General features: G+C 46.6%; 8 protein-coding genes across 16 annotated transcripts; 3 read left to right on the top strand and 5 right to left on the bottom strand.

Annotated features, from left to right (window-relative positions):
* Nucleotides 1-345: 345 nt before the first annotated feature.
* On the top strand, nt 346-32,347 carry CDCP1 (CUB domain containing protein 1; the record flags this gene model as incomplete). The annotated part of the gene is made up of 9 exons (XM_081106506.1): nt 346-427; nt 15,289-15,498; nt 21,684-22,046; nt 22,505-22,873; nt 27,163-27,384; nt 28,602-28,982; nt 30,504-30,866; nt 31,235-31,322; nt 31,915-32,347. The coding sequence occupies 9 exons, from the start codon at nt 346-348 to the stop codon at nt 32,345-32,347; spliced, it is 2,511 nt and encodes an 836-aa protein (XP_080962632.1).
* A 19,076-nt stretch (nt 32,348-51,423) lies between these two features.
* Nucleotides 51,424-57,258, bottom strand: CLEC3B (C-type lectin domain family 3 member B). Its single transcript, XM_081106584.1, has 3 exons — nt 57,040-57,258; nt 54,099-54,197; nt 51,424-51,961 (listed from the first exon to the last, which is right to left on the bottom strand). Exons 1-3 carry the CDS (start codon nt 57,146-57,148, stop codon nt 51,561-51,563), a joined length of 609 nt encoding a protein of 202 aa, XP_080962710.1. The 5' UTR covers nt 57,149-57,258; the 3' UTR covers nt 51,424-51,560.
* A 4,122-nt stretch (nt 57,259-61,380) lies between these two features.
* EXOSC7 (exosome component 7) lies at nt 61,381-87,583 on the bottom strand. Its single transcript, XM_081105561.1, has 8 exons — nt 87,494-87,583; nt 77,813-77,914; nt 77,414-77,508; nt 70,552-70,717; nt 67,746-67,816; nt 64,313-64,436; nt 62,969-63,124; nt 61,381-61,617 (listed from the first exon to the last, which is right to left on the bottom strand). Exons 1-8 carry the CDS (start codon nt 87,548-87,550, stop codon nt 61,513-61,515), a joined length of 876 nt encoding a protein of 291 aa, XP_080961687.1. The 5' UTR covers nt 87,551-87,583; the 3' UTR covers nt 61,381-61,512.
* Nucleotides 87,584-87,634: 51 nt separating this feature from the next.
* ZDHHC3 (zDHHC palmitoyltransferase 3) lies at nt 87,635-125,777 on the top strand. Of its 6 annotated transcripts, none has more exons than XM_081105483.1 (8): nt 87,635-87,856; nt 101,892-102,221; nt 108,650-108,774; nt 114,661-114,757; nt 115,324-115,405; nt 115,480-115,593; nt 117,598-117,728; nt 123,930-125,777. In XM_081105483.1, exons 2-8 carry the CDS (start codon nt 101,916-101,918, stop codon nt 124,188-124,190), a joined length of 1,116 nt encoding a protein of 371 aa, XP_080961609.1. In that variant the 5' UTR covers nt 87,635-87,856; nt 101,892-101,915; the 3' UTR covers nt 124,191-125,777. The 6 variants fall into 6 exon arrangements, with proteins under 6 accessions (XP_080961609.1, XP_080961612.1, XP_080961614.1 ...); XM_081105487.1 differs by lacking the exon at nt 123,930-125,777 and adding an exon at nt 119,741-121,236 and having other exon boundaries at nt 87,656-87,856; nt 115,501-115,593; XM_081105484.1 differs by having other exon boundaries at nt 87,664-87,856; nt 115,501-115,593.
* Nucleotides 125,778-126,250: 473 nt separating this feature from the next.
* Nucleotides 126,251-131,103, bottom strand: TMEM42 (transmembrane protein 42). 2 transcript variants are annotated; one of them, XM_081105490.1, is made up of 3 exons: nt 130,840-131,039; nt 129,057-129,203; nt 126,251-128,450 (listed from the first exon to the last, which is right to left on the bottom strand). In XM_081105490.1, the coding sequence occupies exons 1-3, from the start codon at nt 131,020-131,022 to the stop codon at nt 128,328-128,330; spliced, it is 453 nt and encodes a 150-aa protein (XP_080961616.1). In that variant the 5' UTR covers nt 131,023-131,039; the 3' UTR covers nt 126,251-128,327. The 2 variants fall into 2 exon arrangements, with proteins under 2 accessions (XP_080961616.1, XP_080961615.1); XM_081105489.1 differs by having other exon boundaries at nt 126,535-128,450; nt 129,057-129,129; nt 130,840-131,103.
* Nucleotides 131,104-133,534: 2,431 nt separating this feature from the next.
* On the bottom strand, nt 133,535-184,524 carry KIF15 (kinesin family member 15). Its single transcript, XM_081106003.1, has 32 exons — nt 184,452-184,524; nt 180,611-180,648; nt 179,460-179,557; nt 177,803-177,982; nt 176,592-176,801; nt 175,553-175,678; nt 175,267-175,389; nt 173,134-173,257; nt 172,536-172,612; nt 172,087-172,296; nt 170,845-171,022; nt 167,770-167,911; nt 166,418-166,559; nt 162,897-163,094; nt 154,543-154,650; nt 154,017-154,122; nt 152,849-153,014; nt 150,298-150,448; nt 150,007-150,092; nt 148,970-149,039; nt 148,323-148,409; nt 147,648-147,752; nt 146,978-147,100; nt 146,324-146,470; nt 145,630-145,731; nt 145,194-145,358; nt 143,530-143,639; nt 139,615-139,687; nt 138,854-138,891; nt 135,229-135,394; nt 134,858-134,989; nt 133,535-134,012 (listed from the first exon to the last, which is right to left on the bottom strand). Exons 1-32 carry the CDS (start codon nt 184,481-184,483, stop codon nt 133,953-133,955), a joined length of 3,873 nt encoding a protein of 1,290 aa, XP_080962129.1. The 5' UTR covers nt 184,484-184,524; the 3' UTR covers nt 133,535-133,952.
* A 5,253-nt stretch (nt 184,525-189,777) lies between these two features.
* Nucleotides 189,778-197,309, top strand: KIAA1143. 2 transcript variants are annotated; one of them, XM_081106004.1, is made up of 4 exons: nt 189,804-189,956; nt 192,560-192,704; nt 193,400-193,559; nt 195,481-197,309. In XM_081106004.1, exons 1-4 carry the CDS (start codon nt 189,849-189,851, stop codon nt 195,581-195,583), a joined length of 516 nt encoding a protein of 171 aa, XP_080962130.1. In that variant the 5' UTR covers nt 189,804-189,848; the 3' UTR covers nt 195,584-197,309. The 2 variants fall into 2 exon arrangements, with proteins under 2 accessions (XP_080962131.1, XP_080962130.1); XM_081106005.1 differs by lacking the exon at nt 195,481-197,309 and having other exon boundaries at nt 189,778-189,956; nt 193,400-194,846.
* Nucleotides 197,310-216,907: 19,598 nt separating this feature from the next.
* Nucleotides 216,908-230,263, bottom strand: ZNF35 (zinc finger protein 35). 2 transcript variants are annotated; one of them, XM_081106142.1, is made up of 4 exons: nt 228,554-230,263; nt 226,256-226,567; nt 224,441-224,585; nt 216,908-219,982 (listed from the first exon to the last, which is right to left on the bottom strand). In XM_081106142.1, the coding sequence occupies exons 2-4, from the start codon at nt 226,445-226,447 to the stop codon at nt 218,736-218,738; spliced, it is 1,584 nt and encodes a 527-aa protein (XP_080962268.1). In that variant the 5' UTR covers nt 226,448-226,567; nt 228,554-230,263; the 3' UTR covers nt 216,908-218,735. The 2 variants fall into 2 exon arrangements, with proteins under 2 accessions (XP_080962268.1, XP_080962267.1); XM_081106141.1 differs by having other exon boundaries at nt 216,914-219,982; nt 226,256-226,570; nt 228,554-228,670.
* Between the last annotated feature and the right edge of the window lie 54,623 nt (nt 230,264-284,886).

The raw sequence follows: 284,886 nt of genomic DNA on the forward strand, positions 1-284,886 counted from the left end.
TCCGCCAAGCGCGACCACCACGCCTTTAGACAGAAAGACCCGATCACTCTCGGCCTAGACAGGAAGGACTAGCCCAGGGAAGGTGACGACAAGTCCCAGCCTCCAGGGAGCGCCGGGCAGGTGCTGAAGCAGGAAGGGGGGAGGGGAGGGGGAGGGGACAGGTCGGGCCAGCTCGAGCTCCTGCGGCGCAGGGCGGAACCCCGGCCCGCCCGCCTGCGCGCAGGTGAGAGAGCCCAGGAGGGGCGGAGCGCAGCGCTGCCCTTGCCAGGCTCCGGCGCCCGCGGCACCGCCTCGAACCCCGGGCCACAGTCGCTTTCCCCGCCGCGGCCGAGGCGCCCCGGAGCCATGGCCCGCCTGAGTTGCGGGGTCACACTCACACTGCTGGGGGTCCTGCTGCTGGGAGCGGCGCGCCCGCCGGGTGGAGCGGGTGAGTGCGGCGCACCCAGCGCCCAAGTATCTGGCGAGCGGGCGCCAGACGGGGAGGGGAGGGGACGGAGGAGCGGGGAGGGGACGGAGAAGCGCCGAGGACCGAGGGGACGGAGCTGAGCGTCGGTGGGTACGGACGGCGCGGACTCCCTGGGGCCGCCCGCCTCCGGGGCGCGCCGCGTCGGGCGCGAGGGCCGTGCCCTCCTGGGTTCGGGGCGATCTGACCCTGACGCCGGCCGCGGCACGTGGGAGTGTCCCCGAGCCGCGAGCCCGCGGTCCGGGGCGTGAGCTCGACGCCGACCGAGAAAGGAAAGATGAGTGCGTGGCAGCCGAACCGAGCCGGGACCTGCCGAGGTGGCGAGCCGCGCGCGCTCCGCTCGGGGTGTTACCTGGCTGATGGGGTGCGCCGGGGCCGGCAGGGCGTGGGGGCACCCTGCCCCCTCCTGCCCCCTCGCCTGGACCAGGGAGAGGTGCAAGGGAACAGGGTCTCGGTGCTCGAATACCCTCCGATCACCTTTTCCCCTGTTCGTAGGCTACTTTCTCGCTTCCCTGAGGTTCAGGAACTGTAAGAAAGTGGTAGCGCCCGGGAGAAGGTGGAAGGCCGCGGAGGCTCCGGTTCCCCGCCCCCCACACCCCCTCCCGTCCCCCGGCCACCCCCCGTGCCCCCTCCCCCACATCTCCACCCCCCCATCCCCACCCCAGTTCCCCCAACCTCCGCTCCTGGTGCAGTGACCTTGGGCCGCGGCAGGGGGTCCGCAGGGCCGGGCGTTCCCGCTGCGCGCGGTTCCGGTTGGGGGCCGGACCGCCACTTCCGAGCCGCTGGGCCTCCGACCAGGTGCCCCCGGGCGCTGGATCTATTAAACCTGTAAAATAACCTGGCTTCTCGGAAGAACTTGCTTTGAGGCCTTTCCTGAGGTGAGCGCAGGTTTTGTGTTTTGTGAAGAGCGGTCAGGAAGCGACTGGGGTCTTGGATGATCCCCCTTTGCTGCACCGAAGTGGGTGTTTGTATTCGCCCGCAGGTAAACGAGGGTAAATTAAATTCAGGAATAAAACTGAACTGGGGCATTTCGGTAACTGCCGTCCTTGTAAAGGCAAGCTTCCTGGTTCCTTTCTTCCCGGTAGATAGAGCATGTGAAGGCCGCATGTAAAGTATTTTGGGCATCGTCACTGTAATTTAAGACGGAGTTTTCAAGAGTTCCTTTGAAGAAAAAAGTCAGTTTTAAGAATAAAGAATAATATAAATGTATGAATGCCCCTGAATAGACCGATTACAAAGCAAAAGTCAACAACAAAAGAATAAGGAGTCACTTAGCAAATGAAAACGTGCGTGAATGTGTGTGTGAAAAATGTGTGCCCACCACTTCCTGCAACCTTAATGCACACATTAGCCGGTCCTTCTCCTGGGCAGCTGGCAACAGACCTTCAGTAAGGAGAGCCAGGTCCCCCCCCTCCCCCTTCTCCTGCCCCCGCCCCTGCCCCCCCCCCCCCTCCTGGGAGCTGCAGGGAAACTGGGAATTGGTGGAGATATTTGTGGTTGGCTGTGCTAACAGTTGAGAACTCCTCCAGCAAGAAAATGGTGTTAATCAAGGCTTCACTGATGACAATGGCAGCCTGTCCTGAACCCGCTTCTGTTACCCTCTGATCTCCCCCTGGGAGGCCCCATCTGGGCTCCAATGGAGTCTTCCTTCCAGGAAGTTCTGACTGTGGGAACCTCCTCTCAGGGCTTGGTGTGTAAACCTGAGGACGTGTAGGAACTGTCCCATTTCACTTTCTCTTTTGTTTTTAAATAAATATTTTTAATTGATTTTTAGAGAGAGAGGAAGGGAGAGGGATAGAGAGATAGAAACTCAATGAGAGAGAAACATCATTCATTGGCTGCCTCCTGCATGCCCCCCACTGGGGATGGAGCCAGAAACCTGGGCACGTACCCTAACTGGGAATTGAACCCGTGACTTCTTGGTTCCTGGGTGGCCTCTCAACCGTTGAGCCACGCTGGCCGGGCCCATTTCACATTCTTTAATCCTCTCGGTGCTCTCAGGAGCTGGCCGGGCGAGGCCACATCCCAGACTTAACCGAGGGCTCTGCCTCTGTGGTTGGAGCAGCCGCCTCGTACGTCTGCTTTTGCCTGAAAGTGAAGTTGCACTTTCGGTGGAGCTGAAGAGTGAAGGAAAATTGGCTTCTTAGGAGTTTGGTATCCCACCAGCGCCCCCACTTCCAAGGGTGAAGGACTGGTTAAGTAGGAGGCATGGCCTTGTTAAAACTCAACTTGGTGGCTTTCCAAGAACTTCCCAGATACTAGAGTCCGGGTCAGTGGTTTCATTCCTGCCACCGTGTGCGGACATCAAATGAGGTGTTTCCCACCCTGGGAGTGTGCTCATCATTCTTCTGGTCAAATGCAGAGCTGCTGGCTGTGGTCGTGTAAGTGGCAGGCCTAATGCGTTACTTCCCCCACCCCCACCCCCACCCCCAAAGGTTTGCATGACTTGGAGGCATATGCTGCCATTTCATCTGTGATGACTGTACCACGCCCCACCCCTCACTCTTCTAGGGGTTCTTTCAGGCTTCCGTGTGGAGGAAAGAAGTTGAAAACAATGTTTAAAATGTTTATATAATATACAGTTATTATAGAAAAATTGGTCATAAATATAACCAAAATGGGAAGAAAAAAGTCATCTGTGAGCAAACCACCTGCTCATATTGGTGCACAGTCTGTGTGTGTGTGTGTGTGTGTGTGTGTGTGTGTGTGTGAAACCAAATATAGGACCATCCCATTATATGGCTTCAACCATCCCCCTACTGCTGGACATTTAGGTTGCTTTTCGTTTTTCCTACTAAAAAATAGAACATGTCCAACCATAGGGAACTGCTTGTGTCAATTTTAATAGGTCTATTCAATGAAAACACATTAAAAATTATATAGCACAGATTCTGTAAAGACAGGAAATGTCATTTTTGTGTCAAGGTTGCAATAGAGGCTAAGCCAGATCATCCTGTTTTGATATATCTGAAAATGTGTTTTTGTGGCTGTATTGTTTCTGCACATTGCGGACGGTTTTGTCCGGCTGGAATTCTGGAAACAGAATTGCTGGGATGAAGAGTGGAGAATGTTAGGGCTTTGGCTGCAGGTTTCCAGGCTGCAGCGGAGAGCTTATCTTGTTGTCCTGGTGCACATCCGGGCCAGCAGTGAGTGAATGGGCTTCCCACACTCGCCCAGGCTGCCACCCTTGCCTCACTAGCATCTCCCTCTAGGTCAGCAAGCAGGGTCTGGACAGTGTTAGTGGACATTAGAGCATCTCAGGAGCATCCCAGGAGCCGGGACATGGCCCAACCCCGCCTGCGATTTGGATGCGGGAAGGAGGAAGTGTGCAGAGTTTGCTGGTCAGAAGGACCCATGACTGAGGTGAAGGTGGATGGTGCAGTAAGGGATGACCCAACCCTTGGTATGGGAGACCTCTAGCTACAGCTTTCCACTGGGTGATCAAGAAACGTTCACACCCTCTAATTCTCATTCTAAATTATAAAAATCACCCCACAATCAAATTATTTCAGACCGCTTCCTACAACCTTGTAATTAGCCCATCACCTTCTCCTGGGCCGCTGGCAGCATTCTGGACAACCAGGCGAGGAGAGCCAGGTTCCCTCCCTCACCGCTGTACTGTAGCCTTGGGTTTGTATTCAGTACATCAGTTTTTTCAAATTACTATCTACTGCTTGTCAGCGCTAAGACATGTGAGCATCCGCTCTGTGCCAGGCACTGAAGGCATCAGTTCCGATGGCCAACTGCTCACAGGCTCCTTCACCGACAGTGGCTTTGTGGGCAGTAACTTACTAAACCCCCTTTGCTGACACTCGGGCACCTCCATCTCCACTTCATCCCCACGCTCTGTCTGTTGTATTTGCAACGTAAGTCGCAGCTTCTTCGCGTCATTTTGTTTACAATGTTGTGTTGTGTTTGGAGATGTAAACATGTTTCCTGAAGAGACATTGGCCAAAAATAACTTTGGAAGATGAACCATAAGGTCGACAGTGTTTGAGCAATAACAACAAAGCTTTCTCCTGAGAGAAAGTAAATGGAGGACGGGACCTTGGGTAGATCTGCTCGTCATTCAGCTCTCCATCCTCAACCAGGTGCTCTCAGTAACCTCCCTGTATGGAGAGGCACAGAGAGGTGAAGTAACTTGCCCAGGGTTACCCAGCTGGTATGTAGTGATGTTGAGGTGGCAGCCCAGGGAGACTGGCACCTGGCACTGTGCCCTTCGCACAGTGGGACTCCTGAAGAAGCATTGGCTAGCTTTAGAGGCAGTGTCTACCCGCCAGACATTTTTTATTTAAAAAAAATATCAACATTTACTGAGTGCTGGGATCATATTTTTCCTAGGGATGTGTATGTGTTTCTTTGTTTTGTTTTAAATATTCAGACGATTTAAAAACTGTGTTTAGAAAAAGAATTACCTGTCCATGGTAACAAAAATTCAAATTGTACTAAACGGTGTGTGGGGTAAAAGTGTGTCCCCTTCCACTCTGAGCCCAGGCCTCCTCCCAGAGGGAGCGAGCCATGGTTTCTGGTGCATTGTGTGGGAGCTAGTCCACACATGTTATTGTTTATAAGTACCTCCCTTCTTTATACAAACAATGGAAGCTTAATTATCACGCACGGTATGCATCCCATATGCTTCTGGGTTGTTTTTTCCACCCCACACCGTGGTTCACTGCTTCCTTTCGCCTTTCCAGTTGGAACTAGCCGTAAGCTTTAGGTGAGGGAAACATTTTGAGTTTCCTTTCAAATATTTACTTTGGTTAAGGGATCAGAAGGCCAGGAGCACAGTGTGTTGAGAAGAGGGCAGGCGTGGGCTCTGGTGGCTCCTCGTGTTGTCATTGATGAGTGATGCGCTCTTGCTGACTTCTTACACTGAGGAGTCTAATAGGTAAGGTGTAGCCACTTGAAGCTGCTGTGACACACAAACCCAGATGTGTGTGATGACTCAAGCACCATAGACGTCTACTTCTTGCTCACGTAAGGCTGCAAGCAGAGGTCTGGGCTCCTTCCACTTGCTGGTTTCACCATCTTCAACATGTGGCTTCCATGTCCATCAACACCTCATTCATTCCGGGTTCACCTCTGCCTCACCCCAGAACCTGGGGGCTTCACTGCATAGCACATGCCTGTAAGTTTCTACTGTTCCTTTATTTTTTTTTAAATTTTTTAAATATGTCTTTATTGATTTTAGAGAGAGGGAGAGAGGGATAGTAGCATCAATGATGAGAGAAAATCATCAATTGGCTGCCACCTACACACCCCCTATTGGGGATCGAGCCCACAACCCAGGCTTGTGCCCTGACTGTGAATCACCTTCTGGTTCATCGGTCGACACTCAACCACTGAGCCACACTGGCCAGGCTCTGCTGGTCCCTTTAAATGTGTGTCCAAGAGGGAGAGGAAGGGGATGGGTTTGCAGGAATGCAGCCCCACTCCCCGCAGTTTTCAAGGGAATAACCAGAAAAGGGTGGAGAAGGGTTTGAGAGACAGTGAAAGCAGCAGGGAGTGGAGAGTGTGTGTGTGTGTATGGCATGACTCTAGTCATGTTATCTTGCTATCTTTTTGTCTAGATCTCACATGAGCTTAGGAAAAAGGCTGGAAGGAGCTAGTTACACTGAGTGTCTGGCCTCACGGTGTGGCTCAGCAGCGGCCTCCTGTGTGAGGAAAGTTTGTTAGTGGCACTAATGACAAGGACTTCGTGTTGTCCTGCATGTTCTCTCATATCCTCACATCGCTCCACAACCTCCCACCTCGGTTGGTTTGGTTTTCTCTAAACAGTAACGCTGAATTGGTGATAGAATGCAGCACAAAATCCGAATTTGCTTTTCTGCAAAAAATTTTCTCAGCCTAGAACCATGGTTGGCAAACTGCAGCTCGCGAGCCACATGCGGCTCGTTGGCCCCTTGAGTGTGGCCCTTCCTAAGCCTTAGGAGTACCCTAATTAAGTTAATAACAGTGTACCTACCTATATAGTTTAAGTTTAAAAAATTTGGCTCTCAAAAGAAATTTCAATCGTTCTACTGTTGATATTTGGCTCTGTTGACTAATGAGTTTGCCGACCACTGGCCTAGAACAAGCTTTTAAACATTATTTGCAAATCTACCCTGAAATTAATATAATACTGTATGTCAACTGTAATAGAAAAAAATAATAATAAGTTGTTTTCCAATGAGCTTCTACACACACACTTCCTGTTACCAAGGAACTGACCAGACCAGTTTTGTATAACTTACATGACATAGCCAATTACATGAGAAATGAATGAAACGCCCCATGGGCTTCTGCAGGATCACAGCTCCGCTTGAGAGCAGGTGTCATGAACTGACACGGGGCTGGCGATACGATAAGGGGATAAGGGGCTGGCGAGTGCCAGGCCTGGAAACCTGAGCTGGCATTCTGTGGAGCCTGGCAGGGCCGGCCTTTAATCCCGAGGCCCACTGAGAGCTGAAGGATTGCCTAACCCGCCTGGAAGTTGCTGACAGTCTTATCAGGCACTTCAACCCTGGGCTAAATCTGTAGGAGAAAGTTCATTTTTCAAATGGTAACTAGTTCTGGGATCGGCCACCGCCCGCCTCAACCCAGTGAGCCCTGGGACTAACACTTCCAGCCTCCGTGGTCTGTGCCTGCTGCTGGGAATGCAATCCCAGTTCCAGCCAGGAACCTGGGTGCTGGGGAAGGCGTGTCCCCCTGGCTCTTTGAAAGCCGAGATGAGCATCTCCTGCTCTTGCCCTGGTAGCTGGAGAGCGGAAACAGCCCACATGCTGTTAGAGGCCTGGGTGACGATAGCGCATCCAAACCGTGGATGCTCTGCAGCCACTTGGAAGATGGCAGCTTCTCCGAGGACCGATATGGCTGATCTTATTGACGTCACCCCTCCTGGGGGCTACCCCGGTCCCACTGGGTGAGGGAAGCATGAGTCTGTCTGTCCCAGAGATTTCCTCAAGTGTCTACCCCTCCTCTGCCGACCTGCTTTCCCCTGGTCCACCTGGTTGGCCAGAGGAATCGCTTTATCAACCTGGCCTGCGATCACTTGAGAGAGCTTCATTCAAAGACTTATTCTCCATGTCAGGTTGTGTGGGTGGACACCACCCCACCCCCCTCTGAGATAGCTGGAAACAGCCCGACTCGGGTGGCTCAGGGGTTGAGTGTCGACCTCTGAACCAGGCGCTCACGGTTCAATTCCTGGTCGGGGCACATGCCTGGGTTGTGGGCTCCATCCCCAATAGGGGCCATGCAGGAGGCAGAGGATCAGTGATTCTCTCTCATCATTGATGTTTCTATCTCTCTCTCCCTCTCCCTTCCTCTCTGAAATCAATAAAAAAAATATTTTTTTAAAAAGATAGCTGGAAACAAAGTAACAACAAAAGGTCCTGATCCCTTGTGGGCTGCCCTGGCTCCTGGAATGGTGATACTCACACACTCCCCAATCGCGCTCCCCTAAGTGATCAAGAGGTTGGGCCTTCACAGTGAAGAAACCGGTAGACCTAAGCACCCCCTCCCCATAGACCAGTTTCACGCCTCTCAGCTGCCACGTGGCGAAGGCTGAGGTCACAGGCGGCCACTGCCTCTCACGCCCTGGCTGCAGGGGCCGGAGGCTGCAGTGCGTCCAGTTGCCCTTGTCCAGTTGCCCCAAGGACGGAGCTGGGGTTGAGTCAGCTAAGGGCCACCCGCTAGACCAGGTAAAGGCAGCGTGCAGATTGCTGCTGACGCAGCCGGAATAAAGGGGGTGGAGGAGGTGGTGATGTCCGAGAGTTTGACCAGGACCTGTCATTCATGAGGAAGAATTCAAGTGGGGGTTCCGAGGGGCAAGACTGAAGACCAAGGGAGGGGCCCATGCTAGGTAGAGAGCCTTGTTTGGATGACTAGCCTCCATGCTACCTACCTTTTCATTGATCGCAGGAGCGTCTGTACTGGGGCGAAGGGCAGGCGGGAGGTACAGAGGGGGTGTTAGGAAGAAAAAACACTACCCTTCTCTCTATGTTGGTGGCGTTGAGTGCTGCAGGCTGAAACAAGTCTCTCTGGCATATGCCCCTCCCTCGCAGGGGTAGGAGGGCATACTGTGGGCAGGGTCACGCGGGTGGCTGTCCCAGCCCATGCTCTCTGCCTTACCCGTGTGCTCTCATTGCAGTACTTGCAGGAGCCCTGCACAGTTCATGTATTTGAGCAAATGTTATAGAGGAGACACCTGTGGTTTAGGAGGTCAGGTGCTTGTCCAAGGTGGCCCAGCATTCGAAGTCACTGTTTAAGAAGCAGGGAGTGGTACCCCCAGCCGATGGAGTGATGGAGGTCAGTAGTCAAATGGCCTCAGAATAAGCCTCTTTCTTCATAGAACCTTCCCTCCTGTGCCACCTCCCCGCTCCCTTCTGCGTGGATTTTCAAAGCCAAAGCTGAACTCAAGACCACGGTGGGTGTCTTCACAGTGACCATTTTCCTGCCCCCTCCCGACCTTTGACCCTCTCACACTATCCTTCAAGGGACAATGAATAATAAGGAAGACATTGGCTGTTGTCAGCGACTGGGAAAGCCCATTTTAGACTAAACGTACATTGGGTTTAGCCAGCTCACGGCTTCTGTGCAGACAAGTAAGAACGTTTTCTCTCCTATTGCCCCTGACCGCCAAAGAATGCAGTCCTGTCGGAACGTCCCTCGGTAGCTGTGCGAGCCTGTCCCCAAGGCGGACCGCGCATCCGTCTCCAAGGGCGCAAAGGGAAGGTCCCGGGTGCCAGCAGCCAGCAGGCCATGACGATCTTCATAACCTGCTAATTGTTCATAACCTTTTGCCATCTTTTGAGTTTTCGAGTTACCGTCATCATTTTGATTATTATGTTTAGGTATAAATTTGAGTCTGTGTAGTTTTGCTCCATTTGGGGTTATTATTCAATGATTAGCAATTAATTCTCGGGTCTAAAAGCAGAGCACACCTACTTATGCTACGTGAAATAAGCAAGACATGAAAGGACAAATACGGAATGATTGCTCTTACGTGAGGCTCCTGGAAGCGTCAGATTCATGGTGGCCAGGGGCTGGGGTCGGGGAACGGGAAGCTACTGTTTCCTGGGGACAGAGCTTCCGTTTGGGAAGATGAAAAATTTCTGGAGATGGATGGTGGTGATGGTTGAACAAGAGTGTGAATGTACTCAGTGAATCTCTGTGGTTCTCTTTGAAGCCATCCTTCCAACCAGCGCAATTTGGTGCGATATGGAGTTCAAGTCCGTGTCTTGGTTTGGCCACAGCCCCAAAGAGAGAGGTGTTCATATATTACCACGTTATACAAGTTGATGTGTCCATTTGCTGCAGGCGGGCCCCCAGCCGAGTGGTGGGTCTCTGGCCCAGCGTGTGTGGGTGATCATAGCAGGGAAGTTACCCCCTGAGGGCGTGGGTGGCTGCCAGCAAACCCTTCACCGTGTCAGAAAAATATTCGGAGCACAAGCCCTGCAAACAGGTGATCGCCAGTGTGCCCTGTGGACGAGCGCTCGGTTACTTTAGAAAATAAAGAACTTGCATCATTGCCTGTACATTTCATTTCTAAATAGTTTGGGGATTAAGGGTAGGGAGTGAATGGGTGGACATAACAGTCCCCTGTTCCGACAAGTCAGGTTGACCAGGAAGGAGTTCCTTTTAACGTTGCTCTTTGAACTTTATTTTACTGCCCTCTGGGATCGCTCTAGAGCTGTGGGAGTGGTAACATATGATTTTAAAGGAAACTGGGCTGCTCACCCCAACTCAAGGAAGAGAAGATTCGATAGATGGGGATGTGGGGAGTTCTCCGAAACTTAGGTCAGATTTGGTCCGAGTGATGTGAGCCCCGCCTTCTGCAGGATGCTGTTCTGCCAAGAGGTGGCACTAGCCCTTACACCCAGTGCTTTGTGCCACCAACTCGGCCACCTTCCTCCCATGACCACAGCTAACGTTCCAGTTTCTCTCAGTTCTCTGCACTGAGAGAGACACTGCCAAAAATATGCACGAAAGAAGAACCGCACCCCAAACATTTCAAATTCCAGGGAGCTTTATGTTAAAATTCAAAGTACACTTTCCAGTTATTTTGAAATGAGGGGTTTGTCTTAATGTAGTTTGCCCGGCTAACCATCTCAAACAAACATCTGTCCCTTTGGATGCCTTGGCGATCTCCCGGAGAGCCGGCTGCTGAGAAATGTTTTATTCTGACTTGATTGACTTTGTTGATGGGAACAAACCATTCTCACCCCCAAATTCCTGGCTGTGTGTGGAGTTCCTTGGGCAGGGCCGGCTCTGCTGAATAGTCACGGACCAGGTGCTGGGCTCTAGCGTCAGGCTGCTCGGGCACAGAGCCTGGCCCTGCCTTTATTAATCGTTGAGGCCTGGGCAGTTACTTAGCTTCCGTGTCTTCTTCTGTGAAATGGGGATTAATATTAATGTTGCTATTGATATCTGTGGGGATTTAGGAATACTCACCCAATGCCTGCACCTATAAAGCACTCATTGCGTGTGCATTGTCGTTAGTATGTAGGCAGGCCTGGTGTCTTGATGTCAAAGGCTCCTCACCCAAGAGAGACCCCTGAGTTCTTGAGACAGCAACTTGAGTTGTGGTTCTTTTGTGGATGCGGGAAATGGACTACTTCCAGGCGGGCAGATGGGCCGGCCTCCTGCCGTTGGTCAGACGTTCACTTCCACTTACCAGTCTGTGAAGAGACCTGGCCAACTCAATGCCAAGTGGACTGAGGGTGGCTAAACCACTGCCCAGGTCCCCTGGATTGTAAGACTCCGCATTGGGTGGTGTAACAGTCCGGCACCCTCTCCCCACAGCAGGTCCCATTAAGTGCGTGATGTTGGTGGTGCTGCCCAGGCCCTGATGTTAGCCAACAGCTCCGTGCACTCCCTTCCCGTCTGCTGGTTGATGGGAGCAACCTCGGCAGCTTCCATGAGGGCTGCTCAGTGTGGTTCCCTGGGGAGTGGAGAGGGCGGGGTGCTGAAGTCGGACCAGAATATCCCAGCTGCCTCCTGAGCTCAGCAAATGGGAAGTGAGGTCACTTCTGTGAGCCTCCAAGAGTTGCTAATGTCACACTGCATATAGACAGGCCTTACTAGCCAGTGAGCAGGGTCAGGGCTGGGGAGGTGGAGGATTTAAGGAGGCACCCAAACTTGCACAACCCAGACAGTGAGTGCCTCCTTAAAGCTTGCCCCGGGGGTGGGAGTGGGTGGGGGGGGGGCTTACCTGCCTCCCTGTCCGCCTCGCCCCCGCCCAGCCAGCCAGGACTTGGGGCTTTAGACTGAGAGCCAAGCTGCTGCTACAGTTGTTTCCCTGCCTCATACCCTGGAATGCTGCCCATCACTAGTGTCAGTGGTTGTAACAGGCTCTCATTCATAATGTCAACAGCAATCACGCTGATCCACCTCCCGCCCCACAGTGTTACAACCCGCCCCCCAGCAGCACTCGCTGAAACCCTGGAACCGGGCGAGGAAGCCAGACCCAGACCCGTCGCCGAGCTCTCACCCATCCCACCCCTGGTGACGGGGGCACGGGGGAGGGGCCTCGGACTGTCCCCCGGTGCGTCCGAGTGGAGGGGGGGTTGCAGGCGCCACGCAGGGGGAGTGAAGCAAGCGCATGGGGTTGGGCATGGGGTTGGCGGTGTTGGCCAGCCATGGCTATTGGCTCCTGACAATTCCTTTGTTATTCCCAGTTGCTGATCAGGATATTGAGGCTAGAGAAGCTAAGGAACTTGCCCAAGGGGACACAGCTGGTATGTGGTCCAACCAGGAATTGACCCCAGGCAGTCAGAGTCTAGAATCCAAACTCTTAACCACTCCCCGAGGCTCCTGAGATATGCTGGTCCCACTGGGTGAAGCCCAACAGCCAAGCCCCTCCGTTGCCTGGCCTCTGCCTCTGTTTCCAGCCTCCTCTACCCACATTTTCCTTGACTTCCGGCCCAAACAAACTCCCTGGAGGGGCTCCCAGGAAGCCATGTTCTTCATACCCCTGTGCCTTTTTAAAATATATGTATTTTTTATTGATCGAGCCTGCAACCTGGGCATATGTCCTGACTGGGAATCGGACCATGACCTCCTCCTGGTTCATAGGTCGATGCTCAGCCACTGAGCCCCGCCTGGTCAGGCCATACCCCTGTGTCTTTGCATCTGCTCTTCCCTTCACCTGTCTTTCCTGACACCCATCTCACGATCCCTGGCTGACAAACTCCTATTCATTTTCCAAAATCCATCTTAAGTGATGCCTCCTCCGTGGAGCCTTCCTTCACCACCGTCCCCAGAGTGTTAATAGCTGACACAGTGCCTTCAGAGAACCTTGACCCTCCTTGGTGCCGTCAAGTTGCTCTCAGGGGGGTCTGGTGGGACAGAGGGACAAGCAAACAAACGTTCAGCTGACATGAAGTCGGCAGTTGCTCCTGCAGGGGGTAAAGGCAAGAGAAATTATGTCAATGGCCTAAGGGTGGATCACTGCCCCTTCTGTTGGGCTGTTGGTGTCACTTCCTGGGGCTCCCAGGGTGTGAGCACCCCATGCTTGAAGGGAACATCCACAGTTGAGCCATTTTACCCGGAGCTCAATCCAAGAAGCAGGGATCTGCTCCACGGATGGGCCAGCCCAGCCGCAGTTGGTGAACTTGTAGAGAGGGATGTTGGTCTGCAATGCGTCATCTTCCCAAGAGAGGTCAGGACTGTGTTGGCCAAAATGAGTTTCCCGGTAGGCATCTGACTTCCGTGCAGGCTGTGACTGATCTGCCGGGCTGATTCACGATTATGCTGCGTCTACCTCCCGCACCTTCCCGGGCACTCCTGCAGGGCAGCATGCGCCTTAGTGTGTGTCTGTCTCCTGCTGCCTGGGCTCCATCCATGGGCTGCCTGCTGCACGTCCCACATCTGTCTCCTGCTGCCCGGGCTGGTTCCCGTCCCTGGCGGACAGCTGCTCGGCTCACCTTCATTGGACAGAGGGGATGAGACCCGAGCCTCCCAGGAAAGCACACCCAGATCTGAAGCAGCTGGGTCGGCCCCATCGAAGAAATTTTAAACCACACTTGTTAGCCTTTTAAGCTGCATTTAACAAGTCTGGGAGCAGATCACTTCCCTGGGGTTTGTCTGGTGGGATCCTCTTTCTTCTATTTGTTCCCCTTGCAAAGAAATAGAGTGGCAGGGAGGAGAAATAACGGGGCGTTTGTATAATATCTTGTGGTACAGGGATGAATGAATGGTGATTAATGAGTGGTGATGAAAGTGATTGGAAATTCCCCCAGAAAAGCTGCTGGGGAGGCAGACACCAGCGAGGGTGTCCTAATAAGGGGAGGTCGGGAGGGAGGCAGGAGAGGGAAGAGCTGTGACTCATGGGCCCAGTGAGGCGCTTGCTCATGTCCCGGATGCTCTGAGTGCTGCTGCCATGAGGCTCCGCTGAGATTTCTTTCAGCCGCTGAGACCTTAGAACCGCCCCAGAATGGAGCTTTGGCTGGGTTTCTGGGAACCTGGGAAATAGATCTTCTGAAATAGTATAGCAATGAAATGCCATGTTCCCGGGGAAACCAAAGAAAGAGGTTGAAGGAGAGGATTCCCATGGGTTTGTTTTGTTTTTAACATATTTTTATTGATTTCAGAGAAGAAGGGAAAGGGAGAGAGAAATATCAATGATGAGAGAGAATCATCCATAGGCTGCCCCCTGCACGCCCCACACTGGGGATCGAGCCTGCAACCTGGGCATGTGCCCTGACGGGAAATCGAACCTCGACCTCCTGGTTCATAGGTCAACGCTCAACTACTGAGCTACGTCAGCCGGGCGCCCATCTGTTTTCTTTAAGTGACAGTGCACTCATCAAGCACTCAGATGCACTGGCCCGACTGGGGGGGTGGGGGTGGGGGTGCTGACCATCCCTTTGCTGCAGAACATGGTGGGACAGAGGCAGCGGCCTCAGCCCTGTGAGCCCCTGGGTTCCCACCGTGGGACCCACCTCTGGACAATCGTCCCTTCATGTGGGCCGTCGGGCTCATTGGCCGCCCAGAGCCCACAGTCAGGACCCAAGTCAGGGAAGAGGTGGTGGCTACCAAGGAGAAAGTGGCTGGCTCTTCCTGGTTCATCTGAGAAGACTTGAAGGTCGACAGAGCAAAGGGAATGGGAAAGAGACTGTGCCTGGTCAGAATCAGGGCCCCGTCCTCACCGGAGTGCACGCCTCTGTTTAATAACCAGCGCCTCTCACTGGCCTGGTCCTGTGTGTTCAGATCATTGGCTGAACCCCAGCCTGAGGTATTAGCATTATTTTGCTCTGATTTCCAAATTTGCTGACATAATATGTTTATATCTAATTTCTGTGCAAGTTTTCCTCCCCTCCAGTACTGCATGAATGTATGTATGTATGTATGTACCTCTGACGCTGTGTATATATGGATATACTGGGTCCATGAAGCACCCAGGGCAGGGGACGGCAGCTCTTTGCAGATAAACATGTCCCTCGACAGTTTCTGGGTGTGGACTTTGGTCTGCAGTCATATTGAGAGGAAGCGTGGCAGTTTCTCCGGTTAATTGCTACTGACACGGACGGGGTATCTGAAAACATACAGCCCCAGCCATGTATGACGGGGCTCACTGTTTTTGATTTTTAGAAAAATGAATAATTCAAACCAGAGACACGTGTCAGTGTCCAGCCCACAAGGGCCCGATTCTTTCCCACTGGTAAGGAGAGCAGTCATTTTACATCCTCCCCTCCAGGCCCTGAGTCGGGGCTGGGGGCGCGGTGGGGCGGGGGGGGGGGCAAGGAACAAAGGTGTCAAAGAGGGCATCCTCCCTGGACCCCTGAGAGGAGACAGCAGGTCAGCAGACCTGAATGGTCCTGCTCACTCCCTTTCTCTTCCTTCAGAAGCGTTTGTGCTCGGTCTGCCCCGTACAGCCAACATCACAATCCTTATAAAGCGGGGGCTCCTACCTCTGGGAGCGAACCCCTGTTACCTGCTCATGTCTGGACAACTCTCGACCACGCTGCTCGTCAAACCCGGAGACAGAAAGGAGTTTCGCTTTACCTGCCAGAATCCAGAGGCTCACTTTGTCATTGAGGTCGAGAGGAACATTGGTAAGTACGCACTCGGGGACTGCTGCCGACCTAGCCAGCCCCCAGTGCAGGGGAGCTGAGGTCTGTTCTGAAACTGCACTTCATTCAGTCCTATACGTGCCTGGTACAGGTTAAGTTCTTTAATCCCCCAAATGGCCCTCGGAGAAGTTCACGAAGGGACTTGCCTGAGATGGCACAGCCAGTGAGTAGCAGCAAGACCAGAGCCCAGGCTCTCGGGCTCCAGAGTCCTGGCCTGTGACCACTGAGCCACACTGTCTCTGAACAGAGCTGTGGGTCTTCGGGCCTGGGATGCTCAGTCGGATGTGCTAAAACCACTGACTTGGCTGATGACGGGTGCGAGTCAAGGGACTGGAGGACGAGAGAGACGGGAGGTTGAGGCGGTGGGTAGAGAAATGGGTCCGCAAGGCTCAAGGGCACAGGTAGCAGCTGTCAGGTAGCAGCTGTGGAGGCTGAGGGAGCTGGGTTTCATGGGACGTCATCTCAGTTGCTTAACTCCTTTTTGACTTTGTTTTCTAGTCTATAAAATAAGAGTCCTTTACCAACCAAGTGGGTTGCTATGAAGATGAAATAAAATAATGGCTTGAGAGAATGTGTGATACTCAAGAATGCAACAGACTATAGGTGTTTGGTATTGTTATCACTCAGAACTTGAGCTTGGGGTAGGAGATTGACACAAATAACAATCAGGCAAGAAAAACAACAGGTGTGTCATTTCCCCATCGTTTTAAGTTGAGTATTCACAACACTAACAACACTATTTGTGATCTCAAAGCCTACTCAAAACATTTCTTTGCCTTTCACGAAAAATAAGTGAATTGGGCAATAGATCATGGGGGGGGGGGGGCGGCGGGGAGGATGAAATAAACCTTAGGAAGAAGGCATTCAGAAAAAGAAAAAAGGAGAAATTAGAGTCCTTAAAAGCAGATTTAAAGTTACGTTTGATAACTCAAAATCAAGACCTGATTTTCAATAAAGACCAATTACGTAGACAAATCTCTGCCTGGTCTCCTAAAAAGGAAAGGAAAGAGAAAATACAAATATACAGCATCGAAAGTGTGAATGTGGATTAATGGCATATACAAAGGCGATTTCTAAAAGTGTAAGAGACAGCGTGCAGCATTGTGATATTCAGTGTGAAACTCTGAATGGACATGGTGATTTTCAGGAAAAACTTAATGGGCTCATAAAAAAGGTAGGAAACTGGAATAAATAAATAGCAATGGAGGAGATGGGGTTTGGCTTAGTGAGAGATGGTTTCAGCCCTAGCCGGTTTGGCTCAGTGGATAGAGTGTTCGGCCCACAGAATAAAGGGTCCACGGTTCGATTCTGGTCAAGGGCACGTACCTTGGTTGCAGGCTTGACCCTGATCGGGGCACGTGCAGGAGGCAGTCAATCCATGTGTCTCTCTTACCTCGATGCTTCTCTCTCTGTGTCTCTCCCCCTCCCTTCCACTACTACCTCTAAAAAATCAATGGAAACGTATCCTTGGGTGAGGATTAACAACAACAACAAAAAAGAGATGGTTTCATTAAGGATCTTATAACACTGTAAGGAGCAGGTAATTTCTGGTATTTAAGCCATTCTAGAGAAAGGTAGACAAGCTCATTCTGTAAACATCCAAAGCCCAGTGGGCCAGATGGTCTCTGTCACATCACAACTGCTCAGCTGCAGTATCTCAGCATAAAGTCACCCATAGAGCCCTAGCCAGTTTGACTCAGTGGATAGAGCCTTGGCCTGTGGACTGAAGGGTCCGGGGTTCGATTCCGGTCAAGGGCACATGCCCGGGTCGCAAGGCTTGATCCCCAGTAGAGGGTGTGCAGGAGGCAGCTGATAAATGATTCTCATCATTGATGTTTCTCTTTCTCCCTCCCTCTCCCTTCCTCTCTGAAATCAATTATATATATAAATAAAATTTTTAAATCAGCCATAGATAATAGATGAACGCTTAGGCGAGGAACATTCCAGTGAAACTTTATTTACAGTAACAGGTGTTTGGCTGGATTGACCTCATGGGCTGTAGTTGGCCAACTCCCATTCTGAGCATAGAAAGAGAAGTTTCATACTCATTTCATAAACCCTTACAACCCTGATGTCAACATCTACCAAGAGCATAAAAAGAGAAAACCATCAACCAGTCTGTTATGACTGTACATGCAGAAAAAAAATAATCTTAGATAAAATATAAAACATGTATTAAAAGAATAAAGCAACGAGTAGGGAAGGGTCCGCTGGAAGACTAGGGTAGTTCACCATTAGCAAGTCGGCTAATGGAATGCTTTGCTCTGTTAGATGAGAAAAAAAACTGTACGTGATCAGCTTAAGAGATTGTTTTTCATACAACATTCTCAGTCAACCAGACATAGAAGGGTGTTTGCTTAACCCAATGAAGTGTTTCTATCAGAACCTGGTAGCAAATATCATATGCAACAGTCATTGCCCGTAACCTGGGGAACAACATGAGAGTTCCCACTAAGCATGCTGTTGGTCACTGTTATTCAAAGTTCTAGTTAAAAATTTAGGGATCATCTTAATAAATACGTAGGATACCTAGGAAGCAAAATATGTAAAATTTTACTGAGAGACAAAAGAGAAGACGCAAATACATGGAGAGGTGTACTGTATTCCTTAAAAATCTCAGTACTTTGTGAGTTTCCCATTCTACTTGTCCTAGCTTACTGGCCTCTCATCCATTCAACTTTCTTTCAACATTTCTCTTTACCTTCCTCCATTGCACCAAAGCCATACTTTCCAGTTAGTTAGAACTCTTAGCCTTAATTTTCAGGTGATATGTAAATAATTAACATTCCTCAGATTAGCAATACATTCATATTTTTTAAGAGACACAAACAGAAATTTCACTAGCTAAACAATTTTAAGCAAACAACAAAGACACATATTTAAACAATAAAGACAGGTAACATTCCCCATTAAAAACTTTGAATCACCACGGAAACTTGGGAGAGATTTTGAAAGGTTTTTTTTTTGGAAAAAAAAACCCCACAAAACCAAAAATCTCAGTACTTTGTAACTGTCAGTTCTCCTCCAAATTAATTGACCAGTTTAAGTCGATTCCAATTAACATGTCAGAGAATATTGATATGCTTAAGGGTTCCCTGGAGCCCTGGCCGGTGTGGCTCAGTTGGTTGGGGTAGTCCTGTCTGGTTATTGTGACCACTCTTCCCTGTGTGTCCATCCTCAAAGCCGAAGCTCTTAGCAACCAACTGACAAGTGCTTACATGACCTGACTCTCCCTGTGTCATGTGGCCGGTACAGAGTTGTGGCTGAGAGATGGAGCTTTGTGGCTCCGGGTTCTTGGTATAGAATTAAATCACAATCTCTCAGGTGGCCCAGGCATGTGCATTTTTTAATATATATTTTTTATTGATTTCTGAGAGAAAGGGAGAGGGAGAGAGAGACAGAAACATCAGTGATGAGAGAGAATCATTGGTTGGCTGCCTCCTGCATGCCCCCTACTGGGGATCGAGCCGTCAGTCCTCAGGCCAAGGCTCTATCCACCGAGCCAAACTGGCTAGGGCAGGCGTGTGTTCTTTTAACAAATATTTTTCATTGACTTTTTTTTTGAGAGAGAGAGAGAGAAACATGGATGTGAGAGTGAACCATCTATCGGCTGCCTCTTGGACATCCCCTACTGGGTACCGAGCCTACAACCCGGGCATGTGCCCTGACCAGGAATCGAACTGGCAGTCTCAGTGCCCTAGCCAACACCCAACCAACTGAACCACACCAGCCAGGGCATGTGCGCTTTTTTTTTTAAGTATATCTTCATTGATTTCAGAGAGGAAGGAGGAAGATGAGAGGAAAACATCAATGATGAGAGAGAATCATTGATTGGCTGCCTTCTGCACACCCCACACTGAGGACCGAGCCCGCAACCTGGATTCGAACTGTGACCTCCTGACTCACAGGTTGATGCTCAACCCCTGAGCCATGCCGGCCGGGTGGGCATGTGTATTTTTTAAACTTCCTCCAAGTGCATCTGGGCTGAGAATCGCCCCCTTCACAGGTTCGGTGATCCCACAAGGGCACGGAACCCAGGAGGAGCTGCTCCATGTGGCCCTGGGCACGTTGGAGGTGGAGATGCAAAGCGACAAGGCCAGATGTTAAAGGAAAGAAGTGACTTGACGTAAACAATGAAGTTGCAAGAGCTCCTAAAAATAGGTGCTGTCTTTACTGACAGACAAACTCTAATTTTAGCCACATTCGTCACCTTGTTATCTAACCCTGTTTTGTGGGTTAGGTGGTGCCGTGTGTTGGCAGGGACTCAGGTTGAGCAAACACAGCCCGGGCTTCTGTCCTGGGATTGTGTGTGTACTGTAAGCGGCATGCCCGTCCCCCGGGCTCGGGGCTGAAAAAGGAGAGGTTTGGCCTGGATGACCTCAGAGGTCCAGCTCAGCTCTAAAATTCTCCCATTCTTTCGTTTCGAGTGGGCGGTACTTTCAAATACCCGACTGGAGCAGCAGTGAAGATGCGCAGATCATTAGCCAGAATTGTCCGGCCGGCGTGGCGCAGTGGTTGAGCATCGACCTGTGTATGAACCAGGAGGTTATAGCTGGATTCCCGGTCAGGGCACATGCTGGGATTGGGGGCTCAGTCCCCAGTAGGGAGCGTGCAGGAGACAGCCGATCAATGATTCTCTCTCATCATGGATGTTTCTATCTCTCTCTCCGTCTTCCTTCCTCTCTGAAATCAATAAAAGTATATTTAAAAACATAAAAAATAAAGTGGCCAGAATCCATCTCCCCTTTCACACTCCCCATGCCCAAGACAACAGCCTGCATACTGTTACTTCTCCCACGTGCTTTCCCTATTCCTCCCTTTGTTTTAGAAGCTTAGGAAACAAGGTACATCCTTCATCCATTGTTAGCTTTAAGAAAATCCAACATGGTAATAAAATATGAACATTAAAGCCACGAGGCAGAAAGAAACTGTGCCTGGGGTTCCAGCCATTAAGGAAGGGGCTTGTAAGTTCTGAGTGTACTCAGTGAGTTAATGAGCCAGTTTTAAAAGGCAGAGCTTGACACTGTGCCCAAGGTTGTGAAACGGTGGCGGCTCCAGGGCAGAGGGCCTCCCACCGACTGGATTCCACCGACTTCATGTGAAAACACAAGAGTTAGGAAGTGTCTTGGGTGTGGTTCCCTGGAAACAGCCTGAATGGGAACTTTCGCTTAAGACACTTGTCAAGAGAGTACCCGTGGAAGCACCCTGTGAAGAAGTGAGAAAGAAGGAGTGAGGTAGGGAAGGACTAAGCAAAGATGTTTTTGTTTGAAGTGATATAATTTCTTTTTTAATTTTTTAATATATATTTTTCTTGATTTCAGAGAGGAAGGCAGAGGGAGAGAGAGATAGAAACATCAAGGATGAGAGAGAACCATTGATTGGCTGCCCCCTGCACACCCCACACTGAGGATCAAGCCCGCAACCTGGGCATGTGCCCTGACCAGGAATCGAACCCTGACCTCCCGGTCAACCACTGAGCCATGCTGGCCAGGCAAAGATGTTCTTGTTCTGTTTTAAATGCGTTTTTATTTTTAGACTAGAGGCCCGATGCACAAAATTCATGCAAGGGGCTTGGCCCCTGCCCCGACCACTGTGGCAACGCCTCTGCCTCAGCCCCAGCCACCGCGGCTTCCTCTGGAAGATCATCCAGAAGGATGTCCAGAAGGACATCTGGTCTAATTAGCATATTATGCTTTTATTATAGAGTAGAAGGGCGAGAGAGAGAGAGAGAGACATTGACAAGAGAGAAACATTGATCAGCTGCCTCCTACACAACCCCGAATGGGGATCGACCTCACAACCCAGGCATGTGCCCTGACAGGGAATCGAATCGGTGACCTCTTGGTGCAACTGAGCCACACCGGCTGGGCAAGAATGTAGCTTTAGCTAAAGTGTAGCCTCAGGCTGATGCCGGCAAAGGAGCGGCTTCACCAGGTTGAGGTCAGGCATTTTCACTCTTGCGATGAGCTGAGCGGTGGTTGGCTATGGGCTGCTGCTCCCTGCTGGGGTAGGCAGCAAAACCCTCAGGTATCTCTGGGCATCAACACTATATAACCTGGAGATGGGTGTGTCCACCTCGGGGTACTCCCAGAGGGTCTACTAAAGAGATGAGGAGCAGGGAGAGGCCTGGCAGCATTTATGACAAGATTGTTTTGTGACTGTTTCAGACTGCACATCACACCCATGTCCTTTTGGGGAGTTCGAGCTGCAGCCCGTAATATCGCTGTTGCCCCACCTCAACCGAACTTTCATCTGGGACATCCAAGCTGGCAAGAGCACCAGTCTGGAGCTGGTGTTCTCCAGGCCTCGCCTCAGGCAGATCGGGCGCGGGGAGAGCTGCCCAGACGGAGTCACTTACAACATCAACGGCCACATCGGTGCCACCGAGGTCCGGATTGGAACCTTCTGCAGCACCGGCACCGTGTCCCGGATCAAGATGCAGGAGAGCGTCAAGATAACCTTACACCTGCCGTGGTTCGACAAGAGAAGCCACTCCGGCTTCAGCATGTCGAGCCAGTCATCCATAAAACGTGAGCTCGCCGTGCCCTCCTGCTATTTGCTGAGGTTGAAACAAAGGCCATAAACACTCCAAACTCATTGCCCCCTAGTGATTTCTCTACATTTTCCTGTTGTCTGTGCTCTCGAGGTTATTTATGCTGATTCTCTCTGCAAGTGGAAATCCTTTATGATGGTGAGCTGCTGTCCATCTCTTTCCAAGTCCACATTCGGTCATCCCCCATTGGTAGCTTGAAATCAGCTACGGTGGGAAATTTACACCAAGGAAATGGGCAGGCCCTACATATCAGAACGCCCTCCCCCTCCCCCGCCGAGTCAGTTGTTAAACATAGACTTGCACACCACTGATGTCTCCTCCTCATACCGTATCCCGACCCACGGCTCAGGACCTGAGAACCTCCTTCCCCTGCCCTAAGCTGGGGACAGTCAGGGCAGGATCTCATCGCCTTGTTTCGGTTTCCCCTCCCAATAGGACTGTGCTTCATCGAATCTGTATTTGAGGGTGAAGGCTCAGCAACCCTGATGTCTGCCAACTACCCGTTTAGCTTCCCCGAGGACGAGCTCATGACGTGGCAGTTTGTCATCCCTGCGCACCTGCGGGCCAGCGTCTCCTTCCTCCAGTTCAACAACTCCAACTGCGCGAAGAAGGAGGAGCGGGTGGAGTACTACATCCCGGGCTCCACCACCAACCCCGAGGTGTTCAGGCTGGCGGACAAGCAGCCTGGGAACATGGCTGGGAACTTCAACCTCTCTCTGCAAGGATGTGACCAAGATGCCCAAAATCCGGGGATCCTCCGACTGAAGTTTCAAGTTTTGGTCCAGTGTCCACACAATGAGAGCAGTGAGTGAGCCCACCTTCCTTTCCCCTCCTCCTCCAACACCTTCCCTTCCTGTTTCTCAGCTGTGGCTTCTGGACCTTTGGACCCTGGAAGAGTTGCAGGAAGCATGTTGCTAGGCAGCGAGGCAGGCTTATTGGTGAAGGCATGGCATGCCCAGCCATGGAAACAGTAAGATTCCAAAACGCAAACTTACATTCAGGGTGCCAGGTTATTTCTGTTGTTGTTATTGCTTTGTTAATCCTTACTCAATATTTTTTCTATTGCTTTGTTTTTAGAGAGAGTGGGAGGGAGGGAGGGAGGGGCCAGGGAGGAGAGAGAGAGACAGAGAGAGAAACATTGATGTGAGAGACAAATTGAATGGTTGCCTCCCACATGCACCCCAACCAGGGCTGGGAATCAAACCCCAGACCCCTCGGTATACGGGCCAATGCTCTCTAACCAGTGAGCACACCAGCCAGGGCTGTGGAGTTGGGTTTTTATTTGTTTGTTTGTTTGTTTTGTGTGTTTTTTTTAAAAAATATATTCCAATAATTTTTTACAGAGAGGAAGGGAGTGGGATAGAGAGTTAGAAACATCAATGAGAGAGAAACACCGATCAGCTGCCTCCTGCACACTCCCCATTGGGATTGTGCCCGCAACCAAGGGACATGCCCTTGACCGGAATCGAACCTGGGACCCTTGAGTCCACAGGCCAACGCTCTATCCACTGAGCCAAACCGGTAAGGGCAGAGTTGTTTTTAATTAAGGCATTGGAAGGTTACCCTCTAGACAGCATGTCTTGACCCTACACTGGAAGTCTCGATGTCCCCACACCGGCAGCAATGATAATGATCGCTAACACCGTTGAGCTCTCTACACTGCATTAAGCACGCCGCTTATATGTCCCAGCTAATCCTTATGACGACCCAGTAGGGGCGGCAGGAATTATCTTCACCTACTGATGAGGAACCAGAAGGTTCAGACAGGTTGTGGAATGAGGCTCACATCACCCAGCTGGCCAGGAGCCGAGCGAGCTCAGCACCCAGAGCCCGTGCTGTGAGCCACACTGAGCCCCAGGTGGGTGGGTGAGCATGAGGTTATGCTTCATCCCACACACAATTACTCAGACGCCTCGAAACTAAAGAAGGGAAGTCGGGGCCAGGACGAGGGTGAGGTGAAGTGCTCAGGATGCAACGTTTAAGGAGGCGCCCACTCCGAGGGGCTCCCTGTGATAGAGGCGTAAGTACAGGTCAGCCCCCGAGAGCGAGTGCCTCCTTAGATGGTGCATCCTGAGCCCTGGGCCCCTCGCCTGCCGCGCCTGAGTCCTGGTCCCAAGGGCTGTGGTGTGGATTTTGAGATAACGTACAAGAGGAGGCCAGCGTGGATGGGGCTCATCTGTGAACTAGAATCTGGGAAGGAGTGAGTTGTGGCAGGTGTGCTGAGGATGGGTTATGTCCAGAGGGCTGACTCTCAGCTTGTTTTTCTGACTTATTTCTGGGAAGTAGGCAGAGCCAGGCAGAAAAATTGAGTGGGAGTGGGGAGTGGCATGCTGTTTCTGTTTGTGGGAGACACACATCAATTGGTTGCCTCCCCAACTGGGCTAGGGAATCCAGCCTACAACCCAGGTGCGTGTCCTTGGACAGAATCGAAACCACGACCCTTCAGTCCGTGGGCCGACACTCTAACCACTGAGCAAACTGGCTAGGGCGCTGTTTGTGTTTATAGGGCCGATAAACATCTGAAAAGTAACCCTGTAGGGTGCACTCAAGAGGCTGCCTTAGGAATGCCCCCTTGGCACCCACTTGGGCCTGACTTTGCCCATATCTTGACCCAAGATTCCTTCTAATTCACAATAATTATGTAGAAGACGTAACTTTATGTACTTGAGTGAGAGTGTGTGTGTGTGTGTGTGTGTGTGTGTGTGTGTGTCCATTGACACACTTTGGAGTTCCACTGTCGCATTTAATGCTGGAACAGCCACGAAAGGATTTGGAATGGAGTGGGTTTGAGTTTCAGAAGACGGACAGATTTGTTTATCATCTTAGGGCGAAGAGCTGCTGATTGATACTGTTTCCTGCAAAATCAGCTGGGCTGACTTCTAAAACTAACCAAACGGTAAACAGGCTACAACCAGCATAAAGAGTGATGAGCTGCAGTGTGGCGGTGTTTCGCCTTAAAGTGGGGTTTCCATTTTTCTAGAGAAGTGCGTGACCTTGACCAGCAGGAATATCTTTGGGGATAAGAGTGTGTGACCTTGACCAGCAGGAATATTTTTGGGGATAAGATTAGGCTGGGCTGGACTCAGGAAGATCTCCGGTTTCTAGATGGCGCCGTCTGGGTCCTTTTCATCCTGATGTGGGCCCTACATTTCAGGAGGTTGGCCGTGGCAGCCAGTCCTGGGCACCCACACGTGTGTCTGATCCCTTCTTAATATGTGTGAGCAGCTGCTTGCAGGCAGCATAGCCCAGGGGTTAAGACTGCCGCCCCCAAATCTGGCCTGTGTGGATTTGAACCTGGTTCCCCTACTTAATGTGTGACCATGGATGGGCAAGCGTCTCTTTTTTAAAGATATTATTTTATTCCTTTCAGAGAGGAAGGGAAAGAGAGAGAGAGAAAGAGGGGAGGGGGGAGAGAGAGAGAGAGAGAGAGAGAGAAATATCAGTGATGAGAGAGAATCATTGATCAGCTAGCTACCTCTTGCAGGTCCCACACTGGGGATCGAGCCTGAAACCTGGGCATGTGCCCTGACCTGGAATTGAACCGTGACCTCCTGGCTCATAGGTCAATGCTCAACCACTGAGCCACGCCAGCTGGGCAAGTCTCTTAACCTCCACGTGACTCGATTTCTCATTTTGAAATGCAGCTCAGAGGCCCGCAGGGGTGGTGAGGATGAAGGGAGGCAGCACAGCGCATCTTCAGCTCGTGCTCAGGGAGCCTGGATTGGTCCTGGCAGAGCTGGCACGTCCTGGGGCCTCAGGCTTGCTCCCCTGGGGCCGTTTTCATTTTAAAGAAAGAAATTTCTATAGATGCCACAGGAATGATGAGGGGCCTTCATGAAATTTCAGTCAGTAACCCAACCCCCTCAGTGGTTCCCGGAGTCCATAAATATCCAGTAGTGAGATGCTGTCTGTTTTTGTGTGGGGCTGTCTTTTAAGCTGCAGGCTCGGATGTTTGTTTGCATGCGGGAAACACCCACAGTGTTGTAGAAAGAGGATGAGAGTCTTCTGTGGTGGGAAACCAGGTTCAGATCACAGGTCTGACTCTATGACCTGAGACACCCTGAGCCGGTCGTTTCAGCCTCTCCGGCGCTTCCCCGTTCAGCTGTCAATTGACAGCCACACCTCCCCGCCCTCCCTTTTGTGGGGGTGGGACAAGGCCACTTGTCAAAATACACAGAAGACACAGTCACAATACATCTTGTCTTTCCTTAGATTGGTGAGTGTTAAAAGGTGACGTTTCCATTTAAAATGCCCCATCTCTGCACATTTCCATCCCGCTCTGCCTGCTGACGCCTCGCATGAGGACATTCCTTAGGCAGCAAGGCCATGGGCTGTGTCTGCCCCGCCCCTCCAGTTATCTTGAGATCCAACCAGAGTCATTGTGGAGAGAGGACATGTTAAGTGACTAACGCATGGAATGCATCTGCAAATGAGAATGCGGAAAGCAGTGCATTACTGACACTCCCGCCATGGAAGGCCTGTCTTGCCCCAGAATCAGGATGCTGTTTTCTCAACAAACTGCACTGTTTCAGCTCAACTGCCAGGAGTCTCCTTTCTGCCCACCTGATTATTATATAGTAATGTTCGAAGGAGATGTCACTGTCACACCACTGTACCGTTTCCCACCCACCACCCACAGGCATGGCTAAACTAACAAAGGCTGGGGCACCCACCGAGGGTCAGAGTGCTGTCGGGAGTGCCAAACGTTGCAGCCACCTAGAACCATCTGGTTGTCTCTTACAGAGTTAAACCTGTGCCTTCCTATTCTGACCCAGACATTTCGCTCCTCAATGTTTACCCAAGAAGTGGCACGGTACATCCACTCACAGTCGTGCAAAGGCACAGGCCCAGCACGCTTAGAAAAATCAAAAACGGGAAACGGCCTACATCTCCAGCAATAGGAGGATGGGTGAAGGAATGTGGTAGAAATGCGGTCCATGCTTTTTCTTTTTAAATTTCTTTCCGACTTACTGTGTTGCTGCCTGAATAATAAAAAGCGTTTCCCGCATTCCCCGGGCATGAGAGGTTTTGTGTGAATCTTTGCCCGTTTCACGGGGCGGCCGCTGACGCCCGTCTTGTGTGTGTGCTTCCAGACATAACCTACGAGGTTGACCTGAGTAAGGAGCAAGCCATGTCGGTCACCATCGAGCCGAGGCCCGTGAAGCTGAGCCGCCGCTTTGTCCCCGGCTGCTTTGTGTGCCTGGAGTCCCGGACCTGCAGCACCAACCTCACCCTGGCCCATGGCTCCAAGCACCGGATCTCCTTCCTCTGCGACGACCTGACGCGCCTGTGGATGAACGTCGAGAAAACCATAAGTACGCCCATGGTCGGGGCGCTCCCCCCTCCTCCAGGGCCGCGGGCATCTCTCTGCATCCTGCCCTGTCTTCTTGGCGGGGCCCACGGGGCAGGGTGTAAATAGTATGACCAGAAATGTCCCCCACGGTGCCGGGCGAGCAAGGGCCACCAGGAAGAGAACCAGGAGGTGGAGACCTGCCTCCCCTGGGAGCAGCCGCCTCCGCTGGAACGTGCACCCTTCAGAAGGGCCGGGTGTGACCCCTGTCCATGCTCACGTCTCCTCAGACTCCCCCTGTGGAACCCCCTCCTCCTAGTCGTGGCCTTCCCCATCCTCTCCCCCTGTGCGCCCCCTGTTCCACGCTCACTGCTGCCCGCTTGCGGTCTCCCACATGAGACTCCAAGTCTTGAGTCTTGGTTTGTCTCTTTTTTGTTGTTGTTATTAATCGTCCCCTGAGGATATTTCTTTCCATGGACTTTTAGAGAGAGTGGAAGGAAAGGGTAGAGACAGAGAGAAGCATCTATGTGAGAGAGAAACACGTCTACTGGCTGCCTCCCACACGTCCCCCACAACTGGGGATGGGGATCGAGCCTGCAACTGGGCCGGAATCGAACCTGTGACCCTTCAGACGCTCTTTCCTCTGAGCCGAACCAGCTAGGGCTATTGCATTTTATCCCTTTAGCCCCTAGCAGGGCTGGCCATGTGCTAGTCACATAGTAAATGTGTGATGAAGGTGGGGCAGCCAGATCCACAGTCACCTCCCTGTGGGGCCCCTGTGATCTCTGGCGTGGATGCTCGCAGAGTCTCTGCGGGTGCAGGAGCCAGGGCCACCCCATAGGAAGTGTCAGAGCTGGGATGCCAGCTGAGACCCCCAGCTCCACGCCCTGCTGTCACCACTGCACAGAACTGCCTCCCGTAGACGGGGACACTGGGCAACAGGCCTGGGTGGGGAGACCTGTGCCCTGCCCACCTGGCACTTAGCACCTGAGACACAGAGGTGACAGCCTGACAAACAAGAAGAGGAAGTTCAACCCTAAAAACTCCCCAGAAAGTTGGTCTTCCAGGTTAGGAAGAGTGTGAGAGAGCAGGACGGGGAGCTAGAAAGGGAGCCGGAGTCGGGGACAGCGCGGGAGGAAGGACCAAAGGGAAAAGCCAGGAAGCCTGGGGCCGACTTGAGAGCTGGGAGGATGCTCTTCCTGTCTCCTCCCGGCCTGGGTACCACGAGTCCCTCTTTTCCAGGCTGCACGAACCACCAATACTGCCACAGGAGGTCCTACTCCCTCCAGGTGCCCAGGGACATCCTCCAGCTGCCCGTGCAGCTGCACGACTTCTCCTGGAAGCTGCTGGTGCCCAAGGACAGGCTGAGCCTGGCACTGGTGCCGGCCCAGAAGCTGCAGCAGCACACGCAGGAGCGGTTCTGCAACAGCAGCTTCAGCTACCTGGTGGCCGGCACTGGCCTGGGCCAGGACGTCTACTTCGGCTCCTTCTGCGCCGGAGGCTCCATCGAGCAGATCCAGGTGAAGCAGAACGTCTTGGTGACCCTGCGCACCTTCGCCCCCAGCTTCCAGCAGGACCTCTCCAGGCAGGCCCTGACCGTGACCTTCATACCCTACTTCAAAGGTAAGGGCGTCTTTCACCTTCCGTCTTCAGGCCTTTCCCATCGGGCATTCCTCTATTTTGCTTTTGTGATCGTCTTACTCCAGTTGTCAAGTTGAAGAGGACAGATAGCTGAGGGGGCTGGACCTCACACCAGACATTTGCGTCCCGATCCTGACTCCACCGTTAACCTGGAGTGGAAAATTCCAAGGCCCTGTGACAGGGGAGGTGATGGCTGATGGCAGCAAAACATATAATCAGATTCGAGTCTTTCTTGGAAGCAGCCAGAGCATAAGTTAGAACTAACCACATAGTCCCAAGTCCTGGATGTTTAAGGTGGTAACCTAAAAACCCGTATGCGGGCATTTTTATGATTCTGATTTGAGAATTCGAAATGCAGCATGGAGAGCGCCGGAAAGGAATGCTGGGAGAGAGAAGGATCTAGAACTCCAGGGTCCCGTTTTCCTGGGAGAGGACGGTGAGCTTCTGTGTCCCAGGCAGGAAATGAGGTCTCAGTCGGTCATGAGGGTGACTCTACAACTCTGCATGGCTGATTTTAAAAGTCACAGTCGCCATCACAAATTGCCCAACGTGAGAGGCAATTGGAATATTGACCAAGGGCTTTCCCTGAGGTTTGCTTGACACTTTTGTTCTCAGGCATGAGTGTGAGGAAGAAGAACCTGTGGCCCTAAGATTAAGGTCCATCTAGGTTGCCGGAGCTCTTTAAGATCATCAGAGAAATTCCTCCTGGGGAGTTTGTGAAAGTAACACACTCATCGGGGTGGGGTTATCTCCCCGGGGGTCAGGAGTAGATGAGTTGACGTGTCAGAGGCACTGTCTGCTTTGCAATTCCAGAAATCTTCTGAGGACCTGATGGGCCTTTTGTTCGTTCGTTTGTTTTGTTATTGATTTTTAGAGGGAGTGGAAGGGAGAGAGAAACATTGATGTGAGAGAGAAACAGCGACTGGTTGCCTCCCGCACAAGCCCCAATTGGGGATCGAACCCGCAACCTAGGCACGTGCCCCGACAGGGAATGGAACCCACAGCCTTTTTGGTATACGGGACAGAGCTCCAACCAACTGAGCCATCCATCCTGGGCCAGGACTTGAGGTTTTAATCTCAGAAACAGAAATAGGTATATACCCTCCCACCGTGGGGCACAGGTGAATGTTAGCGATGCTGAGGGCATTCCTGAAAGGAAGCCGAGATAACCACCAGTTTGGCAAACTGGCCTGTTCTTTGCTTTTTGATTTGACTGAGACTCTCATCTTGTGCTGACCCAGACAGTAGCCACGGGTCACCTGTGGCAACTTAAATGTAAATTCATAGTAAAGAAAGTTTGAAATGCGGTTCCTCGGTCACACCGGGCACGTGTCAGGTCTTCAGCAAACACGTGTGGCCGTGGCTACTCCCGTGGACGGTGCAGATGAGAACAGAAAGCTGTCGGACAGCTCTGGTCACGACACTCCACCATCTTCTCCGCCGCCGCGACTTCTCTCCCTTCCGATGGAAACGTCTGTGTTCCTTCTCTTCCCTCTCCTGCAGAGGAAGGTATTTTCACGGTGACCCCGGATATGAAAAGCAAGGTCTACCTGATGACCCCTAACTGGGAGCGGGGCCTGCCGTCCCTGGCCTCGGTGTCCTGGAACATCAGCGTGCCCAGCGACCAGGTGGCCTACCTGACCTTCCTGAAGGAGCGGACCGGCCTGGTGTGCCAGACGGGGCGCGCGTTCATGATCATCCAGGAGCAGCGGACCAAGGCCGAGCAGATCTTCAGCCTGGAGGAGGTGCTCCCCAAGTCCAGCTCCCACCATCACAACTTCTGGGTCAACATCTCCAACTGCAGCCCTGTGAGTGGCAAGAAGCTGGACCTGCTCTTCCAGGTGTCGCTTACCTGGAGAACGCTAGGTAAGGGCCTTCGGGGTTTTTCAGGGATGGTAATGGTGTAAATTGGTAGCTGAGGGGGAAGGAGCAAGCCTGGGAGGTGAGTCAGAAAACATAGCTTTGAGTCCTGGCTGTCTGTGTATCCGTCAGCTATTGTGTCAGTAATGCTGCGTAACAAAACACCCCAGGACTCAGTGGCTTAAAAACAGCCATTATTATTGCTCAGATGGTGGCTGGGCAGTTCTGATCTGAGCTGGACGTATGCATCTGTGGGCAGCATGTGGGTACAGGGGGCGAAGGAATGGGTGGCGGTCATCTTTGAAGGCTATGTACTCAAGTCCATCACAGACCTAACCCCACATGTCTCCCCTTCTCTATGTCTCTGCTCACAGACATGACTGTCATCCTCATTGCCGTGTTGGGAGGCGGCGCCTTGCTACTGTTTGCCCTGGGACTCATCATTTGCCTTGTGAAAAAGAAGTAGGTGGAATTTCTCTGTCTTCAGCTGATCTGATGGCCCCTTAGATCACAGTGACCTCTCACTAATTATGGAGCTTTTTGCTTGCTTCCCATTTCCCTCCCAAAGATCAATGTTAAATCATATTGCCAGATATGAAGTATACTTAGAGGGGAAGAATATCCCATACCTAGCGGGGCGGGGGGCGGGGGGGGGGGGGAACGCACAGGACAAAAAGCCAAAATACAGGTGTGGTGACATAATGAGCCTGCAGTTTTTATGCAGCCACCTCAGCACAAGTCCCCTGGACCCATTAGACTGTGAGATTGCGGGGGTGATCTCGGCGGGGTAATGGCCACATGGGCCCCGCCAGCCCAGCCCTGCAAACTCCCTCCCTCCATCACCTGAGCTAGAGACAGAAGCCGGTCCTTTTAAATATTCACTGAGAACAGTAGTTTTGGGTTCAAAGACTAAGCGATTTGTGGGATGTGGGGGAGACACAGTCTCTTCTCCCGCAGCCCAGGGGGTGCAGGGATCTGAGTTCCAGCAGGGAAGGGCAATGGTGCACATCTAAGACCGTTGTCTTCCTGACTTCCATCTTGCTGCCTCTCTCAGTAGGAAAAAGAAGATGAACAAGGGCCCAGCCATAGGTATCTACAATGGCAACATCAATACCCAGATACCGATGCAGCCCAAAAAGTTTCCGAACGGACAAAAGGACCATGATGCCCACGTGTACGCCGTCATCGATGACACCATGGTGTACGGGCATCTGCTGCAGGATTCCAACGGGTCCTTCGTCCAGCCCGAGGTGGACACCTACCGGCCCTTCCAGGGCCCCACAGAGGACTGCCCTCCCTCCTTCCTCCTCCCATATTCCAAGGTCCCAACTATAAAGTTGACCACAAAGGAGTCATCCCCTGACTTCAATCCTGAGTCTGACAGTGAACCGTACACCTTCTCCCATCCCAGCAAGCAGAACGGAAGTGACGGGAACACAGACATTCCCTTGCTGGATGCCCACGAGCCAGCGGAGACTGGGGAATAACTTGGACCCATCCCAAAGACTTTGCATAAAGCTGGGTGCTCACGAGAAATCCCAAAGAGGAATTGTATGGAAGGAACAGCCGCAGGTTTTCCTGGACACCACCAACTTCTGATTTCCAAGTGGACTCATTCCGACGATGAAGACGTTGAAAATGATGAATTCTGGTCTGGATACAGTCATCATGGCTCATGTCCTTCTAAACTCAGGTTGCGTTAGAAACCAGCCCGTAATGAGAGAGAAGCGTGAGCCACCCTGGGACAGGGTTGCAACAAGCCCCGGATTGGGGTTTGGACCTCTTTGTGAGGCGTGGAGGGGAGAGGGGGGGCATTCTTCTGCCTACACACCATCCTGACACTGCAGGAGAGACTACAAAACAATTCAGCCCACAAGTGTGCTTTGTTTAGCCAACAGAATCTTTTTTTCGGAATTGATTATTAACATTTAAAAAATGATAAAATGTTTACATAACAATCCAGATCCTTCGATCTGGCTGAGCTGGGCCTCACATTCTCACTCGGGAATAGCCACGTTGAGAAACAGCTCCACTCTAGCTGGGGCATCTGGTCTACCAGCTCACCACAGCTCCCCCACTCCCTGTCACCCCCCACACTGAGGCTCATTGTCTGTTTCTATTGATCAGCTTCTCCCCACAGTTGCTTCTCTCATAATGAAAGGAAACATTTGGGACCTGTATCTCGTATCAAATGAGAAGACGGGCCTCGAGGCTGGCGTGTGTTTCAGGAAAGTTTTCTTACTCACAGGCCACACCCCTCATTTACTGTCATTGCCAGCCCGGCTCCTGTGGGTGCCTGCCTTTGCAGGCCCCTGCCCACAGCTGGGAGGACACAGTGTGCTACGGCTTGTTAGCACAGCCCCAGGTTCAATACCCTGGGGGGCAAAACCTCCTTTGAAAAAGTGAGTACACTTCCTCGAGTTCAGGGAATTCACCTTGGACTTGTCCAAGCGGCAGCTGGACTTGTTCATGTGCTACTTTGCCTCCATGAAAAGGAGTTTTGTAATCTCCCTAGTGGTGTGCATTCTAAGGCCTCTTGAACTCTTTCCAAAAGGAAGAGTTTGGTGTGTTTGTGTGTGTGTTTCATTGTGCCCTCAGCGCTACTCGGCCTATGGCACCTTTCTCTTCTGAAAGGCTGGCTCCTGCGCAGTCCCCCGTCCCCCAAGTCCTCCCTCGCAACCCCCCGGCCTGGGCCTCCCAACCTGAGATGCTGACAATCCCTGTCATGAAAGGCCGGAGCAAAGCTGTGGCTTCCTTCCCTCCACTGAAATCGCATCGTTGTTTAAAATCACCAGTGGAGCCCTGGCCCTCCATTCCCTACCTCCCCTTCCCTCCTGGTTTGCTGGGTTGGTGCTCTGCCTTCTGCCCCAAAGTGTGGCTGGCCATCTTTGGTGTGGCTGTCATCACACACATCCCCTTGAATGACAAGGGGCCCCCTTGGCCATTTCCTTCTAACAGAGCGCCACACTGCAGGCCGACTCGCTGTCTCCCGAGACATTGGGTGGATCTCACGTGTTCTGAAGATACGCCTCCTGGAAGGGGCCCACCCAATGCTTAACTGGGAATAATTTATTTGTTATAGATACTTTTTAAGTAGCATTGTATTTCCTACACTTTTTTAAATAAACAAATGAACAATAACAACAAAAGGGCATCAGGTTGTTTAAATGCGTTGGCTGTTTGTCCCTGGTTCCCTGGGGCAGGCTCACATGGGCTCGGCAGATGCCACTACAGGAAGCTGGGCTGTGGCTGCCTGTGGATCACTCAGAGGCCAGAGCTTGTCCTGTCCTGTTCTTGCTGAAGCCACGGTGAGCAGCTCTGTGTGGCCACTCCCCAAACCTGACCCCCATAGAGGCCTGGGGGCACCCTCGGTGCTAACGGCACTTGAGCTGTAAGCCCAGTGCAGGTCACCAGCCACCAGAGCAGAAGTAAAGGGAGGGTGGTGGGAGAGGGGAGCTCCAGGCGGGCCCCCACCACCCACCAGGCCCTGGGAGAGGAGGATGGATGTTGCTGTATGACCACCCCAAACCTCAGCTCATGAATGTGATGTGAGTTAAGGTTCCCTCATCCTTGGGCCGCGTTAAGGGGATTCACAGCGGGGTGGCTGGCTTCTAAGGGCGAGTGTTCCCAGCTTTAGGGAGTCGGAGCTGCCGGTATTTAGTCTTTGAGGGTCTTTAGTCTGTGGGCGCATCAGTCGGCCCGCCCAGACTTCATGGGAGGAAGCAAAGCCGCCACATCCCGGTGGGAGAGGGGTGAAAGAATTTGCAGCTCAGCTGCCTTTCTTTAAAATTAATTTTTAAGTATTTTTATTGATTTCAGAGAGAGAGAGAAACATCAATGATGAGAGAATCATTGATCGGCTGCCTCCTGCACGCCCCACACTGGGGGGTCGAGCCCACAACGCGGACATGTGCCCTGACCGGGAATCGAACCATGACCTCCTGGTTCATAGGTCGACCCTCAACCACTGAGCCACGGCGCTGGGCTGCAGCCGCCTTTAATATACTACAGCGGGGCTGGGAAGATCAGAGCCCGGTGTCTAAGGCCTCGGACAGCACTGACCATGTTCGCCTCTGGGCCACATCCCCCCTTACTGCCCCTTGTCCCGGATCCTGTACTTGATCCCAAGCTTCAGTCTTCTGGCCGCACATTTTCACTGCCTGGAGGGTTTCCCACTCACATCCCCCAGGTACCCCCACCTGTGCCACCTCTGGGCTTTGTGGAGGCAGCTCCTCCCCAGGTCAGGAATGTGCGCTGCCCAGCCCTCCCCCCAGCCCCTCTGGCCTTCAGACCATGCCTCTGAGGGACTCCTGCCCCCAAGAAGAGGGGGGTCATACTTTACACCTGTGTGGTTTCCTCTCTGTCCAAAGTGCCCTCAGCCAAGCAAACAGCTCCCCGCCCCAGGGCCAGCTGCTCTCTGTTTGGGGGTCCCCGGCTGCTTTGGGGCTTCAGAGGTGTGAGCCTCCACCTCAGCCCCGCTGGCCCCCTTCTTGCCTCTGGCTGATTCCGTGAGTTACAAGGTGGAGCCCCGACAGCCTCTTCCCCAGCCTGGGAGGAAAGTGTTGACCGAAACAGAGTAATAAGGAACAAAGTGCATTTATTGGAGTCAAGGTTTGCGCTCTGAAGAGAACAAAAAGATTCTATAAAGGCAAACCCCACAAGCTCCTGCCTTTCCCTTCCCCCTCATCTTTCCCCACAGTCGGCATCTCCTAAACTCTGAGGGTCCCAGGAGACTTGCAACCAGGGAGCAATGGGCTGCTGCAGCTCGTCCCAGGCTAAACCCATGAACCTGACCCCAAGGCCCCTTTTCTCTGGCTTCCCATGAGCCAAGGCAGCCTCATCTCGCTCCCGTGGCTGCTTCCATCCTAAGTCCTTCCTTGCTTCACCGTCCCCAGCTTTCATAAACTGAACTCTCGAAGTCACCTGGATTCGAGTTGTGAGCTCTCTCCTGTACAAGGTCAGGAACCCACACACCACCTGCCGGCCATAAGCAGGCCTGATCCACACCCACCGGTCCCCTTGCCAGTAACAAAGGGACCGGACTGTGCTCAGACCCTAATCCTAGGGACTGGGGTGGTCAGGGGTTCCGGCTGCTCCCTGGAGCTCAGGGAGAAACGCCTGCCAGTGGGAAGGGCTACTCAGAAAATCATTTTATGGTTGTTTTGTAATTTGAGGAGGAAATATATTTTTAGCCGTAATCCATGTCTACAGCCCCTTGGGGGTGAGTGGAGGAGCCACTCGGCCTGGGACTTGGACTCAGCGGGGACTTTGGACCTGAGCTGGCTCCCTGGGTCTCAGGAGACCAGCAGGGGCCAATTCTATTCCCAATCCTTTCTTTTCACACGGCACTAATTGCTTGGCTGCCAGCCACCTGCAGGGTAGCCTGTTGGGAGCTGGTTTGCAGGCTGAGCAGGAGGCAGAGGCGGAATCCTTTGCTATTTCTGGGTTAAGTCTCTTTCCCCACCTTCCACCTCAGGACAGCCCTTCAACCCTCTACCAGCACTGCTCCCCCACCCACACCCCTGGGGGCTGCAGCCCCCAAGGCCAGCCTGCAGGCTAATTGTCATGAGTCTTTGATCCTAATAATTGTCACCTAATATACCTTCTCTTTATTTTATTTTTTTAAATATATTTTTGTTGATTTCAGAGAGGAAGGGAGAGGGAGAGATAGAAACATCAATAATGAGAATCATTGATCGGCTGCCTCCTGCATGCCCCACACTGGGGATCAAGCCCGCAACCTGGGCATGTGCTCTGACCTGGAATTGAACCGTGACCTCCTGGTTCATAGGTCGACCCTCAACCACTGAGCCACACCCGCCGGGTTATACCTTTTCTTTTTTTTTTTTTTTTTTTAAATATATTTTATTGATTTTTTACAGAGAGGAAGGGAGAGAGATAGAGAGTTAGAAACATCGATGAGAGAGAAACATCGATCAGCTACCTCTTGCACATCTCCTACTGGGGATGTGCCCGCAACCCAGGTACATGCCCTTGACCGGAATCGAACCTGGGACCCTTCAGTCCGCAGGCCGACGCTCTATCCACTGAGCCAAACCGGTTTCGGCTATACCTTTTCTTTTGAGTTGCAAGACAAGTATCTCAGTTGGTCCCACAGGCAGCATTGTGCCTGGCACGTACCAACTCAACAAATTCTAAATTGATTTAGTCCTTATAACCCCCCCCCACCCCGCCCCCCCTGAGAATAGTACAGCAGGATTTATCTTCCTTCTTTTCATTTAAATCAAGAAACACAAAATGTGTGACTTCTGCCTAAGGCCCTGCAGCAAGAACCTGGCAGGCGGATGGGGCCAACTCCAGCCTCCTGCTTCCCAAAGGGAGTTGATGAGACGTTGCAGTGGCTGCGGATCTTTCACTCGGTATTTCGTGCTCCCGATGGCACAGGCCCCCAGAGCTTTAGGGCAGCCTTCGCTGGGACCTTTGTGTAGTGATTACTATGACTCAGGATCAGGCCTGTTCCCCCTCTTTTGCTTAGAAGCTTCTCCTATAAGGAAAACCACCAATGAGTCAAAAAACTCAACCTAAAGTTGCCAAAGGAGAATGAATCAGTCTTTTGATTCTGAGAGCCCCAGTTTCCCGGGAAGCTGAGCCCTCTTAGCAATGGGTCTTTTCTTTTCAGAAAGACACTCATTGGGACCCACAAAAGGGAGGCCGCCCCTGTGGCCCGGCCCTCATCATAAATCTAAACCTAAGTCAGCCTGCACTTACGGGAAACGCCTCATTGTTGAGGAAACCTAGCATACCCCCATCATAATCCTCCAACTCAGCGTTAGCTCACCTTACCCCAGAGAACAGGGCCTGCTCGCCCTCTAAGGAAATCCCCACCTCCTAGCCAACATGCCCTGTTTCCACGGGCCTCTCCAACACTCCGTGTGGCGAGCCGGCACGGCCATGGCATACTCAGCCCCAGGGCGCCTTATGGGCCATGCCAGCTCAGCCTGGTTCAGTGACCCTGAGTGGGGGCCGTGAAGGATTGAGGAAAGACAGACAAGAGAATGAAAGCCAGGTCTCGGTGGGACACTGCTTCTCTGATGGAGAGACAGCGCCCGCAAGCTGTGTCTTCATTTTATAGCAGATGCCACGAGGCAAAGTAGGGGCGTGATCAAGATGTTTATAACATTCTCGTGGGTTTCAATCCTACTCAACTACATGCACCTGAACTCTATCACTCCCACATCACTCAGGCACGTGGGGCCACGTGTTCGGACCATAGGTTCAAGCTTACAACTATAGCTGTTGGCTGTAATTGTGCTGGGAGGGCTCTGCCCTCCAAGCTGGGACTTGCACGTGGCCATGAGAGGACTGTGCCCTCTCCTCGGTCCAAGGCTTGAACCTGTCCAAAACACCCTGGAAAACTCGTCCCTGCCCTGAATCCCTCAGGAAGAGTCCTCTGCTGCTAGTGAGCCACTACACTCCCCGGTTCATGGATTGTTTTCCCTTGAGTAAAGGACATCAAATTCGGTACTAAATTGTACTGTTTTTGCCACTTGAAAACACCAAAGAGGGAGCTGCAAGAAATACCTTGTCCATCAGACTGTACTGAGGAGAAGCCTCGGGGAAGAGAGGATTCCTCTGACAACAGTGCCATCAGCGGCAACAGCTCGACCGGCCCCTGTCCCTTTCGTCGGATCAGGGTTGGTTGGTATTTTGCAAGAGCACGATCAATCCCGTTAAGAGAAATGACCTAAAACCTGAAAGTCAGGCAAAAAGACAGCCGCTGTCCTTTCCGAGTCTCCCAGAGCATCGTCTAACAAGCTCCCTTCCAGCTCAGTCGGAGCTAGAGGGAAATGAGACCTTTGGTGGGCTTACCATTGACGGGGAACTAGATGTGGTCGGGGTACATGTTCTTTTGTAGAAAATTCACAAGTTGCAAATGATTTTGTCAGGTGGAGATGCAAATGCGCTCTGTCCCACAGAAAAGAGAATATGGTTTTACTGCTTGGAGGACATGAGCCAGTTTTGTGTCTTAACTTTGCCCTCTGAGTCTACCATCATTTTCCCCACTGGGTATACTTTTACTATAGATGATGATCTCCAGAAAAATAAATAAGCCTTGCGGGCTAAGTGTTTTTTCTAAAACAAGCTACCGCCTTCAAGAGAACGAGAACAACATGATTCTGAAGCGCTCAGCAATTCTGCTCCTCACGGTCACCCACTCAGAGCTCCTGATGGGCTCCCCGCACTGTTGCCAGGAAGGAATGGGACAGAAGAAGGCGTCATTGGCGTTGGGCTGCAGGAGACACAGCAGGGACTTCCCCATCCTGTTGGAAGGCCAATCTGTTCCAAAGAAAGGATTGGAGGGAGGGGAGACAACCAAGACCAGCTCAGGGAAGGGCTGGGGACACTGAGGGATGAAGGACGCCCCCATGTGGGGCATCCCCCAAAGGTTTAGAGAGAGTCTTGTCTCCGCATCCAGTAGCAGAGGCCGAGTTCCCTAAACTGGGGCTGTGCCAGCTGAAGACCTGCTTACCCTCCAGCACGAGCGTGTAAGCCCTCTGAATGCAGACACCTGGCCTTCGTGTTGTCCTCTCTGTGTCCCCAGCAAAGTCAGACACTGGGATGCGAAGGGAGGTCTACTGAAGACCCAGTCTGTTGAGGACTGGCCACGTAAGGACGTGAGGGAACTTTCTGGGTGATGGAAATGTTCTGTGTCGTGATGGAGGTGGTAGGTTCTATTGGGGGTAAACATTTGTCAAAACTGACTAAAGAATGGGTGCATTTTCTTTCTTTTTTTTAAATATATTTTTATTTTTTACAGAGAGGAAGGGAGAGGGAGAGTGATAGATAGAACATCGATGAGTGAAACATCAATTCAGCTGCCTCTTGCACGCCCCCTACTGGGGATGTGCTGGCAACCCGGGTACATGCCCTTGACTGGAATTGAACCTGGGACCCTTCAGTCCCCAGGCCGATGCTCTATCCGCTGAGCCAAATCGGTGAGGGCGGGTGCATTTTCTTGTATGTAAATTACACCTCAATAAAACTGAGAGAAGAAAAACAACACTAACCAGGATTTCCTGTATTTTTTAAATAGTCTGATTCATTCTAAGCAGTGACTGGTTTGGAGAGGCTGGACTTCGATCCCCTGCCATTTTCAGTTTCTACTTGAATGCAAACACTGGTAAAGCAAATACTTCAGGAGACCAGTGGCAGCAGAAGCCATTCCTCACATAATCACCTTTACGAACAAAAAGTAACATGGATTCATAAGTCAGTATTAACTGACCAACTGCCCTTCATTTCAGCTGGCAAAAAGCAAAGGCTTTTTGAAAATTTAGACGTAGAAAGAATGTTAAAGGTTATCTAGTGACCAACCCACTCATTTTACAGATGAGGAAACAGGCCCAGCTGAAGAAAGGATGATGGGGAAATGTGTCCGTCAGAGGTGATCCTTACAGTCAGGGGTTAGATCGCTCCAGAAATCTTCCTCGCCACCTCTTGAAAGGCAACCCAGTGAAATTTCTGCAAATAATCTCTTTGAGAAACACTGGCAACAGAGATACTTCCAATATGTGAAGATAAAAATGGCTCATACCTTTTAAATAATGTCTAGTAGTGTCAAGTCACTCTGGTATGCCCGGGATGCAGTTGTGTTTTCAATTATGTTTCCCATAAATAACATGGATAACAAGCTCCCGTAATAAAGTCTTTGTCTTTGGTGTTTAAAAAAGAGTCATTCTAATTTATTTCCTCCAGGCCAGGGACATGATTTTTAAGAGAAAAATTTGCACTTGCTACAGATGCTGCAAGCACAGATAGATCAAGATGTTTGTCGTCAGATCCTTGCCAAGGGTATTGCGATAATGGAACATAGCATCACATCTGCTTTGGTCTGTGAGTGTGGGCAGCACTGAACAGTGTGGTATTTGTTCTGCGGGGTGTCCAGTTCAGTTCCGTTATTTCAATTCACTCTTCTTGAATACCTACTGTGTGCAAGACATCGTGCTAAGGCTAATTGGAGAAGTTGCCATGGAAAGTGCTGTGAGGGAGGGTTCATTCATGGGTGGGAGGGTAGGAGGGTTCAGACCCAGGTGGCAGGGGAGGAGGGCAGAGAGATTGCAGACCTTAGGTGGTGGCAACCACTCATCCATTCAGCAAGCCCGGCATGCTTTCTCGAGCTGCTATGACACTTTTAAACAAGTAGAAGCATGAATGTGGGGCTGTGCCTGGAGGAGCAGTAATAAAATGTGATGAAGGCTCTTTGCCAATTTGTATTCAGTTTTCCCAATTCTGAGCTTTTGTTCCTAGCCCTGTTCCCTAGGCAACAGACCACATTGGAAGTTATTTAGCAAACAAGCTACATTAATCTCTAAGCCAATTAAAACATATTGCAATGATTTATCACTATTATTCTTTAACTAATAACTTTCATTTTGGATACTGGGAAAGAAAGCCACCCACTCTATCATGTCAGCTGCTAGAAGGTTAGAGATTGTGAGCCGGTAAGAGACAGGCTCACCTCAAGGTTTAATCTGGATTCCAAACCTCTGCAGAGAGAACTACTGTTTCTTTAAGAATAGCAACCTAATGTTCTCTCACCTGAAGGGGAGAGGGAACCATCCAGGAATACAAAGAAGCAAACAGGCTCAATTGGGTTGGGTGACACTCTGGGATTTTTTTTTTTTTTTTTTTTAATCCTCACTGGAGATTTTTTCCATTGCTTTTTTTTTTTTTGTAAGATAGAGTGGAAGGGAGGGAAAGGAGAAGGGGACAAGAAAGAAAGATGTCTGAGAGACACATCTATTGCTTGCCTCCCACACATGCCCCAATCAGGTGCGTGTCCGTGACCAGGAATGGAACCCACGACCCCGAGGTGCGCAGGCTGCACTCTAACCATTGAGCCACCCCAGCCAGGGCCACTCTGGGATGTCCATGATCCGTCTCATCATACCCAGCGTTTGGGGCAGAGAGGACAGGCACGTCCAGGATGCTTTCGTTCATCTCACGTTTCTGAATTGACTTTTTCCAGGTCCCCCTTCCCCAAGTTCTTTGAGGACCCAAAGCGCCAGGAAGAGGGATTCGAAGATAATGGCTGTGCCAGGGACGAGCTTCTGCAGGACACACACTGTTCCTGGCCCCGGAGTGAGCCACCCTAAGGTGTGGGGTTAGTGGTAACGAGAGGAAAGGAACAGGGGGTCCATGAGCTCTACCTCCTTGGTTGGTCAAATTCTTCCAGCAAATTCCCATGAAAGGGCCCCTACCACAGGGACCATTAAATAAAGGGCGCCTCCTTCCCAGACATCGCCGAGGGCTGCCCCCCCCACCCCCAAATGAAACCCCCACCCGAGGGTCCTGGGTTGCCTCGGCCCCAATCCCTCCCTCCAGACCTTTCTCCTGTACAAGGTCAAGCTCTTATCCTGGCGCCTGTGAAGCAAGAGCCGGGGTCCCCCTGTCCCCTCTCCCCTGCCCCCCCCCCCCCGCCTGTCCCCCACTGCCAAGCCACGTGGTCTCAAACGGCCCAAGGGGAGGACAACTGAGGAGCCCAGAGGGGGAGAAAGAGCCTTGAGGCTTGGAGAAGGGGGAGCCCGCCCCCCAGGGCCAGGGCCAGGGCGCGGGGGTGGGGGGGTGGGGGGGTGGGGGGGGAGGGGCCCACCGCAGAGTCGGGGATCCGGAGGGGCGGTTGGGGCGGTTGGTCTCGCGCTGGGAGCCAGGACCCCTCCGCCGGGGCGCACCCCTGCTTGCACAGCAGCGGAGCAACAGGGCCGGTGCTGGGCTCAGGGTGCAGCCTGCAGAGGCGGCTGGGGGCCCCGGCCTCGCCCGCGCCCCGAGGGGCCTCCCACACAGGCCTGCGGGTAGAAGTGCAGCACCTCGGCCCGCATCGGGGCGCAAAATCAACCCCATTAAAACCAGGTCGGAGGCCCCCGGCGTGAGAGAAAAGAAACCGCTGGGACCCCGATGGAGTGAGCGCAGCCCGCTGACCCGGGGAGACCCCGCCAAGGGCTGGTCCGGCGAGCGCCTGGCGGACCCCTCACCGCGGGGGCCAGGAGGTGTGTTCTCGGACGCCCGCCCGAGTCCCGGCTCTGGCCCACGTTTTCCTTTGGAGCGTTATTTCCCCTGCTGGGCCCCCCTAAAGCGGACAGCTAGACATGTTGTCAGGGTGACCGCGACAGCGTGGCTGAAAGGCCGCCCAGCCAAGGGCGTCCCACACGCCTCCCCGCTGCTCTGGCCCCACCTGCCCCAGGTCAGCACGGGAGCCCTTCCAGCCTCCTCCTCGCTTCTGTGTGTTCCTGGGCGGCTTCGGTATGGGTTTCCTCTCCCCTTCAGGCGAGAAAATACTAGGTTGCTATTCTTTTTTCCTTTAAAAAAAAAAAAAAATATATATATATATATATATATATATATATATATATATTGATTTCAGAGAGGAAGGGAGAGGGAGAGAGAGGTAGAACATAGAACATCAGTGATGAAAGAGAGTCATTGATTGGCTGCCTCCTACCCCCCCCCCCCAACACACACACACACACTGGGGATCAAGCCTGTAACCTGGGCATGTGCCCTGACCGGGAATCGAACCGTGACCTCCTGGTTCATAGGTCCACAACCACTGAGCCACCCCAGCGGACTAGGTTGCTCTTCTTAAAGCATCATAGAGGTGCCTGCCCTCTCTGTCCTTCCCTCCACTTGCCTGGTCCTCCCACCCCCAGCAGGTGCCTTTCCGTGCCAGCCACTGGGCATGGGCCCTTCTCATCCCGGCCTGGGTTAGAACTTCCGTGGCAGCCCTGTGAGGGTTAAGTGTATTTCCACTTTGCATGCATGGTTCGAGGTCATAGAGCCACCAGAGTCAGCATTCGAGCTCGAGACTCAGCTGTGCATACTTGCCATTGTCTTGCCTTTCATTTCTTTTCTTTTTTCATAGGTTGGATCCAGCGCCTCAGAGACACAGGGGGAAGCTGGACTCAGACAGGCCCCTGTCTGTGCCCTGTCGCCAGAGACCACCTGGGACGAAGCTGGGGTGGCTGCTTTGTGGCGACGAGGAAGCTGCTACACGTGTCTCCATGAGGAGCCCTGAGCATCTCGGTGCAGGCTGTTCAAGGACTCCTCCTGGGACTCGAGCTGCGTTAAGGGCTATGAGGGGAACTTCAGAGAAAGCAGGGCTTTGCTCTGGGTTTCTGTGTACAAGGGGGTCAGATGAAAGCAACAGAGCTAGAGCCGTGGTTGGTAGAGACAGGACAGCCGTCACCCGTCTTCGCTGGGGCTGGGCAGTGATAGATGCGGTGTGCGCAGGGGCCTCGTTTTGGCCTGTGCTCAGACGTGATTACGGAACGGTCTCGTTTTGCCCGCCCCCGTCTGATGCTGGTGGATCGGGATCGGCGAGATGGGCTTCTGTTGAGCAGGAGAACGCAGCGGCCCGCTGTGAGCACCTGGCCAGGGCTGCTTTTCTCGTTCTCACTACAAAGGCAAAGCCTCACCCTCACCCCGGCCTCTCTGCGTCCCAGTCTCATGCCTTCATGGTGGGGTAATGAGGGTCCTCACACCAGGAGAGGAAGAGGAGGAGGAGGGAGGGGCCAGAATGAGGGGGATTTGTTTGGGGGGTGGGGATGAAATAGCATCTTAGCTCAGAGGATTCACAGTTGTCACTGAGTGGATCCAGTGGAATTCCGAAGCCATACTGGGGTGTGGGTGGGGTGGGGGATTTGGAGGAGAGGAATTGGGATAACATTGGTGTGCAGGTCGCTTCTGAATTATTGGAGGAAGTTCCAGGGACTGGGGTGGGGAAGGCAATAAGAAGTGGCCGTTCTTAATATAGATAATCCTCAGAAGCCACTCTCTTGGGAAACATAGTGTGACCGGACAGTGCAATTTTCTGATCCGTCCCCATTTTAAGTAATACGACTATCTTACTACCTTGGATGTAATGTTGCAGGCAGCAAAATGGGATTTGAAGTGCAAGAGATTTATTGGGGAAGAACTGGGAGAATCAATGGCCGGGAGCATCTGAGTGAAGAGACGGGGGAGAGGGACTGGGCAGAACCTCAGAGGGCAGTGCAATTCTGAGACAACCTTGTCCTGGCCACTGGGGAGGCACCTAGTGCAGCTGGGCTGGCGGGCGGGCGGGCGGGCGTGGTGCAGCTCGGATGCGCCTGCCTTGCTGGGTCATTGCCCAGGCGCCAACAGGGCAAGGCTGGCCTGTGTCCCCCGTAGCCGGGTGGGCGGGCGGGGTGGCCGCCGAGCTGTCAGTCAACTCTGCTCCTTGCAGCAGGTTTCCTCAGAGCATCTGAGCACCTCCCGCCCAGCCCCGATTCAACTGCTGGTACCACTCGCTTTGAGTCTTCGAACCAGCTCAAGTTTTCCTAGAAGCAGAGCCAAGAGGGGATTAGACATGCAAGAATTTTATTAAGGGAAACGCCTGTGGAGGATACAAGGGGGAAGAGAGCCCTGGCCGGTGGTGCTAATCGGTTAGAGCGTCCCTCAGACCAAAGGGCCCGATTCCTGAGTTGCAGGTTCGATCCCTGGCCTTGCTTGGGGTGCACGCAGGAGGCAACCAAACGATGTTTCTCTCCCACATTGATGTTTCCCTCCCTCCTCCCCTTCCTCCCTTCCACACTCTAAAAATCATTGTTTCCCTCCCTCCCTCCCTCCCAGTCCCCTCAAAACTCAATGAAAAAAATATCCTCAGGTGAGGATTAAAAAAGGGTGGGGGAAGGAAAACCCTATACAAAAGTAATGGGAGCTGTATACTGCTGGTGAATAAATCAATTCATAGAGGAGATTAAAAAATCAAACTCTGTTAAGTCATGTGTCCTGAATTTTGGCTAGGGAAATATGGTTTCTTTGTAAGGCATGTGAAATGGCCGATTTGGAATTTAAAACATCAAAGTCTGTCTCAACCAATACTTTTTGCACTTCCTGTTCCGGCTTCACAGGCCCCTGGCCCTAGCTGTTTCTCAACTTCTCAACAGGGGGGTAAAGTGGGGGGTCGATTTTGCTTCACCAGGGAACGTTTGGTAATTTCTGCATTTTTTAACGTTAAAAGTATTTTTTTAAGTTGAGAGAGAAACATCGGTAGGTTGCCTCCACTTGTGCCCCGACCAAGGCTCGAACCCACCACCTTTTGGTGTACAGGACGATGCTCCAACCAACTGAGCCACGTGGCCAGGGCTGTCTGCAGACATTCTAGCTGTCACAGCTGGCGCCTAGTGGGTAGAGGCCGAGGTGCTACTAAACATCTTACAAAGCACAGAAGAGCCCCCGGAACAGAAAACGATCCTGCCCAGGTCGTCAGTAGTGCTGAGGACGAGAAACTGCCCTGCTGATCCTCTGCGTCCTCTTACAAGGAGTCAGGCAGCATGGCTGACTTAAATGGGCTTAGAGGGGAGACACCCAGAGACAGGGACCATTGCAGGTACAAGGTTCGAGCGCCTAATGCTTCAAAAGAAAGGCCAACAATCAATACGTCAGAGTTTGGAATTAGGAAAGGTTTATTGATTGGGAAGGTGCCAACTGAGAAGATGGGAGAACTAATCCTCAGATCCCTCTTAAGAAAGCCCCAAATTCAGGCATCTTTTATGTCAAGGGAAGGGAGGAGGGTGTGGTCAGTAGACAGTGAGACAGCTAGGCGCCGACAGGGATCCAAGACGGCATCGCCTGGACCTGCTGCGAGCTGCCTTCCAACTGGGCTCACCCAGCGGGAGCACCTGCAGGCTCTGGAGGCTGGGCATACACAGCTCTGTGCTCCGGGACACACACTGTGTGTGGCTGCGTCCTCCACCAGAGAGGGCCTTCCGTGGTGCCCCCTGGCCCTTCTGCCCTCTGTGCTCCTGGCCGGCCTTGGAATGCCCGCTGATCATTCCCATATCTCTGTCAATACAGGAGTCACATGTGCCGAGCCGGCGCAGCCAGGTTCAGTGAGCCTGAGTGGGGGGCAGGGAAGGACTGAGAAAAGAGAAGAAAGCTGGGTCTGGCTGGGACACTGCCTCCTCTGATGGAGAGACAGCGCCACGGACGACAAGTATTTTTTTCCACGAGGCAAAGTAAGGGCGTGGTCAAGATGTTTACAACCTTCTTGCCGGTTTCGAACCTACTCAATTACATGCACCTGAAATCTATCAAGCCCACGTCATTCAGACACCTGGGGCTACAGGTTCGGACCATAAGGTCAAGCTTACAGCCGTAGCCTTTGGCTACAATTGTGCTGGGAGGGCTTTGCCCTCCAAGCGAGGACTTACTTGCACGTGGCTTTGCCACGAGAGGACCGTGCCCTCTCATTAGTCCGAGGCTTGAACCTGTCCGAACACTGTAGCCGCTCTCCACAGTCACAGTATTTGGGGACTTGAAAAAGAACTGTGCAAGCTGAAACCTTGCAGGACAAACTTAATAATCAATGGGGAGAGTTCCTTCCATAGGTATGCAGGTGAGTTCCCTGAGAATATGGGACTCCAGGACAAATGGGGCAGTTGAGGCCTATATATAACATTCTGGACCAAGAGGGAGGCCAGGGTCTGGGACTGCAGAGGAAGGTGGGCAGTTCACAGGTAGAAGATCGAGAGCAAGCATCTGCACACCAGCGGGACACAGAGGGGAGCCCTTCTAGATTCTTCCCCGTCTGCTACACTTAGGCCATATTTTGATGCTAAGGTGATGCTCCCTTTCTTTAGGCAGGTTTTTCTAGATGAATTCCTTGAAGCGTGGGGAGAGCCTTTTTTAAAAAAAAACAGCTTAAAATAGCCCTAACCGGTTTGGCTCAGTGGATAGAGCATCTGCCTGCGGACTGAAGGGTCCCAGGTTCGATTCCGGTCAAGGGCATGTACCTTGGTTGCGGGCACATCCCCAGTGGGGAGTGTGCAGGAGCTGATTGATGTTTCTCTCTCATCGATGTTTCTGACTCTCTATCCCTCTCTCTTCCATTCTGTAAGTAATCAATAAAATATATTTTTTAAAAAACAGCTTGAAATAACCCATGTTCCCAAGAGGCATATTTTGGCAAACTCTGCTTCCCCTCACTGGCCACTCAGCCTCCCTGTGCGCCTCAGTTCATTCGCCTGAAGATGGCATTGACCTTGGAGATGTTTCTCGCTGGCTGTGTCCTCACATTGCATGACACGCCAGTGCATTCTAGTGGGGAAACTGGTTCGTTGTTTTGTAGGCTGTGCCATGATTCTTAGCTTGAAAGATTCATAAACGATGCTCATAAATGAGTCACCCATGAAAGGCAGGCGACACAGAACCTAGCATCAGGCTTCATAAATAGCCCTAGGAAATCTGGAAGGAAAAAATGTGTTTTTACAGGAGCCCCTGCCACCAATCACAAGTACTATACACACCAATACACACCACTATCAACTCCCTTTTACAAACCTTTCACACATCAGGAAGCATCTGGAAACTTTCAAGCTTCAAGGATTTAATGTATATAACAGATGGGATATGGGCTTTGAAACTCAACAGACCTATGATGGAATTCCAGCCCCATCGATGGGTGTTCTTTGAAAAATTAACCTCTCTCTACCTCGTCCTCCATTATAAAATCGGTTTAGTAATCCCTGTCTCTTAGGTTATTATGAGTATTAAATGAGATAATTTCTGGGTTATTGTCAGGACAAGGTAAGGGCCTTCTGGGTCTGGTCCAGCACACATTGGGAGCATACACATTGCTCATTTTATTAATATCTCCATGTTCTCTTAGCAAAGCCAAAATCAAAGGAAGAAAATGCCTAAAGCAGTGGTTCTCAACCTGTGGGTCACGACCCCTTTGGCGGTCGAATGACCCTTTCACAGGGGTCGCCTAAGACCATCCTGCATATCAGATATTTACATGACGATTCATAACAGTAGCAACATTACAGTTATGAAGTAGCAACGAAAATAATTTTATGGTTGGGTCACAGCATGAGGAACTGTATTTAAAGGGCCAGAAGGTTGAGAACCACTGAGGTGGTTTAAGGCATCAAGGACACATCAGTGGAGGGACATCTTCTTTCTTTGTGTGTGGCTTTATTTTTATTGATGAGGGGGAGAGAGAGGGGGCGGGGGAGATTTGTTGTTCTACTTATTTATGCATTCATTGGTTGATTCTTGTATGTGCCCTGATTGAGGATCGAACTCACAGCTTTGATGTATCCGGCAATGCTCCAACCAACTGAGCTACCCGGCCAGGGCGAGAGCTACTCACCTTTCAAATACATTGTTCTCAGAGGAAGGGTTTAGGCCAGTGCTCTTCAAACATTTTGCCAGCATCCTCTCAACCCATTCACTGTTAGCACACAGCTGAGCAAAACATCACAGGTCTAGTGTCTATTTTTATAAACATGGATTTTTCTTTTTTAATTGGTTCATACATCATAAAATGAAGCAGAGTTCTGCATCAATAATTCAAGTTTTCCCTTTTAGAGCTGTAAATGTTGAGAAACGTTGATCAGATAAGTTGGTGGGACTGAAGAGTGACATCTCTTAACACTTGACCTCCTCGGGGACAGGCCAAAGTGCCCTCTATTGGAACCCTTGCAAAAGGAGTGTCCCCCAGCCTCTGCTGCTTCGACACCTACACCAATATTTCAAATTGTTGCGAAGGCAACACACCAAGGCAAAGAGGGAAAGGCGATTGTGAAAGAGGCTTCAACCTAGTGGAGCAACACAGAAGTGGACGATCTAGAAACTGATTCCTTATCATTGTTCATATACCCCCTGGAAAATTCTCCTAATTTTGTGCCTCTGAGCCAGGGCCGGGACTAGTGAAGTGAGTGACGCACTCACCTGGGGTACAAAATTGAAGGAAGCACCAAAAAAAAAAAAAAAACCACCTCAGTAATCATGATACATAATACTTGAATGAGATATTTGTAAAAATAAAAATTAATGCAAAAAAATCCGTGGTGAACAAAACATCGAAATTTAAAATAAAAATCCCAGGACAGGCGGACCCCAGCTCGAAGTCCACAGGTGTCCCAAATGTAAGAGCTGGCGGCTGATCCAAGATGGGTAACCATTCTCTTGCCCATACTGCCACCTGCTGCTGGAAGTGAGTAATTCTCGCTGTTTGCCCAACCGGGCGTCCCAGTGCCGGGTCCCCACACTCTTGCCTGCAGCCACCCACCTCAGGAACCTTGGGACCCTCTGGCCACCTACTTCCTGGCCGATGGCTGCGTGTGCTAAAAGGAGCCCAAGGCTCAGTTTCTAGACCTCGATCTGAGTGTCAGCGTTGCCTCTTGGCTGGGCCTTCTTGAGCAAGTCACATCACCCTTCTGAGCCTGAGCTTCTGCACCTAAAATGGACCTCATTACCTCTTCCCATAATTGAGCAATTACGTGAGACTCTTTCTCATGTGACAATGCCAAGCAGACCGGCCAGAAGTATGCTGCCTCAGCCGGCCCACCCACTACCATGGATCAAATCACACTGTCACCAATTTATTACCGAAGGCGAGACACTCCAAAAGACAACACGCCGAACAAGGTGCTAGAGAAGTCCAGACAGTGGCCAGTGCCGTGGCCAGTAGGATAAGGAAGGCTTCCCGTAGGAGGTGTCATTAGAGCTGAGCCTACGGGACCGGAAGGGCCAGATCAGGCCAAGAGCTAGCCAATAGCCTCTAGGGATCGCTAGGCCACGTCTATTTTATCTCGGGAACATTCCAGGACATGAAGCAAGCATTAGAGTGGTGGTAGGAAGGCCAAGGCCCTTGTCATCAGCCCTGGGTTCAATCCTGGCTGTGCTACTTACGAGCTGTGTGACCAAAGGAAGTCACTAACTTCCTTGAGCCTCAACGTCCTTCTCTAGGGGATGGGGATAATAAGACATCTTGTCCTGAGAGGGTAAGATTAAATAAGATGACATACTTAAATTGCCTGCGATATGGTGGCTCAATGAGTGGCAGCTGCTTTTGTTAACTTGGGACTTCTGTGAGGAGTGGGAAGAACAGGGACACAGCAGTCGGGCAACCCTAGCAATGGTCATATTTGGCTTCTGGAACCCCGCCCCACCCTCCGCCCTCAGTGTGCTGGGCAAGGAGGGGGGTGTTGATCCCACCGTGGCAGCCTCTGCTCCCGCCCACCCCCACCCCCAGCAGGACTCAGCATATAAGTACACCCCAGAAAGGGAGTGTGGGGGTCTCCCCGCCCTGAGGTTGGGGAGGGGATGCTGGAGTCCAACACGGAGAAGCAGAGTTCAGAGAGAGGCCTGGGGATCCGAACGCTGGCTGCGACTTAGATGTCATTCCCCACCTTGACAACAGATGCAAGAAAATGTCCTTGCTTTCCGGAACACACTCAAATATTCGGGGGTAGGGAACATCACGCCTGCAATGTACTGCCCAATGGTTCAGAAAAAATAAAAGGGTAAAGAGAATAAGGGGAAATGTTAATGTCTGGAGAATCGAATTGAAGGGCACACAGGAATGGCTGCAACTTTTCTGTATGTAGGAAATGATATGAAAAAAGTTTTTTTGTTTTTTTTTAAAAAAGGCAGCAGCCGCTCTTTCTTCCTCCTCCTTCCCTGAAGCCCTCCTCTCCCGCATCCACTCGCGTGTCCAGCTGCCTTCACACGCCCCGCCCCAGCACCCCGCACCCCGCACCCCGCACCCCGCACGGACCCAGCCACTCTCCAAAAGCTGCACCGACTTTATTTGCAAAATGGGCTCCAAGCACTGCAGGGCATCTGCGAGCAGGGGTCCGAGGCTGGAAGGTCCCCACAGCCCTCTGTGGCCCCCACAATCCCGCCCCCCAACCCCCCCTCGGGGTCCCCAGGCTACACGATGGCGAACTGGCAGATGTAGGGCAGCTTGTCGCGGCATCGCTTGTCGAACCACTTGCCGTTGGCCGCGCCGGCCAGGGTGGCGCAGTTCTCGGCCTTGCCCCCGTCCGGCTGCGCCGTGATCTCCGTCTCCCAGTTCTTGTAGGCGATGCGGCCGCCGGTCATGTCCACCCAGTCGCCCTCCGCTGCCATGTCGTTGAGGCCCAGCCAGATCTCGGCCTCGCTGCCCACGCTCTGCCGCAGGTACTCGAACATCGCGTCGTTCTCCGAGCCCGTCTGCGGGGTGCCCAGCGTGCCCCCGCGCGAGATGCAGTCCTCGCTGGCCTCGTGGAAGGTCTTGGCCTGGGCGAAGGCCAGGAAGCACTTCATGTGCACCTTGGTGCCCTTCAGGCAGACTGCGAGGGGAGAGAGGGCCGTCACCAAGGACCCGGGTCCCCGAGCCGGAGCGCCCACTGACCGTCCCCGCTCATATTCTGTGGCTGGGCCCTAGCCGTGACCCCCTGGGTTCATGCAGAAAACTAGACGAGGACAAAGCCTGAGAGCAGTGCTGGGCTGGCCATCAGCCCTTTGCTCCTGCGGCGCCCTCTGCTGGCAGCCCCTCTGTATCTCCCTCCTCCTCCTCCAAGGGTTCCAGTGAGTGCGCTGCGTGAATGTATGGAGGCTTCTGGGAGCAGGGCCCTGGCAAGGTCGCCTCTGCCTCCCTGTGTCTGGCAGAGGCTGGCTGAATGGGGACCTCACATGTGGTTGCTGATTGTGGGGGGGCGGGGCGGAGAAAAGGGGCAGATGCCAGGAGGAGGGTTGCTCCCCTAACCCCTCAACTCTGGCTAGGTCAACAGAGCGGTATGCTTTGGGTGGGCTACAGACAAGGTGATCTGCAGGTGGTGGTGGTGGAAAGGACGGTGAGAGGGAGAAGGTCCCCAAGGAGGCCCAGAGACCGTGACCGCCTGGGACTCGGCGGAGAAGAGGGGCTCTTGGGATTCCCACGGGCCATGGGCTTTGTGCGGGGAGGTCCCCACCACCTGCCCTCACCTCAGGGGAAGGTGGCGTCTGGGTTATCAGGACTTTCCACAAGCACAAAGCTTAGACATGAGAGAGACCTTGGAGCTTTCCTGCGCCTCCATCCCCACCCCGTCCACTTTACAGTGAGGAAATGAGGCCCAGGGTGGCACTGTGCTCATGCAGACACTGTGGCTGATCCAGCCAGCACCCCTTCCCACGCCCCCCTCCTTGTCTGTCTCCAGCGCAGGAACGAGCTACTTCCAGATTCTCTTGTTGTTTAAGCTACTCTTAGGTTTTCTATTACTTGAAGCCAAAACATGGTAGACATTTCCTTCCTAGAGCCCCCCTTTCCCCACTGGCCAGGTTAAGCAGGTTGTCCAGAGTCCTGTGTTTGTCCTCCCTTAGCAGAGATTTACGGAGTGTTGATATGTGGCAGGCACTGTGCTGGGCAGGGTGGCGGGAGAGACAAGGGCAACCAGAAGCAAACTTGGCTGCTATGTCCCTGGGGCTCATAGTGTAGACATAAATCAACACATGAATATAACATTACAAATTGCCATAAATGAGATAAAGGAAAGAACATCATTCTGTGAGAGCTTTTAACTGAGGAGCCTGATTGAGAAGAGGGATTAGAGACTTTGAGATGGTGATGCTGGAGGTATTTATTACGTGGCTCTTGGCAGAGAAGTTCAGGCCGCCAGAACAGCATGTGCAAAGGCCCTGTGGTAGAGGGACAGAGTGTGGCACAGCAGAGGGACAGAAGGATGGCAGTGTGGATGCTGAAAGAAAAGATCTGAGAGGGAGAGGATGTGTGAAAACTGCCCAGTGAAAAGGATTTGGAGGTTTCTGAGGAGGCAGCAGGGGAGGGAACTCGGCTGCTGGACAGAAAATGGAGGCGGGGTTATAACAATAGGCCCATTGCGTGGGTTTTCTGTGAAGAATGAGTCGATGGCCTGGCCGGTGTGGTTCAGTAGTTGAGTGTCAACCTATGAACCAGGAGGTCACTGGTTCAATTCTCTGTCAGGGCACATGCCCGGGTTGCAGGCTCGATCTCCAGTGTGGGGCGTGCAGGAGGCAGCCAATCAATGGTTCTGATCATTGATGTTTCTATCTTTCTCTTCCCTCTCCCTTCCTCTCTGAAATCAATAAAAACATATTAAAAAACAAAAAAGAGTGACAGCGTCAGCAAAAGCTGCTGACACACAGGGGGTGAAGCCGACGCCCCCTACGGCTACAGGGCCTGACTGAGTGGAAGGTCTCCCAGGACTGGTTAGGGTGGTGCCACCTCTGCTCCACAGAGCGCTGCAGGGTCCCGCTTCCGGGGGGTGATGATGGATTCTGTGGGAGAGCTTTGTCCATTGGGGACACACCAGGGGGCCTCCGAGCACCAGGTGCCCTGGCCTATGGGGCTGGCCCAACGGAGCCAGCGAGGTGCTGGCTGGAGGTCTCGGGCACACAGCTGCCTGCCTGCCTGCCTGCCTGAGCCCTTCTCTCTGGCCCACCGCTGCCCAGAAAGGCCGCCACCACACTCACCCGTCTGCAGGGCCTGCTGCTCCTTCAGCAGGGCCACTTCCTGGGCCAGGCTCTCCAGCTGGCTCTTGAGCTCCTCAAGCATCTTCGGGCTCACAACATCTAGGAGGGAGTCAGGAGGGCGTGGAGATGATGATGCACATGGGAGGAAGGCAGTAGGGATTGGCAGGGCAGGGGGGGAGACGAGACTCCGTCTACCAACCATCAGGGACAAGGGGAAAGGACTCCCTCGACCTGACCTCTGGGTGTATGCTTTGTCTGTCTGCTGGTGACAGTGTAAGTATTCGCTCAGGATTTGCCTCTGCCAGGGGCACCTGTCACTTGCTCTTGCTGAGGGGAGACCTGTGTGGCGTTCGCTCATGGACATTGCTGGGGTTCCTGTGGTGTTGGGATTGGCAGGGGCTGGGCTGGGGGTGCAGGCAGAGTCTTCCGTGACCCCCAACCATCCAGCCACCCTCCCAGCTCCGAAGAGAACGGAGCACAGGAAGCAGGGCTGGGGCCCTTGAGACCTCCCAGGTTCCCCTCTCCAGGCAGGAGGAATAAGACACAGATCCAGCCCGGGACCGAGTGTGGAGGCACAGGTAAGGGGGCGCGTGGCCTCGGGGGTCACAGGGATGCGCGTGACCTGGAGCATGAATTCAGTGCTCGGCCTCTCTGAACTCAGTTCCCTCATCCGTAAAATGGGAAGCTGGCAGCCCCACCTGAGAGGACTCCGCAGAAAACTAGAGACTAGGAGAAATAAAGTGTGTGAACAGTGCTGGGCTTGCCGTCAGCCCTGTGAGCTGGGCAGTGTTTCTGCACCACCGCTTCACGGACTGAAGCAACTCGCCCAAGATGGCAGAGCCAGCCGCTGGCGGGGCTGCCTGAACGCAGGCCACATGGCTCTGAGCTTGACCTTCCCCGCCTCTGACAGCACAGCCTCCTAACGTGAGCCCCAGGCCCTGCAGGGAGCTGGTGAGCGAGAGGTCCTGCTCCGTGTGTGTAAGTTGAGAGCTCTGTGGGTGGACCCGTCTTCCTGCAATCCCAGGGACTTTAAGAAAGCTGCGCTCAGCTTGGGGTGGGGGTGGGAAAGGGCTTCCATGGTCCATTTGGCTGGGCCTGCATGAAGTCCACAGTCATGAGGGGTGAGGCCAGAGCCTCTGTCCATCCGTAAGATGCCTTGGCAGGGGAATGGCAGGAAACGGATGCAAGCAAAACCACCCTTGTGTGCACAGAAATTTGTGTTGCAACTTATGAGATATGAGGAAAGTGACACCCGGATGAGCAAGGCCAAAGAGGGCGGGTTTGGGGCTGGGGAAGGAGCCTGGTGGGTGTGTGTGTGCCTCACCCGGGGCTCTGCCTCAGCCAGTCCGCAGCAGCTCTGTCCCTGGTCACATGGCGCACCAGCACAGGGTGCCACGTGAGGTGGCACAAGTTGGGCGCCACACAAGGGCACTCAGCTCAGGGGACACACGGGGGCGCGAATCCAGGCCTAAGCCTTGCCCTTGGCTGTGCTGGGTCAGACCACACACGGGGTGGGTGCCTTTCTGTAATGTGTGTGTGTGTGTGTGTGTGTGTGTGCAAGGCACCCTCCAGGAACCGGCCCAGGAGAAGGTGCTAGCAGTGCTCCACCCGAGGAAGGTGTGGGAGGAGGGGTCCCTACCGCTCGGGGTCAGGAGTCAGGAGGCCCTCGCCCCAACGCTGTCTCTGAGGCTCAGAGTCGGGATGTGTGATTGAAATGGTTGTCCTCCAGCTTCTGTGCTAAGGACCTGTGACCCCTGTGAGGCCATCCTGCCGACCTGAGCTCCTGGGCCAGATGTGGCCACGTGGCCCCTGGAGTTCCCGCTGCCTGAGCCTCCCTGTGAGCCTCGCCTCTGGCTGACCGACCAGCTTTCCTTCCCCGAGGTAATCACTGTTACTCTTACAAAGGCTTCCAGAAAAATTCTACACATGCAAATAGGATTTTTCCTATAAATTCCTTTTTCAGAACAAAGGCCAGCACACCATCCATTCCATTTTGAACTATTTGCTCGCTTTATAAATGGAACCTTGGGATTATTTCCATCAGCTCGGCCCATTCTGTCTGTCACCCCCCCCCCCCCCCCGCCGTGGGTCTTTCTAATCCAGATGTACCTTTACGTACATACGCCACTATCCACGGCCACTGGCCACTGGCCACGGACAGAGGAGGCTCCAAGGGGGGCCTAAGGGTGCCCACACGCCCCTCCCTGCTTCGTGTTTTCTGTGCTCTCGGACCTGGCGCGCCTGGAACTCTCCCCGCCTCTGAGCCCTGTGGGGGTGACAGCCCCGTCCATTGCCATGGCACTTCACTGGTGTTGTCTCAACACAGCTCCAAGTGACTTCACCGTGGGCAAGGCTCCCAGGGCAGGCCTTGCCGCAGCCAAGGTGACCCAAAGACACCCCAAGCCCCAGGGGCGACAGAGGGAGAAAAGCTGCTTCTGGTGTCCTGGTTTGAGTTTCAAGGCTGGGATACACTATGGAACCAAGAATTAACTTATTCCTGCCCGCCTTCTGCATCAAGTATATCCTATGTGCCAGGCACTTTATAAGCTTTGTATCATCAGATCCTCATGACAACCCTTGGGGCAAAGGCCAGGTCCCCACTTTAGAGCTGAGAAACCTGAGGTTCGGAGCTTGCAAAGCAGAGCCATTGGCTCTTTCCGGTGAGGGCTGAGCATCTCCAGACGGCTGAGCAAAAAGTTTGATTTCTTTAAAACACCGAGGGGGAGAGAAGTGGATCTGATGATCTGGAAGGTTCTTTCTGACTGTGAGAGTCAGTTCTTTCTGGCAGCCGCCCTTGCTATGGAGAGCACTCCCAGGCCCCAGGGGGACTTCACTAGCGTTCTCGGGACTCATCCAGAAGGAAAATGAGCCCAAGGACCCAGCAAAGGAGAGGGCGACCAGCTCCCCGGAAGATGGAGAGGTGCCCTGTGCCCCTCCTTACCTTTCTTGGCGTTTGCAGCCTTCTTGACCTTGGGGGACGGTGGCTCGGCGGTGACCTGGGTCAGGAGGGAGAAGAGGCAGAGGAGCAGGTAGGCCCCCCAAAGCTCCATGCTGCTGCCGCCTGCAGTGCGCCTGGGTCGGAGAGCAGTGGCGCTGTGACCAGGGCTGCACGGCTTCAGCAGCTGCGGCGAGGACCTCTGTCCAGGAAACCCTCCCAGACTTGGCTGAGGGCGCACCCAAGCAAAACAAAACAGAACGCCTGCAAAGGGGGAAGGCTGGGAGCTTCAGAGCCTCGCCTCCCAGGGAACAGCCCCCGGCATTCCGGCCCTGCCTTCTAAAATATTTTCTAGGATTCTGAAAAACACAGTGTTCAGAGCTCACACCCAGGGCAGGTGCGGAGTCACGCCCTTCCCTGGAATTCGCTCAGAGAGGCTTCCCAACAGCAACAGGAGGGAAGTCCTGCCATCTCCCCATTTTACAGTTGCAGAAACGGAGGCTCAGTGAGGTTGAAGGACTTACCCAAGCTGCTCAGACGTTGGGAGCAGCACCAGTATTTAAAGTAAGCAGGGCGGTTCCAGAACAGTGAGGCTGCATTAGGGATGTGCATTAGGGGTGTTCGTTAGGATGAAGTGCTTAAGGAAGAGGGGGACGTACCAGCAGGACACAGAACCAGCTTGGATTTGGGTCCAAGGGCTGAAGTCAGGGGTTTGAGCATCAAAATGGCAGCTCGCAGCCCTAACCGGTTTGGCTCAGCGGATAGAGCGTCGACCTGCGGACTCAAGGGTCCCAGGTTCGATTCCGGTCAAGGGCATGTACCTTGGTTGCGGGCACATTCCCAGTAGGGGGCGTGCAGGAGGCAGCTGATCGGTGTTTCTCATTGATGTTTCTAACTCTCTAGCCCTCTCCCTTCCTCTCTGTAAAAAATCAATAAAATATATATATTTTTTAAAAAATGGCAGCTCGCAGTGGCCGCCCGCAATGGATTCACCAACAGCCCCGGAGAGTCTGCGGATTTCGTCCTCCCGTGAAGGATCGCTGGGCTGGCACCATCCCCCAGGCCTCTCCAGCCGAGGGGCAGCAGGCAGGGGCAGCTTCGGCCAGGAGATGACCTGGGGCTAATGTTCATGAGTGACCCTCCCTCAGGGAAACGTCCCTGCACTAACGCACCGCCCCCCCCACTTTTTATACCAATTTTCCTGCACAAAGAATGATCTTCCTGACCAAGCACAGAGGCAGGGAAATCAGGAGAGAGCTCTAAAAGGCCCATTTTCGCTTTCAAGTTCCTGTTGTTTTTTTCCTCCAAACTGTTGGAAGTCTGAGTTATAGAAAACACCCTCTGGCCACCCCACCCCCGTCAGCCCAAACAGCATGAAAACTTCTGGCCCAACATCGCCCCCGCCCCCACCCCCACCCCACCCCCCCGCCCGCACAGATGTTTCCTCTCAGCTCTGCTGGGCTGGCCCGAATCAGAGCGCAGCGGCCCAGGAGGCACCCAACTTCCCACGCTCTCCTCACAGGTGAGAGTGTCCAGGGTGCGAATCTCTAAGAGCATTGCAAGGGCGGTCTCAGCCCGAGTCAAAACCCCCGACAGGGCCTACAGCCTTGGCCTCGTGACCCTCCTGAGGGAAGTCCTCCGGTGCAGGCCTCGCTGGCCTGGTGGTCAGCTCTTGATTGAACAAGGGTTGCCTCTGCTCTGTCCCTGGCCTTGCGATGAGGTCTTCCAGTGAGGCTGTGCCTCTGGCGGTGAACGTCACTGCTTCTCAGTCGGATCGCCCTGCCACCCGCCTCCGGCCCTGGGGTGGGCCCTGGGGTAGGCCAGGACGGCTGGAGAAGGGCATTTTCCTTCCTCCAGGGCAGCCAGGTCCCTGAGGAGGCTCTGGTGAAAGTGTCTCCTGAAGGGACCTTGTTAAAAACAACCGTGCTCTGATGTATTTCAAAATGGCCCCATTGTCCCTCCTCCTGCACCAGGGGAGTATTTCTCCAAAACTCACTGTGGGAACCAGGCCGAGCTCCTGGAGATAAAACACACAGAAGTGTGGGGCCCTGATGCCCAGGTTCCCCTTCCCCTGGAGCTTGTAACTCTCGCGCACCGAGCCTCCAGCAGATCACAGGCGTGGCTCAGGTTTGCCTTCCTGCTTCTGGCCCCAGAGGTTTCAGTCCCAGTAAGTGTGAGTCTCTGATTTGCCTGTTGGTCTCTCCAATTTGGGGAGCAGAGGTTTGCCCTGTGACCTCACTTCTCTCACAGATTGAAGAAGAGTTGTTGCCTTTTCCGTGGCTCCACGTGACTGCCAGGTCCAGGTTTCAGGGGGCTACCAGCAGCGAATTAGGAACAAGCTCAGGCCTCTTTGTGGGGACACTGACCCCCTTTCCAGCCATGGCGCTGGTCTGACACCCTCAGGACCCGCTCCCCCTCCAGTCCCCTGGCACATGCCAAGCCAGGTCTTGCCATTATTTTGATGAGTAACCTAGTTCTTCCCACAGCAGGAACCATATCTCCTGGAGGCAGTGAGGGGAGGGAGGGGGCAGAGGTTAACAGGCATCTACTTTCGAGACCTCTGACTTTGGTACGGCCTTTGCAAGGCCAGTGGCGTAGTTTCTTTCAGGAGATGCTGCTCTCCTTTAGCTGAGGGTGGGGCTTCGGCCTGCGAGGGCCAGACATTTCTTTTTTTTTTAATATATTTTATTGATTTTTTACAGAAAGGAAGGGAGAGAGATAGAGAGCCAGAAACATTGATGAGAGAGAAACATCGATCAGCTGCCTCCTGCACACCCCCTACTGGGGATGTGCCCGCAACCCAGGTACATGCCCGTGACCGGAATCGAACCTGGGACCCTTCAGTCCGCAAGCTGACGCTCTATCCACTGAGCCAAACCGGTTTTGGCCAGACATTTCTAATAAACACCTCGCCTGGGGAGACCTTGCCTGTCACTGTTTTGTTGCATTTATGATGTACACTGCTTACCGTTGTAATGCAAGTAAATAACCATGAGGAAGTAATAATACAAGAATAAACTGTTCCTCATACTCATACTGCAAACCTGCTTTTGCCCCACCCCGTATTTCTCTCCTTCCTTTTTTCTGTAACTGCTTAGCCGCGCAGCGCAGTGGGAAGTGGCCCGGCAAAGCCTCACCCGTCTGTCTCATCTGCCTGGCTTTGATCATCAAGACGGAAGGCTTCTACACCTGCCCCTGACCACTGCCATGTTCTGTCACACAGTCCACCAGGAGCAGGGTGGAGGCACGGCTGGTCTTGTGTCTTCGGGAGCACTGTCATGGCACCAGGAGGGACAAACCCTGGAAAAACGCTAAAAAATGACTACACCCAGGCTGTGTTCTCAATAGGGCAGCGGCTCCAAGTCTAAGTGTGGGCAGCTGCTTCTCTGCAGGGACGGGCCTGGCCATGCAGAGGAGGTGCCCATGCCAGGCCCCCTGGAGCAGCCCGCATGGCTCCCACATGCTTTTCCCGTGGAGCAATCCATGCCTAGCTCCTTACCCTACTTGTCGAATTGAAATGCAGAGTGAATGCCATGGCTGCTCTCCTGGTCCTTTAAGATGGACTGGGAGGATCCGACCCTCTGGAGAGAAACGGGCTGCTCAGCCCTCAAACAGACTTGATGCCAACACACGGCAGCCACTCCGAGCAGCGCCCCAGGAGTCTGCTGGGGCCATGGAGGACAGCCTTCCCACCCCAGAGTATGAAGGCAGGCTGGGTAATCAAATGACAACATCTCTAAAGCAGCCTTCTTGATGCTGACAAAACAAGAAAATCTTACAAAACACCCGGGAGTGGTTATAAAACACTGAGCAATGAGGCTGATAAGAAAGGTTGGCTAAGGACCAAAGTGGCCACCAAGACCCTGCTCTGGGTGGGGTGGGAGGTGGGGGTTGGGGTGGGGGGGAAGGGGAGGTTGGGGTGGCAGGAAGCAAGAACTGGGCTTCCCCAGGCCTCCGGAGGCTCACCAGCCAGGCAGAAGCCCTGAGTGGACACCTGGGCAGAGCGCCTCTCTCTTCTCCTCCCCGGGAGCACCAAATGCACAAGCAAATGAACCTTTTTGTGTGATTCTTACACTAAAGGCTCTGCGAGGGGGGAAATTTCACAAAATGCACATCATAAGCATTTCCTTTAAGCCATTTTTTCTCAGGGGCCCTTATTCCAGTGTGTTCGTTGTTCTGAGCTCCTGCACCAGGAGACGAATGAGCCCCGTCGGGGAGGCCATGGCCAGAGCCCTCTCTCTCCCGGGGAGCACTTCTTGGGACCTGAGGAGGCGAGGGCCAGACTCTTGCAGGCGTCACCGAAAGGCGTTTGACTCGGCGCTAAAGAATCCCAGCCATACCCAACCAGACCAGAAAATAAACTTTAATTTTACACGTACAAATGCTGCTTTAAATTCATAATTAGGAAAAATATATACAAACTTCGACTTAAACAAAAAAAGTGGAAACCAGCTCCGGAGTGGGGGGCTGATGTGCAGCTCACCCCAGGAATCCAACCTTCTGTCTCTTGGGCCCCAGGCTCTCCTCCTTGTGCAGGATGCTGTGCAGCGAGGAGTGCAGCACCTTGCCCACGCGCTTGCTGGTCTGCGGGGCGAGGAGGGGAGAGAGCATGCGTGAGGCAGGCACGCTGACCCACAGAAGCCCCTCTGCCAGCCTGCGGTTCCAGCCCGTACACACTTCATCTGCCTTCCGGGCCCTTGTGCAATTAAATAATTAATCAATACAAAACAAACTCCAAACCTCAACAGTATAATAGCTCCTTCTGAGAAAATCTCCATCCCAATAAAGAGGAAAAAAAGACACCAACCCCAGGCAGCAAGCAGCAAAGGCTGCCATTAGCTCACGCTCAGCATTCCTGCTGCCATCACAACAGAGCGAAATTGTCAACCAAGTCTGGGCGTGGTCCCCACCAAGTCCCATGGTCCTGGAGTAAGAAGGCACAGAGACCCCAGGGCGTGCAGTGTGTCTGATGAAGATGGTGCTGAGGACTCGTCCTAACAAGCAGTTTCTAATGTACCTGCCAGCAGATCTCTAAGCAGAACCCCTCAGACGAGACCAAAGTCAACACCTGGATAGGGTCTTTGGTGTCTCCGACACTACACACACTGCCCATTTGTGCTTTCAAGTAAGATAATAAAAGGAGAAAACAGACACCAAGGGCTCAGAGTCTCCCGTGAAAAGCCACTGTTTCTAGGAATGAAGGAAGCGTTACATGGCAACCTTGCCTGAGAAATGACCTATGGGCACGCGTTATGATGCGATCCAGTGGCTGCTTGAACAAAAACCACCTGCTCCGGCTAACTGCGTTCCTGGCAGGTCAGTCAGTCGGTCAGTTGGTCAGTGTTAAAGTCCTCGAAGACTTGTACAAAGTTGAGGTGGACTGGGAGGGTGAGCAGGACCAGGGCCCTGTGGCTCTGGGCCAGTGAGGAGACAAACACGTCATCCAATGAGCACAGAGCAGCTGGAAAGAGCCCTAATGGTGCTGCAGAGGGTGGAGGAGGCCCGAGGGAGCAATCCACCCCTCAGGCTGCCAGGAGGACTTCCCCACTCCCACCCCTCTCCCCTTGAAACAGTTCTAAACCCGGACGAAAGGGGAGACGGCCACCCTTCAGCCCCTGGCTCCACCTTTGCTGCCTCCAATTCCCTCATCAAATCACAAAAGCTTGGGATTTTGGAGTCATAAGTTCACATTATCAGTTCAACATTCTCCTTTAGAACGTGAGATCAGGAACTGTTACCAGCGGGTTCCTTACCTCCCCCCACCTCCCCCCACTTTGGCTAAGTCAGCAGACATCCAGCTCGCACCAGCTGTCCTCCAAGCTCCAAGTCTGGGTCAGGGGTGTAAATGGGAGAATCCAATGGTGCTGCCGAGGTGGCAGGAAGCAGCAGGCACTCCCAGCCAGGCCCAGCACCTGCCTCAGAACCGGAACCTCACCTCCATCATCTCGAAGATGCTCTCTGGGTCCAGGCTGCCCTTTCCCACTTTCCTCATACACGTCACGACGCCCTGGCTGGTCACAGACACCAGCACGCTGGCCAACGAGCAGGCCTCCTCCTGCAGAGTCGCGTCCACCACGTGCCGATAGCCAATCTGCAGGCAGGCGGCAGAGCACACGTGGGTGACACAGCCCTGATCCCCGCCCGACCACTCCCGGAAGTACACCCAGACCAGCAAAGAGCCTGCACTGCCCATTCAGGATCGAGATTTTTAGATTCTGATCATGTGGAAAATATCTGAAGCAATGTTCAACCCACATATTGCTGGCCGCGGTGTGAGCCGTGTAGCAGAAGCATGAAATGGAAATATGGGGGTGGGGGGATAGAACTAGAATTCAGTGACCATCCAAGTCAGAGGCCACCAAGTGTTTCTGACAGCGGGGCACAGGGAGAAATTCACATGGGCGGCCACACGGATGTTTCCGTGACAAAGATGAGAGCAAGAGAGGACATGCTAAGGGACACGCTCAAGAATGAGTCAGGCCCTAGCCAGTTTAGCTCCGTGGACAGAGGGTCGGCCTGCGGCCTGAAGGGTCCCAGATTCAACTCCGGTCAAGGGTACATGCCCGGGCTGCGGAGGCAGCTGATCAATGATTCTCTCTCATCATTGATGTTTCTCTCTCTCTCTCCCCCTTCCTCTGAAATCAATAAAAACATTTTAAAAAAAGACTCTGGTGCAGGTGGCTTGAGTCAGTCCCAACACTTTACCACACTCAGGTTTATCAAGTGATTTTTGTGGAATCAAACCCAACCCACTTGGCCTTACTTTGAAACAATGAATCCTGCGTGGACTCAGGGACAGCTCAGCCAATACAGGCCTCTGTGCACATCAGCATCGGCCAGATGTTGGCTTCACAGGCCTCTGTGCTCGTGTAGAAACCACACCCGGAGCTGCTGCAACCCCCTCATTTGGCAGATGTGGACACTGGGGCCCCCAGAGAGGACAGTACTCGCCTTTCAACCACCTATTACTGTCAACCAGCCTGGACCCCAGAGAGAAAATGAAAGGAAACAGGACTACAGGGTGTCTTGGTGAAATGCCTGGTATAGAAGGAGCTTAACAAACTGGCTGCTCTCACTCTGAACCCACTCATGTGCTCCCAGCATTCCGCCACCTCTTCTCATCAAGAAGAAAGACTGCTCATGGCAGTGATCTCTACTATAACCAACTACTGGATTCGGGGCAAAGCTCCCTCTAGAGTTTGTGAAACTATAACTTTTCAACTTATTAAGTAACCTTAACCGGTGGGGGGTTGAGAAAGACCTAGAGGGAAGCTCATACTTTGCACAGGGTGACGATGCAGGGGACGTTCTCCACACTTAGCCGGATGCAGTCATAAGGGTCATCAGACAGTTCAATGTCCTTCGACCCCTCTTCATCCTCCAGGACACGAACTCTTGGTATCCTGGAAGCAGAAGCACAATTAAAATCCTCACTTTCTGAAAGATAATTTCTTTTTCTTGAGATTGAATCTCATGCTAGGCCTGTACTCCCCATCGTTCCTGTCAAAAGCACACAGGCGACACTGCAGTGCAGTGAGAAAGGAGGTTTTTTTGTTTTGTTTTTTAAATATATTTTATTGGTTTTTTACAGAGAGGAAGGGAGAGGGATAGAGAGAAACATCAATGAGAGAGAAACATCGATCAGCTGCCTCCTGCACACCTCCTACTGGGCATGTGCCCGCAACCAAGGTACATGCCCTTCACCGGGATCGAACCTGGGACCCTTCAGTCTGCAGGCCAACGCTCTATCCATTGAGCCAAACCGGTTAGGGCGAGAAAGAAGGTTTATTTAAAAAATAATGCTTGACCAATCCCATGTCCAGAATGAATTGTGATCCCTACCTCACACCAAAGGAACTGCGGATGTAAAGGTGAAAGATAAAACAATAATGCTTTCAGAAGAAAAACTACAAACATTTTAATGACCCTGGAGTGGACAAAGATTTCATAAACAGGACACAAAGTGCCTATCATAAAGGGAAAATATGATAGATTCAACTATGTTATAATTAAAACACATACACATACTAGTACATATATATAATATATATTAAGATTATGAACTTTGTTCATCAAAAGACATCATTTACCAGTAGAAATTAAAAGATAATGCAGAGTGGAAAAAAACATCTGCAAATGTGCATGTGTGTATGTATAAACTGACATATTCCATAAAGAATTCCTACTAAATATGAGACAGACAACCCAATTGAAAAATGGGCAAAATACTTGATCAGAGACTTCATAAAAGAGGTACCAGTTTGAAGTTTTATGTTAAAAAATAAACGTGAGTGCGTGGGCACACATGGTTCAGTGGAAGGGCTAAAGAATACCATCGAGGGACTGGCCTCTCCCCTTCTAAAGGCCCTGACTGTACAAAAGGTCTCTCCACATGCCAGAGGGTCCAGTGTTTGTAGGGTCCCCATTCCTTTCTTGTTCTGAGGATGAGACTGTGGCTATGCCCACGACAGGTGTCCTCCCAACCTGAGCAGCTGGGGTTACCATCCTGCTCACAGTCTGCCTGACACCTCCCCCCGCGCCCAACAGCCTCAGCTGGTTCTACTCTTTTTGCCCTGGTGCCTATGGAAACCAGCTGGCAGATGGGGAGTAATTTTTTAGGCTGGAGGTGCAACAGATGGCAGCTTCCTTTCTTCTCCAATGGAGCCACACCAGGCTGCTGCTGCTGGCAACTGCTACTCGAGCCCCACAGTGGCCACCAGTGCCAGACCCTCGACTGTCTCAGCCAAGAGTTAGCGGCACAGCTCTGCATGAGGACCCCACAATTTCTGACCTAAATTTATTTAACTTCGTTTTTGTTTTGTTTTAAATTATGCAGGTAGTCTAAATTCATCATAGAAAAACTCTAAAGCAGAGATAAATGTTAAATTCATCCATAATATGAGCACTGGAAAATTGTCACAATGACAATTTTGGGACATTTAGATATTTCCAGACATATTAAATATAAGAATTAGCAAAAGTAAAATAAAACAAGACAAAGCAAAAACAGGATGACAGGACTGTGTTTAGTGGCTGCTTTTCCATATTAACAAAACTGTACATAGGTTTCTGTGTCGATTTTAATGCCCATGTTGGGACATTGTTTTCAATTTCTCACCACTACAAAGCTGCAATGAACATTTCTCAGATATCTCTGCTCACTTATCCAATCACTTCCATAGGCTATTTCCCTAGAAGCTTTGAATCCTCATTCTCTAATACCCCAGAATCCCATTACCATAATGTAAGCCCTCTGTGGAATGAACACCTCACCCACATGTTTATTTTATTTTATTTTTTTTTAGTATATTTTATTAATTTTTTTACAGAGAGGAAGGGAGAGGGATAGAGAGTTAGAAACATCCATGAGAGAAACATTGATCAGCTGCCTCCTGCACACCCCCTACTGGGGATGTGCCCGCAACCAAGGTACATGCCCTTGACCGGAATCGAACCTGGGACCTTTCAGTCCACAGGCCAACGCTCTATCCACTGAGCCAAACCAGTTAGGGCCCACATGTTTATTTTCAAATGCTGCAAACTTTCCTCAAAGAACCTGGTGCATTGAGTGGGAGAAATGCTACATAATCAAACAGCCTATGGGAATGTCAACTCTAAAAGCTTAGTGCCTCATCCCTTGCTACGCACACAGCCTGTCGGGGAAGCTGAACCTGCTTTTAACAAAAACCAAAGAATAGGTTGCTACCCTGCTTTTAGAACAGCGGTTCTCAACCTGTGGGTCGTGACCCCTTTGGGGGTTGAACGACCCTTTCACAGGGGTCATCTAAGACCATCGGAAAACACATATATAATTACATATTGTTTTTGTGATTAATCACTATGCTTTAATTATGTTCAATTTGTGACAATAAAAATACATCCTGCATATCAGATATTTACATTACGATTCATAACAGTAGCAACATTACAGTTACGAAGTAGCAACGAAAATAATTTTATGGTTGGGGGTCACCACAACATGAGGAACTGTATTAAAGGGTTGCGGCATTAGGAAGGTTGAGAACTACTGTTTTAGAACATGCGTGTGTCCAGTGAAGGGCTCCGTGAGCACCTGCTGTGTCAGGCACTGTTCATGGTGGGGGGATAGCAGACCAAACGGACAAACTGCCCACATACAGCTTTGTCCAGTAACAGTATTTGGACAGTTGATCTGGAGTTGGTTTCTTTCTTTTTTTAAAATATGTTCTTATTGATTTGAGAGAGGGAGAGAGGAGAGGGAGAGAGAGAGAGAGAGAGAGAGAGAGAGAGAGAGAGAGAAACATCAATGATTGGCTGCCTCCTATACGCCCCCCTACTGGGGATCGAGCCTGTAATCCAGGCATGTGCCCTGACTGGGAATCGAACCAGCGTCCTCTTGGTTCACTGACTGGGAATCGAACCAGCGTCCTCTTGGTTCATGGGTCGATGTACAACCACTGAGCAACATCAGCTGGGCCAGTAGTTGGTTTCAATTTTTTGCTTCTCTGTAGTTTTCTAATACTTTTCTACATGGTACATGCTTACTTTTGAAAATAACAATACAAAAAATACAGAAATAGATGCACAGATTTAGTTTTAATTGATGAAATCTCTGTTTTCTGGAGCTTGACATTACATATCATTGTTAATGCTAACCCCTCGTTATCTTCACCTATGAGCTGCAGTAGAAATTTCCTCAGTATCCGCCTGGGGATGTTTCTTGGAAGACTCACCTTGTATTGAACAGAGCCGCTTTTACAGCAATGGAGATGGCATCAAACAAATTTCCACCACATTCCAGCAGCTAGGGGAGACAGGGTGAGCGGGGAAGAAAAGCAAGTGTCACTTACTTAAGTATTATCCCAATGAAAGGATACTGGCTCCTAGGGATGGTGACCACTGATGCCCTGAAGAGCTCCCAATCGCACCACACACGCTGCTCTCATCATTGCTAACGTATGTCCGGCTTCCAAACAAGTTAAAAACAATGACCACTGATGCCTCACCTGCTACCAGGTTCACATTCATTAGTGTGGTTACCTACTGCCTGTCATTATCAACATTCACCTGATGCTCAAACAGGTAACACTCCCTGCTTTACATTTAACATAATAAAAACACAGGTCTTTCATACCATTTTGCCCATGAGCAAAAGTGCTGACTGCACTAACGTGAGCTCATGCAGCAGGAAAGCTTACAGAACATTCTTTTATTTACTTTTAATATGTATTTTTTACTGATTTCAGAGAGGAAGGTAGAGGGAGAGAGAGATAGAAACATCAATGATGAGAAGCATTGATTGGCTGCCTCCTGTACGCCCCCTACTGGGGATCAAGCCTGCAACCCAACCCAGGCATGTGCCCTTGAGCAGAATTGAACCTGGGACCTTTCAGTCCACAGGCCAACGCTCTATCCACTGAGCCAAACCAGCTAGGGCTAGAGCACATTCTTAAGTGGAAGGTGAGACACCTTCTGCCCTCATTTAAAAGAAGCCTTGGCCCGAGTTTATGGAATAAACTGGGCTACAGCAAGGAAGAATGAAGAGGAAGTCCCGTGTAGAAGGAAAGTCGTGTAGTCCATGATTTTATTCAGTCTGTCTCCTCTCCTCTGAACTGTGAGCTCCTGAGGGCTGGACCCTGCGTGTTTGCTCATTCCTTTACTCTCAGAGTCCAGCAGAAGGGGTGCCAGGCAGAAGGAGCCTGGAGATTATGTGGGAGAGACAGGCAGGCCCTGCGCCTGGGCCTTCCACCATGCCCAGTGCAAGTCTCTGATTCCCACCTGAAGCTTTCTGAGCAAACTTCACCTGCAGACCCACCTTTCCTGTATAATTACTGCTTATTAAAATATGACCCCCCAGCCTATGTGACCACCTGGCTAGTGGCTGCAGCTCATTGGTCTAGCAGCTGGACTAACTTTTCCCCACCCTGGCTCAGAGTTGACTGCTGCACAGCAAAGAGCTGTAGCAAGACTCTGCGTCAGAATGTCTGCATCTGACTCCTGTCCTCCCCAGGTGGCTGCATGACCATGGGCAGCACTCAACCTCTCTGTGCCTCAGAGGGTAAAAATCCCAGCTACCTCACAGAGCTGTTATAGAGGTTGAGTGAGTTAGTATTGGTACAGCCCTTAGAAGTGTGCGTAGCACACAGTAGGTGTTAGCTAAGTGCATTTATGAAGACTGTTTGGGGGGTGGAGGATAGACACAGGGTGCAACTGTGGAGTCCACCTCCCTGGGCAGCTTTGAAGCCTGCCTCTTATCCGCAAGGACGGCCAGCGGCCGGTTCCCGCCTCCTCAAAACCAGGACCTGCAAAAGCACCTGTATGGTGGGAGGAATCACACAACGGGGCACATCTTATTGGAAACGAGTAAAAGCAAATGGGCTTGTAATTGTATTACTTTTACCCATTAGCACCAGCATCCAGAACAGCGCTAACCTGCTGGTCCACTATTAATTATCTTTCAGCCATGTTCCAGCCGTCATCGAATTACAAGTGCCCAGAAAGCCCTGCCCTGTTTCACGTGGGGCCAGCACTGGAGACAGCAGGCTGTTCCTCTTCAGAAGATCACCCACAAGATCAGATCCACAAGATCTGCTGCGCCCTCAGGTTCATTCAAGTACCCGTTTGGTCAATGGCTTAGCCTTGTGTCCTCAAGCTGACGTGGAAGATGTGGTCACTCACTCAAGGTTCATGACATTTAATAAAAACAAAATAGACCCATCAAGAGCCTGTACATGAACAAGCAACTGGCAAAATTAAATGAATTACAGCTCTAAGAGAAGTTACTGCCAACTGCCAAAAACTGGGCAGCAGAGTATCTGGAGGGAGAACACCAGGAAGGAAATGAGGGGTGGTTAGAAAGACTCCTGCAGCAGCTGACTATGGAGGAGGGAGGAGGGAGGAGGCGGGGCCTCAGGGGCCGCACCTGGGAAGCAAGGGCCTCAGAGCAGGTGGGCTACGGGGTGTTTCCAAGGGAAGATGGGTCAATGAGGTCAAGAGCAGACACCGGCACCTTTGGGCCCAACCCCTGGCTTGGAGGCCTAGTACCACTATCCTCAAGCTGAGACCTCTTGGGCTAGTTACTTTACCTCTCTGTGTCTTAGTTCCCTCACTTGTACATGGGGAAAAGAATTGTGCCCACTTGCAAAACATCTGTAAGGGTCAAATGAAAATGCATGTAAACAGTGCATCATTCCATGCAGAATGTGCCAGCTGGTCTAAATTCTGCCCCTCGACTCTGTCTGGCACCATCTAGAGAGCATCTCTTACTTTTTCTTCCCTGACGATCTCTGTGGATAATTTTAGGTGCTACCATGATATGACTGCTTGTAACTTTATTGTAGGATGGCATCATGTGTAGGCTACTTTACATATATTACTACACGTGTAACATTTAATTTTTTTAAAGAAACTATTACAGGAGATCATCTTCCCCGAACTAATCTCACCCTGGGGGTCGGAAGCACCCACTTGGAGAGGGGAAAGCACTGCGAGGAAAGTAGGCCAACTGGTCTCCAGCTGGCACAGCAACATGACCCTTACCAGCACGTCCACGTAGAGAACCCAGCAGTGCTCCCGGGGACTAATGCAGAGGGACTTCAGGTCCACGCTGCTCTTGGTGCTGAATATCCGGTAGAGGGTGTTAGCAATCTCTGTGCCAAGTTCATCACCTCCCCGACCTTCAAATTCAGGGGTAGCATTGGCTGAGCTGCGCAGAAGGGAACAGAAGGGCTGGTGAGTCTTTTCAAACGCAAAGAGCAAAGGGGCAAAGCTTTACTCCAGCTGCCCTACGGAATGATGGAGAGTCACTGAAATGAGGAAGGGACGGCATCTGCCACTGTTCCAGCCTCCGGATAGACACACACACTGAGCCAGACCAGCACCGGGCCCTGGACTTGTCAGTGTGTGTGATGGGAGTTCCCCCTGACTTCTAACAGAAGACATCTTTATCCAAGGGAAACAAGAGAGCAATGGCAAAGTGAACCTCGGCCAGTAATAATTAACTCTCTTATCTTGAAAGTATAACAAATACCTTCTCTGGCAGCCCGAGGAAGCCGGAAGCCCAGAGAATCAAACAGTCTGGCTTACAGAGGGGTTACATTATATACACCATCCCTAGTTTTCACAGCTTTAGCATGCACGATGTACTCTCAAAACAAAAGCCACAACGTCAAGTACAATAACCTTCCTGGAATTTTTTTGTGTTTTGTTTGGTGTGTTAATCCTCACCCGAGAATATTTTTTTCCATTGTTTGTTAGAAAGAGTGGAAAGGTGGGGGGGGAGAAACATTGATATGAGAGAGACACAGCAATTGGTTGCCTCCCACATGCATCCTAACCAGGCCAGGGATCGAACCTGTAACCCAAGCACGTGCCCTTGACCGAGAATCCAACCCTCAACTCTTTGATGCGCAGGCTGACACTCTAACCATTGAGTAACACTGGCTAGAGCTGGAATCTTTCAGAAGATATGTAAGATAGTATGCCAGAGCTATGTCATGAACTCTAGGTTATCACTGTACTGAACAGCAGGAGATGAAATAAGACAGACAGACTGCTGGCAGATTAAATATTAGGTTATCTCTTTTACTTTATTTGCTATTTTTCAAAGAGAAAACCTTTCTCATTCAGGCCTATTGAATTTTGCACCCAATTACCTCAACACAGGTTGCTATAATTTTAGCCTCCAGTGTTTGAGTTAGATTAACAAAGTTTATCCCTTCAAAAAAAAATCAACAAAGAATGAAGACACATTGACATTTGCCACCCTAAGCACTACACAAGTGTTTAACAGGAAACTGTGGAGGGTTTTGGATTAATGAAAACAAACCCTTAATACATCAGTGAGGTAAGTAAACATTCCAGTGACCACTTCACTTAATGAGTAGGGCCCCGGGGGGGGGGGGGGGGGGAGGGAAGCAGTTGTTTCAGTCTGATTTCCACAAAATCTCGTGCGACCCGTGTTCCCCGGCCTGTCTGTGCATCCACACCTCCACTGGAAGGCACCCAGCCAGATGCCAGGCACTGCAGACCCAGAGACCGTGCAAGGAGAAGGCCACCCGAAGTCGGAATTCCAATGAAGTCTGGGGGCAGTTTCATTGATAGGGGAGGGAGCAAGCAGCAGGAGTGGGGGTCAGGGAGGGCCTCAATCAGTGTTGTGGGTTAGAGGAGACCTCAAACCTAAAGATGAGTACAAATTGGTCAGGCCACAGGCAGGCAGGGTGTGGGTGTGTGCATGTGTGTGTGTGTGCGTGTATGCGCGTGTGTGTATGTGTGTAATGTCCCCTCTGTCTACTCCATTCTAATATAGGCATAAAAATGAACCCTAAAATGACCAGTGTGTGCTGTTGTATAAAACTCTGCCTCTCTAATCAGACAGTCCTCCCTGACCACTACCAGCCCGCAGAACCCCAATTTAAAATCCCTGAGAAACTTCACTGCTGCCATAGCAACCTTGCTGGTCTCTCCCCGCCTCTGCTGGACTCAGGCACTGAGCCATGAAAAAAAGCTCATTTGTGGCGAAATAATCAAGTCACCAGGGACCAAGTTTATTTTGCACAGCCAGCAAAACACAATCTGTTCCTAATTCAAACACTAAGCAGTCAATATTGAGTCCCATCTTTTAAGTGTTTAAAACACATCTACATAGATCTCTGTGTAGACAAATCCAGTCCGAGATGCTTACACTTCAAATGTTTTCCTTTCCCTGATTACAGTGGGTCATATCCTCCTGGGTGTGACTGGTTACCCAGGGAGGAGGCAGTGACTCCTCCACGGCCCTGAGGGGTGGTTTACAGAACTTCCAGGTCCAACTGGCTAAATTAATCCACTTACAAAACCATGCCCCATTGTGGGGTTTTTTTTGGCACTGGGCTAATTTAAAGTGAAATTTTTCCCATTTTAAAAGTGTTGGTTTTGTGGGGTTTTTTTTTTCCTTTTCTTAAACATATTCTTTCAGCATAGCTGGTAGATAGGCAGAAAAGAAAGCTTCGAGGCAGATGAGACCTTAGGAAGCTCCTGCATCTGGATGGTGCCCTGGCCATGGAGTGATTCTGGGGAAGAGGCTGGGGAGGAAACTGCTCAGGGTGGGGATGGGGTGTAGTGCTTTGGGTACAATGAGAAGGGCCAGAGACCCTATATTCTGACAAAGGATGAAGAGAAGAGATGCAGCAGAAAAATGAGGGTCCCTCCTCACCACTAGGGGCGCCCACAGAACAAGGACCCTTTCTGATAGAGCCCGTCAGAAACGCAGACCTGGCAAAGCCTTAGAGGCCATCTCCAGAGGACCACAAACAAAACGCCTACAAGCATCTGAACAAAGAGTCACATGTGTAATTAACAGGGAGTGATGGAGACTGGCAAACTCTCAGGCCCTGTCATCTTTAATAAAAGCCTCCATTAGTGAAACAAAAATCTTGCAGGTGGGTTGTGGCCTCAGATGGTCAGACGCTCTCGCTTTACAAGGAAGGAAACTTAACAACTTTTTTGGAATGTTCACCACGTGCTAGATAGCATTCTGAGCACTTTAGATGTATTAACACATTGAATTCTCACAAGCCTAGAGGTTGGCACTGTTATTGACCCCATTTTAGAGGCAATAAAACCGAGTCACAAAAAGGTTGTGTAATTCGCCCAAGGTCACACACCCAGTGACTGGGGAGCTAAGATTCTACATCCAGGCAGCCTGGCCTTGTCTGCTGGGCTTCACTGGACTCTCCCTGAATGTGCTACTTGGCACGTCTGGCTTGTGGCCTAACATCGGTCAGGTTAGCCTCCCTTCGGCCTGCCTTATGCCTCAAAGTAATGAATGGGTACTCTGGTCTTGGGAACTACTACTAGGGCACAAATGTTGGAGTCAAGGAATGTAGACCCAGGGAGTCCTAAACAAAAAGCTTCTCTATCAAGTACAAAGTTTAAAGAGAGACCAACACAGGCTGGCAATCCTAGCCCCCTGCTCATAGGCATCATAATACATTCTTTCAGGGGGAGAGTATACACTAAGGTTGTTTTTTTTAAGCATAAAACCAAGTACTTTTATTTTTATAGTTACCCAAACCAATTCAGATCCTTCATAAAGAACCAGCCCTCCAGGGCTGTTGGGAAATCGCTTACTGAGCTGGATAAACTAATAAAAATCTTGGGAACGCTGCCCCTCCCAGTTCTCCACCCCTCCTGACTCATCACCTCTACTCCGCTCCTCTGCTCAGCACTTCTCTCCTGGTTTAAGTGGGGTAGGCTGAGATCAAGGCCACGGCTACCTGCAATGGGACTCAGACACTAGGCCCATTGTTGCTTCCCTCACAACTGACCTCGCCTGCGAACGTGGAGGCTGACAGCCAGGCCCGGCCCGGCCTGTGGCAGCTGGGTGATTTAGTGGGTACCGGGCCAAGGCTGACTCAGGACACCTCCACAGTCATCTAACTCCCAGGCAGGTCCTGAGCCTCTGACTCACGTGCTCATCTCTGAGCCTACCGAAGCGTCCCAGTAAATGGGTTGGGCGTAGCAGCACATTCGGAGCTTGTCACCTAAACCCTTGTTTGAAGTCCCTGGGAGAGTTATCTCATCAACTTTCAAAGTACAGCTAGCCTCGAATGGCTCCTGCGGGTTCTTCTCTGCCTGGCCCCACATCTGGCCCTTCAGCCAAGAACAGTGCCCCCTTTGGGCAGCACGAAGCAGGTAAGGAATAGATCAAGTGGGTCCACCCACCAATTCAGGGCACAAAACTTGTGGTTCAACACAAGTGTAAAGCACAAGTGATCACCCTGAAAAGTAAGTCCCAAAGGCAAGTGACAAGTGCCTGGAATACTGAAATGCCTATGAATGAAACGTGAGCTCCTCAATCATTAAACACTGAACGCTCTCTGAGAGGCTAAACCAGCCCCTATCAACAGGGTGGTCGGACAGCTGAGAAGCGGCTTGATGGATTGCCACCTAATGGTAACCCAGAGTGACAGTGCATTCAATTCGTACCTTTCTCTAGGCTTTAGATGGAAACCATCTTTTCCTAAAGTCTCCAAGTTCTTATTTAAAACGACCTATTTTCAGGCAACATCTAACAAAGACCTGAGCAGGAAGTGAGAAGGCCTGGTCAGCTCCGGGTCCAGTGAGAGTGCTGCCAGGCTTCCCTGGCGCAGAGCTTGCAACCCAGCTCTTGCTCCACTGGCACGCGGTCAGGGTCAGAGCAGCAGTGGGAGGAAGTGTCCTCTACCCCAGATGCCTGCATTCCAAGTACACAAACTGAAGTGGAATGAGTTAGCAGAAAAGCACTTCGTCTTCCGAGACTCTTCTGGTTCTGGGAACTTAATAATTAAAACCTGGAAGCAGCTGGTAAGTACCTGTCAAACTGGGCTCAGACGGGCAGGAAAGGACCCTTCCCGCTGGGTAAGAATTCAGTTTCAGCCTTGAGCCTCCGGCAGAGGCCCCATCCCCGGGGCCTGGGGAAGAGGAGGACAGCACCCCTATTTCTGGGCACTATTTCCTGGATCAGAATGAAGGGGTTTGTCTGTTATGCAATTTAGAGTTGCTCCCTGCAGACCCAAATAGGTTCTGAGAGAAGTGCAGCCAGTGGCGCTTGGTAATCTCTCCCTTCTCCGTAGGAAAACGGGTTTTACGAATCTCTTATGGTACTTCTACCTGCCGGGCTGATCGCACTAACGGAGCCACTTAAAGATCTACAGTGTGCCACCTGAGACTATCAATCTTGAGAAAGAGATCCAGAGATTGGGAACTGGAGCTTCTAGGCCTGTTGGGGTTCTCCTGAGATTTACAAAGGGGGAAAGAGGCCAGCAGGCAGCCACTCAGCCAGGACAGAGGCTCCGTCCTAGAAGCCAGGTCTTGGGAAAGGCAGCTCAAAGGTTTCTCTCAACCTAGAGCCACCCTCCCTTTAAAGCTGGGACAAGAAAGGGACGAAAGCAGCAGGCAAATGTTAAGTCACCTTCAGACACAGAGCCACCATGGAAGTTCTGGGACTTCTAAGCACAACACCGCTCCAAAGCCGGGCTCCACAGGCTGCACGAAGTAGAAAGAGCAAAGACTCAGAGTCGGACAGAACCAGGCAAGTGACCCCCAGGAAGCTCACGCACCTGCTCTGAACTCATGTCCCTCATGAACAGTTTGTGAGAGGTGGACTTCTGTTTGGACGTGAAGACGGGAAGACTATAACTTCCTATACAAACGGGGGTTAGCACCTGCGCAGAAAAGCGTTCTGGCTCACAGTGTTCCCAGGAATCTGTGCCCACTGGTGTAGACTGGTGTAGACTGTTGCAAAAATATGGTTCACGCTGAACACTTGCTTGCTTCCTAGGAGCCTGGTATTGTGGTGTGTGTTAAGCAGCGGGTGCTTACATGACCCGCAGCCAAAACTATCTTGGGTGCTGAGTCTCTAATGGGTTTTCTTTCAGAATCATCTCGGGCACACATGTTGCTGCATTTTGTTGCTGTCATAAATCTTAGTCGTGAGTACAATTATATGCTAGTCCTTCCAGCAAGTCTCTAAATGTGGGGTCGTCTTGGGGACCCAACACAGTGTCAGTAATATATACCTGCACCTAACATGAGCCAATAGCCGTACCCACCCAAGAAGGCCTGTGTCATCACCTCGCTAGAAGTGAGGTTACAGACAGAAGACAAGACTGGGTCAGCAACCCGATAAAACGCCCCAACCCCTAGAAGAGGGAGGTCACCAGAGGGAGAGAAATGTCACTTATGGAAAGCCCACTGGGAGCCAGTGGTCATCCTAGGTGCTCTATCTTCATGATCTCATTTCCTTATCATCACAACAGTATTATTACCCCCATTTTTTAGATTAAGAAACATAGGCACAGAGAGACTGAGTAACCAGCCTGAGGTCACACAGGTGAGAAGAAGCCAGCATCAGGCTGGCTGACGGCTGCAGAGACTGCGGAGTCTGCTCTTCCCAGCACCCACTGCTTGTCTCGCTGCCACAACCTCGGCCTGTCAGGCTGCTTGGCTGGCCCTAGCCCTTGCTCTGCCAAGCAAGTCATGAGAAGTTTTCTGGAAAGCTAGAGCAGAGAGGGAAACAGGGCATTTTAGACCAAATGATCCCTATCATCTGCGTTTGATATTTTTCAAATCACCCATCATCTCATGTGACTCTCATAACCACCACAAGCTAGGCAGCCTGGCAGACACCCTCCTTTCAGACAGGGAAAATGAAGCCCAGCGAGGGCCAGGTGGCCAGAGCAAGGGCAGAACTTGACCCAACGTCTCCTTCCAATATCCCAGGGCCTGGCACCTAGGAGGAACTCAGTAAATACCTGCTGGCTGGATGAATGACAATTCAATACCAAGTAAAAGTGGATTAACAGGGAAACAGAGGTTCATCCTCTGAATCTTCATCTTTCAAACTGTTTTTCTTTAAAAAAAAAATCTGCATAGTACTGACCAGTCAACAAAGAACTCCAAGTAACCTTCATTTGGCTTCTCCAGCTTCGGCGTCCCCATCTCCGCTTTCACTCCCACCAGGATGTCCGTGTGGCCCTGCAGACATATGCGAGAAGGGCCCTCACTCTGGGCAGGCAGCCAGGCACCCGACCACCTCCCTCCTCTCCCAGACGTACACCCCTGGGACTCTCTTAAGAGCAGTGCTGGGGTTGGAAAGTGATCCTTTGAGAAGATGAGGAGTCCTTCAGATCTAGAGAGTCCCCCTCCCAGAGTTTGGCTTGGGTCTTGGATTTTCCCCTAAAATCTGTGTGGCAAAAGCCTGGAGGGGCCTACGGCTGGTCCTGTAGGTCCTCCCCATTCCTCCAGCGAGGCATGGGTGGACCGTGGCCACAGCACTCACCAGCTTGACCCTGGCAGACCCACTGGTGTTGGACACCACGTCGGTTTCCACTTCGACACATCGGTAGTCCTCACATCCACGGCCATCCACGCGGAGGTCTTCCTATGTGCAACAACCACAATCCGCAGGCTGTGATCCCAAACCAACAGACCCCTGAGGCAATTCACCCCTTTTCATTCCCCTAGAGCAGTGAAGGGGATTACATTCTCCAGGGCCACGGTTCTCAACCGTGCAGTACATCTTCCTTTCTTAGTGAATCGGCCAAGCCTACCAAGTGAAGGTTCTCAACCTTCCTAATGCCGCAACCCTTTAATACAGTTCCTCATGTTGTGGTGACCCCCAACCATAAAATTATTTTTGTTGCTACTTCATAACTGTAATGTTGCTATTGTTATGAATCGCAATGTAAATATCTGACATGCAGGATGTATTTTCATTGTTACAAACTGAACATAATTAAAGCATCGTGATTAATCACAAAAACAATATGTTATTACTAGAGGCCCGGTGCACGAATTTGTGCACGGGTGGGGTCCCTTGGCTTGGCCAGAGATCAGGGCTGATTGGGGCTGTCTTGCCCAGTCTTGGGGGAGAGACTGCAGGAGGTTGGCTGACCAGCAGGAGGGACCACAGGAGGTTGGCTGTGGGAGCACACTGACCACCAGGGGGCAGCTCCTGCATTAAGTGTCTGCCCCCTGGTGGTCAGTACACATAATAGCGATCGGTCTACCAGTCGTTTAGTCGACCAGTCATAACGGTCACTTAGGCTTTTATATATATAGATATATGTGTTTTCCGATGGTCTTAGGCGACCCCTGTAAAAGGGTTGTTCGACCCCCAAAGGGATCACGACCCACAGGTTGAGAACCGTGGCCCTGGAGAAATGTGCAGTACATCTTCCTTTCTTAGTGAATCGGCCAAGCCTGCCAACCCTGATGCTGAAGATGGGTTTCAGAGTGGACCAGGTAGTGCTTGTCCCTTATCTTATTTACTTCTTCAATCACTTACTATGTCAGTGTTAGCTCACAGATGTCTTTTATAGCTAAAATCCAATATTTTCATTATTCATCTTGTAGCTCCAGATTTGGCCCCTGGGAGCTCCTTTGGGTGGGTTGCTGCGTTCTTTCAACATGCCTCCAATCTTTTTTGAGCACTTCTTTATTTTCCAACAACATAAGACATCCCAGGCTCTTGTATTTTCCCTGCCCCTGCCCCTGCCCCTGCCCCGGAATCAGCCCTTTCTCCAAGGAGTGCTGGTTACTTTTATTGGAGAAAAACCAGGATCTGAGTGCTAAGTCGGTTCGTTGCTGCAGGGGTATCACTGCTTCTAGAGCTTCCCAGCAGACAGAGCTAGAAAACATATGTATGTACACTAACCCATGCCCACACAAACACACACACCTGTAGTTATTTCTGTCTATCCACATATCTATTAAAAAGCCACGTTCTCACACTGATAATTGTTTCTAACCTTCCTCCTGTCCTAGATGTAACTTCTCTCTCAGACAGGGAGAAACCTGGCTTTCATGATCTACAATGCATTTAGGCAGGGGTCCTCAAACTTTTTAAACAGGGGGCCAGTTCACTGTCCCTCAGACCGTTGGAGGGCCGGACTATAGTTTAAAAAAAAAAACTATGAACAAATTCCTATGCACACAGCGGCGGCAAAAACACCCGGCGGGGCCGGATAAATGTTTTCGGCGGGCCGCATGTGGCCCGCGGGCCTTATTCTGAGGACCCCTGCATTTAGGTATTTGTTAAATCTTAGTATACACATAGTTTCAGAACTGCTAACCCATACCCCTGTGAGAAACAAATGTTCTAACAGAGAACAGTATTATACAGAGTTCTTTTTCATCTTTAGCCTATGATACCCGCTCAAAACACTGTTTTCCAATTGTCTTCCCCCATCCTTCCATGCAGCCCTGTTACTCATTTGTAGCAGTCTGTGTTCCAGTCTGGGTCCCCCACATCCTGGTTTCTTTTAATTACTTATTTACTTTTTGGGTATGTGGACTATCACCATGGCTCTGGGAGTCAAAGCCATCAGAAAAGGTGTGCTCAGAGAAATGTCACTCCCGACGCATCCCATTCCTCCCTTTCCCACCACACCAGGCAGGTAACCAATCTCTTTTGTTCCCAGGCCATCTTTTCTGTGTTTCCTTTGCACAAATGAGCTGATACATGAATATTGTAAATATCCCCTTCTTACATAGGGTGGCCTACTACTGATACTTTTTTTCTTTTTAACATTTTATTTTTAAAATATATTTTTATTGATTTGAGAGGAAGGGAGAGATAGAAACATCAACGATGAGAGAGAATCACTGATCAGCTGCCTCCTGCACACCCCCTACTGGGGATCGAGCCCACAACCCATGTATATGCCTTTGACCAGAATCGAACCCGGGACCCTTCAGCCCACAGGCAGACGCTCTATCCACTGAGCAAACCAGCTAGGGCTTACACTTTTCAAATGCAGGAAATCATTCCCTGTCAGCTCATAGAGATCTTCCTCCTTTGTAAACACTAAAAGCAGTTTATTTCTTTTTCCCAGAGAAGGAATCTTTAGAATCAGATTCTCAAAGAGGTTAATGCTCCTCCAAACACTAACAAATACAGTCCTGAAGCGTGCTGTCAGAAGCTTACCTTTAAACTACAGTGGGGCCTTGACTTACGAGTATCCCGACTAACGAGTTTTTCGAGATACGAGCTGTCTCTCGGCCGATTTTTTGCTTTGAGTTGCGAGTTAAAATTCGGGTTACGAGCCAGCTTCAGATACCCCACCGCTAGTTGGCACAGCGAACATCACACTGAATGCCACAACATCAGCCCAGCATCACGTGTCTCACTCCGTTCACTTTTTGATTTGACATAAGAGTAATCTGAGTTACGAGCTCCGTCACGGAACGAATTAAACTCGTAAGTCAAGGCCCCACTGTACCTGGCTAACTGCACGTGACTTTTTTTTATCTTGAGCAATTAAAATATAAACAGGCAAAACACTGCGTGCTCCCACCACACAGAACCAACTACTTCCATCGGTCACATGTGTTTCAGGTTTTTTTTTTTACTCTCTCAACTCCTGCAAGCCCCTCCACTTCCTGCAGTCCCCTCGCTGAAGGCAATCCCTATCTGAGTCTGGGGAGAAGTGGACTTAAAAAGTAACAGGATTTCAAGTCTGGGAGAATGAGCCTCTGGGGAGAACTCAAAACTATGTAACTGTCTCTTCACCACCCTGAACACAAAGCTTTCTAGGTCAATCTCTGACTCCCGTTTGCCACATCCCCCGATGTGCCGGGCTAGGAAAGCGAAAACCTGGCCCAGAAACATCACTCACAAGGGATCCTTCACAGGCGGCAGGCCTGGTACCAGTGTGAGCAATCACAGGAGCATCAGTCACGGGTTCCAGGCCTGGTCCTGCCATAAACTAGCTGCTTGACCTTTTGGTAGGACAACTCCCTCCTCCGATAGACTAGTTTCCTCATTTACAAAAGAGGACGTGGAAGTAAATGGCCTCAGAGGTGCTTCTCTAATTCTACAGATCTATACACCAAAATAGCCACAATTATTGGTAAAAACTAATAGTAACTATTTTGTTTTAATCCTCACCCGAGGATTTTCCCATTGATTTTTAGAGGGCGTGGAAGAGAGAGGGAAGGACAGAGAGAAGCATCGATGTGAGAGAAACACATCAATTGGTTGCCTCTCGTGGGAGCCCCGACCAGGGCCTGGGCGGGGGAGGAACCTACAACCAAGGTACGTGTTCTCGACCAAAATTGAACCCGGGACCCTTCGGTCCACAGGCTGACACTCTATCCACTGAGCCAAACCGGCTAGGGCTATAGTAACTACTATTTAATGTGCATTTACCATATATGAGATAATGCTCTAGAAACACTCCACAGTTAACACATTGAATCCATTATGCAAACAGAAAAATGGTTGAAAGATGCTAAATGGCTGGCCCGAGGTCTCACAGCCAGTAAGTAGCACTTCAATTCCAAGCCAGAGCTCTTCACCGCCACTCCACACCCCCGCCTGCATTCTAAAGCATCTCTTCACGGTGCAACAGGACCCCACAGGCCTCCCTCACAGGATGGACTGGCTGGCTATACCAGTTGGTCTTGATGATGGTGATAACAGCTCTGAAAGCAAGGAGACCTCAAGGCTACAGGGCTTCCAACCACTGCCTTAAAACACCACTCACTCTGGGGAGACCTAGCCACACCCCTTTGTAGTAACAACCCACATACTTGTTCCAGGATGGGGTGGGAAGTGGGGTGCTGGTGGTGGTAAAAAACTTGGGCCTGGCCAGATCTTGCCTTTGCAGCCTTCGAATCACATCTGCCCCAGGGAAATGCTCAGTGGTAAAGGTTCAAGTGACAAGAGGCAAACAAAAAGCTACCAATTTTCCTTTCAAAGGCTACATCAACCTCAAATTTATTTTCATAGAAAAAAGCACTCAAAAGAATAGATCAAACCAAAAACACCAAACAAACTAGTCCACGAGTCACTGCACTCAGGGCAACTTTAAAAAAAAAAAAAAAGTCCAGTTTTCCTCCTAACAGACAGGAAATCACCCAAACCTGCACGGCCTGGCTCATGGCCCGACACCCCACCACGATCTTTATTCACCTGCCGTCCTCAGGAGCAGGGGAACGCATCCATGTGTGAACGCGTGAGAACAGGGGCTGCCCTGGAGTGAGGCTTCATGTGAAAACCAATAGAGATGTCAACAAATGATGGGCCGCACCTTGGGGAGCCCTGTCCTTCTCAGCAAGGGACAACACGCCTTTTCAGATACAGGGCTTCTGGGTGCTGGGATGGCTCCGGGGCCTTTCAGGTGGCTACCTATGTGATCATGACCTGCCGGTCGGGTGTGGTGTGGAGTCACCTCCAATCTGTATTTAACTCTCTGCTGTCACAGACCAGCTTTGTAACCTTGAGCACGTTCCTCAACAGCTCTGAGCCTGTCTCTTCACCTCGAAAGCAGGACTAACCCTGACCTTAAAGAGTTACAGGAGAATCTGAAAACCCTAAATCATTTACGGGGACCTTTAGCACAGTGATGGCAAACCTATGACACGCGTGTCAGAGGTGACCCACGAACTCATTTTTTTGGTTGATTTTTCTTTGTTAAATGGCATTTAAATATATAAAATAAATATCAAAAATATAAGTCTTTGTTTTACTATGGATGCAAAGATCAAAAAATTTCTATATGTGACACGGCACCAGAGTTAAGTTAGGGTTTTTCAAAATGCTGGCACACCGAGCTCAAAAGGTTCGCCATCACTGGTCTAGCACATGGCAGTCCATCAGCAGTTCCCTTCTCCTGCTTCTGGGGGAAGGTATCCGCTCACCGAATCCTCAAAACCCTGAAGGGAGGTGTCAGATAAGGATATTGAGTTGAGGCACCACAATCTCCTGTTTGTGACCAAGTGGAAGGACATGTGACTCAGCCCAGAGCTGCTTCACCCAGGTCACCCAGTCCTGTTTCTCCTTAATAGAAGCCGACAAGCCAGCTCTACTCATCCAACACACTTGGGAAGGTTTCAGACTCCAGAGGTCCTCTGAGGCGATGGTGCCCCGGATGACCTTGCTTTGACTTGTCCGATACCTCAGAGCTTGCTAGAGAACCGAGACCAGGACGCCTCCCCTATCAGAATACAACGCACTTAGGAAAGGGACTTTGACTGGGCCAGCGTTGCAGGCCCTGGCCCAAGACACAGTGGGCAAAACTAGATATTGATCTTTTTTTTTCCCCCCCCTTTATTGATTAAGGTATTACAAATGTGTCCCTATCCAAGCCTGCTGAGCAGCCCCCCACCATCCTCTGAAAGGACGTGATTCCCTTCACCGTGCAGGGTGCCCGGGTGCAGCCTTTTTGTGCCATGGGTCTGTAAGAAATGGCGCAGGGCTCAGAATCAATCAGTGTCCTGCACGGCCGCCTGAGCAGCTGGGTTCTGACTGCTCAGTCTCATAGCTGAAGGTCAGGCCCTGTTTTCCCTCTTCTGTGCTGCAACCCCTACCCCCACCCACACCCCACCCCCCAAAAACCACAATGCTTCCAGTTAAAGCTGGATCACAGAAAAGAAACTGAAACTATCAGCTGAGCTACACTTTCTTTCAACGGCCGAGAAAAATTCAAAGAAATGGCTTTGACGGGACCCCAAGAGCCATGCTTCTTGGTGGGGCTAATCATCGGCCGTGGCCTGCTCTGAGCCTCTGATATAATATGTACCTAACAAAAGTGGGACATCTCGGCCTCCAAAGGCTGAGAAGGGACTTAACAGAAATCAATCAAATCATATGTTAAAATATTGATTTATCAACCTTTCCATTTGCCCTGCCCCACCTCCTCAGATCCATTCTCCATCCTTCCCTGTCCTAATCCGTGCTCCAGGTTGACTCCCTCAAAACTGCACCACCTGCACTCCCTTCGCTGATTTCTGGTTGAGTTTGGCCAATGGAAGTCATCAAAGGGAAACAGAGTCCCCCCCGCCCCCCCCCCCCCACACACACACACCTGGGGCCACACTGTGACTGCTTGCATCTACCCAGAGCACTTCCTCCATGGTCCCAGCTATCACTGGTATCTGGTAACACTATTTCCTTCTTGGGCCCCTTTGACCTAGAGGTGTTTGCTATGTCCCATGGTCACTGGTCTTTGGGCTCCTCAACATCTCTTGTTGGTTCCCTGAAATACACCCACATTGTCATAAAAGTCTCCTGAATTATCCGAATTAAACTCCATTTTCTGCCAGAGCCTAAAATGATTCATCTTCCTGTCCACAGATTGCTCTTCTCTCTCTCTCTCTCTCTCTCTCTCTCTCTCTCTCTCTCTCTCTCGTGCCTTGTCCCGCAGTGGCCATGTCTGAGCCTAATGATTCTGTCCAGCAACGAGTCTGAAACTGAACTAGAAAGGCTGGTTTCTTATAGGGGGAACTGTAACCCCAGCAGCTGGGAGGTAACCAGTCTTTCTACCACAAGGCCTGAGAAACAGAAAGCCAGTACAAAGACTGTAAGGGAACTCAGAGATGCAATATGGCTCTAGCAGCAAAGGCATCTGGGAAATGTTGGGCTCTTAACTCTTTGTAGCCTCAGGCTTGGCTTGACTACCCAGAAAACTGGAATGCTGCCCAAAGGTAAAGGTCATGCCCCCAGGAAGGAGGTTAAAGAATGTATACAGTGTGATAACTGCCTGATGTTATCTGTTACCTTCTATTTTTTTTTCCCCCTGGGGGTCTACATGACTACCCACCATCTGGTTTTACTATCAACCCTCTATAAAACACGGGGCCCTATCCTGGGAGGGGGTGGATTTATTCCTGGCCGGCCACCACTGGGAGCAGCTACTTTGCCGCGTAAGTTTCTCCTACTAAAGCTCTTATGAATTTGAGTAAGGCTACAAGCCAGATCTTCAGAATCCATCCTGAATTTAAACTTGTGGGGCTTCCGTCAAACAGAGAGAACACAGCAAAAGCATGAAAAACAGCAGAGACAAACAAGGGAGGGCCTGACGATCCAACTGCCCTCGCACTCTTGGAGAAACACCGCCTCCTCACAGATAGACTTTCCTTGCTTGAGCCACCTTGTTGGTTAACATAACTATCAACTGAATCCCCAACACACACTCTGAGGTTACTTTCAACTGCTTCTAACTACCACCAAACCAAGATGAAATGTCCGGGGAAGAGTAACAGAATCAAAGGCCGAGGGCAAGGCATGCCAGAAGCTGAAACTAACCAAATAGGACCCAAGGTGAAAAAGAAAACACAAAACGATTAGGTCTTCAGAGGCAAGAACAGGATTCCTGCTGGGCGTTGCTTAAGGCGCACGGCTGGCACTCAGTAACCAAATGCCAAACCTTTAGGTGATGTCAGAGCTGAGTCAGTGAGATCTGTGGTGGGCTCGCTCACCTACAGTATACATGCACAACAAACTGTGTAAATTCTGTTTTGCTCCTCCATAAATACAGAATTCCACTTTGCTGCTCCATAAGCAGACCAAACTTGTGGCAAATGTTGACAATCCTTACGAAGAGGTTTACTCGGTCAGTTCAGTCTGCATGGCTCTGTGACACAATCGTGGCCTTAATATGTCCATGGTACTGGTGAGAGAGAAGTTTAATTTAAAAAAACTGAAAATTCTGTCCAACTCATCTCCTTTTAAGGACTCCCTTACTCCATGAACATTACCAAGTACCTACCTATCAAGTGCTGGACACTGGGCTAGGCCTTAAAGGTATCATACATACAAGCGAATTATTACCTTCCAAGATCCATGATGAGGCAGTGGCGGAGCCTCTGAGACCCCCTAGGATCAAGCTTCTGGCCACCTCTGCAACCCGATCTTCCACCAATTACCTCCAGTGATCAGACTCACCATCCTTTCCTTTCGGAAGGCTCAAGCTTACTTAATTCTTGGCCGCGCTGAGAACTCGGCTCAAATGCTATTTATTTCCTTAGGAAGCCTCCCCTGACTGACTTCCCAGACGAGGCAGGTCCTTTTTTCCCTCACGGCACGTGGTACAGTTTTATCTATAAATGCACAAATTGACCAGTAATTTGTTTTTTCCCTTCTGGCATGGGTGTTATATAAGGGCAGGCCACTTCCTATCCTCCAGTCTAGCTCAGTTCTAGGTGGAATGAATGAAATGCTGAGTCCAGGAGATACACAGAAGGGACACTCAGCGTGGATTTAGGAGAGCAATCCCATCTCCCTGGGGAAGGCTTCAGAGCGCTACAGCCCCCAATATCCCTTAGTTCTTTCGACTCCCACTAACTATAGCATCCCCTTGATATATACTTTATATTCCATCGCCTTTATTGTATATTCATCTTTGAAATCATAAAGGAATCAAAAGACTGAGGTTAAAGGAACGCCGGGAGAGCTGAAATGAACCACACTGAACCAAAAGTGGAAAGTAAAATACAAAATGGTTAGGTCTAGACAGGATTCTGGCTAGGATTTGGGGAGACGGCTCTAATCCGGGGAGGTTACAGACTAGAAGGGCACGCTCGGCTCGCTCCCACCCCCACCCCCACCCCCCCATCGCCCCCCCTCCCGCCAGCTCAGGACCGGGCCCAGCATTCGCCCGCTCTGGCTCCGGCGGGGTCAAAACCGGGGACGGCAGGGCGACCGCCGAGGAGCTCAGTGTAGTGCCAGCTGCCTCTAGGGATCTCACCTCCCCAATGGCACCTGGGAAACTGCAGATACTGTGCTCCCGGAGGGGCAGCCGCTTTTCAAACACCTTCCCCTTTATCTGTAGGTCGACTTATATTTTGAAAGCGCTTTCGCCTCCGGTGCCTTCTTCCTCCCCGTGACTCCCGTCCGCTAGGGGAGGAAAGCGGACCCGAAGCCCACGCCCGCAGGAGAGCCACCCGCGCCGGCGGGCGAGGCGGCCGGGGCGGCGCTCCCTCGCGAAAGCCTCGGGGCTGGGCCTCCGGCTCCCCGCCGGGCTCGGCACCTTGCAGACCCGAAGGCGGCAAGTATGCATTCAGCCCTCCATGGACGTTCGCCGCCCGCTTCTCAACACCCCGCGTCGCCGGCTTAAGGCTGTTGAACCAGAAGGGAAACCCAGACCCGCCCATCCACCCGGGCGAACCGAGGGCCGGCGCCACCCGCAGGGCCAGGGGCACCGGGGGCCGCCGCCCGCGCCGCCGCGGCAGCTACCTGGACGCCGTGCACGATGTACACCTTCTCCGCCTCGCTCAGCGACACGGACGCCATGCTGCCCCGAGCCCTTACGTCATCAGCCCGCGCCGCCCCGCGCCGACCGCGCCCCCGCTCGCGTCATCAACCTGCGCGGCTGCCGCCCCTGCAGGCGCCACCGCCGGAGCCGGGAGCTCCATGGGCTTCTCCTGTGCGCCTCCGGGTGTCTGGCCGAGTCCAGGGAGGCGCGGCGCCTCGTGCCCGGGAGCCATCGCTGCGGCCCGAGGCCGGGTCCCAGGTCGCGGACTGCAGGGGGTGGCGACGGCGGCTGCGGCGGGAGCCTCGCTAGGGGCCTGGGACTGGGGAACTGCCTCCGACTTCACGGTCAGTTGGGAGGCGGAACTGGGGTTGGGTGGAAACGCCGGGGTGCGGCGAGGGCGCGGGCCGGGACAGAGCCGGTGGGCTCCGTGGGAGAGGCGCGCGGCGCAGTGTGCTCGGGGCTGGAGGTGAAGGAGCAGGTCGTGTGCGTGTGAAGTAGCCGGTCATGTGCTAGAGAGACAGAGACAGACAGACAGACACCCCGAGTGAGGGAGCGGACTTCGTGATCGGCCCGGGGGGCCGTCTCCCCGCCCTCCCCTACCCCCCTGGCCCTGCATTTCCCTGGTCCCTGTGGAGGTTGAAAAGAGGCGGCGATGAAGCCCGCTTTAGGTTCCTGGTGGGTAGGGTCCGGGCCAGGAGTGAGCCCCGAGGCGTCCGCACTCCACCCCGGGGATTCTGCTCTCCCCTCCTCCGCTCTCGCTCTCTCGGGCTGACCTGCCGCTGACCCAGGACTTTGCCGGATCCCCTTGTCCCGGGCGGAGGAGAGCCTTGGTCACCGGCGCTGGCGAGCGGCGCAGTGCCCAGGCGTCCCCGGCGCTTCCCAGCGGTGGCTGGCTGGGAGCCCTGACTTGATGGGGCGATTCTGGGAGCTGTGGACAGCCGCTTAGAGGTGTGTGCTGGGAGTGGGGGGAAACAGCCCAGGCGATGGCCGTATAGGACCATGGGCCTTGGATATCCAGAAAGGATACCTGCAAGGTGAATACGGGCTCACTGAAGGAGCCCATTAAGGCGGGGCAAACGGGGTATGGTACAGAATTTAAAGGAGCCATGTGGATAAATGCAGGAAAGTTAACCAAAGGAAGCAAAGAGGGTATCTGGTAACTTTTCCAAATGCATCCCCTCTTTTTAAAAATCTTCACTGGAGGACATGCCTAGAGAGAGGAAGAGGGTGAGGGAGGGGAAGGGGGAGAGGGAAACGTCTGTGTGAGAGAGAAACATCCATCCCATGCCCTCCGCATGCTCCCTGAGCAGGGATCCCAGGCACTTGCGCTGACCAGTAATAGATGCAGGTGCGTAGACGACGCCCAACCAACCCAACTGGGTCCAAATGTCCCATTTTTTTTTCAAGAATCTTCTTGTTTTCAAAACAAGATGGCTTGATCATCCAAAAAAATGGTTGGTGTTTTGCAGACGGTATCTTCAGTACAGTTTCACAGATCTTAACTATTGCGAGCTTACTATGGATGGGCTTGGGGCCAGCTTTGGAACCCTAAGACAAGTGAAACACAACTTCTGCGCAGACACCCTCCTCAGGCAGAAGGGGAGGCTCCAGGGCCAATGTAACCGCAGAACATGGTGGTTAAGAGCTACGATGGTGGCGCTAATGAGCACAGTGGGATAGAGAGGTGGGTCAGAGGAAGGTACAGAAAGAAAATACCCTCCCAATTTGTTAAGCACTAAACTGCTGATTCCCCAAAATACAGAGATGATCACTTCTTAGTAGACTAGACATTAGTTGTTTCTTATGTCTCTACATAGGTCTCTACAGGGAAGATAGCTTGCAGGGGAGGACTTTGCCCTCCAGGGAAACTGGAAAAGGTGAAGCTGGAAGGGTTTCCTTACAAATGAAAACAGGCACCCCACCTGTTGTGGCACATAGATGCCTTTGTGTGTGGTTGGACGCCTGGATTCCATGCGAGGAACTCTGGGATGAGATAACGAGAGACTGCTGGCATTAAAAGGGGTGTTTTGTGCTAGAGGTTGCTCAGAAAGGGGAGACCCTGGATCTGGAATCTTAGTAGCTAGGATATTTAAGAGGACTGGAGATTTAAAAAGTGGAAGCAAATGGACAGATCAGAAAAGATACAGAAAGAAAAGTCTGAGTTTGGATACCATGGAATCATCTCTATATAAAAATCTTTAAAAATATAGAACATCTCTGAATTGTTTCCCTGACAACTGACTAAAAGTTCCTTGATGGAGAAGGGTTGGCAGTATGTGCTAAATAATATTATGAATGATGTCAGACATGTTAGGCTAAGTAGGTGAGAGGTGGAAACAGTAGAATGTTCATTCTAAATTCTGTACTAAAACAATGACACCTTCCCTGATTGTTCTACTTCAGTGTCACCAGGACATTTTCATCCCATCCCATTTGTTGTGATAAAGCATTAGACATTTTAAAACATATCTATATGTATATGTATATTTTATTGATTTCAGAGAGGAAGGGAGAGGGGGAGAGAGAGAGAAACATCAATGATGAGAATCATTGATCAACTGCCTCCTGCACGGCCCCTACTGGGGATGGAGCCCGTTACCCAGGCATGTGCCCTTGATCAGAATCGAATCTGGGACCCTTCAGTCTGCAGGCCAACGCTCTATCCACTGAGCCAGACCAGCTAGGGCAAGCATTAGACATTTTAAAAACCCATAAATTCAGAGTTCTTTTTTGGTTTATTGAAGCAATTTAAAGAATTTATGTTAGCCAGAAAATCAAGAAGCCAGGGATAGCACATTCTATTAAAACAGCTAATTTTCCCATCACTGTCAGATTCTTTGGGGAGCATACTGTTTTGTAGGTCTGTCTATTCTAAATCTCTGTGCTCTATTAATTCTGTTTAACACAAACTTGCCTAGTGATTATTATATGCCAAGAACTGTTTTAAAACACTTTATAAAGATTATCTGATTCAGTTCTCACAATAGTTCTATGAGACAGCTACAGTTATCTCTGTTTTACAGATTGGGAAACTGAGGTGCAGAGAGGGTAATTGTCTAGACCAGCGGTCGCCAACCTTTTGGACCTGATCCTCGGACCACCAGTTGGCCGACTGCTGGTCTAGACCAAGGTAGTAAGTGGCAGAGCCAGGATTTGAGACCAGATAATCTGGCTCCCATACTTGTACACCTAACCATCCGTTTGGGCAGTCTCTCCCCAGGCCCCATTGCATTCACTGGAGTATTTGCTGAAGGATGCCTATGTTGGTAATGGAATTGGTAACTGCCCTATAAGCTGTAGTTTGTTTTAATGTTAAAAGCAAGGAGTCTGTTCAAACATAAACTCCCATCTCTTAAATTTTTTTTTTTTTTTTTTTAGAGGAACATAGAATGTGGTGCTAATGAGAAATTCCTGTCTGACACCTTTTAGATGAGGTTACTCACCTTTTCCCTCATCTAAAAGGCTGAGTAGAGCTTAACCCAAAGGAGCTGAGGAGGGCACTCAGGAGCAGCGCGGGCCAGGGGGTCTGGTACGGAGGATTGAGATAGGCATGGAGACCCAATTCCAACCATGTGCTTTACACCCAGAATGACTCCTAGAAGCTCTTCAGACAAGCAGGAAGTAGTTGTTTGCATGCTCATGAGTAGTGTGCTCAGGGCCTGAAGAGGTAAACTGAAAACATGCCCCCCCAAAAGAAGTTCAGAACTTGTAGCTGGAGAGCCCAGGCACTTGAACTAGTGCATGAACAAGACAATAAAATAAAATGTTCAGTTGAGACTCGTGGTAATTAGACAAGAGGCCAGCCTATAATAAGGTGCTAATTGTGCTGGCCAGGTATCAAGGGCAAGAGGTAAAGACCTACTGCTAGCCACCAGCTGGCAACAAAGACCTAGCCGTGGTTCATTAACGCAGTAAAGGCCGGGGACAGAAGAGCTTCGGGGCAGAGTCCGTGGTGCTGAAGTTGCGGAAAGCTCCTATAAGCCCAGCAGAGGAACAAACATTTTATTCCCAGGTGTAAAAGAGGTAGCCAAATTTTAGGTCTTTTTCCTTTGCATTTTCACAGTTAGCCTAGCACCCCAGAAAAGCAGAAGTGTGAGCTACTGTTTTCTCTGTAGATCTGTTTCCTTTAAGTGCTTTGCATTTGTTATGCCTGTATTTTGTCTTAAAGAATATTCAATATAAGTAACCTGTCGTAATCTAGCCAGCAGGTCTGTGTCTGTCTTGCTGTTCTGGAAATTATAGCTTACGATCACACTGATAGAAAAATTGATAGGAATACATGGATAAAACTTACTCTCGTTTAGAGGAAGGGTCTTCACAAGTATGCTTCATTTTGAGAGGGTGGCCCTGCATTAGGGCATATGTGTGAAAAGGGGGTCACATATGGTGATTAGCAAATCTGGAACTATCTAAACACATACACACCCGGATCGCCATAGAAAGTCACAGAATCTGAAGCAGAACTAGGGGAGTGATGTGAGGATAATGACCTGTTGGGAGGGAAAAAAAGAGTCTACTTACATACTCCCTCTAGTTACTTCTTGTTTTTACGTTTTTAATCCTTGCCTTCCTCTTTGGAAGCAGATTTCCAGAGACACATGGCCAGGTCTTCTGGCGGTGAAGGTGCAGTGAGCTGTGAAGGTGAGAAGGCTCCATTTGCATGCCCCACCTAATAGTCATTCATCCAGGAAAACCACGTCTTTTCATAGTTTTCTCCAAACTGCAAACTTCCTCGTATGTAGAGACTTGGCGATTGAACTCTGGACTTTCTTGGTACCTGAGACATGAATATCTCCTCTGCAGGGTCCATAGGGATGGAACATCTTTGGATGGAATCGATTTTTCACGTTGGTAAAATGAGCCTAGTGGGACAAGTCCAGTCCCGTTGCAATAAGTTTTAACTTTGCTATGTACAAAGTATACATTTCTAAGCCAAGAAATAGTAGCAGGGAATCTAGAAAGGCAGGTTGGTTGGGAAGATAAGGATCTATGGTGGCAAGACGATTGGGCATCCACTCCAATGATGTGTACTTTGCCACTAACTAGTTCTGTGACTTAGAGCAAGTCAGTTAACCTCTCTAAGCCTCATATTACCCTCAAATGCATTTCTCACTAGGTTGTAAAACTTAGAACAGATCCTAGATATGCAAATATTTAAACATTGAAAAATGGTCATGTTGGATTTTAAGGCTTCTCTTTTGCCACTTTGTAAATGTGATGTATCTTGATAGTGCTTTTCTACTCTGACAAAAAAATAAATGAATGTACAAAAGGAAATGGTATATTTCATTGAAAAAACTGAAAATGTTCAGAAAAATTGCTAACACTTATAGATGGTTTTTTAAAAAATAAAATGATGGGGAAAGGAATTTACGGGATGCTTTTGATAAAAATATAAAAATCCAAGAAATTAACAAAGGAAATATTGAATTTTTCCAGAGAAGAGAGGAATCAGAATCTCAGACCTAAGAAGGAACCCAAGCAGTCAGCTCAGTCTTCTTGCCTGTTTTATAGATGAGGAAGCTGAGGCCCAGGGAGGGTAGCTGTCTTGCCCAAAAGCATGACGTTAATGACTGATAGGACTGGGAGTAGAATTTTGGCCTCTTGACTCCACACTTTCTTCATTGTGTTTGGCATAACCTCCCAGAAGAACTCATAGAATTTACTCTCTTAACAACTTTCCTATGTATCAAACAGCAGTGTTAGCTATAGTCACTATAGCGAACTATAGGGATATGATGTTGTATGTTACATTCCTACTTATTTAGCTTATAACTGGAAGTTTGTACCTTTTGACCATCTTCCTCCAGTTTCCCCTCCTACTCTCCACCTCTGGTAACCACAAGTCTCTTTTTCTATGTTTTGTGAGTGTGTGTTTTTGATTCCACATGTAAGTGAGATCGTACAATATTTGTCTTTCTCTGTCTGACTTATTTCAGCATAATGCCTTCAAGTTCCATTCATATTGTTGCAAATAGGATTTCATTTTTTATAGCTGAGTAATATTCCTGTGTGTGTGTGTGTGTGTGTGTTTAATCCCCTAACTTCTTTATCCATTGATCCATCAGTACACAAGTTGTTTCATGCTGCTATGAACATGGAGGTGCAGATATCTTTTCAAGTTAGTGTTATCACTTCCCTTGGATATCTTCTTGGAAGTAAAAATGCTGTACAATATGGTATTTCTATTTTTAATTTTTTGAGGATCTTCCATACTGTTTTCCATAGTAGCTCTACCAATTTATAATCCCACCAGCAGTGTATGAGGGTTCACTTTTCTCTGCATCCACACCAACATTTGTTATTTCTTTTGATGATGGCCATTCTATGAGACATGAGGTGATAACTCATTACTAGAGGCCTGGTGTGTGTAAATTCATGCACTTGGGGGGAGGTCCCTCAGCCCGGCCTGCACCCTCTTGCAGGTGGACCCCTCAGGGGATGTCCACCTATCGGCTTAGGCCTGCTTCCTGGGGGCTTGGGCCTAAGCTGGCAGTCAGACATCCCTTGGCAGCCCAGGAACCCTTGGGGGGATGTCCGACTAATAGCATAACCGCCGCTGCGCTGGCCAGCCATAAGCCGACTTCTGGCTGAGCGGCACTCCCCCTGTGGAAGCTCACTGACCAATGGGGCAGCTCCTGCGTTGAGTGTCTGCCCCCTGGTGGTCAGTGCACATCATAGTGACCAATCGTTATGGTCAATTTGCATATTACACTTTTATTATATAGGATGGTTTTAATTTGCATTTCCCTAATGACTAGTGATGTTGAGGATCTTTTTATGTACCTATTGGCCTTTTATATGTCTTTGGAGAAATGTCTGTTAAGGTCCTTTGCCCATTTTTTAATTGGTTTGTTTGTTTGTTTTGCTGCTGAGTTATATGAGTTCTTTATATATTTTGGATATTAACCCCTTATTAGATATGGTTTACAAATAGTTTTTCCCATTCTATAGGTTGTCTTTCTCTTTGTTGATGGTTTCTTTTGCTGTGCAGATTCTTTTTAGTTTGATGTCCTTATTTTTCATTTTGTTTCTTGTGATTTAAGTGTCATATCCAAAAAGTAATTACTAAGATTCATGTCAAGGAGCTTTATTCCTATGTTTTCTTCTAGCAGTTCTCATGGTTTTAGGTCTTACATTTAAGTCTTTAATTCATTTTGAGTTAATTCTTATGAGTGGTGTAAGATATGGGTCCAGTTTCATTCTTTTACATGTGAATATCCAATTGGCCCAGCACCATTTATTGAAAAGACAGTCTTTTCTCCATTGAGTATTTTTGGCTCCCTTGTCAAATAATAGTCAACCAAATATGCTTGGGTTTATTTCTGGGCTTTTAATTTTGTTCCATTGATGTACTTGTCTGATTTTATGCCAGTACCATACTGTATTGATGACCATAGCTTTAAAGTATAGCTTGAAATCAGAAGTGTGATGCCTCCTACTTTATTCTCCTTTCTCAGGATTTCTTTGGCTATTTGGGGTCTTTTGTGGTTTTATGTAAATATTAGGAATGGTTTTTTATTTACTCCTGTAAAAAATGCCATTGGAATCTTGATAGGGATTGCATTGAATCTATTGAAGGCTTTTGGTAGTATTGACATTTTAACTATTAATTCTTCCAATCTATGAACATGGGATACCTTCCCATATTTCTGTCTTCTTCTATTTTTTTCATCAATGTCTTGTAGTTTTCAGAGTAGAGGTCTTTCAACTCCGTAGTTAAATTTATTCCTTTTTTTTTGTTTTTGACACTATTGTAAGTGGGATCAATTTCTTAATATCTTTTTCAGAAAATTTGTTACTGTATAAAAATGCTACTGATTTTTATATGTTAACTGTGTATACTGCAACTTTATTGATTTTTTTAATAGATCTAACATTTTTTTTGGCTGAGTCTTTAGGATTTTCGATATAGAAAATTATGTCATTTGTGAAGAGACAATTTTACCTTTTCCTTTCCAGTTCAGATACTTTTTTTTTTTTCTCCTTGATTGCTCTAGCTAGGCCTTCCAGTACTAGTTGATTAGGAGTAATGAGAGTGGTCACCCTTGTCTTTGGTCCTGATCTTAGAGGAAAACCCTTCAATCTTTTGCCACTGAGTATATTAGCTGTGGGCTTGTAATATATGGTTTTTATTGTGTTGCAATCTGTTCCTTCTGTGCCTGATTTGTTAATTTTTTTTTTTAAATCATGAATGGATGTTGAATTTTGTCAAATACTTTTTCTGCATCTATTGAGGTGGTCATCTGATTCTTTTCTTGTTCACATTGATTGGTTTGTATATGTTGAACCATCCTTGCACCCCAAGGATAAATCCCAATTGGTCATGGTGTAAGATCCTTTTAATATGTTCTGAATTCGATTTGCTAGTATTTATAGAGAATTTTGCTCTATTATTTATCAGGGATATTCGCCTGTGGTTTTCTTTTCTGGTAGTGTTCTTTTCTGGTTTTGGTATCAAGATAATGTAGGCTTTGTAAAATGAGTTTGGGAATGTTCCCTCCTCTTTAATGTTTTGGAAGAGTTTGAGAAGGATTGGTTTTAATTCTTTAAATATTTGCTAAAATTCACCAGTGAAGCCATCTGGCCCTGGGCTTTTGGGAGAGGTTTTTTATTACTGACTCAGTCTCCTTACTTTAATTGATCTATTCAGATTTTCTATTTCTTCTAGGTTGTCCAATTTGTTGGCATATAGTTTGTTCATACCAACCTCTTATGACCTTTTGAATTTCTGTTGTATTCATTGTAATGTCTCCTTTTTCCTTTATAATTTTGTTGCTCTGGGTCCTTTCTCTTTTTTCTTTGATAATCTGGCTAAGGGTTTGTCAATTTTGTTTATCTATTATTTTTATTCTCTATTTATTTCTGCTCTAGTCTATTATTTCTTCTAAGTTTGGTCTCAGTTGTTTTTTCCCCCCTAGTTCCTTAAGGCATAGAGTTAGGTTGTTTATTTGTGATCATCATCTCCTCCTCCTCCTCCTCCTCTCACTCCTTCTCCTCCTCCTCCTTTTTAATCCCACAAATTCTAGTATATTGTGTTTCCATTTTAGTTGGTCTCAAGAAACTTTTTTTATTTCCTGTTAAATTTCTTCTTTGATCAATTGGTGGTTCAAATAGAATCCCTTTGCAAAACCTGGTATAGTTACAATAACTGTTCTCTCACTCTCTTTTCTAGGTCTTTTTTTCAGATCCCTCCAAGCACTTTTGCTTTTTGTCCCTAAAAAAAAGACCAAGCTTTTTCTTGGGTGATGTCACAGTGGCTGCATGCCTGCACATGGCACCATGTGGTGTTGGGTGCTATTTTTAACATCCTTAGGTGGGAACCTTTGCTGGTTGGTCTCTGTCTAGCATGCGTGGGCTTTCTCTCAGAAAAAGCAGTGTGCTAGATCAGCAGAAGCAGATTTTAGGGACTCAAGCTTAGGGTGACCCCTGGCTAAAGCATTACAGCCCTCCTACTTCCTAAGTTAAATCATGGTAAGTCTTCTAAATGTTGGCTGGTGTTCAGCCAGGCTCGCACCTTAGAGCACAAAATGTGTAACTTACAAAGGGTTCCTATACTGAGAGTATCACATTCATTGACAAATATTAATTGGGTAGCTAGGTCAGTAATATATATTACCTTTATAAAAATTCTCCTGCTGGGCTGCAGGCTCCCTGGAAGGAGGAGGTAATGCAGGCAATGGCAGTAGAAGCAGCTAGTAGATACCATTCATTAGAACTAGAGAGGACGTTAGCAACCTTTCTAACATTTTATAACATCAATTAACTCTAACTTCTTTTATTTTTTTAGGGGGGGGGGGCGGCGCGGGAGAGGAAAATCGGTTGCCTTCCATTCCTGCCCCAACCGGGGATCGAACCCACAACCTTTTGGTGTATGGAGCATCCAACCAGCTGAGGCACCCAGCCAGGGCTTGAGCTTCATTTTTTTTCCCCTCTGTAGAACAGGCTGGACCAGAGTTTGGAAGAGGTCAGCTAGCCTAGTGGAAATACGATCCATGAAAGAGGCAGCTGACAGAGTAATATGACTCATGAGGAAGAGTGCTCTTTATTTTTTTAAGAATGGGCATTATAGGTTCCCAGGAGCTGGTGGGAGGAGAGTCTGCTTAGAGTCCATTTCTTGGGTTTTTAAAAAAAGAATCACAGCTTGGAGATCTAGGCCTTCCTGCTCTCTTTAGAGATGAAGACAAAGCTAAGTTGAAGTGACTTCTCCTCAGGTCCATCAAATGCCTGAGAGGCATAGGAAGTAGAACTCCTGTTTCCTGCTTGGCCATTCCTCCTCTCCTCTTTGTGAGGGGGTTGGGGTAGGGGGGAGAAGCCCTGTGCTATGCTCAAAATGTGGTCTATGGTGACAAGCAGAGCTGCTTTTGAATTCTGGCTTTACCACTCCCTTGCTTTGTATGACCTTGAGAACATTAACCAAAACCTCTGCACCTCACTCTAAATCTATACAGTGGATAATAAAAGCTACTGTGCTATTGAAAGAATTAAAACAAGCTGCTTTATGAGTCTGCAGTCATAATAGCCATTCAGTTAATGTTGGGGTCCATCTCTACTCCTGCAGACAGCACTGCATGTTTTGTCTAAACTGATGTTTTAGACAAAAATCTCAAATAGACTTTGATTTTTCTCTTCTGTAAAACAAAAGAGTTTGACTGAAATGCACTAGATGGTCTTTGAGGTTCCTTCCCATTCAAAAGGTCTGACTCAGATAGTGATTGTTTTTCAACAGTTAATCTTATGTGTGGTCTTGTTTTAAAGTTGTCTCATTAATCTTTCTCATTGTTGCAACACAGATAGAGCACATTTATAAAAAGGGAAAGTAGAACGTGTTACCCAAATGAGCGGTAGTTTCTACAGACCCCCAATGTTTGTGTCACACATTGTATCATCCTGTATGTGGGTGTGTGTATTTTTTAATAGTTCTAGAAAGCCGGGAGGTGGTAAAGAAGCCAGTTGTAGTAAGTGTAGGAACTGTTAGCCTGGCCAAAACCAGACTTTGTTCTGAAATGAAAACCCCTTGTTAGGAGTCCCAGTGGGTACATGCACGGAGGCTTTTATAAGAAGGTGACCAGTTGTGAGTCAAAAAGGCAAATTTAACTTCCCACTTCCTGGTTCCCTCAATGACCTTTAATGTATATAGAGTTTGGTTTGGGGGTGCAATAGTTTACTTTTTAAAATTTTTGGTGGAGGGTAAGTATGACAGACAGGAGGCAGGAGGGAGGAACAATGCAAGCTCACTGGTGAAGCCAGAGCACTGCCTGTCTGGGCACCTTCCTTGGCTGGCAGATTTAATGCAGAAGATAAGGCGCCTTTCCTTTGGACCACACCCTTTGAAAAACGCTTAGTGACTCATTCTATATTAGGAGGCATCTCAAACTGAATTCATGGTTCATTCTTTGTTTTTCTGAGAATCACCTAAAATGGGTATAAAATGTGTAGTTCTTTGGGAGTCTTACAACAAATTAAGATAATTTTAGCCCAAATAAATTAATTTCTTGATCAAATTTGTTTTTAAAGCCCATCTATTCATCTTTGAAGTTGTGCAGCTGGCCTGTGAACACTGATACTTTAGTCAATTCCTTGAATATGGAAGAAGATTTTAAAGAGGCAAATACCATATTCTTTTTTTTTTTTTAATATATTTTATTGATTTTTTACAGAGAGGAAGGGAGAGAGACAGAGAGTTAGAAACATCGATGAGCGAGAAACATCGATCAGCTGCCTCCTGCACATCTCCCACTGGGGATGTGCCCGCAACCCAGGAACATGCCCTTGACCGGAATCGAACCTGGGACCCTCCAGTCCGCAGGCCGACGCTCTATCCACTGAGCCAAACCGGTTTCGGCAAATACCATATTCTTAAGACTATAGGATTTAAACCACAGGTTATGGATGTACTCCTTAGGATGAATTTCAAGGGAGAATTACGGTAGAAATGGCAGAAAAGATGCTGCCTTCTTTCAGTGGGCCTGTTAAGTTAAGTGATTATTTACTGAGTTAACTAGTAAAAATTAGTTTAGGTGCGAAGCCCATGTTTGGGGCAAGTTCAAGAGGATACCAGACCAGCCTCCTTGACAGCAATCTAACACGATACTAAATGTATTAAAATGTTAACTATTCATTTATGTTTTTGAGTGTTTGGATTATCCTATTCTCTAAGCCAAAGGAAAATAATTACACCTGATTTTTAGTTTATGAAGCCAATCTGTGTGTAAATATTTCATATAGCTACCCCACCAGCACCTCCACTCTGCCTCCCAGGTCTACTCACTCCATGGCCTTTGTCTAGAAACCTATGTGTTAGGATTATTGTGGGGTGTGTCTGTCTGATTCACATATCCATTTATTCAAATACTGATTTGAGCATACACTCATGCCAGATACCAGGCTACAAAGCTAAACAAATGGGACTTGCAAGTTAGCAGGGAAAAAGCAAGTAAGACTGGTCTTACCAGATTGGGAGCTGGGAGAGGACTGGGAGAGGACTGAGCAGGGCAGCACACACATTGCTGTCCTCCTCACCCCCTGGGTGTGAGCCCCCTACACAATTCCTTGCATGTAGTGGCTGCTTCATGAATGTCTTTTTGAGTCAGAGGGAATTGAGTGACAGGCATGTTAGAGAGCCACCAGGGCAAGGGAATGGGACGAAGGCGCTGGGAGGGGACTGGCGAGGGCTGCCCCCTGAGGGTAGGAGAGCTGGCAGCGGTGGTATTGTGGGTCCTGGGGTGCGCCAGCCTCCTTGTGTGCCTGCCCCAGAGGCCTGAGCAACCAGTTCTGAGCAAGGACCCGTGGGGAATGGTCCTTGGCAGAGAACCATCCCTCAACCCCAAGGATGGGAGGAAAGGAAGTGAAGCTTTGCCTTTTCTGTTGTTGGGGCAGAGTGAAGGGAACGTGTACAATTTGTTTCAAGGTGGGCTCCCTCCCCCCCCCCCCCCCCCCCGCCCATATTTCTCAGATTTTCATTTGGCTAATTTAAGAAACAAATCGTATTGAAGAGCTACGTCCGTTGCCTTTGGAGGCCTGGGGGTTAAGTAAACTTTTTACAGCAGTGTGCCTTGGTTGGCTTTGATTGGGATGTTTTGAAACTAAAGTGTGGGTTGGAATCTGTCCTTCAGTTCAACACTCAGTGCAGCTCTGCCAGGTGTGCCCTTGGCTGGGCGCTTTCCTGGATCACAGGTTCTCACTCACCAATGAGGGGTGACGCGGAAACAGAGCTCCTAGTGCACTCTGGTCCCACATGGTTCAAGGGCGGAACATTCTGGTTACTACTTCATGGTTCTACTTGGTGCACCTCCACCATCCCTAGAGTTAGCAGACGAAGCCTCCAGGAGGTGGGCCTGGGCTCAAAGAGCTCACACACCTTGCTCATGCACATGTGTGATGGACACATGTAGTGAGAGGCTGCTGTGTGCAGGCACCGGGCTAATGGAAGGACGGGGCTTCCAGCCCACAGCCACCGAATGGTGGGAGAGCCTAGCGGGTGTGCCCTAAAGGCCTACTGCCCAGCCGGAGTCCCCTTCTTGCACAAACGAATCCGACAAGACTTCACTTCACCTGCTTGCCAGCCCGCAGCCAGTTAGCAGCAGTAAATACAGGGTATGTTGGGAGGACTGGTAACTCTAGGCACATAATGACCGCAGCCAGGAATGGGGGAGGAAGACAAAGAACCTTACGGAGGAGATGCCGCAGTGACAATGGTCTGAACAGTGGCAAGCCCCGTGAATCCCGTTCCCCCTGAGGACATGGTTACCTAACATACTCCAGTAACTGCTGTTCCTGGTAATGACTCTAATCCTTCCAAATAAACGGATGGGTATTGTGCTTACGACAGGAAGTAGCCAGTTACCTGGGAGATTTACTCATGTGGAAGGGCCTGTCCCTCAGCAAAACCACAATGTGAACTGTAGCGCTAGTTTAGTCGAGCCGTTGCCTTATCTGCAGTCAAGAATGAGCACCCGCCAGGGTAGGCTACAGACGTCTGCTCTGAATATTCAGTGGGCATAACTCAGTCACTGGAAGCATCTAAACATGAGCATTGCTCTAACTGAAAACCACACCATGTATGATCACTGAAGAGCACTTTGATGGAGCACACAGGGTGTGGCGAGATGACCCTCAGGCTGCAGATGACGGCGGGTTACGCTGCCACAGGCGTGGGTGGGGCGATGTGGTTGTAACTGATCATCGAAGCAGGAGTGGGGTGGATCAGTTATTTTCAGGGTGGGGTAAAAATAGGTTTACAGTTGTGAGTACACCTTTAGCCCCACCCCTCTGTTGTGTGGGTAACACATAGACACTCCTGCTCACTTGGAAAGGTCATTTGGTTCAATCTGCTTGATGACAAGACGACACCAAATGTCTGGGTCTTCTCTCTTCCAGATGCCAGCATGGACAGAATAGCTTATGATGCTCATCCCCACCCACCACTTCCGAGACATTGAGCGGAAGCCAGAATACCTCCAGCCGGAGAAGTGCGCCCCACCTCCCTACCCTGGTCCTGCGGGAACCATGTGGTTTATCCGCGACGGCTGCGGCATCGCCTGTGCCATTGTCACCTGGTTTCTGGTCCTCTATGCGGAGTTTGTGGTCCTCTTTGTCATGCTGATTCCATCCCGAGACTACGTGTACAGCATCATCAATGGAATTCTGTTCAACCTGCTGGCCTTCTTGGCCCTGGCCTCCCACTGCCGGGCCATGCTGACGGACCCCGTGAGTATGTCTGGGCTTGTTTTGACCAGCCCACACTCGCCTCCTCTGGCCCTGGTGTGGCCACAGCCTGCATGCTGCCCGGCCTCGGGAATGTGGAGAGCAGGAGGGCCAGGGCTGGGCTGGGGAAGTGGACACAGGCCCCACTGAAGAAGCACGGTCCGCACACCTGCCTGCCTGGGTGAATGGTACTGTCTGCACACTGGTGTGTATGTTGCTGGGACCTGCTGGGGCAGGGTTTGTTCTGGGGGAAGTCTAGCCTCTAGTGAGAAAGGTAAGTCACACAGCCATCAAACCTGGGAGCATTAGCATGCTGGGAGATGGGTCAGGACAGGGCTTTGCAGCAAAGACAGGACGGGAGCTTGAAATTAAAGCCATATCCAGTTCCAGCAATGTGCACGGAATGGCCTTCACTGTGGGTGAGGCTCATCTTTTCCTGGAAAGTTGGACAGGCCTGTTTCAGGCCACAGCAAGTGCCTCCTGGTGAAGGTCTGTGAGCAAAGCAGCGGTGTCCTCCCCGACGACGTAGCTAAATATCCCAAGCTGTGCAAGTGGCTGTGGAATGCCAGCACCCTGGACTAAATCCTCCCTTCCTGTTCACTGTTGTGTGGGGAAAGCTAGAGTGCGTGGTTGGATAAAGACCTCCCATGGCTTAATTGTTGCCGTATGTGGGACGAGTGTGTTTAAATTACGAAAGGGAAAGTACTCCTCGTGAAGGTGGCAGTGGTCATGCAGATTTCCATTCTGTGCGTTCCAGGGAACGCTCAGTAAAGATGCTGGGTCCTGAGCTGGTTCCCTTGCCCAAGGGCTCCAGTTCTTGCTGGTTCAGGTGGTGGATTGTTAATCTGCCCCAAAGGAAAGCGCTCTCCCAGCTCATTACATGTCAGCAGCCGGTCCAGACGGCCCCTCCTCTTATACACGTGTCTGGGGAGATGGCACGCCGGCAGGCCGGGGCCTGGTAGAGAGTGGGTCTGGGTTGGCGGTGTGGGTGGAGCCTAAGATGTAGGGCCGGTGTGGGATATGAGGAGCCGCCTCGAGCCCCTGAGGGTGTTAAACGAAAGAGTGACAAGATCAGTTGCCATTTTACAAGGATCACTCTGGCAGCCGTGAGGAGGAGACCAGGGCGCACCGAGGATGGAATAAAATGAACGGCATGTTTATCGAGTGAGAGGTTTACTATGTGAGAGGTTCCATTCTGAGCAATGGAGACAGCTGTGAGCAAGACAGACCAAAATCCCTGCTCTCCTGACGCTCACATCCTCAGAGGGGTCAGGCAGTAACAACGTGATTGACGAGGTGATTTCAGAAAGGGACGTGCTGTAAAGACCATGAAACAGTGACGGGGTGATGTGGTGGTGACTTTTATGAGGTGAAGGGGGACTACTTTAGATCAAGGTGGTCTGAATGCCTCCCTGAGGCAGGGCCATTTGAGCTGAGACCTGAGTGACGTGAAGTTGCCAGTCAGGCAAATGAAGATCTTGGGGCAGAGCCTTCAGGACGAGGAGAAACGGAAGTCCCGGGTGGCTGAAGCGAAGCGAGTGGGAGCAAGAGGGGGTAGATGAGGTAGAAAAGCTGCAGACGCAGATCCTGCAGGCCTGTGGGCCTCCTGAGGCCTCTGGTCTGTGTTCTACATGCCATGGGAGCCATCAGAAAGGCATGATGGGAGCAGGTGTTGCGCTTGGGATGGGGGTTTGGGTGTCGATAAGTAAAAGCAGGAAGATAAGAGGCACTGCTGTGGTCCACACAAGGCGTGTGGCTCAGACCAAGGTGGGAACGGTGAAGCTGGAGAGGAGCTGTTGGGTTTGGAATATATTTTAAGCCACCGATTCTCAAGCCCAGCCGGCCGTACATTAGAATCCCTTGGGGAGCTTTTAAAGGTACTGATGCCTGGCTCCGCCCCCAGAGAGTCCCCTCTAATTGGTCTGAGGCGGGGCCCTGGGTATTGGGATGCTTTAAAGCTCCCAGGAGTCCCTCGGTTTCAGCCAGGTCTGAAAACCGCCATTCAGAAGAGCTGACAGAATGGAAAGAGATCAAAGAGTGTGCCTTCCAGAGTCGTCTTGGCTTGAGCAGCCGGGGGATTGATTGCTGGTGCCATTTATTGAACGGGGAGAGTCTGGGAGAATAGATTTAGGAAGAGAAAGCAAGGCTTTTGTTCTGGCCAAACTGTGTCTATATTACATGTAAGCAGAGATGCCAGATAGGCAGTAGATAGCCAGGTCTGGGGCTGGTGGAGGGGCAGGACCAGAGTGGAGTGCAAAGGTCATTGGTTTCTAGAAGGTGTGTGAATCGGGGAACTGGATGTTGGGGGGTGGGGGAGGCTTCGGCCCTGGCATTCCTGCTGCCCTCACATGTGTGTGTTCTTTTACCCCCACATTGTCTCCAGGGGCCTCCTCAGTCCGGCCCCTTTGCAGTTGGAGGCGGGAGAGAATGATCCTCACTATGGTATGTTGCTGGGCTTCCAATCCCTAATGAATGGGAGCCATAGTCTGTATCCCAAACTCCAGCCAACTTCTCATGGGAGTGTTTTGCTGGTGGCCCCAACTGGGCGAAAATATGAAGCATCTGTCTAATATCTACTATTGTAAAGGGAGCAACTCAAAGCATGTCCTACAGACAGGCCGCGTCTCAGGCTCATCGCGGGTTTTCATGCTGCCACCTGCCTATGCCTTCCCAGCACATGACATCTTATGCAAAACTCAGTATGGAAACAGAGCGGGGAGCTGCAGCGGTGGGAGCCCCTGGGGCACCCTGAGCTTCCCAGGAGCAGAGTTGGGGCCCACATCCCACACAGAAAGCAGATCACTTCCCACTTTCTCATCAATGCCTGCAGCCTCATTAACACCAAAGGGGGAGTCTGTTTTTAGAAAGGAGCCTCTGTATGGTTCTAAGTTCCCTAATAAGATTATAGTGTTTGTATCTCAAGGATTCATGTTGCCTATAACTTTCAGAAAATGTTACACCTAAGGTTATAAACAATGTATGACATGGATACATTGTATATGATTTGGCTTATTACTATTACTATTTTAAAAGGGAAAAAAAAAAGATCTTATAGTCTCCCCAAGATGGTTACTGTATCACTTTCAGCTTTGAGATTCTTTTTCCAAATGTAACATCAAAACAATTGCAGCCACATTTTCTGGACCATTTAGTGAGCATTTAGTAAATGAGCCCACATAGAGCTTGAGGAGAAAAGGGAATTGACTCACAAGAAATTTATCCATTTGAGGGATGGGGTAAAAGGGATAGCCTGTAAAGAGAGGGAAGGGGACAGACGCAGAGGGGCAGGTGCCTCACTGGGCAGGGGGCTGGTCTGGAGGTGGCATGAGCGTGGGCAGGAACGAGTCAGACTGGCGTTTGATGTCAGGTGCCTCCTTGCCCACTCAGGTTGTGTAATGTCATCAAAGGAGTTCTCCGTGTTCCTGAAACACTCAAGTCTAGAGTGGCTCCACCTGCCCAGGCAGCCTGGACTCAGAAACTCTTGTCTCGGTTCCCCTCTCTCCTTCCCTCCCTCTCCCAGTCTCACCACGTTTTCTTTCCCAGTTACAAGTACATTTTAATTCCTCGTCCTGTGAACTCCTGAGGGACTGACTCCCTTTACATTGAGCTCTGGGAAAGTGTCCGCCTCCCAGCTTAAAGCTTTCCTTTTGCCCCGACTGCCAGGAAGCTCAAAGCCAAGCACTAGGCAACCACGTCAGTTGTGTTCGTCCTTATGATCAACATTGTTTTGTGCTTCCATTCTTTGGACCTAATAATTTATTAACCTCATTGTAAATTATCTCAAGTCTTAGATTTGAGTCAAGGAGGACTATAAAGCCATTCGATTTAACCACATTGCTCAGGAAAAGGGAATCCGCCTGCCTGCCTGCCGCCGCCCCTCCTTCTCCTCCCTTTCCGTCCCCCCTAGCGGATTCCTTGCTGTAAACAGACTGCACTTGACAGCCTCCGACCACTGCAGGTCACCGATTCTTGGGGAAGACTCAGGTAGCGGCTATTTCCTGGGGCCAGTAGCAGGGAACACAGAAGAGGACTGACCCTGGGTCCGCCCGACCAGGTTCTGCTATAGAAGGGCTGTGCCCATCTTGCCCAAAGGTATTGCCACATTCCCTGTGTAGGATCAGGGGACTTGCCTCGGGGTTCATTTGAGTGGGGTGCTTTGCTCTCCCTCATGCTCCGCACCTTCTCATACCTGCCACTGAGCAACTTATCAATGCCAACCGAAAGCCTTCTGGCTCCCGGGAGAGGAGCGTGACCAGGTGGGGATTACCTACTTTCTGCACCTGTGGAGGAGCCAGGTGGCCTTGGGCACAGGCCTGTTGGAGCTCAGAGAGTTTCTGCTTAGCCCAGCAGGTGTGCGCACGCCTCGATCCCATGGCCCCTGAAACAATGTATGCAGGCTTCTTCATTGTTGCTTGAAATGAACGGGACGGTTGAGTCCTTGAACCATTGGTGTTTCTTCAGAACCCGTCTCCATGGCTTTGCATTGTGTCCTCCTTGCATTTCCTGCTGTCCTAGGCGTTTCCATCACAGTGAGTGTGTTGATACAGTGTTGGCAGGAGAATGAAAGGATGGCATCAGGGCCTCTTCAAATCACTTAATAGAAACATCTGACAAACACATGTTGCCTTCTATGAGGGTAGGTTCTAGACGCGGATGGCTAGGTCTAATCCTCTTCTGCCACTTATTAGCCATCTGATCCTGGGAACTTGCTTAGCTTCTCTGCTTTAGTTACCTCATCTCCACAGTGAGGAATAGCATGGTCTCTACCTCATAGGTCTGTTGTCAGAGTTAACTGGCAAAATACAGCAAAGCACCCGGAACTGTGCCTCGCACCTAAGCACTCAGCAAGTGTCTGTTGTATCATCATTACTGTTCAGCTTGGGTTTATTAATACCTGCTCCTGGGCTGCAAGTTGGAAGACATTGTCCTCCAGGAATTAGGGTGTGGTTAAATGGTAGTTGTTACAACACAAATACAAGCAAGCACAAAGGCCCTGAGATGGGTTCTGACTGGGTGTGGCCTGGGGCCACTGGTAAGAAGGCTGGGTTGTGGTGCCCTCCCAGGACTCTGGGCCAGGAAATGGCTCTAGAGCAGCGGTTCTCAACCTGTGGGTCGCGACCCCTTTGGGGGTCGAACGACCCTTTCACAGGGGTCGCCTAAGACCATCGGAAAACACATATATAATTACATATTGTTTTTGTGATTAATCACTATGCTTTAATTATGTTCAATTTGTAACAATGAAATTGGGGGTCACCACAACCTGAGGAACTGTATTAAAGGGTGGTGGCATTAGGAAGGTTGAGAACCACTGCTCTAGAGCTTTCCCTGTACATCTCCATTTTGTGTAATGAGTAGATTGTACCTTCACAGAACATTTCGGAATTCTTTGTTTTGTTTGATTTTTATTTTGTATTGGTTTCAGGTGTATAGCTTAGTGTTGTTTTTTTGTTTGTTTGTTCTCTTGTTGGTTGGTTTATGGTCCGTGTCCTCCACAGGCCCCTTTAAAGTCTGCTGTCTGGGTGGTTGGGTGCCACCTTCCCTGTGAGTCAGACTTCCAGACCCCAACCCTCTGCTGATGCCTCAAGGACCCTCAGCGGTCTCAACATTGTGGTAACAAACCTCAGGAAAGTAGGTCATAGTCCTACTCCAGGTAGCTCCTTCCTGAGGTGTATTTTTTTGCTTGTATATTTAATGAGCTTTTTTAATTGCAAAAGTCACATGCTTATAATAGAACATTCAGAAAGATGGTCAAGAAAAGAAGATGTTCTTGTGATTCTACTATGTTGGATAACCATTAATACTTTTGTGGGTATCTTTGTCTTTTTATGTATGTATATAGAAAATCTTTGCCAAAACGGGCTTATAGTCTGTGTACTGTTTGGAAGTCTGCTTTCCCTTTAACAATCTATCACGGGTGTTTCCCGTGTCAGTAGCTGTGTGCTTTATGGCATATTTAATGTGAAACTATATCTGACTAGCGTTGTACATACCATGCAGTCCTTGCCTACCACAGTTTGTTTGCTTTTTAAAACTTCTGTTATAGGCTTTTCTGGCATCTGACTGCATTTTGCAGACCAGATTTGTTTTTCTGCTACTTTTTTAACTTTTAGAAAAATTATTAATGAGAAATACTTCAGACAGTTGAAAGGGTATGAAATGATGAGATGATGAGCACCCATGTGTTCACTTTTTGGCAATTCCTGGGGAAAATTGTCAATATATACTCATTGGTGTTGGCATAATTCTGAATACAGAGTCCACATGTTGGGGTGCACCTGCTCCATCCCTGTGTAATTCTTAACAGAGTCCATGTGTCAGGATGAAAATGCCCCGTCCCTGTGTGTGCAATGGCTCCTTTGAAATGACTGTGCCCACTGTGGGATGCTGGAACCCTTAGCCAACCCTGACGCCTTTCCTCTTTCTTACAGGGGGCAGTGCCCAAAGGAAATGCCACTAAAGAATTCATCGAGAGTTTACAACTGAAGCCCGGCCAGGTGGTGTACAAGTGTCCCAAGTGCTGCAGCATCAAGCCCGACCGAGCGCACCACTGCAGGTACACGCGTGCCGCACACACACACACACGCTCATGCGCACACGCTCTCCCGCGGGGCCGTCCGCAAAGAGCATCCCTGCTCTGGGCGCCGAGTGGCCCCCAGAGGGAAAGGGCGTGTGCTTTTGGCTCAGGACACCTGTCTCAAGACGGCTCTGCCACACCCGACCTGGGACCCTGGGCAGCCCTTGGCTCCGCCTCTGTTTCCGAGTCTGTAAAATCCAGGAGATTCCTGCTCTTCCTCCTCACAGCCTTGCTGCTCAGTAAAGGCCCCTGAGAAAGGCTGTAAAAAGTCACTCTGTGCACGTCTAGTCCTTGACCCGTTTAAGAGGTGGGCCCTGCAGTTTACAGGGAAATGAAGCGTCGCCCTGACTGAAGGATTTTCTTTAAAACGAAACTTCAAGAGGCTACGACATTGTGGGATTCAGCCCATAAACCATTGCCCTTCTCATCTATGATGATTTTGCCCTTTTGGTTTTCAGATTTCTTTGACGACATCCAGCTAAAAATTGCATTTTTATCATTCCAAGGGAACTTTAAATGCTAAATTACAGCAATACAGACATGGCGCTTGGTCCCTTTTTCAGACTGGTGTGGTGGGGGGGAGCTTTCAGGGGATGAACCAGCTCCTGATGGCGGGAGGTCATCCTTGCCGGTCGGGGATGCAAGCAACTGTGAGGGGCATTTCTGTGGGGGTCTCACTGCCCCCCTCTCGGGAGAGTGCGCAGCCTCCAGCGTTCCGGGCCCCAGGCAGCTGCTGGGCACTGGCTGTGTCCCGGCGCCTCAGCCCACGGCTCCTGCCAGTCACCTGACCTCTATTCTCACACTCACTCTCAGAGAAATGACTCCCTGAGTGAGGTAAAGTGGTTTTCTCGTTCTTCCCTGAGCCCGGCATTCTCCTGCCGCCTCCTCCCTCTCTCCCAGGACCGAGGGGGTATTCCTGAAAGCTAGTAAACACGTCAGCCAGCAAAACGGGGGCTGCTGGCTCAGATGAACTCGGGGGAGGTGCCCGTGTGCCGCCTGCTCCTGACTCAGGAAATGTGTCCTGACAACTGCTCCTTTGTGGCGCCCACGCCGTCGGGGACCACAGTTCTGAATAAGCAGAATCCCCAGCACACGGGCGGGTTGGGCTGTGACTGGTCGAGCCAGAGGCCTGCTGCCTCGTGAGAGAAGCTGGTGTCGCCTTGTCCGCTCAGGCAAGGTGCTTGTGCCCAGCTGTTCGGTCCCCCCCTCCCCGTAGGTCCCATGGAATTGAAAACTCCATCCTCTAGCTCTGTGGCCGCCACCGATACTCCTGAACTTGGGCCTGTGGGTGTTCCCTCTGAGCAGAGGCACGTGGAACCCCAGGCTGCTGGTCCTGGTGGGGAACCTGGAAGCAGGAGGGAATTCTGCGGAGGGAGCCGTCCACGGTAAAGGGGATGGCCCAGGCGTTAGTGTGATGCGTTAGGTTCTCAGACAGGCGGTGGAGACCTCTGACCCTGGCAAAGCCTCTCCCCCTGCGGGCCCCCATAGACACACGCTGAGGCTGAGCTGGCCAAGGACTGCGTAGGGCGCCTGCCAGCTCCTTGTTCTGTCTTCCTCGTGGTGATGCAGCTGCGTGTTGTCTTCACAGCATTTTCTGTGTAGACCTGGCCTCAGCCCTGAGACGTGAGGGCTGGCTGCAGGCGGTTTGGAGAAGCCAGGTTTCCTTGCCCAGAGCCCAGAGCCCAGAGCCCAGAGCCCAGAGCGGGGCCTGAGAGCAGTGTTCTCGCCACCGACTTACCCAGAACTTTCTGAGCGGGACAGGGCATGGGAGGTGCCTTTGTGCTTATACTTCTCATTGCAGCGAACGAGGGGTGAGGGGAAAAAACACACCTGGCCCACGTGGTGCCTCTGGCCGTGTCCTTTTCTCTTTCCTGGGGCAGCCAGTCTACGCTGAAGCCGGTTCCAGCCTCGCTCTCTCCCTGTCCACAGTCGGAGCCTTCACTCAGCCAACCCTGCTCCGCGGGGCCTGGGCTGGGCTCTGGGCTGTGAGGGTGGATTAGACATGGCCCTGACCCAGGGCCTCCCCCCAGGCTGGCAGGTGCTCCTGTCCACTGTGGTGCCGCCTGGTGAGTGCCGCTGTGGGGAGACACGGGCCCCCATGGACACGCTGTCTCCCTGGTGGGCCAGCACCAGGGCGGGCAGGAGGGCCTCAGCCAGCTCTGGGGCCGAGTTCCAAGGAAGCCCCGCAGAATGTGGGCAGTCACCACCTGGGCCTTGGGGCTCCTTCGCCCACCTACTCAAGGACCCACCTCCAGGCCTTGCCCTCGGGACTCTCAGGCCCCAGTCCAGACCCATTCAGGCTGGGCGTTTTGTGAGCTGTGAGGGGATTGGCCTCTGCACAGGGCTTCCAGCCACCAGCCTAGCTGGATCCCCCCCACCCCACCCCTGCACACACACACACACACCACCACCACCTGGCCCAGAGCCTGCTTCTGAACACCCCCCTCCATGAGCTCAGGGAGAGGGGCCACCTTGGCATTTTGTGTCCTTGCAAACAGCAAACACAGACCCGCACTCTGGACCAAGTTGTGCAGCCTCAGGGGCTGGACTCCCTGCTCCCTGAAGGGTGAGGAGCTTTCTAATGTGGCTGCCTGGTGAGACGTGGGCCTGTGAAGCCTGCTTCCCGGTGCGCGCCGGCCTCTGCAGAGGCGGGAACAAAGCTCGTGTGCCCACAGAGCTCGTGTCAGCGCTTGGGCAGCTTCCAGAGGCTGCGGCCAGCGGTACTTCTGCTGCTGAGCAAACACTGCCCAGAGCCCACTCAAAACCCTCTCGGAAATAAGTGTGACGGAAGAGAAACTGCTCAGGATCCTGGGGCTGGGGGCTGGGGGCTGGGGGGCGAGGGAGGGAAGCACCCTCAGGAGTTTCTTCCCCAGACGGGGGGGGGGGGGGGGGGGGCGGGCTAAGAACCCCTAGAGCTGGTTGTCCCAGAAGGATATGCAAGAAATGGGTTCTGAGTAATGGCTCTGTGGGGGAGGGTTGTGGGGCCTGGTGGCTCCGTGGGGGAGGGTTATGGTGCCTGTGGCTCCGTGGGGGAGGGGTGTGGGGCCTGGTGGCTCCGTGGGGGAGGGGTATGGGGCCTGTGGCTCCGTGGGGGAGGGGTGTGGGGCCTGGTGGCTCCGTGGGGGGGGCCTGGTGCCTCCGTGGGGGAGGGGTATAGGGCCTGTGGCTCCGTGAGGGAGGGGTGTGGGGCCTGGTGGCTCCATGGGGGAGTGTGGGGCCTGGTGGCTCCGTGGGGGAGGGGTGTGGGGCCTGGTGGCTGAGGCCCAGGATGCAGGGGCATCACTCCTCACTGTCTGCTTGTCTGTACTTTTAAAATTTGTATCAGGAACAAGTGCTACCCATTGAAATACAGGGTGGACAGAGTGTTTACAGTTGTAATACAAATAAACAATATATTCATTAATAAATAATACAAGAATTGCCGAAGCCGGTTTGGCTCAGTGGATAGAGCGTCGGCCTGCGGACTGAAGGGTCCCGGGTTCGATTCCGGTCAAGGGCGGGTGCTTGGGTTGCGGGCACATCCTCAGTGGGAGATGTGCAGGAGGCAGCTGATCGATGTTTCTCTCTCATCGATGTTTCTGACTATCTCTCTCCCTTCCTTTCTGTAAAAAATCAATAAAATATATTTAAAAATAAATAAATAAATAAATAAATAATACAAGAATAAACTGTTTCATGTACTCACAACTGTAAACCTACCTTTGCCCACCCCGTATGTATTGTTCATGTGTTTGTTTAATCCTCACCCGAGGATATGCTTTATTGATTTTTTTTAAGAGAAAGAGAAACATGGATGTGAGAGAGAGACATTGATCGGTTGCCTCCCGTTCGTGCCCTGACTGGGAACTGAACCCCAGCCTTTTGGTGTGCGGGACGCTCCAACCAGCTGAGCCACCTGGCCGGGGCTCTTACCTTTTTTAACTTGGTAACACCATGCAGAGAGGAACAGGTAATGGGGTGCTGGTACCTGACTTTCTCTTCACTTCCTCCCCGCCCTCATTCCCGCCTTTCTCCCCTGCCCTCCTGGCCCAGGGGGATGCTGGAGCTGGCCCAGCATCTCTGAGATGCGCCCCTTTCTGATGCTAGGAAGACCCTCTGCAGTTGTAGAGAACAGGGTGGAGGCCAGAATGACTGCGGCGCTCGGCTGAGCCAGGCCCAGTGCCTGGCCCCGCTTCTTCCTTTTGTCAGGGCTTCCTGTGGATGGAGAGCCGGGGCCCAGAGGTTAGCCAGGTCTGCCAGGCCCCAGAGCTCACGCTTACAAAAGGCCACATCTCCCTGGGGTGGGGCCTGCAGCTCAGCGTGTGGCCTCGCAGTGGAGCTGGGCTGGGCTCCTGGCCAGGAGGCTCTGCTCACCTCCACATCCAGAGTCCCTCCTGCACCTTCCGTGCCCTCAGCCAGACCTGCGCAAACGGCACCCCCATGTGGACCGATGTAGCCCTTCTTTTCCGAGCAGCTCCCCGAGGCCAACCCTTCCTGCAGAGTCCACCCACCACAGCCCACTGTGCACTGTAAGAGCCGGAGACACAATTAGTTATGGAAACTGGTGGGAAGAAAAGCTGGTGTGAACTGAGGGACTTTCAAGAAAGGAATCGTATTATTTCTGAGGTTGTATTTATAGTAATTCCAACTGTGTTTTTTAAAATATGTTTTTATTGATATATTTTTCTTCTTTAGAGAGAGAGGGATATAGAGAGAAACATCGATGAGAGAGAACATCCTGTATTGGCTGCCTCCTGCACAGCCTCTACTAGGGATTGAGCCCACAACCTGGGCATGTGCCCTGACAGTGACCTCTTGGTTCATGGGTTGAAGCTCAAGCACTGAGCCACTCCGACCAGGCCCAACAAATAATACCCCTGAGATAAATGTTAAGGAGCCTGCTTTAATGATTTGAAAAGGGAACAATCTTTTTTTTTTTTTTAATATATTTTACTGATTTTTTTACAGAGGGGAAGGGAGAGAGAGAGAGGGAGTTAGAAACATCGATGAGAGAGAAACATCGATCAGCTGCCTCCTGCACATCTCCCACTGGGGATGTGCCCGCAACCCAGGTACATGCCCTTGGCCGGAATTGAACCTGGGACCTTTCAGTCCGCAGGCCGACACTCTATCCACTGAGCCAAACCGGTTTCGGTGAAAAGGGAACAATCTTGATGAACCCATCTATTGGCAAGTGGGTCTTTCTAAACTTGAGCTTTGGAAAGTAGTTGCTTTCAAGCCCCCATTAACCTGTTCTCTTGTTTCATGTTATTACTTGGTTTGTCCAAAAAGGGTAGGGAGGGTGTTTGCTATCAAATAAGCTTGAAACCTTCCAAAAGTGATCCCAATAACAAGTTAGTAATTTGCAAATTTATTAGATTATCCGATCAACACTTGAGCTTAAGTGACTTTTGTGCTTTTTTTTGGCAAAGTGGGTGTTATCTGGGAGCTGAAAAGCTCTTGGAGGGGGGCTTCCTGCCGCCCTGAGAACCTGCACTTGACCCCACTCTGAACTCTTCCAGCTTTCCCTCCCCGCAGCCACACCCTCCCTGGAAGCTCCGCCCACCTGAGAAGCTCCACCCCCCCCTCTGGATTTGGGTCTTTCTGGGGAATTGGGAGCTCTGTTTCTGTATCCCATCTCCTCAAGTTGTTGAAACTGCTTCTTCATGTTGTCCTCTCACTAAACCACACTCTCAGCTCAGTGTCGCGTCAAGAGAGCAGCCACACCACGTCAGTTCCATCCCGTGTGTCAAACGAGAGGCCTTGGTGGGTGACTGACCTGCAGCCCCTGCAGCCCCTGCAGCCCACACCCAGCAGGAGGCCAGGTCTGTGTTCCCGGGGCTCCTGCCAGGGCCCTCCTAACGCTCCGCCCGGGGGCTGTTTCAGTGTGTGTAAGCGGTGCATTCGGAAGATGGACCACCACTGTCCCTGGGTCAATAACTGCGTGGGCGAGAACAACCAGAAGTACTTCGTCCTGTTTACAGTAAGTCCCCTTCCGGGTCTGCCCCACCCTCCCGGAGCCAGCCCAGCACTTGCTTCCCCAAGTTCCCAGCACTCGCCAGCTCCCTGCTGCTGCAAATAGCATAGCGCCTCTGCCAGCCTCGCTCAGCAAGGGCTACCTGCTCCTGAGCGCTCGCCCCAGCTCCTAGAAAACAGACTCCAGTTGGTCAGCTCTAAGCGAGGGCCAGCGCCCAGTCTGAGTCGCTAAAGGAGCCGCCTTGGCGGTGACTGCAGGTAGGCGGGGTGTGTTTAGTGTGAGGGCTGGAAGGGCCCGTGGCAGGCAGCACCCTCATGCTCAGTGAGGAGAAGAGCGACCCCGAGGCAGCCCCGCCCACCCAGAGCCCAGGTCACGCCTGGTGACGGGCACTGTTCTCGTCCACACAGTCCACACACTCCCAGCGAGTGGCTGTTACCTCAGACCCGGGGCTGGGGGAGGGGACCAGTGGGGGGGTGGCCAGGTGCCTCTGGCCCTGCTCCTGGCCCTCCCTCACCCTGGGTGCTCCTGCGTGCGGGGTTCGCACGGTGACGCCTGCCCCGCTTTCATTGCAGATGTACATAGCTCTCATCTCCCTGCACGCCCTCATCATGGTGGGGTTCCACTTCCTACACTGCTTCGAAGAAGACTGGACAAGTGAGTGTGGTCAGGGCTCTCCTCCGGGGTGGGGGACATGAGAGGCGGGCTCCTTATTTCCATCGTGGTGCCAGGGGCCACCCTCAATTTATTAGATCTCTTGCAAGCCCACGGACTGACCAGGGAAGGAACAGCAGAGGCCCGAATCTTTCAGGAGAAAACGCAGCCCCTTACAGTCAGTTCCACAGGTAAAGTGGAGAGCTGGGCAGACCCCGCCCGCCCGAGCGCGCCTGGGAGAGGGCAGGCCCAGCCAGGAGGCAAGGCCCGGGAGTGGGTTTCCGTGCCCTTGGCCAAAGCCCTCCATTCGAAGGTCGCCCATTCCACTCTTGCAGAAACTCATTTTCAACTTCCTGCCTGGGATGTGGAGATGTTTTATTAATTTGTTTGTTTTTTTGTGGTGGTTGCTTTTTAACTGTTTGATCACCAACTGACATTAAGGTTGTAGACAAATTCTTGCTGTTTTAGAAGTATTCCATTTAAATGTAAATGCCAACGAAGGCGCTCCAACCAGAAAATTATATAAATTCTGAGGGAAAATATAGATGTTGAAAAAATAAATGAAATTTAAAAGAATAAAAATAAGAAAAAGTGATTAGATGCTAACAGATTTAAGAGGCCGCCGGCTGAGCTAGATCTTTCACACACACAACCTGTGAGCAAATGCCTTGAGCAGAAACATCGTATTTCTACTGTTTTTCCCTCGATGTTTTCCCCTTTTTCATTTCACCATCCTTTAGAAGTTTTGCTCTTCCTGCACATGCTGACTTCTTGGGCATTTTCTTGCTGTTATTGTTTCTCAGGACTCTGAGGCTGCCCGGCCAGTGTGGCTCAATGGTCCTGGCAAGGCTCAGGAGGTCACGGTTAGATTCCCAGTCAGGGCACATGCCGGGTTGTGGGCTCGATCCCCAGTAGGGGGCGTGCAGGAGGCAGCCAATTGATGTTTCGTAGTAATCCATGTTTCTCTCTATCCCTCTCCCTTCCTCTATCTCTAAAATCAGTAAAAAACACATTAAAAAACAACAACTCATGAGGCTATGAGAAGGACAGTATCCCTAGCTCCAACCAGATATTAAGAGGTTTCCCGTGTCACAGTCTGCACCCACCCCCTCTTCTCTCCCTGGCCCTGCCCAGCACTCTGGCGGGACCTCATCTAGTGGAAGAGACTGGGCGGCTCACACATGTACTGCTCACAGCTCTGGCTCTGGGAAGTGCAGGGCGAGGTGCCCGCCAGTTGGGCTCCTGAGGCAGGGACTCCTGGTTGGCAGGTGGCACCTCCTCCTGAGTCCTCCCAGGGCAGGGAGGGGACAGCAAGCGCCCTGGTGTCTCCTCTGTAAGGGCCTCACCTACCCTCGTCTTCCAAAGGCCCGTCTCTGAACCCACTACAGTGGGGGCTGGGTCTCAACACAGGAATTGAGGGACACAGTTCTGTCCATAGCACCCTGTCTCCCTGGTTTCCTGACTAGCGCGGTTCTAGCACAAGCCAGGTTGTCAGTGGGTGGGGGTGGGGGTGGGGTTTCTGCAGGTCAGGGTCCTGCACAGCTGGGGGCCACCGCAGGTTTCTTGGTGAACATTCTAAAAGGACCGCATCAGCAAGGCCCCCGGATCCAGGTGTGGCCTTGGCGGCTCGGGGTGAGGTCTGACAAGGACATTTCATCATCACAGACACCATCCCGTCGTCCGGCTAACAGACCTGGGCAGTGACGAGAGTCGCAGACCGTCAGTGAGGCCGTGTCTCTGTCCTCAGAACAGAGCTGACGGGCCGTTTTCTTAGTGCCGCTGGGAGCCAGGCGGCCCGCAGGGCGTTCTGAGCCGGGCCTTGTTCCGACCCGAGCCAGGCCTGCAGGGGGGGAGTTGCTCAGCACGTGGAGAGGAAAAGCAGAGGCTCGGAGGCCAAGTGCTCACAGCAGAGAGGGCTTGCAGGCCAGGCCTGAGCTGGAGCGGGTGGCCTGCTGGCGGGAAACGGCAGCGAGCGAGGGCTGGTGTGTGTGAGGGAGGCCCTGGCAGGGCCCGGCCAGTCAAGGAGGGCTCCCACAGGGAGTGTAGGTGCAGCCAGGTGGGGTGGGGAGGGTCCTCACTGAGGCCTGGAGACCAGAGACGTGGCACCAGGAGGACCCACCGGGGGACTTGGGGCAGGGGGGGCCTGGGGGCGGTGGGCATGGGCCAGCCTTGAGCCCCGCGCCCTTTGTTTGCAGAGTGCAGCTACTTCTCGCCGCCCACCACGGTGATCCTCCTCATCCTGCTGTGCTTCGAGGGGCTGCTCTTCCTCATTTTCACGTCGGTGATGTTCGGAACTCAGGTGCACTCCATCTGCACGGACGAGACGGTGAGCAGGAGGGCGGCCTGCACAGACCCCGGGTGCGGGGCACATCCCCCATTCCCAGGGACGCTGATCTTCATGCACACACGCGTCCTCCCTTGGGGGCTGGCATGCTGTCACACCAGCGAGGGGCCCAGCAGCCTTGGTGAGGGTCCTTCCATGCTCCTGAGGGTTCTGTCTGTGCGCCGCTCTGCTGGGCACTGGGACACCTCCCATCTGGGGCCACAGGCTGGAGACTGGATGGTGGACAGAGAGTGCCGGGACCCAGGTGGCCCAGGCAGAGCCACTCCCAGAGGAGGTGACTTCATGTCTGGTCCTGAGGGCAGAGCAGGGGACAGCCCTGCCTCGAGCCCCAGATCAGTGGTAGCACGTCCTCGCTGGGCCCCGGTCACCTCTGCCGGGCCTGCTTCTCCCTGGTCCTGCCTTCCGGTACTTGCAGCTTCACCTCTGGGAGCCTCGAAGCTGCTGGGCCAGAGCCCACTCCCCTGGTGCCACCTCCTCCCAACCATCCTAAGGTGTCCAAAAGCCTCAGGGTGCTAACCCGTGGCTGTGATGTGGGCATCGCTTCCCTTTTTGGGTTTGGGGCTCCCTGTAAGGGGCCCAGGAGGGAGCAGTGGAGTCCTGAGGTTGAGAGTCCATCCTGGCTTCCCAGGGTCCCCTCGGGGGGCAGCTCTCAGCAGCGCCCAGGCCCCTGTGGGGACTGCAGGCCCCAGTAGTCGGCCTTGGAGGGAGGCTCATGTGAGGGGAGTGCTTGCCTCAGCTTCCAGGGCCCTCCCGCGGGCCGGAAAGGCCAGTGCAGGGAAGGGCTTGCTGCCTGGCTGCCCAGGCACCACTGTTTGCACCTGTGGGAATTCCCCATAGTTTAACAGTGGTTCTCAACCTTCTGGCCCTTTAAATATAGTTCCTCATGTTGTGACCCAACCATAAAATTATTTCGTTGCTACTTCATAACTGTAATGTTGCTACTGTTATGAATCGTAATGTAAATAAGAAATAACATCATTACAAAGGAGTTTCTATAAAAACAGTAGCCAGTGGTGGATCCAGCTAGGAATCCAGGCAGTAAACAGGACCAGCTTCTCTGTGGAAGGTCTGCAGGAGCCGGGGTGATCCAGCCCCGCCTCCTGCCTGCTATTGGGGTGCTGCCAGGCCACACAGGCCGTAACCTGGGGGAGCCTGAGGAGAGCTGTCAGGCCCTGGCCCATCTTCCCCTCCAGGAGTCATGTTGGAAAGGAAGGAAGGGCAGGCCCCACAGCTCATGGGAAACAGGTCCTCCCCGCCCCTCCCCGGCCTGGGTGGGGCTGCTCCCCCCTCACCAGAGACCAGGCACAAACCCGTCCCCCTCACTGACCAGCTCTATCCACTGGGGGGACCAGCTTTCTCCGCAGCCCCCATTTTTCCTGAGACGGGAGTGCAGGCTCTGTGACAGCTGCTGAGGTGGCCCAGGGTCACACGTCTCCCCACAGGAGCCCCGGGAAGGCCTTCGCCGTGACTGAGGCTGACTGGTCTGTCCGTGTGGCCCCCTGACCTGTACTAACCCATCTCCTTCCTCCTCTGGTGACTTCTCCCAACCCGCCTGTCCCTCCTCGCCACCTTCAGCTGTGCTCCTGACCCTTCTGGCGGAGTCTGACCCACCAGGGCCGCCCTTGGACTCACTTCGTTTTCTTTTTCTCTCTTTTTTTTTCTGTCTCAAAGTGGTTATGGTATCGCAGACTTCCTGTGAACCAGTCCCAACTGAGCAGTCACCCTTGGCTGTCAGATCGCCAGCTCCGCGACTCCTGTGCCAAAGCCTGCAGGCCCTGGCCCGCCCACCCTGGGCCCTGGCACGCTCATCCCCAAGAAAGTCTGAGTTTTTTTACACTTTTTGTGAGAGAAAGGGAAGGCAAATGTGATATGTAGTTGCTCTATGGCTTTATAAAGAAGACGTTTACTCCACTCACCTCAGGCTAATGGACTTCCCTCCCCCAATCCCACAGCGATAAAAAGTGTGACTGAAGTGTGGTTGTTCTTGTTTTCAGGGAATAGAGCAATTGAAAAAGGAAGAGAGAAGATGGGCTAAAAAAACAAAATGGATGAACCTGAAAGCCGTTTTTGGCCACCCCTTCTCTCTAGGCTGGGCCAGCCCCTTTGCCACGCCCGACCACGGGAAGGCAGACCCGTCCCAGTACGTGGTCTGAAGGACCGCTGGCAGCACTGCCACTCAGACACACATCCCAGCACCGCCGCCCGTTCTCACGAGCACTCAAACCAGAAAGCAACACAACTGCTCCAAAACTTTTTTATGACTCAAGTAAAATGGCTGAGCATTGCAGAGAAAAAACGTCCCCATGTTTTATTTTTAAAAGATCATCCTTTCTATTTTTTGGCAACCGAAGCTGCTCTTTTCTCCTTTTAAAACCACCTCTCTGGCTCTGGTTTCCTCTCTGCTGTCTGTCTGGCATGACTAACGTGGACGGTGCTGTCTCCAGGCCGTGCCCACTCCTACTAACTGAGACGTGACTGGTGCGTGGAAGGTGCATGGAAGGACCGTGTCGACGCCTGGCTGGGGAGGCAGAGGCGGGCAGTGAGTGGCAGGGCCCCGTGCAACTGAAACACAGAAGATGGATGCCCGCCCTGTGGCCTAGAGGGGCAGGATCAGGGCTGGAGCCCCACGAAGGGCCCGGCACCGTGGCCTCATCCCCCGCGTGGACTCGGTTTGCCTCCTCACCCATGAAATCAATTGCCTGCCTTGTACTTGGACTTGGGGTGTGGAATGGCGGGGGCGGGGACGGAAGGGATCTTATATGTATGCTGAATCACCAGTTCTATTCCCTCTGATTATTTGAAAGAGTGTGAAGGAAAGGTCTTTCCAGTTCAAAATGCCTTACACAATCAAAGGATGAAAAATGTGACAGTTTCGAGCAAGCTCCATGTTCCTGTTAGTCGGTTTACTCTCCCTCCCCCCCAACGAGGCAGCTGCAGCCCTGCCATCAGCCCTTTCTTCCTCGTGTTGTAAGTCGCCAAAGGGGTTTACTTCCTGGTGTTTAGACCCAGCAGTGTGCACGGACCCACATCTGGTCTGTATTCTAACCTGGGAGACTGTCGCCCCGGCCTGGGGCTAACCACGATGCAAGGGGGACATTCCAGCCCTGACTTCAAGGTTGGTAGGTGGCCATGCAGTCACTGGAGTCAGCAGGCACACCTGAGCCAGGTGCTGGGCGGGGTCAGCCTGCCCTGGGAGCCCCTCCTGTTCATCTGCAAGAGAACGGCCTGCTGACGGCCGGCCACCCGAACACTCGCAGGAATTGGAATACTGATCATCTGGATTCTCACACATGGATTTGTTTTTTAAGCAATTGCCACAAGCCTTTTTTAGCTCTTGCTTGGGGTGGGGGTGGGGGAAAAGGGTTATTAAGTCCAGTCGTGGGTAGGGAGACTGGATCCAGCCAGGTGGTTTCTCAGAGAAGTGGAACATGCGCCTCTTTCAATCCTGTCAGTGCTTCCACCTGGAAACCAAATGCAATAAACGTTTTCCAAAAACCTGTTGTGGTTGAGCTCTGCTCTCGCCCAGTGTCACCGCGGTCAGCGCCGGTGACTGGCCGGCTGGTCGGAGTTTGTTTTCATTATTGATGCTCCCTCTTGGATGAGGATTTGCATGTTTTTAAAGGGCACTGGGACTCCTCTTGAGCAAGCTTGCCCACAGCCTCTCCTCTGGCTTTCCGCAGCCAAAGCCCTTGCCTGCCCTTTGGCTCTCAGTGGCTATGGAAAAGGTCAGGTGAGCTGACTGTTTCTAGGGTGTGGCCTGGGGAGAAACCCGACCTGCCCTCCCAGCCAAAAGCCAGAGGAAATCGCTGACAACGTCCACAAACAGTCCTGGTGGGTTGCTTTGAGAAGCTCCTGTCGTCCCTTTGATGTTTAACCGAAAGTCTGCGCCCCTATGTCGGTTACCTCGGACTGGCCGCTGTGCTGCCCGAGCTGCAGTCACAGCTGAGGTCGGTTTTAAATCTAGTTTATAGTTCTCTATGGGAGAAGTGTGGGTGTTAAATGGCCCTAGCTTTCCGCTTCGGCATAGGAGTTGGGACAGGACTGAATGGCGCGAGCATAGGAAATGGGCCAGTCGTAGCCACAGTCTTTCCAAATGGCCTCTGGAGAGGAGTGAGAAAGAGGGAGGAAGGCGCCATGGCGAGCTGAGTTAGGTGACTCCGCGCATAGCAAACAGACTGAACGCAAACAGACCTGCAGATTTGCATGGTGACTTGTGCACGCTGGGCGAGTCCGGGCAGCACGTGCCAGGTCTCCTGTCAGTCGTAAGCATTGCATCTGTCGTACTTTCTTAGAAGAACCCAAAATGAGACACCTTGTTACCAGCCTTTGCTCGTTCTGGCGAGGCTGCTTTGAGAGTTAAGGTCACCTTCCTGATGCAAAATCTGCCAGATAAGGCCCATGAAGAAACATTATGGCCACCTACGTGAGGTGGGCATTACAGAAACCCAGGCTTTGGGGGGCTGGTTGGGCAAATGGGTTTAAGTTGCTTTCATTTCAATGCATCAGCCTAAAGAGGAGCCAGCCAGTAAAGGGGGGTGAGGGCTCCCAACCTCGAAAGGGCCTTTAACTGCCAAAGAAATGTGGCGAGGCTTTTGCTAGGATTCCTCCCGAGAATCTTTCCTGGCGAGGCACCCAGGCAGCACCTCTCGCACTGTGGTGCCCAGAGCAGCAGCAGCAGCAGCAGCAGCAGCAGCAGCCCCCAGCACGTCAGACATGCCTGTTCCCAGGCCCCACCCTGGGCCCCACAGTCTGCATTGCAACAGCCCTGGGGCGATTCTGACACACTCAGGTCTGCGGACCCCTTTTGGTTCTCGGGTCTCTGCAGGTGGCCTGATGCCCCGAGGCCCTGGTCCCAGTGCTGCGGGGCTCAGTGCTGAGCCGTGTGCCCCTGGAGCCCCTCCCCTCAGCCTGCACCTCCCCCACTACCCCCCCGCCCCCCGCCCCCCCCCCCCCCCCCCCCCGCAAATGGATGTTGAGAGACAGTGCGAGTATTGGAATACGTTATCAGTGTGGCCCGGGGTTGCAAACCACACTGGGCCCAAGGCCCTTTGGGTGGAGAACCATCTAGAAGAGCGAGGGGAAAGAATGGAGCCAGGGTTCTCCAAGGAGGGGCTCCAAGTGTGGGTACTTAAGCCTGGGCAGGCACAGGTCCTGGCCCCTGGTTTCTACCTGGGGACCTCACACCCACGGGCTCTTTTCTCGTTTCTTAAATACATGTCTGAGCTGAACATCACCTCACAGAAGGAGGAATTCACAGTGAAAGACAAGCCACTGGCCAGCCTACTCCCAAAGTGAAGGCTTCATTTCCCCAACTTCTCCCCCAAGAAAGTCATGTTCTGGCTTGTGGTTCCCAAGCAAAGCAGAGTGGCCCCGGGCGCCTCACCTGTGAAACAGATGCAGGGAATTATGCAAAGCTTCGCGGAGGAGAGCTCGCGGAGACCCGGACAGAGGGAGCTGCATCCCTGCATCGGGACCGGAGTCTAGTGAGGCCCCGGGACCCTGGCTCCGTCTGCATCAAACCCCTGCTCGCGTACATCCTGTGGGACCTTAGGCAGTGACTTCCGCCTCACTTTTCTGTAAAATCAGGAGGATACTGCAAATCACAAGGCTGATGTGAGGACTAGATGAGGGCAATGAATGTGAATGTTAGTGCCGAGTCTGACGCATCGATGGCTTTAGTAAACGCCAAGGGTTAGAGCTGCGCCTTTTGAACCAGGTCACAGCTCTTCATTTGTGAATCAGTTTATCGGTTTGCAACAGCATTTTTGTAAAGGAAAAAAAAATGCATTGCACATTATAAGACAAGTATTGCTCCATGAAACAGGATGTTTACTGGGTTGCAACAGACAAGTGTTTCCTGCGTGAAAGCCCCGGGAAGGGAGTTCTCTGGCCTCCGTGAGGGCACGTGTGCGGGCTGCGGTGGCTGACTTTCTACACCTGGTGACGTGGGAGCGGGGGACACGCTGCGCTCCCCCACGGGCCTCAGCTGAGTCCTAAGAGCATGTGCTGGAGGGGAAGGTGGGGTGGGAAGCGAAGTCCTGGTCCCCTCAAGATCCTGCTTGCTGCAACCCCGCACCCCGCACCCCGTCAGCCCGCACCCCGTCAGCCCGCACCCCGTCAGCCCCGAGGAGCCTGTGCTGAGCCCGTGCCAGGCTGACCCTCCTTACCCCGCTGTCTCCCCAGAGCATTGAGCGCCTCAAGCGAAAGCAGCAGCCCAGGGAGCGCCGGGGCAGCTGGAAGGCCGTCAAAGAGACCTTCGGGGGAAACTTCTCCCCGAACTGGTTCAACCCCTTCTCCGGACCCTATCGCCCCGCGCTCAGGGACGAGGGCTGGGTGCGGCAGGTGGCGTCGTCAGACAACATGGAGACAACAACAGAGGAGCAGTCAGAGGAGCAGTCGGAGGAGAGGAAGGACGAGGACTCTGTGGAGGTGACGGACGAGTGATGCTGCTGTGGGGGGGCTGTCACCTGCCATCGGGGCTCCTGGGCACGGCGCACCCCTGCCCCCGCTGTGCCCCGCTCCCTGGGCACTGCCGTCCTCACACCCTCCTTCCTTGCCCATGTGGGGCCAGGTCTGGGGGTCGGGGACCAGGGACAACAGAGGAGAACAAGAGACTTTCTCTGAGTTCATCTAAGAGTATCCAGGGAGGGATGCCAGGAGCCATCTCCACAACTGGGCATCCTTCAGCCTCGTCTGGCAAAGGGGGCTCTGGACGGGGCGGCCCAGGGTGGCAAAGAACTTGCCTTTGGCTTTTCTCGGGATGTGTGTCTTCTCTTGGGAAGGGGGGCCTGCCATCTCGGCCATGAGGTTGCAGCAGACAGAGAAGGGCAGCCTCGGGGCCCTGGGATGGGACACTGACATCAGGATCCAGCCCCCTGGAGGGGGGTCTAATTAGGAGAAACGCATGGCAGCCACAGCTTCCTTCAGGCCAGGCCGGGCCCAGCATGGGGACGCACATCCATGTAGGATGTGCCCAGGATGGACATGAGCCCATATGACGGCAGCATCCAACTCAGCTCCTGCCGCACAGATACGATCCTGCACCCGCCCTGTCCCAGTGTGGCTGCGGGTGTCCCTTCCCAGGTGGGGAGGGACCGGTGTGGAGCTCCGGGCCTCTCGACCTCCCAGGGGAACTTACTTTTCCGCTCCCTCCCGGAGGGAGTCTACCCAACATGCACAGAACTGACCGGAATTTGGCCTGTGTGCTTTAGCCATTTCTCCCAAGATCGTGCCCCTCTCGTCCCTGCAGGGGGGGGGGGGGGGGGGGGGGGCGGGGCTGCACGGTGATGACCCAGGAAGACAGACACCCCCTCCCCCCGACTCTACCAGGAGGCTGGGACCTGGTCGCCCCATTTGAAGGCTGAAGCCTGATGAGGGGAACCCATCTCAGAGGTTGTTGAAGTACCTTCTGGACAGAGGGGCTCGGGTCCCTGTTTGGTACTAGAGTGGGATCCCCCACTCCCAGCCTAGGCTCTGTTCTGGGGTGCACTGCCCGTGACACCAGCACCTGGATCGGAGGAGGGCCCGCAGAGCCTGCCCAAGCTGGTGTTTGTTGTCCTAACCCAGAGCGCAGCCCTGGGGCTCAGCAAGGATTGGGGACCAGAGACCCCACCAGGGAGGATGCAGTGCTGCCCGCTGGTGTCCCCGAGGAGGAGGGCTCGAGGTTAGAGTAAGGGAAGGGGGCTTGCTGGTGTCTGCTGAGCTCCGGCAGGAGGTCAGAGGTGTGTGCTAAACCTGGGCCTAAGACAGGCCCCCTCAATGGGCTTGGCCTGAGAGCAGCGGGACCCAGCAGCCCAGAGCCACCTGTCAGACCCGGCCCTCCCTCCTCGCTGGGCCCATCTCCACACCAGGCCTCACCCACAGCACCCCGCCCACCCCCAGCCTCGTGTCCTCACACAGTGACTCCACGGCCTCTGGTGGCTGCCAGCAGCGGGGCCTCCTGCTGGCCTCACACAGGAAGCACTGCAGCTGATGCCTACGGGAGGGAGGCATGGACCGCGGCCTTTCTCTTCAATAAAAAGCTCCGTGTGACCTCCCAGCCCGGGCCCCTGGGCGGTGTCCTTCCTCACCGTCACCTCGAAGCCTCTTTTCTCCCCTTTCCCGTGTGGGAGACAAGGACACAGCGCGGCTGCCGTGGGGAGACACTAGCCACACCCTCCCCTGGGGGTCCTCCCGGGCGGTGTCTGCGGTGAGTGTTCACTGAGCGCCTACTGTGCGTTAGGGAGGGCACCTGGGGCAAGGGTGCACAGGATGGAAGGCTTTTGTTGTTGTTAAACCCGCCCACGGTTACTTTTTCCATCGATTTTTAGAGAGTGGAAGGGAGGGGGAGAGACAGAGAAACATTGATGTTGAGAGAGACTCATGGATTGGTTGCCTCCTGCAAGCGCCCCGACCAGGGCCAGGGATGGAGCCTGCAGCGGAGGCACATGCCCTCGACCTGAATCGAACTCGCAACCATTCAGTCTGCAGGGACGATGCTCCAACCCCTGAGCCGAACCAAACTGGCCAGGACGAAGGCTTTTTAATTTAGAACCCAGCCCACCACCCCTGAATGTCATGTAAATTACACACAAAATAACCTTCAACCCACACACGTGCCTCTGCCGGGTGATACCGCCGGGAGGGGCTGGGTGCCCTGAACAGGCCCCGAATACAGCCCAACCCCTCGGAGGGGGAGCCCCTGGGCCTGGGGAGTTGGGAGGATTGGATGGCTCCCCAAGTGCCCACCTGACCCGGCAGAAGATGCTATGAAGCGTGTTCCCTGAAAGAACACAGACCCAGGGACCCTCATTGAAGCATCCGTTTAATTAACGCACATGGATCATCTGAGCAAGTCCGAGGACAGAGGAACAGCTTGCGGTCGGCACAGGGAGGCACCTCCTGCCAGGACGACTCGGGGTCTCCCTCCCCTGGGCCCCCCGAGGCTCCTGAGAATGGGGCAGCCCCTCCTCTAGCACAGGCTACCTACAAGATCACGTCATCTCTGAACAGATAACTTCGTCCTTCCCTTTCCTGACCATGTGCTCTGGGAGAGCTTGGTCACATGCAGAGGGAGTGCTGAGAGCCGGCATGTCCGTTCCTGACCTCAGGGGTGAGTCACTGTGGCGGCCTCAGTCAGACTCAGTTTCCTTCCACTCCCAGCATTTTTTCGGCATCAGTGGAGGACCCGCCATTCCCTCATGAGCCTGATCTGCTCAGGCTGTGGCCCCACCCTCCTCCAAGCTGCTCCTGTAACGCTCTCTGTCTGAGTCCAAAGGCCTCTTCTCCGTCTTCCCCTTCCCCTCCCTCAGCATCAGCCTGGGCGATCCCTGCCTTTTTCTGGAGTGCTGCCCCCAGGACGCCACACGTGCCTGGTTATCCTACCTCACCGCTGTCTGCTCACTCGTCTCCCTGACTTCTCAACACAGGAGTGACAGGCTCAACCCGGGGTGTTAAGAGGCAGCAAGAGAGGAGCTGGGGAGAGGCGGGCGAGGGCCAGGTCCCAGTCAGCAGGAGCCACGGGAGCTGTAGGCAGGCCCACTGTCGGCAGTGAGAACTGGAGGGCAGTGACGCGCTACGGCACGGAGAGGGGGACCGCATGGACATGGCCCTTCCCTTCCCCAGCCTTCTGGTCCCACATCCCTTTCTACGCAGGGAATGCTGGAGGAGCCGGGGCCAGGGGTCGGGTTCAGGCGAGCTGAGGGCTCAGACCTCTGGGGAGCCCCGAGGACCGGGAGCAGGTGAGCGTCAGGTTGGCCATGCACGGGAGCATGTGGGCAGCACCCAGGGTCACAGTCACGCGGGGGAGATGCAAAAGCCACAGGAACCTGGGAAACCACCAAAGGACAGAGGGGCCTACAGGTGAAGAGGGGGTGAGCGAACCTCGGGCCAGTTTTGTACCCTAATAAGTAGAATAAAACTGGGTCCCCAAAGTGAGCTCAAGCTTTTCTCCGTGAGGACCAAGGGGGTGGCCAGGCCTTCCTGACCGGAAGGGCGCCGGCCTGGGAACATCGGAAGGAGCCGTGCGCCCCGCAGCTGGGCCCAGGCCGGGGGAAGGTGGGGGCCATAACCACTCCAGGAGCTGCAGCTCGCCCTGGCTGCTCCCTCTGACTCCAAACACTTAGGAAAGAAATAAATGTAGGAAGGAATTAGGATTCCACACCTGGTAGTTTTAACTTACAAGGAAGCATTAATCCAGTCTTCCTCCTCCTATAACATGGCGCAGCCGGCCCGACACATCGGCAAGAAGTTGTCCAAGTCCCACCAGTCACTGGCGTGTCACGTGACTTAGGCCACCAGCCTACAGTTACAGCCGGTTCGAGTCCAGCTCCTGCATGGCCCCTGGGTGGGCCCGGAGGTCAGAATCGGAGCGCCGCAGACGGCCAGGTGCTGGGGCAGAGCCTGCTGCGCCGCGGTTCCCCTTCAGGAGCCGGAGCTGCCACCACAAGGCTGCTCGGTCACAGGCCTGCTGCCCTCGGCAGCAACTCCCTTTGGCTGATGGTCGGAAGGCTGCACCCCGATCGCCCTGGGAAGCAGTCCCCACACGCCAGCCCGAGCCTGAGCCACCATCTGTCTGTCCAGCCGCCCACCAGTCAAGTGCCTCTACTGCTGCTTGAGCGGAAGGGCCTTCCTGTGGACGAGGATGAGTCCGCAGAGGATGAGGAACACGCCTCCCCACCACAGCACCTCCTGGCTCTCTCCGTACAGCACAAAGCCCAGGGCGGCCTGCGGGACAGACAGCTGTGAGGCCGGAGACACGTGCCCACGGGACCGGCCAGGGCGGCTGGGCACAACCCCGCCCCCGGGAGCTGACTGCCCTCCTAGGGTGGGAGGAAGGGTCTAGAGCCCCTGCTGGCAAGTCACTCAACGCATTTTGGTTTCACCTGCAGAGGTGAGGAGGGCACCTTCCCCACCGCACTGGACCCCGGCAAAGTGCACAGGACCAGCCGAGGCCACAGCGAGGCCAGTGTGCGGCTGATACCTGAGCGCCTCCTGCCTCCCCCACCTGCTGACCTCAGGCCACCAGAGAGAGGAACCTAGACCCTGGCATCTCAGGCTGGAGGGTGCAGACCCCTAGGAGACAGTGGGCAGCGCAGGAGGGCTGCAGCCTGGTCGAGCAGCAGGCAGGCTGGCTGTACCATTGGACTGCGTCCCATTGAAGGCGAGAATGCCTCAGTTTGAGAGTTGAGAGGAACAGCCACAGCCCCAACCTCTGCTCTGGTTCCTGACCTTTCTCCGATGTGGGGAAGCAGAGATGCCCAAGGATAACCCACCCAGAACCCAAGTTTGAGACGGGGGGTGGGGGGGGGAATGGACCCTCAGGCTACTCACCGAGCTGAGGATGTTCGAAAAAGTCACCGTGACAGAGGCAATGGCCGACGACATGGAGAAACTGAGGCCGCGGCTGAAGAATGTCCACATCAGAGAGTTGGCGGTCGCCATCACGATGATGCCCAAGATACAGGAGGCCACGTGCACCTGCAGGAGGAGGTGTCACGGCAGCCAGGCCCAGCCCGCCCTGCACCCAGCAGCGCCCCTCACAGCACACCCAGGGCCCCCTCCTGAGACCCCACCACAGCCTAGGGGATCCTCAACATTCCTGCGGGACTTAGCCCTCCGCGGGCAGCACATCCACTTTACAGCTGACACAAATTCAGAGATGACACTTTTTGGCCATCTTATTGGTCATGTGACCTTGGGCAGAAGGAAAATGCTAATCCATGACCAGTATTTTCTAGAGCACCAGTTCTTTAGTCCGCATCAGGGACCAATGCTGGAAGTCCAGTCCGCGAGGGCCAATTGTTACTATGTGGTCTGTAGTAGGGGTACCTTCCCCGGGTCAGGTAAAGCATGAACTAGACATGTCTCTCCCCTTCTGTGCCCGCTACATCCCACTCAGGCTGGACCCACTGGGCATTCTGGAGCTTTTACTCTGTGCCCGGCCCTGCGGTAAGTACTTTCAGTGCATTCTCATTTATTCCTTAACTTCACTTTACAGATAAAGAATCTGAGGCATTAAGTAACTTGCCTCAGTGCCACCGCTGATAGGAGCTGCCAGGATTCAAACCCAGCTGTGTGGCTCCGCCATCTTAACCAGGACACAGCCCTGCCCACGGCAAACCACCTGAGGCCATTTGACTGGTGATGCCAGGCATCACTCAGAGGACTGGCCTAGTTTTGTCTCTTTTTCTAAAAGGTGACAGCCTTGAGAATACATTCCTTCTACGCTAAGGATATGCAGAGCCCCTTGCTTGGTTTCAAGGTAGCAACTTGCCTGCTCCCTGGGGGGAGGGGAGGTTGTGACCATCTAAACCCCATACTCATTTCCCATCAGTGTTCCAGCAGCTGAATGTATAGGGTCCTGAGGAAAGGGTTTCCTTGTGTAATGTACACAGAGCGCTGCCCGTGCCAGTGGCGGCTGCCCGTATAAAAGGCTATGAAGGCCTGGGCACAACTGGGAAGACCCGAAAACCTCCTGCCGCAGAGGCACTCATCTTACTCTGGCCGCTTCCTCCAAGAATTGCGCCCCTCAAGCCCGGCAGCTCCCCCTGGATCAGCCCCAAATGGCTGAAACCTTCAGCATCGACCTGCCCCGTCCAGGTCGGGTCTAACTCAGGGCTGCAGAGTCGGGGATGGGCGAAGCCAAGAGGTGCACGTGAGCGGACACGGGCCGCAGCTTAAGATCTCAACGTGGGGAAAGTCCAGAACGTCTCCCAAACCCCAGGCTCCCTGGCAGCGCGGCCAACACACCCGTTCATTACGGAGGGCAGAGATGGGCAACAGGCGGCTCACCTGGAGTCACGTGGAGAGAAATGTTCCGCACAAGGGGCTTAAAATGAGAGGTAGAGAGTAGATGGAGGAGGTGGGCGCCTTCCCCGAGCCAACCAGCCCGCCGGGAGGACCGGCTTTAGGTTCCCGGCGTGTCTTACCGCCCACACGCGCCGCAGCGCAGGGATGCTCGCCCGCCCCTGTGGCTGCAGGGCGCGGCCGGGCAGATCCGTGGGGGTGAGGCGGCGCCCTGCGCCCCCGCCCCACCCGGAGCCCCGCGGGCCCGCAGCGCCCCTCCGCCGCCCGGACCACCCGCCCGCCCGCCCGGCCGCGCCCCGGGCTCGACCTTGCTGCCGAAGGCCAGCTTGGCGGAGGCGGCGGCCAGGGACCCGAACGCGCCGGCACACAGGCAGTTGAAGACGCCCCAGAAGCGGCGCCGCATCGCCCCGGCCTGGAGGTGCGGGGGCAACCCCGCGGGGGTGTCGGGGTAGGTGACCACAGTGCCCCGCGCCATGGTGCCCCGCGCCATGGTGCCCGCCGCCGCCTCTGCCCGCGCCCGCCGCCGCCTCTGCCCGCGCCCGCGTTGTCAGCCAGTGGCAGCGCCGAGCGCGCGCCGTGATTGGACGGTGGCCTCACGTGATGCAGCGCTCACGTCAGCGACGAGTCCAATTCGGGTCCTTCAAGAACCTCGCAGGGGCGGGGCTTGAGGGGGCGGGGCCACCTGGCCCGAGCCCCAGCGGTCCCCTCGGGCGGAGGGCGCCCTCTAGCGGTAGGTTTAGGTTTATCCGCGCGCGCCCGACCGATGTCTGAGGCCGACCCGGTGGTCCTGGGGTGGTAGAACTCGCAGCTAGCCCTGCCGCTTGGTGTGTGCGGCGTCGGCTTCCCATGGGCATTTATGAAAAATGTCGAATCCCAGGCCTGGCCCCACCCCCACTGAATCAAAATCAGATTCACGCGCACTCTCCAAATTGATAAACGCAAAATGGAGAGATGCTTCCGCAGAGGGCGCTAGAGACCTCCAGACTCAGCAAGAAGGCAGCTCAGGTGAGGGTTTGGGGGAAGGCCCAGATGGATATACACTGCTCAGTGCAGGAAACTTAGAAAAGTTGTCATTCACAATCACTCCACTCAGATAATCAAGGTTAACATTCCTTCTAATTTCCTGTGCGCTGAAAGATATTTAAAACATTTTCGTTTAAGAAGTCGTATTTCTTTGAAAATAAAGTGTTGAAATGTATGAAGGACAATCATGTTACAGAGTACCTTTTCTCTATGCATATTTAGTTTTATGTATAGCGCACGTTTTAAAAGTTTACATATAAGTATGGGACTTTTAAAAAACATGATTCAGCCCAGCCGGTGTGGCTGTGGTTGAGCGTCAACCAATGTATGAACCAGGAGGTCACAGGTTCGATACCTGGGTTTTGAGCTCAATCTCCAGTAGGGGATGTGCAAGAGGCAGTCAATCCATGATGTTTGCCAGGATGACTAGAATCCCAGCACTCACTGGGTTTTGCAGAAATCTCAGTTCTAACCCCTGTCCTGAGCTAGCCTAAGACTTTACCTCTCTCTCCTTGCTATGAGTGATGTTATGGGCTGAATTGTGTTCCCCCAAAAGGTATGTTGAAGTCTTGACTCCTTAGCACCTGTGAATGTGACCTTATTTGGAAACTGGTCACTACAGATGTAATCAAAACCAAGATGTGGTCATTAGGGTGGGCCCTAATCTAAATAATGTTCTTGTTAGAAGAACCAGAGACATAGGAGAGAATGCCATGTGACCATGGTGGCTGAGATTGGAGTGATGTAATATGCAAGCCAAGACCACCAAGGACTGCTGGCAGCACCACACACTGAGAGGCAGAGAACACACTCCCTGGAGCCCTGAGGCTTTAGCAACACCTTGACTTTGGGCTTCTAGCCTCCCTAATGGTGGGAGAATAAATTTCTGTTATTTGAAGCCACCCATTTTTGGTGATAATGTGTTGCAGCAGCCTTAGGAAACTCACAGGTGACAAGACCCAATCCTCCTCATTACCAGCTTCAATCCTCCACCTTCTCCCACCCCCAAGGCAGTCACAGGTCTACTTTCCACCTTCCACTGAGCTCCTTTCTTGTCTCTCGCTGGCTCTAAGGATTTACTACTATTCCTTGATAGTTCAACTATGAATTAGTTTTGTTTTTTTAGCTATACTGAAGTATGAATAACAAACCATTAAATTAACCCATCTTGAATGGAGTTTTTCGAAGATTTATGAACTTGTGTAACCATCACCACAAACCGGTTTTAAAGCATTTCCACCACATCAAAAAGTTCCCTTGTGCCCCTTCGGTCATTTCCAGGCAACTAATCATCTGCTTTCTACCACTAAAACGTTGCCTTTTCTGGATATTTCACTTACATGGAATCATACAGACTGTGGTCTTTTAAGTCTGGCTTTTCACTTAGCATTTTTTTAAGGTTTATCCATGTGTCTCTTTTTTATTGCCGAGTCATATTTCCATAATATGTAAAGTGTTCAATATCATTAGTCATTAGGAAACTGGAAGTGTATACCAGTACACGCCCATCAGGATGGTTATAGTGTAAACCCTGAATGACGAGTGTTGGTGTAGATGTGGAGAAACTGCAGCACACTGCTGGTGGGAACAGAAAATGGGGCAGCCAAACAGTGCATTTGGGAAGCAGGCAATGTCTTACCAAGTTAAACACACACTTACCACGTGACCTAGCAATCCTACTCCCAGGTTTCTACTCAGGAGGTAAGAAACGCAGGCCCACACCAAGACGTGCAGTTGGATTTAGAGCAGCATTATGCATGATAGTCCCAAACTGCAAACAGTTCAGATGTCCATCAGATGGTGAACGAATAAAGTGTGGCACGTCCACACAATGGAATATTATTTGCTATCAAAAGGCACGAAGTGCTGATACACAGAAGTCCGAGAGGGCAGGGGGTTTTGTTTGCCTTGTTCACAAGTGACCAGTGCCTGGCATATACTAGGTGCTCATTAGGTATATGTTGCATGACCAAGAGAATGAACCACATGAGCTTCTTTATTGGACTGTTTATTTGAAAAAGATTTATTACATTTTGAAAAATGGCCATGTTTGCAGTCATAAAAATGTGCATGAGAATTCAAGTAAGAATATAAAAATAATCCATATTAACAAGTTTGCTTTGTACACAGGCTGCACCATCAGCCATGACCCCCACTGCAAGTTTTGGGGACACTGACTATTGTGGGAGCTTCTGACGCAAGACTCAGGGAGATCAGGTTAGTAGCTTAGGGACACGTAGCCTGACCAGTGTCCACTGTAAACATCAGCGATAGACTTTTATTTTAAGAGGCAAAGGGTTTCCCCGGAGTTCACAGTTGGTTTGAGCCCTGCAGTGGTGCTGCCCTCCACACAGCAGGTGGCCGACTGCCACGGACGTGTCCGGGTGCAGAAGTTCATCAGAAACTCTTTTTCATTTCTTTTAAAAATACATTTTCAGCACGCAACTTTTCTGTCTCCTGGTAAGTAATTTTTTTTAAAAGGAAAAGAAAAAAATTAAGGCTCTAATTCTTACAAGAATTATTCTTGGCATTCATTAAATTTATATTTCAAATTAAAACTACAATTTTTAAATTTGTAAATTTCTCAACATTAAACAGAAATGTGATGTGTATGAAAACTGATTGAATTATCCTTAGAATAGCAATGACTGTATTGTTTTGAATTCAGGAAGTTCCCTAAAGAAGGCAGATAATGCCCTAACCGGTTTGGCTCAGTGGATAGAGCATCGGCTTGCGGACTCAAGGGTCCCAGGTTCAATTCCAGTCAAGGGCATGTACCTTGGTTGCGGGCACATCCCCAGTGGGGAGTGTGCAGGAGGCAGCTGATCAATGTTTCTCTCTCATTGATGTTTTTAACTCTCTATCCCTCTCCCTTCCTCTCTGTAAAAAATCAATAAAATAAAAAAATTAAAAGGCAGATAAGCGATTTGAACATTAAATTCAATTTTAACACACTATTTGCGGGTAGTTTTTATCTCGTGCTAACAGGTGGCGCGGGCCATTTTTGCAGTTGAATAGATTACCTACCATTATACCTGGAAGTACATGCATAATTCACCATTGTATGTGTTAGAGACCCAAATTTTGTCCTTTGGAATTCGTATATCTGCATGTTAGCATCCCTTTAGAGCAATAAAAAAGCATAAAAATAAACGTATTTATACGTTACCCGCATTCTACCGCTAGTCTATAAAAAACGTATTAATACGTGTCCTGCGCTCTACTACCAGTCAACGTAAAACATATAAATACGTTTCCCGCATACAATGTGTTAATTAAGCAACCATTTAAACAGCAGTTACCTCAGCGAGCCGGACGTTCTCCCTCTTCAGCCGCACCACGTAGTGGATCTTCTGGTTTGGGTTCTGGTGTCCTAGCAACTTGCCATTTTCCTCAGCGAGACACTCCACCTGCTTCCTTAACATTTCCATCTCCTGCAGGTAGTCAACCCAGGAAGGAGACAATGAGCTGCTGTTCATTTCTTAAAAAGTAACATTACTCCATGCCTCTGAGGGTGCAGGGAGACAGACACACAGACAGCTGCTACCGTGTGCTACAGCAGGTCTGACCCACAGGGCACCCTATCAGACAAGAGACTTACTCTGGTTGGTCCTAGTGATTCACGCGGCCCAAGCACAGGAAAACACACACACACACGCACGCACGCACGCACCTGGAGTGTTCTCTCCCTTTCTTCATAGAATTCTTCCAGCTTTGACCTCAGGTGTTCCTTTTCTTGGAACGCTTTAGACTCCAACGTTCTGGTTCGTTCCACTTCCTCAGTCATTCTGAGGTAATCTGTCTCTTTGCTCTGCAGGGCACTCTGGACTTCTTCTAGACTGTAATAATAAATAGCCCTTTTTGATATTCCAAAGAAACATAATTACAACAGTACTGTAAGACATGTGGAGATGTGCCCCCCACACCCCACCCCCCCAGCCCAGGGTGCTGATTTGAAAGTAATGCTAATCGCTGCCCCCCTCTCCCCCGAGAGCACAGGAAGATCTGCAGGTACGTTTTTGTTGTTGTTTTAACCAAGACTTTAATTTTGGAAAAATCCTCAAACCATTTTTTAAATAATGAAGATTTAGAATGGAAACTCAGATTCAGCCCACGTGGAGCAAACGTAACGGAGGTATTACTACAGCAGCAGGGTTTACTCAGTGCCCCACCCTTAAGTGTAATAGTTTCTGGTTTCAAACACTGGTTTTCAGACAGAGGGACACAATTATTTCTTTAAGGATGTGCTATTTAGAATTTACACACTTTATATAACTACCAATTGAAAAGAGATATAAGGAAAAAGGCTACTGTAGAATTACATAGAATTTCACCAATTTTATAAAATCATCTGAATCCTATCAGCTTCCCCAAAGAAACAAATGCTTTTTATCTCACAATGCATATGGAACAGAATTCTGGTTAAGTAAATGATGTAATACAGGGCATTTAATATACCACTTACAGGCAACTGATTTCTAGGGCAGTGTTCCCAGACCACAGTCCATGCGCTCAGAAGGGCGTGTGGAGAGGAGGCACGGTGTCCTCAGCTCCCCTGGGGCTGTGCTACATTTATCGGGCGTGTTTTGCTTTAGTTTGATGAAGAGGCTCTGAGGCACGGCAGACACTGCAGTTGCTTAGCCAACAGCCAACCCCCTGCGCTGTCTAGCTATAGACACTCACTTCATCTGGGGGAAAGGAAGAGGGAGAGCTTGCCGTTTCTAAGGTTACCAGGGAAGACCTGGGCTGAGCTGAGCATGGCTCTACCTACCTCGCGGCCAGAAGTGCTACACCCGGCCCAGGAGACGCACACTGACCCTTGGGGTCACATACACCCATGGATAACACAATGTGTAAAATCGCTGCGGGAGGCTGGGGCTGATTTGTGGAGTGTGCTTTGCTTGCCCACAATGTGGGTTTCTGTTCGATCCAGGGATAACGTATCTCTAAGACTCTTGGTTACTAAATTATGAAATAGATTACAGGCATACTTAGCTTGTATTAATTTTTTTTTTTTTTTTTTTGCTAGAAGGTCTCAAATGGACATTCCTTCTAAAATAGCTGCAGATTTACAGCCATGCAGCTGGATTCTCATAGATCCTGCACGGGATGCAGACTCCTGTCCTGGCCCTACAACTACCCGGCTGGAAGCAGTCCCTGGACGGCTCCCATGTGATGAGACTGTTGAACAAGCTGCTCTACATCCATCCTCTTTGATTCTATGAAGCTAACGACTCAATGACTGGGTAACAGATCTTTCACAGGTGGTTGGTCTTTGTCATCCGATCATTGAAAAGAATTTTTGGCATATTAACTTGGATGGAGCTCCAATGACTAAATACGAGTACTCGAACAAAACTTCCATTGCCATTACTTACTATGTGATTAAGATTCCTCAGCATTTATACCAATAAAAACAGAAAATGGAATAGAATTGATACTAAATATTGTCTCATTCCAGAATTAAAAAACAGAATGAGCTAATCAAAGAAAAAGCATTAAGATAAAGTGCATTAAGAGATGCATTTCCACTAACATTTTACTAGGTATAGTGATTATTTATAAAATCTTACAATAAATTTAGGATACTGTGTTAATAGTAATGAAAATTCAACCCAGAAGAAATATAACTCTTAGAGACATAAGAATACAAGAAACTTCTACAAATTATTTTCAATTTTCATACGTTTTCATTGCTAACTGAAATGATAGAGTAATCAGCAAAACAATTTCCAAACAATATATTAAATCAGCATGGGTATAGAACAGCGGTTCTCAACCTGTGGGTCGCGACCCCTTTGGGGGTCAAATGACCCTTTCACAGGGGTCGCCTAAGACCATCGGAAAACACACATATAATTACATATTGTTTTTGTGATTAATCACTATGCTTTAATTATGTTCAATTTGTAACAATGAAAATGCATCCTGCATATCAGATATTTACATTACGATTCATAACAGTAGCAAAATCACAGTTATGAAGTAGCAACGAAAATAATTTTGTGGTTGGGGGTCACCACAACATGAGGCACTGTATTAAAGGGTCGCGGCATTAGGAAGGTTGAGAACCACTGGAATAGAAACTAAAATAAAAAAAGGAACAAGGTAAAATTTTAGATTTAGGAATCTGTTTATATATTTTTAAATGATGGAAAGTAGCAAATAAGTTGAATACTGTTAGAAGAACACCACAAAAGTTTTTCTAAAGGTCACTATTTTTAGTACAGGCATATCTCTGCTTTACTGCACTTCACAGATGCTGCGACTTTTACAAATTGAAGGCAAGACTCTCCACCAGCAAAAAGACTATAACTCACTTTATTACAATTGTCTGGAACCAACCTGCAATATTCCTGAGGTATGCCTGTATGTTGGAACCTCTATTTTTTGCAACAATTTAAACTTACAATTTTAACATTAAGTCAACTCCAAAAATGAGCAAGAAGGTACATGGTATTTCAGACTCTTTTTTGAGGTAGAACAAGTGAAATGCTTGAGGGCCTCAGTTTCTGATGACGAGTGTCTATTCAGAGAATACAATATCTTTCTAATGTTTTATTATTTGTTATACCACCCAGCTTACTTATTTTGAACGCAATAATACAGTATATCTTGTTCACCAAAGAATAAGTTAATATTAAAAGTATATGAAGAAAATTTTTTAATTTTTATTTATTTTTAGAGAGAGAGGGAAGGGAGGAGGGGGAGAAACATCGATGTGAGAGCAAAATATTGACTGGCTGCCTCCTGCATGCTCCCTACGTGGGGATCGAGCCTGCAACCCAGGCATGTGCCCTTACTGGGAATCAAACCAGCAACCTTTCGGTGCATGGGACAATGCCCAACCAACTGAGCCACACTGACCAGGCAATAAATTATTTTTTCACTTCATTTCATTTTACTTATGAATAAATAAGCCTAGATCAGGAGAAATCAGAGAATTGATCTAGGGGTCTCAAAGGGCCTCGAGGTTTTAAATCAGAGGAAACCAGAAGTGAAAAGGGAAATGTGATTGTTTATGTTGTTCTCAGTGAGTCCATGAAGAGAAAACCAATTAATTCCTTCAGGAAAGCTAGGCTCTTCCTGGCACTTATTCTTTCAAGGTAATTTTTGGAATGGCTTCCTGTGAAAAACCTCTTTAGCAAGAGGTATTTAGGAAAACAGTTTGTAAACATCTCTTATGCTCACTTCAGAAGGAAAGAAGCTACTTACCTTGTGGCTATGAGTGTTTCTTCCCTTAGAGAAGAGTAAAGAAAAGGCTAACAAGAACTTGAATTATAAAACAGTGCACTTACTCTGCTTTCATCCTCAGCATTTCTTCAACTAACTTATTCTATAGGATTAAAAAAAGAAAGAAAGAGATGCTTAAGTTCTTAACATTGCTAAAAAAGATAGATTGAAAGTAACCACCCCACTCTCACTGATGATAACAGAATCAATTAAACCAACATTCTTTTCTATAATCCAAGCTACACACACATAAAGGGGGCATCTATTTTTAAGACTTCATGCACTGTGCCCTGTAAGGCCCGAAACAGGCACTCAATCCTTGCTTCCAAATGGTTAACTGCATGGGTATGCTGAGCAGTAGACTTACTACCATCTAGACACAAAAACAAAATATCTCTTAATTCTCAGTTATGTCTAAATACTGATGGTGAATATCAAACTTAACAGTGGGAATACGGAAAAAACAGAAATCTCAATAGTAAATGGCATCTACAATATATAACCATAAATACTAACTATAAACGCACCTCTCAGACAATTACACCTATTACGTAAAAAAAAAACAACAACCAAAAAACACTGAACAGACCATCCAACTTCAGAGAGAAGGTGGGGGGGGGGGGGGCGGGGGCGGGGAGGTCAGTTAGAGATGGACCAAAGGACTTGTACACATGCATATTAGCATGACCCATGGACACAGACACTGGGGCGGCGGGGGCTTGTCCTGGGGAGGTGGGAGTGGTGGGGGCAGAGGAGAATCAATTGGGGAAAAAGGGCACATATGTAATATTTAAACAATTTTTAAAAATACCATAAAAAATCCTACTTTAGCAAGTCTTTCTTTGATAAGTTCCTCTTGTTCGTTCCTCAGCTGCTGGTTGTCTGGATGATTCTGTTCGCTGCACAGATTAGGGAGGATAGGGACACAATGTCAAGTGTAGCCAAGTATCACTTCATGTCTATTAGATGCAACAATGCCAAGCTGTGCAAAGAAAAGCCAACTCCGTGGTGAGGTCACGTTAGCACACCTGACAAATGTGACCGACATAAGGCACCTTCCCCAGATTTCAGGATTCCCCCACACAAAAGTGAGGTGAGCAAAGCGGAGAAATCTAATCAAGGCTTGGCTAAAAGTAAAATAAAGTAGGAACTTGGTCAAGAGCAGTATCACCTGAAGATCAAATGTGAGCAAAAGGGGGCTGAGGAGAAGGGCAGGCCAGGAGTCTGTGCGACTGTGATCAGCAGGAAGGGGCCTCTTAGGGGTGGAAGGGTTCCTCAGGCTGGCTGGTCCCCAGGGCCCTGCTGCCCCTTTCGTCAGATTTCACAGCTGGCTGCCCATGCATGCCGACACCAGGCAGTGGATTCCCTGAGTACCAGACATGAATCTCTTCGTGAAAAAGTCCTCTGTATGAAGAAAATTATATTCTGGGTGTGACCTCAGTTTCAGGTGAATCTGATCAATCTGAGTCCATCTCTGAGCCTGACCAGGTCAGGATAATAACCCAGCAGCGCCCCCGGAGAATCTGCTGGAATGCCACAGCCTTCTCTGGGAGTATCTCTCACTGAGGAGTAAAAAACAGACAGTTTCTTGCAGAAAAACAGAAGATGCAGCTGTTTCTTTCACTTAATGATCTGGCAGCCCAGACAAAAATGGTGATGAGACCTCAACAGGAAAAAAACCGAAATCGTAGGGAAAATGTGTTTTCTTTGCTCTAATCCAGGGATGGGTAAACTTTGTCAAGTACCTGACAGAAAAGGCTTTGCAAACCAGGTGGTCTCTGCCTAGCTGTCAGGTTGGCCATCGCCATGCAGAAGCAGGCACAGCAATATTTAAGTGAAGGGACATGCCTAACTCAACAAAACTTTCTTTACCAAACAGGCTATGGGCTAGATTTGACCCCTCACTTCAATTTTCTTTTCCTTTTCCCTTATTAGGACAGTATTGATATGTCTTCCCTTTGGCAAACCCTGAGCCCACCACTCCCCCCAGGCTGCCTGGGGAGGTCAAGGAAAAGGAACATGCAGGGCAAATAAGACACGGGAGAAAGAGCCGTGGGCGGTGGAGACAGCTGCTTCACATGGCAAAGGGTGAGAAAGGCCGCCAGCGGGCGAGAGCCCATGGCCTCTGAGAGGACAAAGCCCAGAGGGCGTAGAACAAGAGCTGCTGCTTCGGAGAAGGGCTCCTGGCAGAACCGACACCGAGGCTCCCACACAGTCCCGATTCCAGCCTCAGGGCTTGCCGCCCCCACTGCGCAGCCCCAGCCCCAATGGACTAGGCTGCTGTGTCCACGGCCTTGGAACGGCGCTGGTTTGGAAGTGCAGCTATAAGCGAGGTCAGGGGACGCAGGCTGCCAAGCGGCTCATGCGCTCATCTGTCAGTGTCTGGGGCCGTCTCAGCACCACTGCAGACAGTGACGGGCTCAGCAGCTGAGAGGTGCTGCCGGAGGAGGAGGAGGAGGTGGAGATGCACATGTTCAGGGGGGAGGGGCTGTGGCGGGAAAGCTGCTCCCAGCGCAGAGAAGACAGAGAGGGGCGGGGCTACCGTTCCCTTCCTTTCATGAAGACATTTCCGTAAGGCCCCTCAAAAAAGGAACAGGAGGCTATAAAATACAGTATTTCTAATTGTGTTTTTATAAATGACCTAGAAACATTGTTTTCCATGCTCAAACTAACTCTTGGAAAAAGACAGTATACCAAGTACAATGCTTTTCTTTTACACGCCTGGACATGGGGGCGGAGCACATGGAAGCGAGGGAGCACACTGTGGATATCCGCACCAGAATCACCAAGAAAGGGGAGTGAAGCCAGAGGATGCTACTGAAATGAGCGCCTCTGAACCATTTAGGACTAGTCATGTGCTGCTTAACGACGGGGATACATTCTGAGAAACCTGGCAAGAGGTGATTTCGTCGTGATGGGAACATCATAGTCACTTACACAAGCCTAGACGGTGCAGCCTACTCCACACCCAGGTGAGGCCTATTGCTACCAGCCTGTATAGTATGTCACTGCACAAAACACGAGATTAAATGCAACGAAGAGACACAGTAAACACAAGATGTATGAGGCTGCTGCCAGTGTAACATGGCACTGTTTCTTTTTAAGGAGAAAAAGTACAGTCTAAAGCAGCCGTGGGCAAACTACGGCCCACGGGCCAGATCCGGCCCATTTGAAATGAATAAAACTAAAAAAAAAAAAGACCGTACCCTTTTATGTAATGATGTTTACTTTGAATTTATATTAGTTCACACAAACACTCCATCCATGCTTTTGTTCCGGCCCTCCGGTCCAGTTTAAGAACCCATTGTGGCCCTCGAGTCAAAAAGTTTGCCCACCCCTGGGCTAAAGTAACGACAGTGGCAGTCATTTATTATCATTATCAAGTATGAACTATAATTGTATGTGCTCTATTCTTGTACAACAGGCAATGTAGCAGGCTTGTCTACACCAGCATCACCACAAACACGTGGGTAATTCAATGCACTATGACGTTATGACAGCTATGGTAACAGGAATTTTTCAGTTCCGCTACAATCTTATGGAACCACCTCTGTATATGCGGTCCGTCGTTGACTGAAACGTAGTGATGACTGTAGGCTGTCAGCAGAGCCACCGTAACCATCTCAAATATCTGTTGTCTCATTTAGGTTTTGGACAGTGCAGCTCAGGGCTGCTTCTGGACAGGGCTGGGGAGCTGCAGGAGGGGAAGGCATCTATGAAAGACCTTCTGAAAACAGGGGGCTCTAATCTGGGAAGTGGATTCAGTAAGGGCCTCCATCCCCTTTGATTGACTTCAACTTGCTGCATACTTTTACAGGCCACCCCATCTCCAATCTTTCACTCAGAGTCGACAACAGGCAGGCTCACAATGCTACCTTGTGTACGTAATTACTACCATTGACTGAGAGACTGCCCTCTGCCAAGCACTGGAACCAGTTTTTTATGCACATTACTTTTGGTCTTTAAAACCCTGTGAGAACTAACATTTTCTCCATTTTATTGCTAAAGAAACTGAGGCACTAACAAGGTCAAAAATGTGTCCCAAGTCATATGACTTTCAAGTGTCAGAGACAGGATATAGCCTAGGTGTGGTTGCCCCTGACACTGTGCCATCAGCAAATAAAATGAGAAGCCTGCCTAAGCTGAAGCCAAAACACACAAACCTAGAGACACCCAAACCCAAGGAAAGGCTCCTCTGGAGAGCTGCTACCCAGGAGCTTTCCGGGAACTATGAGTCATGCAGCAAAAGATCACGAATAGCAACATAAAATGGCAATAAATACCTATCAACAATGAATCTGGAAAACCAAAATAAACCAACAAGCAGAACAGAAACAGACTCATAGAGAACATTTCGACAATTGTCAGATGGGAGGGAGATTGGGAAGATGGGTGAAAAAGGTGATGGGATTAAGAAGTACAAATTGGTAGTTACAGAATAGTCATTAGGATATAAAGTACAACATAGGGAATATAGCCAATAATATTGTAATAAGTATGCATGGTGACACACTTGGGTACGAGAATTATTGGGATGTTGACTTAATAAGTTAAATAATGACTAATCACTGAAACTAATATAATATTGAATGTCAACTGGAATTGAAAAAGAAAAAAAGGATTTAAAATAAAATAAACAAAAAGCAACTGATGGGAAACCAGTGTGCATTCCAACGTCCTTTATTTAACTATACCCAGGCAGGCCATGACTGAGCCCAGAGTTCTGGTGGCCCTTTCTCACCTGTTGTCCTTTTGTCTTTTAATATCATCCAGCTGACCTTGCAGGAGCCAGTTTTTCTCTCTCAACTGCTCACCTTCCAACCGTAGGTTTTCCATTTCACTCAGCTGCTCCTAGTAACACATGGAATCGCTCTTTTTCAGAAAACGGATGATAACAGGCATTATTTCGCTCCCCCAGGCCATGACTGAGACAGGCGTTTCTCTCTTAAACTTCTCCTACACACAGAGTGTTTCCTTGGATGACAGTGGATGAAAAATTGACTGTGACAAGTTCTTGGGAGCCTGAACTGTGACTCAGGCTCATACCAGTATCTTAAATGTAGTCTCTGATCAGTATTACCGATTCATTAAAATTCCTTGACACAGAAATTCTCTACTTTGACCAATGTTCTATTTGATTCTAAATGAAGATCATGAATATAACCATCTAGATTCTAGAGGAAATAAATACTTGTCTGCAAGGAGTATCCTTTTTGATGTACTTCTCCCTGTCTATTGTTTGACTTCTATTAACCTGACCCAATTTCTTCAGAGTACCAAGGTCACGCCAACCTGGGTAACAGTCACATTCCTGAGAGAGCAGCATACTGAGGCCGGGCATGACCCCTCCACGAGAAACACAGCTTAAGAGCCATTCCGTCTTCAGATATTTTACTTTGTCCCTAAACAAAAACTCCCTGTAGAGCAATGACCTTCCAGGCTAAGTGCTGGAGTGTAGCATCCTCCTTCCCCCTCCTCCCCCTACATCCCATCTCCCCAGGCAATCCTTCACACCTCCCACCCCTCAGTGGGACAGAAAACACTCTCTCACCTCACACAAACACCATACCCCCAAGTACCTGGGTGAAAACACCAGGAGGAAATCTGAAAGAATGGTACTCTCTCCATCCAGGGAGCACGCCCACACCTTCCCCCCACTGGGATGCATCTCCTAAACCCTAAGGGACCACAGACTTGAACCAGGGGAGCAATGGGACAGTGACACTCATCCCCAACTAACCCCCTGCACCTGTGGCTAAGGCCCCCCTTCCTCTGACTCTCCAGTGAGCTACAGCAGCCCCACAGGCTCTCTCCTGTTGCTTCTTCTATCTGAAGCCCTTCCTTGTTTATCTGTCCCCAGCTTTAATAAACATACTCAAAAAAAGAAGACAAGGCTTTTTAACTATCATACACAAAAGCTATCTCTATAATACATAAAGAATGCCCCCAAATCAATAAGAAAAGCTCAACAATAGAAAAATGGTAGGACAGAAATCACAGAAACAGAAAAACACAAGGTGCTCACTCTTACTAATAAGAAAAATACAAACTTAAAACTACAACGAGATAACATGCTCTAGCCATCAAAATGGCAAAGATCTAAAGTCAGACTGCACTATGAGAGTAGTTGGTGCAGCCTGTGCAACGACACCATCGTATCAAAACCGAAGGGCAGGGAGACAATGCTCAGACATGGTTACAGCTGCACAAAAAGCTCCAAAGTCAGTAAGGAACAGCTGCATGGGGAGCCTCCAGAACAGCAGACGAGTAGCTTGGAGTCAGGTGAGAGGAAGACTATTCTGCCGACCCTAAGTTCTGTGCCTTTGAATTTTGTATCCTCAGGAACCATGAAAGATACTATTTATTTAAAAACATCAAAATTAACGGAAACAATTACCCAGTTACCTTCATTTTGAGGATTTCAGCATTTTTGATTTCTCTGTCTTCATTTAGCTTTGTTACAAGGTGTTGCAAAGAAATCTTAGAGGCTCGTCCATCTTCTATCTCCTGTTCTTGTGTTTCCAGGAGTTTTGCCAATTGTGTTTGAAAATGAGGTGGTGTTTTAGGACTCTAAAAAACAAAATAAAATTTCATCCAAACACCTGATTAAGTTGTAAAGATTTCATATTAAATGTACACGCCAAGCATGTAGAAAATAGGCTAGTTAGCTTGTTATTCTAAATCGTGTAAAACAGTGGTACCCTTTTATCAAGTAAAAAGCAGAAAAGGTGTTAGTGAACATCTTTTTCTATAAAGACAAAGCTGTGGTCTCAGTAACTTCCAAACTGTCATCACTCACAAAACTTTGTTCCTCCTGAAATGCACTTTCTCTGAAAAGTACCTGGGGATGCTCGGCAGCAGAATCCATCACATGTTCTAGTTGCCTCATTTTGAAGTTATATTCATTCTTCTTCTGTTCTACTTCCTCTTTCTTTAGATTTAACTGAGAAAAACAGGTATAAGGTTACTAGTTAGAAAATAATGGGGCCCAAGGTCCAATTAGAACAGCCAATCTCCCCAAGGTATGTGGAAACAGGCTTTTTACATTTTGGGGGGGCTTGATTAATAATTTGAAAAGCAGTAATATATTAAACCAACAACAATAACAAAAAACAATACAGCAATTTTTAAAATGATAAGTTGTAAAATCTGGGGCTGCCATTTGTGTCTGTATACTTTAGTTACTACTATACTGCTCTCATCTCCCTTTCTCTCATAAATTTAGTTACACTTAAAAAAAAAAACACCCAGTTTTTAAGCTTCAAAAATGATCAAAGAATCATCTGAGGAAAAATACAAAATATAAAACAGCAGCAGCCAAAAAGAGGATGACAATCAGCCATAACCTTACACAGCGGCCAGAACTTGCTGGCACGTGTCAAGGGTTGAGGGTAGGCAGGAAGACAGCCAAACAAGTCTGAACCCACAGAGCAGCCGCCAACCACCTCAGTGCCCCACTAGCCAAGGCAGGGACCTCAACAACACGCAGTCTCTGCCCCAGGCCCATCTGGAGCGGCACCTTGCCCTGCGGTCACCTCGTGCTGAAGCTCCTGGATCCTGGCCTCCTTCCTGATCAGCTCCTCCTGGGCAGACTGCAGGAGCGCCGAGTGCTTCTTCGAGGCCTCGGTGAGCATGTTCAGCTGCTCAGTAGCATGAACCAGGTCTTCGCAGAGCATATCCCTCTGTTAGGAGAAAATCCCCACAAAAGCAGAATTTCTTAATTGTGGTTCTCCGATAAGAATTCACAAATCATTACTTTGTGCGATTTTTAAAAGGTTAAGAGAATTTTAAGTGATAACTTTTTTTTTTTTTGCTTGTGTGGTAATCCATTCCAAGACAAACCAAGCAGTTAATACTAGTGAACAGGCCTAGAGATCAACATGACAGTACATTCATATAGGAACCCTACTGAAATTTAACTGCACTCTCCTCTCCCTTACCCTCATCCCCAGGGCAGTTAGAGGAACTTACCATGGTGTTAGCACAAATGAATGAAAATAAATCGACTAGATAAAATATAAAAATGTCACTCTTATCTCTTAATGCCTAACTACCCTGGGGAAAATGACTCTAATTATGTCTTACTCCTTTTAAAAAAATCCCCTATTTATTCCACTAATAACCTCCAAATACACATATACATATTCACAAATAATAAAGAAAAAAATATCATGATGTGTTAACATTACCTCTATATCTTCAGAGATTATTCTCAGCCTAAGGGTTTCTTTCAGATCCAGAATCTCCACTTCCTGTCTCTTAATCAACACGGTGCTATCTTCTTTGTCAACCAAAGCAGAGTTGTATTTACACTGCAGAAAAGAAGGTTATGATACAAAAGCTGTCTGCTTTATGACTTATATTTTTAGATTAAAATAACTTAAGAATGAGTCTGAGTTCGAAGGTGATGACCAGATTAACACAATTAATTCAACCAATACCTGCCGAATTAAGGAATGGAAGAATAAATGTATGGATGGCAAAAGGAGTGGAAAAGTCCCACAGGTATCAGTGAAAAGACACTGGTTTTGTCATCATTATGAGGAGTCTGCGTCAGAAATAAAGGTGGAGGGCAGCAAGCTCCATGTGGGGCAGAAGAGGGGAGAACATTGACCAAAACCCTCACCTTGACCTAAGGGAAGGAGCAAGCACCACTGTTTAACTCAGATACATTCACACTTCACATTAGCATTTAAAGGCTCTGCCGGTTCTGCAAATACAGATCCTGTTGAGCTATAACCATGTTTCCAAGTCTATGTGACACAGAATCTCTTTCCTGGGGGAGCATGTTAACCCCCTGAGGAAGCTATGGAGTGAGTCTCATGCTCAAATTAATCCATTGCTGGCAACAGAACTTACATTGACGTCCTTCAGCTCTTGCTTCAGGCTGTCTATGGTTTCTGTTTTCTCACGAACTGACGTCCTCAGCTGCTGGATCTGGCTCATGAGGTCAGTTACAACTTCCTGACAAGACCAGAAACAGTATCTTCACACCCAATGACATTAAGGAGATCATTTTTAAATGAAAGGTTATCTTTCCTAATGACAACAGAAGTCAGTTTCATTTGAGAATATATGTCACATGACATTACTAATGTTCTCAATTTATTCTATAACGGATTTCATACCATTTTATTTTATCGCTTTTTTGGTTTTATGAATGAGTAACAGTAGACATATGAGGAACTTATAGCTAGTTTTATACCTGGACATACAATATTATGTTTATTATAGGGATTTGAGAATTTGTATCATGGACTTAGAGTCAAAAAGAAAGGGCCACGCTAACAGTTAAAAGGGACAGGATGTGTTTTAGAAACTGCCATCAAGAGAAATAGAACAGTTTGCTCTTGAAGTTATATGGAAAATTAACTTAAATAATAGACCTCATTCTCTAGTAACCATGGAAGGTGCATAAGGCATAGGTGCATACAGAAATGTTAGCTACCAGTCACCCTGACAGCAGGAGACTGGGAGGTTAAAGCAACATTTATGAAGAAAATACCGAGGGATGTAGCTTCAACTGCCTCCCACCTTGTCGGCATCTCTAGACTTCTCCAGAGAACTGATGATTTTCTCAGTAGCACATAAACTCTCTTCCAGTTTCTGTACTTTTGCCATCTACAGGGGGGAAAAAAATCTTTTTAGAAAAAGAATTAAATTACACAGTTAACTACACATAGATTTTTTAAAAGCTGAAGCCCTGGCCAGGTAACTCAGTTGGTTAGAGCACTGTCCCAATACGCAAAGGTTACGGGTTTGATCCTCAGGGCACATGTAAGAATCAACCAGTGGATGCATAAATAAGTGGAACAACAAATCGATATTTCTCTCTTTCTTCCTCTCTATAAAATCAGTGATAAAACAAACAAAAAATTTTTAAAACTTAAAACCTGCTTTTCATATTATATAGTGTACAGGAGTATTACCTGAAAAACAATAACTTGGGTTAAAATACAATGATTTTGTGGTCTCTATCAGGAGGCCACCAAAAAAATATGATAATGGTCATTGGGAGTTAGAAAAATAGAGCTGAGAAACAATACAAGCAATCAAACACTCCATCTTTTTATTACCAATTTTCAACATATGAAAGCCGAGACACTTGTTATAATAAACCTCTTTCGACATCAGGAAAAATGACAAAGCTCCAATTTTAGAGTTAGAGTCAAGATACTTACCTGCTGCTCACACTTGACCATCTCTTTCTGTTTCTCCTGACGCACAGACTCAAGAACATCTAAGATTTCTCTGGAAGAGAAGAGTTTTTTTACTAATGACTTCATTCAACGAACACAGGAACTGAGTCTATTGGTACGGGAGATTCAATGCAATGCAACTAAACGTTACGAGGCATAAACTTGGTGTTAGGCGTTGTACTCCAGTACAAATCAGAAATTTGAACCCATCTCTTCAACTATTACTGAATGAAAACCCACTTTTATACCACAACAGTTTATTTTTCTTCAAAGTACTTTGAGACCCCCAAACATAACATATAACATCTAGTATCTGTTTATTGCCTAACTCTCTGCACTAGAATATAAAATTCATGAGGGTGGGGACATTTTGTTCTGTCTTATCTTTGCATGTTCTGGCGTTTGCCAGAATAGAGCCTGGCTTGTGGATATCACTAAATGTTTGAATGAATGACCAAATGTTAACTGTCTGTTTCCCAACCAGATGTTTTGATCCACTGATGTTTTATCACTGTATAGCAGGGCCTACAAGAGACTCTGTCTCATAGTAAGAACTCTGTAAGCAGCTGCTGAATAAACAAATACAGATTCTTCTCATTGGAGTAATAATTATCGGGTTGGCTGAGGCCAAGAGACTGACAGAGATCATCAAGGAAAAGAACTTGGAAAGAAAGGGAAGACAGTATTCATATTAAAGGACCAGGAGAAAAAAAAGAGCAACGAGAAAAGTAGTAGCACAGACAGAAATAAAAATCAATCCCCACTTTCCAATAATAAATACTGTGAATTATTTATAGAAAGCCCCAAGTTCTGATCACTACTATTCATTTAAAAATATTGAATGTTTTAAAAAATTAAGTTTCTCTACATAGCCATTTATACAAAAACATGATATTCATTTTGGGAATGCTTTAGAAAAAATAACTTTACAGGGCATTAGCATTTAAGAAAAACAAGATAGAGAATGTGGTAGTAAATGACATTCTAGTTAACTAATGGAAAACATAAATAACACTCACTTAGAACTGTTTTCTTTATCTTCTTCAAGTTGTAATAATAATTTGTTATTGCGTTCTTTTTCTGCCTCAAAAAGCTCCATCAAATTCTAAAAGACAATGTGACATTAGGTGTAAGTAACTGTTACAGCCATGTGTAGTCAACAAGCACATCAAGTACCTTCAGTGTGGCAGGCCCCACAGACCAGGCCGCACAGGAAGTTAGGCGGCGGTCTAAGCAGTGCATGCCCTGAGCTCCAGGGAGCAGTCACCTGTCCAAGACAAAGTCAGGGATCATCAATACCCTTCACTTACATTCAGATCAGATTTCAGAGTCTCATTTTCCTTTTTGCAGTTTTGGAGGCTTTTTGAAAGTTGGTCAATTTCAAACTTCATCACTTCTTGTAAGTTTTCATAGGAGTCCTGCAGGCAGGCTTTGCTCTCAAGAAGCTTTTCATTCTCTGACCTTTCTCAGGAAACATTTTTGCAATGGTAAGTACAAATAAAAACTAATCGTCCAGTCGGAGTATCTGCAGTTCAACTTATCCCAGCTACAGACCACTCCCAATTTACAGAAGCCGCGACTGGTGTAAATAAAGCTCGAAGACATATGTAAAATATCCATGATGCACAAACGTCAGACAGACTCACCCACAGCACAGGGATAGAAAAGAGAGTGGGAGTGTCAGCCTGGAGCCACCTTCTTCCTCATTTAGGAGGTTCATTTAGGCGTGTGTGCGCAGACCTAACCCTCATAGAACCTAGAGACTGGCCATTAATTTAGTTTTGTTGATCGTTCCACTCTATCCATTCATCACATAGTCTCCAAACTCTACAAAGATTTTTCAAGATGGCAAACGTGGCTTCAATCTGAGCAAGAGTGTAAACTCCTTGGGAGAGAACTATCTTTTCATTCACATGACTATTATTTACTGGATGCCCAGTGCACAAATTTGTGCACAGGTGGAGTCCAGTCGGCCTACTCTTGCATGAATTTCATACAACAGGCCTCTAGTTTAAATACACACACACACACACACATACACACAGCCAAATATAGTGGATTCCTAACATTTTAGATTTAGTTCAATTCTGACATGTAAACATGAGGAAATTAAGATCCAATAAGATTAGTGGAGTGACTTTTCAAAAAAAACTCCCTAGAATTAGTTTATGACACAGCCAAGATTAGACTCAGTGATTCCGGTGTTAAAAACAAATGCCAGGTGTAGGAAAAAATAACGGTGCACCAGATGATAAATGGCGTTGGGGAAACAGTACATGTGGTAGAGGTTGTGCTGACTCTGCAGTGCCCTCTAGAGGGAAGGAGGGACTCCTAGGGCAGCTGTTAGTCAGCATGCAGGAATGTGGGCCCCATGCCACCAAAACTGTCTGATTTTTAAGAGGATGCTGAAATATAGATTTTTATAAGAAATGGCTCATTTTAAAAAAACACTCTGCTAATATTTTTTCTTTTTAAAAAAAATATATTTTATTGATTTTTTATAGAAAGGGAGAGAAATAGAGAGTTAGAAACATTGGTCAGCTGCCTCCTGCACACTCCCTACTGGGGATGTGCCCGCAACCCAGGTACATGCCCTTGACCGGAATCGAACCTGGGACCCTTCAGTCCACAGGCCGACGCTCTATCCACTGAGCCAAACCAGTTAGGACTCTGCTAATATTTTTAAAAACCTAACTGGCTAGACCCAATGAAACATGCCCAGAGTTGAATTTGGCCTGCAGATCTCGTTTTCTTCCTCGATTTTAATTCCTTGTTGTATATTCAGAAAACACTCAAGAGCTACGGATTTTAACTTTTGCAACTTCTGTAAAAATTAAATTCAAGGTTGTTTTATTAGGTCTCCAGATTGAGCAGTCACACTCATATCACACTCACAGCATCACATCCCCAATATCCATTATTAAATCACTACTATAGATCCAGGAGACGTGTTTTAGAAAAGACTGAAATTAGCCAGGAAAAAAACACAACAATGAAAATAAACAATTCACATCTTAGGTTACTTTGTTTATAGCAGTGGCTCTCAACCTTCCTAATGCCACAACCCGTTCCTCATGTTGTGGTGACCCCCAATTTCATTGTTACAAATTGAACATAATTAAAGCATAGTGATTAATCACAAAAACAATATGTAATTATATATGTGTTTTCTGATGGTCTTAGGCAATCCCTGTAAAAGGGTCATTCGATCCCCAAAGGGGTCGCGACCCACAGGTTGAGAACCACTGGTTTATCGGCTCCCAGCACTTGACTAACCAGCCAGCCCCTGGGAGTTAATGTGGACAGTGGTGATAACTACTGATTGGTCTCCCTTATCCTGCCCCTTCTTCTCACAAGAACATACCTTTCCCTCTGGAATAGGCACATCACATTGTTGGGCCAATGTAGGCTCACACCCTCGGCCAAGTGACTGGCCCAAAGGTAAGCAGATGACTCAGCAAGACCAATTCCAATTCTCGCTGGGATTGGCATGCGGTGGCTGGGACAGAGGATTCCCTCACAGGAGTTGTTAATAAGGAGACAGATTGTGGAGCAGTGAGGCCATCTGTTCCCCGTCACACAGAGGAAGGCCCTCAACAGGACAGAATGAGGGCAACACAGAGGGAAGCAGAGCAGGGACTGAGAGAGGGAGAGACAGAGAGCAGAAGAGACAGAGAGAAAGATGCACACTGACAACACTGTGTGAGGCACGTTCTACTGTGTCCCTGTAGTCACAATCACTTCTGAGCCAATAAATTAACTTTTAGTTTGTTCTAAAAGTTAACTAGTTTGAGTTGGATTTACAACATGTGCACTTCAAGGATCCCTGGTTCCAGGCCAACCATAACAAAACAACTCTACCTGACACTGTCTAGTTGAAGCTGGATATGCACGTGCTTTTCAGAAAGGCTGCTGAGTTCTTGCTCCTGACTCTCCTTGAATGAACTGTACTCCAGCTTCACCGAAGACAGCTCCTTGTCTGCAGAATGAAGCACTACGCGCAGGTCATGGACCTCACTTTTCAAAACTAAAAGACAAACAAAATAAATCCTCAATAGGCCTCTCTACACATAATTTTTACTAAGTAGGCAAATAAATGTAATAGTTATCTTCACACAATCAGTAAAAAAAAAGTTGATGTTGAACAGCTAAGTGGTAGATACCTAGAAAAAGTTTCTATTTTCATCCTCTCCTTTGTTTATGGTTTTTGGTATATTTCTACCAAAAAAGCAAGAATTAACATCTGTCTGACCCTGACTTGTAAGTCACTTATTTTCAACATTTAAAATGTGCATCCAAATTCTTTATATAATAAGAAAAAAAAATCAAGATATTTAACATAATTTAAGTGGCCCAATCCTCATTGAAAATCTCTTAGAAATGTGCCAGGACTTTCTAAAATGAATTAGACATGTCTGGTCTTCTCAGGGAACTGCAATTGGAAGCAAAATTAGGTAACTTCTTAGATAAAAAAAACTGAATGGCTGTCTTTTTTGTTTGAGCATTATTACAAAATACTGCAAATACTTTAATGAAAGGAGACGTAAACTGAAAACAACAAACAAACTGGGAGTCAAATGATACTCCCATATATGTTGAATATATGCCAACATATAATTTACGCTTTATATCATCACTATTAAAACATTGTTCACATCTGCAAGTGAAAAACTAAATAAATGGCTAATAAAAAACATTATTCATCTTATAAATTCAACACAATTCACTTTCAAATCAGCATTAAAACTTTAAACAGCCCGGCTGGCCAGCGTGGCTCAGATACTGAGTATCAAACACAGGAACCAGGATGTCAGGGTTCGATTCAATTCAGGGCATATGCCAGGGTTGTGGGCTTGACCCCCAGTGTGAGGCATGCAGGAGGCAGCCGATCAATAACTCTCTCTCATCACTGATGTTTCTATCTCTCTGAAATCAATAAAAATATATTTTAAAAAAAAGATTACCATATGAGTAGAAAGATACTGATTCCAGTATTCAGATTAGAAAGCTCCCAGCTATTCACACTTACAGTCATTCTTCGTTTGAGTGTCCCGAAGCTGCTTTTCAAGGACATTCAATTGTAAGAGATGCTCTTGCTGCTGTTTGGTCCAATCCGTTCTCTCTGATGAGAAAAGCTGAGGGAAAGAGAACAATTTACTGGAAAAGGTATACTGGTCTGATGAGATACACTCCAAACCATTACCATTCTCTGTTTTTAAACTGTTGAAAAGTCTCTGACCAGAAGAAAAGCAGCTGTTCCCTTCAACTACAGTGAAGATGCCCAGCAAAGGAAAGGATCCCTGCAGGCAGCTGAACCGTCATCCCACTTTCTTCTGGACAAACAGAAAGGGGTCCATGTGCACCACAGACTAAGAGGGCCAGGGCCGTGTGTGTGTGTGTGTGTGTGTGTGTGTGTGTGTGTGTGCGCAGAGCAGTATGCGAAGTAACAAAGTAGAGAAAACAACTCAAACCAGTGTTGGCTGGGGCTTTGCGAAGTCCTATTCTTCCTGTGAGACCCCGACCCCACCTTTCTGAGGCCGTGCTCTCGGTCTCACCTCCTGCATTTGTGTAGAATGATGCTCCAGTTTGTCAATGCGCTGCTGAAGCTTCAGGTTTTTATGCTCTTCTTCATCCAACTTGACCTGCAGAGTACTCATTTGTTCCTGCAACACAGAAACTTGTTGTCAAAATCTTAGACATTCCACCATTTCTTCCACATTAAAAAACAAAATTCAAAACCTTATATGGACAAAGGTATCAAAGGCCAGTTTGGAACCAGAAAACAATTTCAAAAAACTACAGTAATGATTTCTCATACTCATATCTGACAAAAGAAACTTCATAATGAAGACCATCAAGAGAGACAAGTTCAAAATTACACTTGTGGTCTGTCAAGGTAGATAATTTGAAACACGTAGGAAAAGAAGTGGTTAAATTAAAATTGTAAATTAAGCCACAGAGCCAGCTTGAGATTTCTGAGATTTCTTGGGGCTATGTAGAATGACTTCACCAGAAAGGCCTCCATGCCAGGAAAGGGCAAAATTTTGAAATTTGGGATGGTCTGGCTCACTCTAAGTTTTACTATACAGTAGAAAAACTTAAAAATATGAAATCACGGGGGAGAGAAAATGGCGGAGGTTTAGACAGACGTGTCGGTGCCTTGTCCCGGAGCAGATAAGGGCGGGCAGCTGAAACGGGTAGCATACAGCCCGAATAAGCAGAGGAGATTCAGCTGAGACAGTCTGCAGCCAGGAAAGACAGAGAAATCCTAGATAAAGGGAACGGTTAGAGGCTGAGGCTGAAACCTCTCCAGGTGCGCCGGCACAGCCGCGGAGACCGTGCCATCTTGGGTGACTGTCTCCGGCATCCAGAGACCAGCTACTAACCCGGCAACAACGGCTCTCAAGCAGCGCGACTACGTGAACTCAGAGGAACTCGGCTTCTCCCCACAGAAAGGTTAGACTTTCCCCAAAGGTGCGGTTTGCAGTTTAGGTTGGAGAGTGGAACGCGCGCAGGGGGGTGGGGGCTCTGCGCCCCACAAAGACCGCGGCCGTTGGAGCCAGCGTGACCCACGACTGTGGAAGGGCACCCCCAGGGCTGCTGGCAGAAGGGAACGCTATAAATAAGCCCACAGTTGGACGGGACACAAACGGGCAGCCTCAGATTACGCCAGTTTGCTGGCTACTCAGTGCCAGGAGCCAGAGCGCGCGCAGAGACTTCGCGCAGATTTGGAAGGTGAAGCGTTGCGAGTTCGCACAACTTCCCAGGCTCTTAAATCTGTGCGTTTGATTGTTGAACCCAGTGCAAGGGACTACCCAGTTGGGGTCAGTCACAGAGCTTGTAAGGGAAGGCTGTTTTGGGGGAGCCTGGGAAACAGAGCGGGGAGTGACTACTGGAAAACCAGCTCTGGGCTGAGGACATTCCCAAACCAGCTTCCGGTACAATAGAGAACACCTGGTCAGAGAGGTCCTATACCCTCGGAGGTCAATCCCGACGCACTGCCACCCAGAGGCAGAGCCATGAACTGACTCTTCTGTAAATACAGATAAGGGCTGTCTGGGAAACCAATGTAGCCTGCCTTAAAATCAGGACTGTGGCTTACAACACAGAGGAACAGTGTATCAGAGGATAATTCAACATTCTCCTGAATACCTGGTGTGCCAAAAAGAGGAGCAGAAGATCTGAAGCACCTTCATTACAGCCCATTTTTTTTTTAATTATTTTTTTTAATTATTGTTTCACCTTTTAATTAAGAAACCATTTATTTTCTTTTTTCATCACCTGATATTACCCTTTTAATTACTACATTTTTATTTTTAACCAGTATTATTACTGCTACCATTTTACCATTTTTTTTTTAAAGTGTCATTTTATTTTCTCTTTATTTTATTTTGGGACTAAGGTTCTCCATTCTATTTTCATCGTTCCTTTAGCATCATTTTCCTCTACCTCAATTGTGCTGCTGTGCTAAAACTCTCTTCCCCACTTTTCCCCTTTTGCTGTCCTGTTTCTCTTACCCTATTCCTGCTTTAGATTTTTCCTATTCTTCATACGCCCTGTCTAAATTTCACCCTACTTATATATCCCTTTTCCAATCACCTGCTCTAAATCCTTATCCACCTCTCCCTTATCTTTCTTCACTATCCAAATTTTTTATTCTCTCCTTTTCTCTATTGTTCTGTTGTTGCTTGCTCGATTATTGAGTATATTGTGTTTTTTTTTTTCTTTTCTTTTCTTTAAGGATTGTATGTGAGGTTGTTCTGCTTTTTCTTTTTCTTTTTCTGTCTCCCATTCCCCCTCCCCACCCCACCCCCGGCCAGTTATTTTTGTGCTTCTGCTTTCCCTTGCCTCACTTGATATTATTGGCTGTTTGTAGTTTGTATTCACTCCAGAGATCCGTTGCTGGAATTTGTTGGGATTAGTGGCGGTTCTATCGGAGTTTTCTCCTCATATGAATAGTCTCCTCCCCTCTTCTACTTCATTCTATTTTTCTTTTTTTTTCTTTTTCTTCTTTTTTTCTTTTTTTCTCTTTTTTCTGTCTTTCTCTCTATCTTTTTCTCTTCTTTCTTCCTTACCCCCCAACTCTCTTAGCTTGGGTGGCCATCTTTATTTGGGGTTATTAATACCGTAATTCATTTGTGTTCAGTGCCTGGTACGTTGTGCCTTGTTGTGTTGTATTTTGTGCCTTTAAATCAACGCAGCAGATCCAAGCAACAGCGGCCTCCTGATCTCCACACGCTCTGTCTGAGGAACAGCTGCTGTGGGTGAAGCCTCCCTCCACCAGCCAGAAGAGCCACAACAGCTGTGAACAGCACCCATCAGAAGACCCGCTAACAACAGAGGAGCAGCTGCTACCACAACCGCCCAAGGAGCAACCACAGCCCGAGGAGCCACTGCCACCTAGGGAGCAGCCACTGAACGACTCAATATCTATATACGTCAGTGAGATCAAACATGGGTAGACAAAGAAATCCCCAAAGGAAAGAAAAGGAGGACTCACCAGAAAAGCAGCTAAGTGATACAGAGGCATAAAACATGACAGAAAAAGAATTCAGAATAAGGGTCCTAGAGTGCATACACCGGATGGAGGAAAAAATCGACAACTTATCCAAGAAGCAAGAAGAAACAGATGAAAAAATCGACAACTTAACTAAGACCCAAGAAGAAATGAAATGCGATATAGCTGCAATAAAGAACACCATTGAAAGTATCAACAGTAGACTAGGAGAAGCGGAAGACCGAATTAGTGAATTAGAAGACAGGGAAGCAAAACACACCCAAACTGTACTTCAGTTGGAGAAAAAAATTAAAAGACAGGAGGAGAGCCTAAGGGAGCTTTGGGACAACATGAAACGAAACAACATACGAATAATAGGGGTGCCAGAACAACAGAAAGAGGAACAAGGATTAGAAAACCTATTGGAAGAAATAATATCAGAAAACTTCCCTGAGGTGGGGAAGAAAAAAGTCACACAAGCCCAGAGAGTCCCAAGCAAGGTGAACCCGAAAAGACCCACACCAAGACACATCATAATTACCATGGCAAATGTTCAGGACAAAGAGAGAATCTTACAGGCTGCAAGAGAGAGACGGAAAGTTACATACAAGGGATCTCCCATTAGATTATCAAATGATTTCTCAACAGAAACACATCAGGCCTGAAAAGAATGGACGGAAATTTACAAAGTGATGCAAAGCAAAGGACTGAATCCAAGAATACTCTATCCAGCAAGGCTATCATTCAAAATTGAAGGGGAAATAAGAAGCTTCACAGACAAAAAAAGGCTAAGGGAGTTTATCACCACCAAGCCAGCAATGCAAGAAATGCTAAAGGGACTGGTGTAAAAAAAAGAAATAAAAATCCCAGAAAGAAAACAGCCACACACACAAAAAAAGAAATGGCTACAAACAAGTACCTTTCAATAATAACTTTAAATGTAAACGGGCTAAATGCTCCAACCAAAAGATATCGAGTGGCTGAATGGATAAAAAATCATGACCCATACATTTGCTGTCTACAAGAGACCCACCTCATTAGAAAGGACTCACACAGACTGAAAGTGAAGGGATGGAAAAATATCTTTCAGGCTAATGGAAAAGAAAAGAAAGCTGGGGTAGCAATACTTATATCGGACAAAATAGACCTCAAAGTGAAGGCCATAACAAGAGATACGGAAGGCCACTTCATAATACTAAAAGGATCAATACAACAAGAAGATATAACCCTGATAAACATATATGCACCCAATGCAGGAGCACCCAAATACATAAAAAATCTTCTGGAAGATATCAAAGGAGAGATCGACAACAATACAATCATAGTAGGGGACTTTAATACACCACTGTCATCACTGGATAAGTCCTCTAGACAAACAATCAGCAAAGATACAGCAATACTAAATGACTCACTAGATCAGATGGACTTAATAGACATCTTCAGAACACTTCACCCCAGTGCCACGGAATATACATTCTACTCAAGTGCTCATGACACATATTCAAAAATAGACCATATATTGGGTCACAAGCAAAGTATCCCCAAATTCAAGAAGATTGAAATCATAAAAAGCGTCTTTGCAGACCACGATGGCATAATATTAGAAATAAACTGCAATAAAAACAACCCAAAATACTCAAACACCTGGAAGCTGAATAGCATGCTATTAAATATTGATTGGGTTACCAATGAAATCAAAGAAGAAATTCAAAACATCCTGGAAACTAATGACAATGAAAACACAACAATCCAAAACCTATGGGACACAATGAAAGCAGTCCTGAGAGGGAAGTTTATAGCTCTACAGGCCTATCTCAAAAAACAAGAAAAAATGGTAGTAAATCAGCTAACTCTACAACTCAAAGAATTAGAAAGAGAGCAACAAGAAAACCCCAGAGTGAGCAGAAGGAAGGAGATAATAAAGATTAGAGCAGAAATAAATAACATAGAGACCAAAAAAATAATACAGAAAATCAATGAAACCAAGAGCTGGTTCTTCGAAAGGATAAACAAGATTGACAAACCTCTAGCCAGACTCACCAAGAAGCAAAGAGAGAGGACCCAAATAAACAAAATCAGAAATGAAAGAGGTGAAATAACAACAGACCCCACAGAAATACAAATGATTGTTAAAAAATACTATGGACAGCTCTACTCCAGCAAACTAGACAACCTGGAGGAAATGGACAAATTCCTAGAAAAATACAACATTCCAAAACTCAATCAGGAAGAATCTAAAAATCTCAACAGGCCAATAACTATGGAAGAAATTGAAGCAGTCATCAAAAAGCTTCCAGCAAACAATAGCCCAGGACCAGACGGCTTCACAGGGGAGTTCTACCAAACATTCAAGGAAGAACTAAAACCTATCCTCCTCAGACTACTACAAAAAATTCAAGAGGAAGGAACACTTCCAAGCTCATTCTATGAAGCCAGCATCACCCTAATACCAAAACCAGGTAAAGACAACACAATGAAAGAGAATTACAGGCCAATATCCCTCATGAACATAGATGCCAAAATCCTCAACAAAATCTTAGCAAATCGGATCCAGCAGTACATCAGAAAGATCATACACCATGACCAAGTAGGATTTATCCCAGGGATGCAAGGATGGTACAATATCCGCAAATCAATAAACGTGATACATCACATAAACAAATTGAAAGAAAAAAACCACATGGTCATATCAATTGATGCAGAAAAAGCATTTGACAAAATTCAACACCCATTTTTGATAAAAACTCTCAGCAAGGTGGGAGTAGGAGGATCATACCTCAACATAATAAAAGCCATATATGACAGGCCCACAGCCAACATCATTCTCAATGGACAAAAACTTACACCATTTCCCCTAAGAACAGGAATAAGACAGGGATGCCCCCTCTCACCACTCCTGTTCAACATAGTACTGGAAGTGTTAGCCATTGCAATTCGGCATGAAGAAGAAATAAAAGGCATCCAAATTGGAAAAGAGGAAGTAAAACTGTCCTTATTTGCAGACGACATGATATTATACATACAAAACCCTAGAGACTCCATCAAAAAGCTACTAGACTTAATACATGAATTTGGCAATGTAGCAGGATACAAAATTAACCCCAAGAAATCTGAGGCATTTCTATACACCAATAGTGAACTTTCAGAAAGAGAGATTATAAAAACAATCCCGTTTACCATCGCACCAAAAAAACTAAGCTACCTAGGAATAATCTTAACTAAAGAGGTAAAAGACCTCTACTCAGAAAACTACAGGACGTTGAAAAAAGATATAGAGGAAGACATAAACAGATGGAAGAACATACCGTGTTCATGGATTGGTAGAATCAACATCATTAAAATGTCCATACTACCCAAAGCAATCTATAAATTCAATGCACTTCCCATTAAAATACCAACGGCATACTTCAGAGATCTAGAACGAACTCTCCAAAAATTCATCTGGAATAAAAAAAGACCCCGAATAGCTGCAGCAATCCTGAAAAAGAACAAAGTAGGTGGGATCTCAATACCAGATATCAAGTTGTATTACAAAGCCACTGTTCTCAAAACTGCCTGGTACTGGCACAAGAATAGGCATATAGATCAATGGAATAGAATAGAGAGCCCAGAAATCGGCCCGAACCAATATGCTCAATTAATATTTGACAAAGGAGGCAAGAACATACAATGGAGCCAAGATAGTCTCTTCAATAAATGGTGTTGGGAAAATTGGACAGATATATGCAAGAAAATGAAACTAGACCACCAACTTACACCATACACAAAAATAAACTCAAAATGGATAAAGGACTTAAATGTACGACAGGAAACCATAAAAATTCTAGAAGAATCCAAAGGCAACAAAATCTCAGACATATGCCGAAGCAATTTCTTCACTGATACAGCTCCTAGGGCACTTGAAACTAAAGAGAAAATGAACAAATGGGACTACATCAAAATAAAAAGCTTCTGCACAGCAAAAGAAACCATCAACAAAACAACGAGAAAACCCACTGTGTGGGAAAACATATTTGCCAATGTCATATCTGATAAGGGCCTAATCTCCAAAATCTATAGGGAACTCATACAACTTAACAAAAGGAAGATAAACAATCCAATCAAAAAATGGGCAAAGGACCTAAATAGACACCTTTCAAAAGAGGACATTCAGAAAGCCAAGAGACATATGAAAACATGCTCAAAGTCACTAATCATCCGAGAGATGCAAATCAAAACAACAATGAGGTACCATCTCACACCTGTCAGACTGGCTATCATCAACAAATCAGCAAACGACAAGTGCTGGAGAGGATGTGGAGAAAAAGGAACACTTGTGCACTGCTGGTGGGAATGCAGACTGGTGCAGCCACTATGGAAGACAGTATGGAGTTTCCTTAAAAAACTGAAAATGGAACTCCCATTTGACCCTGTGATCCCACTTCTAGGAATATATCCCAAGAAACCAGAAACACCAATCAGAAAAGATATATGCACCCCTATGTTCATAGCAGCACAATTCACCATAGCTAAGATCTGGAAACAGCCTAAGTGCCCATCAGTAGATGAATGGATTAGAAAACTGTGGTACATCTACACGATGGAATACTATGCTGCTCTAAAAAGGAAGGAACTCTTACCATTTGCAACATCATGGATGGAACTGGAGAGCATTATGCTAGGTGAAATAAGCCAGTCAATGAAGGAAAAATACCACATGATCTCACTCATTCATGGATAATAGAGACCATTATAAACTTTTGAACAATAATAGATTCAGAGGCAGAGCTGCCTCAAACAGATTGTCAAACTGCAGTGGGAAGGCCGGGGAGGGTTGGGGGGCAGGAGGTAGGGGGGTAAGAGATCAACTAAAGGACTTGTATGCATGCGTATAAGCATAACCAATGGACATAAGACACTGGGGGATAGGGGAGGCTGGGGGACTGTCTAGGGCAGGGGGATAAAATGGACACATATGTAATACCCTTTGTAATACTTTAAGCAATAAAAAAATTAAAAAAAAAAATATGAAATCACCAGAATTCTTAGGTAAACGAATTTTATATGTTATTTCAAATATACCAAAAGTGGTCTAAAATTTCATCTAAAATAAGATTCCTTCAACTATTTTAACTTTCTTTAGCAGATACAGCACTGCGCCATATAAACAAACCAGTCTGGAATCTGAATCTAGTGGCAAACTGGTCTCTTTACATATAAGAGAACCAAAGCCAAAAGACATTAGAAAATGACTTGCTAAACATTGCAGTGAATTAAAAGAATAAGAACAGTCTGGTTTCTAAGCCAGGAGTCTTTACACACCCATACTAAAAAAGGTAGTAAACAGTTTTGAACATTGAAAATTGTGGTTAAAATGATAAAGGAAATTGTTTAAATGAATGTCTCATTATTTTTTCTGAAACTAAACATTACCTGCACCATCCTAAGTTCTTCAGAAATGGCTTCAAAAGCTTGTTCATTCATCTCAGGTGGAACTGGCTCATTTAAGATATCATTATCTAATTTGCTAGAATTCTGAGTGTACGGAGACCCCAAGCTCCCTGTTTCAGGGCTTAATTTTGATCCTGGTCGAGGCCAAATTTGATAAACCTTGGTTGGTGTTGTTATAATCTGCAGCAAAAAGTAATTATGGAAAACAACATTAGCACACATGAAAAAAATAATTGTGTAAACAGAGAGGATAAAATTGAAATTCTATTCATGAAAGGAAAAAACAAGTATCCCTTAGAGGCAGCACAGAAATGCCCAAGTAGACACAAAGAATCTATCAATTTAATGCAGACTTAAGCAAAATTCTAATAAGATTTAGAAAAACGAAACTTCGTAGGTGGATTCCAAACTTTATGCAAAGAATAAATGTGTAAGAAGACAAAAAGAGAACAAATTGGGAAGACTGACCTGGCCAATATAAAATACATTACGAGGGTACGGTCGTTTAAAAAGTGTATTATTAGCATACGAAGTCAAACAGAACATTGGAAGAAAACACAAAGTTAGGAAACAGAATGATTTATATGTGTAAAGTTCAAATTAGTGAAAAAATATAGACTTTTAAAAAAGTTAAATCCCTATGCCATACCACTCAAAAATAAAATAGCAGATGCATTAAACAGGTCAACATAAAAACAAAATTACTGAAGTAGTAAAAGAAAGTGGAATATACTGATGATCTTGAGATTGTCTGGGCCTTTAAAAATGAATGAAATAAGTCACACAGATCAAGAATCAATAAACCTGTGTGTATCAAAATTTTAAAACTTTTATGACAAAAGCATCACACATGAAGATGAAAGGCAGGGAACATGATGGCAGAATATAGGTATAAGAAACAAGATTAACACATAAAAACTCCTACAAATCAAGTAGTAGGAAAATGGGCTTTTTTTTCATAGAAAAGGGCAGACAAATGGACAATGAACACAGGAAGATGTGTGACCCCACCAGAAATGAGGGAAATGAAAATTAAAACCTTAACTAGATACCATTTTTCACCCACCAGACTGTCAACCATTAAAGAGCTGACAGTGCCCGTTCCAGGGTCCTATGCAGGGCAATGCGAGCTCCCCAACTTCCTGGGAAGGCACAGGGCTCAGAGCTGGAGCGGGAACATCAGCAGAACTGACTCCAGGGCTGGGACATCCTGGGACTTCTCCCTCACGGCCCCCGCCCAGAGAATGTTTGCACTAAAAACCACGTAAATCAGCCAGGGGTCATCCAAAAATGGAAGCCTAGGTTTAAAATAAGGTAAAGTCCTAGGTACTAGTTAATATGGAAAGTCCCAAGTCATATCTCTGAGAAAACAAAAGCCCACTGCAGAATAACATATGTAGAATAATCCATTTACTTTTAAATGCAAAGAACAACAAAAATCTATGAAATAACTCTACATATCTTTCTCAGAGCATGTATATTACATATACAAAACTGTTAAGAAAAAGGATTCCCAAACTGATTAACAAATTACCCCTGGGGACGGGGAGTGAAGGACTAGATTAGACCCAAATTGGTGGTGGTGCTCAGTAGGAATTTTAACCTAAATTTGCATACAAATATATAGTTACTTTATTTTTTTTTCCCAAAATATATTTTATTGATTTCTTACAGAGAGGAAGGGAGAGAGATAGAGAGTCAGAAACATCGATCAGCTGCCTCCTGCACATCTACTGGGGATGTGCCCGCAACCCAGGTACATGCCCCTGACCGGAATCGAACCTGGGACCCTTCAGTCCGCAGGCCGAGGCTCTATCCATTGAGCCAAACAGGTCTCGGCTATATATTTACTTTAAACAAGAACAGCATATTCATAAAGTACCGATATAATTAAAAATGAACTAAAAACAAACAACAAAAGATCTGAATTGCTAGGATACTCTTGGCAAAGCTTTTAATCCCCTCCTCCCTATCTGCTCAGCTATAATTGGAAGAAGACAGACTGGAGTGTCAATGCTTCGAGCTCTGTAAGTGCAGTGCTAAGGGGCTACTGACAGAAATTATAAAACATTTGGCAATATTCTGCAAGTATTTTAAAATAATTTCCTACACAGATTTTAAAGGCCACAATTTTTAAAAAGCAAAGAAAAAAATTCGACCTTTATAAGAAAAAATAGCCTTTTCCAGGTTAAATAAATAATAATATATCAACACAATAAATGCTTGTTGCAGCTGCCAAAACAAACACCAAAACAAATAAAAACAAAAAAGAAAATTATTTTTTCCCCTTCAGATATGGGACAAACTCTAAAGTATCATTATGTTACAAAAAATCAAAGCAGAATGCTGTGTATTATATGCTGCTTGTATAAAATATGAAAAAGGAAGAAAACAAAAAGCAGACTTGGTGACATTGATTGCCTCCAAAGAGGGTTCCAGGTAATAAGTAATGTCATACATTTGTAGAGGAAGGACAGCAGACGGCAAGAGACTCGTCACTGTGTACTCTTTGTACCTTTAAAAATTCCAGTCATGTGAATTACCTATTCAAACAAATGAATAAAATAACTTTTTTTTAAAAAAAATATATTTTATTGATTTCTTACAGAGAGGAAGGGAGAGAGATAGTCAGAAACATCGATGAGAGAGAAACATCGATCAGCTGCCTCCTGCACATCTCCTACTGGGGATATGCCCGCAACCCAGGTACATGCCCTTGACCGGAATCGAACCTGGGACCTTTCGGTCCGCAGGCCGATGCTCCATCCACTGAGCCAAACCGGTTTCAGCTAAAATAACTTTTAAAAACAGTTTCTTATGAAATGACACAAAAAACATCACTGCTAAAGACAGCAATAGATACACATCTATTTATTATCAAGTGTAGGATGTATAAGGAAAGTTGTTGTTGTTGTTTTTAATCTTAAGAGAATTTGGCACAAAAAGCTAAAATCAACAGTAGCAGCACCTTCTTAACCTTTTGCTTCCCTCATGTTTTCTTGCTCCTCCATCTCAGTTTTTTTTTTTTAAATGAAGGCTACGGTTATTAAGGGGAAAACCTCGTCTGGTTTTCTGGTTTTCCACATTGTTACCCAGATCCTTTGTGGTCTTTGTCTTTGATTTCTATTCTGCAAGCTTTGAGCACATGTTACATTATAGCAATAGCTGCCATTTACTAAGATCTACCAGACTGGCACTTTATTATCTCATTGAATGCTCTAAAAAACCTAAAAAGCAATTAAGTTAGGAAACAAAAAAAAAGAACTTTCCTTTTTGTTTGTTCGTTTGTTTTGGGGTTTCTTGGGAGTGAGGGCAGTGAGATGAGAATCCGAACCCAGCTGTCACTCCATGGTGCATTCTTTCCTTACCACCCTCTATCAGAACACTGGGTCCACTGCCTGCAAGGGATTGTATCTGTACCTGGAGATAATCTGTGCCAACGCCATTACTAACAAAGTGAGACAGCAGGATTGCAGGCTGAAGCATTGCTTCAGAAGACCTACCTTCAGGGTTTCAGCATGAATTTTATTCAGCTGAGAAACTTCTTGCCGCTTGCAGGCTTTTGTTGCTTCCAAAAGGTTTTCGAGATTAAGGTTCGCTTTTTGCAAAGACTGAAGCTCTGATTCTAATTCTAGCTGCCTTCTCCTAATAGATATTATAAAATTGAGTATTTTAGGCAATAAGTCATGTCATACATTTGTAGAGTACTTTATAATTTATACTCTCACATAACTTTATTGTTATCTCCTTAAATCAGAGATATTCTTAGATTATTACCCTCATTTTCTAATTGGTTGAAATACAGCTCAGAGACTGATTACTGTTTAAGGTGTTCAATTAGTAAATGGCAGAGCTCCAATTCAAAAGCCCAAACAGCCCTGGCCGGAGTGGCTCAGTTAATTGTGTGTCATTATCCTGTGCAATGAAAAGTTCTTAGTTCAATGGCTGGTTTTTCAGGTTGTGGGGTCAATCCCCAATAGATAGGGGGCATGCAGGAGGCAGCTGATCAATATTGTTTCACTCTCACATAGATGTTTCTCTCTCCCTCTCCCTTCCATTCTCTCTAAAAATCAATAAAAACATCTTTGAAAAAATAAATAAAAGAGCAAAATCTATTTAAAAAAAAAAAAAAAAAAGCCCAAACAGTCCATAATGGTTCTATATGTGATGTTATTTTTTTAAATTTCTTTATATTTTATAAGAGGATTAATCTCAGTTATAATATAAATTTTTTTGCAAAGAGCATCTAGAAAGAATATTAACACATCAAAATCCAGATTTAATTCAAAAGAACAGTAATTAAAATGTGGTGGCACGATAAACATTTTACTATGTAAGTTTAATAGGCACTCATCTCAACATTAAAACATTCGAATTATTTAGTCCATTAAATATATTATTTTTTAAATTATATTTTATTGATTTTTTACAGAGAGGAAGGGAGAGAGATAGAGAGTTAGAAACATCGATGAGAGACAAACATCGATCAGCTGCCTCCTGCACACTCCCCACTGGGGATGTGCCTGCAACCAAGGTACATGCCCTTGGCCGGAATCAAACCTGGGACACTTGAGTCCACAGGCTGATGCTCTATCCACTGAGCCAAACCGATTAGTGCTAAACATACGTATTATTAAAGAGCCGGAAGTTTATGTCAATTACACCTCAATTTAAAAAACAAGTAAAAACGAAACTTAGAAACAAGCCCTTTTCCCTCATGTCAAAACAAGTTAGTTGCTATATGAGAATCGTTGAAGTAAAATGCTCAATTAAATGGTCAATGCCAAACCCTAAAACAAATAAACACTAAAAGATATGAAAATAGGTTAAGCATGAATGTGTATCTATACTTTACCTAGTTAGTTCTTTGAATTCTTCATACTCTTGCTTTGAATTATTCAGTTCTGTCTGCATTTGCAGGAGTTGTGCTTTTAGCTTCTCAGAGTTTGCTAATGAACATGGTTCTTTTGCAACTTTAGGAGAGAATCCTTGCTGACCTGATAATAAGGAAACAATTTGGTTTTTGAAAGACAAAAATAGTAGAACACATTTTCTAAGTTCTCTGCCATGTATCCATTTTGAAGCACAAGGAGGAAAAAATGAAAAACGGGTTGGAAGGTGGACCCTAAAATACAAGAGCCTATAACTCAACAGGAAACATAAGAAACAACACAGTGTGGCAAAGAGGATTAGAAGTGTTCCTGAGAAGCTGAGAAGCCACAGGATGTGACGGGGCAGCTTTAGGACAACACCTTAGGAGCAGAGCCAGCAATGACTGAAGCACGGCACACAATGCTGGAGGGAGGGCCGTCGCTGGTGAGTCTGGCAGGAATTGGAACTAGCAGCTAATGTTAACAGTCAATGAATTCTAGGAAAGGAAACAAACAGCAAAGGCAGCAAGTTGAAAGAACTTGGTATCACCAACCAGAAAGAAAAGGTTAATTTCCAGGGATTACTTAGAAGACTGGATATGTTGACGAGTCCCACTGGGTTTCAGTGGTGAAATATCATGTAACAGTTCTCTAGACAGTGGTGTCTGTTTTGAAGATGGTGGGGTCCAGAAATTACCATTATTATCTTTCAAGGGTACTAAGTCACAGTATGACTGAGGTCAAAATGGCCAACAAATTACAGAGCATTATAGAGAGAAGTAGTTGAAATAATACAGAAAACCCGAATTTTAACTTTGCATGTAAAATCTTAGTCTCTCCATACCCAAATACTGAGAATTTTATTCTTTTATGAAGTCATAAACAGAACAGAAGAAGGCTTGGAAAAGGACATTTTGGAAAAAAAGCAAACACGCTTCTTTATGAGTGAAGAATTAATACAATCAAAACGTTCTCAATTTCAACCTAAACAGAAACAAGGACTGAGACAGGGTATGATAAAAGACCATAAAAATATTCACTTTAAAAATGGAGCAACCACAGACCTTCCTACAAAATTCCACAGTATGAGTACCAATAGCTGCCAAGCCAGTTAGATTTAGTGCTAAATAAAGCACCATCACAAAAGTAAAAATAAACTTGTGGAACTAGCCCAGCCAGGATGGCTCAGCGGTTGAGTGTTGACCCATGAACCAAGAGGTTACCGGTTTGATTCCTGGTCAGGACACATGCCCAGGTAGCGGGCTTGTTCCCCAGTGGGCAGTGTGCAGGAGGCAGCCAATCAATGTTTCTCTCTCATCATTGATGCTTCTATCTCTCTATCCCTTCCTTCCCCTCTCTCTAAAATATAATTTTAAAAGAGCAGACAGCCCTAACCGGTTTGGCTCAGTGGATAGAGTGTCGGCCTGCGGACTCAAGGGTCCCAGGTTCGATTCCGGTCAAGGGCATGTACCTTGGTTGCGGGCACATCCCCAGTAGGAGGTGTACAAGAGGCAGCTGATTGATGTTTCTCTCTCATTGATGTTTCTGGTTCTCTATTCCTCTCCCTTCCTCTCTGTAAAAAATAAAATGTATTTTAAAAAAAATAATAAAAAAAATTAAAAAGCAGACATATTTTTTTAAAAACTTGTGGCTGTCCGGCCAGTATGGCTCAGTGGTTGAGTGTCAACCTATGAACCAGGAGGTCATGGTTCGATTCCCCATCAGGGCACATGCCCAGGTTTTGGGCTCAGTCCCCAGTGTGAAGAGTGCAAGAGGCAGCTGATCAATTATTCTGTCATCATTGATGTTTCTATCTCTGTCTCCCTTTCCCTTCCTCTCTGAAATCAATAAAAATATTTAATTTAAAAAAATAAAAATAGCCCTGGCCGGTTTGGCTCAGTGGATAGAGCATCAGTCTGTGGACCGAAGGGTCCTGAGTTCGATTCCGGTTAAGGGCATGTATCTCGGTTGCAGGCTCCTCCCTGGCCAGGGCCCTGGTCAGGGTGCATGCAGGAGGTAACCCATCAATGTGTTTCTCTCACATCAATATTTTTCTCTGTCTTTCCCTCTCACTTCCACTCTCTCTAAAATCAATGGAAAAATATCCTCGGGTGAGGACTTAAAAAAATAAAATAAAAATACGTAAACTTGTGGGAATAACATATAACTAACAGAGTGCACACTAGCAAGCATGACCAGCAACCACGACATCAAGACAAAAACTCTGTGATGAGTCTGATCACGCTGACATCTCTCACCATACAGACCGTAATCAGGTGGGTAAACATTTCAATTTTATACTAATTCATGTTGTGCTTAAACATTTGTCATTTCAAATACTTAAAACAGTAAAGTCCTATTTCATAAAAATTAAATGTAATATCCAATCAATCTTTTATAGACAAAACAAAGATATCTATTGCCCTGGCTGGGTAGCTCAGTTGGTTAGAGCATTGTCCCCATAGGCCAGTGATGGCGAACCTTTTGAGCTCGGCGTGTCAGCATTTTGAAAAACCCTAACTTAACTCTGGTGCCATGTCACATAGAGAAATTTTTTTATATTTGCAACCATAGTAAAACAAAGACTTATATTTTTGATATTTATTTTATATATTTAAATGCCACTTAACAAAGAAAAATCAACCAAAAAAATGAGTTCGTGTGTCACCTCTGACACGCGTGTCATAGGTTCGCCATCACTGCCATAGGCCAAAGTTGTGGATTTGATACCTGGTCAGGCCACATACAAGAATCGACCAATCAATGCATAAAAAAGCGGAACAACAAGTTGATGTTTATCTCCCCCTCTCTCCCTAATCAATCAATAAATTAAGAACAAAAACAAAGATATATAATGGGTAGTTCCTTGCTACATCTACTAGCCTACATTATTTACTACTCTGATTTTTGAGAAAAAAGGATACAACATGACTTTTGATTAACATAAAAGAAAAAGTATATATATAAGAAATTAGCATACCAGGTCTAAAGGCAATATAAAAGGCCTTTAAAACAGCCACCCGCCCCAACAAGGCATGTATACAACAATCACTTCTTACTTTTGTCGTTTTTCTCTGTGCCAGATACTTGAAGGAAGGCTTTCTCTAGCTTTGCAATGGTCTGCGCATCCACCTCTTGGGCTCTTTTCACAGACTCTGATAATCTCAGTCTTCTGTTCTCCTCCCTGAGGGAGTGATTTTCCATAGCATATTTGGCAACTCTGGGGTGGTGCTCTATCTGTATGACACAGAAGGATTTCAGACTTAATCCTAGCTGGTTTGGCTCAGTGGATAGAGCGTCAGCCTGTGAACTGAGGGGTCCCGGATTTGATTCTGGTCAAGGGCACATGCCCAGGTTGTGGGCTCGGTCCCCAGTGGGTGGCATGCGAGAGGCAGCCAATCAATGATTCTCTCATCATTGATGTTTCTCTCTCTCCCTCCTTCTCTGAAATCAATTAAATATATATATATATATAAAGGATGACAGACTTATATATATATACAAACATGTCCTTAATGAACAAGTCTTTCTGAAAACCTGTTAGAAAACATTATGAACTGCTGGTGGTAGCCTGCTGCAACTACCATGGAAAGCAATGTGGCACTTGTGATCTCAGAGTGAATATGTGCACGCCCTACAACTCCGTGTTCTAGGTTTAGGTCTGCACCGTTGAAATTTTCTCCTCGGGCACTAGGGAATAAGCATAGGGTGTACACTGCAGCAAACTTTTCATGCAAAGGAGCCTACTTATATTAATTACACGAAGCAAAGAATAAGGAAACTACTGACCAGGACTGAGTGACCTCCAAATACACTATGTGAAAAAGGGAAGGTGCAGAAAAGTGTGTATGGTAAGCTGCATTTTTCACAAAAAAAGAAAAAAAGTAAAAATATCTGTATTAGTTTGAATATGCATAAAACCTCTGGAAAGATACATAAAGCTGAAAACCAATTATCTTTGATTTTTAAAGATGTGCCTGTGTTAATTACCCATCCTTCCCAGGCAAAAGGAAAACCAAAAACAAAAGAAACTTTAAAGGCTGAACTGTAGAGAGACTACTGCTTCAGATAGCCACCGGTGCGCACGGGGCGAACTTGACTTGACCTGCTGGGTCAAGAGCTTTTCCCTTCAGTTTTATTATTTTAGAAAATGGGGGACAAAGGGGTCGGGGATTGTGCAATCATACTGTCAGGTTAATTCATTTAAAACAACTCCACTGTGTTACAAGAATGTGGTGACAAATTTTTATTTGCCTTGGACTTCTTTTACATTTAGAAATACTGCAAAGGTCAGGACTCACTTGCTCTCGCAGAGTCTGAATCTCATCCCTTAATTCCGACAGCAAACGATCCTGCTCCTCGGGCAGAAAACTTCCCCGCCCTTCCTTGTGGAGCTTCTCCAGGCGCATTATTTGATCCTCTCGGAATTTCACAATCATCTTATTAGATTGAATAAATTTCTCTTTTTTGAGGGTGAGGTCTTCTAACTGGGTAACTTTTTCTACCAGAAACTTAAGAAATTCATAATTTGGTTAAACATGAAAAGTAATTCACCTTCCCTACATTTTCACAAACTAAGAAACAAACATTCAATTCCCATTTAATCTCAAAGGCAAAATTAGATTTTTCACAGCCTTCCTTTTTTTATTTCCTGTCGGCATTTACTCCATTCAGAACAGCACCAACCACATAGTAAAGCCTGAAGTATCTTGCATCCCCCCCGCCCCTTTATACAAATTCAGTTTCCTACCTTTTTCTCCTGTTCAGACTTCTTAAAGAACAACATTGCCTCTTTGAAATACTTCATGTAATCAGTCTCATCTTTCTCTGTAGTTGATCCAGTGAAAAAGGGAAAGGGGAAAACTGTTTATCTTTCACATTTTATGACCAAGAGATGAGCTAAAACAGCCTTTGCCTGCCTGCTCTCAATTAATCTAAAAGAATCAAACTATTATCAACAGATCACGGATTTTAAATTAACCCAGTCCACATATTAGCTATTCTTTGAAGAACAGCCTCTCTCACTCAATTTAGTAAACATATATAGATAACATATGATATAACCGAATCTTAGAAGTGGATCAAAATGAAATTTATTAGTGTCTTTTTAGCAGTTTTAATATTCAAAATTACTTCTACTCCCCCTCCCCACATATCTCACAGAACTCAGTACCTATGGAATTGGTCTCTGGTTACAAAGTACCATGTTCCTATGTAGGTGGAGTAAACAGACACTTGGGGGAAAGTTTGGGAAGCCTTATTGTGTTGTGCCTGTCACTGGGGGGTTCCAACACTAATGTCCACACATGGTCTTCCTTCCTCAGGATGAAGAACACTGTCCATCTTACCTCTGGTCAGAAAGCTTTCTGGTAGTATCTGCCCTACAGTGAGCTGGGCCAGCTGTTCTTTGAGCCTCTTCACTTCAGCTTGGAGCTGGCTCACATTGCCTTGGGTGTCCTCATTTACCACTGCCTGTTCAAGAATGTTTTGAAAGCATTAAAAGAACATTTTGTGGCCCTGGCCAGGTAGCTCAGTTGGTTAGAGTGTTTTCCAGATACACCAAGGTTACCAGTTTGATGCTCCATCAGGGCACATGTAAGAATCAACTAATGAAAGCATAAATAAGAAACAAATCAATGTTTCTCTCTCCCCCTCTAAAATCAGCCTGCAAACAGCCATCAGCCCCTCACCCAGGCTGGCCAGGCACCCCAGTGGGGACCCCCAACCAAGATGGCGGCCAGCAGCCAGAGCTGAAGCGACAAAGTTTCAATTATAGAAGGTAAATAAACCCCAGTCCTAAGCTGCAGTCGGACATCCTTTGCTAAGGAGGCGGGAGCGAGCAGGAGCCAGCTCTGAGCTCCAACTGAGACCTGGGACAGACCGTCCTGCCCCATAGAGAAGAGCCAACTCTGTGATGGCTGTAACCGTCCCTCTGTCATGGCACGCTATAGGGTGTGATGACTGCAGGGCTGGCCTGAGCATCATCGGCTTGGCAGAAACCACCCTCGCCAAAGGAATCCAACCCTGTATTTCCTAACAGTTCCTCCTAAAAAGAAGGATTAGTGTTACAGCTCCATTTCTGTTTTACTACCATACTTAATGCTCTTTTAAAGAAATAAATCTTTAAGAAATTTTCTTAAAGAAAATGTCTTAGAGACCACATCTAAGAAGTTGAAAAAGCCTACAGGGTGATGACATGAACCAATAGTTGAGTACCAACCAGATAAAAGGGATCTAATTGTGAAATACCCAATTCTCCAGTGAGGGAAAAGCCCCAGGGAAAAGATCTGACTAGCTCACCCTTAAACCAGTCCCAAATATGCCAGCCACTGCTCTGCAGCGACTTACCATTGAGAGTGACTACTGTAAGGCTCCTGGTTTTGTTGTTTCATGTGTTAAGAAGCCATTCTTAGTTGCTTCTGATTCTTAAGGCCAGTTCATTATAAGGCACTCCTGTATATTCTGACATCATTGTTACATCAGTGACCTCATAATTCTAATTACTCCTGTGGTTCTCTACTCTCTTAAAACTTCTAGTAAGTCCCAAGAGGTTCTAGGGTCAGGAAGCTCTAATGATTTTTTCTCCTCATATTACAGATACCCTACAAGGGGGTCGTAATCCAATAAAATGAATGAATGAATGAATGACTACACTCTCCTGACTTATCCAGGGAAAGAGGCAACATTCTTACAATGATAAGATACTCAGGGAGTCTTCTTTGGGAATAAGAACGATCAATTTCTCCTTTGAAAGACAGAAGAAATTAATCTTCCAACTTCAGGCACTACAATTCTTTCCTTTGGGACCAACGAGGCCTCCCACCTCTCCAACTGAGCAGGGAATCCTTGGTCTTTTGACAGTCTGCACCAGGACTGGGGCCACATGCAGTCTGCTGCCTGTTGTGGGAAGTTGTAGTGGAGCACAGCCAGGCCCATGTGCTGACATACTAGCTATGGCTGCTTTCTCTAACCAAGGCAGAGGTCAGCAGTTGGGACAGAGACCACACAGTCCAGGAAGGCTAAATGTTTACTATCTGGTTCCTTACAGGAGTTTCTGACCACTGGTGTACCTGAATATGAAGGGAGCTTCTTATATAAAAGAAAAAATGGAGAATCCTTGCAGTTATAGGCAAAGTGAAAAACAATGTTTGTCAACATCATCAAATTATTTTCAGGGTGAATCCCTATCACCACCCACTAACACACAGCTCTGCTAGTAGAGTTTAGGTACATAAATTCAGTCTCCAATCCTAATGACAAAGGTAAAACGTTGCCCTCCCTTAATAAAAACCTAGGCAAACAATAACAACCATAAGACCCAATCTAGATCTAAGTTACATGAGCAGTACAGAAGGCTAGGAAAGATGAAGTAGAAATCTTGCTTAGAGTTAAGCTTTCACAGTGACATAAAAAGCTACAAAGGTGAGATACTGCAAGCATAAGTATTTTTCTAATTTACCTCATTGTACTCAGCATTTTACCTTATTTTTAATCAGCTTGGCCCTTTGAGCAAAATTCAGCGTTGACAGAGTTTCCCCAAAACACCTGGATCCAGGATGAACGTTTGCGATGATGGCTGTCTTGGCATTACCTCCAAGGGAATCCTGTTTAATGATATGAATGTACACATTTTCAGGGGAGAAACAATAAGACTTTTTTAAGCAAAGAAAATGTACACTCTTACCAAGGCTGAGAAAATATCCTAAACTATCAGCCATAGTGGGCATAACCAAAAGAAGCGCCCAGGAGCCCAGTGATGCACCTTACCCGGAGTAAGAAGGTGAGCTTGGAATCTCTGTAGCAAATATGCCTCTGTTTTCCATTTCCCACATCCACAAGCGCTGTAATCACTTGGCCCAGGCAGCTCAATGATCGGTTTATGTTACCGGCTTCCTAAGGCACCAGGGAAAAGGACAAAAGTTTAGGTGCACTAGTTTCTTTTTGGTATTTTGAATTAAAATATACCAGCAGGGGTGACAATTTTGAATGGAAAGGCAAGTCAGGAACATTAAGGATAACTTAACTTTTCAGCAAAAAGATGTCCTCAACTATCCGCTAACCTTTTCCTATTTGACACACACAGCGATTTTAGTATTCAAACACAAAAATCATGTGAAGGAAAAACAATTAATGCCACCTTATCACTGTAATGGTTTTAAATTAATCTATAGGGAAGGCTAAATACTTGGCCTAGACCTAGGTCCTGAACCCCTGAATTATGAACAGTATAGTTCCTCTTTCTCCTTATGAACTTGGTAGTTCCGGAACACTTTTATAGATCAGGCTTTCTGCACGAAATCACTCAAAATTTTTCTCAGTGTTTGGAGAGCTGAGAGTAAAGTTGGCCAGGTACTCATCCTCAACGATCTATGCCGCCTTAAACCACCACCCCAACCCATCCATTGACCTATGGTGAAATGCCAAATCACTCTGTGTCCACAATAACCTTTAAGATGCCCCCAGTGTGGCATGTATTCCTGTTCCTTTCTCCCTGTCCAGCTCCAGACCACTCTGAGAACACAACTCATGAGCTACTTCTTTCCCACGCTTCCTCTCAGGAGTCCATGCCACACCCTGCTTCCTCTGACCCCTGCGGCCACTTGTACTATATAATCCCTCCTGGATGAATTCAAATACCCTTGCTGCTGACAAACCCGTCCCACGTATGTTTACTGTCCTACAACAAAAATGTCTGTATCTTTCATAACTTCTTATTCCTTTGTAGTCCTCACAACACTTAGCTGGGTATTGATATCTATAAGAATTTACACACAAGTTCAACTGAAGACCATAATTCCATTCTTACCTTCAACCTCATCCCTTCTGCATGGGTGTCTCTTTGCCTTTCAGATCCTGCTAAATCCACCATATTGAGTAGGGAGGTTCGTATATTTATTGTCTCACTGCTTTTCTCCATGGACTCTACTGTAATCGTGAAGACTGCATGAGACCTCGAGGATTCTCTATTCATTGATGTCGAGGCCACACGCCTGTTTCTCCATCCTCCAGACAACACCTGGGCAAAAGGAAACAGATCATCACAACTTCCAAGTGGTCACTAACATCAATAGAAAAACAATAAAAAGTAGTGAGAAAAAATACTGGTCCATCAAGGAATATACGCAAGGTATTTTCCTTTTTGTTCCCTCTGTTATGGAAAGAGAACAAATGGAATCAGAGGCACAGGACCTAGAACTGGTTTTGCCATTCTCTATTTGCATTAACAAACCACAAAATCCTTCTGAAGCCTTCCTTTCCCTAGACTATGAGAAAGCTAGACAAGATGAACCTCAAATTGACCTTCATGCCCCGTTTTGTCAGCTCATTGGGTCCACCAAGTATTTATTCTCTCTTCCTATTCCCTATGGCAAGGAGGACATGAAGGTTCAGTCTGAGACTCTGGAATCAGATGAACATGAGGTCAGTCCTTGGTTCTATTACTCACTAGTTGTGTGGCGTGGGGTCAGTCCAACCTTTTCACAGCTCAATGCCCTATTTGTAACATCTCAATCTGTAATATGCATACTAATCACTTGGGGATCTTGTTAAGACTCAGATTCTGATTTCATAGGTGTGAGGTAGAGCCTTAGATTCTTGTAACAAGCTCCCAGGTGATACTCACAGTCTGAGAACTATATTTTGAGTAGTAAGGTCATAATATGTACAGCTGATTTAGAGAGCAGAGATCCCAGTAGCTCCTCAAAGGAGCAACTCCCAGGAGGAACCACTAAAGAAATACAGACTCTATGAAATGTCCCCGGGTCATCCAGTATGGTTTCAGGAGTGCCTGGTTAGAATGAATAGCACCAAAATAGTGCAAAATCAAAAGTCACAAAGTTCTATTTTAACTAAGGGGAGTATAAAACACTGACATTCTGTTTTCTTTTCCTCTCATGAACATTCTGTTATGCCTCTTCAAAATATTTCTAGTAGCTCAATTCTTGCTTTTGTTGAGATCAAGGAGCATTTCACAGCATGCTATGGTGTCCAAGGATCACAAAGTTCAAGGCCGGTTACCTGATAGGCTCCAGCTGCGGAGGTCACCACCTGCTCCACTGCACCAACAACAAAGACGCCCTTCTTGATATGCTCCCTTAAGTACAGTCCAGCCGATGCAGAGTCCAGTAGATCATAGATCTGCTCATTATAGATTTCAATAAAGGAACACTTACAAAGGAAACTCTTCCCAGCTCCAGCCTGTATAAAGAGAAGCCTGGTTTAGATATATTATTTTTATGCATTCATCCCTATCTTTCATGAGCATTCATCTTTCACTTGCTTCACAAGTGTAAAATTTCTACAATCTTATCCTTTACGTCCTAAAAGATACCTAAGAGTCAGCTTAAAAAAACCTAGGTAACTAGTTTCAACATCACTATATTTACAGCAGCATCGCTGTGGTCCCAAGAGCCCTTCCAGAGGTGCTGAGAATCAAGACAGTGAGATGGGAATTGAGCAGTCCAGTTGGGCAATTTCATTTTTTAAAAATATATTTTTTATTGATTTCAGAGAGGAAGGGAGAGGGAGAGAAAGATAGAAACATCAATGATGAGATAGAATCATTGACTGGATGCCTCCTGCATGCCCCACACCCAGGCATGTGCCCTTAGCTGGAATTGAACCTGGGACCCTTCAGTCCGCAGGCCAACACTCTACTCACTGAGCCAAACCGGCTAGGGCAGCAATTTCATTTTTATCTGTCTTATATATTGGACTTCCTCACAAAGTTTTACTTGAAGCAAGTGTTATATACTTTAAAAGACAAAAAATATTTTAAAAGCCTCTCTATAGAATTTTCAACCACCGAAATGCACAGCACTAAACAATTTGTGGACATGCAATGTGTGTGCCTAACTGCAGTGGCTAGGAACAGTTTCTGCAAAGAAATAAATGGCAGCCAAAACCGGTTTGGCTCAGTGGATAGAGCGTCGGCCTGCAGACTGAAAGGTCCCAGGTTCGATTCCGGTCAAGGGCATGTACCTGGGTTGCGGGCATATCCCCAGTAGGAGATGTGCAGGAGGCAGCTGATTGATGTTTCTCTCTCATCGATGTTTCTAACTCTCTATCTCTCTCCCTTCCTCTCTGTAAAAAATCAATAAAATATATTTTTTAAAAAAAAGAAATAAATGGCAAAGAAATGTTACATATCAGCCTCCTTAAAACATAGAATACTAATGGCTGTTAAGCCTGGAAATCACCAAGCTAAAGAACACATCGTGAGAATGGCCCAACCTGGGAGCCAATGGAAGAGGGAAGCCCACATCCAATAAAGTAAAAACTTTTGACCAGTTTGGCTCAGTGGATAGAGCGGATAGAGCGTCAGCCTGAGGACTGAAGGGTCCCAGGTTCGTTTCCGGTCAAGGGCATGTACCTTGTTTGCAGGCATATCGCCAGTAGGGAGTGTGCAGGAAGCAGCTGAATCGTTTCTCTCTCATCGATGTTTCTAACTCCTATCCCTCTCCTTCTCCCTTCCTCTCTGTAAAAAAAAAAAAATCAATAAAATATATTTTAAAACTTTTGAAAATAAAACTCAGAATCCTTAATTTTATCTTAAGAATCAACAGTTTTTAATACCACATTACCTGTACAAATTGTGAAATACAGCCACCTCCATGTATCATGACTAGAAGCTAACGTCTCAAAATAGAATTGCTTTATTATTACAGTGTTTTACCTTATCTTTTTCACGATCAATTAAGGAAAACAAATATTCAAAACTTCGTGGGATTACTCCTCTCAGGTTATGAGAAAAATTATCAGATTCAGATGGTCCTAAAAAATGGAAAAATACATAGCTGTTCATTGTATGCTGTTAACATTGGGGAAAGAGGGAGATGTGAGTGGATATGTAAATAGCAGGACTTTACAGAATACTAATTCAAGCTATAGCTATACTAGTATATACCGGAGAAAAAAATGTAGCTAGAAAAGATCTAGAAGTTTTGATAAATATTAGTTTATATGCCTTAGGGACCAAAAGAACTAACAAAAGGCTGGTATATGCAAGAAAGATACAGAAAAAACTTTTAATAGTATCATCTTGGTGTGCTACAACTGGAATATTTGACAGTCCTTGTAAAGTGTACCTTACAAATACATATCATAGAGGCAGAAAAATGCAAGTAAATGAACAAAGAGGACAAATAATATTAGAGTGTGCAGGTAACGTTATAACATTTTCCTGTGAAATAACATAAAGATATTCAGCATACTTTTAAATATATATTATATATGTGTGTGTGTGTGTGTGTGTGTGTGTGTGTGTGTATTGATTGATTTTAGAGAGGAAGGGAGAGGGAAAGAGAGACAGAAACATCAATGATGAGAGAGAATCATCTATCAGCTGCCTTCTGCACGCCCCACACTGGAGATTGCTTGAAACGATGCTGAAAGAAGCCAGACATAAAAGAGTGCATACAGTAAAGTTTCATTTGTAAAAGTTCCAAAACAAGCAAAACTAATGATGACAGAAGTCTGAGTAATAGAGTACATATTTTAGGGGATGGGGTGGGGATAGTTGCTGACTAGGAATATGGATCTAGGTAGTGGTTATACAGTTATATAAATATGGAAAGTCGTTAAACCCAATTTAAAGATGGTTTATAAGCACAACTTGTGCTAGACATTGAGCTGGGAATAGAGCCATAAACATTGACTTTGCTTTCATGGGAACACCAATCTGACAGAAGCCTGGGAAATAACCCTAATTTTATGTGGTCAACATCATGTATGTATAGAGATTATGCTTTCCCAAAAATGTACTAGGTGCTTCCATCACAGAAGGAGTAGACTAAGCTAGCAAATGTTAATCATTAATTTACTTACCCATCATAGTAAACGTTTTCCCTGAGCCAGTCTGTCCACTGTAAAAGGAATGTTAGATATTATTTTACACATGAAATTTAGAAGACCACCCTCCTATTAAAGTAGTATATGAATTTTCCCATAAAGAGTTGATTTTCTTTCTTATTTTGACTTACATTAGGTAAATGTGAATGACCCATTTTCTTCCTCCTCTATTTTACCACTAAGAGCTAATTAATCACTGTTGTCTGGTAATTGCTCCTGGCTTATGCAAAACAGCCATCAGAGCTTTCATGTAGTTTTTATTTTCAAAATTGGAATGAAGTTCTAAAGGCTGCTCTGCAACCTGTTCCTCCCGCCTAAATTTTACCTCAGATATTTCCCTGAGTCGTAGAGATCTACTTCATGTTTTTTAGCTGTATAACATTAGTATTCTTCAATGTATCACAACTTACTTAACCAAAACAAACTGGACTTGTGTTTCCAATTTTTGCTGTTTTAAACAATGCAGTAATTCCTTTCCTAAATTCTTCCTTTAAGATACTGAAATGTTTCATTTAAAAATAAAGTAATTTTGCCTGGCTGGCATGGCTCAGTGGTTGAGAGTCAAGCTTTGAACCAGGAAGCCACAGTTCAATTTTGTTGAGGCACATGCCCGGGTTACAGACTCAATCCCCAGTGTGAAATGTGCAGGAGGCAGCCGATCAAAGATTCTCTCTCGCCCTAACCAGTTTGGCTCAGTGGATAGAGCGTCGGCCTGCGGACTGAAGGGTCCAGGTTCGATTCCGGTCAAGGGCATGTACCTTGGTTGCAGGCACATCCCCAGTAGGGGGTGTGCAGGAGGCAGCTGATCAATGTTTCTCTCATTGATGTTTCTAACTCTCTATCCCTCTCCCTTCCTCTCTGTAAAAAAAAAAAAATCAATAAAATATTTTTTTAAAAAAGATTCTCTCTCGTCATTGATGTTTCTGTCTGTCTCTCTCCCTTCCTCTCTAAAATCAATAAAAATATATCTTTAACAAAAACACACACAATTTTAGCCCTGGCCGGTATGGCTCAGTTGGTTGGAGTGTAGTCCCATGCACTGGAAAGTTGAGGGTTCAATTCCCGAAAAAGGCACATGCCTGGATTGCAGGTTCAGTCCCTAATTGCGGTGGGTGCAGGAGACGGATCAACATGTCTCCCTCACATCAATGTTTCTCTCTCTCTCTTTCCTGCCCCCTCCTTCCCTTCCACTCTCTAAAAATCAATTGGGGGGGAAAATCCTTGGGTGAGAATAAAAAAAAAAAAAAAAAAAAGTTACACTGCAAGTTATATTCCTATTTAAGAAATGAATCTGAAATAACACTAAAATTCATCCTGTATAACTGCCAAGGTGGTCTTAATGCTTTCTGGACCTCCAGCTTATATTCCAACATTAAATCTCTAGTAATATTTTAAGGCTTGCCAACATTTAGAAATTCAGGATCATCGCTTCAATATTCAAATATTTGTAGCAATTTTATTTATAATTACTGAAAACTGGAAGCAACCAAGACATCCTTTAGTGGGGAAATGGATAAACAAACGGTAGTACATCCATACAATAAAATACTTCTCAGAAAAAAAACCTACAGGAATATACTATTGATGCATGTAACAACATAGATGAAACCTAAATGCATTCTATTAAGAAGAAAAAGCCAACTCCAGAAGGTTGCATATTGTATGATTCCATTTATATGACAATCTACAAAGCCAAAGCTATAGGAATGGCAAAAATATTAGTACCTGGATGTGAGAAGGGAGAGTGGCTGACTACAGAAGGGACAAGGAATGAGAACTGTTCTCCTCAGTACTGGGTGTAAATATATGACTGTCTGCATTCGTCAAAACACTGTCAACTAACTGTACACAACAAAGAGTGAATTTGAAAGTATGCAAACCCAATGAACAAGCAAAACACATCAACCAGATAGATGTCTCTCCCCCCAGTCTCCCTTCCTCTCTGAAGTCAATAAAAATATATTTTCAAAAAATACAAGAATCTATACATAACCTTTATACTCAGTAAATTTTTCACAGAGATACAGGCTAACAATTCTGAAGCTGCTTTCCATGTGTACTGGGGTTGATCAAATCAATAAATGGATGAAAGAAGGTGGGAGCCAGGTTTCTCACTGTCAGCAAGGGCAGTTACAGATAAACAAGAGAGAACAGAATGAGTCCTGTGGATTCACTGGATTCTAGAATGACCCCATGTGAATTCTAAACCCTGGATTAGTGTCAGAGACATCAGTATGAACTACTGTTTAGCTTAATATAGATGCAAATTGGTAGGTAAAGAAACACCTATAGATATGTCTATATATACATGACTTAGTATATATATTACCTAGTTCTGTCTGAGAAGACCTAGAGGCAATGATATTCCAGTAGCAACAAACACACCTAGTGCCAGATCTTAGTTCCTAAATACCACTCTCCAGGAAAAGGAATCAGGGCACGTTGGCGAAATGGCTGATCCTAGGCCTAGGACAGGAAAAATACAAGATGAGCCAAGAGCCTCTTGTAGCACCAGAAAGTAGGCAAGTGCTAAAAAACCCAAAAGGATGTGACATCTCAATGAGACATAGAAACCAACCTCAAATAGCTCCAATGGCCAAGCTAGAATATGAGCAAAAAGATAAATAAAATGTAGTGCTGAATTATAACTCAAACTATAAATATGCATACGTCCATACCATATATATAAATAAATGGGGGAGAAAAGACGAATCTTCCTTACATAATCGCAAATACAGTAAGTCCTCACCTAATGTTGTCAAAAGATTTGATGACTTTAAGTCAGTGGTCGGCAAACTCATTAGTCAACAGAGCCAAAATGTCAACAGTATGACGACTGAAATTTCTTTTGAGAGCCAAATCTTTTAAACTTAAACTATATAGGTAGGTACATTGTTATTAACTTGATTAGGGTACTCCTAAGCTGGCCTTTGCTAAAAACGTCCTCAATCTGATTGAGGTACATTCGCTGAGGTCAACCCCTTCCAACTCTCCCATCCACACTCGTCTTGTATACTTGTTTTGTCTATCTCCTTTCGTTCATCCTCTCTATATGTCCAGCCCCCACTTCTTCTAACGCCACTTCTTCAAAATAGACTCGCCCAAGTCGAAAACCGACTTCTGCGCATGGGCCATGAAGTTTCAATCGCACTGTACGTGCGGGCCTGCATGTGGTATTTTGTGGAAGAGCCACACTCAAAGGGCCAAAGAGCCGCATGTGGTGGTTTGCCGACCACTGCTTTAAGAGAAACTGACATATAACAAAACCAATTTTACCCTAAGCTAATCAATATAAACAAGAGTTCAGTTCCTACAGTATCTTATCAAAGTTATAACTAAATGTTATTTCAGAACCTGCTATAATCTAAGTACTAGATACTCTCCCTTCCAGGAGGTAGAGTTTAATCCCCTCTACCTTGATTATCCAGGTGGGGCAATCTAATTACAGGAGTCCTTAAAATTAGAGACCTTCTCATCTTTAGTTAGAGGGTGATGTGACTAAGGAAGAGACGGAGTTGCATGTTGTTGGTTTTGAAGATAGAAAAAGGGAGCTGTAAGCCAAGTAATGTGAGTGGCCTGTAAAGTGAAGAATATGGATTCTCCCCTGGAGCTTCCAGAAAGGAACACAGCCCTGCGGCCACCTTTATTTTAGCTCAGTGAAGCTGTGCTAGACTTCTGACATACAGAGCTGTGAGATAATACATTTGTGTTGTTTCACCACTAAGTGAGTGGTAATTTGTTACATCAGCCATAGGAATGAACAGAAGCACTTGTTATTGTACCCTTGTATCCTTATACACGATAGTGAGCAACTTACTATGCAAAGATGGTGCCATTATACCCGCTCATGCAAGATTCCACAATGCCTTTGGCCACAGTTGAGAACACAGACTCCTACAAATGTAAGCACCAAATATGTTAACATTTCATAAAAATAAAAACATTTTTCTTAAGCTGCATTCTAAAATATAACAACAGCCCTAACCGGTTTGGCTCAGTGGATAGAGCGTCGGCCTGCGGACTCAAGGGTCCCAGGTTCGATTCCAGTCAAGGGCATGTACCTTGGTTGCGGGCACATCCCCAGTGGGGAGTGTGCAGGAGGCAGCTGATCGATGTTTCTCTCTCATCGATGTTTCTAACTCTCTATCCCTCTCCTTTCCTCTCTGTAAAAAATCAATAAAATATATTTAAATAAATAAATAAATAAATAAATAAATAAAATATAACAACAAAGGCTGCGTGCTTAGTCCTGGCTGGTGCGGCTCAGTTGGTTGGAGTATCATCCTGTACACTGGTCAGGGCACATACCTAGGCTGCAGGTTCAATCTTGGGTCAGATGCATCCAGGAGGCAAACCGATCGACGTTTCTTTTTCCCATCAATGTTCTCCCCCTCGCGCCCCTTCCCCCCATCCCTCTCTCTAAATCAATTTAAAAATGCATATGTTGAAACCCTAATTCCCAATATGATGGAGATGGGCCTTTGAGAGGTAATTAGGTCTCTCTCTCCCCTGCCCCTCCATCTCTCCACCAGTGAGGACAGTGGGAAGGCAGGTATCTACAAGCCAGGAAGTGAGTCCTCACCAGACACTGGATCTCTTGGCCTTGACATCTTGGACTCCCCAACCTCCAGCAACTGTTAAAAATCAACACTTTTTGTCTAGGCCACCTAGTCTATATTTCTGTTAAAGCTTCCAGGGCTGGCTAAGACCTCTCCTTAAATTAGGCAGATCAACAGTACTTATCAATCACCCAAGAGGCTCTGAAAAGTACACCTTCACTGGATGGAGAGAAACAGTGAAGCAGGCTTGCCATTCTGACACAAAGTCTAATGAAGGAAGAAAAAGTATTTAATAAAATTAAATTTAAAATATTTATGGACTGTCTGAGCTTCCTTATCTGAGATCTATCAAACTAAATAGACCAGAAACAAAATCCTCACAAATAACAGAATCTTATATTTTCCAAAAGGAAAGTTACATTTCCAAAATGATCATTACCTGAGTGGTGTCCATGCTGGCAACATGATCAAAAGTGAAGGTCTTGGGCTCCGGGTTGGAGTGCAGCCGGAGAGTCGTAGAGGAGAGCACACTTAAGCATAGGTTTTGCTCTCCATCAGCTGATCCAGAACCCTCTGTAGGTGGACGAATTCGCACAAAAACTTTGATGGCATCACCTTCATTACTAAAGACAAAACATGTAGCAGCTGAGTTTACTGAAGAAAATGGATCGGGTGCATCCAGGCTCACATGGATCTGAGGCTCACATGGCCTCTACTGCTTCTATACTGAGAGGTTCCCCAACCAAGCCCAAGATTTACCCCGTTTACATTGACCTCTTTTATGAGTCCCACATGACCCACTCCCTTTACTGATTTGCTTCAGGACAGTCATCTTCACAAGCCTTTACTTGAAATCAACTCAGAGGGAGTTGATTCCAAGGAGCTCCAAGCATTGCTTGTCTCTAGTTTCCCTCTTAGAAGCTATAACAAAATGGGAGATATTGATCCCAATGTTTAGCCTGGAAGGTGAGAGGGCAGTGGGTGGGGAGATGTGATTTCTTCCAGATTTCCAGGTAGCCAAGGACCCAGTCTAATTCTCAAACAAGTACCCTTTGTTTCAAGTACCCTTTACTATGCTACATTATTATTTTAAGAAAACTACCTTCTCAATCTCATTAACAAGATTTTTTCTTACCTTGGCTGGTTAGACTGACAATTTGTCATACTGCGTAATTCAGCTAGAAAAAAAGATAAGAAGTAATTAAAGGTATTTAAAAGTGCAATATATGATTACAAATACATCTCCTAGGGCAAAGGAAACTAAGGAGAAAATAAACAGATGAGACTACATCAAAATAAAAAGCTTCTGCACAGCAAAAGAAATCATCAACAAAATGAAAAGAGAGCCCACTGTATGGGAGAACATATTGGCAATGATACATCTGATAAAGAGTTAATATCCAAAATATAATTTAAAATAGTTTTTTTGCGATGTTAATGTTTATTGCATGTAACATTATTATATTTAAAATCATTTTTCTTGAAATAAAAAACTGAAGAAAAAAATATATATAAGGAATTCATACAACTTAACAAAAGGAAGACAAACAATTCAATTAAAAACTGGGCAGAGGACCTAAATCGACACTTTTCCAAAGCCGACATACAGATGGCCAAGAGACATATGAAAAAATGCTCAGTCACTGATCACCAGAGAGATGCAAATTAAAACGACATTGAGGTATCACCTCACACCTGTCAGAATGGTTACGATCAACAAATCAACAAATGACAAATGCTGGAAAGGATGTGGAGAAAAGGGAACCCTAGTACACTGCTGGTGGGGATGCAGACTGGTGTAGCCATTATAGAAAACAGTATGGAGTTTTCTCAAAAAAATAAATATGGAACTGCCGTTTGACCTAGTGATCCCACTTCTAGGAATATATCCTAAGAAACCTGAAACACCAATCAGAAAGAATGTACGCACCCCTCTGTTCATAGCAGCACTATTTACAATAGCTAAGATCTGGAAACAGCCCAAGTGCCCATCAGTACATGAGTGGATAAAAAAGCTATAGTACACTTACTCCATGGAATACTATGCAGCAGTAAAAAAGAAGGCTCTGTTACCCTTTGAGACAGCATGGAGGGACCTGCAGAGTATCGTGCTAAGTGAAATAAGGCAGCCAGAGAAAGACAAGTATCACATGATCTCACTCATATTGGAACCTAATGAACAACATAAACTGTTGAACAAAATAGATCTAGAGATATAGAAGCATGTCAAATCTCAGAGGGATGGTGGGCAAGGATGAGGGGTTGGGAGAGGTGGGAAAAGATCAACCAAAGAACTTGTCTGCATATATGCATAAGTCAAGGACACAGACAATAGGGTGGTGGAGACCTGGGGCAGGAGGCAGGGGTGTCAATGGGGAAAAAAGGGGGACATATGTAACACTTTCAACATAAAGGTGTGGAGTGAAGACATGGCTCTGCCACTAATATTTCCATCTCAAACAAATGACTTGCCTCTCCGTTTGTTTTCCCACCTTTTCTTTCCTTATCACAGCCACTGGCCGACTTTTCCTTTAGGACGAGATTAGTTAGGCACTAGGGGATGTCCTTATGGGCAATCAAGCATTGCATTTCTTTTTGAGGTGTCACAGAAAAAAATCCTCCATAGGTACAAAAGCCAAAGCTGCAGAGAGCAATGCATAGGCTCTCTCGCCCCTATGTTCCCACTTCATGCTCCAGGTCTCTGGACTGCTGGGAATGTAAGAGGTGCTTAGATGGGATGTCAACAACCTCAACTTTGCTAACAAACTTAAAGGAGGGGGAGAATTCCCCAGGGACATCACCAGCATCACAAAGGGGCACTGTGAATACCCTGCTCCCATCACTTCTAAAAAGTGATGTATGTAGACAGGGCAGAGTCCTTTAATAGACATACTTATACCACTTTGCACTAATATATCACAGGCATCAATTCTCTTGCTTGAGTCCAGATGTACTGAACAAATACTGTGGCTGTGAAGAAAGCATAATAAAACATTTTGGTCCAATAATGTACCAATTTGTGTGCTAATATCCCCTGAATACGAAAAATAGTGGAGGAGCCCTGACGATGTGGCTCAGTGGTTAAGCATGAACTATGAACCAGGAGGTCATGGTTCCATTCCTGGTCAGGGCACAGGCTGGGGTTGCGGCTCCATCCCAGGTTGGGGGCGTGCAGGAGGCAGCCGATCAATGATTCTCTCCATCACTGATATTTCTGTCTGTTGCTCCTTCTCCCTTCCTCTCTAAAATCAATAAAAAATGTTTTAAAAACAATGGAGGAAAAGAGAGCATAAGGAGGTTTTCAGGTAGTGTTATAACTGACCTAAAAGGTTAATGAAACAACACACACATCAGAAGAGAATTACTATGGACAGCTAGCTTTGTTGTTGGAAGGTGCAAACACCAAGAGTTCACTATTTCTTCAATCATCATAGGCTTCTCATTAAACTTCAAAAACCAACACTTAAAGAGGATTAGGCAATGCAAGCGGTGGAGCATGTCATGCACATGAACAGTAAAGGACCAAGAAATTCGCGAAAATTAAAGGGTTTATCAAAGCCCTGACCAGTCTGGCTCAGTGGATAGAGCGTCAGCCTGTGGACTGAAGGGTCCCAGGTTCGATTCCGCTCAAGGGCATGTACCTTGGTTGCGGGCACATCCCCAGTGGGGGGTGTGCAGGAGTCAGCTGATCGATGTTTCTAACTCTCTATCCCTCTCCCTTCCTCTCTGTAAAAAAAAATCAATAAAATATTTTTTAAACGGGGGGGGGATATCAAAAGTAAAAATGACAGCGCTCCTCTCCAGGAAAAAGGGAGAAATTGGGGGGCGGGGGGGGTCCCCCTGAGGGGATAGTAGGGACTGTGGGAATAGACTGCTGAGTTGTGCTTTAATTGTCCCTTTTCTAAGAGTCTACAGCGGGCCCTGCGAAGAGAAAGACGTGCTGGAGGCACCTGCAACCTGGAGAAGTCCTCCCTGCAGGAAGGGGAGAGATGTGGAAACGTGCAGAAGGTGCTGGCAGCAGGACCGACCCTCGGGCCGGCTCCCGAGCGAGGCAGCCCGGGTGGGCCGCAGGAAGGGCCCAGGGGCGAAACGCGAGGAGTGAGAATGGCAGACGCGCCGCGCTCGCAGGGGGCCCCGTCCGTCCCAGGCTCACGGCTCAGCCCAGGGCCCAGAACCGTCCCGGCTCGCGGCGTGCACCGCGTCGTCCCATGCATAGGCGGAAGGAGAAAAAGCTGTTCCTCAGCGTCTCTGAGGGACAAAGACTCCCCAGCCGTTCGGTGAGCTCCCGTTTTCACACGCTGCGGGGCCCCCAGGAGCGGCGTCCTTTCTCTGCTGAATTTGGGGGCGGGGACGGGGCGGCGGAGCCGGGTTCCGTACTTACTTTTGGAGCCGGGCGCCATGGCGCCCTCTCCTCTGAAAGCCGAGAACAATGCGGGGATCCCCTCAGCTCCGGGCGCGCTGCGAACCGGGATTCCGCTCGTTCAAGATGTCCGCGGGTTTGAATTTGGCGCCCAGGGAAGACGTTGACGTCAGCACCTAGGCGGCCATGTTGCCGGCCTCACGCGGGAGGCGGGGCCTTGTGACGTCACAAGTAGGCGCCGTCGCCTTGCGAACTCCCCAGAGGGTCCCGAGAGCCGCTGTTTCCCTGAGCGGCCATGAGCAAGCGGAACCAGGTGTCTTACGTGCGGCCCGCCGAGCCGGCCTTCCTGGCCCGCTTCAAGGAACGGGTCGGCTACCGGGAAGGGCCCACCGTAGAGACCAAGGTGAGCCCGGGCCAGTCGCGGCGCGGAAGCGCGGCCCGCCCGCCACTTCCGGCTTTTGCCTAGTCTTGGAGTCCAGGTCCCGGCCGGCCACTCCGCGCCCCCGCGCCCGGCCCTCCGTGTGAGTGGGCCTCGGACCCCGCGCTGGTCAAACGACGGCAGCCCCCTCTGCCCGGGACCCTCCTTGTCGTTTTCAGAGCGCCTGTTCCGTTCTCGAAAATGACTTGACGCAGGTAAAGCGCCTCGTCCTGGGTCGATGGTTAAGAAAGATCCCTTTCCTGTCTCACTCGCTTATTCCAAAACGCAGAGTTAGCACGGTGCATGGTAGTGTCGTCCTCTTTTCCAGATGAACTGAGGCCCCTCGGTCAAAAGGCCTGATGTCTTGGGCCTGGGGTCTGGAACATCTTTGTAAAAGGCGAAAGATTTCTGCGGTCTGAAGAGAAACCAGAGCATGGAACATCTTTGGCATATTCCTATGCTTCGTTGTTGTAAAAAAAAAAAAAGCAAAAACAACATCTGGATAGTTTAGGATCTGAATAGCTTAGGGGTGGGATCAGTGGGAATCAACTTCTGAGCCCTCCCCGGCTTCAACCCTATCTCGTTCCCACCAAAACCGGCCCTGCCTGACGGGAAGAGACCATTGTGCTTAGGGGGTATGCGGAGAAATAACTTGGCACTTTGTGTCTAGCACTGGCACTAAGACCACCCCTCAAGTCACTAAGAGCTTAGTAAAAGACGATTCATGTGAAATTATTCAACCCAGTGAGCATGCGCTAAACCCAGGCATTATGCCGGTCCCTGAAAGGACAGAGATGGGACCTCCAGATGCCGTATTCTTTAACTCCTTCCGCCCGCCTCATCTCTGCTTTCAGAGGTCCCTGCCTCTGTGAAGCTTTCTGAAGTTCCCACAGATACTCCTCCTCCGTTCTTCACTGTGTCCATTTCATCTGTAATAACTCATATCATTTTGCGTTTAAATTACTTGATCTCCTGCGTAGTTTCACTATCAAATCAAACTCTCTTAAGTTATTATCTCAATCGCTCTGTTTTTTTCCTACCACCTAGCACAGTGCCTCGCATAACATAGTGGGTGACAAGTTACATTGGTTAAATGACTATACTTGTCATCAGGCAACGTTTCTTGGAGGAGGTGATATTTAGATTAAATCTTGAGTATGAATAGGTCAGGTAGGGATGGAAGGTACAGCATGGGCAAAAGTGTAGAGACGGTGAGATTTAGAATGTATGCAGAGGTGATTGAGGTGAGGCCATATGGACTATTCAGTGTGCAACAAGGACCCATTTTTATCAGGAAGTGACTGATCCCTAGGACCAAAAATAGTGATGACAGCAAAGAGGATGAGGTTTGGACTCGGATTCAGCAATGCAAAAAATGAGACCTAATTTTATTGTTTGCTTCAGATCATCACTAGGACCGCCCACAGATATTCCTCCTGTTCTTCACTGTCCATTTCATCTATAATAGCTCGTATCATTTTGCACCGTGATTTTAAGTTAACATCTTTATGATTACAGTTTGGAATGATATCTTAGAACTCTGGAGGGAAAAGCTTTCCAATTAATACCAGTGATTTGGGCTTGTTGATATAATCAGCAGACTTTTCCTTAGAGATACCCCATGTTCCTGTGTTTGCGAAACCAAATTCATTCTTTATTCGTTTGGCAATATAATCATCATTCTAGTGATCTGTTAACAGAAAAAGAAAAGAGTTCATTATATAATTGAGTTCTAAATCATCTTATTTGACTTCTTGAGAGTTAATTCAGGAGTGACTTTGAACAGTCCTTTAGGGTTGCTGCCACTGTTCCTTCGACGATTTCTCATGTTTTCCAGCCAGTTGCATAAACAAATTCAGAATTAATGATTCTCAATCTAATGAATACCAGGAATGATTTCATTTCACTTTCCCATTTTCTTGGCTAAAAGTACTTACCTACTTGTTTGTAGTCATTTTTTGGAAACTTTCAGAGAAAAATAGATAAAACTAATGAAGAATTAGTGAATGGATATCATTAAAGAGAATGCACTTGTCAAGTAATCTCATAATTTAAAAAGAAAAGCACACAATATTTCCTATACTTCCATAATTTGACACACTTAGAAAACAGCTGAAAGGAGACATCCTAAACAAGCTGCTGGGAGGAGGGAGGAGCAAAGCTGGGAGAAAGTGTGCCTTTCACTTGCTGCTCTCTGTGCTTGGAAGTGTTTGCTTACTTTTTGTCTCACTTGGAGAGGAAATGGATGTGAAAGTGTTGATGAAGAGCAGGAGAAGTGGTTTAGCACTGCCCTGAGGAGGCTGGGAACTCTGCAGTGTGTGAAGCAGAGGCCCCTGACTCTGGAAACTGCAAGCTGGGGTCCTGCTGACATGGCATCTAATCCCATTGGATAGTCACCCCCAGGTAGCTGGCAGCCAGACCTCTTCCCTACCTGAGAGGTTAGGTTCTTGAATTGAAAATTTATTGCCGAACACATTTAGTCAATAAAGTTATCCTCTCTCTTTAGTAGTTAGAGTTTCTTGTAGAGACAGTGGTTGTATTTGGTTTAGGGTCAGGGACCTACAAGTCATGTGTGTGTTTTCCCCTAGAGAATCCAGCCTCAGCTCCCAGATGAAGATGGTGATCACAGTGACAAAGAAGATGAACAGCCTCAAGTGGTGGTTTTAAAAAAGGGAGACCTGTCAGCTGAAGATGTCATGAAAATTAAAGCAGAAATAAAGGCTGCCAAAGCAGGTAAGTCTGAAAGGATTCTGGTTTTTCTAACAATTTAAGGAGCCTGGAGTACAAAGTTATTTTATATAATAGTATGGTATGTTTGAAAGAGATAGTCCTACTTTCAAACTTTAGCTTTAACACTTAAGGATATGTAACCTTGAAGACATTATTTTACTTCTCATCCTCACTTATCTCATCAGTGAAATGGGATAATAACTGCCTATATTATTGGGTTGTTATGAGGATTAAGTATAAATTTAAATAAAAACCTTCTGCTTTTTAAAAATAGGTGGGGAAAAACAAAACAAAAAAATAGGTGGTTAGGTTCACAAACTAGTCAACAGAAATCTATTTAATTAGTGCCTGAAGTGTGGTATGCTATGTAGTAAATTTTTCATTATAAATAACTGTTTATTACATGCTTTAGGAGAAAATGATGGAGTTCCAAACAGTCACTTTTCAAAATAGTTAAAAATACAGCCTGATTGTAATCAATTAAAGACTGGCAAGATTATAACCCGTAGACTACTTCAGGGAGTGTTTACTAAGGGACTGCAGGTCTTATCCCATACAGCCGAGAGGCAGTAGAGATGGCCAGGCTAACTGATTATAGGATTTCCTTAAATAAAGTACAGGATTTTCTTGCCATTTAACTCTCCAATAAAGACAATATAATAAGAGGAAAAGAAAGTTAAACTTTGTTTTTACTGCAGATGAAGAACCAGCTTCAGCTAATGGAAGAATCATGTATCGAAAACCAGTGAAGCGTTCCCCGGATGAAAAATATTCAGGTTTAACAGCGAGCTCAAAAAAGAAAAAGACAAGTGAAGATGAAATAAATCAGCAGGACTCAGTTAAAAAGAACACACAAAAGCAAGTAAAAAACAGTAGCCTCCTTTCTTTTGACAGTGAAGATGAAAATTAATGAGTATAAACATTTTGGACTTAGTTTTTAAAGCAGATGGGATTTTTAAAAATAATCTTTTTTTCCTATTATAAATACAAGTGCATTTTTGAAAATTTAGAAAACACCAAAAAAAATTTTAGTAAGATAAAAACTATGTCCATCCATTAATACCCCTTTTGACTTGAAATGCAAACTCTGTAGATGTTAACTAGTATTATTAACACTTTGTTAATTCCCTTGTGGGGTGTGTATATATGTAAATTATATTTTTTAACAAAAATTATGTTGTGATTGTATTGTGTCTGTTCTCTAGTTTCTCAGTTGACATTATATTGTATTTTCTAGGTCAGTAATAACCAGAGGATTTTGTAATTAAACAAATCCCCTACTGCATCTTCGTCTAGCAAAACCCCAGTTTGGGTGGGGGAGATCATAATGTGTATAGTCAAGAATACTTCTCAGTTCCTGCTAAGGGTAGCCCTGTGACAGTTCTGGCAAGTTATGAAATATAAGTGGGACTTATACAAGGAAGGATCTAATACAAATGATCTTGATACAAATTAGGATCTGATGTATAACATGGTGGTGACTCTGGTTGCTAAAACTAAAAGACACAAATGGAAGTCTGCTTAATAAAGCTAGTAGGTTTTTTGATATGGCAAGCATTAACCTTTGTCCAGTTTTATTGAGAAATAATTGACATATTACTATAAAGTTTGAGGCATACCACATGTTTTGATTTATATCTATTGTGAAAAGTATTTGAATATTCTTGAAGCTTACTTTCAAATTGCTTTCTGGAGAGGTTTTTACCATTTTATTCATTTAATATCTCCAGGAGCCCACTTGCCTCATCCATAACAGTGCACCTGCATGGGCTAGAACCAGCCTTTTCATCTTTGTCAATTTGATGTATTGAAAATGGTGTTTAATAGTTAAATTAAATTGACATTTTCTTTGATTTACAAGGGAAGCTAAATTTTTTTTCATATTTAACAAACCATTTTGTATTTCTTTGTCCAATTAACTTTTTATTCATTTCCCATTAGTACAGTCATGTTTTTCTTACTAATTTCTAAGTTATATAATCTATCTTTTCTGTTGTTATTCTTTGTTTCTTATCCTCTGTATTAGATAAAGAATCACTTGTATTCTCTTGTTCTTTGTGTTTATTTTTTACATTTTAAAATTTGTTCCCTCTGGAAGTTATTTTGGTATACTTTTTTTCTTGAATACTTAAATTGTCCTAGAACTACATCTGTTTCTCTCTTACTTGAAAGAACATCTGAACAAGAGATTTCTCTCATTTTGGGGGGTAGGGAAAGGAGAGAAGCACAGTAAAGTGAGAGCCTTTCAAGATCATGCCTAATAGCCTAACAATTTTCCTCGTTACTGCAAGTCAGCCAAAACTGGAGACTTGCCAAGATCCCATCCTTCACCAGGTACAACCATCATGAATTATGAATTTCAGCACATCCATATCATGAATTTGGTGCCACATCTATCTTTTTCCCATTTTAAGATCTAGTTTAAAGAAGATTCAAAAGTGATTTGTGTGAGTGGGTTAGGGAGCCCAATTGTCTCTAAATTGTACAACCTAGGCCTGAAGCCATTCTGTAATACTGTCTTTAATGTAGACTCACTTGCTATAAAGCCAAGTATTTTTCTAATCCATATCATTGCTATATCAACATCACACTGTTTTAATTATTGTAAATTTTAATGTCTTAGTATAGAGGTTGGAATCTTGAGAGCAAGGACTTTACTCATCACTATTATCCTCGGTACCCAGAACAATACCTAGCATATTAAGAGGATTACAAATATAGTTAGAATGAATGAGAGTGTTTCCTTAATGTGTTTTTGTTTTGTTTTTTTATACACCAGTGGTTCAAAAAATGTGGATCCTGGACTGTTGGCATCAACACACCTTGGGAACTTAAAAATGCAAATTCTCAGGCCTTGCCTAGTGAATCTGAAACTTGAGTAGGACCCAGAATTATCTGTAACAAGCCTGCCAGGTGGTTCTGATGCTCAGTCAAATTTGAGAAATACTGAGAAAGCCTATTACATTAGAACTACAATAAGTGAAATTAAAAATTTAAACAAATAGTATGAGAGACTGTTTAAAAGGCCATAAATCTTGAAATTTATCCTATTGATGAAGTCTTTACCATAGGTGTTATTTCTAACATAGTGTTAAGAGTTAACAGCTAGGAAGCACATCTTGTGATGAAAGGCCAAGATACAGTGGCCTGTGAGATCTGAGCACCCTTAAGAAAATTGCTTCACCTTCTGTAAACTGCTAAGAACAGTGGGTTCTGTTAACTGAAGGATCTGTTTTGCTGAGAAAAAGGTGAGTTTGGGCCTAATCTTCCTTGTGACCTGGCCCCATTGCTCCTTATGAATGGGTCTTATGACTAGGGCTAGACAAGTAGGTCAATAATGTGATTCCAGAGTGGAGACAGAGATAGAAGAGAAGCCTAGAATTGTGCCCAAAAGAAAGATGGTGCCCTAGCTGGTTTGGCTTAGTGGATAGTGTCAGCCTGTGGACTGAAAGGTCCCAGGTTCGATTCTGGCCAAGGGCACATGCCCGGGTTGTGGGCTCGATTCCCAGTAGGGGGCGTGCAGGAGGCAGCCGATCAATGACTCTCATTGATGTTTCTATCTCTCTTTCTCCCTTCCTCTCTGAAATCAATAAATATATATTTTTTTAAAAAGTAAGATGGTGCTCAAAGAATAATGGGCACATGTTAAAAGGGCATAAGTGGAGAAGGGATAGGTCTTTCTGGTAGGACATTAATTACCAATGGCCAGATCTGGAACTATCTAAAGAGAAAATAAATGATAGTAGATTGCAGCTCAGAATAAAGATTCTTATGGCTATAAATAAACTATTGAATAAGTGAGGGAGGAGAAGGAATGATGGAATTAGAGAATCACCATTTGGCCAATTGCACAGTAGTAAGTTACAGTGGGCTGGGTGGCAGCCTCCAGAGAGATAGGTCCTGCTCCCTGGAACCTGTGGATGTTATCTCCCATGTGACTGAGTCTCTCAAGATAGAAAGATTATCTAAAAGCCGTGGGGTAGAGGGAGATTAGATAAAGCAATGTGAAGACAGAGGCAGAGATTGGAATGAAGTAGCTACAAGCCAAAGAATACCAGCAATCAGGAAGCTGGAAGAAGGGACAAAGTATTTCTCCTCAATATACTTATTAATTACAAAAGGAAACAGTAGAAGAAACCAGAGAGCTCCCGCCTTATCTGAATGATCAAAGGTGCCATTACCAGTAACAAGTATTGGCATCATGACCTGATATGATGCACTGAGAAGGGCACATCACTTCCAAAGGCCAAGATCTTTCCAGGGCCTTCAAGGATGGGGTTCATCAAGGGCAACCCATGTTCAGTACTGAAGTGTTCAAAATCCTTGGATGTGGCAATGGCACAGGAATGTCAAGAATGTTCATGAGAAAAAATACACTATAAGATAAACTACAAAACTAATACTGAAGCCGAAACCGGTTTGGCTCAGTGGATAGAGCGTTGGCCTGCGGACTGAAGGGTCCCGGGTTTGATTCCGGTCAAGGGCATGTACCTGGGTTGCGGGCACATCCCCAGTAGATGTGCAGGAGGCAGCTGATCGATGTTTCTCTCTCATCGATGTTTCTATCTCTCTCCCTTCCTCTCTGTAAAAAATCAATAAAATATATTTAAAAAACAAAAAAAACTAATACTGAACTTTGCTTGTTTTTAATAGCCACATTTACAAACTTTTGGAACATCTATAACTAAAAACCAATTAATGGCAGTTTCTTATTATATTCAGCCCATTTCATTCTCAAGACAACCCAGGCAAGTACCCTCATTATTCTCTGAGTAGACGGGTGGGGAAAACTGGGCTCAGGGAGGATAAGGTCATAGAAGCAGAAAGTGGCAGGGAAGGCATCAAACAAGGCTGACTGGCAGTCAATTTTCTTAACTTTTAGGACACTGCCTCTTGCTCAACATACAAAATATTCATTCCAGCTCCTAAGAATTTAGGGGCAAATGGAGTTTTCACACAAGTCTTTCCACACTGGTTATATCCAAGTTTTATTCTCCAGCATGAAGCTTCTGATGTCGAACAAGTGCTGAACTGTGCCTAAAGGATTTCCCACATTCAATACATTCATAGGCCTTTCTCCGGTATGAATTCTGTAGTGTTCACTAAGGTGTGCTTACTTGTGGAAAGGTTTTTCCTTCCTTTTCCCCCAGGACGTGAAAATGGAATCTTCTCTAATCCCGAGGATTAAAAACAAGAGTTGTGCCCATTCCATTTTAGAAAGTGTTTATAAAATACTTTAAGACACCTTTCACCCTTGTTTTACCATTTCAAGAAAACTCTCCTAATCCTCTCTAATCTCCACTCAGGACTCCAAAAATAGGACTGTATAAATATTATGCTAAATACCTATATAATCAAGAATTTCCTAAAGTTTCTGATGGGCAAAGATTGATTAAAATACATTAATCTGCCCTAGTTGGTTTGGCTCAGTGGATAGAGCGCCAGCCTTCGGACTGGGTCCTGGGTTTGATTCCACTCAAGGGCATATGCTGGGGTTGCAGGCTCAAACCCCAGTAGTGGGCATGCAGGAGGCAGCCGATCAATGATTCTCTCTTCACTGATGTTTCTCTCTTTCCCTCTCCCTTCCTCTCTGAAATCAACAAAAATATTTTTTAAAAAAACAAAAACATTAATCTAACAAAATAATAGTATTTATTGAACACTTAATATGTGCCAGCAATGAATTCTAGTGTTAGTTTTCATTTGCAAAGTATAAATATAATGACATTTGCTTTCTATCAACTATAAATATTTTTATGAGCATAGGGTTATTTTGCCCATAAGGTATTATTTTATTCAATTATAAAAAATTGCCCTGTGCCAGGTTTTGAGAGCCTATCTTCACAGCTGGAGAGAGAAGTGTATGTGATATCTCTCCCACATTCCCACTAATGGTAATTAATGGCTCAAACCAATGCTTACAAGGCAATTGCTCCTGAAAAGTCAATGCTGAGTTCCAGATAATCAAACATTAGAGAATCAACTTACTTTCATGGTTTTTATAGCCATATTTTAGAAACTGCATTACGCTACAGATTAGAGAAATGATTTCCTGTCAAAGGCCATCCTCACTTCATCTTCCAGAGCTGAATTTCTGGGTAGCAGTTAAGAACATAAAAAGGGCCCTAACCGGTTTGGCTCAGTGGACAGAGCGTCGGCCTGCAGACTGAAAGGTCCCAGGTTTGATTCCGATTAAGGGCATGTACGTTGGTTGCGGGCACATCCCCAGTAGGATGTGTGCAGGAGGCAGCTCATTGATGTTTCTAACTATCTCTCTCCCTTCCTCTCTGTACAAAATCAATAAAATATATATTTTTTAAAAGAACATGAAAACAGGGTTAGAGGGGAAAGCGGTCCTAATATATGGTGACAGGAGATTTGACTTTGGGTAGTGAACACATGGTGCAATATACAGATCTTGTAACACAGAAACCTAAACCTGAAACCTATATGTTCATTTTGACCAATGTCACCCCAATAAATTTAATAAACATGAAAAGGACTGAGGAATGAGAGAAAAACATGCTCTATTTGCAACCATAGTAAAACAAAGACTTATATTTTTGATATTTATTTTATATATTTAAATGACATTTAAAAAAAAATCAACCAAAAAAATGAGTTCGCGTGTCACCTCTGACACGCAGATCATAGGTTCGCCATCACTGCCCTAGATACTCCTAATCTGTACCTAAGGGTAAATATCCAGGACAACATATGCCCAATAAAATTAGAAACACCCGATATCTAACAAATCTGTATTATACCACCAGTGGCATAATTACATGAAACCTAGCCCTCCCAACTAGTGACCAACACTTTCATTAGGTCTGGTGCAGCATCCCCCAATTCCAGCCAACCTAAAAGTCTGTCTTCCTTCTTCACTAACGCTTTCTTATCCTTAAAGGCAAACAAACTGAGTCGAATCCCACTTGGTTTAGACAGTTAATCTTAGTGGGTTCCTCTCCGATTCCCTGTGAACCAGTAACCCAGCCACATTTATAAACTCAAGAGAAAGGTGTACACCTCTGTCTAGGCCAGTGGTATGCTGATGGCTTGCTCAGGCATAAGGAAGTTTCCTGCTCTGTGGCTTATGATCACTAGCCAAGCACAGGCCATTTCCATCCTGGATAAGCTACTGTTCCTCTGGAACAGAGGTTGGGCCTTCCTCCCCATGGCCTTCCCAGAAATGGCATCATTCAAGAAAAGTCTCTCTTGACCTATTTCTTTCTTCAGCTTAATAGGATCAGGAAAGATCTCTCTCATTCTGATAAAAGCCTTCTTTACCAATGTATATGTTGAGATCACCCATTCTTGGTCTGTATCTCATTGGTAAATGAATATGGACCATCAACTTGTTTCTGTCTCCCCTTTATGGGACCACTTCCACAGGCTGAGCAGCTTCCCTCACAGTAACAGGGTCAGAGCTGTCTCAGAAATCTAGAGGCTACTTAGCACTACCTCAAACTGCTGCCACTTTCAAAATGACAGTGTTTGGAAAAGCATCTAAGCCAACTGATGAGTGAACGTACATGATAATTTGGGAAGCTAGGTGAGTGTAGTAAGGGAAAGACAAACACTAACTTAACAAATGGCACCTCAAGGTATGAGAGTCACATTAAGAGAGGAGTGGCAAGCAGCAAGGATTTATCTGAAAAGCAGGAACTTCCTTTCTACCCTGTACTCCCAGATGCCCACCTGGAGTAGGCTCTGCATTCTCCAAGCCCCCACATATATTTCTGGAAATACTCTTATGAGGGCAGCATTTAAGGCTACTTCATCCTTCCAGGAACTATACCTGCCCCCACTTCTCAGCCAGATTCCTAGCCACTATTTCTTGAGAAACTGCCATTACCTCATGCCAGGTTCATTCACCACTGTGAAGTTTCTGATGTCTGAAAAGCACTGAACTATGTCTGAAGAATTTTCCACATTCAATGCATTCATAAGGCTTCTCACCAGTGTGAATCCTGTAATGTTCGCTAAGGTGTGCATACTTGCGGAAGGTTTTCTCACACTCACTACATTTAAAGAGCTTCTCACCAGTGTGAGTTCTATGATGTTCAGTAAGAGATGAGCTATGAGCAAAGGCTTTCCCACATTCTTTACATTTATAGGGCTTCTCTCCAGTGTGAATTCTCATGTGCTGAGTGAGGCAGGTATTCTGATTGAACCCTTTCCCACATTCATTGCATTTATAAGGTTTTTCTCCAGTGTGACTTCTCTGATGCCGAATAAGACAAATGCTCTGAATGAAAGCTTTACCACATTCACTGCATTTGTAGGGTCTCTCCCCTGTGTGAATTCTCTGATGTTTCGTGAGTGGGGTACTCTGAGTAAAAGCTTTGCCACATTCTTTACATTTATAAGGTTTCTCTCCAGTATGAATTCGCAGGTGTTTAATAAGGGATGGACTCTGACAAAAAGCTTTTCCACATTCCTTACATTTATAGGGTTTCTCTCCAGTATGAATTCTCTGATGCTGAGAAAGATTTGCCTTTGTTTGAAAAGTTTTCCCACAATTATCACATTTATGGGGTTTTTCCCCCGTGTGAATTCTCTGATGTTGTATAAGGTTTGAGTGTTTACGAAAAGAAGAGCCACATTCATTGCATGAGTAAGGTTTCTCACCAGTGTGGATTCTCTGATGATGAATGAGGTGTGTATTCTGATTGAATGCCTTTCCACACCTATTACATTTATAAGGTTTCTCTCCAGTGTGAATTCTCTGATGTTCAGTGAGATGTGAATGATTGCGGAAGGAATTCCCACATTCATTACATTTATAAGGTTTCTCTCCAGTGTGGATTCTTTGATGCTGAGTAAGAAATGATCGACAACGAAATGCTTTCCCACATTGCTCACATCTGTATGGTTTCACTTCAGTGTGAATTCTTTGATGCTGGACAAGGAATGAACTACAACTAAAGGCTTTCCCACATTCCTCACATACATAGGGTCTCTCTCCAGTATGAGTTATCTGATGTTGAGTAAGGGATGAGCTCTGAGTAAATGTTTTTCCACATTTGTTACATTTCCAAGACTTTTTCCGAATGGAGAGGGTTGAGCATTTACTTTGATTTGAAATCTCATTGGTGTGTATGCTACTTGTCTCCCACTGATGTAGACTATCTTCTGTAGAAACCCTGAGATGAGTAACAAGGCTTGAGGTCAAAAGCAACCTCTTCTCAAAATTATATTCTTGGCTCATCATTTTAGGAAGTGCTTCCTTTCGGATGAAAGTTATTCCCCCAAAACCTTCTTCCTGGAAAAAGCATGACCTGGGCACCTCTTCAGGAGAGTTTTCCTTCATGCTTTCACATGCATATTTTTTTCAAATGTAGAATCCCGGGATTCATCCTCTTGGAGCCTGTTTCCTACTGTCCCCGGTGACTCAATTTCAGAGACATCCTGCTCTGGAGCAGACTTGTTCACCCAACCTGAAAGAAACCATCAGAATCAATCTCTCTTATGCATGGCAAACTGAAGGCCCTTGAAGTTCTGGGACCTAACTTTGCAGGTCTCAGTAAAAAGCAAGTGGGACAACTAATTCAAAGTTGCAAGTGGTAGAAGAGATCTATATCAGGATAAGGTGATCACCATTAATTAGGAATTCCATGGAAAGGGCAGCTACAGACACCCAGAGAGTGAGAGAACCAGAGACAATGGAGATAAGGGGAAAATAACAAACAACAACAAGCTAATGATTAGGGCAAGACAGGAAACATGGATGTTTTATATCTAAAGAATGGAGGATAGTGGGAGAATGTAAAATGGCAAATCCTGGGAATGAAAGAGATAAAATGAGTACAGGGGAAAAGTTGTCCCCAAGAGATACCCAGTTCTATCCCCAACGACCCTAAAGAGATGATAGTTTTATCGCCTGAGCTTCACTCAGTTTCTCTTGTAAAATTTCCAAAGCCCTGCTGCTTCTCCCACTGGTTGTACCTTGCTAACTCACCTGGAAAAATCTCTCTTCCCATCTCTCTTTTCAGCTCCTTGCATATTCAACATCCACAAATCTTCTCCTTGCTTTAATTATAAAACACTTCAAGGTTGGAAAACTGGGAGCCCTGCTCACAGGGAAACAGGTAGAGATGGGATATCACTGTCCCAGTAGACAAAAATGAGAAAGAGCTGTTGCCTAGGTAGACTAACTGACACACAAAACTTGTCAGGTGAGCAATGTGACCGCATCAACAAAAATCAGGGTTGGTCTATAGCATTCTAGGTTCACAAACTCCATCTGTCAATTCTCCAAGAAGTGACAGCTAGACAGAATGCTATTATAACAAACACTCAAGTAATTGATGAATAATTAAGAATATTATTTATAAAGATAATTAAGAAGTGGACAGAAATATTCAAGTTAATATGTATCTGCTGTCCATTATACAATAATTTGTATGAAAAGTCAATTAATAAATTGAGAAGTTGTATGGGAGTCACAACAAGGCTAATGCATTAGTCTGATCCAGCCCTGCCGGGGTAGCTCAGCAATTGAGCATTGACCTCTGAACCAGGAGGTCATGGTTCAACTCCTGGTCAGGGCAATCTCTCCCTCCCTTTGTGAAATGAATAAAAGATATATTTTTTAAAAGGCTTCAGTTTAAATAAAACACTTTGTAAAGTAATTTTTTTTACTTATAAAAGAGTTGAAAAAATAAAAGTAGTTTCTGGTGTTTGGAATGTCAAAATTCCAAAAGCTTATCCAAAAATGTCTCTTCATATTCTTCATATAACCTTGACATGAGAAGTAGAATTGGCAGCATTATTTCAAGGAAAACAGAGACTTTTTTTTTATATACCATAATTGAAAGCTCAGAGGCATGAAAAAATAGACTGTGCCTGGTGAAGTACATAATCAGGCTGGTCCTGTGGACTTCTCAGGACTGCAACCAAGATACATGTCCTTGACCAGAATCGAACCTGAGACCCTTCATTCAGTCCATGGGCTAACGCTCTATCCCCTGAGCCAAACCAGCAAGGTTGAAGAATGAATTTTTATTTTAAATTAAAATGTTTTTAATGCTAAAACTTAAGTCCAGTAAAGGTGCAGGGGAAGGAAGTTTCTCACACATTACCGGCGGGAATGTAAACTGGTACCATCTTTCTAGAGGTATTTGGGCAATAAGTATCAGATCTTAAAGTTGTAGATTCATTTGCATTTGTGACACAGTGATCACCATTTTGTGGGTGTATGAACTAAGATGAGAATACTCATTATGAGTATACAACACCTGCAGTGTATCTCAGAAGATGCTCAAAGTCATGGGTATATGTAATAAAAATGCCTATATTGTTTGGTCCACTAATTCCACTATTAGAGCATTCTCATAGAAAAGTAACTTTCCAGAGAGGAAAATGACTGAATCCTTTCATTAATTGCTAAAAAGAAGAAAAAAGCCCTGCAATGTTGTAGGAAACACAATTTTCTATTGATGAGACACCGAGGCTTAGCAAATTATAGTATTTCCACTTGGTAGAAATTATATAGTCATTAAGATTAAAGTAAAATATAAAAATACGTGAACAATTGGAAAAATACTTATGGAAAAATGCAGGATATTAAAATTTCAAGTACAACATAACATCCTATATGTTAAAATATACATATGCCTAAGACCAAGAAGGAAAATTAATCTTCAATCACTATAACGATATAGTAAATTATGAATGATTTTTCCCTCTAGTTCCCAAATTTCTTCAATTATCACATTTTGTCTTATTTTTTAAAAACTAACTTAAGTCTCTAACTATGTATCACACTGTTAACCATGATCATCTCTGAGGAATAAGATTATGGTAAAATTTTGCTTTAAGGCCTATCTTTTTGCAACACTTGAAAGTATTCCTGCGAAATAAACAATTCTTCTAATGAGAAGAAAAGTGAAAAATATAATCAGAGAAAAGCACAAAGATTTATGTACAAAGATCATCCTCTTACTATAATTGTGAAGAAAAAAAACAGGCAAAAAACACCGAAGTCAGATTAATATGACATATTTTGGAACTATTAAAAATCATGTTTTCAAAGACAATTCATGAGAAAATACAATATATTAGAATAGGATACAAACAGTAAAACAAAAAATATGCACACATATACCAACATTAGTAAGCATTCAATAAACAGAAACTATTATTAATACACAGATATTTACAAACACACACACAAAGGACGGAAGAAAACCCCTCAAATGCTAACACACCAATCTCTAGGACATTTAATAGGTTACTTTGTCCTTTACACTCTCTTATATATTTCACTTTCCCTACAATAAACATGCATTACTTTTATAGTCAGAGAAATCATTCTTTTGAAAATGACAGATCTCACCATAAAAACAAAAGATAGATCCAATGGATATGGCTTTGGCCTCCCATTCAGAGTAAGATTAAAGTGAATTGGATTAGGAGTCAGGAAACTTTGCTATGTCATAGCCCATGTAATTGGGCCTACACGATAGGCTATTTAACTGAAAAAAATGACAAATTAGATAATGTACATGAGTTCTTCTAGCTCTAACATTCTGTAAATCCTAGATAAATGACTTAATTAATGTAAAACATTTATGGTGATCTGCCACAATATAAGCACTCAACAGGAGTTAAGAGTTATTACGTTTGATCCTAAGGCCTAAGGAGAAGACAGCTTGGAGACAATACTCCCTTCTCCAACTGTGGATCATCGTAGCTGTCAGCAGTTTGTTTCTGTGAAACTGCAAACTTTTTTCTGTAAAGGGCTATAAAGTACGTACTTCAGTCTTCCTGTTTAGGTTATATGGCTTCACTCTCTGTCACCATTCAACTTTGCCTTTACAGTCTGAAAACTGAACTAGAAATATGTAATCAAATGAACTTATCTGTTTTAATAAATCATTTTTAGCCCAGGCCAGTGTGACTCAGTGGCTACAGCGTCGGCCTGTGCACCATCAAGGGTACTATCTTGGTTGCAGGTTGATCCTCAGCCCCAGTTACGGAAGGCAACCAATCAATGTCTCTCTCCGGTGAGGATTTAAAAAAATTTCTTTTTCATTTTTTATTTTATTTTTTTACAAAAACATGAACCACAGATTACCTACTCCCTTGTGGATAATTCCCCAGAAAGGAATTACAGGTGTTTCCACAAATGCCTAGTGTGGAATAATCTGAGTGTTGGTGATTTTAAGATGCTAAAAAGACTCTGTTTGAATCCAGACTTGGGCTTCGATGGGTATTATACTGAAAGGTAAAAGGAAAGAAGCTTTAAATAGTTTCACCCTGTTAAAAGTAATTGGGAAGCTACAGGACTATAAAACACAGCAGGACTCTTAGAGGCAATACTGGAGAGGACTCTGCTGGCATTCATGGAGGGATACCTTGACTTCGACTTTTGAAGACTCTGCCGGGTGTGCTCTGCCTTTGCTGCTGCAGGCACAGAGAATCCAAGTCAGATACCATGTCACTGAGTCTAAGACACCTGACTGTTCCTAAGAAAATGAAAATCACTACTAACTAAACTATGGTATAAGTACAGATGGTAAAAAATAAAGAAGTACAGATGGTGAGGCTCATTCTGATATTATAAATATTAAAATGTGGAAGGAAACAGTAATTTGGTTGTGGGCTTCACCCTCCACCTTGTAAGCTTTCTCCCCACTGCCATCTCTTCATCCCCTCAATAATTAGCTGAAGTGTTCTGGGCAAGCCAGGTAGCTTTTTTCAAGAATTTGAAACCACAATTCTTTCACTAAGATCACACGTCCTCTTCTCTGAAGCCCTTCTTCAGTTGGCCAAGTACCATTCACCGAGGCTGCAGCTGCACAACGGATTTATCTCTGCTGCAGCTTTCGGGCACTTACTAGCAACTTCTCTATTCTCTGTACCTCAATTTCCTCTTTCAAAACTACAGATAATAAGTTACTGAGAAGGTTAAATAAATTAGCACAACTGCTCCCAACAGTGTCACAAATGCGCGCGCGCGCGCGCGCGCACACACACACACACACACACACACACACACACTTCCAGACCGGAAGTACCTTCTCATTTGGCAGGCGCCAACGTCACTCATTCTATGACCTGAATTCTGCGTAATATTTGGCAATAAGCAGACAGTAAAATTTTGATGGAAGACATTGACGTCTGCATACATGCTGTAACATACAATCTGTCAACTGAGCCTTGGAAAGAAAGGAAGGCAAGGATTACTAGACAGTCTAACTTCAGAGATGAACCAACAGCCTCTGTATCCCCATGAATTACATAACCAAGGTCTCGACACCCTCCACCGCGTGGGCTTAGCAGTATCTGCCGTCTCCTACTCCACGGTCCCTACAAAGCTTCTGAGCTGCAGGACTGACTGGGGGAGTAGGTGGTATCCAGACCCAGACCCGGGGTTTCGTTTCCGACCATTTACCTATCACTCAATCACCCGTTCGTTCACTCCATCTTCTCAAGCGTCTCCTCTGGGCTGGGCCCGGGGCCTGAGCTGTGGCCCGGTGAGAGCAGCGCTGAGGCCGCCGGGAGAGCGAGGCCGGCGCAGGCAGCAATGCCGGGAGAAGGGGAGAGCGAGGCCGGCGCAGGCAGCAATGCCGGGAGAAGGGGAGAGCGAGGCCGGCGCAGGCTTCCTCTATAACCTCCGGCCCTCCGCCGCGCTGACACCCCTCCCTGGGCCCCGCCCGCTCACCGTGTTACCGGAGTTGCCCCGGGGCGGTTACTGCGGTGCCAGCCAGGCCTGCAATCCCCGGGCGCAGAGAAACCAGTGGCGCGGCAGGAAGTGCGTCACCAGCGGCCCCGACAACCTCCCGCTCGCGCATCTCTAGGCTGCTTCTCTAGGAAGCAGGAGGAACATCTATCTCCCCAAGAGCCTTAAAGATGGGAATTCGGCCGTGGCTGGTTTGGCTCGGTGGATAGAGCGTCCGCCTGCAGACTGACCGGTCTCAGGTTCGATTCCGTTAGGGGGCACATGCCCGGGCTGCGGGCTCCATCCCCAGTGGGGCGCGTGCGGGAGGTAGCTATTCAATGATTCTCTCATTATTGATGTTTCTCTCCCTTTTCCTTCCTCTCTGAAAAATGTAAAAATGTATTTAAAAAAAAAATTCATTAAAAAAATTCCGCCCTAACCAGTTTGGCTCAGTGGATAGAGCGTCGGCCTGAGGACTGAAGGGTCCCAGGTTCGATTCCGGTCAAGGGTTCTTGGTTGCGGGCACATCCCCAGTGGGGGACGTGCAGGAAGCAGCTGATCGATGTTTCTCTCTATTCCTCTCCCTTCTTCTCTATAAAAAAATCAATAAAATATGTTTTTTTAAAAAAAATTCGGACCTGGTTTCCCTCCGGCTGCATTCTGATATCCCAGAAATACTACGTTGTCCCGGAACGCAGTGACGACCTCGTCCCTCATTAAACTGTAGATGGGGCATTAGGGCGGGAAAGGGTGCTGGGTAGAAGTCAAAATGGACTGTCTCTGTAAGGGACTAGTAGATCCCACCTGCTAAAAGCCCCTGACGAATAACCTTGAATGATCTACTTTTTAGTTAGAATAATGGACAAGTTTCCCAATCTAGGCCCCCACACACTGAAGTGTTACCTGAAGGGACAGTAAACACCGTTCACCATCCCACCCCAGCCTCTGGCAGCCACTCCAGCCCTGACAGCTGTTGGGTTCGAGGGCCATCTAACTGCTCCTGCCAGACTCTTACCTCCTTAGACATCCCCTCACAGCTTCTCTGGCCTCAGGGTCACAGAACCATCTGGCTCCTCCCTTAGCAGTGGCTCCTTGGACTTCATTCTAAACAGATTCTACCTTGGTTGACCCGAGTTATGGCTTCACATCTTCCCTCTCTGACCTGTTCCCATCCCCTCATCAGCCAAGGCCTCTGCTTATTACTCTCGAAGTTTTGGGTGAATATGTAACTCTCCCAGCAGTGGTGACGGATTCAGCCCAGTTCCTGGGGAAGGACTGTGCTAGACTGAGGCCTTTGCTGGCTTCAGTCTCTGCCCAGTTCAGGCCCCACCACCACCAGGGGACAAAAAGGAATGGCTGCTCACAGAGTCTCCCGTCCACATCTATGCCAGGAACTGTACCCCCTGATCAACTGTGAAAGTAAAAGTCTTCCCAACCAACTAAGGCTTCGTTTTCTTTTACCCATTCCGACCCTGTCCTCCAGCAGAAATATGGCAGGTCTGTGCAACTAGGCAGCCTTTCAATGGTTACAAAGACATTTCAAATCCACTTCATCCCAAGCTTAAACCCGAGTGGAGGTCGGGGAAGGGAGAACTGATGTGCAAAAAGGTTAGGGATTTGTCCTGGGCTGTTGATGAGTGAGGGGCAGGGCCAGCCTAGAATGCTGCTTCCCCACCACGAGGTCTGAGAGACTCATCTTGTCCCGAAACATGGCCTGGTTTATGCCCCATCCACCCAATGCCAGATAAATCAGCTGGGCAGGAATGGAGGGTCTCAGGGTCTTGGAAGCCACCTAAGCATGGTCTGATCCCCTCCTTTTCAACCCCTTCTGTCCCAAACACACACACACTGTCTGATTCCTTTCCCTGCCTGCCACCCCCTGCCATGTCTCCACTCTTCCCCTTCCCCATTGCCTGTATTTCCCTTGCAGGCCCTGGCCTCATCCCAAACACTCCCATCACTCCCCATCCTTGTGGCAGCCTCCTCCTTCCCCTCACTGACCTCAGGCTATAGTCTCTCCTTTGTTTTCCCTCCCAAAGCTTGACTACAGCATCATCCTCCCTACCCATCTGCACCCCCACACCCCTCAGCACACCTTTGCCCCTCAGGATCTTCCCTTTTCCTCCACCAGCTGCCCTCTCCCCTGCCATCCCAATCCCCACCCCATCTCTAGCTCACCAAATGAGGAGACGGGCTCAGTGAACCTGCCAGGGCCCTGGCTGCAGGCTGTTGCTGGGCAGCTCTAGGGAGGTGTCTTCATCTGAGTTCCTCCCACTGAACCAAGGAGAAAAGGGGCAGGGGTGGGGCCAAGACCCAAAGAGGTCCTTACTCCAAAATGAACTTCAAATGGACCTATCTCAAAGTAGACTAGTCAAAGGGTTATGCCATGGGAACTTGTATAGTCTTGAAGATGGGAAGTCTTTGATTTGACACTAAACTGTAAATATTAAGGTAAAAGGACTAACTATAAACTGGGGAAAATATTTGCAACACATATGGCAGATGAAAGAGTAATTTCTTTATAGTTTGTACAAATCATTTCTTAAACAGATCAACAACCCAACAGAAACTGTTAAAGAACATGAACAAGCAATGCAAATTCAAAAAGAAAATATACATGGCTTTTAAGCACCAGACACGATAGCCAGTTTCACTCATAAATGAACGTAAAACATGAGAGCATTTTTCACTTATCAGATCAGAAGTCCAAACAATAGTTTTACAGAGGATTCAGGGAAATGGGCATTTTCATACACATACTGGGAACCACAGTTGCAATTTCTATTAAAGTATCAAATGCCCTTACCCTTTATCCATTTATCCTGCAAAGTGGCACACATACCAAAGGAGAGTGTGCCGGGGTATTCAGCATGTTGTTGTTGTCATAGGAAAAGACAGGAAAGAAACTACATGTCCACCAACAGGGCACTCGCTACATGAATCACAGCACATCCACACAATGGAAGGTCACACAGCAGTGAAAAACAGAATGAGGTAGATCTTATATAGGCTAATATAGAAACATCTCCAAGACATATGAAAAAGCAAGGTATAGGCAATGTGCATCATAAACTCCTGTGTGTAGGGAGGGGGTGTGATACAGAATATTGCAAATGCATGGACTATCTCTGGAAGGATCATCAATTTTTATTTTTATTTTTTACTGAAGTTATCTCTGGGCTGGGAGACTTACTCTTCACTGTTTGCTTTTGCACCACAACTTTAGATAAGGAGAGGGGTCCCTGGGGACACACTGAGGAAGTAACTTGGGAGAAAGGGGCTTTGGCTTCAGAGTTGTTCTCATCCTGACTGTGACTCCCGGCTTTGTAAATGGGATAAAAAGACTTCCCTCCTGAGGTGAGGGTTAAATGAGATAAAAGTCATATGGCATTTAGCAAGGTGCCTAGCACACAGGAGCCCCTCAACTAATGGGGTGGTTACAACCTTGGGTTGCCTCCCTCGTCTCCTCCCAACATCATAGTTATGTTGGCCACTGTGAACACACAGGGTGGCCTCACTGAGGCCCAAGGAAGCCAGGGACGGTCAGGTCTGGGCAAGGCCCCATTTGTCACAGGTCACATCTCACCAGGATGTGGAGGCCTGGATTTCTGGCTTGGGAATTTTGCTTCTTGCCCCTAAGGCCTACTCATTCCATCTGTCCTTACTCTGACCCCCTGCCACTGATTAGGTCCAGAATCTTCTGGACTCTGACAAAAGCTGTCTGTGTGGTCTCCAGGGTTTCCTTCACCAGCCAAGCCTCCACACTCTGCTGCTCCCTCTACATATTCCACACTCCACCAGAACATCTCACCACTCTGCACAAGCCGTGATCTTCCCCTTTTAGTAATTCCCCCTCTCCTGATAAAAGATTCAGGCTCATTGTAAAAAATGTAGACAATACAGGAAAACTTAACCACTGTTAATACCCGATGTACTTATTTCCTTCAGATCTTTTCTATGTGTGTACAATTAAGAAAACTGGGTCTCAGTCCCAGCCAAGTAGCTCAGCTGGTTGGAGCATTGTCCCAGTACACCAAGGCTACGGGTTCAATCCCATTAGGGCACATACAAGACACAACCAATGAATACGTAAGTAAGTGGAACAACAAATTGATGTTTTGCTCTCTCTCCCTCTCTCTAAATTCAATAAATAAAAATTTTAAGAAACTGGGCTCTCTTTTAATTTTGTAGTTCTGCATAATTTAAATATTCTTTAAATTATGACTTTTCGTGGCTACATAATTTAATCATTCTATTACTGGTCACTTTGGTTGTTTTCAATGTAAAATAATAATTGACAAATATATAAATCATTGTTACAATATTCACTTTCCGGATAACTTTCTGAAAGGGCACTACTGTATCAAAGCATAGCAACATTTTTTTTTAAATGGTTGAGCTTCCCCTAAAATGATAATGGGTTAAAATGGTTCAAAATGTATGAATAACGATGATGGCATAAGATAAGCAAATTTCTAGAAGATAGAAAATGGGTAGGTGATCGCTGAGAAAGCTGGGTGGAGGGAATACCAGCTTGGGACACTTGCTGAGGGCAATACAACTGAAGGAGGTAACTGATCTACCCTGCCAACCGCCAGAGAGACTTAGGGCTTGGAAACCCCAAGTACAGTGAAGGGTGGGAGGGAAGTGGGGCTGCAACTAAGTCTGTACTAAGCCTTGATACCCTCCCCTCCCACTCCTAGAGAAGCACTTACAGCATCCAATCTCCAGACAAAAACATCAGAGAATTTTTTGCTAAAGAAATGTAAGAGGCCCAGACAAAAGATCCCTTCGTTCTGGCATTTACAGGTTTCGGGAAACAACTTGCTCCCTACCAGTCATTTTAAAGGGAGCTAATCCCACTCTTACTGAGAGGTCTGGACTGGGCTTTCCATACGTACATACAAGTGCATCAGTAAGAATCATCATGTATTTGAGGAAAGGCTCCAATGAGTGAATAAGACAAAGAGACAAAAAGGACTCAGGCAGGGCATGAAGGGGGTGAGGTAATTCAGGTGACAGAAGAGGCTTTTTTTTTTTTTTTAAATATATTTTATTGATTTTTTACAGAGAGGAAGGGAGAGAGATAGAGAGTTAGAAACATCAATGAGAGAGAAACATCGATCAGCCGCCTCCTGCACATCTCCTACTGGGGATATGCCCGCAACCCAGGTACATGCCCTCGACCGGAATCGAACCTGGGACCTTTCAGTCCGCAGGCCGACGCTCTATCCACTGAGCCAAACCGGTTTTGGCAGAAGAGGCTTTTAAGAAAACTCTTGCCCTAGCCGGTTTGGCTCACTGGATAGAGCATCGGCCTGGGGACTGAAGAGTCCCGGGTTTGATTCTGGTCAGGGGCATGTACCTTGGTTGCAGGCACATCTCCAGTAGGGGGTGTGCAGGAGGCAGCTGATCGATGTTTCTCTCTCATCGATGTTTCTAACTCTATCCCTCTCCCTTCCTCTCTGTAAAAAATCAATAAAATATATTTTTTTTAAAAAAAAGAAAGAAAACTCTTAATTAGAATACTCAGATTTGAGAGGCATCTCTAAAATGAGGATAGTATGCTACAAAAAGGAACAAACATGAAAAAACTTAAAAACTAAACTAATTACTGCAAAATTGAAAAATCACTAGAAAGGTTGAAAAATAATCAAGGTACTCTACCAGAAAATGGCAAAAGACAAAGAAATAGAAATAATCGAGAAAGTAGTTAAGGTTCAATCCAGAAGGTCCAACATTTGATTGACAGGAATTCAGGATTAACAGAAAGAGTAAAAATAGGAAAAAAATGTATATGGAAAGGAGGAACTGCCAAATAACACAAGAAGAAAATTTCCAAGAGTAGAAGTACCTGAGTCACTAAATTGAGAAATTCCAGCAAGAACGTTAGGGAATTGAGTACACCCAGGATAAAGTGGAGACTTTAAAAGCTTCCAGCCTTGGAGCGAGGGAACAGGTCACAATGATGCAGATACTACTTACTGATTATCAAAGAAGTACGACTCAGACTGAAATCAGACATCCACAAACTCCTGAGGAAAATTTCAATCTAGAATTCCAGAGCCCGTCAAACTAATCAAGGTGAGGGCAGAGTTTGAGATATGGCTATGGTACTGGCCTCCCATTCAGAGTAAGATTAAAGTGGTGAGGGCAGAGTTTGAGATAGTTCTTACATTTATAGGATTTCTCTCCAGTATGAATTCCACAACTTTGCCTCTTTCTTGACAAGTGACTTGAGGATGCGCTGCCGTAAAATGAGGGAGTAAGGGAAGAAAGAGGAAGAGATGGAATTCAGGACACAACAGAGTCCTGTGTATCAACAGAACTGAAGGCAGAAAGACCATCAAGGATGGACAAGAGTAGGAGGCTACAGGTGTCAGGAAGGCAAATACACGGGGGAAAAAGGGGACTTAACAGAGTAACTGGATGGAGAAGCTGAAAAAACACTGATGTACTAAAAGCAACCAATACAAGCAGGAAAGAAGGCAACTAGAAACTTCCGTGAAAACAAAACGCTGTTCCAAAATGGAAATATAACCAGAGTAAGCTACTCAATCTGCAGTGAACATGTACACTGTCATGATTCATACTGCTTATTTTCAACTTCTAAAACAAATCAAAAAGCATAGAAAAAAGACTAACTATGGTTCCAGAACAGAATTCAAGAGCTTTCAGACGTGACATTGTCAGAGGGAGAGACGTAGAAAAGGGAAGGAGAAAGGGACAGGGTGCATCCCACATCTTACAAAGTGGGAACTGAGATCATGTTTACAGTTAATACAATAAAAACGAAGTATGCAAATATAATAAATAACTCATTTTTTTCCATTATAAAATTCTTGTTCCTTATAGGAAATATGTAAATTACTTAAAAAAAAAAAACTTTTAATCACCCATAATTCAATTCTTCACAGGACCTGGGTTTGAACCTAAACTCTGCAATTTACCATCTGTATGGCTGTGAACAAGTCACTTAACCACTTAAAAACTTTTCTTCTATTTCTTTTGGGTAATTTATCTATACGCTTTTTGCTAGTATATGTATCATTATATAAGAAATGTACTATGTACACAATTTTGAATACAGATTTTTTTCATTTCAAAGCATAAAGTAAAACTCTGGATACATATCATGTCATGCTCTTCTATATTTCTAAATATATTTCTAAACATGCCCTTCACCATAGGACGAGAGGTTTCCCAGAGATGGGACTTGAACCAAATCTTGAAAGAAACCTAAGTATGCTAAGTAGGCAGGGCTGGGCAGAGGGGTGGTGAGGTACTACAGGCACCGAGGACGGGGAGCAAAGGCACACAAAACAGCCAGCACATGCCTCCAGGCCGCAGTAAAGGTGCACAGGAAGTAGAGGGTAGGGCAGAAAGAGACTATGAAGAGCTTAGTAAATCACCTTAAGGGATCCAAACAGTTTCTCACAAAAGATGTGAGAAGAGGGTTTGTTAGACCTGTTTGCTCTGGAACCCAAGGTCTAGGACCATGTTTACTACAAAGACAGTAGATAATTTTGTATTTGATACACAGGAAGCCAGGAATGCCTCCTGGAGTTCTAGTCTGGGTGCTGGACCATGCCACGATTTGCTAAGGGAGGGAAGCCAGAAGCAAAATTCAGCTACCTTCATTTTTTAAAATGTCACTGGTGATGAATGTGCATCCCCAGGTCAGACTTTAGGCCCTAGAGCAGTGGTTCTCAACCTTCTGGCCTTTAAATACAGTTCCTCATGTTGTGACCCAACCATAAAATTATTTTTGTTGCTACTTCATAACTGTAATGTTGCTACTGTTATGAATCGTAATGTAAATATCTGATATGCAGGTTGGTCTTAGGCGACCCCTGTGAAAGGGTCATTCAACTGCTAAAGGGGTCGCGACCCACAGGTTGAGAACCACTGCTCTAGAGTATCCATGGATTGGCCTCAGGGAGCCTAAATGTCCCTGAAATGAGCACAAAACTGAATGTGCCATCTGCATGTCTCCAGAAGAGGATCCACAACCTCCATCAGAGTCCCAAGGGGCTGTGACCTCAGAAAGGTCAGGCACACTGGATGGAGCAAGTGGAGAAGCGACAGACATGGGAGGACACCTGCCTCGGCAGGAAGAGATGGGCTCCAGATCACAGAGGAAGAACGAGCTTTGCCCAAGCACACTTCTTCCTGAGCTTGGAGAAATTCACAGCCAACTGTGTTTGCATATGCGTGTGTTGATCAAGTCTCTCCCCTACACTCCCAAAGTACATCCAATCGCATTATCACTTTCACATCACCGCGCTCCACTTAATACACATCTGTTGGTCTCATTTAAGAATGAGGACAGGTTTCCCTGCTCCACCCTTAATGCCCATCACTAAGCCTGGCTCTTTGACAACTACAAGTCTGACAGCTCTTAATACAAAGAAAATGAGGCTTCAAAGCTCTCATCCACTTCTAGCCAGACAAAGGAAAATGGAGAAAACCCCAAACGGAAGCCAGTTCTGCCAATGAGGATAGTCACTCCTTCCCCACCAAACTGTACAGAAAAAAGCGGGAGGTAATTTATTTTAGGATTGGAATTGAATTGGGAGGAAGCTATTAGTTGGGGAAGAGTACCTGTCTAGTACTCAATCCACTAGGTTAACATGATTTGTGCAGGATTGGGGGTTCTGAACCTGGGTGCAGGTCTGTGAAGTCTCAGATCTGGAGATGAAATACAAGCGGAAATCTAAAAGGTCATATTGATAAATGAGGAACAGAAACACATGTAAAACCTAGTCTGCTCATATAAATACTTGATACATTCACTTAAAATACAAATAAAGTAAGTTAGGTCACAGAATCTTAAGAAGGGTTAATAGAAGGACCCCAGGGCAGCCAATGGTTTTGCTGAAACCACTTAGAACACTGCATCTCCAGATCTTCCATCCCCGCCTCCCACCGCATTGGATTACACACACCTTGGCCTGCAGGCGTCACTTGACTGCAGTGGCTCATTACCTTGGTTGCACAATGGATCCCCTTCAGAGATTTCAAAATACGAGGCCTGGGAAACAGAAAAATTTTTAAAGAGCCCCAAGTGATTCTGACATGTAGCCAAGGCTGAAAACTACTGCTTTACTGCAAGGTTTGGTCACCAATTCCCAAACCTAGCTTTATATCCCAACCACCTGGGTGGCTTTCTGAAACACCTATGAATGGAAATCTTAAGCCAGGAAATTATAATCACCCATGACTGAGTATTCAATTATGAGGATGAATATACAATGTGAAGCTAAAACAGTTTACCTGTCTTAATGCTTATAAATTCAAGGTGCTATCTTCCAGGAAAGTACACCATTGGCCTCTTGTGCTATCTTCAAGGTCAGAGACTTATCCCAAAACTTCACACTTGCTCTCCTCCTTTTCAGCTTCCTGATCGTGGTCAGCAGAGACATGTGGTGTTATCGCTGGGTCTCTCCACCCCCAGACAGGGGAACACAGAAGTCACGATCAGGATCAGTGAGCATTTTTTATTCGTACTTTTAAATCCTACTGATTTCTTGTGTTTGTGTCCATATGACTTAGAGTGGCACTGGGAAAGGAAGTTGCATGTGCTTTGATGAGACTATGTTGGAAGGGAGAAAAAGAGGAGCTGAATAAGCTTTCTTGCATATGTCTCCTGTATATGAAAGTGCCCTATAAACAACAAAGCCCCATGTTGATTAACATTCAGTCTTGCAGAAATGAGACAATAAATGTATGCACCAAACTGCTTACTACTAGGTGCAGCATTTATAAATGCTCTTACATGCTGAGAAGGGTGGTGGTGGACAGACCCAGAAATCAGGAGACTTAAATTCCAATCTGATTTGCTACTGGTCACACTGCCTAAGGCACACCCTGAAATCTGTCACCATCCCTACCTAAAAATAGACTACACACCCCTTTCTCAGGTTCTCCACAGATCTGGGTGGGGATTACAGGTGGTTCGACAAACAGCATGGCAGAACAAAGAGAATCTGGATTTAGGTCTTAGATCTGAACATTTGTCACTTGTTACGTGGCCTTGCTTTAAATGACCACTCACAGGTAAATGGGGCAAACCCCTCTTTCAGTGTTGTAAGGATTAAGGTAATGATCTATGTAAAAACATGAGATAAGTGCTGGGTTCATGTTATACATGAAGGTACACAAAGAATAAAATTCTATATAAATACAAGGCAATATTACATAACTCTAGTTATTGCATAGTTTTATAAATAATTTTCCAGGAGTAAAGGCTCAGTGGTAACAAAGGTACCTTACCTTAGCCAGTTTCTTCATCCTTCCAAGTTTTCATATTCCAATACCTTTGAACTTCTCCCAAAAAATTAAGACCTTAGGAATCCCACTCTGACCCTCCCTCTCCTTCCCTTTCCCTCTTTGGCCCTCTCAGAATTAGAAGGGCTCCATTTTTTCTTTTAAAGACTACAGAGAAAGTGAGAATGCCACTGACTGAGCCAGTTGGCTGGGCCTGAGCAGTGAGCAGAGGAAACATGGGCAGGCTCTGGCCAGCTTGTTCTTTGACTCCCCTACCTGGGATGGGGCCGTCAAGAGCAGCTCACTGAAATGGAATGCAGTGGGAGCTGTGGGTTCTTTGGAGAGCTGTTCATCTTAGCAAATGAGTACAGCCCAGCAGCATCTGTGGCCCATGTGTAATCTCCATCAAACCTCAAGTGCTCGGCCATGCAGACTGGGGAAGGGTCAGAAGAGACTCACCAGAGCTTTCCCATCCAAGGTTCATGAGGTATAGAATGAGGGAAACAGCCATTTTCCTACTTCTGTCCATTTGAGGAGCAGTAGACAGTTAGTAGGTTTAAAAAATATGTTTTTAATTACCTAGGGAATGGAAAGCTTATAAATATTCATAGGTGGGTTGTTGGTGAATTGCTACCCCAAGTGGTTTCCTTAACTAGTCACTGCTTAACCCCAAATGCTATGATACAAGGTTCAAAGCGCCAGAATTCCACCAGGCAGACCTATACCAATAAACTGCCTGTTGCTCAAGAAATTACCAGTTTTAAAAAAAACAAATTTAGTTTAAAAATACCTTTCCCCAAGTGGAATCTTCATCATTTAGCTTTGTATGACCCATTTCTAAGAAAGCCACATTCTATTTCCGACACCACCACATCTTAGGGGACAGTTAAAAACAAAGTCCCCACCTTTAGGGGCTTAGCTTTCATTTTCTTTAAGTCAGCCTCTGAAATGCTTGTGTTTTGTGCTGCACTCCTGAAAACTATTATCTTTAAGACCGTAGCAGGCCTCATTTTTACAAAGGAGGAACACAACAGTGGTGTCTAATTAGGGGGGTAGCAGGTATGATCAATGCCTGGAGATCTTCCTCTTCCTTTACGTTACTCAACGAGGTGGGTTCTGTGGTGTCGCATGAGGTGGGAGTTGGAAATGAAGGCGGCACCACACTTCTCACACTCGTAGGGCTTCTCCCCCGTGTGGGTTCTCTGGTGCACAGTGAGGCTCGACCGCTGCCTGAAGGCCTTGCCACACTCATTGCATGTGTAAGGTTTTTCCCCATTATGGATTCTCTGATGAATGAGCAGGTACGAGCTGCAGGTGAAGGCCTTCCCGCACTCATTACACACGTAAGGAAGATCGCCACTGTGAATCCTCTGGTGCACGATAAGGCAGGAGAGCTGACTGAAGGCTTTTCCACACTCGCTGCAGTCATAAGGTTTCTCTGCAGTGTGGATTCTCTGGTGCACAATCAGGTGTGAAAAACAGCTGAAGGCCTTTCCACACTCTTTACACTCATATGGCTTCTCACCCGTATGGCTTCGCTGATGCACAATAAGATTGGCACTCTGGGTGAAGGCTTTGCCACAGTCATTACAGGCAAAGGGCTTCTCCCCGGTGTGGATCCTCTGGTGGACAATGAGGTTGGAGCTCCGAGTAAATGTTTTCCCACACTCATTACATTCATAGCATTTTTCTGTAATGTGGACTTTCTGGTGCCGAGCAAGTTGTGAGCTGTAACTGAAGGCTTTCTCACATTCACTGCACTTGAAGGTTTTTTCTAAGGAGTGGATTTTTTGATGGACAGTCAGGTTTGAACTCTGAGTGAAGGCTTTCCCACATTTGGAACAAACATAGGGTTTCTGTCCAGTGTGGATTCGCTGATGCACAACAAGGTTGGCACTCTGAATGAAGGCCTTCCCACACTCGTGACACTCAAAGGGTTTCTCCCCAGTGTGGATCCGCTGATGCACCACGAGGTTAGCACTCTGACTAAAGCCTTTCCCACACACACTACAAGTAAAAGGTTTCTGCCCAGGCTGGCTTTTCTGGTTTTTAACAGGGCCAGAACTACGGTTGTATCTTTCCCCAGATTTCTGACATTTCTGGTCTTCTTCTTCTTTGAAGTTTCCAGGTACGTGACAGTCCTTCACTGTCACTTGCCTGAAGTCTTTCTTTTCCCTCTTTATTCTCTGCCCCTTTAACATGTTCCCTTTTTCGAAGGCTTCTTCGAACTCAGGTCCTTGAGAGTCAACTTTCTGGATCCTTCCTGATATCATGAAGGTTTTTTCTGCTTCATCACATATTTCAGTTTTGGGAACCAATAATTGTGGGTTCTTGGTCTCAGCACCTGAAACAACGAATACAAGTGTCAGCTTTTTCTAACCTAGAAAAAGAATAAGATCATAAAGTCATAAAGGTGAGGAGGTCTGTGACTTCAGTGTCTGTAGAAGGGCTTCATTCAAAGAAAGAATCACCTCTGGCCCTGGCTGGTAGCTTGGTTAGTTAGAATGTCATCTCAATATGCCAAGGTTGTGGGTTTGATCCCTGGTAAGAAGCAACCAATGAATGCATAAATAAATGGAACAACAAATCAGTTCCTCTGTTTTTCTTACTTTCTCTCTCTCTCTCTCTCCCCCTATAATAATAAAATTAAAAAAGAATCCCCTCACATGCCACCTCTCCTCTGTAGGTTCCTCTGCCTGGCCTATGATCTCCCCCACACCTAGAGCAGAGTCCACTGATTCATGGTCTTTCCAGCACTTCCATTTCCCTCCACTAGACATTTAACACACGGCCTTATGCCAGGGAAGCCATCTCCAGGCAGGTCTCCTCTGGCTGTCTGATGACTGATCTCACAATTAAGACCAGTTCTGCAGGGCACCAGTCTGTCCCCAGGCTTGCCTTCTTACCTTGAACCTGCTTCCAACCCACCAGTTACTTAGAGAGATGCCCTACCTGTGGATGAAGATCTGGGCAACTTAGGCTTTTGTATATGAGAATGCTGCATATCGAAGAGAGAATAAGATGGACAGAAAGGGCCACACTGGCCAAACGCCTCCAAAACATTAAGTGTAGCAGAGCACTTAAGAACATGAATTCTGGCCCTAACCGGGTTGGCTCAGTGGATAGAGCGTCAGCCTGCGGACTCAAGGGTCCCAGGTTCGATTCCAGTCAAGGGCATGTACCTTGGTTGCAGGCACAGCCTGACCAGTGGTATTATGGGTCACAGTGCTGGGACCAGAAGGAAAGATGAACCTTAGGGTATGGCAGTTGCTATGGTAATAGATGGCAACACTAGAATGGACTAAAGACGACTGGGAACAGAGTAAACACCTTACCCCCGATGTCGAGGAAACAGCCTTGCCTTTGTCAGGGAAAGATGACCTTTTCGATTTAAGTGTAAGACATGGGGTAACCTGCTCCACAGTGGCAAAAAGTACCACGAGAACATCAAAGCTTACTGAAGCTTTAAAACTCTGACTAGCCCTGACCGGTTTGGCTCAGTGGATAGAGCGTCGGCCTGCGGACTGAAGGGTCCCGGGTTCGATACCAGTCAAAGGCATGTACCTTGGTTGCGGGCACATCCCAGGTAGGGGGTGTGCAGGAGGCAGCTGATCGATGTTCCTAACTCTCTAACCCTCTCCCTTTCTCTCTGTAAAAAAATCAATAAAATGTAAAAAAATAAATAAATAAAACTCTGACTAGTTTCTGGTTGCTCTACATCAAGCATATCAAACTCACAGCCCGCGGCCCACAACGAATATTTTTGCGGCCCAGCCAATATAATGGTATGTAAACCATAAAAATACTAGAGGAATCCAAAGGCAACAAAATCTCAGACATATGCCGAAGCAATTTTTTCACTGATACAGCTCCTAGGGCATTGGAAACTAAAGAGAAAATAAACAAATGGGACTACATCAAAATAAAAAGCTTTTGTACAGCAAAAGAAACTATCTACAAAACAATAAGAACCCCCACTGCATGGGAGAACATATTTGCGAATGTTATCTCTGATAGGGGTTTAATCTCCAACATTTATAGGGAACTCTTATAACAAAAGAAAGATAAACAATCCAATAAAAAAATGGGCAAAGGACCTAAATAGACACTTTTCAAAAGAGGACATTTAGAAAGCCAAGAGACATATGAAAACATGCTCAAAGTCACTAATCATCCAAGAGATGCAAATCAAACAACAATGAGGTACCATCTCACACCTGTCAGAATGGCTATCATCAACATATCAACAAATGACAAGTGCTGGAGAGGATGCAGAGAAAAAGGAACTCTCCTGCACTGCTGGTGGGAATGCAGACTGGTGCAGCCACTATGGAAGACAGTATGGAGTTTCCTCAAAAAACTAAAAATGGAACTCCCATTTGACCCAGTGATCCCACTTCTAGGAATATATCCCAAGAAACCAGAAACACCAATCAGAAAGGATATATGCATCCCTATGTTCATAGCAGCACAATTTACCATAGCTAAGATTTGGAAACAGCCTAAGTACCCATCAGTAGATGAATGGATTAGAAAATGGTGGTACATCTACACAATGGAATACTACACTGCTGTAAAAAAGAAGGAATTCTTACCATTTGCCACAGCATGGATGGAACTGGAGAGCATTATGCTAAGTGAAATAAGCCAGTCAGAGAAGGATAAATACCACATGATCTCACTCATTTGTGGAATATAATGAACAACATAAACTGATGAACAAGGACTGATCCAGAGACGGAGAGGCATTGATTGGATTGTCGGGCCTTGGAGGAAAGGTAAGGGAGGGTGGGGGTAAAGGGGAGAAATCAACCAAAGGACTTATATGCAAGCATATAGGCCTAACCAATGGACACAGACAATGGGGGAGTGAGGGCATGATCTGGGGGGAAGGGGATAACGTGGGGATAAGGACACATATGTAATATCTTAATCAATAAAAAATATATTAAAAAAAATTCAATTTGCAAAACTTGGAACTTACATAACCATGAACCACAGACAAAGCACAAGTGTTCTCATGTTTATAAAAATATTTCAAGATGTATGAATGAACTAAAAATAAGTTATGCATAAAGGCTTAAAAATTGGTTTTTAATGTAAAACTTTAATAAATTCAACATTAATCAATATATAGAAAACTGTAGATACTCTCTCTCAAACTTTGAAAACCCAGTAACATGTCACAATTTCCAAAGCACTTTCATGTATATTGTTTTAGCACCAAAATGAAGCTTCTCCTTCACTTGAGTGGGAGCCACAAAAGGGCAGTCTGTGTCTTATTCACTGCTGTAGCCCCTGCAACAATTGTCCTGCCTAGCACAGAGGAAACTGGCCCCCAATCAACCCGGTAAGTATCGAATGAATGCACTGCATTTACAGAACAGGAAATGGGGGTCCAGGAGAGAACAGATTTGCTCAAGGCCATATAATTATCAGAGGCAGGGCACCAACTACACTCAGATCTCTCTTACTTCTCAGAGCTCAGTGTTCTTACTCTGACCTGCTGCTGTGGAAGTGGCTGGCAGCACAGAAAAGTAAGTCTTAGCTGGGAACAGAGTCTTGAGGTAAGAGGCAGAGAAGGAAAATAAAGGCCATTCCTGGCGGACAGATACAGTTGTGGAAGTTAAGACTATGAATGACTGATAAAGCAAGGACACAGAGAAAAAATGTTATACCGGGGAATACATCAGAGAGAATGGAACAGAAAGCAGAACGTGAGGAGCAGAAGCTGCGGAGAGTTTGAGGAATAAGTAAAAAACGGACAAGAAGATGAAAGGCGGAGATCCCAACCTTCCTCACAACACTGGTGTAAGAAAGTGACTTGGACCACAAAAGTCTGAGGAACTGGCTAGTAAGGAAAATGGGTTCAAAATATTCAGACTCTGCCCTGTACCAGACAGACTCATAAAGTTGAGTGCCCAAAGGAGCCTTGGTAGATGTCCAGGGTTCGCTTCCACAACACAGGACTCATGGCTACCACATTCTTCAGCCAGTTACACATCACTCCATTGGCAAGCCTCTGCCACTGCTAGTTAGATATATAACACTAGAGGCCCGATGCACGAAATTCATGCAAGGGGCTCAGCCCTAGCGGCCCTGGCTGCCTTGTGGCTCTGCCCACTGGTCATTCTGGAAGGTCGTTCTAGAACAGCCGTGGGCAAACTACGGCCCGCGGGCCGGATCCGGCCCATTGGAAATGAATAAAACTAAAAAAACAAAAGACCGTACCCTTTTATGTAATGATGTTTACTTTGAATTTATATTTGTTCACACAAACACTCCATCCATGCTTTTGTTCCGGCCCTCCGGTCCAGTTTAAGAACCCGCTGTGGCCCTCGAGTCAAAAAGTTTGCCCACCCCTGTTCTAGAAGGTCATTCTGCTGTCTGGTCTAATTAGCATATTAGCTCTTTATTATATAGGATACCTCCCTTTCCTAAGTCCCAGCTTAGAGAACCAGATGATAAACCACCATATCCTTCATGAGGACCTAGTTTTGAACACCATTACACCTGACACTACTGCTCAAAAGCCTTTAGAATGTGTAAGAAGTTCTAGGAAAACAGAACATCTCCAGGGCATTTTCTCAAAATCACCAACCTATGCTAAACATAAAGTATATGAAGAGGATGTGTACCCATATGTGTGAATAGATATGAAACCTGCTCAACAATAAATGTGATTAAAAGGTGAATCTGAAGTCCACCTGTGTTTGGTGTCTTGAGACTCTATGCAAAATAAGCCATCTCCTGTGACAAATGCATGGGCACCTTTCAGCATTCTGAATCAGGCTGAACATACCTGGGGAGGTCATGTTCCCATGAGTCTCCAGTGTCTCGCTCTTGGCCAGACTCCCTGGTAATGAGCAGCTGCCGAGGGTTGAAGCAGCAGGCACCTCCTGCGTGGCTTTCAGGACTACCGCCATGTCCCAGAACATACTCTGCCCCTAGAGACAGGCAGGCATAGGGGGGTTTATGAGAGGATGATCACTGGAATCAGGGGGTGGAGGGTAGTCAGGTATGATGACAGCTTTTGAGGATGAGAATGTTAAGTACCTATTCCTGGAAATGATAAAACAAACAACCTTCCCCCCACTTTTTTTAAAAAATTGATTTTAGAGAGGGAGGGAGAGAGAGGGGGCTGGGGAAGAGAGAGAGAGAGAGAGAGAGAGAGAGAGAGAGAGAGAGAGAGAGAGAGAGAAAACATCCATCATTTGTCTCCTGTATGTACTCTGACTGGGTACTATATACCAACCTTTTTGGTACATAGTACAACATTCCAACTGACCCGGCCAGGGCTCCAAACATTATTTTTTTATAAAAAAGAACAGGAAGTCAAGGAAGCCAGTCTTTCCTAATCCCCATGATGAGTTAGGCAGAGAAGCAAGCCTGCCACCTTCTTCCCTGTCCCTCTGATTTCACCTCAGTGCTCACTCTAGCATCCAAACTTAACTTGCCAGTGAGTGCATGACAAGACAAGAGAGCACATGGGGAGGCTTTCCAGAGTAGAATTTTCTGAGGTCTAAAGATCAAAGATCATATTATTACAGAGGCTTTGGGGAACTTCATCTGGCCAATGATGGTAAGGGGTGTGTTTGAAAACACAAGGACAACAGTGTAGTACAAAGCCTCACGACTCAAAGTGTCCTTTGCAGTTCAAAAGAATCACATCACCGGAGAGCTTGTGAGAAATGCAGAATCTCAGGTCACACCCCACACCTTCTGAATCAGAATCTGCATTTCAACAAGACCCTGCCACAGTGATTCCTATGCATGTTAAAGTTTGAGAAACAAAGGTCAGAATGATCAAATCCTGATTGGAATCAGCTAGAAGGTGTTTTTTTTTAAATATATTTTATTGATTTTTACAGAGAGGAAGGGAGAGGGATAGAGAAAATAGAAACATCGATGAGAGAGAAATATCGATTAGCTGCCTCTTACACACCCCCTACTAGGGATGTGCCCGCAACCTAGGTACATGCCCTTGACCGGAATCGAACCTGGGACCCTTCAGTCCACAGGACCATGCTCTATTCACTGAGCCAAACTGGTTAGGGCCAACTAGAAGGTTTTTAAAACTGGACAAGTCTGGGTCCTGCCCCCAGATACCGATTTAACTGGAATGCAGTATGGCATGGGCATCACAGTTTTATAAAAAGCTCCCCAGGTAATTCTGTGTAGGAAAGTTTGAGAACCACCAGTTTATAAAGTACTAGATGCCAGCCACGGCCGGTTTGGTTCAGTGGACAGAATGCCAGTCTGTGGACTGAAGGGTCCCAGGTTCAATTCCGGTCAAGGACACATGCCCAGGTTGCATGCTCAATTCCCAGTGGGGGTGGAGGCAGCCAATCGATTTTCTCTCATCACTGATGTTTCTATTTCTCTCTCCCTTCCCCTCCTGTTTGAAATCAATAAAAATGTGTTTTTTTTTAAAAAAAAGTACTAGATGCCACATCAATCAGAAGAGAATGCTCCTTTATGTTCCAAAGGACTGAAGTCCAGAGCTCCAGCTGAGAAACAAGGCTCCAGGAGTGGCAGCAGAGGGACAGCAGCCCCTCTGAAACCCCTGGAGATCCTTTGGTCTCTCCTCCCTCATTCCTCCCAGACCATTATTTACCTTTTCCTCCTGCTCTGCCCCGTCAAGGCCTTCCCGGGGATCCTCTCTAGGAACCCCGGCTTTGATGTCCTCAGAATGCACTTGTTGGCTGGATGCCTGACCTAGGAAGCTTTCCTCTTCTTCCTCCTCCTTTTTCACTGTCACTGGGCCCCAAGGGGCCAGGGCCATGGCCTCTCTCAAATCTGCAGTCATCTTCTCTGCTCAACAGAACTCCTGCAGCTGAGGGCTGCCCAGCAGAGGTCAAGCCCCATCTAATCTTTAATTTCAACAGTATCTTCTTGAGTTTCCTTCCAGGGCCAGGATGAGTACTGTCTACTGAGAAAGCAGAAAACATTGTTAGCATCAAGCAGATGTTTGCCTGGCTGCTACCAAGCCCACTGGCCCATTTCACCAGTGCCTAGACAGGGGCCACTGCAGCACAAGGTCTGCTCTACTCCTCACACATAGGATGGAAGGGGTTGGATTGTAAAAAGGTAATTTGTCCCCATGATAATTACACTGCAAACAGCTTTATATAATGTCTATTGATCTTTTTCTGATTATAGAGTTGATACATTTTTATTGTAAAGACTTGAAAAATACAAAAAATGATTAAGAAAAATCATCCCTGGCTCACCTCCAAAGAGGTAACCACTGTGTATGATAGGATATATTTCTTTTAAGAGAAAACTTCCAACCACATTGACAATTATGACAAGTTAAACTTTTTGTTTTTAACTATGAGGATTCATATTTTCACAATGATCACCATGGGGTTTTTCTGTGTATTTTTTTTTTTTTAAGAAGGGACATTACAACACAAAAATTTTAGTGCCAAAGGTAAATAATAGAATGATAATAGAATAATAATCTCAAGAAAAACCTGGGAGCCCACACACCAGCATGTTAGGAGTGCTTATCGCCGGGTGATGTGATTACAGGTAGTTTTGAGGTTCTTTTTGCTTGTTATATTTTCCATTTCTTCCAAATGTCCCCTGAGACTAAGTATTAGTCTTAAGATAAAGAAGATTTTTTTTCATGTTGCCATTCTTCACACTTATCATTTTTAGTAGCTACACAATAACCTAGGGTGTTATCATTCCCATTGAAAAAGGATCAATACAGAAATACACAGAATTAAATATACACACACACACAAATTAGTGATCAGTCTACTTAATCTTTTCTCTGTATTGCCATATACTATATACACTTTCACACTTACTGTTTATTTTTCCACAACACATTAGATCATATATGTATACTGTTCAGCAACCTGTATTGTTTTTTGAACTCAATTTCTATATTTCACAATAGTCTAGTAGTCTCAGATAGACGTTTTAATGTAAGTACATTCAGAGCTATCTCATTCTGGCATAGTACTCTCAATTATAGCGATAATTTACTTAACCATCCCTAATTTATGAACCATTGCTTCAGCAAAAGGAGTTTTGATTGTTTCCACTTATTTTCTTAGTAATAATTAATGCTAAGATTTTTCTGTGCAAACAGAATAGAGGAATTACTGGTTGAAGGAATTTATGATTGACATGTACTGTCAAATTGCTTCCTAAAAGGACCACACCAAATCACACCACCAACTTAGCAGTACCCTTTCATCACAGCCAAGCCAACAGGTTTGTTTGTGCTGTTGTTGTTTTTTAAGTAACACAATTACCTTAACATTTTCGTTGGTTATGAAGAGAATGAGAGATTTCTATTCCCCTGCAGATGCTTTATTAGAATAAAAATGCTTTTACTAACCTTTTGTTGCTACTGAAGTGAGCATATGCTTTTTCCCACGTGTTAACTTACTGTATACATTGAATTTCTTGAGTAACGCAATACTTGCACTCCTGCAACAAATTTTAATTCTGGAATATTACTCTTTCCTTGACTAGCCGAATTCTAGGTAGGAAGACCCTTAACACTCGTTTCACCTGTGACTATGCAAGATTGCCTACTCTGAGTCCTGTCATCAGGCTGCTGAGCAAACTCAGATCGGCGTCCGGCCCGGGACAGCACCGAGTCCCCATCCAGGGATTTCCTTCCATGTCCTTTCCTTCCAAACGTGGCAGCCCCTCTCCTCCACCTCCAAGCCCCACGCAGCCTGTTCCCTTAAGCCCGGCTCCTGGGAGGTTCGTGTCCCACCTCCCCGCGGCCAGGCCCTCCGTAGGCGGCAGCCGGGTTCCCGAAGTGCTGGGGCGCGGAGCCACCCTCGGACCGGGCTGGGGTCCCCGAGGCGAGGACGCGCCGGCCCACCACAGGGATGGCCCCTCCCGCGCCCCCGCCGCTCGCGCCACCCCCAACCCAGCTCACCGTGCGCTGCTGAGAGGCCGGGCCACAGCACTCACGGGCTTTGGGGCCTTGGGCCGGCGGGCAGAGACCCCCTCGGCTAGCGGCCAGCGGCGCCAGAACAATGACCGGACAGGAAGTGCCTCGGGATGGGCTTCCGGCTCCCCAAGTCGCCATGCCGGCCTCTCTAGGCATCTGGGAGGTGCTTTCCTCTCGATGGGTATCCTATATTGCTGCGGATCTGGGATGCGAGCAAAAGCGTTCAGGAAGGGGGGTGCAGGGAGAGTGGGCATCTGCGGGCTGACAGGGGCAGTTAAACGAGGCGAGCACCCCGGAGCCCGAAGCTACAAAGATTTAATCCGTAGAAAGCCCTGATAATTTTGCTCCAAATGTTTTATTTTGAAATTATCAAACAGGTACAGAAAAGTTGAAAGGTACAATACCTGTAGCCTCCATCTGGACTTAATCAACCTTTGCTACGTTTGCTTTGTACCATACATACTGAAAAACATTTTTTTGAAAGTGGCAAACATCAAAACACTTCATCCCGAATACTTCAAGATTCATCCTTTCATAATAATATTCTCCAAACACCATCATTACAGGTAAGAAAACTAGTAATTTCCTAATATTAATATAGTTATTCACATTTTCCCAACTGTCCTAAAATACATATTTCATAATTTTGTTTTTCCAAATCAGTTTCCCACACTGCACCACACTCCTTAGTCTCTATTTTTACTTTTTATTTTGACTTTAAAGATTCACAGGAAGTTGCGAAGATACTAGCCTCCCCAAACAGATATATCTTACATAATTATATAAAACTCAGAAAATCAAGATTGGTACAATGTGTGTGTATAATTCTTGTCATTTTATCACAATATGTATAGATTTGTGTAATCAACACAATCAAGATACACACAACTGTTCCAACACTTAGATTTCCCTCCCTCTCCCCTACTCCCTCCCACCATTCTCAACTTCTGACAACCACTAATCTGTTTTTCACTTACATAGTTTTGTCATTTTAGAAAATTATGTAAATAGAATTATACTTTTTTACCTTTTGAGATTGGATTTTTCACTCAGCATAATTCACTTAAAATTCACTTGAGTCATTGCAGGTATCAATAGATTACTCCATTTTATTGCAGAGTAATAATTATTTCATCATATAGATATACCAATTTATTTAACCACCCACTGAAGGACATTTGGGTTACTTACAAATTTTGATTATGAAAAAAACTGCTATGAACAGTCATGTACAAGTCTTCACCTGAACGTTAGATTTCACTTCTCTGGGATAAATGCTCAAAAGAGCAATACTGGGAAGAAACTGCCAAACTATTTTCCAGAGTGGCTGTGCCATTTAACATTCCTGGCAAATGAGATCCATTTTCTCCACATCCTTGCCAGCATTTGATGTGAACACCACTTATCTCTTTCCAAAGCGATTCTGTGCAGTTATTTTTAACTTGCATTTCCCTAATGACTAATAATGTCAAACAACTTTTCATTTGCTTATTTGCCATCCATACTTTGGTGAAATGTATGACTTTTGCTCATTTTTAAATCTATTAATCATTAAATCTATTTACTGAGTTTGGAGAATTCTTTATATAGTCTAACTACAAATCCTGTATGGATGTAGGATTTGTAAATATTTCATCCTCTTAAGAGACTTTTACTATATTTTACTTTTTAAATTGAGTTCAGAGAGGGAGAGGGAGAGGGTGACAGAAACATCAATGATGAATCATTGATCTGCTGCCTCCCAAACACCCCTGGGCCATCTGCCCTGACCTGGAATCAAACCATGACCTCCTGGTTCATAGGCAGATGCTCAACCACTGAGCCATGCCAGCCTGGGCCTCTCAAGAGTCTTTTAAAGAGCAAGTAATTTTTTCCTCTTATGGAGCATGTTTTTTATAAAAATCTAAGAATTCTTTGCTTAGTTCCCAATTATTCATTTATTTAGCCTATGGACACCCAATTGTTCCAGCAGCATTTGCTGAAAAGTCCCTCCTCTGCTGAATTCCTTTTGTATCTTTGTCAAAAATCAATTGGGCATTTGAGTGAGTCTATTCCTTCCTGCCTTAGCATCTTATTGCTCTTTGGTATCTTTTTTAAAAACATGTATTTTTATTGATTTTAGAGAGGGAGAGGGAAATAGAAACATCAATGATGAGAATCATTGCCGAAACCGGTTTGGCTCAATGGATAGAGCGTTGGCCTGCGGACTGAAAGGTCCCAGGTTCGATTCCGGTCAAGGGCATGTACCTTGGTTGCGAGCACATCTCCAGTGGGAGATGTGCAGGAGGCAGCTGATCAATGTTTCTCTCTCATCGATGTTTCTAACTCTCTATCCCTCTCCCTTCCTCTCTGTAAAAAATCAATAAAATATATTTAAAAAAAAAATGATGAGAATCATTGATCAGCTGCCTCTTGCACACAACCCCACTGGGGATCAAGCCTACAACCAGGACGTGCGCCCTGACCAGGAATCGAACCGTGACCTCCTGCTTCATAGGTTGATGCTCAACCACTGAGCCACGCTTGCTGAATGATCTTTAGTATCTTTTAAACACAACTTCCTAATTCACATTTTATACCTTTTACTGTTAAATTTTATACATACTGTATATAAAAGCAGAGAACAGTACAATGAACTCTCAATACTCATCCAGCTTCAAAGATTATCACCTCCTCTTTTCATCATTGTCATTTTGAAGAATACAGTGCAGTTTTCTTGTACAATATCCCACATCTGAATTTGTTTCTCCTGATGTCATTTATCTTGTTTTTCTGCTTCCTGTAGGTCCTGTAAACTGGCAATTTGGTCCAAGAAGCTTGATGAATTCAGGTTATACTTTTAGCTTATTGCATCCCTATGAGGAGGCACATTATATGGGTTGTTTCAGCCTTAATAATGTTGCATTTTAATTGGTTAAGAGGTAAATGCTAGTTTTCTCCATTCTTAAAGAACATTTACCTTTGTAATTATTACATAATCTGGGGTGATTCTTCTGCAGCATGGATATAAAACAATTTCATATTCATTACCTTGTAATAACTTCATGAGGTATTCTTCCTCCTGCTTACCAGATGAGGAAATCAAAAGTTCCAAGAAATTAAGGCATTTGTCCAAGTTGAAGAATCTAACTCATAACCAGGTCTTAATTTTTAACCTTGGGACCATTCCAGTATTCACTTTTGGGTACCTTCATTCTAATGAGGAACCAGCCCTCAAGGAAATTTGGAGTTGAATTAATAATTATTATAATCAACATACCACTTCAATACTACTGGTAATTAGGAAACACAACCCTGATATTAATAGTCCAGCTGCAGAATTAGAGTTTTGAGAATGACAACATAAAATTATCAACTCAAAAATACAGGTTGAATTAAATTTACAAATGTACAAAAGGGAAAACTGAACGAATGGTTGCTTTACAGGGAATAATGGACCTAACGGCTCAGAAATGTATTCTGAATTGGTTTAATTAGAGCTTGAAGGGCTTGTTTCTTAAGTAAAAAGCTATCTCATGTCAACAATGATAAATTGAGGGCAATGCCAGGGATAATCAGCTCAAGGGCTGGGGTTAAGGCAGGGGTGGGCAAACTTTTTGACTCGAGGGCCACAGTGGGTTCTTAAACTGGACTGGAGGGCCGGAACAAAAGTATGGATGGAGTGTTTGTGTGAACTAATATAAATTCAAAGTAAACATCATTACATAAAAGGAAACGGTCTTTTTTTTTTTTTAGTTTTATTCATTTCAAACAGGCTGGATCCGGCCCGCGGGCCATAGTTTGCCCACGGCTGGGTTAAGGACTTTTCCCTATGAACAAGGTAAGCAACATAGGACTGCCCTTCCATTCTGATACTCTACATACACTAGGTTTCAAATTTGAAGGTTGAAAAGAAATTGTTTGCATTGGTATCAGTGTTAATGGGTGGATATATTATTTTCCCACAATAATTCAGTATTATTATGTAAAAACAAACTAGGGCAGTGGTTCTCAACCTTCCTAATGCCGCGATCCTTTAATACAGTTCCTCATGTTGTGGTGACCCCCAACCATAGAATTATTTTTGTTGCTACTTCCTAACTGTAATTTTGCTACTGTTATGAATCGTAATGTAAATATCTGATATGCAGGATGTATTTTCAGGGGTCACGACCCACAGGTTGAGACCGCTGAACTAGGGTCTATTAACTCCCTTAAACATTTAAAAAATCATTTTCCAGTTGTTCAAGCAAACAACCTAAAATTCTTTTTTTTTTTTAAATTGATTTTAGAGAGAGAAGGAGGGAGGAAGAGAAACACGGCCTGGTTGCCTCCCATATGCACCCCGGCTAGGGATCAAACCTGCAATCTAGGTATGTGCACTGACCAGGAATTGAACTGGCAATCTTTTGGTGTATGGGATGCCACTCTCACCAACTGAGCCACCAGCCAGGGTTCCCTTAAACATTTTTTGTGGGAGGAGTTAATCCTTACCTGAGGATATTTTTCCATTGATGTTTTTTTAGGGAGAGTGGAAGAGAAAGGGAAATACAGAGAGAAACATCGATGTGAAACAAACAGACTGGCTGCCTGCTGCACAAGCCTTGACCAGGGCCCAGGCGGGGGAGGAGCCTGCAACCAAGGTATGTGTCCTTGACCAGAATAGAACCTGGGACCCTTTGGTCTGCAGGCCGATGCTCTATCCACTGAGCCAAACCTGCTAGGGCCCTTTAAATATTTTTAAAGCTGTATTTTTTATGTCTTCTTAGAGAGCTAAATTCCAGTTAGCTATATACCACATTTCATCTTATTATAAAAATGAATGCCTTTTGAGGTTCAGAGTCTGAATATTAATTAATGAACAAATATTACATTATGCCGTGTTCTAGACTGTGACTATAACCCTTTTATCCAACTTTACTGTCACCTAAAATTACTTCACGAAGTACTTTCACAAAGATTCTTTCACTTAACCCTCTTAACAATCCTGTGAGGTAGGCATTATGGTAATATTTGACTGACAGAGAAACTGAGGCTTACATGCTGACTTACACATTGGTAGTAAGAGAAAGGGCCAGGACCTAAACCTAGGTCTTCTGATTCCAAATCCAGTGCTCTTCTTATATTATCCTCAAACAGCAGGCTCTTGCTCACCCAACTCCATGTCTGACATGTCTCAATCATATTGTCCATACAGACTTTCTGCAGCAGTGATTCTATCTTTAAAATGTATAATAAAAACATTTTCAGAAACTTCCACTTTTTAATACAAAAATATTTTTGCTACCGCTTATAACATCATTACATCCCATAAGACAAATCCAATTTCTTCAGAGTCCTCAATTGCTCCAACGTCTCTTACTGAGTCATAATGAATGGTCTGGAACAGAGTACAGTGGGGCCTTGACTTATGAGTTTAATTTGTTCCGTGACCGATCTCGTAACTCAAATTACTCGTAAGTCAAATCTTAAAGTGAACGAGTGAGACACGTGATGCTGGGCTGATGTTGTGGCGTTCACTGTGACGTTCGCTGTGCCAACTAGCGGTGGGGTATCTGAAGCTGGCTCGTAACCCGAATTTTAGCTCGCAACTCAAAGCAAAAAATCGGCCAAGAGACAGCTCGTAACTCAAAAAACTCGTTAGTTGGGACACTCATAAGTCAAGGCCCCACTGTATACTTTAACTAGAATTTGATTTTCTATTCTTGAAAATCTACAATAACCTTCTTTTACATGCAACTCACTTGAATATAACAGAGGCAATCACAAATTCTTTTCAGAACCATATATTGCCATTTCTTCAACAGTTACTTAAATAGGCAGGAATTCTATTCCATTTTACATATGACACTACATTTTCTGAATCTCTAACTTGGACTCAGCTCATTGGCATTTTGAAGCCAAGAGAATTCTTCCATGGTATGGATTTTTTGTTGAAGATGAAGGTTTGAAGTTTGAGACAATTCTTTGTCAGACTCATCACATTCACACAGGTTTTCAACTGTATGAACTTTCTGATGCACAGAAAGGTTTTTTCGTTGCCTAAAAACTTTGTTACAATCATTACACCCATATGGTTTCTCCCCTGTTTGGATTCTCTGGTGGCCAACTAAATTCCTCTTAGAAGTAAAAGATTTTCTACATTTCTCACACTCATATGGTTTTTCCCCAGTGTGCATTCTCTGATGTACAACAAGGTTTTTATTCTGACTGAAGTCTTTTCCACACTCATTACATTTATAAGGTTTCTCTCCAGTGTGGATTCTCTGATGGACCATAAGATTTCTACTAGAAGTGAGGACTTTTCTGCATATATGACATTCGTAGGTTTTTTCCCCACTGTGAATTCTTTGATGTTCTATAAGGTTTCTGTTGTAAGTAAAGCCTTTCCCACACTCATTGCATGCATAGGGTTTCTCACCAGTGTGGATCCTTTGATGGGCTATAAGGTTTGAGCGGTAACTAAAGACTTTCCCACAGTCACTGCATTTATAAGATTTTTCCCTTGTGTGAATCCTCTGATGTCCAATGAGGCTTTTCTTCAGAATGAAGCATTTGCCACACTCATTACACTCATAGGGTTTCTCACCACTATGGATTCTCTTATGTTCAATGAGATTTCTGTTAGAACTGAAAGCTCTTCCACACTCACAGCATTCAAAGGGTTTTTCCCCAGTGTGGATTCTCCGATGTACCAACAGGCTTGAATTGTAACTGAAAGCCTTCCCACAATCCTCACATTTGTAGGCTTTTTCCTGTGTATGAAGTTTCTGATGGACCATGAAACTCTTGCTCATAATGAAGGTTTTCCCACACTCTCGACATTCATAGGGCTTCTCCCCACTGTGGAGTCTCTCGTGGTCAATCAGGTTTCTGTTAGAACCAAAGACCTTGCCACAATCTTTACATTCATAGAGATTCTCTCCAGTGTGAAACCTCTGATGTAAAATGAGGCTTTTCTTTAGAATGAAAATTTTCCCACATTCATTACATTCATAGGGCTTCTCCCCATTGTGGAGTCTCTGGTGGTCAAAAAGGTAAGCACTCTGAGTGAAGGCTTTCCCACAGTCAGTACATTTATAAGGCTTCTCTCTGCTATGCATCCTCTTATGGTCAATGAGGTTTGACTTAGAATTGAAAACCTTCCCACATTTTTTACAACCAAAGGTCTTCTTTTCTGTGTGTACTCTCTGGTGTAAAAGGAGGCTTTTGCTTCGAATGAAAACTTTTCCACATTCTTTACATTTGTATGGGTTCTCTGCACTGTGCAGTCGCTGGTGGTCAACAAGGTAAGTGGTTTGAGCAAATGTTTTTCCACATTCATCACATTTATAGGGTTTTTCCCCAGAGTGGATTCTCTGGTGCAGAATGAGGCTCTTCTTCAGGATGAAAGCTTTCTGACACTTGTTACATTTATAAGGTTCTTCCCCTTTGTGGAGCCTCTGGTGGTCAATGAGGTAAGCATTCTGAGAGAAAACTTTTCCACATTCATTACATTTATAAGGTCTCTCCCCAGAGTGGCGCCTCAGGTGTATAATAAGGCCCGAGTGCCTATAGAAGCCCTTTCCACACTCCTTACATTTATAAGGTTTCTCCCCAGTGTGGATTCTCTGATGGTTTAGAAGGTAAGCACTTTGAGAGAAGGCTTTCCCACATTCATTACACTTATAAGGTTTCTCCCCAGAATGGTTCCGTAAATGCATTAAAAGGCTTGAACGCTGAATAAAGCCTTTTCCACACTCCTTACATTTATGAGGTTTCTCACCCGTGTGGATTCTCCGGTGGTTTATAAGATGGGAGATTTTACTGAAATGTTTACAACACATGTCACATTTATAAAACTTCTTTCCTTCAGTACCCATTAAACTTTCAGAAAGAGCTGAATCTAAAGTCAAGCTTTCTCCAAATTCCTTCCACTTCCGGCGTCGTTTTTCTGGTGGAGTCCTTTTCTTCTTGTCTCGCTCATAGAGAGAACATTTCTTCGGTGTATCTCTTTCACTTGTTTCATTTCCCCACTGACTTGCCAAAACTTGCCATGCACACTCTTTCTCAAAGTCAAGGACCTGGGGAATACCTCCTGGAAGTCTTTTTGATGTTCCTTTCTGAGAATCTGCTCTTTGAGATAAGCTTGACTTTGCTGTTACCTCCTCATTCTCAGTCATGGTCTCCCATTCTGGTAAAAAGAATAAAAGTGTCTGTGTTAGTGAGAACAAATCTTCAAATGACTTTAACAAGCTAGAAGGATACACGTTTATATGCATACAAAAAGGAGAAACTTTTCATTAAACGCAGGTTAAAAACAGAATGCTATATTGACAGAATGTTGTAAATGGATTAACAGAACTCACTCTGAGATGCATCTAATGCTTTGTCTTCAGGGAGCAGCTAAAAATATATATTAATGTTGAAAACACAGATGCAAGGAAGAATGAGAGAGAACATGTTATTTTATATAGGTGGTTCAGACTTGAGGAACAGGAAGTTGGATGGAAAAAGAAGAATCATTTGGCTTATAAAAAACTGTCTTTTTATTTTCTTCTTGCTAGGAAGATGGGAACTCTAAAAATAAAAACAAAAGGAAAAGAAAAAAGAAAATATACCTAAGGATTCTGAAAGGCAATCTTAAAATTTGGCCCTAGCTGGTTTGGCTCAGTGGATAGAACGTTGGCCTGCGGACTGGGGGGTCCCAGGTTCGATTCCGGTCAAGGGCACATGCCTGGGTTGCGGGCTCGATCCCCAGTTGGGGGGCGTGCAGGAGGCAGCCAATCAATGATTTCTCTCATCATTGATGTTTCTATCTCTCTCTCCCTCTCCCTTCCTCTCTGAGATCAATAAAAATATATTTTAAAAAAAATTTGAAGAGTCAAGTCCATAAACATTTTATAATTACTTGAAAGTAATTAACCTGAGGAAAAAAGTCCATTAAAAAGCAACTTGCCCTGGTCGGTTTGGCTCAGTGGATAGAGCGTCGGCCTGCGGACTCAAGGGTCCCGGGTTCGATTCCAGTCAAGAGCATGTGCCTTGGTTGCGGGCACGTCCCCAGTGGGGAGTGTGCAGGAGGCGGCTGATCAATGTTTCTCTCTCATTGATGTTTCTAACTCTCTATCCCTTTCCCTTCCTCTCTGTAAAAAATCAATAAAATATATATATTTTTTAAAATAAATTAAAAAAAAATAAAATAAAAAGCAACTTAATGCTGCCAGGCCAGTGTGGCTTAGTAAGTTGAGCAGCGTCCCATGCACCAGGAAGTTACCAGTTCGATTCTGGGTCAGGATGTCAAAACAATTCAATAGGGAAAGAATGGTATTGAGAAAACTGAATAGCCACATGTATAAGAATGAAGTTGGACCCTTACCTTACACAAAAATTAATGCAAGATGGATCAAAGACCTCAATGTAAGAGCTAAAACTAAAAAACTCTTAGAAGAAACAGACATAAGTCATCATGACCTTGGATTAGGCAATGGTTTACTAGATGACACATGCAGCAAAAGAAAAAGTAAATTGGAATTCACCAAAATGAATAACTTTTTTGCTTCAAAGACTATCACCAAGAAAGTGGAAAGGCAACTGACAACATGGAGAAAATATTTAAAAGTCATATATTTTACAAGGTACCAGTATATAGAATATACAAAGAATCTGAATAGACATTTCTTCAAAGACATACAAATAGCCAATAAGCACATGAAAAGTTGCTTAACATTATTAGCCATCAGGAAATGCAAATCATTTCAGACAGACTAGGATGACTATAATCAGAAAGACAGATAATAACAAGTATTGTTGAAGATTTGGAGAAATTGAAACACATATACAGTTGGTGAGAGCGTAAAATGGTGCAACAACTTTGGAAAAGTTTGTCAATTCATCAAATGATTAAGCGTAAGAGTTGCCATGACCCAGCAATTCCACTCCTAAGTATATATCCAAAAGAAACGAGAACATATGTACACACAAAAACTTGTACACAAATGTTCATAGCAGTGTTATTCATAATAGCCCAAAGGTGGAAGCAACCTAAAGATCCATCAACTGATGAACGGATCAATAAAATGTTATATATCCAGATAAACAAATATATGCCCATAAAAAGGAATGAAGTATTAATATGCTGCAACGTTAAGGAACCTTGAAAACATTACACTGGGTAAAAGAATTCAGTCATAACAGACCACATATTGTATGATTCCATTTTTATGAAATGTCCAGAATGGAACTGGTTGTAGTTGTCTCCATCTCAATATCAAGAAGCTTATGCCATTCTCATACCAATTACTTTACTTTGCCTTATTATTCATTCTACGTTCATCTCCCAAACCATGGTAAGCTACTTAATGACAGAATCACATCATTTCCACAGTTGCCACTACATGATAGATGTTTAATGTGAAAGTACAAATAGCTAATAAATTTTTTAAAAACTCTTTAAGAAAATAAAAATACTCTTACTTTATTACTAATCAAAGAACTCCAGTTGGGAATATATAGATACTATAACTTTTAAAAATTATGTTAGCACCATAGCTGGGTAGCTCAGTTGATTAGCCTGTCATCCCCATACGCCAAGATTGTGGGTTTGATCTTCTTTCAGGGAACATATAAGAATCAACCAATAAATGCATAAATAAGTGAAACAACAAATCTGCTCTTTCACTCTCTCTCTCTCTTCCTCCCTCCATCACTTTCTTCCTCCCTCCCTTCCTTTTTCCCCTACCTCTCTATCTTTAAAATAAATAAATAAATTTTTTAAAATTATAATTGCAACAATTTAAAAGAATGAGATTACGCAGCACCAGTGAAAGCAGAACAAAAGGAGCATTCTTCTGTACTGACAGTAAGAGCCGGGATGACAGTGATCACTATGGAAAGCAATTTGGCAAGCAAGAGCCTTAAAACAATTCAAACACTTAGTCTGAGTAATTCTACTTCCAAAAAATAATCCTATATAATAAAAGCCTAATATGCTAAGTGTCCAACCATTCGACCAGTTGCTATAACACACACTAACCACCAGGGGGCAGACGCTCCGACTGGTAGGTTAGCTTGCTGCTGGGGTCCGGCCAATCAGGACTGGGTTGAGATGGGCTGGACATGCCCTGGAGTCCTCCCAGCTGGCCAACCTCCGGTGGTCTCTCCCCAGCCAGCCGGCCCCAGCCAGCCCCAATTGGCCCTGATTGAGACTGAGCAAGATGGGCCGGACACGCCCTGGAGCCCTCCCATAGTCTCTCCTTGGCCCCAATCATGCAACGGTGGGGTCAGCCAATCCCCGCAAGCCAGGCTGAGGGACCCCACTGGTACATGAATCCAAGCACCAGGCCTCTGGTGAGTAATAAAGAAAGGTCTTAAACATAGATGATTAATATAGTAATTATCTAAAATAAGAAAATGGCTAACTGAATTATGGCACAAATTACGTAACCAGTATAGATAATATTTGCAAACAATTTTTTATAATATGAGAATGCAAAAACGGCAAGCTTTAAAACTGTACACACACACAAACACACACTTATAACAATGTAAAAAAACCTCTAATAGCCCTAGCTGGTTTGGCTCAGTGGATAGGGCATTGGCCTGCGGACTGAAGGGTCCCGGGTTCAGTTCCAGCAGGGGGGCACATGCCTGGGTTGCGGGCTCAATCCCCAGTGGGGGACATGCTGGAGGCAGCCAATCAATGATTCTCATCATTGATGTTTCTCTCTCTCTCTCTCTCTCTCCTTCTCCCTTCCTCTCTGAAATCAATACAGAAATATATTTTTTAAAAAAACATCCTCTGCCAAACCGGTTTGGCTCAGTGGATAGAGCATTGGCCTGAGGACTCAAGGGTCCCGGGTTCGATTCCGGTCAGGGGCATGTACCTTGGTTGCGGGCGCATCCTCACTGGGGGGCGTGCAGGAGGCAGCTGATCGATGTTTCTCTCTCATCAATGTTTCTGACTCTCTATCCCTCTCCCTTCTTCCCTGTAAAAAATAAATAAAATATATATATTTAAAAAAAAAAAACAACCTCAAATACACAGAAAAAAGCAGAAATATATTAAAATTTTTATAACTGTCTTTAAGTAGTGGGTTTAAGGAAGATTTTTTCTTTTCTAACGTTTTGTTTTCCAAAATAAGTATACACTATTTTCATAATCAGAAAATAAGCAAAAGCTGATGATAAAGGTAAGAATCATGGGACGAAAGGTCCTTACCTAGGGAGGTCACATTTCCATAATTCTCCAGCATCACATCCCAGTACAAGGCCCTCTGAATTGGGCCCAGGCATGCCCATTCCTCTGCAGTGAAGCACACTGATACCTCCTCAAACATCACCAACTCCTGAAATAACAGGTATGTGTGGTTACCCACGCCCAGGAGCTCCCCTACTGAAAGGTTCCTTTCACATTGTGAAGTCATGAGGTGGGCAAGGGATATCAGCGATATAGGAAGACCCCACGTACAGTCTGCACGGACCTTGATTTAGAGATGGGAACTGGACACGAAGCACTAGGGTGGGAGAGGGCACTTGGTGGTACAGTTGGTGGTTCAGATGGATCCTTAGGAAGGAAAAAGGATGCAAACCTCACCTGGGGCTGGGCTGTTAGGAGCATGAGTGCCATCAATTGATTTCTTGGGTTCTCTTCCTGGGAAAGGGCAGAACCTTCAGGGGCAGGAGAATCTGAGGAAGGAGGAAAAGAAGCATTGAGATTTCTGCTGTCCCTGCCAACTACTCCAAGTCCAGTATCTATACAGGTGAGGGGGCAGCACCAGGCCAACTCGGTTGCCAGGCGGGGCTGTGGGGCTGCAAGGCTGGGGGCACAAGCTGGAGCCCAATCTCTGCAGGCCACCCCAAGGGACCCCACCGGTGCAAAAATTCGTGCACCGGGCCTCTAGTCTATATATATATGAAAGCCTAAGCAACTGGCCTACCAGTAGCTATGACATGCACTGACTACGCAGGAGCTGCCGAACTACGGTGACTTGGCAGCTGCAGTTCTCGGGTGATGAGCCTGATTCTGGGGTGCATCACCCAAGAACCGCCCTCTCACAATCTGGAACCCCTCAGGGGATGTTGGAGAGCTGGTTTCGGCCCAATCTCTGCAAACCTGGCCTAGGGACCCACACCAGGCCTCTACTCTTCTATAAACAAGGAATTCAGAATGACCCAGAACTCTCATGTCTAGGCATGATGGCTATAAAGTGACCTACAAACCTCCCACGTACAGGGCTGGAATAACACAAAGAGCATTCATAGGGATGGATGAGAGGTCAGAGACCCAGAAAAGGACAAGAGGGAGAACAGAAAGAGCTTGTCACCATAAAGAATTCATTCAAAGGATAGGAGAGGAAGCAACCACCTGGGAGTAGAGGGATAAGCCACAGTAAAGGTCCAAGAAAAGAAAGGAAATCCAAAGCCAGGGCTACTAAATAAGTACCATGTTGAGGATCCTGGAGGTTGAACACAGCCGGATCAGTAAGAGGATTTGGGCAAATTTCAGCTGATACGTGGCTCCCCGGGGGTGCCTGAGGATGTGCTGTTCCTGGCATGCTCATGGCCTCCTGGTCCTGGACAAGGACTGGAACCTGGGAATAAACAGAACAAAATAAGCTGGCTCTTCTTGTACCTCCAGAAAACCAACTCACCTAACCACTGTGGACCTCTTTCTGCCCATAATCTAGAACTGTGAGCTCAGAGACCCACCTCAAGTATGGAGCATCAAAACAGCAGAAAAGCTTTGCCTAGAGCTGCCCTCTTGCCCCACTCAGGGCACTGGTGACCTCTCCCAGAAGAGACTGAACAGAACAGTGGAAACAGAAGCCAGACCTGCATGAGGGTTAAGGAGGGAATGGGAAGTAACAAGCAATAATTAAGAGCATGTGTTTTAGCTTCAGACCTAGTCTTAAATACTCTTCTACTTATTTACCCCTTTATTTATCCCTTCCTGCTCCAATAGAAGGAACACTAGAGTAGGAGTCTAAACATGTGGTTTTGCTGCCAGCTAGCTGTCTGGCCTAAGGCAATCCAGTGAATCCTTTTCTGCCTCTGTTTTATTATTTCTCAAATGAGGAAGATGCATTAGTGATATTTAATGAAATATATAGCTTCAGAATTCTTCATTTTTATGATGAAACAAGCCTATCTTTGGTGCCACTGCCAAGTTGAAATTCTGTTTCAGACTTCTAATAGAAATATTTCTAGTGGGCTACAAGTTGACAGAGATCTCACATACACACACTAGGAACTATATAAGATCCCAACTTAATAGTCAAGGATATAAAATCTTATCAGAAGCAAATATCTCAACCCAATCCTCTGGCTCACAGAAACCCAAGTAGGGGCACACATGGCAAAGTCTCGCCAGATCTAGAAAGCTACATTCTTATTCTCTCACTGCCTTTTAACTTCAGGTTCACATCATCATTGCAGACAAAGAATACATATGCTTCTGTTCAGGAGAACACTTAGCAATCTTATGTTCTTCAGGTTCTTGAACCAAACTCAACATTAGCAAGCATCACCCAGGAGGACAGAGTGCAGTCAATGACTTTGTGCTGATTCTGAACTGGGCCCAAAGACCCCACTCATAAATTCATTTAACTGCATAGATATCCTATGGTCTGAATAGCTCATGAACCAGTTTTAATTACCATTAGGGTTGCTAATATGCTATCATTAATGAAAAATCATAGGCTCGCCCTCCAGTCCTGCCTCAATTTTCTCCTTCCTCCTATCCCAAATTCTTCCCCCTCGCCCTTTCTCACTTTTAGCGCTGGTCCATCGAGGTCTTTCTGCAGCTCTTCTACGAGGGCCACGGCCTCCTCACCACTCCCAGGGCGCTGGATCTGCACCCAGGTCCGAATCTCCCCAGGCAAGATGCTCAGGAACTGCTCCAGCACCAGCAGCTCCAGGATCTGGGCCTTGGTGCGTGCTTCTGGCCTCAGCCAACGGCGACAGAGCTCCCGGAGCCGGCTCAGCGCCTCCTGGGGTCCAGCTGTCTCATGGTACCGTAACTGTCTAAAGTGCAGATGGGAGGTCTCCCAAACAGAGGAGCTGCTCCCTTGGAAGCTGGTTCCCCATTTCCAGGTATCATCCTTCCCCTTAACAAGACCCTCTTGTCTCAGAGCATTGTGGGCCCAACTTTCTCTTGTCATTGTCTTTAATTAAGAAAGCCTCTTCTCTGGGCCCCCTCAATCCTTGCTTGACTTCTTCCTTAGAGCTTGGAGAACATCATCTACAAAAAAATCATTGTTAAAGTTAATGCAGTGAAACCACCAAGTTTTCCAGCCCCCAGTGATGAAGAGAAAATCCCTAAATGCAAGGTTCTAGGCTCACAGCAGCGCCTCCTCTGACAAAGCCCCCTGCTCAAGGCTCTGGGGACATTGACACAGGGCAACCAGACCACTGCTGAAACCACAGATATTAAATTCCTATGGTTTTTATTCACAGTGCCTCCTTCCTTTATCCAGTACCTCAACAATGAGTGATTTTAAACAAGTTACCTCACTTCTGAGTCTGTCTTTTAACCTGAAAAACAGGGGTAATAACAGTTCCTATTTTATACGCTTGTTGTAAGAATTTGATGTCTAAATACACTTTCTTTACATGTCTGAACAGCGCCTGGTATATAAATTCAAACGTTAGTTATCCTTCTGTAACTTGCATTCTTTCCTATGTTCTGTGGAGTCAACAAGTAACCATGGCCTTAACCCTGATACAATTTTCTTATTACAAAACAGAAAATTTGTAAAACCAGAAAACACACACGAAACCAGAAATAATTCCTGCTATGTTCAGTCCTTGCTCTCTGCACCAATTTGGAGCACAAGACTGGATCCAACTGTCCTGCTCTGTAACTTACTTTCCACACGTATTGTTGTGAACGTAATATTAAGTAGTCATTTTTTAAAAATATATTTTTATTAATTCTTTTACAGAGAGGAAGGGAGAGGGATAAAGAGTTAGAAACATTGATGAGAAACATCGATCAGCTGCCTCCTGCACAACCCCCACTGGGGACGTGCCCACAACCAAGGTACATGCCCTTGACCGGAATCGAACCTGGGACCCTTCAGTCCGCAGGCCGATTCTCTATCTACTGAGCCAAACCGGTTACGGCAAGTAGTCATTATTTTTAAGAGCACATGAGTCCATTCATACTTACAGAGTCCCCTGTTGTTATACATTTAAGTTGTTTATAATTTCCCCAATTATAAATGAGGCAACAATGACTATCCTTGCTAATAAATTTTTGGTTACAAATATGTTTATCTCTTCAGGGAAAATTCCTAGAAAAATAATTGTTGGGCCAAAAAAGGTATAGTTTTAAATACCTTTTCATATATCACTGATTCATATATATGCATTATATCTGTATCAGTGATATATGACAGCACCTTTATTAATTTTATTTAGCACGCTTATAAATGAGCAATGGAGGCGGAAATATAAATACGATTTCAATATAATGTGTAAGTACAATTAATAGGAGGGCATACAAGCACAGAAAGAATTCATGAAAGTAATCTTGGATTGGGCTTTAAAGGAAAATTTTTTAAAAAACAATGGAATATTAGGAAAGCCATTCCAGGAAGAAGCATAATTTCAAAATCAAGGGAGGGACATACAGCTCTGTTAGAAATGTGCTTTGCAAGCCAAAAAAGGGAAGTAAGCTCTAGAGGTAAGGTTGCCGGAGTAGAGCAGAGAAATAAACAGAAGTCAAATTCTAAAGACTGTTGAGAGGCCAAACAAGAAGGTGATCATGTACTGTAAGTGACAAGCACCAGTAAAAAGGTTTTACTTTACATTTTTCTTTTTGTAATTATCTTTTCTCACAAATGACAGAACACCATGAATCCCGTACTGTGTCTTCTTTCCTCAATTAACAATGTATCTTAGTGATCTTCCTTGCTGGTACACAGCTCCTCCCTCTTTTTATGAATGCATTTACCCAACTCCAGCACTTTTCCAAAAATAAACAACTCATAAGCTGGATTTCATTAAAAACTTCTGACCTGCAAAAGGCAATGTCAAGAGAATAAGAAGTTAGCCCTAACCGGTTTAGCTCAGTGGATAGAGCGTCGGCCTGCAGACTCAAGGGTCCCAGGTTCGATTCCAGTCAAGGGCATGTACTTTGGTTGCGGGTACATCCCCAGTCGGGGGTGTGCAGGAGGCAGCTGATCGATGTTTCTCTCTCATCGATGTTTCTAACTCTCTTTCCCTTCCTCTCTGTAAAAAATCAATAAAATATACTTTAAAAAAAAAAAGAGAATAAGAAGTTAAAGACTGGTGAAAACACATTGGCAAAAGACACTCATATCTGACAACGGACTGTTATCCTTTGTATATTTCATACAAAGAACTCTTAAAACTCAACAATAAGAAAACAACTCAATTAAAAAAATGGCCCTAAGATTTTAACAAATATCTCACGAAAGAAGATACATAGATTCCAAGTAAGTGTATGAAAATATGCTCCACATCGTATGTCATCGGGGAAATGCAAATGAAAACAATGATGAGATGCCACTGCACTCCTACTAGAATGGCCAAAATCCAGAACACTTACAGCACCAAACGCTGGGGAGCATGTGGAGCAACAAGAACTCTCATTCGTTGCAGCGGGAATGCAAAATGGTATAGGTATTATGGAAGGCAATTTGGCAGGTTCTTACAAAACTAAACATGCTCTTACCATATTACATAGCAATTGTACCTCTGGATCAGTGATGGCGAACCTTTTGAGCTCGGCATGTCAGCATTTTGAAAAACCCTAACTTAACTCTGGTGCTGTGTCACATATAGAAATTTTTTGATATTTGCAACCATAGTAAAACAAAGACTTATATTTTTGATATTTATTTTATAGATTTAAATGCCATTTAACAAAGAAAAATCAACCAAAAAGATGAGTTTGTGTGTCACCTCTGACATGCGTGTCATAGGTTCGCCATCACTGCTCTAGATACTGGAAAGAGTTGAAAATATATATTCACACAAAAACCTGCACACAGATGTTTACAGTAGTTTTATTCATAATTGCCAATACCTACAAGCAACTCAGATGTCCTTCTGTAGGTGAATAAACTGTGGTACATCCAGACAATGGAATATTATTCAATACTAAAAACAAACAAAACAAGCTATTAAGCCATGAAAAGACAGAGGAAACTTAAATGCATAATACTAAGTGAAAACAGCCAATCTGAAAACACTATATACTATACAATGCCTACTATATGGTATTTCTGAAAGGCAAAGCTATGGAGACCATAAAAAGATCAGTGGTTGCCAGGGGAAGGGGGAAAGAGGAAAGACCAGGCAGAGCAAAGAGGATTTTTAGAGCAGTGAATCTACTCTGTATGATACTACAGGGTGGGGCAAAAAGAGACTCACAGTTGTTCATACGGAAAATAAAATAATTAAATAATAATACAAGAGTAAGCTCTGTTTTTTTGTACTCACAACTGTAAACCTACTTTTGCTCCACCCTGTATAATGGTGGATACATGTCAATATACATTTATCAAAACCCTTAGAATGCCCTAGCTGGTTTGGCTCAGTAGATAGAGCATCGTCCTATGGACCAAAAGGTCCTGGGTTTGATTCCGGTCAAGAACACATGCCCAGGCCAGCACCGGTTTGGCTCAGTGGATAGAGCGTCGGCCTGCAGACTCAGGGGTCCCGGGTTCGATTCCGGTCAAGGGCAAGGGCATGTACCTTGGTTGTGGGCACATCCCCAGTAAGACATGTGCAGGAGGCAGCTGATCAATGTTTCTCTCTCATCATTGATGTTTCTATCTCTCCCTCTCCCTTCCTCTCTGAAATCAATAAAAATATATTAAGCAAACAAACAAAAAACACCATAGAATATACAACACAAAGAGTGAACCCTGCCAAATCGGGTGTTGACCCACAAACCAAGAGGTCACTGGTTAGATTCCCAGTCAGGACATATGCCCGGGTTGTGGGCTCGATCCCCAGTGCAGCGCATGTAGGAGGCAACCAATTGATGATTCTCTCTCATCTTTGATGTTTCTATCTCTCTTTCCCTCTCCCTTCTTCTCTGGAATCAATAAAAATATAAATAAAATAAAAAAAAGCGAACCCTAATGCAGTCTAAGGATTTTATATAATTCATAAATTCTAACAAATGTACCACCCTGGTAGGGGATGTTAATGTGGAAAAGGCTATGAATGAGTGGGGCCAGGGAGTACAGAGGAACTCTCTGTACCTTCTGTTCAATTTTCCTGTGAACCTAAAGCTGCTCTAAAAAAATAAAGCCTATTAAATACATGCATACACACATACATTTAGTCTGGGAAAAAAAAATGGGTTTCTAAAGGATGTTCTACAGTAAATTACCAGAACTCTTATTTACTCTTACTTTGCAGGTGCAAGTAACAAATATTTAAACATACATTTTGTTTGCTTCTAACAAAACGTTTGTGAGCCATGGTTAAGAAAAACAAAAAAGGCTCAGGGTGGCTAAGTGATTCACTCAACGAGTTAAGCTGCATGAGCAAGTTCTGAATTCAGGGGCTCTAATTCCAAAATTCCAAAATAACGCCAACTGAGACAGGACTTCGGAAACCCAAACTATTCGGAAGCAATGGTTTCCTTCCAAATGACCGTTCATTATCAAGTTTTAATCTGGCAAGCTGTGAAACGGTAACAAAACAATAATTATGTACATAGTCACTGACATGTGGGCAACGACCTTTCTTGCAAAGGGCAACACTTACTCTGAGTTTTAGGTTTCAGCAGTGCTAAATGTAGGGCGTCCTAAAAAAATGTATACACACTTCACCAGCTCATAACTCACTGAATTTCCACTCCTTTTCAGGTTTAACTGATCTGAAATCAGTTAAGCCAGACTAAGCTTTGAACAAAGAAAAGTTATCCTCAAGTGCCACTAGTTTTTTATGGGGATACATAAAAGATAAAGTTTACGGTACAAAACCAACAACAGTGGACGGATTGAGGGCGCACAAATACTTAACGAAATGATTCTTGATTCCACTGCTTCCTGTTATCAGCAGTGCCTGGACCAGAATGGTCATGTTTGAAAACAGGCACTGGCAAAAAAAAAAAAAAAAAAAAAAGTATTCATTTCTGTAGAGTCTTTTAAATTGGGAAATGAACTGTATGTTAATAAACACTGACTTGCCCTGGCCGGTTTGGCTCAGTGGATAGAGCGTGGACTGAAGGGTCCCAGGTTCGATTCCGGTCCAGGGCATGTACCTGGGTTGCGGGCACATACCCAGTGGGGGGTGCGCAGGAGGCAGCTGATCAATGTTTCTAACTCTCAATCCCTCTCCCTTCCTCTCTGTAAAAAATCAATAAAATATTTTTTTTAAAAAATAAACACTGACTTTATAATCACTCAAAGTGTGTATACATTTTGGGGGGACACCCTGTAGAGTATTTTCTGAAGTGATGGTGGCGCGGGTAGTCTAAGTTTGCTTTTTAAATACCATTATATTACAAAATTAAAGGATGGGACTGGGCCCCTCCCTCAAGGGAGAGAAAAAGGTGCCCAGAAGCCCGGGAGCCTCTGCTCCAGGCATGCCTCCAGGTGTTTCTGGGCATCGGCCTCCGGGAAGATTGGGGACCCTGGCCGCCCGGCTGCGTCCCCCCAGGGGCGACAGGGGCGAGGGGACTCGAGCACCGGGCTCCTCGGCGCTGCCCCCCAAACCTCCCCGCGCCGCAGCCGCCCAAGTCGAGGCCGCAGCGCCCGCCTCCACTCCGAGCCGAGGAGAGACCGCGCGGCGGTCAGCGGCGGGCATGAGGGCGGGCGAGGACAACGCACCCGGGCCGCCCTCCGCGCATGCCCACCCGGCCCCGCCCTCCCCGCTCACCCGGGCTCCCGCGGCGGCTCCGGCTTCGGGCGCCGACGCCGGGGCGCCGAGAGGTGACTTGAGAGCTAGACGCGCCGGCAGCCAGCAGAGGCCCGGAATAATCGGGAAGGGTGTTCCGCGGGTCCCGCGGGTCCCGCGACTTCCGGCTGCTCGCCACGCCCACCCCAACTGTCTAGGTCTAGGAAGCCACATCTCTATGGTTCCTCGCTTTTTCCAGGGGAGGCTCCGCGTGGCTGAGCTTGGGGGCCCTTGGGTCTCGGTTCCCCCCAGCAAATGAATGGGAGGGCTGCAGCGTTTCGGACACGAAGGATACGGGGAGAAGCACACGGCTCGTGCCCTCGGGACGCCTGTGGCCTCCAGAAGGAGCTGGGCCCGTTTTCATTTGCATGTAAATTGAGGTTGTTTGGGAGTCATTTCTCATATGGACCTCCTGGGCACCTTTTCCTCTCTATTCTTGAACCTATGCATTTCTTACCGTGAGTAATAACGTGGCTTATAAATGACCCCCTCGTGAATTTATTTACTTGTGGGTGTATCTCTTGCCCAAGTGATGAGATAATGCACCACCTTACCTCTGAGAAGTACGATCAACACAACTCCTGTGTTTGTGGTTTTCCTGTCCTACTCCGTCTTAACTTGGCAGGAGGGCACAGTTATCTCCCTTTTTGGGGAGGTAAGAATTATACCAGATCCTTTGTCATAGATCAATCACATACCAATTTGCATTAAAAGCAACCCTGGTAGAGTGGAGTTTGTTTGTTTTGGTAATCCTCACCAGTAGATATTCTCCCATTGATTTTTAGAGAAAGAGAGGGAGGGAGGCGGGATAGGGGTGAGGCATATCGATTGGTTGCCTCCACCACACGCCCCTACCAGGGCAGGCTCGACCCTGCAATCCAGGTACAGGTCCCTTGATGGGGAATTGAACCCGCAAGCCTTTGGTGTCAGCCTGACACTCTAACCACCGAGAAACACCAGCCAGTGCATGAGTGGAGTTTTATTTTTATTTTTTTTTTTTTAAATATATTTTATTGAGTTTTTACAGAGAGGAAAGGAGAGAGATAGAGAGTTAGAAACATTGATGAGAGAGAAACATCGACCAGCTGCCTCCTGCACACTCCCCACTGGGAATGTGCCCGCAACCAAGGCACATGCCCTTGACCGGAATCGAACCTGGGACCTTTCAGTCCGCAGGCCGACGCTCTATCCACTGAGCCAAACCGGTTTCGGCAATGAGTGGAGTTTTATAGAAAGTTGAGAAATACCTTAACATTCCGACTGGGATCTCCGTATTAGTTGATCAAGGTTCTGAGATCTTAGCCCCACCTTGAACTGTCAGCACTCTGCCTACAGCCTCTTCTCAGATAACTGTCCCGATGAGGTTTATGCTCTTATACCAAGCTAAACATAACTTTTTTTCCTCGGATAAGGTCCTATGGAAAATATCCACAACAAAGGACAAATCTCAGTCACCTCCAAAGGGCATTTATTGGGTTGACATATCCCTGAAGATACTTACCAGGGGTTTTCAGAGAAACAGAACCAATAGGAGATGGATGTAAGAAATTGGCTCACATGATTATGGAGGCTGAGAAGTCCCAAGATCTTCAGTCCACAAGTTTGAGACCCAGGAGAGCCAAAGGTATAGTTTGAGTCCAAGTCTAAAGGCCTTAGAACAGGAAAGCTGATGGTGAAAATCCTAGAATGAGCCCCAAAGCAGGAGAAGACCAATGTCCCAGCTCAAAAACAGGCAGAAAGAGAACAAATCCTTCCACTACATTTTTGTTCTAGTCGGGCCTCCAACAGATTGGATGAGGCCTACCCGTATTAGGGAAGGCAATCTGCTTTACTCAGCCTACTAATTTAAGTGCTAACCTCATCCAGAAACACCCTCATAGACACATCCAGAATAATTTTTAACCAAATATCTGGGCATTCTATAGTCAAGCTGGCCTATAAAATTAACCATCACATCTAGATTCCTCCAACGATAGTTTAGAGCAGTGGTTCTCAATCTTCCTAATGCCGCGACCCTTTAGTACAGTTCCTCATGTTGTGGTGACCCCCAACCATAAAATTATTTTCACTGCTACTTCATAACTGTAATTTTGCTATTGTTATGAATTGTAAAGTAAATATCTGATATGCAGGATGTATTTTCATTGTTATAAATTGAACATAATTAAAGCATAGTGATTAATCACAAAACAATATGTAATTATATATGTTTTCCGATGGTCTTAGGCGACCCCTGTGAAAGGGTGGTTCGACACCCCCCCCCCCCCAAGGGGTCGCAACACACAGGTTGAGAACCGCTGGTTTAGAGTATTAGTTACAGAAGAGTTTATCTAGGCCCTGAAGGGCACCCATGGTGGATAGATTCTGGTCAGTGTCACTTAGAAGAACTCAGATTTGGATGTCCATCTTGGAGATAACCCCCACCCACATCCCCACCACCACCCACCTTTACATCCTCAGGGACAAATCTTGTAGGAATGAAGGAACTCATAATAAAGGGAAAGTTGAAAAAGGGGACAAGCCGCCTGAGAAAAGCCAAACTATTTCTATTCTAATTGCATCATGGTCAGTGTAGAGGACATCAGTGCACTGTCTGGATTCCTCTAACTTGTCCCCTCCTCCCCAGCTCAGTGGAGGTGCAGACTGAAAGCCCTCAATTACCTGCCCTCTCCAGGAACTATCTTAGTTCCAAACACAGTGAACTGAAGAAGTCTACCTCACCCAAGATCATGCTTCCCCCTTCCTGGTAATGTGGTAGAGCTTGTATTCAATGACTTGTCAACCAAGGGGTATACAGGCTCAGACTTCTCACCTCAAGTTTGGACAATTTTGAAAGGTTATCCCAGTCTAACTGAGGCTGAAGCCAACACAGGCGACATGAGTAATTCTGTGACTGCGGCACAGGTAACTTCTCCCACTACTAATCCCACTTTCTTCCTTCCCTACAGCTGTTAAGCCCAGTAACACTCTCCAGTAAATTTGCTGCATGTTATCCGGTCTTGAGTTTACCCCCCAGAAAGCTCAACTGAAACAATGAGATAACTCAAAATTTTAAATTATGTTAATTTTTAAAATAACTGTTTCATGTATACTTAGAAATGTATATGCCTAATTTCATGTTACTTTCACAGGGGTGTAGCCCTATAAACATCTGGGCAGCTTCTAGAGATCTCAGTTCCAATTCTCCACCTCTTCAAAGCCCCAAAACTCAAATCTTGCCCTTGCAGCCGGGAAAATCTCAGTCCCTTGGACCAAGATCACTAAACTGCCTCATGTCACCCAAGGCATCATCACCCATTTCCTTTCTGGCTTCCACTTCATTTTAGCCTCTGAGGATTTATGTCACTTTCTTAGAAGTCCTTTTAAAGGATGTTTAAGTTTTATCTAGTATTTAAGATTGTTTGATAGCCACTCTCTGTAAACTGGTTGCAAATTTATCATGATTATACCAACTTTGGTATGTCTCAATTTTGTGATCCACAGGCTCTTCTGAGGAAAAATGAGTCATTAGTACAAAAACAGTCCTGTGAGGAGAGAAGGCTCCTAATGGAATTTTTTCTTCAATCCCCACTGAGAAAGTTTTGTTTTATACAGATTCCTAGGCCCTGCTCCAGATGTGCTGATTTGGTGGGCCCAGGGAAATTTGTTTGAATATATGAAATTACCTCCTGTGATTCCCAGATTTGGGGTCCACTGGCCTTAGTTTCAAAGACTGCTTACAGCTTTTGCATGTCTGCAATCCACACAGACTGTGCCATGTGGACTTGAAATGGTCACTGGGAGGAGTGAGAACCAGTCGGGTCCTGTATCTACGTGTCAGAAAGGAGTTTGCCATCTCCTTTTTCACCCCTCACAAACCTACCTTCTGAAGCCAAAATGGACTTTGGAAACATGGCAGGTTTCATACCACCAAGGGAGGTCCACGTAATAGTACAGGTTTGAAACTCAGATGAGGCCAGAGAGGAGGTGGGACAAGTGGCTGTACAAGTCCTCAAAGAAACTAACAGAAGACACAATCTAACGGTTCGTGAGCTTTCATTTACATATTTACAAGTATGAAAACAAGCTTGCATTTGCATCAAAAACAAACCAGAATCACTTCTTTATTCAAAAAATATCTGCTTAAAGAAAAGCAAACTGAACTGTTTGCTTCCCATTCTGAACAAAGCAAGCGAAAAGAAAAAGAAACATCGGTGATATTTATAACAAGTAAATAACAACAGATATTTATTGGCAAAATTATAACTACTTCCTGCAATATGAGGATACTATTTTATCTATATTCGATTAAAAAAAAACAACAACAGTGAAGTCTGTCGCTGAGGATACAGAGTTAAAATGTAGTCTTCTGGGATTGAGATTCAACAGAATTACTCAGAAAAGACAAATAGCATATTCCTTATAAAACCATGATGAAATAACCACCTTTCACCGAAGTGGCTACTCAGAAGAATCCCAACTGGTCTCCCACTCACATATAAAGCCAACAGGGTGGGCTGAGGCACTTTGGTATAAGGAAGAAAGCACAGACTTGAAAGTCAGATCTGAGTTCAAATCCTGCTCCAACCACTAATTAGCCCATCGCCTAACCTCACTGAGACTCAATTTTCTTGTACAAAAGTTAAAAGGATTAAATAAGATAACACCTCCCCAAAAGTTTCTGAAACAATACATTACTATGTGCGTAAGACAAATGGCATTAGGCTTAGGGATTCACTGTCGGCAAAGAAAGAGGAACAAATGGCCGAGTTAAGTAGGGGGAGATGCTAAGTGTTTCTGGATGGATTTTGAGCTACGGACTTGAAAGTTTAAAATGCTGTTTGAAAAGGGTCTAAGGCAGTGGTTCTCAACCTTCTGGCTTTTAAATACAGTTCCTCATGTTGTGACCCAACCATAAAATTATTTTCATTCCTACTTCATAACTGTAATGTTGGTACTGTTATGAATCGTAATGTAAATATATGACATGCAGGATGGTCTTAGGCAACCCCTGTGAAAGGATCTTTTGACCGCCAAACGGGTCGCGACCCACAGGTTGAGAACCACTGGTCTAAGGCCTTCTCAGAGGGCTGGACCTAAAGAAAGGCAGAGGAAGCCAGTAAGCACCTACAGAAGTGACTGCTCAACATCCCTTCCTCCTTCTGGAAAAGGCTTTCCTCAATGATAAAAGGAGAGAGGAGCCCGATGAGAAAGTCTCGGCCCCTTTCCTCAAGACATCCTGAGTTTGAAGGAGTTGTGGGAAGAGCTTGAAGCTGTGGCCATCATCCTGCAACCGTGAGGCTGCAAGAAAAATGAAAGCCACTGTGCTAAAATTACGCAGTTAAGATGGAAGTTTGATAAACTGCTGAGTTGCCAAACAAAATGTGGAACTGTTTACCTCTAGACTTGCCCTTAAGTAAACAATGTCCTTAAGGGTTCAGTACTTGGCATCGTGTTCATTACACCTGAAAATATCCTAAATGCCACCTTAGGGAAAACTCTTCTGGAATCACTCTTGCTAAGTGTTTAGAAACACAGCTTCAACGTCCTACACTTAAGCAATTATTATTTACCGCATGCTGAGTTTGTCACATGTTACACGCGTTATTATCTCATTTAATACGACAACCCTGTGAGGTAGGTAGTCAGTCCCTTTTTACAGATACATCTGAGGCTAGAAAACTGACAAGCTAGCGTGTCAATTTGGGAATAGAACACGTGGGTCTCTGACCCCAAAGTCTACACTTTTAGCTACTAAACTCTACATAACACGTGGACGCATCTTCTCCTGCTTTTAGATTGTGCTATCTCTTGAAAAGTTATGGACCTGCAATTGTTTCAGTTTCATAAGGACACGTGTTGCTGGTTTTATAGACATATTGAGAAGATGGAGCCTTGGAGGATCTCTATTATCTGCAGATCCATCTACAACTGTGGGAGAGGATACAGTAAATGTTTGCTGTGTTCTATGAACCTAACAGTGTGTAAATGGATATACATTTGATCGACAACTATAAAGTCAGCTTATCTTAAAGCTGAAAAAGGCCAAGGACTGGTGTTTATGCTTTTACTAAACAGGAAACAGGCTCTAAAAGGGACTTGCTCATGGTTGCACTGCTACCATGAGCCAGTGTGTGGATTTTAGAGTCTGTGTTCCATGCACCTTCCGTGTTTAGTGAAAATGAGCATGTACTCATTGCATTTTTAAAATACCATCTTTTCACCTAAATATAAAACTAGTACATTCTCATGGTAGAAAATCTAAAAAAATATAGGAAAGTATAAAGAAGAAAATATAAATTATTTATAAGCCTGTCACCCAGAAATAATCACTATTAAGACTTTAGTTTGGTATTAATTTCTGCTTCTTCCCTATACATAGATGTATTTTGTTTTGTTTATAATTTGGATATTTCTTTTTTTTAAATCTTCCACTTTATCCAGATCATTTCCCCCATGGCATTAAATATTCTTTACGAATCTTTACAATGGCTGCAAAACCATTCTATGGATAGACTGTCATTAATTTAAACCCTGTACTGTTAAAAACCTAGTTTTCTTCCTTCAATTATATACCTTGCTGGTATGAATTTCTCTTCTGCTAATCTGTGTCTGGTTCTGACTACTTTCCCTTTATGGATTTTCAGAAATAGTTAAGGTTGATGATACTGAAAAACTGCTTTTCTGAGAAGTAGCAATTAGTCTTCCTACCAACAATGTATGTTATTTATGAGGTTTCTGTCTCCTCAGTATGTTTTCTCTGGTGTTGAAGAAGTTGTGAGCTATAACGATAGGCTTTCCCACACTCCCTGCATTTATAAGGTTTCTCCTTAGTGTGGGTTCTCAAATGTAGAATAACTTGAGAAGTCTGCCTGAAGGATTTTCCACATTCATTACATTTATAGGGTTTCTCTCCAGTGTGAACTCTCTGATGATCAATAAGGTTTCGATTAGAAGTAAAAGCTTTCCCACACTCATTACACTTGTAAGGTTTCTCTCTACGATGAAGTCTCTGATGTTCGTGAAGGGTCTTCCTTAAGATGAAAGCTTTTCCACACTCATCACATTCATAAAACTTCTCCCCTGTGTGAATTCTCTGATGGTCCATAATCTTTGTATTAGACACACATGTTTTGCCACACTCCTTACATTTGTAGACTTTTTTCCCTTTGTGCATTCTCTCATGTTGAGTAAGGTTTGAGCTATGGCTAAAGGCTTTCCCACACTGGATACACGTGTAGGGCTTCTCCCCAGTGTGAACTCTGTGATGAGAAATGAGACCTGAACTCTGACTAAAAGCTTTCCCACACTCCTTACATTCATAGGTCTTCTCCCCACTGTGGATTCCCTGGTGGCGAGTGAGGTGGGACTTACCACTGAAAGATTTCCCACATTCACCACACGTGTAGGGCTTCAGTCCAGTGTGGATTCGCCGATGGACAACAAGGTTGGAGCTGTGACTGAAGGCTTTTCCACATTCCTTACACTCATAGGGTTTCTCTCCAGTGTGGATTCGCTCATGCACTATAAGGTTTGCACTCTGACTAAAGGCTCTCCCACACTCAGTACATACATACTGTCTCTTTTCAGCCTGAATTCTACTGGTTGTTGCAGGCTCAGAGCACTGACTACCATCTTTTTCAGATTCTTGGTCACTCACTTCTGGAAGTGTCTTATTGTCTTTAACCGTGTTGTGTGTGAAGCTTCCCATCTTTCTCCTCATTTTCTCTTGCTTAGAGCATCCGGTGGCCTTCTGAGTCTTCTCTTTCCGGTCAGTGGAGCTTTCTAGATTTTGACTTCCTTGGCAATATCTCTGTGGAGATCTCTTGAATGTATGAGATTCTGATTTTTTCAGGAATGATACTTTGGGATCAATATCTCCTCAATCCCAGTTTCACCATCTGACAGAGGAAACAGAAATCTGACATGTCACCTGTTCTCCATACTAGTGGAAGGAGAACTGTCCTAGGATAACAAGATGTGGTAGACCATAGGGTCTCACATGGAAGGGTTAGTGTTCAAAGGCAAGGGGAACCGATTTTTAAAAAAATGAGAAAATGAGGTTAGATATACTAACAGAGGCCAAGGTAAAGGCTTATGGACCAACAGGCCCAGCATCAGAATGAGCAATGAGTAGTATAAAATCCACCCTGGTTTCTTCCTGTCTCGTGTTCTACTCCCAGAATTGGAGCCATCTAACTCCTAATCTAGTCCCAATAGAAAATGAACTGAAATATCCTTAGTTCAGTAATTCAAATGACTAATCTTCAGATCACTGGCTTTTAGTTCTTGTTGACCTATGCCCCTAGTACTAGTGATACAGTGGCTGGCACAAAATAGTTTCTCAAGGATTGTGTCTTAGGGTGTGCTGAAGATTTCATTGTTTTGCTCTAGTTACTAGGCACCTGTCTACCATGGGGTCTGTCTTGATAAGGAGTAACATAATTCTTGCAATATTGGAACCAAGTCACACCATAGCCTACTCTGCAGGCCTGGTCCGTAACTGGATCCAGCTATATGTGCTAATTCAGACTGTCTACTTTGCTCCAAGCTCTCACTCTGACAGACTGAGTCTTACTGGGTGAACCTGAGAGGCTGAACAGGGAACACGATTAGTTAACGCACAACAGGGGAAAAATCTCATAGGGATAGGGCCTCCTTGCATGGCATTATGATAAAGTTTCTACAGATGGCAAAAGGGTGGACGTAGGGGATAGTACAATCAAGAGGGGCTGATCATGAAACCAGGAATGATCAGGAATTTCCCTACAGATTTTTGCTTTTCATTTTTATTGCATTTATTGGGGTGACAATGGTTAATAAAATTATATAGGTTTCAGGTGTACAATTCTATAATACATCATCTGTATACTGTGTTGTATGTTCATCACCCCAAGTCAAGTCTCCTTCCATCACCATTTATACCCCTTTGCTCTCTTCTACCTCCCTACAGGTTTGATGTGAAACTCTAAACATATATGTAACCCTAACAGACCTCAAAGCTAGAGGAGTTTGGGCCATAAAAGAAAACTGAAAAATGACCTCATGATACTAACACGACTAATTTTCCTTTTACTATGTTCCTTTCCAGACTTGTCTATATTCATATTTGTATAGTTATAAGTATACAGTAAATATAATTTCACAGCTTACCACTGACGCCATTCACAGGCACATATACACAGACAGACTCATGCCCAAAATAAAAAGGGTAGGCAGAGGAAATGGTGGAGAGAGTGGACTTGCCAGATCCTTAGTGCACTCTCTGCTGCTAGGTCTCCTAATCAAAGAGGAGCAGGCAGGGGGCAGAAACTCAGTGAGAAGCCAGGGGACTGCAGAGCAGAGTGGGATAGCGAGTGAAGCTGCCTGCAGTTCTCTCTGAGGAAGGTGATGCTTCTTTCTGAGTTTCTTTTCCATCTTCTCTGAAACTTTCTCTTTTCTTCATACAGTTCCTAAACTTGTAATTATTGAGCACTCTACCCTGCACATAGTTCTGTTCTAGGTCAAAGGGAAAATTTTAAAAAACACTGTTGGAGAAAAGTAGAAAATAACTCTTTGTGGTATGAATGAATAGTTGGATGAATAGATAAGCGAGTTTATATCTTTACTGTTAACCAAGGCCTCCGGTTTTGCTGGCAAACTATCTTCTGCTAACTTGTATTATTTTTTTTAACTCTTCTTTTTACAGTATTACTTATAAAATGTTGGAAAATTATTTTAGAGGAAGAGACACCCATAATTACTAGAATAAAGCATTTTAGAGATTGAGAATGAGACAGGCTCAGGTGTCTTGCTGATCCCAAGTGCCCCACTTAGCTAGTACTGGTACAGTAGCTATTCTGTCCTTAAAGGCTGCTATGGAAAAGATCAGTCTCCAGCCTTCTGGAGAGGGGCAGCCAGGGAAAATGTTAATAGCCAGATATTTACATAGCTCTGTCACAAAGCAATAAATACCATTATTGAATGCCCCCCAAAAATACTGTTAATCATTGAATGTGTTCCCCCAAATTCATATGTTGAAGCCCTAATCATGAGGTGACTATATCTGGAGAAGTGATCTCTACAACAATAATTCAGGTTAAATGAGGTCATAAGGGTGGGACCCTGATCTGATAGGATTAGTGTATCTTTATAAGAAGACATACGAGTACAATTTCACTTGCGATTCTACCCCATGCACAAAATGAGGAAAACCATGTGAGCACACAGCAAGAAGGTAGCCATTGGCAAGCCAGGAAGTGTCCCCACCAGAAACCAAATCAGCTGGTCACCTTGATCTTGGACCTCCAGCCTCCAATAGTGTAAGAAAATAAATGTCTAGTGTTTAAGCCACCCAGGCTGTGGTATTTTGTTATGGCAGCCCGAGCAGAATAAAAAAAGTATGAAATATATTCTGAAGGAGCTTACAATGGAGTAAATGACAAAACAATAAGAAAGCAAATTATAAATCCACAAAGTCCCCAATCAGGAGACGAAGGGAGCCAGAGGAGGGAGTGATTACTGGGATGCTTAAAATGCTTTGGAAAAGGTGCTTTAAAAAGGCCAGACTTTGGCCATAGCAAGTTTGGCTCAGTGGTTAGAGTGTTGACCTGTGGACTGAAGAGTCCCAGGTTCGATTCTGGAAAAGGACATGTACCTTGGTTGCAGGCTCCTTCCCGGCTTGGGTCCTTGTCAGGGCGCATGCAGGAGAATCCAATTGATGTGTTTCTCTCACATCCGATATTTCTCTCAGTCTTTCCTTCTCTCTAAAAATCAATGAAAAAATATCCTCGGGTGAGGATTTAAAAAAAAAAAAAAAAAAAGGCTAGACTTTGGCTGAGCCCCAGAAGACAAGGAATTGTTTTTCTTCAAGTTAAGACAGGGACAGTGTAGTCAGAAATAAATGGGAGATTATACTATTACATGAAGCTTCATGAAGGCAAGATTTCTGTTCATTTTGTTCACCAATGTATTCTTAGCACCTCGCAAGCACTGAAAATGTTTTGTTGTTGTTGAATGAATAAGTGAAGAAATGAAAGAATCAAGTTGCCTGAAATGATAGCATCTAGAACACTGAAATTATGGGGGGGGAATTATGGATATGATTTGATGGTCAATAGGAAACATATTCTGAACAGAGGAATGAAATCTATCTTTAATTTTCTTTCCCCACTCCACGAAAGCATCCCAGTTGGTAGGATAAATTTGTATCATCCTACCCAAAAATGAAACTAGAAAAAGAATACTTTAGGAAGATTAACCCAGATGGATTAAAGGTGAAAAAAAGAAGGAAAGAGGAAAGGAAAAGAGTTGGGAGGCAACCTTAGAATGCAGTATGGGTGACCATTAGAGTCCTGCCACTTTCTAGGTGCCCAGTAAATGTTTGTTGAAGAAATGAACACACAAATGAGATAGTGAGGTCGTAGGCTAGGAAAATGACAGGATGAGAGAACAAAGAAATTCAGCCGTTACAGGGAAGCAGACACATATATCAGACTACATCTAGAGGATGACTGAAGAAAGAATTAAGGTCATCAGATCTAGGTCTAAATGGTAGTGTCACTAAGAGAAATGGGGATGTGGGAAAACACTTTTGACAAGAGGAGGAATATGTCAGGAAGGCAAATTTGAGAACGATCAGACAAAAGAAGTCACAAAAAATGTATAAGCTTGCTAAGATGGAGATCTTAGTTAGAAGGGCAGGTAGAAAGAAAGAGAAATGCACAAGGATGTGCTATACTGAAGCCCATGGTGGTTCTGAGGGACCTAACAAGGAAGCAAGACTTGTCAGGAGATGAGGGAGGACTAGTTTGAGGAAGTTTCATCAAAAGGAAACCTAACTATCTACCCTCAACCCAACTGCCTGGGAAATGCCCTTAGAAATCCTGGAATTCCCAGGGACTAGGGAGGTGGGGTCTTGGCTGGAGAAGTAGGAGGAGGAGCAGATGAGGCCAATGAGAGCAGGACATTAGGGGTATCCAGGCAGCTGTGCACACAAGCACAGTCTCAAGATAAGCAGCAAATGGATGAGGACCGATGAGTCCACACAAGTCCCTGACCTCCCTGAGACTGATGGGTGAGAGTTCTGATCTCAGGACCACCATTCATTTCAGGCTATAAGGAACCCACAATGGGCAGAGTCCCGGCTCAGTGGATAGAGTGTTGTATTCTTTTACCTAGGGAAGTTGTATTCCTTCAATTCGCCAGGATAATCTTCCTGTTCAGGTCCCCCTGAGCTGTGGTCACATGGTCCTTGGTTACTGATTCACTGCGTGAAGAATAAGAGGCAATACTTGAAAATAAATTCCAGAGAACCAAGTGATTAAAATGTAAAAATTGAAAGGAAGAAAAGAAAAAAAAGAGAAAGAAAATAAGTAACAGGGACTACTGGCTCAGGAAAGGCCTAAGCCTTAAGCATAAAACAAAGGCTGATGGCATAACAGCAAACTAATAGATGTGACCATATAAAAATTTCTATACTTCAGAAAACACCATAACAAAACTAATATAAACTAGAGTTGCCTAATACTATAACTTACTTGTGTGTATGTCTATGTCCCTCCTAACATTCCTATGTGGCTCCCACCCACAGCCTGGCACAAAGAGGGCTCTGTAAATGCTGTGTGATTTGACATGTTCAATTAAACAAGCTCAGGATTTTACCGAAATCTATCCGAGGTAGGAATGGTGAGATGTGCATCCTCCGCACAGGACCATCACCACCCTTGTCTGCCTGGTGCATCCCTCTTGCGCTCCATATTGTTTGAACACCATGGCAGTGGATTTGCATTCTTGGCACTTCGGTCTCAACAGGGCCATCGAAGGGCCTAAATTCCCTAAGGGACTGACCTAGTTCAACTACTCAGATATTCTCAGAATGTCAGAGCTGGAAGGAACCTCCCAGGCCACTTAGAGTGGAGCTGGAACTCAAGTCCAAGTCTCCTGACAAATCTGAGTTCTATTACATCACCCTTACTCCCATCCCAAAACTCCACTACTCAAGGTCCAGAGGGCCCTCTCCGCCCCTCCCTCCCCTCCAATACAAGCACACTTCTCTCTCTCCTCCTAGACAGATATCCAGATATGCTCCCATTCGGCCCTGGTCCCCACATTTTCTAGCAGGCAGGATTCCTGTCCACAGATGAATTAATTTCACAGTATAGGTCTCACTTGCCCAAGACAGAAGGGCATCACTCACTCTCTCCTATGCACAGCAGCCTCACTCCAGAGGATGTACCCAGCACAGATATTGCCTGATCTCTTCCTTGGTTGGTGAGGAAGTTCCTAAAGGAATCACTGTAAACAGACAGAAATGATTAGTTCTGAGAGTGCTGTACTCCCAGTGGACACTCAGGGCAGTGTCCCCTTCCTGGGTACTCCCCTTCCTAGGAAGCAATGAGCAGTAAGGATGACCATTCTTATTTTAAAGAAGAGGAAATGAAGCTCCCAGAGGTTGAATGACTTGGCCAAGGTCACATGACTATGAGGGACAAGACTTCTGTGTCCATCACACCATGGTCACTCCCTTTCAGCTGCTCCTTTTACACCCAAAAGTCTCTTCTAAGTGCAAAGTGCATTCCACTGAGAAGTTCTCTGCCCTTCAGCCTTCCAAGAAAAGTTTGCAGAAGGGAGAAGAAAGAGGGTCTTTGCTGAGTCACGTGCCTTTAGAGAGACAGGAGCAATTGTTGTGCCCAGATTTCAAGGTTCCCAAGACCCCCAGGGAGCCAGTCAGTCCGATGCAAAAGCAAAGAGTCCTTTATTATGCAAGCCGGCTTGCGCTCCCCTCACCAGACCCACCGACACAGCGGAAAGTGCAGTGGCCGAGAGGGGGAGGCCTGATGGGACAGGGGGCTTTATAGGGGGGTGGAGAGGGGACTGTGGGCCCCAACGATTGGCCAGGCTCCAGTCGGTACAGGATGTGGTCATAGTGATGGCGTGCACTTCCCTTGATTATTATTGGTTAGTCCAGAGAAATCCTGGGTGTGGCTAGCAGCGGCTTCCCCACCCCCACCCCCCCAGAAGCACATGGCTCTGTCCCAAAATGGAGGACCCAAGGCAAGATGGAGGGCGCACATGGCTCTGTCCCAAAATGGAGGACCCAAGGCAAGATGGAGGGCGCACATGGCTCTGTCCCAAAATGGAGAACCCAAGGCAAGATGGAGAGTGCAGTCCTCGCCTGGCTCCCGCTGCTGCCGCTCGAAGGCGCCGCAAGGCAGGATGGCCCTCCCGCACAGCACCTGCAGCCGGCCTGCGGGCCGACCGGGACTCCTGCAGCGGCGCGTCTGGGCGGCACAGGCCCAGCACACGGGGTGCGGCCGGTGGAGCGGCCCAGCTCTGGAAGAGCAACATCCGCTCAGAGCAGGCCCGCCCGTGGCCGGTGCACCGCAGCATGGCGGCCTCCCCGGGCTAGGGCACGCGCCCCACTCCGCTGCTGCCACTGCTGCACCGGGGCCGGGGATCCACGCAGCCCGCGCGGACGCCCGGTCCGGGGGGCAGCGGGCGGGTGGCAGCCTGCGCTGGACTCCCGCTGCGGGCCGGGGAGCCGGTGCCCCACGGGGCCCCGCAGCCGGCCCACGCAGGCCCCCCTGACCGGGCCCTGAGCCAGGGCCGCATGGACCCCCGGCCCCGGTGCAGGCAAGCGGGGAGCCGACCACGGGGGAAGGGAGGAAAGAGCCAGGCGGTGAGGCCTTCTGCTCCCAGGACCTCCCCCGTGGTCGGTCCCCGCCCGGCCCCACCCTTCGGCCCGCCGCCGGCCACGCAGCCGGTCGGGACACTCGGACCCGCTCCGGGGAGGCCAGGCCCTACGTTGGGCGCGGAGGGACTTCAGAGCCCAGCGGCCAGACTCCTCCTCCCGCACCGCCCGGAGAGGCGGGCGGCGCGCCTTTCACAATAATAGGGTTTTAAAAGGAGGCTAGAAGAATTTTTAAAATAACTACCCATCTCTTAGGGTCACCAGGCCTCACCATGTGTTTTGTTTCCCGCTCCAGATTCCCAGACTCTGCTTCTAGCTCCTCAAGGTTGTCCAATTTCCTTACCGGAATGGAGCTCTGCGTGTGCACAACTGGAACCCAGGAGCCAGCACACTACTTAGGCAGGTGCTAAGTACTTGTGAAATGGATGAATGAGTGGTAACCCTGGGCAAGACGCTGCCTTCCTCTCTGGGTCCGTTTCGTCACAGGAACACAGCGGGGATCGGACGGGTGACCTAAATCCAACACTCAAGGCTGTAGGCTCGCTCCTTTGGGAGCCTGGGCTGGCTGAGACTCCTATTACCAGGGCGGCCCACTGGCCATGGGCGGGGGTGACACCGTTTTGTCACTACCTGCAGCCCGGTCCGAGCGGGCAACCTCGCCTCGTTGGGGACGAAACCCCAAACAAAGGGAAAGTGCCGAACGCGGGGAGGAGGAGGCTCACGACCACGCGGGAGCTGCCGCATCCCCGTCTCCGCAGCGGGCAGCGGTGGAGAAGGGGCTCCCGGTGTCGGACCACCCCCCCCCCCAACACACACACATACACTCCCAGAACCCCGCCCGGACCCCCACGCCAGGCTGCCACGTACCCCTCACCGAAAGCTCACATCCGGGAACAAAGCGCAGAAAGAATGCGTCATCGACACCCCACTAACTCGCATGCCAGCCCTCTCTGGCTTTTCTAGGCACTGGGAGGTTTCCGCCGGCGCCCGGAAGGCTGGAGACCTTTCGCCCCTTTGCCAGCCAATCGGGCTCGCCTGCGCTCTGGCCCCGCCTTCCGCTCACGTTTTGCCCTACTATTGGCTGGGAGGACGAAAGGGATTGGAGGGTTCAGCCAATAGGAGGAGGACCCTGGAAGGGGTGGAGCCTGATAGAGAATTAGGTCTGGCACAAAGGGGAACCAAGCTACTGGGCGACCTGAGACTGAGGCTCCCTGAGGTCCCCGCCAGCTCTGCTCTGGCTGCTGAGCGGAAAAGTCATCTTTCCTTCCAGAGGTCCCGCGCCTTTCAGTCCCAAAGCTAAGAGACTGTCAGCAGCATATAAAAATTACTTTTGGGGGTCTCCTGTTTGTCAGCAGCATATATTTTTTTTTAAATATATTTTTATTGATTTTTCACAGAGAGGAAGGGAGAGAGATAGAAAGTTAGAAACATCGATGAGAGAGAAACATCGATCAGCTGCCTCCTGCACATCTCCCACTGGGGATGTGCCCGCAACCCAGGTACATGCCCTTGACCGGAATCGAACCTGGGACCTTTCAGTCCGCAGGCCGATGCTCTATCCACTGAGCCAAACCGGTTTCGGCTGTCAGCAGCATATAAAAATTACTTTTGGGGGCCTACTATGCCAGTGTTCCAGGTTGTGCGTATACAGCAGGGAAGAAAATGAGCCTGCTGCCCCATGGAGCTTACCTTCAAGTCAGGAGAGACAGTAACTTGAGAGTTCAGTCATACTGTTTTTTTATTTTTTGTAATTATTTTATTTTTCATACTGTTCATTGATACTCTTTTTCTGCACTGTGGATTCACAGGAGGAGCAGAAGCTATGTGGTGTAACTAAAAGATTTCCATACCTATTTCAGGAATATTCTTCAGAAATGTGTGCAAAATAATAGTTCCGCATGATTATTTTGCTCTCCAAAAACCAAGAGACTCTAACCCATATGAATTTCTTGATGTCAAATAAGAAATAAACTATAACCAAGGCATTCACACTCACAATGAGTAAACTTTGTAAGTGTAAACTCTCTGATGGGTGATGTTTTCTGTAACTGAATGTTTTCTCACACTTGAACTCAAGAATAGGTTCTTTTCCCAATTTGGAGTCAGTAAGGTAAAATAAAGGTTTTTCCTCCTTCAATTCTTTTACAATAAAGCTGTTGGAATCAATAGAGAGCATGGAAGGAGGCTCCACTGGATCCGTAGCATTAAAGGTGAGCCCAAAAGGTGAGATACAAAAGCTGGCTCTACATGGAAAGTTTTCAACCACATGAGCAAAACGCTGAGCTATTCCTTCACTTCTCACTGCAGAAGTACATATTAATAACGTAAATTTACAACTCACCTTCTAACTTCAGATCTATACAGCATTCCAGAGGACCCTAAAGGAATTAAAGGAAAACCCACTGCCCCTATTTTGGGGCAAATATCAGGATTGAAAAGCCTTCAAATTGACTAATGTGGGGAAAAATGACATGAGGTGAATGAAAAGCCTCTACAACTTGAGGCAAGTAAAAAGACATATGAAAAAATATGTTCAAGAAAAACAGGGGAAGAAAGAAAAAACACTTAAAAAAGAACAACTGGAGTTCCAAAAAAAACCAAAATAAACTTGACAATCATAGCACAAAAATTGAAAGGAAACTCAACTGTAAAACATGAAGATGGAGCTCTAAATACAAAAAACAAGAGAGAGTAAAAGAATTTATAGAATACTAGGTGAAACTTTATCCCATCATTTGACAGCCTGGTAAAATGACGACTTCCACATATATATTACCAAAATTAACAAAGAGGTAGAAATCTAAACAGCGTAACCACTGAAGAAATCAAAATGTTGCTAGATTTGTCCCTCCCAATTCACTCCTCCCCAAGAATGGATTAGACCATTATTTTTACCCTTCAGAGTAATTCCCACATTACACAAACTCTTCCAAAATACTTTGCAAAGCCAACGAAACATTAATTTCATCTAGTTCTGTATTTAAAAAAAAAATAAATAAATAAAAAATAAAAAATAAATAAAAATAAAATAAAAAAATCAAAAAAAAATCACCACAAATGGGTTTTATACCAAAAGTGCAAAGAAATTTCATTTATTTGGAAACTTCTCAAAAATATTACAAAAGTAAATGATATGACCCATAAAATTACACAAATAGTTTTCTTTTAAAACGTGATAGAATCTAGCTGCCACCCTAATAAAAACAAGGTACAATAATTACTATAGTGTGTACTATGTGCCAAGCACTGGTTTTAAGTGCCTTACACTTACGAACTAATTTTATCCTAACATCCCTATGATGTCGATTCATTTTATAGACGGAAGAACTGAGACACAAGGAAACCAAGTGACTTCCTCAGGATCACACACCTAAGAAAGTGATGGATTCATGATTGAACCTAGAGTTCAAGGCACAAAAATCTGTGTCCTTAACTACAATTCTACATTGCTTCTTCTAAATACAGGAATAGAAGGAAACTTTGCCCTAACCAGTTTTGCTCAGTGGATAGAGTGTCAGCCTGCAGACTGAAGGGTCCCAGGTTCGATTCTGGTCAAGGGCATGTACCTTGGTTGCAGGCACATCCCCAGTAGGGGGTGTGCAGGAGGCAGCTGATGGATGTTTCTCTCTCATCGATATTTCTAACTCTCTATCCCTCTCCCTTCCTCTCTGTAAAAAAACTCAATAAAATATATTTTTAAAAAATATAGAAGGAAACTTCATACATACTATAGAATATATATCAGAAACCAACAATAAAGTAACAGTAAGATTTCCAGAGGTACATGTAGAAGATATGAGGTCTTTGTATGTGATATTCTATGATGAGATGCCACTTCCATCTTGAAAAGCTTCTAGTCTGGTGGTGGAGACAGGTAGGTAGATTGTGCCCAATTTAAAGATGGTTCAATTGAAGAATAAGTTTTTAAAATATTATTTGTTAACAACTAGTATATGAAAATTATTTTCTACATACTAAAAGAAATATTTGCCGTACCCAACCTCAAAGACCCTACTACAAATTGGCATGAATGTATACACATAAGGATTAAGTTGAGAATAATTTACAAGGCAATTTAACAACAATTGCACATTAAAGCACCAGCTAATTTAAAGTACTGAGGTCAAATGAATAAGAGGAATGAAGAAGCGTCTGAAGGTCTTTCACAGATGAGTTGGATCTGAAGGGATCTAGAAATGAGATTGATCTGGAAGATTATGAGGAACATAGATTAGCAAATGGGAAAAAGAAAAGGTTTTCTGAGTAAGGAATACTAATGATGGGGTCTAGACTGGAGTAGAAATTTAAAAAGTAAACAAAACAAAAAAGGTAAGGCCCTGGCCAGTTTGGCTCAGTGGATAGAATACCAGCCCACGAACTGAAGGGTCCCAGGTTAGACTCTGATCGAGGGCACATATCCCGGTTGCAGGCTCAATCCCTGGCCGTGGTCCAGACACATGCAGGAACCAACCAACCACTGTGCCTCTGTCACATCAATGCTTACCTCTCTGTGTCTCTCCCCCTCCTTTCCACTCTCTAAAAGTCAACAGAGTCCTAGCCGGTTTGGCTCAGTGGATAGAGCGTAGCCTGCTGACTGAAGAGTCTCAGGTTCGATTCCAGTCAAGGGCACATGCCTGGGTTGTGGGCTCGATCCCCGGGGGGGGGGGGGGGGGGGGCGGTGTGTTGCAGAAGGCAGCCGATCCATGACTCTCTCTCATCATTGACGTTTCTATCTCTCTCCTTCTCCCTCTCTGAAATAAGTCAACAGAAATATTTCCTCTAATGAGGATTAACACAACAAAAAAAGTAGATAAGGAGGTATACAGCCAAGAGAAAGTAAAGAATGAATCAGAGTCTTGGAGAATGATTTATAAAATAGGAGATGTGGAATAGAATAAGATGTAATCTGTTCTTGAAAAGCATATGATCATGGGATGCATACTAAAGAAATGAGATACATTTCTGAACAGTTGAAAGAAAGAGAAAAAGAAGAGAAGGAGGAAGGAAAAAGAGAGAAGGGAGGGAGGGAAACGAGGGAGGGAGGGAGGGAGGGGAAAACCCAACAAATACAAGAAACGTGTAGTCCACACTTCCCCAATAGCAGAGAAGGATTGCATTGTTCCTCCCACTCTCCACCTTCATGATCCAACAGACAGCATTTAGGGAATGGCCCACTTTGATTAATGGTTCCAAGAGGGGATAAGGGTAAACATCCTTCTTATAAATAAAGTTTAATTCAAAGTTCCTTGCTCTGTGTCTTAGAAACTTACACCTTAAGAACCTGATGAAGCCAGACCTCAGAGCTTCTCTCGAGTGTGAGTTCGAGTTCGAAAGTGGTGGTTAAGAGTAGAAAGCTGACTGAAGGCTTTTCCACACTCAATACATTCATAGGGTTTCTCCCCAGTGTGAATTCTCTGATGTGCAATGAGGTGTGACTTTCGACCGAAGGATCTTCCACACTCATTGCATTTATAGGGCTTTTCACCTGTGTGAAGTCTCTGATGTCGAATAAGATTACTATTCTGACGAAAGGCCTTGCCACACTCATTGCACTCAAAAGGCTTCTCTCCAGTGTGAATTCTCTGATGGTCAATAAGATCTCTTTTAGAAGATAAACCTTTCCCACAGTCGTTGCACTTGTAGGGTTTCTTACCAGTGTGAAGTAACTGATGTCGGAGAAGATATGTATTCCGAGAAAAGGCTGCTCCACACTTAATGCATTCATAAGGCTTCTCCCCAGTATGGGTTCTTAGGTGGTCATAGAGTTTGTAACTCACACTGTAAGCTTTTCCACATTCATTACATTTATACGGTTTCTCTCCATTGTGGAATCTCTGGTGTTGAATGAGATTGGACATGTGCCGATAGGTTTTTTCACACTTGCTGCATTCATAGGGCTTTTCCCCTGTGTGGGTTCTGAGATGAGCCGTGAGCTGAGAGGTCTGCCTGAAGGCCTTGCCACACTCATTACATACAAAGGGTTTCTCTCCAGTGTGGATTCTCTGATGGTTAGTGAGGTGTGTACTCGTATTGAAAGCTCTGCCACATTCATCACATTGATATAATTTCTGTGCCTTCAGAATCTGATGTTCTGTAGGATTACAGGACAGATTCTTATGTTCCTCAAGATCCTTATACTCATCACATCCATCTTCTGAAGATTTGTTTTTATCCTCACATGTTCTTTCCAAGAAATCACTTTCCAGTCTGCTCCCTTCCTCCTCTGAGGGTTGTGCTTCTAGCTTCATTAAAGTATCTTCACAGGCATTCCCAGCTTCTGGTCCCTCAGGTACCACCCCATGCAGGCCTCCTGATGTCCCATCAGATGATTCTGTTTCTTGAGAAATTTCCTGCTTTGGAGGCAACTCTGAATTTTCCATCCAAGTCTCACCTGATGCCAAAAGAAAGAAGAAAAAAGCATTTCTTATCCCACTGAGGAAAAAGAATCATCAGGAGTCTATTTACCTGAAAAAGCCTTCACATAAGGAATGAGGTAACAAATTGAGAACAAGAGAAAAAAAATCAGAAATAGCTCAAATTTTTCTTCATGGACAAAAGACAAAGGGGGGAAAGGTCAGCGGAGGAAGATGGATGAAGATCTATCTGGATGGAGAGATGTTGAACCAGCAGTCAAGTGAGGAGAAAAATTGAAAGGCCAGAGACCAAAGCTGAAATGATGCGTGGGGAGAAGCCAAGCCTTTAGGAGCCACAGCAACCGGAAAGCATGAGGGAACAAAGTCTAATTGAGAAGGAGCCATGAGGGGAGAAAAGATTCAGAGTGAAAACAATGGATATCAGTGGGAGGATATGTAGGGAGACAGTTGTGTTATGTTCCTGATTCAACATAGTGTAAAATTTCATTTTCTTGCCCTAACTGGTTTGGCTCAGTGGATGGAGCGTCGGCCTGCGGACTGAAGGGTCCCAGATTCGATTCCAGTCAAGGGCATGTACCTGGGTTGCTGGCACATCCCCAGTAGAGGGTGTGCAAGAGGCAGCTGAATCGATGTTTCTCTCTCATCGATGTTTCTAACTCTGTATTCATCTCCCTCTCCCTTCCTCTCTGTAAAAAATCAATAAAATATATTTTTTTAAAAAAAGATAAACCTTTCCCGCAGTCATTGCACTTGTAGGGTTTCTTACCAGTGTGAAGTAACTGATGTCGGAGAAGACATGCATTCTGAGAAAAGGCTGCTCCACACTTAATGCATTCATAAGGCTTCTCCCCAGTATGGGTTCTTAGGTGGTCATAGAGTGTGTAACTCGCACTGTAAGCTTTTCCACATTCATTACATTTATATGGTTTCTCTCCATTATGGAATCTCTGGTGTCGAATGAGATTGGACATGTTCTGATAGGTTTTTTCACACTTGCTGCATTCATAGGGCTTTTCCCCTGTGTGGGTTCTGAGATGAGCTGTGAGCTGAGAGGTCTGCCTGAAGGCCTTGCCACACTCATTACATACAAAGGGTTTCTCTCCAGTGTGGATTCTCTGATGGTTAGTGAGGTGTGTACTCGTATTGAAAGCTCTGCCACATTCATCACATTGATATAATTTCTGTGCCTTCAGAATCTGATGTTCTGTAGGATTACAGGACAGATTCTTATGTTCCTCAAGATCCTTATACTCATCACATCCATCTTCTGAAGATTTGTTTTTATCCTCACATGTTCTTTCCAAGAAATCACTTTCCAGTCTGCTCCCTTCCTCCTCTGAGGGTTGTGCTTCTAGCTTCATTAAAGTATCTTCACAGGCATTCCCAGCTTCTGGTCCCTCAGGTACCACCCCATGCAGGCCTCCTGATGTCCCATCAGATGACTCTGTTTCTTGAGAAATTTCCTGCTTTGGAGGCAACTCTGAATTTTCCATCCAAGTCTCACCTGATGCCAAAAGAAAGAAGAAAAAAGCATTTCTTATCCCACTGAGGAAAAAGAATCATCAGGAGTCTATTTACCTGAAAAAGCCTTCACATAAGGAATGAGGTAACAAATTGAGAACAAGAGAAAAAAAATCAGGAATAGCTCAAATTTTTCTTCATGGACAAAAGACAAAGGGGGGAAAGGTCAGTGGAGGAAGATGGATGAAGATCTATCTGGACGGAGAGATGTTGAACCAGCAGTCAAGTGAGGAGAAAAATTGAAAGGCCAGAGACCAAAGCTGAAATGATGCGTGGGGAGAAGCCAAGCCTTTAGGAGCCACAGCAACCGGAAAGCATGAGGGAACAAAGTCTAATTGAGAAGGAGCCATGAGGGGAGAAAAGATTCAGAGTGAAAACAATGGATATCAGTGGGAGGATATGTAGGGAGACAGTTGTGTTATGTTCCTGATTCAACATAGTGTAAAATTTCATTTTCTTGCCCTAACTGGTTTGGCTCAGTGGATGGAGTGTTGGCCTGCAGACTGAAAGGTCCCAGGTTCGATTCCAGTCAAGGGCATGTACCTTGGTTGTGGGCACATCCCCAGTAGGAGGTGTGCAGGAGACAGCTAATCAATGTTTCTCTATCATCAATGTTTCTAACTCTCTATTCCTCTCCCTTCCTCTCTGTAAAAAAATCAATAAAATATATATTTTAAAAATATACATATATTTTCTTTTGTTGCTGAGACTCCCAGGCTCCTCAGTCTCAATAAGGCCCTGCTTTCCAAAGTGTGGTCTAGCTGGTCAGTTTGTACAGGTTTCAAATAACGTAACTCATCACTTAGAATAACTCGAGTGGCTCTCTAATTGTTATAAATACAAACTCTAACTAAATCACCCTAGCTCAATCCATTATGAAGTAAAGAGAATGTTGACAACTGTTAACGCTGGGTGATGGGCACAGAGAGGTTCATTATATTGTTCTGTTTTGTCTATGTTGTAATTTTTCATAATAAAAGTCTAAAAAGAAAAAATTTTGCAAAAAAAATGTGAAGGATGCAGAGGCTAAGTTACCAGGGCACAGAATCATTACCCAGTGAGACCATGCTACAGTTGGTTTCCAGCATGATGTTCTGGAATGGGGCTCTCTGACTCAATGTTGGATCTTCCCACTTCTGTTCAGTGTAGTCCACAGACAGGAACTTGTACACTGCAGACCCCTGCAATGACAAGCTTCTATTGCTCAGAGACAGTCCCACCCTGAAGGGCGGAGTCATCAGAGATACCGAGAGCACAGGGTAAGGGCCCTGGTGGGCAAAGAGGTGAAGCAGGGAGAAGCTAGGACACATCTAAAAGGACAAGTACAGGTCCAGAGAGAGTCCATGAACTCAGTAGGTGGCACCAAGCTCCAAGGGAAGCAAGAACATTGGAAGCCAGAGGAGCAATCTCAGAATGATCCAGTGCCCCTGAGATAAGCTCTAGCTCAGTGGTTCCCAACTTTTTTTTTGGCCATGCTGCACGTAAGCATCCCTAAAATCCTGATGCCCACCCTGTAACATATAATTCTTATTATTCAAAAAGTTAATTCTTATTCATATGGAGGAAGCCTAAAATAAAAGGCCATTAACTTGGTCTAAACAAGCTTCCAAAGAACATGGCATCCATGAAAGAGAAAATCAAAAGAACAAACGGACAGTTGAAGTACTGATGAAGAAATCACTAAGAAATTGTTAAAAAAAAAATAATAATATGAAGTGATATGAAAAAATAGCAGCCCTAGCCAGTATGGCTCAGTGGATAGAGCGAACGGAAGGGTCCCGGGTTCAATTCTGGTCAAAGGCACATGCCTTGGTTGCAGGTGCCTCCCTAGCCTGGGCCCTAGTTGGGCTCATGCAGGTGGCAACCAATCAATGTGTTTCTCTCACATTGATATTTCTCTGTCTGTCCCCCTCTCTTCCAATCTCTCTAAAATCAATGGAAAAATATCCTCAGGTGAGGATTAAAAAAAAAAAAAAGCAAATAAAGTTTTAAAACATATACAAGAGAACTGCAATGTGTAAATATATCACAACACATATTTATATACTGTATATGAAGCCCCTAGAACCGTAAGAAATGCAAAAAATTCACTGTTAATAACTCATTCTCAAATTGTCCCCTCCTTAAAAATCAAATTGCCTGCTTGTGGGGCGTGGGGAACCACACTCTAGCTACCGGTATTCTGGGCCTCAGACTCAGGAACTCACAAAAGATAGACAGAACCAAGCTCACCTGGGGCCTGACCATCTGAAGCACAGTTTCTGCTGCTTGGTCTCCTATGTTCCTCACTTGGGGAAGGGCAGACACTGGGGAAGCACAATGAGCTGAAGGAGGAAAGAAATCTATGAGTGGACAAGCCCTGCCCTGGGCTTTAATAAGGTCAGTATCCCACTGAGTGGATTCAAGAGGACCCAGGCAACTCCAGTTTCTCATCCCTTGTCCATACAGGCATTATCCTAAGTGTGCTGTGAATTCTCCAAGGAGAGTGCAGTAGCAGGACCCTGGTCAAACTGAAAACTGGTCTCCCAGCCCTCACTCTCGTCAACCTCTCGTAAGGAAGCTATACTTCTGATGACTTCCTCTCCACATGGCTCCCCTAGCACCAGCCTCACCTGATCTCCCCCTCAGATCTCTGGCCCCCCATTCTCTTCCTTCTCTGCCCTCTCATTTGGACACTCCAGGGACTCAGATCGTAGTGCTTTTCTTTTCTCTCTGTCAGAGATCTCACCAACTCTCACTGTTCTAATTATGCTCTTAAGTTCTCGGTTCTTTCCTAGACCCCTTTCACAAGCTTCCAGTTGCCTGGACATTTCATTTGCTGCCCCACAATTCTTAAGTTCAGTATCTCAAATACGTGTTCTTTCCATCTTCCTTTCCTGACTTAAGTTCTGTCAATGATTCCAGACACTGTCCAAAACCCTTTAATTGCCCTCTTCTCCCATACACCATGGATTTTTCCTTCACAATGCCTGTCGCATCTATCAGTTTCCACTCCATTCACCTCACATCTAATTTCCTACACTGGCCTCCTACTAAAGCTTCCCACCACTGGTCCACCCTTTGGATCAGTAGTGCTTGCATGTGCCAGAGTCATTGTCCTGAACTTCTCACCCTTAACTCTAAGGCCTTGTACAAACAGACCCTAGGCTCTCAAATGCAGTCCTCCTTGACCCTACCTCAACAGGGTCCAAGGATTAACTACTTAAGAGTCTTTGTTTATATTCTCTTCTAGGTGTCCACCACCCTTTTCCACCCTTAAAATTTCTCCTTGACTTTTCACTATCCAATACCACTGCGACCTCCTCCATGAAGCATCCATCTCCTACCCACCCCAGCTCACTATTAACAATATCCACATGATCTTGCTTACAATTAACAATGTCCACATTGCTCATTTGTGATGGCATCAGGTGCCTGAGGACAGATATCACTCCTGTCTCTTATGAGGTTGTCTCTTACACTATGACTGACTCTCTGCCTAGTAGGTAACTAAATGGCTCTTTGAAAGCAGTGACACTATACTATATATCTCTGCTGCCAACAGTGCCTTTGCCATGACAAAAACTTGCTAAATACATTAATGATTAAAGAATAAGCAAAAGGGAACAGAAAGTCACTAGGGAAGGAAGACAGGACAGGGCAATGAGGGATTCCAATAAGGTGGAGACGTGGAGATGAAGGAAAAGTGATTCCAGAAGAGAGGTGTGACTAGACACCAGAGCTGGAGAGGCAAGTACCGGAGTGCCCACTGGGGAGGCAGTATGCCCCTGGGTCATGAGGAGGCTCCAGGTGGGCTCCAGGGGCTGAACCGTTACTGAGTGAAGTAGAAAGAGATTCCTCTGTTGCACTCAAGGCTGTCATCTCCTCCAAATGCATTTCCTGTTTCTGTGCTGGAGCTGAAACCTAGAGACAAGGAAATACAATCAGGTTCAAGAGACCATCCTTGAAGGTACAGAATCCAAAACCTCTAAGAAGCATACCAAGAAAGCAAGCCAGGGAAAGGAAAGCCAGAGCCTCTTTCCAGCCCCACCAGTACAGCCTGCTAGGGGAAGCAATCGTCTAAGCAGGATCTGCAGCTTGTAATCCTCATCCTTCCGTTGACCTTCCTGCTAGAAGCTCGAAGACCAGATTATATAACCACTTTCCCTCTGTGTCAGTTCCTCAGACACAAATTGCGTTCAGAATCATCTAGGAAAAGGAGGCAGGGGAGCAATTCAGTACACTCCCGAGGACCTAAGCCTATAGAAGAGACCAAACGAAGTACCAGAAAATTAAAGAATGATAGCTGTGTATATCTGTATATGCACAAATAATGCGACTGAGGCTAACAGCTGAGGCAATATCCCAAAACAGTGGCTGACAAACCTCAAAAGAGCTTTTCCAATTTCTCTCAGCAAAAGTGTGTCTCCTCTTCAGAGAAACCATCCCTGACCACACTGACCAAGCACTGAGTCACTCTCCAATTACCTGATTATATTTTCTATTGCATGTATTAATCTCTCTATTACCTTATTTACACATGTATTGTATATGTCTCCCCCAATGAAATATAAGCTTTTTGTCTTGACCACTAGCTCCTAGAACAGGGGTGGGCATACTTTTTGACTGGAGGGCCACAATGGGTTCTTAAACTGGACCGGAGGGCCGGGACAAAAGCATGGATGGAGTGTTTGTATGAACTAATATAAATTCAAAGTAAACATCATTACATAAAAGGGTATGGTCTTTTTTTTTTTTAAGTTTTATTCATTTCAAAGGGCCGGATCCGGCCCGCGGGCCATAGTTTGCCCACGGCTGTCCTAGAACAATGCTGGGCCCAACATTGGTGCTCAATTAATAATATTTGCTGGCTGATTTCCTCTTGATATTTTGCTACGGGTTTTTAGGGTTATCTGCAAACTGTTTTCAATAGGGTCTACATCTCCTCAATAATTTATATTAAAGTCAAACAGGATCAGATAACATCAATTTTTAGAGACTTTGAGAATATCTCAAAGCATAGATCTTTTCTTTCTAACCGTTGCTGTTTTCATCAAATCAGCTCCTCACAATCGCATGATTACTATTTTTACCAGCATCTAAATAAATCACGCTTATAAGCTCATTCACTCTGCATATACATAGTATATCAGAAGGAGAAAATAACTGCTCCTTCGATAAACCATACTGGACTTGCCCAATTGGGTTACATCTGCTGATGGGAGGGAACTTGCTTCTTTATTATATATCTCTCCAGCGTAGTGGTGGGACCAGGAGGTTCCCTGGGGTCTGTGGTGACCAGGGTCTGCACTGGGCAGATCTTATAAATGGGAGTTACAGTTCTCTTTAAAAAAATATATATGTTTTTCCGAAACCGGTTTGGCTCAGTGGATAGAGCGTCAGCCTGCGGACTGAAAGGTCCCAGGTTCGATTCCGGTCAAGGGCATGTACCTGGGTTGCGGGCACATCCCCAGTGGGAGATGTGCAGGAGGCAGCTGATCGATGTTTCTCTCTCATCGATGTTTCTAACTCTCTATCTCTCTCCCTTCCTCTCTGTAAAAAATCAATAAAATATTTAAAAAAAAAAAAATAAAATAAAAAAAAAAATAAAAAAATATATATGTTTTTATTGATTTTAGAGAGTGCGTATGAGAGAGAAACATCGATGGGAGAGAATCAACAATAATTGGCTGCCTCCTGCATGCCCCCTACTGGGGATCGAGCCTGCAACCCAGCACATGCCCTTACCGGGAATCAAACTGGTGATCTCTTGGTGCATGGTTCAAAGCTCAACCACTGAGCCACAATAGCTGGACGGGAGTTACAGTTCTTAAATAAAGCAGCTCTGGGAACTGCCAGAAGATGGACCTTAACTGCACTGTGACAACAAAACCTTGTAATTCACTAGCAATTAAATCCTGGCACACGTCCTATTCATTATCTAGGACTCATAGATTTCCTTTCCTCACAGACATGCAATTCCCATTCCAATTTTCATTCTAAAATGGCATTCCACAGCAAGACAGTAGGGGAAAGCTAGGGACTCAGAACCTAGGGAGCTGGAAAAGTCTAGTTCCCACACTTGGTGGTAATCAACAATAATCACACTTTGTCTAAGTCTCAGGGACAAAGGGAACACCTACTAGTTCTTTCATCTTAGATGAGTCAATTAACCTCTCTGGGCTCATACCATTTGTCAAGTGGAGATAATGATTACTATTTTCATATTTTGTAAGCCTGCGAGGAGCTAAAATAAAAGGATATAAAAGCATTTTTCAAGTTGCATGATTCTGCAGCCTTTGAAGAACACCTTTTCAACCCTTTCCAGCCTCACTGTGCACACACGCACCTGCTCCCTCCTGCTAAGGAGACTTACTCTGATCTGCCCTGACATTCCTTAATTGCCCCATGCCAAACTGCCATGAGAAAGCTTGTTTATACATTTAGCCATAAATACATATTATGAGCCTGTGCTAGGAGAGACAGCCCTGCTCTCGTGTCTTTTTTTGGTTAATCTTCATCTGAGGATTTTTAGAGACAGTTAAAGGGAGGGAGAGGGAGAGAGAGACACACTGACTAGCTGCTTCCTGCACGCACCCCTATGGGGTCAGGGATTGAACCTACAACCTAGGTACATGCCCTTGCCTGGGAATCAAATCCAAGACCCATCGGTGTGTGGGCTGACACTCCAACCACTGAGCACACCAGCCAGGGCACTGCTCTCTTGTCTTCACATCAGAAAGCTGATAATAGCAGCAGAGTAAGAAATGGAATCCAAAGACCCCACTCCTAGGTTCAAATGCCCTATCAACTGTTAGTCACTCTCTTTGGTTTGTGACTCAGTCACTTTAAAAAAAAAAATTATTTGTATTGATTTCAGAGAGGAAGGGAGAGGGAGAGAGATAGAAACATCAATGATGAGAGAATCATTAAACGGCTGCCTCCTACAAGCCGCACACTGGGGATCAAGCCTGCAGCCCAAGCATGTGCCCTGACCCGGAATCCAACCGTGAATTCCTGGTTCATTGGTCGACGCTCAACCACTGAGCCATGGCGGTTGGGTCTCCTTTTTCTGAGGCTCCCTGGATAAAAAAGATTGAGTTTTTTGTTTTTCTATTTAGCCCAAGAATCAGATTTAGTGTGTAAGGACCAATAAACTCAGAAATGAGACTGGTGGGTGCAGCCAAGGAAGGTCAGCTGGAGATGAAAAGGGCCCAGGTCTGCACGGGGTGCACTTTAGGCTACAAAGATCGAGTTTTAATGGAGGGAGCATTTTCTTCTGCTTAAAGCAAAAGAAGTGAGGAACTAGGAAAATTTTTCTTCCACCCTCCTCACTAAATGGCACTCTAAACAATTCTTTAGCCACTTGTCTTTGCCCATGGTTGGGCCTACTTGCTCTCTAGACCTCAGTGATGGTCGATTTATTTCTGTGTGTTTGTTTACACAAGGAAATACTGGTTGACAATGGATTTAATAATGCCAAATGGGCACTGGTTAATACTCTTGGAAAAAGATTTAGCCCTAGGATCCAATCAACTGGAAGTGATTCCCTAGGCATTTTTTTAAAAGCACTGAATAAAAGTATGTTATGGTATTTGGGAAATTTTATTTATTATTTTTTCCTGGTAAACTGCAAAGGAGTAAACACAGAAGAGACCCTAATTCACCCAGTTCAGGTACAAGGGAGCAATCTGAGACTCATCTGAAGGAACTGACCTATTCATAGTGTGGTCTTTTGATGTGTCTATTTAGCATTAATCTAGGTGTTGCTGTGAAGGTATTTTGTACATGTGATTAAAGCCCATAATCGGGTCGAAACCGGTTTGGCTTAGTGGATAGAGCGTCAGCCTGCGGACTGAAAGGTCCCAGGTTCGATTCCGGTCAAGGGCATGTACCTTGGTTGCGAGCACATCCCCAGTAGGGAGTGTGTAGGAGGCAGCTGATCGATGTTTCTCTCTCATCGATGTTTCTAACTCTCTATCTCTCTCCCTTCCTCTCTGTAAAAAATCAATTAAAAAAAAAAAAGTCCATAATCGGTTTACTTTAGTATCCTAGATAATTTGGATGGGCCTGACTTAATCAGTCAGAGGCCTAAAATTCAGAACTGATGGTCCCACTGAAGAAATTCTGCCTGGGGATAGCAGCTTCAGCCTGTGCCTGAGAGTTTCAGCTAGCCCTTCCAGTTGGCCCGCCCTACAGATTTCAGACTTGCCTTGCTAACTCCCATAATCACGCAAACCACTTTCTATCAATAATATAAATATGTATATAAATACGTAAAATAAATTTCTACTGGTTTTTCTTCTTTGGCTGAACCCTGGCTGATATAAACGGTCATTGAGTGAGTTAGCTCCGTGGTCCTAGAAGCCAGATTTCTCCCTGTTATCACACTTTTGACGCTCCAGCTTTTCCTCTAATCCAGCGGTTTTCAACCTGTGGGTCGAGACCCTTTCATAGGGGTCATCTAAGATGATCAGAAAACACATATATAATTACATATTGTTTTTGTGATTAATCACTATGCTTTAATTATGTTCAATTTGTAACAATGAAATTGGGGGTTGTGGCATTAGGAAGGTTGAGAACCACTGCATCTGAATTACCTTGCCTTTAAATTTGAGAGATCCGAGGAAAATAGGAAAAATTGAAATTAGAGGTAAAGAGGCAAAAAGATCCTCATTGGGTTTGGAAAGCTAGAAAAGGAAAAAATGTTTATGAAGCCCCAAATGTCACCTCTCATAAGGAACCTAAAAGGCAGGAAGAGAGAGAATTGACTCTGAGAAGCCTGAGGGAGTAATGAGAACTTCTCAAATGAGGACCCATGTTATCAGCACACCTGAGGTTTACCTCTGCTCACCATGTTCCCGCATTCTAACCCATGTGCAGATCCTCTACCTGCCCGGAGTGCTGTGTGGATCTCCAGGCTAGAGCTGAGCTCACAAAACACTATTTGACAAAGTGATTCACAGCTTGGCTGCAATCTGCATTTCTGCTTATGGCTTGGAGCATAAAGAGAAGTGCATGACTGGCTCAGGAATCCTAAGAGCAAACCAGACTAGAGCCTAAGGAATGGAGAATGCCTATTCCCAAGCTAACCTAAGCATTAGAGAATGGTTCTAGATGCCAACTACTCACCTTTCCTGATCCACTGAGGTGTCTCTGGAAATCCTCCACCACGGCCACGGCTTCCTCACCACTCTTGGGGTGATGCAGCTGCACCCAGATCCGGAGCTGGCTGGGCAGGATGCTCAGGAACTGCTCCAGCACCAGCAGCTCCAGGATCTGCTCCTTGGTGTGCACCTCTGGCATCAGCCACCTGCGGCAGAGCTCCCGGAGCCGGCTCAGTGCCTCCTGGGGCCCAGACATCTCATGGTAATACAACTGCCTGAAGTGTAGCCGGAAAATTTCACAAACAGGAAGGTGGTTCTTTTGGAGGCTGCAGCCTTGCCCCCAGGTCTGGCTTCCTGGCTCCTGCTTCTGGAGCACAGCACTCCCGGGGATGAGGCCTAAAGTTTTCCTGCCTGGGGTGGCCATTGTGACCCCAAGGAGAAGCTTGTTCCAGCAGCAGTTTGTCTGATTAAAATGATGGTCTATAATTCAGGTCCCAGGAGCTATTTTTCAAAGTTGGGATGTAGGGTGAGGGGAGTGTCACCTACAGAAACATAAGAGAGAAATCAAAGTCCTCGGAGTGTTCAGCCCCAGGCTGATAACAGACCCTCCACATTTAAAAAGCAAAGCTCCATGCCGTAACCGGTTTGGCTCAGTGGATAGAGCGTCGGCCTGCGGACTGAAAGGTACCAGGTTCGATTCCGGGCAAGGGCATGTACCTTGGTTGCCAGCACATCTCCAGTAGGGAACGTGCAGGAGGCAGCTGATTGATGTTTCTCTATCATCGATGTTTCTAACTATCTCTCTCCCTTCCTCTCTGTAAAAAATCAATAAAATGTATTTAAAAATAAACAAACAAACAAACAAAGCTCCAGAAAAAAGAGAGAGCGAGCACACAGCCGGGGCAATTAAAGCATCTTTCCAAGTGACTTACCTTCTTAAACTTTCAGTGCCTCCCTAGAAGATAAAACCTAAATATCTATACCTTGCACTCTCGGCCCTTCACAACAGTCTTAGACCTCTGGTCTAGCCACACTCTCTACCGCTCTTCCCAGGTACCCAATCTAGAAAGATAACAATGATCTTCAAATGTGGGAAATGCAAGATGATTCAAAGGGTACATAACACTAAGTTGTTATTTAACTCATATTTAGTGCATATTTTATAATATGCATTAAATTTGTAAAAGAGCACCTATCTTTAACTTACAAACAAACCTATGTTGGAAGTGTATGCTCAACACTCTTCTACTCTTTTCTATTGAGCTAGAAATGCACAATAAAGTTGGGACTAAAGCTCTAGAGACACAGCTAAAATACTCTTTCCCTGTTTGGATTTTTCTTCTTTTCTGCTTTTAAAAAAATGTTTTTATTGATTTTAGAGAGGAAGGAAAAGGGATAGAGAAAAACATCAATGAGAGAGAACCGACTGGCTGCCTCCTGCATGCCCCCTACTGGGGATCAAGCCCACAATCTGGGCATGTGCCCTGACTGAGACTTAGGATGAGCTCCTGACTCAGGGGTTGCTGCTAAACTATGGGGCCACACCGGCTGGGCTTCCTTTCAACCTTTGAAAAACTCCTACTCATTTGTCAAGACCCAAATGCCATTTTCTCTTGAAGGCTTTCCTGACTGCCTCATACAGGAAGAGGGCTGGCAGCCTCCTCTGACCTCTCACCATAACACTGTACTTTAACTAGTTTATATACAACCCGACACACCCTCCAAACTGCTGGATGGCCATCAAAGGAAAAGAACCTGATGGAGTCAGACGATGTCAGACCTTTTCTGTCCTGGCCAGTGTGGCTCAGTTGGCTGGACACTGTCCTGTGGACTGAGGGGTCGTGGGTATGATTCCTAGTCAGGCACATGACCGGGTTGTGGGATTCAAGTCCCTGAGGTGGTCAGTGCATACGGCTGGTATGGGAGGCAACTGATTGATGTTTCTCTCACATGGATGTTTCTTTCTCTAAAGTCAATGAAAGAATATCCTCTGGTGAGGATTGAAAAACAAAACAAAACATGCCCTGGCTGGTTTGGCTCAGTGGCTAGAGCATGGGCCTGTGGACTGAAGGGTTCGATTTCCAGTGGGGGGCATGCAGGAGGCAGGAGATCAATGATTCCTATCATTGATGTTTCTCTCTCTCCCCCTTCCTTCCTCTCTGAAATCAACAAAAATATAACACACACACACACACACACCAGACCTTTTTCTCCTTAATCTACCTTCCCTAGAAAACCTTCCTGATCTTGATCTGCCCAGGCTTCAGTGTGGTTATTGCCTCAGTGAGACCACAGTACCTTTTTCATTCAAACTTCTTACTAAAGCAGTTCTCCTATTTTGGGGTTTACATGGCTGTCTCCCCCACTTTCTGGGTGGACTCAGAGGACAGGGCTGGTTTCCAGTCATCTTTGCATATGTGTGTATATGGCACACAGAAACACGGTTGGTAAACGAATGAATGTGGTTCATTTAACTAATACTGAAGTAGGGGGGAAACTTTTATTCAGTTTATATAGGGTGAAACTTTGAAAATCAACCCTCTAGTGGTAACCAGAGCATCTATGCTCTGCTTCCAATTCCAATTCTGCAACTGGGTACCCCGGGCAAGCTACTTCTCTCTAGGTCTCAATTTCTTTATAAACGACGAATATAACCTGTGAGCTCTGGGAGCCCACCCATATTTAAGGCATGGCCATTTCCCACTTCCGTTACTGTTCCGAACGCTCAGCGGCTTATCTCGTCTGGATTTCTGAGGGTCCAAGTCACACGCCACGTTTGAAATCCCGGCGGCGTCTGACCCAGGGTAAAGCTGGGGAAACGCCTATCTGCACTTTGCGCTCGACCAGGCGCCTGCGACGCCGCTCCCCGGGCCACGTCTGACGTCTGTCCTGTTCATCGCTGCACCCGCAGGGCCCGGCTCCGTGTCGGGCACAGCTGGTCAGGGAATGCGACAAGGAGGAGGCTGCTTCCGAGCGCCACAGGGACGGTACCGCCGGCCGCGGGGGCGAAGCGTGGGCCTGGCCAGCGTGGCCGACTTGGGCTGTGGGCGGCCGCGGCTCCAGTCTAACGACCCCGGCCCCAGCAGCCCCCCGTTCCCCGCCCCGGGTAGCCCCTCGTTCCCCGCCCCGGGTAGCCCCTCGTTCCCCGCCCCGGGCAGCCCCCCGTTCCCCGCCCCGGGCAGCCCCTCGTTCCCCGCCCCGGGCAGCCCCCCGTTCCCCGCCCCGGCAGCCCCTCGTCCCCCGCCTCCGGTCCACTCACTGGGAGTACCGCTGCGACGCCGCCTCGGCGCACAACACCTTGCTCGGTGGTAGAAGCAAAAAACAATGGCCGAACCGGAAGTAAGAGAGGACCCACTTCCGGTCTCTCCAGGAACCCGGAAGTCTCGGCGTCGAAGGTGGGCTCGCGCGCGCCTCGGCAGCCGGGAGAGCGGCGGCAGCTGGGTTGCCGGGACTACTCGCTCCTCCCAGGCGGAGCCAGCCACCGCGAGGGGAGCGGAGCAGGGCCTCAGGCTGCATTTGCGGTCTCAGACCATTCAAGGTCTTGGGGACCAGACGCCCCCTAGCTCTGCCCCCTCCCCTCTGGGTGGCCTTGGGAAAGATACCCAACCTGTGCGTCTTGATACCCAACAATCTAGAAAATGCAGAGCACAGTGTGTGCCACAAGTGTGTGCCACATGCGGCTATGAGCACTGCAGACACTACATGGCAAACGGCCTGGCATATCCTGAGCCTGCAGCCAGTTATTATTATACTATATAGTTATTATTATACTATATAGGCTAGCGATTTTCAACCGATGCGCCTCAAGAATTTTTAAAACATGCAATACTTGACTATTTAGTC

This window comes from Myotis nattereri (genome assembly GCF_964212035.1).
Source record: "Myotis nattereri genome assembly, chromosome: 14".
Taxonomy (NCBI): domain Eukaryota; kingdom Metazoa; phylum Chordata; class Mammalia; order Chiroptera; family Vespertilionidae; genus Myotis; species Myotis nattereri.

What these genes read in the sequence shown, in the direction of transcription:
- CLEC3B (XM_081106584.1), bottom strand. Translation starts at nt 57,148, where the DNA reads ATGGAGCTTTGGGGGGCCTACCTGCTCCTCTGCCTCTTCTCCCTCCTG. An exon ending in GGCTGCAAACGCCAAGAAAG is followed by an intron (nt 54,198 to 57,039) that starts GTAAGGAGGGGC and finishes ACTCCCTCCTAG; the next exon opens with ATGTTGTGAGCCCGAAGATG. An exon ending in GCAGCAGGCCCTGCAGACGG is followed by an intron (nt 51,962 to 54,098) that starts GTGAGTGTGGTG and finishes CTCCCCTCGCAG; the next exon opens with TCTGCCTGAAGGGCACCAAG.
- EXOSC7 (XM_081105561.1), bottom strand. Translation starts at nt 87,550, where the DNA reads ATGGCGTCCGTGTCGCTGAGCGAGGCGGAGAAGGTGTACATCGTGCAC. An exon ending in GGTCTGCCAGGGTCAAGCTG is followed by an intron (nt 77,509 to 77,812) that starts GTGAGTGCTGTG and finishes ATATGTCTGCAG; the next exon opens with GGCCACACGGACATCCTGGT. An exon ending in GCATCGTCACCCTGTGCAAA is followed by an intron (nt 63,125 to 64,312) that starts GTATGAGCTTCC and finishes GCCTGCCTGCAG; the next exon opens with ATTGGCTATCGGCACGTGGT.
- ZDHHC3 (XM_081105483.1), top strand. Translation starts at nt 101,916, where the DNA reads ATGATGCTCATCCCCACCCACCACTTCCGAGACATTGAGCGGAAGCCA. An exon ending in GACCGAGCGCACCACTGCAG is followed by an intron (nt 108,775 to 114,660) that starts GTACACGCGTGC and finishes GGGCTGTTTCAG; the next exon opens with TGTGTGTAAGCGGTGCATTC. An exon ending in CCTTACAGTCAGTTCCACAG is followed by an intron (nt 115,594 to 117,597) that starts GTAAAGTGGAGA and finishes CTTTGTTTGCAG; the next exon opens with AGTGCAGCTACTTCTCGCCG.
- TMEM42 (XM_081105489.1), bottom strand. Translation starts at nt 131,022, where the DNA reads ATGGCGCGGGGCACCATGGCGCGGGGCACTGTGGTCACCTACCCCGAC. An exon ending in AGCTGGCCTTCGGCAGCAAG is followed by an intron (nt 129,130 to 130,839) that starts GTCGAGCCCGGG and finishes GACATTCTTCAG; the next exon opens with CCGCGGCCTCAGTTTCTCCA. An exon ending in TTTCGAACATCCTCAGCTCG is followed by an intron (nt 128,451 to 129,056) that starts GTGAGTAGCCTG and finishes TCTGTCCCGCAG; the next exon opens with GCCGCCCTGGGCTTTGTGCT.
- KIF15 (XM_081106003.1), bottom strand. Translation starts at nt 184,483, where the DNA reads ATGAGCGGGTATAATGGCACCATCTTTGCATA. An exon ending in AGAAAGCTTTCTGACCAGAG is followed by an intron (nt 172,613 to 173,133) that starts GTAAGATGGACA and finishes GATCAACTACAG; the next exon opens with AGAAAGATGAGACTGATTAC. An exon ending in TGGTCAAGTGTGAGCAGCAG is followed by an intron (nt 148,410 to 148,969) that starts GTAAGTATCTTG and finishes TCCCCCCTGTAG; the next exon opens with ATGGCAAAAGTACAGAAACT.
- KIAA1143 (XM_081106004.1), top strand. Translation starts at nt 189,849, where the DNA reads ATGAGCAAGCGGAACCAGGTGTCTTACGTGCGGCCCGCCGAGCCGGCC. An exon ending in GGCCCACCGTAGAGACCAAG is followed by an intron (nt 189,957 to 192,559) that starts GTGAGCCCGGGC and finishes GTTTTCCCCTAG; the next exon opens with AGAATCCAGCCTCAGCTCCC. An exon ending in GTTAAAAAGAACACACAAAA is followed by an intron (nt 193,560 to 195,480) that starts GCAAGTAAAAAA and finishes TTTATACACCAG; the next exon opens with TGGTTCAAAAAATGTGGATC.
- ZNF35 (XM_081106142.1), bottom strand. Translation starts at nt 226,447, where the DNA reads ATGACTGCAGATTTGAGAGAGGCCATGGCCCTGGCCCCTTGGGGCCCA. An exon ending in GGGCAGAGCAGGAGGAAAAG is followed by an intron (nt 224,586 to 226,255) that starts GTAAATAATGGT and finishes GCCTGTCTCTAG; the next exon opens with GGGCAGAGTATGTTCTGGGA. An exon ending in TGGGAACATGACCTCCCCAG is followed by an intron (nt 219,983 to 224,440) that starts GTATGTTCAGCC and finishes TCGTTGTTTCAG; the next exon opens with GTGCTGAGACCAAGAACCCA.